At 35.1% G+C, this 243793-nt stretch overlaps 1 protein-coding gene across 2 annotated transcripts; it reads left to right on the forward strand.

Annotated features, from left to right (window-relative positions):
* Positions 1 to 92496: 92496 nt before the first annotated feature.
* Positions 92497 to 242106, forward strand: Wnt4 (Wnt oncogene analog 4). Of its 2 annotated transcripts, none has more exons than XM_070106466.1 (5): positions 92497 to 92879; positions 94109 to 94807; positions 225030 to 225528; positions 240968 to 241198; positions 241256 to 242106. In XM_070106466.1, exons 2-5 carry the CDS (start codon positions 94182 to 94184, stop codon positions 241490 to 241492), a joined length of 1593 nt encoding a protein of 530 aa, XP_069962567.1. In that variant the 5' UTR covers positions 92497 to 92879; positions 94109 to 94181; the 3' UTR covers positions 241493 to 242106. The 2 variants fall into 2 exon arrangements, with proteins under 2 accessions (XP_069962567.1, XP_069962568.1); XM_070106467.1 differs by lacking the exon at positions 92497 to 92879 and adding an exon at positions 93217 to 93307.
* The last annotated feature ends 1687 nt before the right edge of the window (positions 242107 to 243793 follow it).

Raw genomic sequence — 243793 nt, forward strand, 5'->3', positions numbered from 1 at the left:
TGAGCGACAGGAATGGAAGCATAAAAACCGCAACCGCGTAGAGGATGCTCTCAGCGGAAGCAGTAGTAAGCAACCGCGCAACAGCAAACTTGCATTCACCAGCAAACATGCAAATACGCGGCCAGTGAAAGAAAAAAGAACAGAAGATGAAAGCATATTGAAAGCTACATGAACATGAAAAGCAAATCAAGTCCTATAAAAAAACTCCAACCCGGTACTCAAAACGTAAGTTAGCCTGAAACTCTAAATGGTAACAGATTTTCTTTATTTCGTAACGAACCTTACGACGATGTGAAGACGGTGAAGACGATATCAATTGCAATACAAATCGCTTCCAATATCTTTACGCGAACATAGCTCTAATACTCTTGTATTGAAATTAAGTGAAATTGTACGCAAAAACAATTTCTATATAGTGCCCATGAAATAGGATAACATTGATAAAACCAAAGGGTAACATTGATTTATACAAACATACACAGAGAAAATGTCCAATAACAATAAAAATTACTACACCTATCAACTAAAGAGCTCTAAGGACTATAGGCATTTTTAATCATATTGTAACTCACGGAGTGTTTGTATACTATGTGAGGACTTACACCTTACGTCCAAATGTGCACTTAAGAAAGAAACTTCTTTAACAAAGAAATGTAGTAATTGTGGAGTAACTCACACCACTAATTATGGAGGTTGCCCTGCATATAAAGACTTGAAATCGAAGTTGTCGCTCGGAATTCAATCACGTCGAAACCAAATGATGAACATTCCTCGTAACGAAATTATTCAAATCAATGACTAGCGTTCAAAACCTGGTTATGTTAAATATAACGTAGTCCATGGAATTGCCCCAAAAAGAACCAAGCGGTAGTGTTGAAACTATGATTTTAAACCTTAAATCAATGTATGATACAATTTATGTCAACAATGCACACTTTTTAAAGTAAAAAATTAGTGAAATAAATATTTGTTTTAGATTTTATGTTACAAATCACCTAGATGGAAAGGCGCATGGTGGAACAACAGTGTTGGTTAGAAATCGATTAAACCACCATGGTTTTGAATCTCATGCTACGCCCCAGTTCCAAGCTACAACAATATGTTTAAAATATCACAGTAGTGACTTAAACCTGACGGATATACTCCCCACCTCGTTTAAAAATTACATATTTTCGGCTCCCTAGGAAATAGATTTCTATTCGATTTAATAGATTTTACTGTAATTAAAAATATGGATAGATCGCTTATAACTGCTGATACATGTACCGACTTATTTTCTGATCAACCCTTGATTGTATCACCAAAAGTAGATTTAACATCCCATGGTTAAAATATAAAAAAATATATCAGTAGTCACGTTAATATTGACTATAGAATAAACTCATAAAGAGCAAAACCATTCACAAATTTCACAATAGAAAAGCTTGTAACTTAAAGGCGAGCTAGTGAATGGCAAGCAAATCGCTCTCCTTTTACTCAGCAATTGAAGGGAAGAAAAAAAGCGCTTAAGTGTGCGGAAGCATACATCACTGAAAATTATATATATATGAAACTGAGCCCAAATTCAATCACCAAGCAAAACTCCATTTGGAAAGCCCAAAATCATATTAAGCAATCAGTAGATTCCAACATGCCCATACGGGACGTGAGTAGTAATTGAGCTCGCAGTGAAGAGGAAAAGACAAATTCACCTATGAATTAAGTTTAATACGTATATCTTAAAAACTGACGAAAAAAATTTATAATCCCTTAAAATTAAACTTCACCTATAAAATCGTTGGCTCGCGACCTATTTTAGATCCATATTCTCTCAGGCAAAGATGTTCAGAGTGATTCGTAGAACATTTCCCGCAAACGCGATTTTACCGTTTTTTTGGCTCCCAGTAAATCAACCCGCTCTAATGTGTAACAACAAAAATTAAAACTTTATTCAAAGGAGATATACTAACGGCACTAATAGTTGATAGCAAAGTGCATTAATCATTAGGGATTCAATAAAATATTATTAAACAAGTAAGAAAAGGCTAGTTTTGTTGAAACCGAACATTTTATGTTCGCATGCATGGATAAAAGCCGAGGAAATAACTTAACAGGTTTATAAAACGTTATATTTAAAAATGTTACCAAAGAATTCAGCATTCATTAAAATCGCTAATGGATTCAATCAAATTTAGTATTTTATTAAGATATATTATAAGTCATAGTCTTACTTAGTCTTTTCGCTATATTTTACTTCCTGTCAGGTAAAATTATATTAAAATCATCATTTCCGATTAATTTTTTTTCATATAAGAATTAAATATTTTATTCAAACTTTTTATTTTTCCAAAATACACATTTTACAAAGATTTTGTGAAATTTTTAAAGGAAAGTATTCAAAAAAAAGTGAAATTGTATTTTTGGCAAACGTTTTTACAAATAAAAACGTTTGGTGAAAATTTTCCAGGTTTTTTGTTTTTGAATTAGTTGTAATTGAACTAAAATAATTCTTCGTTCAAAACCTTATAAAGGTTCCCGAAGACCTGTGTAAAATTTTATTGATATCCGATTTTGAAAACCCTATTTCGAGAAAAACGCGTATAAAGTTTAAAGTGGCTATAAAGCTGACCTCGAGCGCGCAACTTTTTGAGACTGTATCTCTAAAACTATTACTCGGATCAACTTGAGAATATAAGACAATATTCTAGAGATGTCATAGAATAAAACTATTTCTTTTTTGACGCTATGAAATCCGTATAACTCCTTAATTTGATGGGGAAAACGATAACCAGAGGATCGGAATTCATTATATTAAGAATATGAGGGTTAGGCCATGGTCTAGATCAATTCTATTAATATTCAACGCTAAACTAAAAATATAATTTTACAATTTTAAAGAAAACTTGTCCAGGGTTGTTAACTTGTAAAAGGCTTAATGTACGTTGGAGAAAGTCGGGAGTCACTATGCAGCGTATTTTGGTGACAGAGAAAGGTCTGGTCTTGTAGCATTAACCATTTTAAATAAATAACTCACACACTGCCCACATATTCGCCATAAGGTTTGTTAATATAACGAAAATCATTATATGATATAAAGTATAACAAAATATTACATATATTCAGCATTAAACTATCATAACAATATTATTCGTTCAGTTATTTTGCGAAGTAGCTCACATATTGACCAATATATACGAAATATATATATTATATATGTAGTATTGACCTGATTTCATTTATTTTTGGCATTGTTACCATCATCACCAATATATGTATAAGGAGTAAAGTCAACTAGATGTTAGAAAATCCTGATATTAGTCGGGGGTCTTAGCAAGTTTTCTCCCGATTTGATCCATTTTAGGCATAAAGGTGCACCGTTATTAAAAAAAAAACAGCCTATCAATTAAATTAAGATGGCCCACATACATTTGCCAATTTATGAAATATAAAGTCGAAGTTCGAAAATCTGAGGTATATGGGAGCTAATGAATTTATTAATCCGATTCAACCCATTTTTAACACGCAGACATGCTATTATCAGAAAAGGATTCTCCCTCTTTTTATAATATATCTCACAGATTTACTGATATATTCGATAAAAGGTTCTCAATAGGAATTTGGGTTCACATATTCGGTATTTGGAAGCTTAAATTGCTTAGGTCGGCTTTTAGGTCATTAAGTGCTACAACTCAACACAACACTAATCGTGCGCAGTTTTATCCGGATACATTTGTTTGTTTTAGATTTATATACTAGAAGGTGAAAGAACCTGATGGAATTTAAAATATGGGAAACAGGCGTGGTTTTTGTCTGATTTTGTACTATAGTAATGTCAGGATAATATAATACTACTCAATTTGGTTGAAATCGGTCGAGTAGGTTCCGCGATATGGGGCTTCAACTAAATACCTATGTATGTGCCACGCCCATCGTCCAAATTTGATACAGGCTCCTTTAAAGTTCAGTCTTACCATCTCCAGTGTAAATTTTAAACATGGAGAGTGGGCGGGGTTATAATTTGAGTTCACACATTTTCGCAGAGTTCGTAGGGAAACCAAAACAATTTGGCCTGAGCGAATTTAGTTTTTATAGCTTAAATATTTAAGGAGATACATATGTATGTACATTAAACTTTTTAGTGGGCACTTTGAAAAAAAATTTTAACCATAGATGCCCCTCCCTCATGTAAGCCGTTGTACTTTCTTTGCAGGCTATTTATGGCTCTATATAGGTTTAAGATGATTGGATTTTTTTGGGCATGGCAAAAGGCGGATTTCGCTTTTACTCAAGTTATCGCTTGCACAGGAGGACAAACGGGCCCGCTCTCCAATAAGTTTATTGTACATATCTCATAAATCATTTAAGCTATAATACCCAAATTTTCACAGCACAAATACTTTTGACATCTCTTATGACAGTGTGAAAATAAGTGTAATCGGATGTTAACCCCGCCCACTCCCCATATAATGGTTAGGTTAAAAACTACTAAAAGTGCGATAAATCAATAACTAAATGGGTCAGGGACATTATATTCGGGATGATACAAGAGGTCTTAATAAAACCCGGTGTCACATATCTCCGGACCTACTCGAGTAATATAAACCAAATTCAGCATATATGATTATCCTGACATTTCTATGTTACAGTGCGAAAATAATTAAAATCGGACTACAACCACGCCTACTTCTCGTATAATAAACTTCTGAATTTTATCTGATTCCTTCACTTTACAGTTTACAAATCAAACATTAAGTAAGTTGTCATAACGAAACTCTGCACAAATAGTGCTGCTCTTGTGCCCAAAAATTGTCGAAATTAGATTGTAACTTTTCAAGGACCCAGTCACCTTGCGAGAGCATAAAATGTTCGGTTACACCCGAACTTATCTAAAATAATGGCCTTAAGATATGCCATCTCACGTCTAAAAATAGTCGTTAGAATCGTTTGCTTATAATAATATGCCCTTATGTCAGAAAAGGGGTGAGTAAATTCAGGTCAATACTGCCCCTAAGTCCCATATACCTAATATAACATAGTTTTTTAAATTTCCAGTTAACTTTATACATATATGTAGATGTATACATCGGTGGATTTGTGAGTTATCTAAATGAAACTGACAGAGCGTCTCATTTTAATAACAGTGTGCCCTGATTAAATGGTCTTAGTACTTATCGCGCATTCTATGACGTATTTTAAATAAACTCAAAGAGCAACTTTTTATAAATATGTCGTGATACTAAAAATTGACCAAATCGGTTCAATCTTATCCTTAACGCTTGGCACCTTATACCCCTAATATACAGATTTCTGATTCTCTGCCTAACCTTTTCTAGAGAATATTTCTCCATTTCTCTTAGCCTTTTCGGTTGATTATATATCCTTAATATTAAACCACGGTCTAATTCAATTCCATTCATATTCAGCTCTTAACCATATAGTTTTTAAGAAAGCTTATCCACTTAAATTTGTTTAAATATCACACATTTTGATCAACCTAAACAGATTAAAGTCAGGAGGAAAGTCATAATTCATTATATTGGATATATTGAGGGCAGAGAAATGAACTGCTGATTTTTAATAAATCCACTGGTGCTTGATTGTTTACTGGAAAGTGAAAGAACCAGACGGAATTTAAAAGACGGAATTTGAAAACGGAATTCATGGCTGTGTATGCACCGAATTTGGTTAAAATTAGTGGAGTAATTCCGAGCCCATCGCACGATTTTAATCCCGATTCTTATAAAGCAATAATGTGTTATCCTGGGTACAAAATTTAAAGTCCCTAGCGCCTTTAGGTGTTGATTTTTCGCACTTTAAGTAGCTTTCAACAAGCTCATTATATAAAAGGGGGCACGGTTATAATCCTGAACGGTTTAAATACAAGTAGAAAGACGGAAATAATTGTATGGGGTATATTGGGGATAGATTTTGACATTGCTCAGGTATCCTCGAGAACATATTTTGAAGCAATTTCATATATAAATAATACTCAAACACTTTGTCTTGCCAGAGCTTATAATTTTCAGTTACATTCGAACTTAGCCCTTCCGTATTGTTTTTTTAACTTTACGTTTATTGAAATTAATAAACATTTAAGGAAGGGCTAAGTTCGGCTATAACCGAACATTTCATACTCATACCAGGATTAAAGCCGGGGAAAGAATTTCCGGTGTTGGCAAAACTTTATTTTAACAAGTCAGGCCTTTCCAAGGTCGGATATAAACGAACACTTTGTATTCTTGCAACTTGAAAAGATCAAAGAAACCTTCTGGTGTCAGAAAAACTTTATTTAAAACAAGTAAGGAAGGGCTAAGTTCGGATGTAACCAAACATTTTATAGTCTTGCTAAGTAAAATGGTATATAAGTATGAGATTTTTGTGTATCTATATTTTAATTAGAAGAAGTAAGTATTATTGCCTCAGATTTTTACATTCACAGTAAAATTAATTAGAGGAATTTGTATACTAGGTTTACTTAAATTATGAGAAATCGTACTTGAGTTTTGTTGTATACGTTTATAATTGATTGCATATAAAATGCATTACAATTGTATTGAGGAATATGAAAAAACACTTTTTTTTTAAATTGAATACAAAATTGTATTTATTACACCAAAATTATTATACATGTTTAGCTAAAACTAATAAATATTAACATATTTAAAATTTATATTAATATATTAATTTATATATAATCTTTACAATACTAAAAGAAAGTTTTTATAAAGACTCTTATACATAGGTATACTTGTATACACATTTACTTAATAACATTTATCTGAATAACATTTAATTTGTCCTTATACTATTTAATTTTTATCATAAATTTACACAATAATGTTTTAAATAACAACAAATTTACTTAGTTAGACTGTTTACTAATCTTTTCTAAATTTTTATTAACAACTACTGTCAGAGTTGCTATACCATTCTAAAGCCATTATGTTTCAAAACAAAGGAAGAATTATTGCACTAAGTCTGAAAACTTTAGTTCGAAATAGAGACACAAATACTGTCATGATAGCTGTGTACTATTTCATAAGCAATTGCATTAACATGGGAAGGATCCACGTTTGAAAACGCCCAATCAATTTGTGTAATGGCAGGTGTAGTTGAATATTCTAAACCAAGCAGGGAACTAAAGTTTTTTCTTTGAGCAGATTTCCTATTGCATTCCCTGTGGACATTAAACAAATGTTTAAATCTCCAACAATTATCACATTTTGATTGCATAACTCAGAAGTAAGGACTTCCTGAAGTTCTATAATTAAATGTCTGACAGAGAAAGCGGAATTTCTATATAGAACCAGAATACTAATACTGAAACATTTAAACAAAACCGCTTCTAAAACTTTGCGGCCTGAATAAATTTTCTTTACTTTGGTTCTATAGAGCTAGCAATACTATGCTTTGCATATAATATAATTCCCCGTTTATTTCTGTTAGTTGTTTCCGTGCTATCTATCCTCAGCTCGTTAATTGGAGTAAATCCTGGTATATCAAAATTTTCGCACGGATAACTCCAAGTTTCTACAAAACATAAAATATCTGAAGATAGCATCAAACAGTCGCTTTTTATATCATTAATGTGAGCGTGAAGACTCTGAACATTATGAAATAAAATTTGATGTCCTAATGTTCGGGAATTCATAAAACTGAAACTTGTTGTCAGAGCTTTATTTGTGCTAAATTCCCTCAGTTCCTTAAATACAGGATCCGATTCAGAAAATTTGTTAGAAGGAATAAAATTTCCTATGATGCATAGACCTTCTGCAGAAGTTGCTCGACTACAAGCGACATATATTGAAGCTCTAGGCATTCTGGGTCGAGTATGAACTACAACTTTATTATATGTGGCACCCTGACTTTTATGAATAGTTATTCTCTCAGCCGGAATAACTGGAAACTGATTTCTTTCAATTGAAATTTGTTCATTTCTTTTATATTGAAAAGATTTTAGAACTTTTACAATTGGTGTCCAAGAACTTTCTAGAGGATGAGGCTTTTTTGATCGTGCTATCAAACCAACAGAAGGTTCCAAAAATTTAATCCACAGAATTGTTGGAAAAGAACAATGGAAATCAATTTGCATAAGTTGTCCAGCTGCCCCATTAATCAAGCCATCACACGTGTTTATGTTCACTGTAATCATATATAATATTTGGCGGAGGTTTTTAGTGTCAATTCATAGGGCAGTCCCTGCGTTTCAGAAATTTTGAAAAGTTTAACTCTTTCCAAAATATTATCATTTTCATTTATACCAATTCCTTTAACTGAGTCTTTTGCAGTTGTAAGGAAAGCTTCTGTTGGGATTCGACTGAGCTTAAGGGCATTAAAATTATTTGTCTCTTCATTGGACCATTAGACCAAAATAAATGTATGGCATCATCGGGAACTTCTTCAAAATTAACTACTCGAGTTTCAATGAGTGATATGTCCTCATTTGTCATAGTACCAGATGCCATGTGATTTAATGCAATTGCCAAGGCCTGATCCTCCCGTTGTCTCATTATCTCTGTTAATTCAAAGTATTTAAATAACTCCCACAAAGGGGAACCAACTAAAGTGCTGTATGCATCATTGGGAGTAGGAGAGAATATCCACCTATCTCCAACAGATGAGAGTTGCTTCAAATCACCAAACACTATGATCGGTATACCACCAAAGGGGTTGTCTGTTTTGAAAATTGGTTTTAATCTCGCATCAAGAGAGCTAAACATATGAGCACCTACCATCGATATTTCATCAATTATGATTAATTTTAAATCGATAAGTCTGGAATACAATGAATTAACTGTGTCATTGCTAAGTGACCTCAACTCTCTATTCAACTGATTAACAGGTAAAGAGAATATTGAATGAAGGGTCATTCCACCTATTCCGAATGCTGCTTTACCCGTAGGTGCGCAAAGAAGAACTTTTAAGGAACTTGGATTGGATCCAGGTGTAGGATTGTAACGATGGTTAAGAGCTTGATACAAGTACATTGCAGATTTCAAACGGCTTTTTCCTACACCTGCACCGCCGCCAATGAACTCATAAAATATGCGATTTGTTTTCAGCTGGTGCGTCAAATATGTCAAAAAGGTTCTTTGCTTAGTATTTAGACATTGAACTAAAGAAAATAATTCCTCAACTGGAATTAAAGGGGGTAGTTTAATAAGTCTAATATTGCAATCAGATTCAGCGCCATTATCTGTTGAATCTTCGCCATGCAAGTCCAGCAAATTTATATTTGGGTTTATTTCTGGAAGTGCCAACACTCTGAACTCATTTTCCACGAAAGCTAGTTCATTGTGAGCACCTTCGCCTAAGTCTATTTCATTATAAAGACTTTCTAGAACATTTTCAAGTTCTCTTTGCTCAAAAACATCATATTTTCTTTGATTTTTCTCAATTATAATACGATGTGCTATGCAAGTCTGCTCATTATCGTTTTCAATGCGATCTTGCTGTTCATTCCGCCATTGATAGGAAAGCATTACCATTTCGCGGAAATACTCAACTCTGACCAAATCTTGGTTAAACCTTCTATACTGAATAATACAAGGTTTGGTACGTTTCTTAACAAAACCGCTACCGTCTTTAAGAGGCATGACAACCCCGCTTTCTGGTAAATTATCGTTTTCCCTCTCTTCTTCTTCATGATCACTGTCTTGTGCTCTTCTACTAGATTTAAGATGTTTATACATATATGCAAAATCAGCTAAGAAAAGAGTTTCTAGCTGATCGGATCTTTGAACATAATGGTCTAAAATACCGGCTACGAATATTTCAGTCGAACCTGAAGGAAGGTTCTAAAGTTCTGCTCTAGGTTTCACCATTCGAACACGTTCCTCAAGTCGAGAGGTATTTATAAATATTTCTGCATTACTTGCTTCCGAAAGATGAAGCCCAATGCAGCAATATACTGCTTCTTGTGCAGATATTTCTGTGCCTGATATAAATTTGTGACCTATATGTTTAAGTTTTTGCTTTACAGTATAATTTCCAGTATTTACCTCTGATATAGCTTCATTTAAGAGCCTAGAAATTCCCCTGTAGCAAGCATATGCATCCAGTATATATTTGCTCTATGGAGTTCCAAAATCAGAGGATTATAAGCGTTTATAAAACGATCCTGTAATTTTCTTTTTAGAAAAATTTAGGGTTTTGTTAAACTTGACCTAAGGGCTAACAAATAGTCATCAAAATACATATTTATCCTACAATACTACCAGACAGGAAATGTTCAAAATCTTTTAAATTAGAAATGTCTTCTGTGGTCATATTTGAATTTAAAAGGTTTTGAATTTTGAAAAAGTTTTCTTGTGTCTTTCTGAGTTTTGAGTTGTTTCTGTAAGAGGTAACAGTATTGTATGGTATACCAAAACGACAAAACTGTTGTCCTCTTATTTCCCTGGTACAAGACCGACTGTAGGTTTGCTTTTGATAACCGAAATAATTTTCTAAAATTCCTCCAGTAGAAATGAGCTTCGAACAAAGAGCCAACATTAAGTTTTGTTTTAAAATTGGTAAAACTTTTACCGAAACGTTTCAATTGATGAAACAAGTTTATGACGATGATTGCCTATCCCGTAGCAGAGTGCATGAGTGGTTTCAACGTTTCCAAAGTGGTCGTGAGGACATAAATGAGAAATGAGCCGAAACCCAAAAAATCGCGCCTGGAGAATTCAAAACTGAAAAAAATGCTGATTTGTTTTTATGATTCCAAGGGTATTGTCCACAAAGAATTTGTTCCACCCGGCCAAAACGTTAATGCGGTATTCTACCTTGGAGTTTTAAAGCGTTTTGTGCACCGTATTCGACATGTTCGGCCCGAATATCGCGAAGATGGAAGTTGGCGTTTGTTGCACGATAATGCGCCGTCTCATCGATCGACGCTAGTGGCCGATTATTTGACCAAAAATCACATTTTAACAACCAAGCACCCCCGTATGCACCTGATATGGCACCGTGCGACTTCTACCTTTTCGAAAAAATGCATTTGCCGATGAAAGGAAAGCGTTATGCAGACGTGGAGGCCATACCGGGCAACGAGCTAAAACACTCGTTCGACATGCTTTTGGCAGAGAACTTAGAACAATGAGAAGGTGCAGGTTCGACATCGAACATTTTGTAGGAATTTATCAAGGAGTTCACCACACATGCACGAGAAACAAATAACATTTCTCGCTTTTATAACAGCGGTGAATCTGTAAACATACGCTCTCTTAACATAACCAACCGACGAATATTGAAGAGAATATAATATGATATATGCAAAACTGGGAATATTGATTATTACTTATTTTGCAATGTCATATGCATATTTGTACATACATACTTACATATAGAGCAGTGCGCTCACATGTATTTATTGATAATTGATAATATATTATTATATTATATAATATAACATATTGATGTACATACATAAATTATTAATTCTGTAAAAATTGAAATTAGAAAATTATGAAATTAGTAAAATATCATTTTTTGCATAATCTTTCACATTTTATCAATGTAGCATTTGTGCAAAAAAATAATAATTTTTCATCATAAAAATCGTTTATATGGCAAAAAATAATAATGCATATGTGAAGTGGCATTTGTATTTCTTGATTTCTCATTCATTTCATTTCATTTTTCTCTTTATATTGGGAGATACGTAATTTGTCAGAGAACGTTGTTAAAATTCTCATTTCTGTTAAATAACAGCAAAACTATACAGAAAGTGGTGAACTCCTTGATCTCAATTTTTCAGCAAACCAATCGAGCATCATACAAAATTAAATTTGCACCTTCTCATTGTTCTAAGTTCTCTGCTTTTGGACCGTGCAAAAAGCTGTATTAAAGCAGAAGAAGACTATTTTCAATAAAATTAATTGATGTTGCTGATAAAACTATTTGTTCTGTCTTTTTTTTTTTAAGTCCTGTTTACTTTGGAATGCACCTTGTAGACAACTTTGAAATGGTACACGCTCTTCTGTCAAAACGGCGAATTTCAGAACGTATTATTTTGCTATATGTTTCAGAGCATGTACGTTTCTCCTCAGCGAATATTGTCCCAAATGACAACTCTTCTGAATTATTGTCTTGAATCATGTCAATTGGTCTTTGGCCTTCATCTGGCACTATGACTAAACGGTTATAGTCCAAGTTTTCTATAGGAATATTGTCCAAAAGAGTTTCTCGACCGCCTGAGTTTAGCTCGGAAGGTAAAAGACCCATGGGAATATTATTACCTGAGGGATTATCATGAGAAGTTTGTGCCGCGCGAAAATATTCAACCAATCGGGAATCCTTTGCAGATGCAACAAACGGAACTTCTTCTTGGTTATTAAATTCTGAAATCCAGTTTTCGTTAATATGTGTATTGTGCTCACGATAGAGAGGGGTATTCACTAAGAACTGCAAAGCTTTCATATCTTTGTGGGGCGTATGGTATCGATCATGTAATCATGATTGTATTCCAAACGCCTTCTTAAGTGAAACGCCTTCATGAGCCTCATTAAAGGACCTTGGTAGAGATGTCACAATATTGGTAACAGAAATTGGTATATTAACAACAGCACCTTTGAGCAAACTCTGACCTTGATATCCTAACGGAAGGATTGTCATAAAAGGCAATCTAGGCATTATGAGACGTTCTTCAATTGGGGTTAAACCTTTCAAACAATCCGGTATTTCAGGAAAGTCTAGACCGTTAGCTACACATATTTTTGGAACGTTCTTTTCAACAATCGCATTTTTGCAAGTAGCACAAAAATTGTAATTTCCATCTTCTGCAGGAAATTTTTGCATTAAGAAGAAGGCGGATGCAGCATTCGGGTGACCTTGCGCAATAGTTTCGAAATTTAATTTGCGAACTTGGTGTGAAAACCATAAGCCGCCGCAGCAAATACATATTTCAGTAAGGCCCTTATTTATATTTTGGAAATAAATGTTTTTGAAATCTGTTAAATTGCCACTATTATCAGTTTCTATAACATTATTTTTTCTGGTTAATCGGATTCGTTGGGGCTGGATTTGGTTTTCAATTTGTCTATTGAGTGGGTTATCTCTACGAAGGCGAACTTGACCTTTTCTAAGACGTCTCTGATACAAAATTTCTTCCCTCATACCCCTCCTACTAAGCTGTCGACGTTGTGTTTCTCTATCACGCTCCTCTCTCCTTATTTCAGGATTTCTTCTTGCATATTCCCTTTGCAATTGATCACGAATGCGCTCTAAATTCCTATACTCAGGATTTCTTGCGCGAAGTTCTCTATGATCCCTAGTGTTCCTACTTTGTTCATCATAACGTACCTCAGAATTTTCTCGACGAGATCTATGACCTTGAGTATTTCTTATTTGCTCTTTAGAGCGAATTTGTGGATCTTTCCGCCTTGTTCAATGTTGAAGAGTATTTGCAACTTGCTCAACAGATCGAACCTCGGGGTCTTCACGCCGAGACCTATGACCTCGAGTATCTCTTATTTGCTCTTCAGAGCGAATTTGCGGATCGTGCCGTCTTGTTCTATGTTGAACAGTATTTGCAATTTGCTCAACAGATCGAACGTCGGGGCCTTCACGTCGCGACCTATGACCTCGAGTATTTCTTATTTGCTCTTCAGAGCGAATTTGCGGATCTTGCCGCCTTGTTCTATGTTGAACAGTATTTGCAACTTGCTCAACAGATCGAACCTCGGGGTCTTCACGCCGAGACCTATGACCTCGAGTATCTCTTATTTGGTCTTCAGAGCGAAGTTGCCGATCTTGCCGCCTTGTTCTATGTTGAACAGTATTTAAATTTTGTTCAAAAGACCGTACCTCGAGATTTTCCCGCCTGGTTCTATGTTGATTTGTATTGATAATTTGTTCGGGCAGACCTATATCGGAATCTAATCTACGATTAGCGTGACTTACAGTATTTTGTGAGTGCTCACTATCTCTATATAAAGAGTTTGCACGAAGAACTCTCATACGTCTTCTATTCTAAAGACGACTTAGTAATATAGATTTTTTACTTAATCTAGGCATAATTAATTAATAATAAATGGATTAATATATAAAATACTTATAGATAATACTTATATAATTCAGTCCGTCCGGGTGTTAAAAGTTGGATCAGGTGCTGCTCTCTTTCACTGTAATTCCTTGTAAGTCCTTGCTATGACTCCATTCCTGTTCCGTGTATAGGTACTATGGTATACTGGTGCACATATGTATATGTGTTTGCTCGCCACTGTATATAATACGGTTTTGCTCGTCACTGTATATATTAATACTTTAAACACTATATAACTAATACACTAAAATTAGTTTGAATAAAGCACTTTGCTGGTAAAGACATCTAGTGAAACTGAAACTACAAACACAGTGTACTGATATTTATTATACTCTTACAATATGTTGGTAGAGCTTACGTACTTTTGTATACCTATATATTACTTAGCTATTCACTAACATAATAACACTTAATATTTAGTTATATTTATATTTTAGAAATTAGTATTTTATTTCATTGTATTGAAATTAAGTTCTCGGAAAACCCCTCCGTAAATTACTTTTGTTAAATGCTTTCTAAAACAGGGGGATCTATGGTACCTATTTTGAAGGGTCTACCCATGAAGGCTAAATTAACAATAACTTACATATAATTAAGTATGGTATACACATAAGTAGAGCAGGTATGTAGATTTTCTTCTTTCTGTCTTAATATCTAAACCTTTCATAAGCTGGCAACGGCGCTAGGTAAAAATGTAATTTTCTTGAGTTTACAGTTCACCTCATGACCTTCATATTAAAATGTGTTGCAAAACTGAAATAATAGACAGTAGCATGTAAACCGATGTTTTCGCAGTTTATCTACAACCACATAAAAAGGGTCTTCAGCCCTTTTGATACTACATTACTAATATTTATTTCATGCAATTTTTTCTAGAAAGATTTTTTTGCTCTATACGAAGTCCAGCACTCTAAGAAACTTTTTTAGCATTGTTGTCTGGTATATTTTATAATAAGCTCAACATGATGGCTGAGAAAATATACCTAACCACTGATATTCACCAAATATTAGAAAAAATATATGTATATAGAAATCTATATCTATCACTTTAGGTGATGCAAAGAACTCTTTGGTGAACAAAACTATACTCTGTTGCAACATGTTGCGAAAGTATAAAAATGTTGCGAAAGAATTCAACATTCATTACTCGATTAGTATTTGGTATTTTATTAACTTATGTTATTGATCATAGATTTATTTTGTGTCAATACTATTTTTTTCTCCGAAAAGTTAACTTTTATAAAAATAGGCTATTTAACTCAAACATGGTATATGTGATATAAGCTGAACCAAAGGGGTTAGATTTTATATGTGCGGTATATGAGGTTGCTGTTGTACCAGAGGAGCGGAAATCAGTATATTAGGGTTATAAGGTTTAAACAAAGTCTAGACCAATTTCATTCATATGCAGCGATATACATTATTTTTAAGAAAAACTGTCCATTTAATTTCATTAAATTATCAAATTGACGAAAAAAATTATACCATAAGTAGTACATGTGAGCTGGAAAAATCGAAGACCAGAAAATTCCTCCAAACCGTATGTTAAAAAATGTTGAATTAAACATCCATTATTAAATGATATCGTGATTAAATTACAATCAAATTTGGTATCTTCTTGACTTATATTAAAGGCCATAAACTTAGTCTCAGTTTTATTGCTTGAAGTGCGATATACATAAGTATGAATGTGATATTAACTCCACCAAAGTGGCTAAATTTTATATTATAAGCTTAGGTGGCAAACGTCGACCAGAGAATCGGAATTCATTATATGAAGGTGTGAGGTTTAGACTTAGTATATACTAATTTCATTCTAATTCAGAGTCAAACCACATAATTTTTAAGAAATCTTTTCCACTTAATTTCGTTAAAATATCACGTTGACCAACCGGAACGGTGTAAAGTCAGGTGGAAAGACGGAAATCATATATATATTGGGGATAGAGAAATATATTAATTTTGACATTGCTCAGCTATACTCAAGAACATATTTTGAAGCAATTTTATATATAAAAAAAAATATTAATACTCACTGACCGACATATTCGGCATAAAACTGGTTAGAATAACGAAAAGCATTATAAGTAGTATATGGAATTTGAGGGTAGTATTAACCCGATTTTATTAATTTTTTCAAATACCACATACTACTAACATGCCACAGACAAATAAAATGCTCCCACTGTTTCATTAAGGTACCCCACATACCATCACCAATCAAATGGAGTAAAGTCAGACGAATGTTCGAAAATCCTGATATGATAAATGGGTGAAATCGGGTAACAAGCTCGCCCACTCCCCATATAACGGTACTGTTAAAAAATACTAAAAGTGCGATAAATCAAGCACTAAACACGCCAGAGACATTAAATTTTATCTCTAGGATGGTATGAAATGACTTTATAGGAACCGCGTTCAAAATTACTCAGTGGACGTGGCACCGCCCACTTTTAGGTGGAAACTCATATCTGCGATCTGCTTAACCCATTTTAACCAAATTCGGTGCATAACGTTCTTTTTCATATTTCTATGTTATAGTGCAAAAATAGGCGAAATCGGACTACAACCACGCCTATTTCCCATATAACACCATTTTCAATTCCATCTGATTCTTTCACTTTCCACTATGCATATCAAGCAACAATGAGTATATCTGGTTAAAACTTTGAGTGAATAATATGTTTAAAGTATTCCACCTTGTGACCAAAAATTGTCTAAATCGAACCAAAACTGTTCAAGCCCCTAGATAATGAATATGTGGACCCCAGTGCCTATAGCTGACTTTTTACCGAAAATATCGGTCAACATAGAACAAGGCGGCAAGATCCACAAAGACATCTAAAACGAGTATACCATTTGACTTTGCGAGAGTATAAAATGTTCGGTTACATCCGAACTTAGCGCTTCCTTACTTGTTTGATATTCTTTTTTGAGCGAAATTTGTTTACACGTTAGCATAGGCACCGTTGCTTATCTCGTGTGTGGGAAATTGTTGCTACAATTTCTTGTGGACTTTCGTTATGTGCGAGTATTCGTCGACAACGCGTTTCGTTGTTATTGCTCGGTTACGGGACCGCGATTGTGGTTTTTGTGCAATTGCATAATTTTGCGCGTTTTTTGTTCATTTATTCGGTTTGGGTGAGCTGAATAGCGGTAAGTACATATTTAATATTTTGTACTATACCTTTAGGTACTACCGCGACGTGGTCGTTCACGTTGTTGTTGTTGGGGGACTCTTTGTACAGTCCCAGTTTAGTGGCGTGTTGTTGGTATTTTCTACCGGCTGGACTGCTTATTTAGAGTGCTGTGTTGGGTATCTGGCGTCCAGTTGGTCAGTGTCAACAAGTCCTGAGCAGGATTGCTCAACAGGTACCGTTGGCTGTCCCAGTTTTGGAGCTAGGGTATCCTGTGCGGACAAACGGTCGGAGTAGTGTGCGGTTAACCCGATCGATTCGGTTCACCGCCACATCGGTCGACTCGCAACCGTTACGGCGACTTTGTTCCGTCCGGCGGTCATTTGAGTGACCTTGTCCAGACCATTGGCTGGAGTTGTGGGCTGTACCCTTGCAAGAACGCCTTAATCGTCCGCTTGGGTCGTTGCTCCTACAGAGCGGATCTGCGCTTGTGAAACCTTCGTCAACGCCATGTACGTGGCGAGCAGCTATTTCGGGGTCTTTTCTGAATGAGTGCCATCTGCGCCAGTGGTACGCTCGGCGGATCAGCCTACCGAAAGGCGTCTGAGGAGAAGATGCCTGCACCACGGAGGAGGAGGGTTAAGTCCCTCGCTGGGAGCGAAGAGTCGGGGCCATCGACCGTGACCGCAAAGCCGGGCGAGGGTGAAGTCGGTCTCGTGCGTGGTGGTGGGGGCGCGACAAAGTCGGGCGCAAATAAGTCGAGCGCGAGCAAGGGTAGTGAGGTCAAAGGTGAAGCTGCTAAAGGGGGTGCCATATTTGTCGGGGATGGCGCGGTGAGCCATGTCGAGGTTTTTGGGGTCGAGAATTCCGCGATAAGGCCTGCAAAGGAGTTGATGGAGCTTGCTTGAAGTACGAGGCAGTTCTGATGACGGTTGACGAATAAAGCCCATCTTCGCGGTCAAGTCGACGCCGAGGAAGCGATGTCTTCGCCTCCAGCACCTGTACTGGAGGCGATTGCACCGGTGACGCCTAAGCCTGTTGAGACCTGGTCCATCGTGGTCCTCTATGAAAGTTGTAAAGGAGGTGGGTTTTTCCCTGGGGTAAGTATCCACAAGGTTAGGCCGATTAAGGGTGGTGGGGCGGTTATCCGCATTCCCTCTAACTTAGAGAGGAAGAAAGTGGCGGACAATGCGAAATTCGGTGAGGTACGGTTGGAAGTGGATGTCAACCGGAAGTTAAGTTCTCGGGTTTGTAGTTCAGGGGTTTCATACGGAGGTCTGCCATGATGAGTTAAAGAAAGAGTTACTCCAGCTGAATCTGCAGTATATTAACCCGTCGTTCCAGAGGTCTGACGAAAGGATGGTCGTCCTTGGAAAGTGGCCCCTGATGGTAGCACCAATGTCGTCTAAGAGGGTACGGACAAAATGATGTCCTCCCTCTTAGAGGCAGGTAGGTGCTACATTAAGTGGTTCTCCTTCCGAATGCGACCGGATATCGCCGTTGCTGCTTCAAGGGTAGACCAGCTGGGCATCTTATGATGTCAGCTGTCTGTCCGATATACTGTGGCATTGTTGAGCGCGCCCCCGCCAGACACTGATGAAGGAAATACTGTTAATACAGTTAAACTGCCAGCGGGCGCATGCCGTAATGTGTGAGTTGGGGGGGTGTATGACTGAGGGGAGGTGCGGCATTGCCTTACTCCAAGAGCCCTACGCCACCAGTGGTGTAGTTCGGGGTTTTCCTAGGAGTTTCAAGGGGAGTCATCGTAACAACTACGATTGCATAGTTGTGAATTCTTCACAAGTGGTTGTATGTGTCGCGGTAGAGGGGTAGGCTGATTTTAGCTAGTTTGTACTGCAAATTTAGCGAGCCCCTACAGCCCTACCTGGGCTACATGGATAAGCTACTACTACTTGCGAGTAGTAGCCAATTTATCCTAGGGCTGGATGCGAATGCCTCGTCTTCGATGTGGTTTAGTAAGATATCTCGGCATTCGTCTGGATATCAAAGCCACAGTCGAGGCGAGGCATTAAGTGAATGGGTGGTGGCTAAAAACCTCCACATTGTGAATGAGATGAGTGAATGGTACACGCTAGGTGGGCCTAGGGGCGTGAGTGACATTGACATGACGCTTGTGAATCAGGCAGCAGATAGGGCGTTCGTAGCTAGATGGAAGGTTAAGGGAGGGTGGGGATTGAGTGATCATAATTTGATACCTCGCGGTATGAGAGTCCATTGCGGCGATTACGTACCTCTGGTATCGACTGGAACCAATATGGACAACCTGTTAGGGGAGCGGTATTAGGTATACCGCTTAGAGTGTTTAAGGATTTGGGGGTTGACGAGCAGATTGCTCGTTTACATGAGGTAGTGTGGGGGGTAAATGACAGGGTACTTAGAAAGTGTGAAAGTTTTATGATTAGGAAAATAAAGTGATGGACGCGTGAGATAACTTCGAAGAGGAGGACTGTCAGTCGATTGAAGTGAAAGTTTCAACGCACTCGACAGTCCAATTCTGACAGGCTGTCCCAGCTTAGGTATGAATTTAGTTGTGCGACTAGGAAGTATTAAGAAATGTTGGTTAAAATTAAAGAACAGGAGTGAAGAAATTTTGGAGCGGAAAATGGGGACGACCAGTGGGGTAAGGACTATAGGATCTGCCGGAGTCGTAAGAGAGAGGACATCTCCTTTCTTGGCGTTGGTGACACTATGTTATCAACGTGGGGAGAGTGTGCGGGGGCTTCGTTAGGAGCGTTCTTTCCTAGGGCGGATGTTCAGGTACCTCAAGCACAAAAGGTACCTGTCTCTCCATTAGATGATAGTGAGTTAGGGTACGCCTTTGGCCTGGTCAGGTCTAAACGGTCCCCAGGTAATTAGTTTAGTATTAAGTTGCACCAAAACACTCACCACTTTCACTTGTTCCCGAATAAAAAAAAACACAAATTTGATATAAAATGTATACTCGTATAAAGGATTTTCAAATCCGCTATTTTATTATCGTCTTTGAAACTATAAAATTATTTAAAATTAATTAAAAAAACGATATATTTCCGGGGTGGCGCAGAACAGGATTCGGATGATGCGTATACAATGGCGATCGATCCAAAAAAGGGCCGTATCTAGTCGTCGATCCCTTTTGTTGGTTGGGTAGAGTGGTGAGATCGTGGGTGTGTTGGTGGTGTGGTGTGTGTTGGTATCCCTCGGTGAATTGTGTAAAGTTGTATGTATTGGTGTTTTCAGGAGTGGATGGTATTGTTGTGGTGTGTTGGAATGTATCAGTGTTGCTTGTGAAGTGGTGTGTGGTGCTTGTGCAGGGATGTTTGCTAGGAAGGCTTATAGTTCATTTAGCCATCCCGGCCCCCCAAGGCGAATGTTTTGCCTAAGAGTCGTTGCAGCTGTTGCAGCGTTGCTACAACGTTGCTCAGTCCCATAGAGCCGCGATATTGCGGCCTAGAGTGCCGGCGCATCATCGGTGCTTCGTTTCGGTGGCTCCTTAATCGGGACACAGGAGGGGCTGCTGGTCGTCGGTGCTGTATTGCCCGAGTAGATAGTGGTTGTCTACTTGGAGGGCGGCTGCGCGGGGCAGGCGGCCGACCGATGTCACGTCTCGGGTTGCGATAGAGCAACGTATAATGCAACTTGCCGCATATTTGACACAGATTGACGGACGTGCACTCCTGAGTGTTATGTGCCGCTGTCAAGCAATTGAGACAATGCCCATGCGCCTGGGCAATTTGCTGGCGTTGCATCTGTTGCATGCCTCTAAAAATGTTGCAGTGTTGTAGTCGGTGAGGGCGGCGGCAAATGATGCACCGGACGCGCTGCGGTTCTCTGTTTGCTGTTGGTGACGGTCGCGCGCTATTCCGAGGAGCGGCTGTAGGAGCGGTTGCAGTTACAGATCGGGGCGCTGGAGTACATTGATAGCCGACCGAATAGCAGGCGTTGGCATAGGTGCATCTGCGTCCATAGTTATCTATGTAGAAAAGATTCTTCGGCTTTATAAAGTTTTAAGATATAAGTTGAAATTGGCATTCTACAACTCTTGGTAGCATGAAGGGGTCGTCATATTGATCGACTCGTTAGTTTATATACTTATATATACGGATTGTTGTCGAGTTTGCGAGTTATTGTCTTTTCGTTTTTTTGTCGATTTATGGAAACGGTTATGAATTGCGTTTTCGGGATTATGATCGGTTTATGGTTTATCATTTGCTTTTTCGTTTATATCTGCGGTTGGTAGAAAGCACAGCTTCACGAGCGGTCTGGTTAGCGTTCCGCTTTGGGTACGGAGATCAACTACTCTTATATGAACGTCGGAGCCATAATGTAGCATTTCTATGCGACCAAGCCGCCATTTGGTACGAGGTAGACAATGATCATGAATAATGACACAATCTCCAAGCTTTGGCGCTTGTTCAGGAGTCTTCCCACGATATCTTTTATGGAGATCCTTTATGTACTCTTCTTTCAATCGGCGGCTGAAATCGTGATGGAGAATTTTAATTCTTTCCCAGCGATTTAATAAGGATAGCGACTCCACGCTTGGCTCAGGTATGGCCAGAATGGGTGTTCCTTTAAGAAAGTGCCCTGGAGTTAAGGCTGTGAAATCTGAGGGATCTTGCGAAAGGGTGGTGAGAGGCCGTGAATTGAGAACGGCTTCAATTCGAATTAATAATGTAGTGAATTCTTCATAATTGAATTTGTAATTTCCAGCCACTTTTTTTAAGTGGGATTTGAAGCTCTTTAAACCATCCATATGAGGAGCGCTTGGGGGGATACACTGCCAGTTAATGCCTTGTGGTGCGTAATTTTGTACGATCTCAGGTGAGACTTGTTGAATAAAGTCCACAAACTGTTTTTCGGTGGCTCTTTGAGCGCCGATAAAGGTTTTACCATTGTCGCTCATTATCTTCGATGGAAAACCGCGTCGTCCGACGAAGCGAGCAAATGCCGCAAGAAAAGCCTCCTTTGTCAGATTAGTACAAAGCTCAAAGTGTACTGCTTTTGTCGTAAAAAGAGTGAGAGACCTAAACATGGACGCCTTTATTTGAAAAGGGCCAGCAAAATCGACACCTGTGATAGAGAAAGGCAGAGCAAAGTTGCAGCGTTCCGGGGGAAGTGCTGCCATAATCTGTGTTCGCATCTTTTGCTTGTGCGTGGTACAGATTTTGCACAAGAAAATGCATTTCTTTATGTGGGGCTTAAGTCGGGGAATGTAAAATTCATGCATATGTTGCATGAGACGATGTTCGGCATGAAGCATTAATATGTGGATATAATTGATGAGTAATGTGGCAAGTTGAGACTTCTCTGGTACAATTATGGGATGGCGTTCGTTATACGTTAAGCTTGAATTGGCAAGCCGACCATTCACACGAAGAAGACCTTTCGTGTCGAGGAATGGGTTTAGAACTAAGAGTGAACTCCTTTTGTCAATGGGTTTTGATTCTCTTAATAGTGTTATATCGCGGCTGAAGTAGCGCGTTTGAGTTGATGCGATTAGAGCGACCTTTGCCATTTGCAATTCTAGGTGCGTCAATGTATCGCATTGGGGGTACTCTGAGGGAACTCCCTTAATTTTAATTTTAAGTCGCTCTATGAACATTAACATATAGGCGATTACTCTGAGGGCTCGGGAGAACGATGAAAATCGCTCAAGGATGTCAGTATCCTCCACTGCTGTGTGAAAGGAGTCGATTTTCGACTTTCTGGGGCTATTATATTGCGCATGGGCGATTGTGGCCAAGAATCGGGAGATTCTGTTAACCATCGGGGACCGTTCCACCAGAGGGTGGTGGTGGTAAGGTGCAGCGGTTTGCACCCTCTTGTACCTAGATCGGCAGGATTGTCAGCACTGGCTACGTGTCGCCAAGTGGCTGATCCCACTAGGTCAAGTATTTGAGACGTTCGATTGGAAATATACGTCTTCCATGCATGTGGTGGTTTTTCTAACCAGGCTAGTACAATTTCAAAATCGGACCACAGATACAATTTGTATTTTGCCATATTTAAATGCATTCGCACCATGGATACTAGTTTGGCTAGTAGTAGCGCTCCGCACAGTTCAAGTCGTGGCAGACTTATTGTTTTTAACGGAGCTACTTTTGCTTTTGCTGCTAGCAAGTGGCTTGTGGTCGCAAAGTCGCTTTGTGTGCGAACATATATAGTTGCGCAATATGCCTTTTCAGAAGCGTCACAGAAGCCGTGTAGTTCGACTTTGTGCTCGGGGGCATAATTTACCCATCGTGGGATTTGTATCTGTGAGATATCGTTTAGATTGTTTGCAAACTGGGACCACTTTTCTAATCGAAGTGGTTTTACTTGTTCGTCCCATTTGGTTCCATCTAGCCATAATTCTTGTATTAGAATTTTTGCTTGTATCATAACTGGCGAAAGCCATCCTGCGGGGTCGAAAAGTTTCGCCACAGAGAATAGAATTTGTCGCTTCGTTATGGCGGATAATGCAGATATTGACTCTGTAGTGTATGAAAACTGGTCAGATATCGCATTCCATTGGATCCCCAGAGTTTTTGTTGTACTTTCTTTTTCGAATTTAAGGAAATTAGTATCTAACAAGTTTTCATGTGGTATATTTTTTAAAATATAAGGGTGGTTCGCCGTTATCTTTTTCAACGGAAACCCTGCGGTTTTGAGGGCTTTTACCACTTGTGATAGTGATTTGTATGCTTGTGGAAGACTGTGACTTCCAGACAGAATATCGTCGACATATGTTTGTGTTTTTAACAACTGGGTTGCCAGAGGAAATTCTGACTTGGTATTTTCTGCCAATTCGTGCAGTGTTTGAATATACGCCAATTTAATATGAGGAGCATTAATTCTGGTTGGGGCGTGGGTCCCGTAAATAGAATATCATTTAGGGAATTCCCCGAGCTTGTGGATCTTGATGCATTAAAGACAACTCTTACTTTAGTTGTTTTTTTGTCTGGCTTTACTACTGCATGGTGCGGCAAGTAAAATGAGTAGTATTTGCCGTTGTTGATTTTTTTGCATGGGCTTATTTCCTTCATGTGGTCTAAATGGGGGTATTCCTTCAACACACCTTCATATTCTGGTTTGAGTTCGCCTTTTTTAAGTAGGTTTTTTTCCATACTTTGAAACTGCTGTATTTCAGAGGTGAGAGAGTGACCTAAGGTGATTGTGTTGGGAAATTGTTGTTTAAGTGGTAGTCGTACGACGTACCGACCATTATCTGATCAAGTTGTTGTGTTCGTTTGAGATTTCCTCAACTTGAGTGGTCATGGTGGTAACTAGTTCCATAACTAGTCCACTTAGGATCCACCCAAAAATAGTATTTTGTGCCAGAAGTGTATTTGAAATTTTCTCAATACCTTCGAGTATTATCTATGGTATGAGATCGCTGCCTAATAGAAGGTCTATTTGAGCGGGAGTGTTGCAGTTGGGATCTGCTAGCTTTAGGTGTGAAACCTTTTGCCAATGCTTGCTATTTATGTGATAGCTTGGAAGCATATTTGTAAGTTGCGGTAAGACTATAGCTTCTGCTTGTATGTGCTTATCCGCTTGGGGGGAAATTATTGTAATAGGGCAGATTTTATTTGAGTTTTGGACTACTCTTCCGCCCATTCCCGTGATTTCAAAATTCTCTAGTTTTGCTGGCAGTTGTAGCCTATTTTGAGCCCTAGACGCTATGAAAGATCGTTGTGATCCTTGGTCTATTAAGGCCCTAAGTTTAAACAGTTCTCCTCGGTGTTCGATGGAGACGACTGCTGTGTGTAGTAGTACTCTACTTTGATTTTCGCTGTGTAGCGTTTGAGTTTTTAATGCCTTTGAGCAGCATGGTGCTTCTTGGCAATTTTCGGGATTTTGCATTTCGGGATTTGCTGTTGCAACTAAACTCGTGGCTCTTTTCATATTTGCGCTGTTTGGGGGTGAGCTGGAAAATGTGCTGTAATGCAGCATTGAATGATGTCGTTTATGACAATAAACGCAATTAAATTTGCTTTCGCACTATTTAAGTGTATGTGCATGTGACAGGCAATTTGTACAAAGTCTTTTTGTTTTTACGAAATTATTTCGGTCGATAATATCCAATTTTTTGAATCTCTCGCAAGATTTGAGCTTATGCCCCCTGTACATAGTTCGCATGACATTTGTTTGTACTGTTCGGATGTGAACGTTTGATTTTTGAAGAAGCTTCTATTTAAATTGTTGTTGCTACTGGCTTGGGGTCTGTGGAAGCTTCTATTTAGGTCGTGTTGAACGGTTTTCGTTCTGACCATTTTTTTTATCTACCCTTTCTGCGATTTCGTATTGGGTTATTAAAAAGTCTTTCATCTGTTGCCACGTTGGGCATTTTTTTCGAGATGAGAGCGATTGCTCCCACAAAAGTAACGATTTTTCTGGTAAAGCGGAGGTGCATATATAATATTTACCAGTATTGGGTCCCAGCTGTCTGTGGGAATATTTTGTGTCGATAGAACCGACAAGCAATTAGAAACAGTGGATTGCAGTTTTATAAACTCTTCACTTGTTTCTTTTTGAATCTTAGGCAAGTTCATTAGTATCGTTACTTGCTTATCGACCAATATTCTTTCATTTTCATATCTAGATTTAAGAGCTTCCCAAGCCAAATGAAATTATCGTCATTTAGTGCGAACTGTTTTACTATTACGCATGCTTGACCTTTAGTTTTGTATCGGAGGTGATACAATTTTTGTGCGTTTGATAATTTTGGGTGGTTCACGTAAACATGATGCGGAAGGACGGCCATTGTTCATAACCACCATGAAATATTTCTGTGTCACATGCGGGCACCTTGAGATGGATGCCTGAACTTGCCTCTTGACTTTGTACTTGTGGCAGCTCTACTCGCTGATGTGGAGTAGGTGCAATTGCTTTTATTAGCTTTAGTTTATCGGACATCATTGCTTTAGTTTCTTCGAACTGGTCTAAGCAGTTTTCGTATTTGGCGTTAGCCGAAGATTTGAAATTTTCTGGTAGATTTGAGTCGTCAGATTCTACGATTGCTTGGAGACGTTTCCAAAAATTGTCAAGATTATCTTTTTTGATTTCTAATACCGATTCAGAATTTTCTTGAATCGGCGAAGATGAAAATCGAGTGCAGTATCGTATTAGACTGTCACTCTCAGCAATGAATTTAGTGTAAGAAATGTCTTAACCCCTCTTTTGTTTTGTAGCACCTTGCTTTGAGCGTGTAGCTTCTGCAGGTGTACATGGACTTTTATCATCTGAAATCATCTTTGGTACTTTTAACAATTGAGATATTTTTGATTATTTTGAGTCTGAGCTCATTTAAAAAGGTTTGCCGAAATTAATTAAAATATTTTCAGTGTAATAAATATATTGAAAACTCTTTTAAAAAAAGAAGATTTTATTTTTCTTATATATTTATTTATTTTTTTTTTTATGAATAAACCTAGTGAATCAATGACGTTTTTAATCTTCGTATTAACTCGTATGAGTAACTGAACTCTTTTAAGATAGTAGGAATTTTTAATTTGATTAAGTTGCAAAAATTCGCGTATTTAGTTCGTACCGTTCGTATTCACTCGCGATATCTTTTTTATTTTTTATTTTTTAATTTAAGATTATTTAATTGATTATTAATAAACGCAAATGTTTTTATTTTGAATTTTATTTGTATGTATTATTATGCGTCCGTGATTCCTATAGGGTATACCTATAAGCGGATCAGCTGATACATATGTACTTGTCGTTATGCGCAATTGAGAGCTCGTTTTAGAGATCAATGCGCTTTGTACATATGTATGTATGTATTATATTATGTTTTGCGCAATCCTGCTTGTTTTTGTTGGTCAAAGAACAAGGGGTATTGCGAATATGTGCCAATGTGGACTTAGAATATTATATGTATATATGCAATCCTACTTGTTTTTGTTTAACAAAGAACAAGGGGTATTGCGGAATATTTGCCAATGTGGACTTTGAAGCGAAGTACGTATGTATGTTTGTAAACCTGTGCCGGTATGTATGTAAATGCGCGTGTATATATTATATGTACGCAGTGCGAAAAGACCGCGAAAAGGAGAATAATTGACCGCAGGTATTCTCGTAAAAATCGATATATGTATTGCTCTTGGCAATTATATAAAATGTATTTTCAAATATATATGTATATGGTTGTTGTTAGATTAAGTATATATGTAAAAATGTCTATGTGCATATGAATATGTGGTATATTGTATGTACGTATGTATATATTTTTGTAAATTAAAATGCATATATGTATGTATGTAAATTTCTGTTTGTTTTTTTGTTTTTTTTTTATGTTTTCTTTTAGGTTCTCAATTTGCCTTAGCTTATTTGGTTTGACGCAATCCTGCTTATTGCTTTGTTAAGCGTAAGGGGTATTGCTGGAGAAAGTTTGCAAGTGAATACTTGAAATATTTTGGTGTGCTGTTGGAAACGTAAAGTGTGTTTTTGATATTCGGCTCTTTCCGTAAATTAAACCGTAAATTGAGACAGTTTGGTGACCGTTATATTCAAGTATTAATTTCGTTTTTTATATGGAAAAAAAACGTAATTTGCCATACATATATACATATAAATAATCATTAAGAGGAAGCGATACAACTCACTCTGATTTCCTGCAGGGGTTGTGGGAGATATAACGTTGATGTTATAAGGTTTGGTTGTCCCAGCTGTTGGTTTATATGTTTTTTGGATCGCGCCCGCTTATTTGATTTATGTTATGTATTAAGATTCGCGCCCGTTTTGTTATTTTTATTGTTTTATGTGTTTTTCATATTTATTGTAGTTTTTTTTATATTGTTCAGCCTCATTCCTTTAAGTTATGTGTGTATATGCACTGCACTTATTTTGCGCTTATATATGTACATATGTAGTAATTATACATTGCAACAGCACTTTTTTGGTTTTGTTTTACTGAACACTTTTAGTTATATGTGTATATGCACTGCACTGCACTTATTTTGCACTTATATATTATATGTACACATGTATTTTTCTTTTGTAACAGCACTTTGTTTTAAACAAAAGGTTTTTTTTCTTTTTTCGTAACTGCACGTACACTGTTACGTTACTGTAATTTTGCTTATTTTTTTTTCTTTGGTAACTGCACTGTATTTCTTCTTTTTTTTCTGTTTTTCACTTATTTTTGGCAATTTCACAGCCTTTCACTTTAGGTTTTTTTTTTATACACCCATAGTGCCGTCCACTAGGGCTCGAAGGACCATAATTAATTTAGTACTAAGTTGCACCAAAACACTCACCACTTTCACTTGTTCCCGAATAAAAAAAACACAAATTTGATATAAAATGTATACTCGTATAAAGGATTTTCAAATCCGCTATTTTATTATCGTCTTTGAAACTATAAAATTATTTAAAACTAATTAAAAAAACGATATATATTTCCGGGGTGGCGCAGAACAGGATTCGGATGATGAGTATACGATGGCGATCGATCGAAAAAAGAGCCGTATCCAGTCGTCGATCCCTTTTGTTGGTTGGGTAGAGTGGTGAGATCGTGGGTGTGTTGGTGGCGTGGTGTGTGTTGGTATCCCTCGGTGAATTGTGTAAAGTTGTATGTATTGGTGTGTGGTGTTTTCAGGAGTAGATGGTATTATTGTGGTGTGTTGGAATGTATCAGTGTTGCTTGTGAAGTGGTGTGTGGTGCTTGTGCAGGGATGTTTGCTAGGAAGGCTTATAGTTCATTTAGCCACCAGGTTTTGATGGTTTGAACGGAGAGATGTTTCCTCTCCTGGAGTCCCCTGATAAAATCAAGAGTGATCCTCGTTCTTATTGGGGCATCAGTCTCCTTCCAGTGCTTGGAAAAGTGCTAGAAAGAGTTATGGGGGAACGGCTTCAGGAGCTAACGCGGGGTATGTGGTCGGATAGGCAGTATGAGTTCAGAAAAGGACGCGGTGAAGAGGATGCGTGGTTCTACGTTCAGGCTGCTGTTAGCGAGAATGTAACGAGGAGATCGGAATGGTCCGTGGCTGCCCGTAGGATCACATCTGCGGTCCATATATTTGGAACCTCATGATGGACTCTCCGTTTGGACAGCTTGAGCCCCTTTGTAAATGTTGTGCGTATGCGGAAAACCTTCTCCTTCTGGTTGAAGGTCGATCACGATTAGAGTTAGAGCGGACGGGAGGACAATTTTTAGAAATTGTAAACAGTTGGGGTTTAGGTCTGGAGGATGACACATCGATGGACAAAACGGTGACAATGCTACTTAAGGGCAGATTGTCGCCGGTTCGTATACCGATTGTCCGGGTGAATGGGGTCAGCTTCAAATATGTGGCGCAAGTCAAATACCTGAGCCTGACCATAAGTGAAAGGTTGTGTTTCACTCCACACTTGGCGAATCTGAAGGAGTCACTGCAGGCAATCGTAGGCAAAGTACGACGTATTTTGAGGAGCGATTGGGGCCTTGGACGCCGTGCTGTTCGCACCATACATCGTGGTCTCTGGTCGCCGAAAACTCCTCTCGTTGCAACGTTGCTTGTTTGCCTGTATATCGCACCGTTTCAACGGATGCGATGCAGGTTTTGTTAGGTGCACCACCTCTTCACCTGATTGTCATACAGCGTGTTGTTGAATTCAGGTTAAGAAGGGGCTTGATTGTGTCATTGCTGCGAAATGACTGAATTTTCGATGATGACGTAGAGAGGGAGGGATATCTAGGGAGCAAGAGGCTTCTAGATGATAGGGTCAGGAGTAGGGGGCAAGACCGTTGGGACAATAGCCCTAACCCAGATTTCAGATTTTTTTTGATCCGAATTGATGCTTGTATTTTGGTTGTAAACGGTACTCATTCTAGTGTTATAATTTCTTCTCATAAGATCATCGTCTGGAATTATCTACGTCCATTAACTTAAATTAAAGATGTAGCTTTCCGCAGAGAAAGACTCGAAAAAAACGATGTTCAATTCGCAGGTTCAAGCTGACGGCGTTCGATCGAAAAAGTCGATCCTTTTTGTTGATTGAACTAATTAGTGAGATCGTGTATGGTGTATGTTCGTATCCATCGGTGAATTGTGTGAAGTTGTATGTATTGGTGTGTGGGGTTTTCGGGAGTGGATTGTATTGTTGTGATCTGTTGGAGTGTGTCAATGTTGTTCGTGGAGTGGTGTGTGGTGCTTATAGAGGAATTTTCGATCGGTGCTTCGTTTCGGTGACTCCTTAGTCGGCACGCAGGAGGGGCTGCCGGTCATCGGTGTTGTATCGCCTGAGTTGATGGTGGCTGTCTGGTGGCGGCCGACCGATGTCACGTCTCGGTTTGCGATGGAGCAATATATGATGCAGCCTGCCGCATATCTGGCACAGATTAACAGACGTGCACTCTTGTGTGTCGTCTGTCAAAAAATTGAGACATTGCCTATAAACTTGGACAATCTGCTGGCGTTGCATCAATTACATGCCTCTGAAAATGGTGCAGTGCTGTAGTCGGTGAGGGCGGCGGCACATAATGCACCGAACGCGTTGAGGTTCCATGTTTGGTGTTGGTGAGGGTCGCGTACTACTTCGAGAAGCGGCTGTAGGAGCGGATGCAGTTTCAGATCGGGGTAGTAGCCCCAGGTCGCGGCAAATTGATAGCCAACCGGATAGCAGGCGTTGGCATAGGTGCATCTGTATCCATAGTTATCTGTGTAGAATAGTTGTTGGGTTTTATAAAGTTATAAGATGTAAGTTGAAATAGGCATTCTACAACTTCTTGTGGCATGAAGGATTGATTGTATCGGTTATTAATTACGTTTTCGGGATCATTATCGATTTATCACTTGCTTTATCGTTATTATCTGCGGTTGGTAGAAACTCAGAACGAGCGGTCTGGTCAGCGTTCCGCTTTGAGTACGGAGATCAACGGCACTTATATGACCATCGGAGCCGTAATGTAGTTTCCTATGCGACCGAGCTGCCATTCGGGAAGGGCCGACAATCATCATGAATGATGACACAATCTTCAAGTTTTGGCGCTTGTTCAGGAGTCTTCCAACGATATCTTTAATGGAGATCTTTAATGTGCTCTTCTTTCCATCGGCAGCTGAAATTGTGATGGAGATATTTAGTTCATTCCCAGCGATTTAATAAGGATAGTGACTCCACACCTGGCTCAGGTATGGCCAGAATGGGTGTTCCGTTGAGAAAGTTTCCTGAAGTTAAGGCTGTGAAATCTGAGGGATCTTGCGAGAGGGTGGTGCGAGGTCGTTGAATAAGTTGTACAATTAATTTGTACAATTATTTATTTTTTTATTTTTATTTCATCTGGTACATGTCTATAGAGATATTTAACATCTGTGCATAGAACCAGGGCATTACAAATACAATATATTTAACAGCTTATTTCCTAATATTATAAATATTCTAGCATAGATAATAGTATATTACACTAAATATTGCGTAACAAAGTTATACATACAAAAATTATAAATTATACCAAGTAAGAGAAAAAATTAAACACTTAATAGATAGCTAAAATTTACTATATTGACAAGTTATTTTTCCAGGATTTTAGATTTTTGTTAAGAGATTTTTTATTACATGTTAGAATCTTCAAATTATTAGGAAGCATGTTAGAGTACTTAATTGCTAATTAATATGCATTCTTAATGCTAATTGACTTTTTAGTTTTTGGTAATGTTAGAGTATTAGGTCTAGTTTGTACTTGTTTAGTAAGATATTTTTATTTACATTTTTCATAGCATTGTATTAGATCCTTAACAATAAAAGTTTTCTTGATGTCAAGTGGCAAATTAGTTTCATAATTGTTTTCAAAGAACTTTAATAAACGGTTCTGCATATTTGTTATAGGCTGCAGCGTATTTTTGTAGGCTCCACCCCAAACGATTATTCCGTAATTGATTACACTTTCGAAAAGTCCATAGTATATAGTTTTTAAGATTTTTATGTCAACCAATTTACTCAGTGTGAAAAGGAGAAAAGCAAAGTATCTGACTTTTATGGCCAGCTCGATCACATGAAAATTCCATTTCATATGTGTATCAAAGTACAGACTCAGATATTTGCTGTAATCTACTCTTGTGAGTTCTCTGTTGTTTATATTTAGTATATAATTGACAGGTATACTATCACAATAACTGCCAAAAGTGATGTATGTTGACTTGTCTATGTTAAGAGATAATTGATTACTTCGTAACCATTTATTTAGTATCTCCAACCATCTATTCAGGCGTGTTTTAACTTCATTCCAATTTTAACCAGAGCAAAGCACTGCAGTATCATCAGCAGAGTATTGAAGATGTCATTTATATACCTGATAAACAGCAGAGGACCCAATATTGTGCCTTGTGGCACACCAACTTTTACATTAGAAGTTTACTAATACAATTATTGATTTTTACACATTGTTCCCTTTCGTAAAGGTAGTTTTTAAGTAATTAGTGAAGTATTCCTCTGATCCCAAGCCTCCAGATTTTATCTAATAATATTTCGTCATTTACAGTGTCGAACGCTTTTGCTAGGTCCAGAAAGACTAGGACAGATGGTAAATTTTTATCAATATTTTTATAAATAAAATCTGATGTAAGAGTTAGAGCATCACTGGTACCTCTATTTTTTATAAATCCAAATTGGTTCGGAGAAATTAAGCTATTTTTACTACAGAAATCATAAAACCGGCTATATATTATTTTCTCGAATATTTTAGCAAGGTTTGAGATTAGAGAAATCTGCCGATAGTTATTTGCTAAGTGTTTGTCCCCGGATTTAGGTATAAGTATATTTTAAGTACAGAGGGCCAAATAGCTTTATTTATACATATATTGAAAATATGCTCTAAAGGTATACTAATATCTTTGGCTATAATTTTTAAAATCTTACTGCTAATGCCGTCTACACCATCCGATTTATCTTTCATTTCGTTTAGGATTTTTTCAATTTCAGTATAACTAGTTGGAGTAAGAAACATACTATTAGGGTTATGCTTAACATTTTTATTTATGTCAATCGATATTTTATCAATTTTATTAGCTAATTCTACTCCAATATTACAAAAGAAAGTTATAAACTCATCAGCAATAACCTGGTGATCGGATATGATTTCATCATTACATACTAGATAATCCAGTACTGGCGTTACTTTAGTTTTTTTACCTATTTTCGTGTCAACGTATTGCCACATTTTTTTTACTTTCTTTGGATATTTTTTTAATTTATTTACTTTCGTAGTTATTTTTGGCAAGTGTTATAACTCTCTTTAGTATTTTTCAATACGCGTTATACTCAGATTTTAATTTTACATTATTTCTATCCAGGTTCCATAGTCTGTATACAGTTTCTTTTGCTTTACATGATTTTATAATACTTTAAGTTATCCATTTACTCCTCGGTTTGTTATTGTTTTTAGTTTTGTTTACTTTGGATTTTGAAACATCAATAATACTCTTTATATTTTCAATTAGAAGCTTAAAAAAAACTTCTGGATCTTTTACATCGAGCATATGAGACCAATCATATAAACTACTATTTATATTTATATTAAAATCCTCAACTAGAAAATGATTGTTGCCATGCTTGTTTACGTCTAAAAATTTAGTTGTTGCATCTATAAAGTTTTCTTTAGGAATGTCATGACATCTATATAAACCCGATATTTTTGAGATAATTTTCACGTTATCAATTACATCTATCTCAACATCATGTTTTAAAGATTTTTTAATACATAATACATCGCCACCAGCTCTACTATTATTGCTACTATTATAAAAAATATTATAATCATTCATTTCAAAAAAAAGTATAACAAGTAAGGAGCCAAGTCTCCGTACAGAAAATAATATCTGGTTTTATTACAAGATGTTCAATAAATAACTCTAATTTGTTGAAATTTATATTTAGACTTCTAACATTTAGGTGTACCATCTAGAAATTGTTACCAGATAACGTATTATTTAAATTATATAAATCAGTAAAAATTTCTTCAATCTGCATTTCTTCTTTATCAATCATCGGTTGTTTGTAAAGACCAATTTCCAGTTTTACCTTGTGACTTTGGTATCGATGGTTTCACCGGATAATCAGTATTGTTTATTATTTTATTTAGACTATTAGAGATATATTCACAACATGTATCCATAGCACAATGGTCAGTTGGGCGGTTTTTCCGATATTTTTCATTATAGTACACACAATTGGGACAGTTTATGTTAGTACTTTTACAGGTGTTAGTTAAATGATCACCAGCGCACCTAAGACATTTGACCTCATTCTTACAATTTTTGTGTTTGTGGTTTGATTTTCCGCATTTATAGCATAAATTAAAATTAAACAAATTATATTCTTGGCAGCATTGATAACCAATGTATAATTTAAATCCGCAATTTTTTAGATGTAGGTATGACTCAGAGGTTAGCTCCAATATCAATGACCGGATTCCAGCTTTGTTCCTGTAGTCCGCGATGATGTTGAATGCTCCAACAATATCTAGGAAATTCCTATTACATATATCCTCGCATAATTCTTCTTTGTTTAATTCATTTTCCACATTAGTAACTTTTATTTTAGGAAAATTAAGATGCTCCAAGTCAACACAATAATCACCACCCAGTTGTTCACTTAAGACCGAGATAACTCTTGGTATATCATTTGTGTTTTTACATTTAACAGAAACATAATTTTTACGAACGTTGTTGATTGGTATTGTTAGATCACTTGTTAATTTCATTTTTACTTTTGTCAGAGTTTCACCATTATCATTATTTTTCGCTTTAACTATTGTATTAGTATTTAAGATACTCTTTCATTAATATTAGTATGTCCTTTAGCAATGTCAGCATATGGAATTCTTACATCACTTAATAAGTTCCCATTTTCCACAAGGTTGTTCAGTAATTTATTTTGTTCCTGTAGCTCTGAATTTAACTGCCTTAGTAGTTCATTTTCCATGAGAGAGCTGATACTTCATCGAGATCAAGGTCAGATACATCTGCAATATTTTTTGATGTATTGAGTGTTAAGTTGTGGCATAGATCATTACGTAATTCACCTTTTTGGTAGAGTTTTAGTTGCGTGATTATTTTTCTGGCGTTTTCATTCAGTATGTTTACATCAAGCTGTTTTTTTGAGGTTAGATCTTCATGTGCATGTTTCGGACAAATTACAAGCATTTCACCAACTTAATGTCCCTTTGAATATTTATTGAAATCACCTTCATGATACACATTTTCACAAATTATACAAATCACAATTTTAGGCCCATTTAAATTTGAATGACATGAAAAAACTTTGCACGCATTATCAGTGCGATCTTTCTGGCCCGCCATAGGGTTACCAATAATTAATTTCCAGCTACTTTTTTTAGTGGGATTTGAAGCTTTTTACACCTGATTCCCAAAAACCACCCATATGAGGAGCACTTGGGAGGATAAACTGCCAGTTAATGCCTTGGGGCGCGTACACTCTCAGGTGGGACTTGTTGAATCCACTAACTGTTTTTCGGTGGCTCTTTGAACGTCGATGAAGGTTTTAGGAAGGCAGAGCAAAGTTGCAGCGTACAGAGGGAAGTGCTGCCATAATCTGTGTTCGCATCTTTTGCTTATGCGTGATAAGGACTTTGCACAATAAAATGCACTTCTTTGTTTATGGCTTAAGTCAGGGAATATAAATTTCCTGGCGGACCATATGTTGCATGAGGCGATATTCGGCAGGAAGCATTAATATGTGGATATAACTGATGAGTAATGTGGCCAGTCGAGACTGCTCTGGTACAATTACGAGATGGCGTTCGTTATACGTTAGGCTTGAATTGGCAAGCCGACCATTCACATGAAGAAGACCTTTCGCGTCGAGGAGTATATGCTATAAGAGCGACCTTTGGCTTTTGTAAGGTTAGGTGCGCCACTGTATCACATTGGGAGTTTGCTGATCTTTTGACTTTGGTTTTGAGGGCTCGGTGGAACGATGAAAATCGTTCGAGGATGTCGGTATCATCCATTGTTGTATGAAATGAGTCGATTTTTAGAATTTCTGAGGCAATTTTATTGCGCATCAGTGATTGTGGCCAAGAATCGGGAGATTCTGTTAACCATAGGGGGCCATTCCACCAGAGGATGTTGGTGGCAAGGTGCAGCCTCTTGTACCTAGATCAACAGAATTGACAGCACTGACTACATGTCGCCAAGTGGCTGATCCTCCTAGGTCAAGGATTTGAGACGTTCGATTGAAAATATACGTCTTACATGTATGTGGTGGTATTTCTAACCAGGCTAATAATAATAGTTTTATTTGTTCGTCCCAGTCGGTTCCATTCAGCCATAACTCTTGTATTAGGATTTTGGATCGTATCATAACTGGCGAAAGCCATCCCGCATGGTCGAAAAGTTTTGCCACAGAGGATAGAATTTGTCGTTCTGATATGGTGGATAATTCAGATATTGACTCTGTAGTCTATGAAAACTGGTCAGATATTGCATCCCTATGTCCTTAAAGATGATAGGGTGGTTCGCCGTTTTATTTTTTAATGGAAACCCTGCGGTTTTAAGGGCTTGTGTCACTTGTGCTAGTGATTTGCATGCTTGTGGAAGACTGTAACTTCCAGACTGGATATCGTCTACATATGTTTACGTTTTTAATACCTACGGGTTGCCGGAGGAAATTCTAACTTGGCATTTTCTGCTAATTCGTAAAATTGGCTAAATATAGAGCAAAATTAACGCCAAAGGTAACTGTTTTTAATTTATAGTCGCGGAGTGGGCTATTAGCGGATTTTCGGAAAATAGTTCGCTGAAAATCTTGATTGCGTTTATGTACGACTATTTGTCAATACATTTTTCCAACGCCCCCATTGAATACGTATTTGAATAAACTCTTCTTTAATATGACGAGCATTAAATCTGGTTGGAGTGTGGGTCTCGTAAATTGAATGTCATTTAGGGAATTTCCTGATTTAGTCTATCTTGAGGCATTGAAGACCACTCTTACTTGTGTTGTTTTTTTATCTAGCTTTACTACTGCATGATGTTTCAAGTAAAATTTTTAGTATTTGCCGTTGATGATTTTTTAGCATGGGCTTACTTCCTCCATGTGGTCAAAATGGAGGTATTATTCTAACACGCCATCGTATTCTGGCTCAAGCTCACCTTTTTATAGTAAGCTTTTTCCATACGTAAAAAGTGCTGTACTGCAGTGGTGCGAGAGTGATCTAAGGCGAGTGTGTTAGGAAGTTGTTGTTCTAGTGGTAGTCATACGACATACCGACCATCTGATGGCTTGGAAGCTTGTTTGTTAGATGCGGTAAGAAAATAGCTTCTGCTTGAATGCGCTTAGCTGCATTAGGGGAAGTTAGGGTAATGGGGCAGATTTTGTTAGAGTTTTGGACTGCTTTTCTGCCCATTCCGAGTTGTAGCCTATTTTGTGCCCTAGACGCTATAAATTATTGTTGTGATCCTTGGCCTCTTAAGGCCCCAAACTTAAACAGTTTTACTCGGTGTTCGATGGAGAAGTCTGCTGTGGGTAGTAGTACTCTACTTTGATTTTCGTTGTGTAGAGTTTGGGTTTTTAATTCCTTTGAGCAGCATGGTTCTTCTTGGCAATTTTCGGGATTTCGCACTTCGGGATTTGCTGTTGCAACTAGAACGTGGCTCTTTTCATATTTGTGCTGTTTGGGGGAGAGCTGGAAAATGTGCTGTAATTAAGCATTGAGTGATGTCGTTTATTACAATAAACGCAACTAAATTTGCTTTCGCACTCTTTAAGTGTATGCGCATTTGACAGGCAGTTAATCCAAAGTCTTTTTGTTTTTACAAATTTTTTTCGATCGATAATATTTAATGTTTTGAATCTCTCGCAAGATTTGAGCTTATCACCCCCTGTACATACTTCGCATGATGTTTGTTTATACTGTTCGGATGTGAACGTTTAATTTTTGAAGAAGCTTCTATTTAAATTGTTGTTGCTACTGGCTTGGGGTCTGTGGAAGCTTCTATTTAGATCGTGTTGAACGCTTTTCGTTCTGACTATTTTTTTGTCTACCCTTCGCGATTTCGTACTGGGTAGTTAGGAAATCTTTCATTTGCTGCCACGTGGGGCATTTTCTTCGTGATGAGAACGATCCCATAGAAGTAATGATTTTTCTGGTAAAGCGGCGGTGCATTTCATTACCAGTAGAGGGTCCCAACTCTCTGTAGGAATATTCTGTGTTGATAAAACCGACAAACAATTTGAAACAGTGGATGGAAGTTTGATAAATTCTTCACTTTTTTCCTTTTGAATTTTCGTCAAGTTCATTAATATTGATATTTGTTTATCGACCAATATTCTTTCGTTTTCGTATCTTGATTTAAGAACTTCCCAAGCCAAATTGAAATTACCGTCATTTAGTGCGAAAGTGTTTGACTATTACGACTGCTAGACCTTTTGTTTTGTATCGGAGGTGATAAGATTTTTGTGCATTTGATAATTTTGGGTGGCTTATGTTAACGGCTGTAAACATGTCTCGGAATTACGGCCATTGTTCATAACCACCATGAAAAATTTCCGTGTCACATGCGGTCACCTTGAGATGGATGTCTGAACTTGCCGTATTTGTATACATGCGATATTTATTTATTTATTTTTTTAAATAGGCTCCGCTTGTAGGTAATTGAGTTACTAACCCGCATTTTTAGTTTATTACGCCCTAATACGTGGACTTGTAGGTATGTATTTATGTACTTGTGCAGTTGAGGGCTCGTCGAAGAGATCAATGCACATCGTATTGCGCGAATTGTTTGTTCTTTAGTGTTTATACGCAACCTTGCTTGGTTATGCAAGGTGTATTGCTGAATATATGCCAATGAAGACTTTGAATGTATAATATACGCAATTCTACTTGTTCTTGTTTTTCAAGGACAAGGGGTATTGCGGGATATTTTGTTTGTAAATTTTTTTTTATTTTATATTTTATTTGTACCCTACGCGAAAGGCAGATTACCTGATTTATGTATTTCCAAATGTCCGTATATACAAGTATGTATGTTCACAGTGCGGAGAGAGCGAGAAATTATAGTTGGAAATGTGTCGGTATTTTACGGTATGCACTTATGTATATATATCAATTTATAATACTGTACAAGTATATTAGAATAGATGAAATTGAATTTATGTACGTATATGTATTGCTCTTGGGAATAAAAAAGTCTATATTCAAATATTATATATGTGGCTGTTATTAGATAACGTATATTTATACGTAACAAGTAAGGAAGGGCTAAGTTCGGATGTCACCGGATATGTTATACTCTCGCAAAGTCGAATGGTATACTCGTTTAAGATTTCCTTGTGGATTGACTGATATTTTCGGTAGAAGGTCAACTATAAGCACTGGGGTCCACATATTTAGTACTTAGGGGCTTGAACAGTTTTGGTTCGTTTTAGACAATTTTTGATCACAAGGTGGCATACTTTAAACGTACTATTCACGCAAAGTTTTACACTGATATAATCATTGTTGCTTGATTTGCATACTGGAAAGTGAAAAAATCAGATAAAATTTAAAATGGTTTTATATGAGAATTAGGCATGTTTGTAATTCGATTTCGCCCATTTTCGCACTATAATACAGAAATATGAAAAAAATGTTACGTACCGAATTTGGTTGAAATTGGTTAAGCAGATCCCAAGATATGGGCTTTCACCAAAAAGTGGGCGGTGCCACGCCCACTGAGTAATTTTGAACGCGGTTCCTATAAAGTCATCTCATACCATCCTAGAGATAAAATTTAATGTCTCTGGCGTGTTTAGTGCTTCGTTTATCTCGCTTTTAGTATTTTTTAACAGTGGGCGGAGTTGTCCCCCGATTTCACCCATTTTCACACTGTAGGTAGAAGTGCTAAAAAAATTTGTTATCAGTGAACTTTGTTATTATAGCTTGAGCGATTTTTACTCAAGTTACAGCTTGCATAGACGGACAGACGGACGGACGGACAGACAGTCACCCGGATTTCAACTCGTCTCTTCATCCTGATCATTTATATATATATAATCCTATATCTAATTCGATTAGTTTTAGGTGATCCAAACAACCGTTGGGTGAACAAAACTATTATACTCTGTAGCAACAAGTTGCGAGAGTATAAAAATGTATATACAAGTATGCATATGAATATGTGGTATATTGTATGTACGTATCTATATGTTTTTTATAAATTAATATGCATATATGTATGTATGTGAATTTCGGGTTGATTTTTCTTTTTTTTTTCTCTTTCTCTGTTAAATCTTCCATTGCCTTAGCTTACTTTTCTTGACGCAATTTTGCTTATTGCTTTGTTAAGTATAAGGGTTTTTGCCTTAAAAAAGTAGGCAAATAATATGTAATATGTTGTTTCGATATACGTATATATATCTATAAATATGTATATTCATATATGCGGAGATATATCTCCAAGATATACCAAACTGTTTTCGGCTTTTACCGTAAATTAAAACATTTTGGTGACCGCTATATTTAAGTATTATTTTAGTTTTTTGATATAAAACAAGAAAAAATGTTAACTTCGGTTGCGCCGCAGCTTAATACCCTTCACAAATACAAAGGTCCCTTACAAGAACTTGATTCCAATCGTTCAATTAGTATGGCAGCTATATGATATAGTGATCTGAACTATACAATTTCTCCGCATATTACATTGTTGCCTTATAGAATAATATATGCCTAATTTTGTGAAGATACCTCGTGGAATGAAAGAGTTTTCCATATTTTTCCATACTTGATTCCGACCGTTCAGTTAATATGGAAGCTATATGCTATAGTGATCCCTTCTGAACAATTTTCGAAAATCGTATTATTGCCTTAAATAATATTCCATGCCAAATTCTGTAAAGATACCTCATCAAATAAAAGAGTTTTCCATATAAGAACTTGATTCCGATTGTTCAGTTTGTATGGCAGCTATACGTTAGAGTGGTCCGATATCGTTCCGACAAATAAATAGCTTCTTAGTGAGAAAAAGACAGGTGTAATATTTCAGATCAGCTTATAAACTGGACTGGTTCGTATATATACAGACAGACGGACGGACAGACAAACAGACATGGCTAAATCAACTCAGCTCATCATGCTGACCATTTATGTGTATATTTTATAGAGCCCCGACGTTTCCTTTTGGGTGTTACAAACTTCGTTGCAAGTATATTAACCTGTTCAGGGTATAAAAACGTAATTCAACGTTATCCGCTGTTTCAGACTCTGCTGTGAATCTTGGTGAAAGTATTACCCGCTATTTCAGGACCTACACTTTTTTGCTTTGTTCCACTTTTTTTTAGAAAATTTTGCAGGATTCCACGTTGTTCGCTGTTTCAGAGCCTTTTGTGAACCTTGGTGAACTCTGTGCTGTCTGTATTTCAGGATCTGCTGGTGATTCATTTCATCCATTCATGATTAAATCCCGCAACAGCTGATAATACTTCTAATTACTGCCGTTTATTTTCACACCTTTTTTTTGGGCACACACACACACACTATTGTGACGTTTTGTCGTGGCGTCAGTCCTTCGACAGATTGACTCTTTGACATGAAAGCAAAAAACGTTAGTTTCGGTTATTGTACATATCTACATACATACTTATGTTGTTTGTAGACAAATTTACAAATATTTCTTTTTCATATTTTTACATGTACACATAAGTAATTAGAAATGCCGACGGCAAAACGCAATTCTTTACATTTGTAAATTGCATATCCTAGGAGTTCCCTGGTTGAGAAAAGAAACATGTAGCATGAATGTTGCCGACGGCAAACACACAATTCTGTACTTTTGTGATTCAATAATGGTGTATATGAATTATTTTAAGAAATATATCAAAATATTTGTAAATTATTACTAACAACTCATTACAAAGTAAGACAGAATTAACATAAAATAATTTAAAAAATAATAAATAAAAATTTAATAAAAAGGAATATATTTCAAATGGCATATTAATATTCCCTTTATTACTTGTTCTCCTTTTTTTTCATTCTCTACGTTCTCAACAGTATGGTTGTTGTGTTGTGATAATTTTCGAAAAACAGTGACTTTCCGTCAAGAATTAAATCTTGTCAATAGTGTACAGACATAAATATTATAGAATGATGAAAGAAAAAATGAACTAAAATAACTAAATTAATTTTTAAGTGATCACACCAATCATGGCCTCCGATCCTGGAGGTAGAAATCAAAAACTATTAAAATCATACAACATATTTTTGCTCCAAAAAGCTCATGAATCGATAACATATGATCCACCCAGTTCTTGTTCTTACAAAAAACAACCAACAAACAACCAAATTCCTAAAAGCAACAAAACTATCAAACCTATGTTAAATATCTGTTAATTTACACCCAACACTAAACACTGTCAAAGGAGTCATATATACAAGTTGTCTCGCGAATCTAACCAAAAGTGATATAGTAGACCACAATCTTGTTAACACTCACCTTCACATTATTTTAGTGCCTACGAACTACCTACAGAAGTTAACATTGCATAGCTCAAAGTCAAGGTCAAGCCCTCACATAAAGCTCTTCAAGAAACCCATATTCTCTCCAACACAATTGGAGACAGAGTATAAACTACCAACGTACGTATAACCTAAAACTAGCGGATTGGGCGACCTAAAATAAATCATTAGAGAGGCAATTAAACTCCTTAACTCTTAACTCTGATGATAGCAACCAATCTGCAGCTAAAAAATAATAAAAATAAAACAAGCCGCTCACTCGGCTATACCGCTCACGAGACCCAATTTCCCAAGACGCTATACTTATTGGTGAAACAAACAGCTAGTTCAGCTTAGGCTTCAACAAGTGAATTTTTGGAAAATTGCCAAGCGTAGCCCCACAAAAGAAAACATCTTGCAATACAAAAAGACTAAAGCAATATTTAAAAGAGAAGTTGAGATTTCAAAACGCCACAAATTTATAGAATTTACCAAAGACATCAACTATCAAACTATTGATTCAAAGATCTGAAATTCTCTGGAGCAAAGTAAATATGCTCCATGGTAATTTTTCTCCAAGAAATATACACGTAACCCAAAATCCACATTATATCACCGTTTCCTCTCCTGCGGAAAATGGGAAAGTGTTGGCCAAAACCTTGTCAGAATACTCAAAAAATACTAATTTTAGCACTGTATATGTAAACAACAAAAATCGTTACGTTAAACCATATTGTCCAAATTATAACATAAACCAAGAAGCAGAATCAATAGAACTACCATTCTCAACACTTGAACTCAATGCCTGCCTGTCCACTTTGAAAGGCAAAACCACAGGCGCGGACAATATCCCTTACCGACTTCTTAAAAATCTCCCCCCATTGGTAAAAATAAAGTATGCCAACTATATAATATAATAATTAATAATAGCATAATTCCTCAACATTGGAAAACATGTCTTATCATCGCCATCCCAAAACCAAATAAACCCAAATATACTACCGAAGGCTATCGCCCAATATAATCAATAAACAAAAATTTACTATAAAATCAACAAACAGCATTTAAACCTGGTCGTGGCACAATTGATGCCTTGCTCACCCTAGATGAACCAGAGAACTTAAAACAATGAGAAGGTGCAGGTTCGATAGCGAACAATTTGTAGGAATTTATCAAGGAGTTCACCCTGAGAACTTAAAACAACGAGAAGGTGCAAATTGAATTTTGTATGATGCTCGATTGGTTGGCTGAAAATTTGAGATCAAGGAGTTCACCACTTTCTGTATAGTTTTGCTGTTATTTAACAGAAATGAGAATTTTTAACAACGTTCTCTGACAACATACGTATCTCCCAACATAAAGAGAAAAATGAAGCGAAATGAATGAGAAAACAAAAAATACAAATGCCTCTTCACATATGCATGATTATTTTTTGCCATATAAACGATTTTTATGATGAAAAATTGATAAAATATGATTTTTTTTCACAAATGCTACATTGATAAAATGTGAAAGATTATGCAAAAAATGATATTTTACTATTTTCATAATTTTCTAATTTCAATTGTTTCAGAATTAATAATTTATGTATGTACATATGTACATCAATATGTTATATTATATAATATAATAATATATTATCACTTATCAATAAATACATGTGAACGCACTGCTCTAAATGTAAGTATGTACAAATATGCGTACGACCGCGCAAAATAAGTAATGCATACACAAATCTACATACATTTAAGCGTACAAATGTGAGTACGTCAGCCAATAGGCAGAATACAAACATTGTTGTACAAAAGCAACAATTGTCTCAAATAGCATGAGCACCAAAAATCAATATGGTAGCCAAATCCTAAATTTGTAGTAAATCACACACCAACAACATTTTCATTCATGAACGCTGGCGCACAAGCAATAAGCTAAGTCGTTTCATTCTTAAAGCAAACGCCTTACACATCTCCCCGAGCATGCGTTTGCCTACAAGCGTTTTTTCGCGACGATGGCAAAAGCTAAAAATCATAAATTGAACAAATTTTTGATATTCCCTCTAGAAGGGAAAAGTGACAACCCTGCAACACAGAAAACAATGACAAAAGTGGCAACAAAGCTTTTGTCGATTTAAAATATTTCACAATTCTAAAATATTTTTCCGTATCTTCGTCAATATGTATGCATGTTCATATGAAAACATACATACCTACAATGATTTGCTGGCAAAGCTGTTAGAGCGGCAAGGGAAGCGATGACAATCGGCGAGCGTTCGTTTATTTTTCGGCACATCTCGGATTTTCTACCAACAACACAATGTTGTGACGCTTTGTCGTCGCGTCAGTCCTTCGACAGATTGACTCTTTGACATAAAAGCAAAAAACGTGTCAACGGAGATTTCACATGAAGAATTGAGTGTACATACTTATATACATACAAATGTGCAAACGACATAATATATGTAAGTACATAATTACTTTTACACATGCATTTGAAAAGAAAAATTGAAGCATGAATGGGAAATGCCGACGGCAAAACACAATTCCGTACTTTTGTGACTCCATATTGGTGCCAAGTAAATGAATGATTTTAAGAAATATATCAAAATATTTTTAAATTATTATTAATAACTCACAATAAAGTAAAACTTAATTAACATAAAATAATTTAAAAATAATAATAAATAATAGTTCAATAAAAGGGAATATATTTCAAATGGCATATCAATATTCCCAGTTTTGCTTACATATTATATTCTCTTCAATTTTCGTCGGTTGGTTATGTTAAGAGAGCGTATGTTTACAGCTTCACCGCTGTTATAAAAGCGTGAAATGTTATTTGTTTCTCGCGCATGTGTGGTGAACTCCTTGATAAATTCCTACAAATTGTTCGATGTCGAACCTGCACCTTCTCGTTCTTTTAAGTTCTCTGGTCCACCACAGATGCACGAGAAACAAATAACATTTTTCGCTTTTATAACAGCGGTGAATCTGTAAACATACGCTCTCTTAAAATAACCAAACGGCGAATATTGAAGAGAATATAATATGTATGCCAAACTGGGAATATTGATATGCTATTTGAAACATATTCCTTTTATTGAACTATTATTTATTATTTTTTAAATTATTTTATGTTAATTCATTTTTACTTTATTATTTTCATTAATTGTACTTGACACCATTATGGAGTCATAAAAGTACAGAATTGTGTTTTGCCGTCTGTATTTCACATTCATGCTTCAATTTTTCTTTTCAAATGTATGTGTAAACATATGTAACAGGACATACATATATTATATTATGTCGTTTACACATTTGTATGTATTTTTATGTAGATATGTACACTCATTACTTCATGTGAAATCTCCGTTGCCACATTTTTTCTTTTATGTCAAAGAGTCAATCTGTCGAAGAACTGACGCGACGACCAAGCGTCACAACATTGTGTTGTTGGTAGAAAATCCGAGATGTGCCGAAAAATAACCGAACGCTCGCCGATTGTCATCGCTTCCCTTGCCGCTCTAACAGCTTTGCCCACAATCACTGTAGGTATGTATGTTTTTATATGAACATGCCTACATATTGACGAAGATTTTTGCGAGCCAAGAAAAAATATTTTAGAATTGTGAAATATTTTAAATCGACAAAAGCTTTGTTGCCACTTTTGTCATTGATTTCTGTGTTTGCAGGGTTGTCACTTTTCCCTTCTAGAGGGAATGTCAGAAATTTATTCAATTTATGATTTTTAGCTTTTGCCATCGTCGCGAAAAGACGCTTGTTGGCAAACGCATGCTCGGGGAGATGTGTAAGGCGTTTGCTTTTATAAATGAAACGACTTAGCTTATTGCTTGTGCGCCAGCGTTCATGAATGAAAATGGTGTTGGTGTGTGATTTACTACAAATTTAGGATTTGTCAATTTGGCTACCATATTGATTTCTAGTGCTAATGCTATTTGAGACAATTGTTGTTTTTGTACAACAATGTTTGTATTTTGCCTATTGGCTGACGTACTTACATTTGTACGCTTAAATGTATGTAGATTTGTGTATGCATTACTTATTTTGCGCGGTCATACGCATATTTGTACATACATACTTACATATAGAGCAGTGCGCTCACATGTTTTTATTGATAATTGATAATATATTATTACAAGTATATTATATAATATAACATATTGATGTACATATGCACATACATAAATTATTAATTCTGTAACAACTAAAACTTATGAAAATCATTTCCTGCATAATCTTTCACATATTATCAATGTAGCATTTGTGCAAAAAAATCATATTTTATCAATTTTTCATCATAAAAATCGTTTATATGGCAAAAAATAATCATGCATATGTGAAGTGGCATTTGTATTTCTTGTTTTCTCATTCATTTCATTTCATTTTTATCTTTATATTGGTAGATACGAATTTTGTCAGAGAACGTTGTTAAAAATTCTCATTTCTGTTAAATAACAGGAAAACTATACAGAAAGTGGTGAACTCCTTGATCTCAAATTTTCAGCCAACCAATCGAGCATCATACAAAATTCAATTTGCATTCATTGTTTTAAGTTCTCTGGATGAACATATTTTAAACTCAATTTCCTGTAAAAACCACTTTTCTATTCTATCGATTTACATGGAAAAAGCTTTCGACCGTGTTGGCCTACATACGATTATAACACAGCTAACCTTATGGAAACTTTGTCCAAAAATTATTAATTATATACGACATTATTTTCTTAATCGAAAAATTCGCGTTAAAGTTAATGGAATTACAAGCGAACTATTCCCAATAGAAACGGTATTCCACAAGCATCTCTATTATCCGTTACACTCTTCTATATAGAATTTGATCGGTTAAGTCTCCTAATAAACGAAAAAGAATACATTAACCATTAACGTATGCCGATATCTTTACATCTTCAGTGCTGTTAAAAACCCAAATAATTTTGCTAATCAAATTAACACACTTCTAAACTCTATTTTAAGCTGGTGCCACTTTAGTGGCGCCAAAATCTCATCCCATAAATCTTAACATCTCCACATATGCAACAAACGTGATTGTAATAACATTCCATTAAGACTCAACAGCAGTAATATAAAAAATGTAAATAATCTTAAAATACTAGGCTTAATCTTTAATTATAAGTATACATGATCATATCACACAACTTTGTTTATCGCTTCAAAATTGATTAAATATTATTAAATGTCTCAGTAATATAAAGCTAGGAAGCAATACTAACTCACTTATTTATATAGTAAAATCAGTAATTTTGTCGAAAATTGATTATAGATTCCCAATATTTAGTAAAATTTCAAAAGAAATTGGGCAAAATTACGTCTTTTTACCACACAGCAGCCCGACTGGCCATTGATGCTTTCCGGACTACTCCAATAGCAAACATTTTAGCCGAAGCAGGATTACCTTCCTTAGAAAACAGAAATACATCACAAAAAGCATGACTGTCAAACTTACCTATGCAAAAGGATCACCTATCAAAGCTGCTCTAAAAAATAGGTTAAAGACAAAGCGAGAGTCAAAAAAAGTTTCAGCTTTACAAATGCTAATTGACGCCGCAAAAGTAAGGGACGTTCCTGTTACCATTACTGCATATCGGCATGCAAGGGAATACTGTAGCCGACTCCGAAGCCAAACTAGCCACTACATCCCCTTAAAACTTATAAATACCAGAAACAAAAATGACATAAAAAATCTAGCCAAAAAATGTTATCGTGAAGCCCAAAAAGAATGCTGGACCCGATATTCGCACTACTACAAAATCACAAATCCCTACCGATGTCCTCCATTTTTCCAACGATTATAACCAGCAGACAGTGTATTATATACTCGCTTCCGACTTGGGCACACCAGATTAACACATAAACACATACTGGGAAAGACCCAACAGCACACACACCTAATTCAACCAGAGAACTTAAGTGCAAATTGAATTTTGTATGATGCTGGATTGGTTGGCTGAAAATTTGAGATCAAGGAGTTCACCACTTTCTGTATAGTTTTCCTGTTATTTAACAGAAATGAGAATTTTTAACAACGTTCTCTGACAAAATTCGTATCTACCAATATAAAGAGAAAAATGAAATTAAATGAATGAGAAAACAAGAAATACAAATGCCACTTCACATATGCATGATTATTTTTTGCCATATAAACGATTGTTATGACGAAAAATTGATAAAATATGATTTTTTTGCACAAATGCTACATTGATAATATGTGAAAGATTATGCAAGAAATGATTTTCATAAGTTTTAGTTGTTACAGAATTAATAATTTATGTATGTGCATATGTACATCAATATGTTATATTATATAATATACTTGTAATAATATATTATCAATTATCAATAAAAACATGTGAGCGCACTGCTCTATATGTAAGTATGTATGTACAAATATGCGTATGACCGCGCAAAATAAGTAATGCATACACAAATCTACATACATTTAAGCGTACAAATGTAAGTACGTCAGCCAATAGGCAAAATACAAACATTGTTGTACAAAAACAACAATTGTCTCAAATAGCATTAGCACCAGAAATCAATATGGTAGCCAAATTGACAAATCCTAAATTTGTAGTAAATCACACACCAACAACATTTTCATTCATGAACGCTGGCGCACAAGCAATAAGCTAAGTCGTTTCATTTATAAAAGCAAACGCCTTACACATCTCCCCGAGCATGCGTTTGCCTACAAGCGTCTTTTCGCGACGATGGCAAAAGCTAAAAATCATAAATTGAATAAATTTCTGACATTCCCTCTAGAAGGGAAAAGTGACAACCCTGCAACACAGAAAACAATGACAAAAGTGGCAACAAAGCTTTTGTCGATTTAAAATATTTCACAATTCTAAAATATTTTTCCGTATCTTCGTCAATATGTATGCATGTTCATATGAAAACATACATACCTACAATGATTTGCTGGCAAAGCTGTTAGAGCGGCAAGGGAAGCGATGACAATCGGCGAGCGTTCGTTTATTTTTCGGCACATCTCGGATTTTCTACCAACAACACAATGTTGTGACGCTTGGTCGTCGCGTCAGTTCTTCGACAGATTGACTCTTTGACATAAAAGCAAAAAATGTGGCAACGGAGATTTCACATGAAGTAATGAGTGTACATATCTACATAAAAATACATACAAATGTGTAAACGACATAATATAATATATGTATGTCCTGTTACATATGTTTACACATGCATTTGAAAAGAAAAATTGAAGCATGAATGTGAAATACCGACGGCAAAACACAATTCTGTACTTTTATGACTCCATAATGGTGTCAAGTACAATTAATGAATTATTTTAAGAAATATATCAAAATACTTTATTAGTAATAATTTAAAAGTATTTTGATATATTTCTCATAATAAAGTAAAAATGAATTAACATAAAATAATTTAAAAAATAATAAATAATAGTTCAATAAAAGGAATATGTTTCAAATAGCATTTCAATATTCCCAGTTTGGCATACATATTATATTCTCTTCAATATTCGCCGTTTGGTTATGTTAAGAGAGCGTATGTTTACAGATTCACCGCTGTTATAAAAGCGAAAAATGTAATTTGTTTCTCGTGCATCTGTGGTGAACTCCTTGATAAATTCCTACAAATTGTTCGCTATCGAACCTGCACCTTCTCATTGTTTTAAGTTCTCTGATTCAACACCTAATAGAAGACTGCCCAAAATTAGAGTACGTCCACTTAGAACTATACAACCCTAACTTAAGAGAATTGTTAACAAATGTAACTCATTCAAATGTAAAAGAGTTTATAAAATTTTTTTGTAAATTAAACATCTATTTTGAAGTGTGATAATGTAAACAAATTAGTTTTTAGTATGTATTTTTCTTAATAAGTCATGTGTAATTATATTATCCTTTTAAACAAAATAGTAATAATAATAATAATATATTCTCTTCAATATTCGACGGTTGTTAAGAGAGCTGTATATGTACAGACACCCCGCACATTTTCGTCCATTTACATTCTCTGTTTCAAGTGCATTGTGTGATAGCTAATTTTAAAAAAAAAAATTTTCTAAGGTCAATTTTATGTAGGGTTGATCGACAATATCAACAACAACAACGAAATAGGAACTGATCGAATTTTTTCCCGTTTTCTTTGCATGCGGTTAGTTTGTTGCAACTTTTAACGAAAATTGACGACGTTCACTTTTATTGTGGTGAGTTGAAAATTTTGAGGTAAATTTCAAGTGCATTGCTTGATAGTGAAATTTTTTACCATTTCAACAGGACTTCAATTCGAGAGATAATTTATTCGTGTGTTTTGGCAATACCCATTACTTCCTTTATTATTAGCGTTATTTTTATACCCTGAATAGAGTATATTAAGTTTGCCATGAAGTTTGTCCCAGAATGAAACATCGGAGACCCTATAAAATATATACATAAATGATCAACATGATGAACTGAGTTGATTTAGCCATGTCCGTCTGTCTGTATATATACGAACTAGTCCCTATTTCATCATGCCTTACCGTATATCGCTTACAGGGATAGTACAGTGACAAAGAAATAGAGAAAATATTCAATTGAGTAGAACACGAAATGTTAATAATACTACAAATTAAAATTTAATTAAAGTTGATGATAATGTTAATAATAGTTCAGTTCCTTCCCGATTTTCAAATATGCATTGGTAGAAATACCGCCTTATTGTGATCTCTTTTATATTGGTTCTATGAGCTTAATTTGTTGGCATTGTTTAGCTAAGCACTTTGCTTCGGAGTCTACAATGCGTAAATTAAATTCCTTCACTATGTGTTGTTATAAGGATAAAGTTCATCTTCCACTATTAACTCAAAACAATTTTTTTACAACACACCATAACACCGCGCGTGTACATCACTAGCTAACAAAAGGGATGGACCGAGCAGCTTTTTCACCTCATTTAATACGAATACGAACACGATCCAGCGCGCTACCTTCTTTCGTTATCTACATGCGATGAAACAACGATTTTTTCCGTGTCTACTCAATCGGCAGCTCTACAAGTGATTTCGATATACATATTTGGATCCTCGCCGCCTTATTCGTCAACTTTACATTTATTAATTTAATTACTAATGTACATATATATTATATATCGTAATATAGTGCACGAATAAACAGAATATATAAACATTTGATTTAAACACTAATTGCGAGGTTTGGTGCATTATAAATATCTTATTTACGGTGTTGAATGTATTCTTCAATAAATTGGATCCCTTATTAGTCAGATAGAGATATGACGAAAAGTTCAAAAATTATTTCGACAATATTCAAAGGTACAGTGCGGCCTATGCTATGGTCTGTTCGGAAGCTAATATTTCTGACACAGTTTTAAGAGGAGTTTTTCATTTTAAAATTCACGACGTATTTTATCACAGAGCAAGACCTATGGTCACAGCATAAATCAGTCGATTGTAGGTCTCGTTGTTGTTTTGATTAAAACTACCTACACATCTTTCTAATGAAAGCATTGCAAGAAGCTGCTTACATATTTAGCTTATTAAGTAAATGGGACTAGCTAATGTGCACAAACAAATATTCATGTAATTGCGTGGACGAAAACATAGCGGTAGCATAAGTGTACAAAGCATTGAGGTGAATGACTTCTACTGCTTGCCCTTGAATATTAATCTAATAAGTAGAGAACAAGAAATAGCAAAAATATATGGAACATATGACAGTATAATGCAGTGTTTCTCAATCGGTGACCCAACAAGTGCGATTTTTAATAACTAAATTAAGAAAATATAAATTACACTCACAACAAAATATTTAAAATAAAGTACAAATTAAAAAATTTATTTCGGAAGTAAATATTTATCTTATCCGAAAAAAACACTTATATATTTATTTAGTATTAACTATCATTTATCACTGCGTTTAAATCAGTTTACACTGAGAAAATTTTAATCAACTTTGACACATATAGTAATAAATAACATAACAAAAATGGTTAATGGTAAAAAAAATCGAATTACACCTGTAGGAGCTACACGCTCAAAACAAGTTGCCAAATTCATTTCTGAGAGTGACAAATCAATACAATACCGCACTCGATTTTCATTTTCACCGATTCAAGACAACTCTGAATCGTTATTAGAAATAAAAAAGCAAAATATTAACAATTTCTGGACTCGTCTCCAAGCGGCTCATGACGCCATAGTAGAAACTGAGTCATCAAATCTACCACAAAATTTTAAAACCTCGCCTTTCGTCAAGTATGAAAACTGCTTAGACCAGTACGAATCTACAAAAGCTATGATTTCCGCTCAGTTAAATTTAATAAAAGCTATTGCACCTACTCCACATCCGAGAGTAGAGCTGCCAAAAATTCAAAATCAAGAGGCAAGTTCAGGCATCCATCTCGAGGTGCCCGCATGTGACACAGAAATATTCAATGGAGGTTATGAACAATGGCCGTCTATCCGGGATATGTTTACAGCCGTTTACATGAACCATCCAAAATTATCAAAAGCGCAAAAATTGTATCACCTCCGATACAAAACAAAAGGTCAAGCAGGCGCAATAGTGAAATAGTTCGCACTTATGACGACAATTTCAATTTGGCTTGGGAGGCTCTTAAATCAAGAAACGAAAACGAAAGAATATTGATCGATAAACAAATATCTATATAAATGATTTTGCCAAAAATTCAAAAGGAAACAAGTGAAGGATTCATCAAACTTCAATCCACTGTTTCAAATTGTTTGTCGATTTTATCGACACAGAACATTCCAGACAGTTGGGACCCTCTACTGGTAAACATATGCACCGCCGCATTACCAGAAAAATCATTACTATTATGGGTACAATCGCTCTCATCACGAAGAAAATGACCCACATGGCAATAAATGAAAGATTTCTTAACTACCCAATACGAAATCGCAGAAAGGGTAGCCAAAAGATAGTCAGAATGAAAAGCGTTCAACACGACTTAAATAGAAGCTTCAATAGACCCCAAGCCAGTAACAACAATAATTTAATAGAAGCTATTTTAAAAAATCCCCCACTGAACCCTCCTCGAGGGTGCCGACTGGTAATAGATACCACAGATTCACGACACAAGCGGGGTAGCTGGTAACAGTCCGCCCCTGCCGTAGACGTGAGGAATCTAGCTAAGGTCAGACTTCTTATCTGTGTGTTCGATGTTCCTCAATAGCACAGCATACAGATAAGGAGCCTTACCATGGTCGGGAGTAAAGGGCTGGATCAAGGTGTCATGCGACCCGTGCCGAGGATCAACCTGGCTGGGGGCCCTTAAATAGCCCAGTCTCGAACGGAGCTTACGGATACCTGGCGCCCACCGTAATAAGATAGCCTTACTTGCGCAACGGGGGCTATGAGCAAGTGGACATACTTTCCCCCACACTCGTGGGACCAACAATGAACCAAAACGCAAATAAACAAAAACAACAAATAACGAAAACAAAAAATCGGAGAGAGCCCGGATCTCCAGGAAAAAAGCCGGAGGGAGCGAGTTGCTCCCATAAAAGAGCAGCGTTTGGAGCGAGCTCAACAAGCACGAAGAGGACAGGAGCGAAGCTTGGTCCTGAAGACAAGACAAGCACTAGTAAAGGGGCAGAAGCTAAAGCTGGCCCACAGAAAGTGGTAGCGCCGGAGGCAGCCAGACCAAAACCCTGCGGCCAAAACACGGCTGAAAAGCAAGGGGAGGGAGGAGATGGAAAAGGGGCTGCTGCCGGAAGTGCATCTGCCAGGGAGTGGACTGCATTTAGCATGCAGGAACCGTCAAAGACAAAATATGCGGAGAGACGACGCGCCGCATACTTACTAAGGTTGGTAGAGCTAAAGCCGCCAACGAAAGAGGAGCTAACGCAGGAGCTCCAAGCATCGATTGACTGCGCGAGAGCAGTCATACCCAACTTCAAGTTGGAGCCGCCGGTAAAGGCAGCCAAGCGACAGAGGTCAGCTGAAGAGGCAAAGCCGTCAGCTAAGAGAACGACGACCAAGGGTGTAACGCCCGCAAAATCATTTGCAGAAGTGGCCCGGAACCGAATTGTCATTGGCGTTCTGGATGAGGGAGATCCCGAAGAAAGAATGCCCAGAGCTCAATGGAAATGGGTGCAGGCTGCGCTGACAAATGTGGCGCTGGAAGTGCTATTAAGCAATCCGGGTCCGCCACCGTCATGCGCAGATGCCGGCTGGTACCAGGGCCAGATCAAAATGATTGCTTGCGATGACGAGAGATCGGTCGATCTATACAAAGCTGCTATAGCCAAGGTGGGAGAGATATACCCCGATCAAAATTGGTAGCAGTGGACAAGAAGGACATACCATCCAGACCAAGGGCAAGGGTATGGATTCCGGCTACACCATCACAGCCGGACCAAATTATGCAGCTCATAAGAGCCTGCAACCCGAGCCTACCCACGGAAGGGTGGAAGTATGTCAAGACATTTGAGGACAGCGTAGCAGAATCTGGCGTGGAGACCAAAAGGGCCACGATGCAGATTCTACTGTTATTAACGAAAGAATCTATCGAACCGCTGGTGAAAAGTGGCGGGGAGATAAATTACGGGTTCACGAAAGTAAGGATAACGCCTTACAAGTCGGACGCCGATGCTGCAGACCATCTGGCATCGGGGAAAGAGTTATGCGAAGTAGAGGAAGATCCTATGGAGTCCTCGAGCGACGCGGAAAGTATGGAGCAAGATGAGTGTTCTTCTTCCGGGTCTGAGCTTGCGGCCAGACTCTCAACCTTGTATATTGAGAAAGAGCTTTTAAGCGACTCTCAGGAAGACGCAGATATAGCAATAGTTAATGCGTCTTCTACAAATTAATCTCCATCATAGCAAACTAGCTTCAGCAGCCCTAATTAACCGCGTGGCAATGGAACAGCCTGAATTTGTCCTCATTCAGGAGCCATGGGATAATGGATGGCGTATTTGCGGACTGAGGACGCCGAACTATAAGTTGCTGATGGCTAACTGTGAAGGTAAAATCAGAGCCTGCATAATGGTAAAGAAAAACCTTAATGTTTTTATATTACATAATTACAGCAACAACAACACAGCAGCAGTAAGCTGGAAAACGGGCTCAAGCAGTTACCGGCTAGTGTCGTGCTATATGCCGTATGAGCAGGAGCTGGTGCCACCTCTGATGGTAAAAGAGGTGGTACGGGATAGCGAGGCATCCAAGTGCATGACGATACTTGGATGCGATTCAAATGCGCATCACACAATCTGGGGCAGCACAGATGTAAACGACAGAGGTGACTGTCTCTTTAATTACCTACTAGGTACTAAATTACTGGTGTGTAATAAGGGAAGCACTCCAACATTTATTACAAGAAACCGACAAGAAGTGCTGGATATCACACTTGTGTCGGAAGAACTAATTGACAGGGTAACCCAATGGAGGATTCTCGAAGAACATTCCTTTTCGGATCACCGATATATAGAATGTACAATAGAGGAAAGGGCCGATAGAGGCATTAACTTTAGGAATCATAGGAGAACGAACTGGCAGGGGCACATGCAAGAGCTAGAGAAACGTATCCCTATAATTCTACCGTTTCAGCCCAATAGCAAGGAGGATCTAGATATCCTCGTTAATCGACTCACGGAATCGTGCCGGCAAGCACTAGAAGTGGCTTGTCCAACAACACGAAGCAGGGGTAGAATAAGGCCCCCCTGGTGGTCTCTAGAGCTTAAAAAGCTACAGAAAGAATGCAGAAAGCAGTTCAATTTAGCTAAGCAATCCCAAGGCGAGTCAGACTGGGATTATTATTACAACCTCCTTAGGTCATACAAAAAAGAAGTTAGGAGAGCAAAAAGAAATTCATGGAAATCGTTTTGCAATGACATCGAGAACACGGCGGAAGCGTCTCGACTTAGGAAAATAATGGCACAATCGGTGCATAGTATCGGTTATCTTCAGAAGCCATACCGAAGTTGGACGGTATCCAGTGAAGAGTCCTTGGGGCTACTAATGGATACCCACTTCCCAGGCAGCTCTGAAACCCATACTGCAGAATATACTCAAGACAGTGGAGCAGAAATGAGCCCCACTCTCATAAACATAGTATCAGAAAGCAACGTACGCTGGGCAATAAACAGCTTTAAGCCCTTTAAGTCGCCGGGATCAGACGGTATATTCCCGGCTCAATTGCAGCAGTCGCAGAATTACATAATGAATTGGCTAATTGCCATTCTTAAGGGGGCGCTGCAATTAAACTACATCCCTTCACTTTGGAGGGAGGTCAAGGTAATATACAAACCAAAGGCAGGCAAAAGCTCGCATACAAGTCCAAAGGACTTCAGGCCAATTAGCCTCTCCTCTTTCCTTTTAAAAATCCTGGAAAGACTAATAGAATTACATATAAGAAATAAACTGAAACCAGAAAAGTTGGCTGGTTCGCAGCATGCGTATTCTAAAGGAAAAGCACTAAGCACTGTGGTGGCGGAGATTGAAAAATCTCTGGAAGTCAAAGAATACACTCTATTTGCCTTCTTAGACATAGAAGGAGCCTTCAATAATATCCAGCCTAGGGCCATACTGAGTGCGCTTAAGGATCTGGACATCTCTGAACCTCTCAGGAAATTAATTGAACAGATGCTCACGAGCAGGTCAATAATTTCAACGATATGAGCGTCAACGATGTGCAGATCTGTCCAAAGAGGTACACCTCAAGGAGGCGTGTTATCCCCACTTCTCTGGGTCCTGACAATGAATAAGTTGCTGATGGATCTAGAAAAGAAGGGGGTACATGTTGTGGCCTACGCTGACGATGTGGCAGTATCGGTCAGAGGCAAATTTCCGAATACTCTCGCAGACCTTATGCAAACGATATTGGACGATATAAATCGCTGGGCAGTATCGTGCGGATTAAATTTAAATGCTGGTAAGACAGAGCTCGTATTGTTCACCAGAAAACATAATGCTCCAGAAGTTACGGCGACAATAATAAATTGTTGCAGACTAACAATTGGAGATAAGGCAAGCTACCTGGGACTAATCTTAGACAGGAAGCTTTCTTGGAAACAAAACTTGAATGCTAGGGTGAAGAAGGCAGCCACAGCACTCTACACCTGTAAAAGGATGGTGGGCCCCAAATGGGGACTTACACCTCGGGTAACTTATTGGCTCTATAAAGCAGTTGTCAGACCAATAATGACTTACGGTATATTGGTATGGTGGCCAAATACGTGGTAAAGCGTATGGAAAGCATACAGAGAGCAGCCAGTATATGCATTAGTGGAGCTCTTAGAACAACGCCAAGCCAGGCTCTTAACGTCATTCTACATTTACTGCCAACAGACCTGTTCTGTAAACAAGTGGCGGCAAAGTCAGCTCTTAGACTGAGGGAATCCTCCCAACTAGTCGCATGCAACAAGGGGCATTCAAGCATACTCAGTATATTCCCGTTCCTACCCAAAACCACGGATTTCCACAATCCAATAGAACGGATGCTAAATTCGGTCCACAATATTGACTTCCCCACAAGAGAGGAGTGGAAAAGGGGCGAGGTGGACAGGAATACAGGAATTAGCATCTATACGGATGGATCCAAACTGGATCATCGAGTGGGAGGTGGTGTCTTTTGCGCAACATTAAACACCAATATCGCCTTCCGTCTTCCAGGCGGAGATCACAGCAATTAAAGAAAGCCTAGTGGTATTGACAAAAAGTGTGCTCACAGCAAGGAGCATATATATATATATATACACGGATAGCCAAGCGGCCTTGAAATCACTCAAGTCTCCAATGGTCTCATCCAAGCTAGTGAAAGATTGTTTAGATCTATTAGAGGATCTGACATCCTACTTCACAATAAACCTGCAATGGGTTCCAGGACATAGCGATATTCCTGGTAAGTGCGAAGCAGATGAACTAGCCAGAATAGGCACCACTTTGCAACTAACCCCTGAAAAAGAGGGTATCTTTATGCCTCTGGCAACTTGCAAACACTTAATCAGCGAACATGCTATAAATATAGCTGAGTCTCGGTGGAGACAATCAATAAACTGCACAACCAGCAGACTAACGTGGCAGGAATGGAGCGTGAGTCGCACAAACTGACTACTAAAATTCAAAAGAAATGACATAAGAACTCTGATAGGAGTACTAACAGGTCACTGCCTAATTGGTAGACATGCAAGTAGGCTAGGTGTACCATACAACGACTATTGTAGAAGCTGTCAAGAAGTAGAGGAAGAGGAGACTGTAAAGCATCTTCTATGCGAATGTAAAGTTCTATATAGGAAAAGAATCGCAACTATCGGTCGTGGATTCCTTGACGACGTATCATAAGTTGCTAATATAAAATTATTTGTACTGCTGAACTTCATCAGGAGCACAGGTTGGTTCAGAGAGGAGATGATAGAGTGAGGGAACATTAGTCCCGGTGGTATCACAATGGGTCTCCTATAGGCCTAGGTGCTTCATTGGACAGCCACTCAACCTACCTACCTACCTATTTTAAAAATCAGTCGTTCACATCGGAACTATATAAACAAACGTCATGCGAACTTTGCACAAGAGGGCATCAACTAAAATCTTGCGAGAAGTTTAAAAACTTAAAAATTCACGAAAGAAACAATTTTGTCAGATCAAAGAGACTTTGTACAAATTGCTTGTCACATACGCATACTCATAAAAATTGCAAAAGCAAATTGAATTGCATCTACTGTCAAAAAAGACACCACACGATGCTTCACTATAGCACATTCCACAGATCACTCCAAATCCGCGCATATATTAGTACAAAAAGAACCACGGGTTTAGTTTCAACTGCAAATCCCGAAAGCCACAATACCGAAAATTGCCAAATGACACCATGTTGCTCCAATTCACAAAACACTCAAACGCTACACAGCGAAATACAAAATAGGGTATTACTATCAGCTACACAGCTGTCATCTCCATCTCCATCGAGGAGAACTCTACCAACTTAGAGCCTTAATAGACCAAGGATCACAACGATCTTTCATAGCGTCTAGGGCACAAAATAGGCTACAACTGCCAACAAAACAAGCCAACTTTGAAATTACAGGAATGGGCGGAAGAGTAGTCCAAAACTCAAATAAAATCTGCCTCATTGCCCTAATTTCCCTCCAAGCGGATAAGCAAATTGTAGTAGAAGCTATAGTCCTACCGCAACTTACTAAAATGCTTCCAAGCTATCACATAAATAGCAAGCATTGGCAAAAGGTTTCACACCTAAAGCTAGAAGATCAAAGTCATCCAAATATATTACTAAATAGACCAAAAGATTATTTGTTGGACACTAATTTCCTTAATATCGAAAAGGAAAGTACAACAAAAACTCTGGGGATCCAATGGAATGCAAACATCCCACCAGTTTTCATACACTACAGAATCAATATCAGCATTATCCGCCATGACAAAACGCCGAATTTTATCCTCTGTTGCAAAACTTTTCGACCCCGCAGGATGGCTTTCGCCCATTATGATACAAGCGAAAATCCTGATATAAGAATTATGGCTTGACGAACCCATGTGGCACGAACAAGCGAGAAATATCCGCTTAGAAAACTGATCCCAGTTTGCACATAATTTAACCGCAATTTCGCAGATAAAAATACCACGTTGGGCGAACTACATATTCCCACATTACCAACTCAAACCAGACTGATTCGGCGATGCCTCCCCCGACCACTAATAATAGTTACCCACATTCTCACATACAATTCAACAATAAAGTTTAGGGATTACCATACTCCCAATGCGATGCAGTACCTCATCTTACAAAAATCATAGATTGCTCTAATCGTATCTATCTGAGCGCTCGTCATTTGGATGGTTTATGGGAAATACTTGTAAAAGCTGTAAATCCACTTTAAAAAAAAGTAGCCGTAAATCACAAGTCTTACTCTCGCAAGATTCCTCATCAAAGGTTTCAAAGGAGCACCCATTCTGGCCATATCTGAGCCAGTCGCGGAGTCGCTATCCTAAAAGCCGATAGTAAAGAAATATATATTACCGACAATAAAATGACTGAACAAAAATATATCGTCTAATAATACGTCGCAACAACCATCAATCGAATAAATGCAAAACAACGTTGCTTGTCTAACGCACTAACTTCCAAATCAAAACAAATAATAACCATTTAAAAATTAAAATTGCTTCCTGCACGTACGGGTGGCCATGCAAGCCGCGCGCTCTGCTACTCCAACAGCAGTACGCCGAGATACCTAAAACGGCTACTGCAAATACGTCCAATACTAGGAAAAATATTCGCCTAGGGGGCCCAGGATGTTTAAATCAGCTAAGCCTCAGTAAATAACCACACCACTCTACTTGTTAAAAACTGGCGCACCCTAATAATGCCCACCACATAATCACCAATACAACACCAGATGACACCACAACACCGCGCGTGTACATCACTAGCTAATAAAAGGAATGGTCCGCGCAGTTTTTTCACCCTTCAGCCCTCTGCCAGCTGCACCATGAGTCTGGTCCATCCGGGCACTTGTCGTGCTGAGGTTTTTCGTCAGTTGAAAATTAATGGTAATGTGGCCCAGATAGCATAATAAATTTTTTTAATGGAATCACAATTTCTCCTTATTGCTAAGCCATAATAACCTGTCAACTTATCGATCATCTTTCCAGTAAGTTTGCCTTTTCCACCGAAAGTGTTTTTATATATTTATTTTCCTCTTTTGTTTTCAACTATTTCAAAATTTTTTTTGCCACAGTTTCGGAGGTTAGTGCCCATTTGTTTCTGCACGTGCCCAATACATTCTTTCTTTACAACTTTTTGATCCCCATAAGGTGCAGCCTTTAAAATTCCCGAGTACGTGTTGGAGTCACCGTCTCCGACGTAAGTTTTGTATATGACTCCAAGTTTTTCCAATGAACGTTTTAACATTTCGACGACTAAAAAAACTTCCATTTTCCCAGAAGAACCAGCATGATTTGTAGTGCAAGTATTTTCATGTTCTGCATGCCATTCATTATATTCTTCGGTATCGAGTTTCTTCTTCCAAGTTTCACACAGTTTGCAGAAGGCAACAATATCTATGATTTTACCAGAATAGTATCCGATCAATGATATCTCACCATATAAGGAAGTATACCCAAGTATACCCTTGCTTTTTCCATGTGCTATCGCCAGATACAGTTAATTCTGTCGAATGCTCATCACCTTGATGTTCGGAAATCAAAATTTTTTTTCAGTACAAGCCTGTTGAAAAAGTTTTTCGGTGGCTGTTTTTATACTGGAGTGAATATTATTTATTATCAAATTGTAAGTGGGCAGTGATATAAAAGCTCGCATATCCAATCATGCGCAAAATTGTGCTGCACCTTTTAATTCTAATCCGAGGACTCTCATGACAAATAAAAATCGTTGATTTATTTCAAAGGAGTGCGCGACAAAAGGACTAGAATTTATGTTACGTTCTGCACACTTATCACACAGCAAAACAATTTTAAAACCAAGTCCTCGTTCAGAAGCTGTTTGAAACTGGACATTTTCGTCACGGTACACAATACTGTTATAAAATTTAAAAGGCGAAACTCAACAGACGGATCACGTATTACTGAGATTTCCTGTAGTTCCTTAAATTTTTTCGCCGAGGAATTGAACCTAATTTCATCCGTTTCAGCTGTTTTCGGATTAAAAACATATTTGCGTCTTTTTGTTCTCGACTTACGTATGTTAAGAGATTTTCTCATTTCTCTGGATGACTATTTTCACGAAAAATTAAAAAAAAAAAATGTAAACAAACTCAAAAGTTTACTGCTTGGCTTAGCTGCGTATACTGACTACCACATTTCAAGTATAAAAAAAAAACAATCATACTGTTGATTTACACATCTAAATACATTAGAAGGGGGCATTTACATAAAAGATACAGCGTCCTCAAATGAACAGTATAACAAGAAAAAATACAAAAAGTACACTAATACAAAGGCCCCTTACAAGCGCTTGATTCCGAACGATTAATTTGTATGGCAGCTACATGATATAATTTCGTGAAAATACCTCGTCAAATAAACAAATTTTCCGTGCAAGCACTTTACTCCGATCGTTCAGTAAATATGACAGCTATATGCTATAGTCATCCGATCTATACAATTTCTTCGGCGATTAGATTATTGCCTTAAGTAATATCCATGCCAAGTTTCGTGAAGATACCTCGTCAAATGAAAGAGTTTCCCATACAAGCACTTGATTCCGATTGTTCAGTTTGTATGGCAGCTATATGCTATAGTCATCCGATCTATACAACTTCTTCGGAGATTGAACAAATGTCTTAAGTAATAGGACATGCCAAATTTCGTGAAGATACCTCGCCAAATGAAAGAGTATTCTATACAAACACTTGATTCCAGCAGCTTTTTTGTGAGAGAAAGACAGGTGCAAAATTTCAGATCGATAGCTTAAAAACTGAGGGACCAGTTTGTATATATTATATATAGACAGACGGACAGACAGACAGGCATGGCTAAATCAACTCAGCTCACCATGCTGATAATTTATGTATATATTATAGGATCGATGACGTTTCCTTCTTGGTGTTACAAACTTCGTGGCAAACTTAATATACTTAATGACTGTCAATGTTTACGATTTTCCCAAAAGCAAATTCTGTATACGTCAAAAAGAGACAGCATACATTTCTATTGAATTTTAGAAAAATTGGGAAATACCTATGTATATTGTGCGATTAACCAACAGTGTTGCACGCTCCTTGTGTTAAAATAATTAATAAATAACCAAGGAGTTTTCAAATATAATATACGTAAGTTATTATTAAGTTTCAAATAAAATAATGTTTTTAGTTAATTTTAATTTTTATTTAGACATTTTTAAATTCAGAGATATCCAAGAACTGTTGAAACATGTACCGCAGAGGATTTTAAGATGAGCAAACATGGAATCAAAGGAAAATTTCTTTTCATAATTTATTATTTAATTATATATTTTTTGTTGCACTCCTTTTTTATATAGACTTGTATTTACTCGTATACTCTTATAACTAAGTTTAGTTTAAAGTTTTAAATTAAAAAAAAAATGTATTATATACTGCGCAAAAGAATTTTTCACTTGTGATAGATTTAGAGTCATAACTGACAAATTGCAGCTTTGATGGATTTATGATGAGCAAAAACATGAGAGTGAGCAGTATAGATATATAGTAAATCAATTGCGAATAACCTTGTGTTAAAGGGAGAGGCAAAATCTCACACACACATTCATTTGTTTACATCAGTTTATTCTCAAAGTTCTTAAAAAAATGATAGAAACTTTGTTCTGCGCGATGAAAAAATATTTTCAGCTGTGACTGTCATATTTTCGGTCAGATCACTGTCACTGTTCTTGTATAGACCTTCCCACAGTACTACTATGATGAATATAGTGATTTATGTTAGTAGTGAAACTAAGTGAGTATATGCCTGTTCGTTTTGGTGTATTCCTTTTCATTTTACAAATTTATACTATAAAATCAATATTTGAACACGTTTAGATTTTATTATTTATTACAATTTTAAATTTCCATTAAACTTTTCTCAATGAATTTAATAATATTTTTTATTATCAATACAAATTTAAACTTTTTTTGTTAGCATTTACGTGTTGTCTTCTGCACTTGACTAAGCACGTTCCAGCAACTAAGTAAGTCAACACCGCCACCGCAGAAACATTAACTTAAATTATACCTATTAATTACAATAAACTTTATATAGCTATGAATATTTTGTTTATTTAATTTGAAGTCCTAATGCTTTTTCCGGAAATGCTAAGGTACTAACTTAAAAAATGTATAATACGAGAACAAAATATGATGGTTTAAAACATGAATAAGTGTCTTATTGCTTGTTCAGCTTGTCAACGTATCTATTATCCTGTTTATGATAAATAATATGTTTTATCAAAGATTTCCTTTGGGGATCATTTTACCGGATCCTAAAACTGTAGTCCAAGTTATTGGACCTTCTCAATAAACTTCTTTATAAAAACTTTATTCTTTCCTAAGTTTGAGAGGAGAGTAATAAATAGCAAGAAAATCAAAGCAAAACAATCAAACAGTCGTCCGGACACTTTATTTGAAATTCTAAGTGAAAATCATATTGTTTTTTAAAAAGGATGTATATGTGCTGTAATAACTATACGACATTAACTTGCCACAAGTTATACGTAAGTATAACGCAGACTTGGGATGTGTTAATTTAATAGACTCATATATGGACCGAAACGGGCCCGTATCAAAACACAAGATATAAAAACCTGAATATTTTATCATTTCCTCGCCATGACTATATCGAATACATTTATATTAGTAGAATACTCAACGCAGAAAACTTAACCGCTGATGATAAGGGAAATGTTAGGATATTAGAATTGCGCTGTAGCTGTGTTGATAAACGATCGATTGGCTGCCCAATGTCTACTGCTAACCCAAAATAGTCGTCTACAGAAGGTTTAAAATTTGTATCACTTAGCCCTTCCAGGAAAAATGTTCGTAAAAAAAATACGGACCTTGGTTGAAGTATAATTTTCATAATGAAAGTCAAGTATTTCAATTTCAGTGGTTTAAGGGTTAATACAACGAATATATTACAGTTTGTAATCATTGTTGATGACTCCCCATATAACGGTTATGTTGAAAACTACTAACAGTGTGACTCTTTCAATTTAAAGTATTTCAGTAAAGTATAAAAGAAGATAGAGGAATACAACTTTGTAAAAAGAGTGTCCTCAAGTTATCTCGAATATGTGGACCTCGGTGCCTATAACTCATATTTAAAAATATAGGTAAATATCATAGATATATTATTGAAATTCAGAGATAATCTTTTTCTCATAATATTGTGCGATATATCGGTCAATAGGAGATATATGTGTATCTCACTGAAAGTCACCGGAGATCTTTTTCTAGTAATAGTATGTCGTGGTGCCCAAAATATATATAAACGAGTCAATCTCACCCTAACCCCCATATAACTAAAATAAGAATTTCAAACATACGGTTAGCTTTACTACTACATAAAATGATGTTATTCAGGCGTCGATCTTCATAAAATTATATAGGAACAGGCCTATATAATGATTTCTTACATTATTGCTGACTTAAACCGCTTATATGGGTCAATATTAGTAATATTTCGATGATATGAAATGGAAGATGAGAGAAATAGGTCTGTTTCTCTGATGGATTTTTTCCTCATATGGCTGATATACTAAATTCAGACACTTTTTTTAGTTTATATAACATTCACATATCAATTGAGTTAAAAAGGTAGATTTTAATATAATTTTGGGAACAGGAAGCAGAATATAGTAATGAAACTAAATGAGTCTAAGACCTATAATATAAGTTAGTAAAATAAAAGCTAATTTTGTAATCCCTTCAGTCGAATAATATAATAAATGGTGAATTCTTTCTCAACATATTTAAAACACTTTTATTAGCTTCACTTGTACGTATGTTTGGGACTTTTTTCATTGGCAATGCAACGCTTTATACATGAGAGGTACTGTGCATGAACGAAAGTTTACACAGCACAATTAAAAAATGCCCTTAAAATAGCTAAACCCAAATACATATCCTTAAAGAAGGTGAAAATCAGAATCTGTTCAGAAAACTTTTGAAAAAATTTTTACCATGTTCCGTCCGACAGTTAATCAATGGATTTAGACTTCTGATTATCTCATTAATCTACTAGATTTAGAAAGATTTCGCATTCAAAAATGACACTTGTAAATCTCATCACCGAGAAGATTTGAATCTAATCTATTCGAAATCTCCCTATGCGATTCTGATTTTGCATCATCTGTCAGTAGATAAATTTATCACATTATCGCAGCTGATTTAGACACGACAAACTGTCAAACTGAAAAAAAAATGAAACAAAAAACAAGTAATGAAGGGCTAAGTTCGGATGTAACCGAACATTTTATACTCTCGCAAAGTCAAATAGTATACTCGTTTGAGATTTCTTTGTGGATTGACTGATATTTTCGGTAGAAGGTCAACTATAGGCACTGATGTCCACATATTTAGTATTTAGGGGCTTAAACAGTTTTGGTTCGATTTAGACAATTTTTGGCCACAAAGTGGCATACTTTAATCGCATTATTCACGCAAAGTTTTATCCCGATACAGTCATTGTTGCCTGATTTGCATAGTGGAAAGAGAAAGAATCAGATGGAATTTACTATCGCACTATGACATAGAAACATGAAAAGAACGTTATGCACCGAATTTGGTTGAAATCGGTTAAGCAGATCTCAAGATATGGGTTTTCACCTAAAAGTGGGCTGTGCGACGCCCACTGTCTAATTTTGAACGCGGTTCCAATAAAGTCATCTCATACCATCCCAGAGATGAAATTTAATGTCTCTGGCGTGTTTAGTGCTTGATTTATCGCGCTTTAAGTAGTTTTTAACAGTACCGTTATATGGGGAGTGGGCGGAGTTGCCACCCGATTTCAACTATGTTCACACCGTCAATAGAAGTGCTAAAAACATTTGCTTCCAGTGAATTTTGTTATTATAGCATTAGCGGCTTAGGAGATATGCACATTAAACCGATTAGAGGCGGGACCACGCCCACTTAAAAAATAAAAAAATTTACTGCAGATGCCCTAATGTGAGCCTGTGTACCAAATAACAGTCTTGTATCTTTTTGCGGAGCTTAGTTATGGCAATTTATTTGTTTTTGATTAATGGCGTTTTGTGGGCGTGGCAGTGGTCCGATTACGCCCATCTGCAATACCAACCGTCTCACGGTACCAAGAAACATGTCTACCAAGTTTCATAAATATATCTCAAGTTTTACTCAAGTTAGAGCTTGCACGGACGGACAGACAGTCACCCGGATTTCAACTCGTCTCTTCATCCTGATCATTTATATATATATAACCCTCTATCTAACTCCATTAGTTTTAGGTGATACAAACAACCGTTAGGTGAACAAAACTATTATACTCTGTAGCAACAGGTTGCGAGAGTATAATAAAATAGAGAGTAAAAAATTAAAGCAATATCAAGTAAATAAGTGAAGTGACTAGAAAATATGCTACATCTTTGATCGGCTAGTCAAAAACAGCATTTTTGGCTGGAACATGATATAAGTGAGCTTAACACCGACACTTAATTACAAGATTTTGGCTTTTTAGTAGAAATGCCACTTGTTAACCTCCTCACCGAGAAGATTTGAATCTAATCTATTCGAAATCTCCATATGCGATTCTGATTTAGCATCATCTTTTTTTCACATTTTGTTGTTTAATATTGATTTTGACACTACAAACTGTCAATGTGAAAAATAATAAACAAAGAAATATAGTAAAAAACAAGTAAGGAAGGCCTAAGTTCGGATGTAACCGAACATTTTATACTCTCGCAAAGTCAAATGGTATACTCGTTTGAGATTTCTTTGTGGATTGACTGATATTTTCGGTAGAAGGTCAACTATAGGCACTGGGGTCCACATAGTTAGTAATTAACGGTTTGAACAGTTTTGGTTCGATTTAGACAATTTTTGGCCGCAAGGTGGCATACTTTAATTGCATTATTCACGCAAAGTTTTACCCCGATATAATCATTGTTACCTGATTTGCATAGTGGAAAGTGAAAGAATCAGATGGAATTGAAAATGGTGTTACATGGGAAGTAAGCGTGGTTGTAGTCCGATTTCGCCCATTTTCGCACTATGACATAGAAACATGAAAAGAACGTTATGCACCGAATTTGGTTGAAATCGGTTGAGCAGATCTCAAGATATGGGTTTTCACCTAAAAGTGGGCTGTGCCACGCCCACTGACTAATTTTGAACGCGGTTTCTATAAAGCCAATTTATACCATCTCAGAGATAAAATTTAATGTCTCTGGCGTGTTTAGTGCTTGATTTATCGCGCTTTTAGTAGTTTTTAACAGTACCGTTATATGGGGAGTGGGCGGAGTTGCCACCCGATTTCAACTATTTTCACACCGTCAATAGAAGTGCTAAAAACATTTGCTTCTAGTGAATATTGTTATTATAGCATTAGCGGTTTAGGAGATATGCACATTAAACCTATTAGAGGCGGGACCACGCCCACTTTTTAAAAAAAGTTTCAACTGCAGATGCCCCTCCCTAATGTGATCCTGTGTACCAAATAACAGTCTTGTATCTTATTGCGGAGCTTAGTTATGGCAAGTTATTTGTTTTTGATTAATGGCGTTTTGTGGGCGTGGCAGTGGTCCGATTACGCCCATCTGCAATACCAACCGTCTCACGGTACCAAGAAACATGTCTACCAAGTTTCATAAAGATATCTCAATTTTTTACTCAAGTTAGAGCTTGCACGGACGGACGGACGGACGGACGGACAGACAGTCACCCGGATTTCAACTCGTCTCTTCATCCTGATCATTTATATATATATAACCCTATATCTAACTCGATTAGTTTTAGGTGATACAAACAACCGTTAGGTGAACAAAACTATTATACTCTGTAGCAACAGGTTGCGAGAGTATAAAAATATCAAAAAACGGAGAGTAATGTAGACTGTGGCTGCCGAAGAAATCTAATAACTTCGATCGGCTAGTCAAAAACAGCTGTTTTATAGATCCCCAACGGCAGTGAGGACAGTCTATATAATCTAATTACTTAAAATTTTTTGTCGGAACATGGTAAGCGAAGCCGTTCGTTGCGTACGTGACTTCGCAACGGGTATCCGATTTCCTTCCGTTGCATGACATTGACTTTCACATGAAGCGACAAGCGAAGAATTTGTGATCAGCATTAATACTATCATACATTTTCTTAAGAGCCTTGTTTTCTTTTTGTTTGTTTGTTTTGTTTTTTCTGAGTCATTGCTGACCATAAATCCGTCATGGCTGAAAATTGTCAGTTATGACTGAAACGCTATCAGAGGTGAAAAATTCTTTTGCTCAGTAGATAATATAATTTTTATTTCTTTAATAAATTTCAAACTTTTAATTAAAATTAGTTATAATAATATACTTAAATATAAAAAGGAATCCAACAAAAAATATAATAAAATATGAAAATATAAAAATAAATAATCACTTAATGCCATCTCAATAGCTCTGCGTACGTCTTTCTCCAATCTGTGGATAGTTCTGAATTTAAAAATGCAAATGTAAATTAACAGTACTGACATATCAAAAGTGAGTGTATTGGTGAACCCATCAGCAGTTTCTTGTAGGGTAAGTTTAGGCCAATTAATGAATGTAAAAAAATTGTCAACTGACATTTAGGGCTAGCAAAATAGTTCTTCTAATAATATCGATTAAATTAGAGCAGGCACCGATTATAATGAGTGGAATGTAAGTTTTCAAGGGGTTTTCTGCGAAAACTGTGTTTTCGTTTGCCAGATTTTGTATGGATGAAAACACAAGTTTTCGCGTGAAAATCGTGTTTGTCTATAAAAACATGAATTTTGTGTCGGTGCGCAAATTTGTATAAAACGCAAATTCGCTGACTTAGACCACGCGTGAGTTTTCTTCCTACGGAGGAGCTACTCATGTTAACTTATACATACATACATATGTACAAGTACATACATCGTATATGCATCACTCGAGAGAAATGACGGACTACAAAGCCGCTATAAAAAAAGTGAATAACAACCTGCCAAATATAAAAAAGTAGGTCGATAACTCTCACAGAAAAAATTACGGTTTGTTTTTGTATCTCGAATCGTGAGCCACTCTGTATTAAAAACGAACTGTTGCGCATGCAACAGCGAAGATGTAGGCGATAAATTCAAGAAAGAAATCCTACGTAATAGTGTTTGTTATCAATAAGAAATTAAATATTTATAAATATTAATTAATTTATGAATTATATATGGTTTTTTTCTATTTAAAGGGAACCACGACTATAGTTGCGATTCTTTTCCTGTATAGAGCTTTACATTACATAGAAGATGTTTTACAGTCTATTCTTCTTCTAAATTCTGACACCTTCTACAATGGTCGATGTAAGGTACACCTTGCCTGCTGGCATGTCTACCAATTAGACAGTAACCTGTTAGTACTCCTATTAGAGTTCTTATGTCATTCATTTTGAATTTTAATAGTCTTTTTGTTCGACACACGCTCCATTCCTCCCACGTTAGTCGGCCAGAGGCAAAAAATTCCCTCTTTTTCAGGGGTTAATTGTAGGTAGGTAGAGTGGCTGTCTAACGACGCACCTAGGCCTATAGGAGGTCCATTGTGATACCACCAGGACTAATGTTCCCTCACTCTAATGGTTAATTGTAAAGTGGTACCAGTTCTGGCTAGTTCATCTGCTTTGCAGTTACCACGGATATCACTATGCTCTGGAACTCATTACAGATTTATCGTGAAGTAGGATGTTAGATCCTCTAATATATCAAGACATTCATTGACTTTCTTTGATGAGACCATAGGAGATTTGAGTGATTTCAAGGCTGCTTGGCTATCCGTATATATGTACTTGTATAAGTTAACTCCGGAACTTGCAAAAGTTCAACTAGGTTGAATTTTGCCAATGGTCAACCATTCTACACGCGCATTCGCATAATTGCTGACACCTCAACATAATTTGCGTAAACAACAGTCAGCAAACTATTAATAAATAACACTAAAACAATAGTCAGCTAAATATCAATAAATTGAAGTAAACAACGATCAGCAAAAATATCGATTTTGCAATAACAACAAATAGGGCGCATATTAAAGTGCAACGTGAGTGTGGCCAATAGTAGGTGTAAGTTGGATTCAAAATAAATAAGTGATGTGCGGACAAAGTTCCGCCAGCTTTTTAAAAACAATTAATAAAATATAATTATTTAACTGGCGCCCGAGCAGGGACCGGGTTAAAGTTCGCTAAAGTTTTCTAAATCGTGTGTTAAGTAAAGTGGAATAATAGACACCAAGAACGCGAACCTAGAGCTGGTCCAGCGTTGGATTCCTATAGGAAACGAACGCACGCTTCCAATGTGCGACGATTTGGAGGTGCTGGAGTAGCCGATAGCAAAAAGGAGTCACACCCCACCGCCAGGAAGTGAATAGAGTAAGAATAAACTTAAGAATAAAATTTAAGAATAAAAATATTAGTAAAGAAATAAGAGAGAAACTGGAAAAGAAAAAATATTTAAAGAAAGTTTTAAGAATTTAAAAAATATTCTGTCTTGCGACTGTAAGCATTAAAATAAAACAAAGTAAGAGAGAAACTGGAAAAGAAAAAATATTTAAAGAAAGTTTTAAGAATTTAAAAATATTCTGTCTTGCGACTTACTATTAATTAAATGTAAATCTAAAACCTGTATATTTACTAACCCTAAATAATACATATAAATAATAACAGGCTTGTACAGCCAATGAAAAAAAAATAAAAATACAAGCTGCGATTCACCACCTTCGGGGGGACCCTCCAGCTTATAAAAATAAAATTCTCTGCGATTCACCACCCAAGGGACCCTCCAGAGAATTATAAATTATAAAACAAAATAAAAAAAGGCTCGTACAGCCAATAACTTACAAGAATAAAAAAAAAAGAACCGCGATTCACCACCTATCGGGGGACCCTCCGGTTCTAAATAACTAGAGTCCAACTCTGCGATTCACCACCAAAGGGACCCTCCAGAGTATAAGGACACCTAACCAATATAAAATAAAATCATTGAAAATATCTAACAATAACAAGCTAAAATAAAAAAATAATTCTTTTGAGTTATGTCAAACCCTAACAATTTAGTTCGACCTGCTGTGCTAAATGCACATACACCTAACCCATCTCCTCAACCAACTGCCTCTTCTTCAGGTTCATTTAATATGGATCAATTAACAAACATAGTGACAGGGCTTGTTAGTAACATTCTAAGGCAAGAAGGAAGAAATATGGTACAGGCGGCTCTCAATCCGAATGCCAATTTCTCTAACATTTCCGATGTAACCATCGACCAAAGTCTTTCAAACAACATAACAGAACTCGACAAAATACCAGACGTAGTTAGATGCCTGCGTGAGTTTTCAGGTAATCCAGGGGAATATAACTCCTGGAAGAAAAGCGTAGATCGTATTCTGCAAATCTACGAACCCCTTAAAGGAACTCCGAAATATTACTGTATTCTTAATGTTGTAAGGAATAAAGTAGTGGGCAACGCTGACATTGCCCTCGAATCCTACAACACACCTCTGGATTGGAAAGCGGGATATAGGTGCCTTAGAGTATCAAATGACGTCTTTAGCGCAGGGCAACCTCACCATTCAAGAATTCTATCAACGCGTTTATTCCCATCTTTCTCTTATCCTAAACAAGCTTGGCTGCATGGACGTTAGTGCGGAATCCATGCATCTACTTACTTAAAAATACCGGGACAAAGCCCTCGACACGTTTATACGAGGACTGAAAGGTGATCTTCCAAGACTCCTTGGCATGAGAGAACCGGTAGACCTTCCGCAAGCTCTCCACCTTTGTCTTAAGCTAGAGAATCAAAACTTTCGTTCTCACTACGCTTTAAGTCAAAATAGGTAGACTCACGATTTCCGACCACCCCTCCCACCCAGAAAAACGGTTGACGACTTTTATCCCCAATTGGCATATATGCCAAGACCCCAAATGCAACCACAAAACTTTGCGAATCAATATCGCCCTCAAGCTCCTTTCAATAATTACCGTAATTTTCAACAATATAGACCATTAGGGCAACAGGCTCCTGCTAAGCCTCAACTCCCACGACCAGAACCAATGGACGTCGACAAAACTCTTTATTCTAGAGCTATAAATTACATGAATAGACCCGTAGCTAATAACGGCGTGAAAAGACCATCCAACTTTTCACAACAAATACCTCTAAAACAACAAAGGAACTTCCATATCGAAACCGGTGCACAACATAATTACCAACAGGAATACCCACAAGACCCACAGTATGATACGGACAAACACTATTAGCAAGACTGGACTCCTACTGAACAGGAATATGAAACTGCATTGACATGAGAAGAAAATGGGCAACCAGCTCAAGAATATGGCGAGGGAAACCCACAATCTGAGATGCAGGATTATATTGATATCCATTTTTTAGAATGAACAGTTCTTCGTTACCCTACATCGAATGCAAAACGAAGAACGGAAAAATTCTGAAAATGTTGATTGATACTGGGTCAAGCAAGAATTACATACAACCTTGCCATGTCCCAAGGACAATACCTAACGCCGAACCATTCTTTGCGAATTCTATCGCTGGACAGATCAAAATTACCCACCATACAGTTATAAACTTATTTGGAAAAACTGACACATCCCTCAAATTTTTTTACTCCCCAACATACGGGACGACACCTTGACAATAGATAACGGGTTACAAATTAAAATTAAACAAAAACTCTCACCTACAGTTAATCAAATTGACGTTAGAACTGACCATATGACAGCTACACAAAAACAACACATAATTCAGTTGACAAGAAAATATCCACATCTTTTTACAGAACCTGACGAAAAACTAACATACACCACTACAGTTGTAGGAGAGATCAGGACTTCCTCGGATACTCCAGTCTATACTAAATACTATCCATATCCTCTTGCTATGAGAGATTTTGTTTCCCAAGAAATACAAAATTTGCTAAAGGACGGGATTATTCGTCCATCCTGCTCACCGTATAACTCACCCGTTTGGGTTGTACCAAAAAAATTAGATGCATCAGGCCAAAGAAAATACAGATTAGTAATAGATTACAGAAAATTAAATACATTAACAATAGCCGACAGATACCCGATCCCAGAAATTAATGAGGTTCTCTCACAACTAGGAAATAACAAATACTTTTCCGTTCTTGACTTGAAGAGTGGCTTCCATCAGATTCCACTAAGAGAATCCGATATTGAGAAGACAGCATTTTCTATCAATAACGGAAAGTACGAATTCACCAGACTTGCATTAGGGTTGAAAAATGCACCCGCTATTTTCCAACGAGCGCTATGCGACATCCTAAAAGATCATATAGGTAAAATATGTTATGTCTACATAGATGACATAATAGTATTTGGCAATAACGACCAAAGCCACCTAGAAAATGTCGAAACAATTTTCCATACGCTAGAAAAAGCGAACATGAAGGTCCAGTTGGACAAATGTGAATTTTTCAAGAGAGAAGTAGAATTTTTAGGTTTCATTGTCTCTCCCACAGGATTAAAAACCAATTCCACGAAAGTAAAGGCAATTCAAGATTTTCCTTGCCCAAAAACTTTGAAGGACTTAAGATCTTTTCTTGGCCTATCTGGCTATTATCGACGCTTCATCAGAGATTATGCTAAATTAGCAAAACCCCTGACCTCGCTTTTGAGAGGGGAAGATGGACACGTGTCCAAAAATTCTTCCAGTAAAAAGCCGGTTGTGTTCGACAGTAATGCCATGACTGCTTTCAATAAAATTAAATCCGCGCTAACATCAAACGAAGTCATACTACACTATCCCAATTTCAAAGAAGAATTTCACCTCACTACTGACGCATTAAACTACGCTCTAGGTGCTGTCCTTGAACAATCAGGAAAACCAATAATCTTCATAACCCGATCACTCAATAAAACAGAAGAACATTATGCCGCGAACGAAAAAGAAATGCTGGCAATAATCTGGGCTCTCACCTCACTTAGAAACTATTTGTATGGGTCAGCGAAAGTTGTAATTTTCACAGATCACCAACCGCTTACTTTTGCATTGAGTAACAAAAATCACAACGGAAAAATGAAAAGATGGAAGTGTATCCTCGAAGAATACAACTATGAGATGAAATACAAACCAGGAAGAACTAATTTCGTTGCAGACGCGCTATCCAGACCACCACAAACCGATATTAATACCCTTACCACTACAGACCATAGCAACGAAAGCTCCTCACATCTTCTAATTCCCGCCACCGAAGCCCCAATTAATGCCTTCAAGAACCAACTATTCCTAAAGTTTGGAAATGAGGACAGCTACTCATTCCAGATACCATTCCCCAGTTATCACAGACATACCATTACAAAGCAAAACTATTCCGAACAGGATATTATAGCCATATTCAAACGCTATCTAGACCCAGCACTAATCAACGGTCTGCATACCACAGAAAGCTTGATGGGAAAAATCCAGGAGATATATCCACTACACTTCCGAAATATCAAAATACGCTTTACGCAAACCTTGCTCCAGGATATAACAAACGAAACAGAGCAAGAAGAAATAATCGCAAGCGAACATCAAAGAGCACACAGAAACAGTCGCGAAAATAAAGCACAAATTTTAAAGAAATTCTACTTCCCAAGCATGCATTCGAAAATCGAAAAAACGGTCAGACAATGCTCCACATGCCGCGAACATAAATACGATAAGCACCCCCCTAAACCTCAAATACAAGAAACCCCTATTCCACAATCACCAGGCGAAATAGTTCATGTTGACATATATTCCACGGATAAGAAATTAATCCTCACCGCCATTGACAAATTTTCTAAATACGTCCAGGTAAAAGTGATACCTTCCAGAACAATAGAGCACATTAAAGACCCAATCAGAGAATTAATGATCGCCTTCGGAATTCCGAAACTCGTAGTAATAGATAACGAAAAGTCCCTTAATTCCGCTACCATATCATACCTACTTAAAGACCAAATGTCCATCAACGTTTACACCACTCCACCTTATAGCAGTACAAGCAATGGACAAATAGAAAGATTCCATAGTACACTGTCAGAAATAATGAGATGCCTAAAAGCAAATTACGCAGGAATAACATTTGAAGAATTACTATTCAAATCAGTTCAAGAATACAATTCCTCAATACACTCAACGACAAAAAGTAAACCAATAGAAATATTTTTTGGAAATAGAATTTATAGTGACCCACAACAGCTAGAACAACAAAGACAGGATAACATTGCCTTACTCAAGAAAAAACAAGAACTAGATCTCTTGTATCATAACAAAAATAGGACTGAAAACAAAAACTTCTCACCAGGAGAAGTCATTTACGTTAAAATCAATAAAAGATTAGGATCCAAATTAACTCCAAAATATAAAAAAGAAACGGTTGCTGAAAATCACAGGACGATAGTTAAAACAGTATCGGGACGAACAATCCACAAATCTCTAATAAAGAACTAAAATTTTGCCTTTTTCTTTTAGGAAAATGGACCAATATATACTTTTTATCATACTCACTCTCATTACAACTTCCTCTTCGGACGTACAAGTTTTAGACTATAGCAAATCCCAACTAGTGACGATAGACAATGGACAAGCAAAAATTCAAAACGGTACATTCAGATTCATTCATCTCATCGACTTAGAGAAATACGAACAATTTTTAACAGATACATATGAAGAAATGATCAACCAAACCCCTAACAACCACCTCCTATATCCCATTCTAAAACATGAAACCATCCAAACCTTCGAAATTCTAAACGCTCTAAAACCCTCAAAATCTATCAGAAGAAAAAAATCAATTAACATATTAGGAACGGCATGGAAATACATAGCCGGATCTCCCGATCACGAAGATCTTGAGATAATTACAAATAACTTAGAAAATTTGAATAAAAACAATAATAAACAAGTAGTAATAAATAAATTATTCGAAAAACGAATAAATAACATAACCCACATTATGAACAAGATGATAAATACAATTAGAAAAGATGAAGATAATATAACGGAAATTATAACAAATTTACAAAATAGGATTAGATTAATTAAAGAAGAATTAATAAACATTAGATATGCCATCCAATGGGCAAAAGAAAATATTATAAATTCCGTAATATTAAGTAAAGAGGAATTATAATTATCAATTAATAAACTAAAAGAAGATGAAATACCATTTAAGAGTGCCGAAGAAGCACTAGAATTATCAAAAGTAAATGTTCTAAATAATGAAATGAAAATTTTGTATATGGTTAAAATACCTTTAACGATTAAGGAAACATTTAAGAAAATAATTATAAGACCTGTAAAAAGGGAAGATAATACTGTAATTAAAATCGAATACAAAGAAATACTTAAAGGAAAAAATTTAATTTTAGGAATAAAAAATGAATGTGAAAAATACAATAATATGACAATATGTAAAGAATTCAATTTAGTAGATTTAAATAACGATTTATGTATAGCTAGAATTATTTATAGCTTGAACTCAACTTGTTCAACAACAAATGGCCACCACGTCCCTACATTAGAAGAAGTTAAACAAGGAGTAATATTGCTCAATCGATTTGACGGCAGATTAGTAGCTGACGAAATATCCCAACCAATTAATGGTACTCATGTCATTATATTCAATAACTTAACAATTAAAATAAACGACCAGCAATTCAGTAATATTGAAGCAGGAACTATAGAAACTATCCCCACAATTCTTCAACCGATCCCACTAGAAAAAGATCACATAGAACTCCTCTCTCTAGAGGCACTGAAAGATCTGCACATCAAAAACGCAGACGAAATCAGTTATATTAAAAATGCTACATTTTCCCTCGGAGGCCTAACAATGACAGCAATTCCAATAATTATAATAATTATTTACATCCTAAAGAAACGTTCCGTAAAAATCCAATATGTGGGAAAAGAGGTCATAAAGCCAGTGCAAACTGAAACAAGCCAAGAAGATACGCCAGGCACTACTAGTTACACTCCCACATATGTAAGTTTCAATAACTTACCGCTCTACTAAATGATCGAGGACGATCATCTTTAAAGGGGGAAGAGTTAACTCCGGAACTTGCAAAAGTTCAACTAGGTTGAATTTTGCCAATGGTCAACCATTCTACACGCGCATTCGCATAATTGCTGACACCTCAACATAATTTGCGTAAACAACAGTCAGCAAACTATTAATAAATAACACTAAAACAATAGTCAGCTAAATATCAATAAATTGAAGTAAACAACGATCAGCAAAAATATCGATTTTGCAATAACAACAAATAGGGCGCATATTAAAGTGCAACGTGAGTGTGGCCAATAGTAGGTGTAATTTTAAGTTAAGCTAATAATTGTAATTAGTCTTAAGTTGGATTCAAAATAAATAAGTGATGTGCGGACAAAGTTCCGCCAGCTTTTTAAAAACAATTAATAAAATATAATTATTTAACTTATATATATGCTCCTTGTTGTGAGCACACTTTTTGTTAATACCAAAAAATCTCCGCCTGGAAAACACTGTAGTGGTCTGGTAACCGGAAGGCGATTTTGGTGTCTAATGATGCGAAAAAGAAACCACCTATCTAGTTTGCATCCACCGTGTAGATGCTAACCCGTCCCTTTCAAATCCTTCTCGGGTGGGGAAGGCTGTATTGTGGACCGAATTTAGCTTCATTTCTATTGAATTGTGGAAATCCGTGATTTTAAGTAGAAACGGGAATAAACTAAGTATCCTAGAAGGCCCCTTGTTGTAGGCGACTAATTGGGAGGATTCCCTCAGTCTGAAAACTGACTTTGCTGCCACTTGCTCACAAAACAAGTCTGTTGGCAATAAATGTAGAATGAGGTTGGCTTGGCGTTGTTCTAAGAGCTCCACTAATGCATATACTGGCTGCTCTTTAGATAATTGCCATACGCCTCACCGCGTATTTCTTTTTCATAAGCTATCCGAGGCGTTAGCCCCCATTTTGAGCCCACCATCCTTTTACAGGTGTAGAGTGCAGTAGCTGCTTTCTTCATCCTATCATCGAAGTTTTGTTTCCATGAAAGTTTCCTGTCTGAGGTTAGTCCTAAGTAGCTTGCCTTATCTCCAATTGTTAGTCTGTAACCATTAATAATGGCGTCATAACTACTGGAGTGTTATGCTTTCTGGTGAACAATATAAGCTATGTCTTACCAGCATTTAAGTTTAATTCGCACGATACAGCCCAACGGTTTATATCGTCCAAGATCGTTTGCATAAGGTTTGCGAGAGTATTCGGGAATTTACCTCTAACCGATACTGCCACATCGTCAGCGTAGGCCAGAACTTGTACCCGCCTCCTTGAGGTGTAGTCCTTTGGACGCATCTACACATCGTTGACACTCCCAGCTTTGAAATTGTTGACCTGCTCGTGAGCATTTGTTCAATTAATTTTCTGAAAGGTTTAGAGATGTCCAGATCCTTGAGCGCACTCAGTATGACCCTAGGCTGGATGTTGTTCTATATCTAAAAAGGCAATTAGAGTGTATCCTTCAACTACCAGAGCTTTTCCAATCTCCACCACAGAGCTCAGTGCTGTTTCTGTGGATTTTCCTTTAGAATACGCATGCTGCGAACAAGCCGACTTTTCCGGTTTTAGTTTGTTTCTTAAATGCAGTTCTATTAGCCTTGCCAATGTTTTTAGAAGGAATGAAGAGAGCCTTATTGGTCTGAAGTCTTCTGGATTTGTATGCGAGCTTTTGCTTGCCTTAGGTATGTAAATTACCTTGACTTCCCTCCAAAGCGAAGGAATATAGTTTAATTGCAGCGCCCCCTTAGAATGCTAACTAGCCGATCCATTATGTAATTCTGCGATTGCTGTAATGAAGCCGGGACTAGACCACCTGGTCTCGGCGACTTGAAGGACTTGAAGCTATTTATTGCCCGGTGTACGTTGCTTTTTGACACTATGTTTATGGCTTTCAGAACTGCCTGGGAAGTGGGTATCCATTAGTAGTACCAGCGACTCTTTACTGGATACCGTCCAACTGCCGTCTGGCTTCTGAAGATAACCGATACCATGCACCAATTGTGCCATTATTTTCCTAAGTTGAGACGCTTCCGCTATGTTCTCGATATCATTACAAAAAGATTTCCACGAATTTCTTTTTGCTCTCCTAACTTCTTTTTTGTATGACCTAAGGAGGTTGTAATAATAATCCCAGTCTGACTCGCCTTGGGATTGCTTAGCTAAATTGAACTACTTTCTGCATTTTTCTGTAGCTTTTTAAGTTCGGGAGACCACCAGGAGGGCCTAATTCTACCCCTACTTGTCGGTTTCTTGTAATAAACGTTGGCGTACTTCCCTTATTACACAACAGTAGCTTAGTGCCTAGTAGGTAGTTGAAGAGACACTCACCTCTTTCGTTGACATCTGTGCTGCCCCAGACTGTGTGATGCGCGTTTGAGTCGCATCCAAGTATAGTCATGCACTTGGATGCCTCGCTATCCCGTACCACCTCTTTTACCATCAGACGTGGCACCAGCTCTTCCTCGTAAGACATCTAGCACGACACTAGCCGGTAACTGTTTATGCCTGTTTTCCAGCTTACTGCTGCTCTGATTTTACCTTCACATTTAGCCATAAAAACCTATATCTCGGTGTCTTCAGTCCGCAAATACGCCCTCCATTAATCCATGACTCCTGAATGAGGACAAACTCAGGCTGTTCTATTGTCAGGCGAATAAATATTATCGCTGCTGAAGCTAGTTTGCTGTGATGAAGATTAATTTGTAGAAGATGCATTAACTATTGTTGTAACTGCGTCTTTCTAAGAGTCGCTTACAAGCTTTTTCCCACTATTCAAGTTTCAGAGTCTGGCAGCAAGTTTAGACCCGGAAGAACAATCACCTTGCTCTGTACTTTCCACATCGCTCTAGGACTCCATAGGATCTCTAATTCGCATATCTCGTTCTTGGATGCTAGATGGTCTGCAGCATCGGCGTCCGTAGGGTGTTATCGTCACCTTCGTGAATCCGTAATTTATCTCCCCGCCACATTTGTCAGCGCATCCTGCACCCATTTCCATTGGGCTCTGGAGATTCTTTCTTTGGGATCTCCCTCATCCAGCACGCCAATGATAATTCGGTTACGGGCCACATCGGCAAATGATTTTGAGGGCGTTACACACTTTTTCTCTTGGCTGATGGTTCAGCTTCATCAGCTGACCTCTGTCGCTTGGTTGCCTTTACTGGCGGTTCCAGCTTAAAGTTTGGTATGACTGGTCTCGCGCAGTCAATCGATCCCTGGAGCTGCTTCGGTAGCTCCCCTTTGGTTGGCGGTTGCGACTCCACTATTCTCACTAAGTATGCGGCGCATCTCATCTTCGCATACCTAGGCTTTGTCGCGTCCTCAATTTTAAAGATAGGCCACTCTCTGGCAGACGCACTACCAGCAGCAGCCCCTTTGGCGTCTTTTAGTGGGAGAAAGTATGTCCGCTTGCGCATAGCCCCCGCTACGCTAGTAAGGCTATCTTATTACGGAGGGCGCCAGGTATCCGTAAGTTCCGTTCGAGACTGGGCAATATAAGAGCGCCCAGTCAGGTTGATCCTCGGCACGGGTCGTTGACACCTTGATCCAGCCCTTTATAGTACCCACCACCATGGTAAGGCTCCTTATCTTTATGCTGTGCTATTGAGGGACAACAAACACACAGATAAGAAGGACTGCAACCAGCTCGTCCCCGTTTACGTCGTGAAACTGTGGTATCTATTATCAGTCGGCACCCTCAGTGGTTCAAACTTTTTGTGGAAAAGTAACAGTAATATTTCCGGATACAATAAACTCAGTATGTTGTAAGTCTCAGTGAAACAGTTTGGTCACAATATATATAACCTAGAACACTACAGAACAAGTATGGAAACATCGATTTATTATTGAAATATTTCATTAATTACATATTGTTTCACTAAGCGAAGGAGTTGTTGAAGAAGCGGTTTCGGAAAGAGCAAAAGTTTGTGAATATTTTGGGGCCAAGCACGAATATGCATTCACTAAAGATAATTATCACCCTCCTTAATTATTTTACAGCGGGAAGGTGAGTTATGTTATCATTAAGAAGGAAACTGTCATCTTCCACATCAGTAACTGCCCCTTATGCTTTTCGCCGTTTTTGTATAGAACATGCTCACATACAGCACAACTGCCCAGCAAGGACTAACGGCCATATATGCTGAAAGAGAACATAATTTAAAGAGATAGAAAAATTACGATATTAGCTTGGGATATTTCTTGCCGTTTTTGACTGGTTGGTCATGGTGGACTTTCCACATAATATGATTACTAGTGGCATCTGAATCGGATTCAGACTCAACCAGTTCCATCTTCGGAATGTGCAGATTTTTGAAAATATGAATAGTTAAATCTGAATCGGATTCAGATGATAGTCGTTAGCGTTAGTACCTAGTTGTATGAATTTAGTGCATGTTGCTCTTAAGAATAATTAAATGAAATTTTGAATTATGTATTTATGTATATCGCTCTTAGGAATAATGAATTGATATTTTGCATTTTATATGTATGTAGTAATATATTCCATTATATTCTTGTCAGAGTACAATAGTTTTGTTCCCCTAAAACTAATCGAGATATTTATATGGTTATGAGAGGCATTGAGATATCGCAATGAAACTTGGTACAGGGGGCCCTCAGATGGGCGTAATCGGTGCACTGCCTCAACCATAAATAGCCATTAAACGAAAACCTGTAAATTGCCGTAACTAAGCACTAAATTAAAATATAGAACTGCAATTTAGCACAGGGGATCGCAGCAGCAAGGGGCACCTGTGTTTCCTAAACCATTCAAGCTATAATAACTAAATCCGCTCAGGACAAATCTCTTAAGCACCACTACCACCACTGTAAAAATGGATGAACTCAAATGATAACCCCATGCACTCCCCATAAAACGGTACTATTAGAAACTACAAAAAGCACGATACATCAATAAATAAATATGCCAACGACATTAAATTTTACACCCGAAATGGTGTGTGAAGGTTTTATAAGAGCCATGTTCAAATTAAGACGGTGGATGTGGCACTGCCCACATTTAGGCAAAACCCCATATCTCTCCGCTATTAACCAAATTTAGTACATAATACAAGGTACAATTCGAAAGTTCCAGGACTTTTTAAACAACGCGGCTTCTAGTGACGCCACCTGTCTGATATTGTTATCCCTCAATTGTGTATTCTTCAGTGTTGTCGTATAAAATTTATATAACTGCTGACTTGTATAGCAGCTGAGATATCGCACTACATGTGACATTACATTTGTAGTGTCGGTCGGAAAATGAGCATCGAACAAAGAGCCAACATTAAGTTTTGTTTTAAACTTGGTAAAACTTTTACCAAAACTCATCAAATGATGAAACAAGTTTATGGCGATGGTTGCCTATCCCGTAGCAGAGTGCATGAGTGGTTTCAACGTTTCCAAAGTGGTCGTGAGGACATAAATGAGAAATGAGCCGAAACCCAAAAAATCGCGCCTGGAGAAGTCAAAAGTGAAGACAATGCTGATTTGTTTTTATGATTCCAAGAGTATTGTCCACAAAGAATTTGTTCCACCTATAACGTTAATGCGGTATTCTACCTTGGAGTTTAAAAACGTTTGGTGCGCCGTATTCGACGTGTTCGGCCCGAATATCGCGAAGATGGAAGTTGGCGTTTGTTGCACGGTAATGCGCCGACTAATCGATCGACGCTGCCGATTATTTGACCAAAAATCACATTTTAAGAATCAACCACTCCCCGTATTCACCTGATGTGGCACTCTGCGATTTTTATTTGTTCGAAAAACTACATTTGGCCATGAAAGGAAACCGCTATGCTGACGTTGATGCCATCCAAAAGGCGGCGACCGCCATCCTCAACCCGACAAATGACCTAAAAAAGTCATTCGATAACCTTCTTGAACGTGCAAAACGTTGTATTCAGGCGGAAGGAGACTATTTTGAAGGCGACCAATAAATTGAAAAAAAAAAAACAAATAATATTCGTTTTTTAATAAAAGTCCTGAAACTTTTGAATTTCACCTTGTATTATATGTATTGACATTACTATCTTATGTAGCTGGACTACAACCACACTTACTAACACACTTATAACACATTAATATTAATAATAATTCATTCACTTTCCTGTATGCAAATTATGCATTAATGAGTGTATTGTGTTAAAACTTTGCCCAAATAATGCATTTAAAGTGGGCCATCTAATGATCAAAATTGTCTAAATCGGAATACAGCTATTCAAACCCCTAGATACAGACATGTGGACTCCTGTTTCTACAGCGAACATTTTATCGAAAATATCTATAAAAATTTGAGATATGCTATTGATATTCGGAGCAAATTCATTCCTGATAACGGTATGCCTTTATGACAAAAATGAGTTGAATCGGATAAAGGCTTCTCTTAGCCACCATATACCTAATACAAAGATTTTTGAACTTAAGTTATCTTAGTGAAAACGAGAGAACGCGTTTTACTAATAACAATGTATCTTTGTACATAAAATTAATGAAATCGAGTGAAAACTTGCCTTAAGCCTCATATAACTACCCAATATAACTGATATTCAGAGCTTTTAAACATCCCGTTGACTTTACTCCATATATGTATATCGGTGACGGTAAATGTACCTGAATGAAACTCAGAGAGCATATTATTACAATAGTATGTGGCATGTTAAAAGTATGTCGTATTGCCATAAAGTGATAAAATTGGTTCAATACATCGCTTAGACCCTATATACCTAATATACAATTTTCCAACCGCCGGTTGGCCTGTACCATTTGAAAATTCTGAAGTTTTTGTGAGATTAAATCTCAATCATCAGCTTGATTAAAAAGTGCCAATTGCCTGTAACTAAATGAATCTAAAGTGTCCGATTGATGTGATTTTAGTACAAAAAAATTATTTATTTTACTTATATTATGATTTAAGCTAAACCTTAACCTAACGACGTAAACTAGTGGCAAGTATGTATTTAAAAGGGTTTAGTATATTTATCTTTTTTAACAATTTAATTTTTAGTTCAATCAATGTAATACATTATTGTAATACATAATGTGTTTTGTAATATAACAAGCGTAAGTAGAATAAGACATTTACAATTTATTTTAGTATTATTAAATTAATTATTTAAAGTGAAACTTTTATTACATCGTCTTAAACTTTTTCGTCTGCGTGTTGCATGTCGCGTGATGCTTACGTGGCGTCACTCAACAGTAATAACATCTGCGCGCACTGCTCTATACATGACATTGCCGAACAAATAATGCATACACAAACCTACATACACATGTAAATATGTCACCCGCAAAAATTACAAACATCGTTCTACAAAAAAAATAATCGTCTTAAGTAGCATAAGCAGCACATACCCATGTCGATATGGCAGCCAAATTGAAATTTCACCTTCTCGTCCCATTACGTTCTCTGGTTGAAATTGTAGTTTTTCCGTAGAAACGAGTCAGCTAATTATTCTTCTGCAACGCAGGGTTGCTAGTCTCGATATTTGGTAGTAATTAAAAAATAAATTTTAATATATTTATAATTTATGGTTATACTAACTTAAAATCACAGTCGAATACATATATTGAGCTTTTACGTTATGAAAATTTATAACTAAAAAACTAAATGTGTGCGAAATCGTGTATACAAATTGAACAATGGCAACGTTGGTAAAATGAAAACAAAAGAGAACAACTGATTTCTACGTTGCCACTACGGGCATAACTTTTGACAAATTTCTTTTGATACGGGCGGTAAATACGGAATAACGGAATTTCAGTGACTGTTTTCAGCATTAACACTTGATGCGTAGCTCTCTCTCACTTTTTTCTCTTTCCTCACTAGTGGATGCGTCATACATCCTACTCACTACGCGCCAAGCGTTTAAGGCAACCTTTTCCGAACTCCAATTAAAAGTTTCACTTCAAGATAAATGAGGAAGCCGGAAAGTACTAATTAAACAGATTCACAAATTTTATGTTTAACTAGTTCTCACTTGGTGTCTTTTATCTCGTGCTCACCTGCAGAGTCGTAGTTCCTCTCATGCCGAAAACAAAGTTTAAAATATTTGTCCAACACTTCACCAAAATCCTTGTACCAACTTATTCCAATCTCTATTCAAAAATGTAACAGCACCTCTAAGGTTATCATCGGAGAAAATGGCTGCCAACAGAGAATTTCGATAATGTAACTTTGTTATTCTTATTGCGTTTTGATCCACTGGTTGAACCAAGGAGTGACAGGGCAAAGATGCGTTGTCAAGGAGAAGAAATTGCCTGTGGTACAAATCAAAAGTGAAACCAACAGAACATAGTTGATGTCGTTCAGGCTGAATTTGTACTTTTTTATTCCACTGAGCAGTTAAAACGTTTAAAAACTCTAGGAATTTTTGCTGTTCCAATTACAAACTTTAATCTTGTGTTTTCCAGTAGCATTGGTACACGCCAAAGATGTAATATGTTGTTTTTCTGATTAGTTTCCCACCTGTGTTGTAAATTTGTTCTGGACATAGTCCAATTCTCTGCTTTTTAGCTTGCAACTTAATTTTGAACGGTCCACTAGTTCCGGTCGCGAAGAAAATTTTTTTTCTCAGGTTGAAATAAGGCGTATTCCATGACGATTTTTAAAATTTTGACGATTTTGCCATCCATCGCTAACAAAAAACCTTGAGCATAGTTGTAACTCCTTTTGTTTTAAAATTAATCCGTTGATCGAGTAATTATTGCTGCGTTGTAAAAAAACCTTTGCAAAGTGCCTTTTTCATTGTCGGAAGTTCTGAAGCACGGACCGTTTTACGTTTTCCAGGGCTCGATAGCGGATTGTTAACACATTCTAAAATTTGTTTTTCATTTTTTACAATTCCACAAATTGTGGACTTAGCAATATTGAATTTTTGGACTGCATTAATTATTTCAGCCTTTTTTGCTAAGCTTAAAACATTTTTGTCTCATTATGCAATAAAATACATTTGCTAATAAAAATTAAAAATTAAAAGCGATACAAACGTAAGAACACAGCCGCCAGTTTAACGCTTTTCTAAGTACCGTTAGTAGTCGCCAATAAGGAACCTTTAAATAAAAAAATACGTGTGGTACTAGGGGCCTGCCGCGATAAAGCCATTGCATAGAATTTTTTATTAACTTATGCAATTATAATTATTTATTTATTTTTTAAGGATTTTTTTTCTTTGATACTAACTCAGTTCCAGTTTTTGAGCGTGGTGACCGATAAATAAACCCATTTTTCTCTTTTATTGAATAAATGAGAAGTTAATATTGTTTAAAATATTTTTAATATTTTTTACAATACATGTAGGTTATTCAGGAATGTTTATCATTAAAGCCAGGTATTATTAAGATTAAATATTATTATAGGTACATGTATTCGTTAAACATATGAAGAAACTTTTTAAACACTTTTTTGTGATTTTGTAATACATTAAAACAGTTGATTTTTGAACTTTCAATACTTAATCAAAAGAATAAATGTATCAGCTTTCAATTAATACATTTTTTTATAATTTTCAATTGAAAATTAATACTACTAAGCATTTCATGACATCCATTTCAATTTCGCGTTTTCTTTCATTTTCATTGTTTTCCAATTTTTGTTAGTAATCATTTATTTGTTATGAATTAAATTTTTATTAAATTCCATATTTTAATTTGCCATTAATAAAATTGTATTTGTATTGTATATTTTTGAATCACCCTGTTCTTCAATTGATTTGTTCCTTTTGAAATATGCGAAAATACGCCATAAAATATTTTGCGCATACTTTGTGATCGTGTTTGGTTTATTTTCGTTACGGAATTTCTTGAGTCGGTCGCCGTGCTCAAAGCCCGCGATAGAAGCTATGTAATACCTCAAAAATTAAAAGGGTTTGCTACTTAAATAGGAAACATTTTAGATAATATAATATTCATTCAAAAAATTTGAACAAAAAAACGATATTAAGAGTTTGATCATCGAATTTCTCCTGCATTTGTGAAAATAATAAGAATTTATATATGTACAAGTATATAGAGTACTCACTCATTTTCTTTCACTATTTTTTCATCACTTTCTTTCACTATTTTTTCATCACTTTCTTCATTAAAAATGCACTTTGTTTATTCATATTTAAAATACTTAATACACAAATTTTCGAGTACTCCCTGAACATGCCTTTGCCTACAAGCGTCTTTTTGCACCGATGGCAAAAGTTAAAAATCATAAATTGAACAACTTTCTGATGTTCCTTCTGGAAGGGAAAAGTGTCAACCCCGCAAACCCGGAAACATAGAAAGAAAAAAGACAAGAATGGGAACTTCTTGTTAATTTAAAATATTTTAAAATTCTAAAATATTTTTCCATGGCTCGCAAAATCTGCGTCGATATAAATATATGCATGTTCATACATAAGCATTTCGCATGAATCAGTTAGTGTACATATTTACATACATATATTTCATGTAGGCAGATATGCAAACATTATGCGTGTAGGGTTTATTTTCGTTAGCTGGATACTGACGGGGACTATGGAGAAGAAAAAATGTTCAAGTTTCCGAACGTTCGAGTTATCGTGTGTACGAATGCACCCTACATACGTATACAAATGTATAGAGTTATCCAATAAGAGTGATATTTTTTTTTTTTCAAAAAAATAAACACTAGTTGTTAAGAAATGTCAAATGTTTTTTTATTTAATATGAAGTATAATCGACACAATGTAGTTCTGAATATAACATCATTCAAATGGCCTCCACAACTGTTTTTGCAAGTACGAATTCGATGAGACCAATTTTCGAGTACTTTCAAAGACTTCAAATAACCCTACAAGAAATAGTCTAATGGTTCCAACTTCTTGGAAGCCATTCAATGTCAAAATTTCTTGAAATGTTCGAATCTCAAAACTTTTCTTACAATAATTCGGTTGCTGCACGAGCTGTGTGGCATGTAGCCCGGCTTTATTGGAACCAGATGTTGACAAGAACAACTTCTTCCATTTGCGGCCATAAAAGGTTGATTATCATCGATCTATACCGCTCCCCATTGTCAGAACTGTGTCATCACCTTCATTTCAAAAGAAGTACTAACCGATGATTCCATCAAACCAAAAATCACACCAAACTATTAATTTAAGTGAATGTAATGGTTGTTAATGTATAATTTGTGGATTTTCTTCGCACCAGAATCGACAGTTTTGTGTCTTTTCCGCACCACTCAGATGAAAGTGAGCCTCATCGGAGAAGATGATTTTCTAAAAAAAATCGTTATTCTTTTTTAAGTTGTTCCATGTTGTCCAATGGCAAAAATGCACGAAAAGTTTCTGTTAATATAATTACTTTACTGAAATGAGTTCCGGCAACTATAACATACCTATGTTATATTTACACACATGAACTGTAACTATGTAATTGCTGTTTCTTTAGCTTCACTTGCTACCTATATGTTCTTAAACGAACACGGCGAAAGTGTGCCATTTAACGATTTCAAAATTTTTAACAGGGTATGGGCTCAAAAGCTCAAGGCTGCATACATAAATTTTTTTTCAAGCCTATGGACGAAGGCATTATAATTCTCAACGACTCCATACCTGTTGACTCTGCAATCGTTTCGGATTCCACTGAGAATATAATTGACAGCATTGGTTCTGACTTCGAGATTCCAGCTGAGCTTCAAAATTCTGAGGAAGTGAGCATGAGCGAATCAAGAGTTTTCCATATTCATTGATTCGATGGGCAAAACTATATATTATGGCACCGTCAAATGGAAATATATATGGCTGAAAATAAATTAAAGCAGCAGCGCAGCTGGTCGAAATTAAAAGTAGTGCACACGGAGAAAAGTGAACAGTCTGCCAAAGTTCTCCTTCAAAAGTTCATGAGCATTAAAATGGGCGATAACGAGTTGATCGTTGATTTTGCCTCAAGTGTGATTGGTAAAGTACTGAGCAGTTTACCGATTAAATTCGATCATTTACGTTCACCATGGTACGCAGAACCTCGTGACCAACAGAGCATAGAACAATTGACAGGACATCTAGTTAATGAAGAAAATCTAATGAGTTCACCCATAAATGGTAAGGACAACAACAAAAATTCCCCGAATGTAACAACAATGTGCCGAAAGGCAAGAGCTATTACTGCTTAAAATAAGGCCGTTGGGCAAGAGAATGCAAAAAACGTCAGAGAGATCAACGAAGCAGAGAAGAAAGAAGAAGTCAACTCCATTAGCTTACACTTCAGAATGAAGCAATTGGCAATAAACGTCAAACGAATAACACTGTTGAAAATGCATATTTATTCAATGTTAACAAATCAACGAATTGCAAGAAGAATGAAAATACTTTCTACGCAGAATTAGGCGTCTCTGATCACATGTCGTTCCAGAGGGAGCTGTTCACAAACTTTCAAGATAAATTGTCTGAGAATATACATGTAAGAGTAGGCGATGGCCGTCGTTTACAAGTGATAGGCACAGGAGACTCCAAAATACAAGGCAAGCCAAATGTTGTTTTTATTATGAAAAATGTATTTCTTAACTACTCCGATTTTTAGTATTTATCGGAAATATTGCAACTTAAAACAAGAAAATACGTTAACTTCGGTTGCACCGAAGCTATAATACCCTTCACAAATACAAAGGTTCCTTACAAGCACTTGATTCCGATCTAATTTCGTGAATATACCTCGTCCAATAAAACAATTTTCAGTGCAATCACTTTCCGATCTATACAATTCCTTCGGAGATTGCATTATTGTCTTAAATGATAATCAATGCCAAATTTCGTGAAGATATTACGTCAAATAAAAAAGTTTCCCATACAAGCACTTGATTTCGATTGTTCAATTTGTATGGCAGCTGTATGCTATAGTGGTCCGATATTGGTCGTTCCGACAAATAAGCAGCTTCTTAGTAAGCAAAATATAGGAGCAAAATTTCAGATCGATAGCTTGAAAACTGAGGGACTAGTTCGTATATATTCAGACAGACAGACATGGCTAAATCAACTCAAGTCATAATGCTGATCATTTATATATAATATATATGTTATAGGGTCTCCGATATGGTAATACGTGTTTTGAAAAGTAGAGATAGACCCGAAATCGGTTTTAGGTAAATACATATCTCACGAACTAAAAAGTCTCTATCAGGGAGCATTTTATCGCACTGTTTGAAAACTTCTGAAATCGAATACTAACGACGCCCTGTCCCCATTTAACGATTATATGATTTACTCATAATGCAACATATATTCGATACATTTAATTTACAAAGATAAACTTTAAACCATACATGTATATATTTGATAGGGTCTCCGACGTTTCCTTCTGGGTGTTACCAACTTCGTGACAAACTTATTATAAATATATATTTATAAATGAAGATATATATTGTACATAAGTGTGTAAGTAGGTGTACCGAATGCAAGTAGCGTAGTAGTTGCTTAAAATTCTCAACTAATAACGAATATTCAAATTAATAAAATTTTTCATTAGTATTATAAATAGCAAGCAAGTATTTTTGTTTTAATTTTGTTCATTTTACCAATGTATTTAATAATGCACAGTAAAATGTAAAATTCGTTTACATCATAGCAAATTTTTTCACCCCAACTCAACTCTGAGAAAAGTGTTACGTGTTGCACACAGCTTTAATAAGAATATTAGTATAAGTTTTCACCACACTTGGTTCAATGTGTTTTGATACAACAAATACTTATTATTTTAACGAACAAATACTTATAAGTACATTCATCAGATATTTACTTATAATACTTGTATTAACGAATAAAATACGTATCTATTATTACTTAATACTGATAAACATTTGATTATTTTATCAAAAGAACTGCTCTGCAATGGCAATGTCGTTTAAATGTAAGGCACAATATAAATGTGCAGAATTAGTATAAAATAAGAACACTGTGATATACTGGTAAACAATCCAACAATTGACTGACGACTGCTGTCAAACTCCACGCTACATTCATAGTATGTATGCAGTCTTATAAAATATATTCGACCGAGCGACCGCAGAAATATAAAACATTTATGGCGCGCGAACGTTAATGTGCGTACCTCCCGGCTGCGCACAAGCCCAACATGAAATTAGTGCTCGTGTCTGTAAATATAAACATGTACATATGTATATACCATCTGAGGGTTGGAATAAACGACCAGCACGCAACAGCTGAGCTGCAAGTAAAAGAAATCAACAAAGCCAATGCGGCAATGACTCGTTGTGTACTTGAAAGGCTGGACGCAACATCAGCAGTTGAGAAAAGAACGAGTTCGGCGATGAACGTGCGTACGGATAAAATTTAGATATTTTGCTGCTTCAAGTTTTCAGTTAATCGGATGTTACGGAGTGTTGTAGTGAAATAATACGCCTGCACAGGAAATGTGATATAAGTCGTATCTTATCAAATGAGTGTCCAAACTTATCCCTAAAAAATTTAAATTTATGTATATGCTCAGAACTGATATTCAGTGAAAATGGTCCACTAATATAGTACGGTGGTTGCCATAGAGACAAGAAATTGTTATAACGTTCTGAACTTGAAGTGTGTGATCAATGAACCTATAAATACCAAGTATATTTCCTTACTACATTTCATTGGGCAAGACCATAAAAGTAATGTTATTGTACAAAAATAATATATTTTTCAAAATTATTGCCGTTTTTTTATTATCTTAGCATACACCCCATACATTTCTTTTTTATTGCCTAAATTTAATATTTTTTGAAAAGTGTCCGCACTCATTAATCTTAAAGCACGCTCCAATTATCAAGTCCGTCTTTTTTTATTCTGTAAATTCTGCATATGCACCTGTCTATGATTTGTTTTGAAAATGTGTTTCCATCACACTCAAATACCCTTGTAAATATAATATAGCATAAATTACTAGCCAGATGCATCCCTTCTCCAAATAGATGCTTGATATATACATACATACACAGCGATTAGATATGCACATACAATATAAATGTTCATACTCGAATACATTGGCTTGTAGAAAAGCAAAATAGGCAATAGCTACATTTGATGGAAGATCTTAAAAGTACATTTTTATATTGGTTTTAATAATTATTTAAAATACTTAAAAATATGCATTAAATCTTAAAAAGTGAAAGCAATATGATTTAAAAATTTGTAAACTTAAATAAGAGTAGGAACAAATATAAATACTATGTCAATATTATACGTTTATACGAAAAATTCTTGTTCGTGAGCAATTAAAATATCCTTAGTAAATTTTAACTGGTTATATAAATATATAATACTTGTCGAATAAAACAATTTATTAAAGAGTTAGTTTATTTAACTTAAACGTTTTAACACTGAGGAGTAATAATTTTTTTTAAATATATTCAAAACTGATCATCAGGAAATCTATTATACTATATATAAAAGAACTACTGCGTACCATATTTTTAACTTTATTTTTCTTTGATAAACAAAAACTAATAGTTTTGTTCCGGAATGAATTCGATACATTTTTCATATTTACAACTTATATGATACTGGCTGACAGGTGATTGTATTGCAAACGAATTGTCGGCTTCTAGATGAGTTTTTAGTTTACGAGTATACTGTTTTAACTAATTGATTTAACTGCATGGGTAGGATTGTACTAATGAGTGAGAACATAGATAGATAGAGGTTGTGAATTAGTATGCATTTAAATGTGACATCTAAACATAAACATATTTGTATGCACATAAACATCCTTTTGTTTGTAATGCATACATTTATAAACGAAAATGATGCGCTGCGAAAATTAATTAAGCAACTACCCATACTTACTTTCACATCAGCAATTTCCTGAAACATGATTTTTTACCAATCATCTTAATTTTAGATGTCCTATAAATGGAAAATCTTCCAACATACTTAATTATTTTTATGTCACTATCGACCTAAATGAAATAAAAATGCACCTGCTGTGGCTCATCAGTAGTATGGGATTATCGCTGTTACACCTACAGCTCATCCAATGCAATGATATTGAACTGTTGAAGACTGGCATAGCGGGAAACAAAAATGAAAACAGCGTAGGAAATAATGACCACTTCAATAACAATTCCGGCGTAAATGTGAACGATCTTGCTTCAATAAATACTAATAATAGTATGCTGGGGACAATTTTTAGTGGAGGCGGAACTACAAGCAAAGATATAAATACTGATAATAATTTTGGTAAAGCGAATACGGGAGTATCTGTTAACTTTGAAACAGGATTAGGGGATCAAGGAAGTATAAAAATTGGCAGTGACTTACCGCTAGCAGCAGTATCAGGACTAGGGCACAACACAGATTTTATTTCTACTGGTCAATTTAGAGGACATAAGCAAATCAAGTCTTATGGTCAACAATATGGCCACGCATTAGCAGGTTTGGCGAATTTGGGAATTATTATACCAAAAAGCAAAGGATCTAACCTTGAAGATTTTGCTCGCAATAGCGGAAGCCGTAAAATGCAAACAAAAATTGAAAGTGAAATCAATTTAATGGACTCAACAAATATAAGTGGTAGTAACGGAGGACAGAATACGTACCTGTAAGTATAATTTCTTTATTAATATAATAACTTACATTACTTTTACATTTGATAAAGACCAAAACAGAAAACTAACTGTGTTTGGTTTTATAAATAAAAATTACATCAGCAAAACATTGTTGCTTCGTACGTATCGTAATAATCGACATAGTCATAAGTTACTCAGAATTTTAAGATAAGTAAATGTGTACTTGTCCACTAATCCGTTCGTGCCGTGCAGAACATGTAAAACTTCAAATCGACCCCTGTGCGTGAGTTATGGTATGTCACAAAATCAAAATTCTACAGGAGGAGAGCTTACAAAATAAAACATTTTTTACTATATACTTTCGCAACATGTTGCTACAGAGTATAATAGTTTCGTTCACCTAGCGGTGGCTTGCAACACCTAAAACCACTAGAGATTGGTATTATAGTTGTATTTGTAAACATACATAAATTATACGGAAGCCAAGACGAGTTTAATGAGTTCCATATGAGCGGTATCAGGCTATTGCCATGCCCACAAAATGTCGTTAATCAAAAACCTATAAAACGCCATAACTAACCCACAAATTAAGATACAAATCTGCAATTTACAAGCAAAGTACAGCTTATCAAAGTATGAATATGTATGTATCTGTGGTGTAAAACTTTGTTTAAAGTGGTGTGGCCCCGCCTTCTAATAGATTTAATGTGCATATCTTATGAATCACTAGACCTATATCAACCAAATATGCTGAGAATAAGTCTTTCAACTACTTCTTCAAACACTGGAAAATAGGTACAATCACCCCACTCTCCATATATATGGTTATGTTGACAGCTACTAACATTGCGATAACTCTACAAGTAAGATACATTTTACATATTAACATGCTTCTGAAGGGCTTCATAGGAGTCGTCGTAAATTGGGAAGATTCGGGAAAACCCTATATCGCACTACTTTACCAATTCTAACCAAATTTTGTGTATAATCTAATTTTGACTTTCATAACTTACGTTTAGAAAATTGGCGAAGTGGGTCTACAGCAATATATCATAATTCTCCATATAATTCTACCACTTTACAGTACATACATATACAAATCGAGAGCCAATGACGTTGTCGAAAGAATGCTTCAGAAAACATCTTTTTCTATAAATAATATGTCCTGATGCTAAAAATAGATAATATTGGTTCAATAATAAACCTAGCCTTACCGCCCCTAAGCCTTACCATTAACCTAATATACGAATTTAAAACTGGTGTAGGCCTTATTCTAAATCCCATATCCCTAAAATAATGATTTCCGATTATTTGGTTGACTTTTCCCACTCAACCAATGGGGTTAATTTAATGTATTGGTATTGAGAGAAAAACACCAACCAGAGGAAACCACATTAAAGTAAGGTTGAAAGTCAAAATCACTATATTGGGTATATTGGGTCTAGGAGAACGGGTGGACTGATTGCATTAATGTTTAAAAGACTCAAGTATACTCCAGAGCTTGTTCCCATGTATGTTTATGAATATAACTCACATACTGATTGACGTATTTAGCATAAAGTCTACTAGAATGCTGAAAATCATTATATGTGGTACAAAGCAGCCAAGGTAATTCGAGGGCCATTTTACACACACTTTCGGCATTCAACTGCTAGACTAGTGCAGAAGCCTTTAAAAATGATAAAAAAAAGAAGAAGTTCATAGTAGGTTTAAACCCATCTAATAAAAAGCTAAAATTACAAACATGAAGGGTAAAATAATTTACGGGCGATGTCGGGAAAATGAAAGGATACAAACGGTTTATGTAAACTTCTGGAAAAACTATGAGTTCTAAAGAAAAAAATACGGCGCATAATCTCAAAGTTTATGCGAAAAATTCAAATAACCAAGTTTTTGGGTTTTTTATTTTTATCTTGCACAAAAGACAATCTTCTTTCACAAAATGTGGTGAAAAGTTATCTTCTTATTTACCAAACACACTGTCTTTTTTAAATTTAAAATTATTATTTTTCTCCTTTATTTTGACTTTATATTGAAAAAAAAAATCCTAATTTTCAATAAGGATCCTCAAGTCAAAATTTAAAATTTTTTTTTAAATCAGAAAGCTTGTTTTTTCGTTGAATTCTATACTTTCTGATGGTATAAAAATGTATACGTTACTATGGTAAATTTTTTCCAAATATGAATAAAGAAGAGACAAGGATTGAACATACCTATTATTTTGAAGTAGCAACAGTAAAAAAGCAGTTTTAAATCGTTTTGTAGGTTTTTATTTTATTTTTTGAGAAAATTTATCATAGTAATGTATTTAATTTTTATACCATCAAAAAGTAGAGATTTTAGCGAATATAAAGCCTGGTGACCTTTTAAAAAAATCTGATATTTTGATATGAAAATTTTTCATTGACAATTATGTTTTTTTTCCGATATTAGGTCAAAATAGAAGAGAAAAAATAAATATTTTTAATTAAAAATACAGTGTGTTTGGGACATAAGGAGGTAAGTTTACAACAAATTTGGTGAAAGAAAAAACCTTTCAGTACAATATAAAAATAAAAATCCCAAAAACTTGTTTATTTGTATTTTTCACATAAATTTTGAGCTTTTCTGAATTAATTTATAAATAAATGTTATGTATCTTTTCGTTACCTACAACATTGCCATACTACTTTCATAAATAATACTACTTTCATAAAAAAACATAAATTCAATCCCGCCCCTCCCCTTCCGCTTTCGAGCTCAGATAACTCGTAAATTATTTTTATACTCTCGCAACTTGTTGCTACAGAGTATAGTAGTTTTGTTCACCTAGCGGTTGTTTGTATCACCTAAAACTTATCGAAATAAATATAGGGTTACATACATTTGTATATATAAATAATCAGTATGAAGAGACGAGTTGAAATCCGGGTGACTGTCTGTGCAAGCTGTAACTTGAGTAAAAATTGAGATACCTTTATGAAACTTGGTACACATATTTCTTGATACCGTAAGACGATTGGTATTTCAGATGGGCATAATCAGACCACTGCAACGCCCACAAAACGCCATTAATCAAAAACAAATAAATTGCCATAACTAAGCTCCACAACAAGATACAAGACTCTCATTTGGTACACAGGATCACATTAGGGAGGGGCATTTACTGTTTAAATTTTTTTTAAAGTGGGCGTGGTCCCTCCCCATAATAAGTTTAATGTGCATATCTCCTATGTGAAATCAGGTGACAACCCCGTCCACTCCCCATATAACGGTACTGTTAAAAACTACTAAAAGCGCGATAAATCAAGCACTAAGCAAGCCAGAGACAGTCAATTTTATCTCTTTGATGGTATAAGATTAATTTATGGGAACCACGTTCAAAATTAGATAGTGGGCGTGGCACCGCCCACTTTTAGGTGAAAACCCATATCTTGGGATCTGCTTAACCGATTTCAACCAAATTCGGTACACAATATTCTTCTCATATTTCTATGTTGGCGAAATCGGATTACAACCACGCCTATTCCCCGTATAACATCATTTTAAATTCCATCTGATTTTTTCACTTTCCAGTATCCAAATCAAGCAACAATGATTATACCGGCTTCCTTATTTGTTCCCTTAATGTTTGTTATTTTATATTTTGTTTCCGATGGGTTTCATCCTACTATGCTTTGGTTTTTTTGTTTTCAAAAATTGTCTCCCCTGGTCTATATAGTATATCCAGTATTATACGTGCACTAAATATTCCTAAAATATTTACCGATATATACGCTATAAAGTCAGCTGGAAGTCTGAAAATTTTAAAGTATATAGGGTATTATATCCGATTTTGCACATTATTATTAGGAAAAGATTCTTTTAGAATTTCAATAATTTATCTCAGAGATTGACCAATATATTCGGTAAAAATTCAGCCATCAGCAATATATTCAATATCTGTGAGTTTGAAAAGTTATGGTCCGGTTTTGACAATTTTTAGACTTGAGATGAAAGGTATACTAAGACACTATTTGTGTAAAGCATTATTCCTATATATTCATTGGTGCTTGATTTGCATAATGTAAAGTGCAGGAGTACGAAGGCTTTTGTCCAACTTCGCCCATTTGCATACTATAACGGGGCATCTTGACGGGCAATTAAAGATTGATAAATATCTAAATGGCTAGCAGTATTGCCAATGGAGACTGCTCATTGCTACTGGTTAGCAATTGATGTCTAAAAAAGTTTCATGCTGTATATTGCTAGCAATGAACTGTCATTTTGGCGGTTTTCATTTGCACCCACATTTTGAAGAGGCAACATGTACATGTATAGCTTCGAAGGCATGATGCCAGCAAAGATGAAATGCTAAAGTCTTATCTTTTGTTGCGTATTTTGCAACTTAGCAAAGTAATATTCAAAACATAAATTTTAACAAAACATGGCAATAGTAATTAAATACATATGGTACATAGTATGTTTGTAAAATATATGTATAATTAATATTTTAATCCTAATTGTTAACATATGTAAATACCATTGCTCATATTTAATTAATGAATTGGTAAATAAACTTTATATGCAACAATTATTTAAGTCTTAAAATATGAAATCTTATTTTTCCAAAATATACATATTCATACATTTACATATACAAGTATGTATTCTTGAGATATGCAATTTTACCTAAAGGTGAGCGGTGTTACGCTCATTGTCCAATTTTGCACTGGTTCCTAAAAAGTCTTTCCGTGGCATCTTGCTGTGAAATTGTATGTTTCTGACGTATTTTTTATTGAGTTATCTTACATCTAATAGTTTTCCACATACCCGTTGTATGGATAGACTGACATATTCGAGTATAAAAGTATGTACGCTTACAATATACGGTGTAATATACGCTATAAATTTACTGTGTAGCTGTACATTTTTTAAGCAACAAGTGTATTGCGTATATACCATAATGGTTTCCATCTATTGTAGTTAGAGGGTTCACTGAGTTTTCTCTTAGAAAATACGAAACGAAGAAAATATTATAAAAGATATAAATATTATCACTGTATCAAGTGAAAAGAATCGCTTGTTTCAATAGCCTTAAAGCATTTTACTCTAACATATTTTGGTCATATAACAATGCATCCGAGATTGTACGCAAGGGATTTAATATACATAGGAGTTGGTATAAAATTGGACAATGCGTGTGGCACTGTCTACCTTTCGGTGAAATCCTGAATCTCAAGAACTAATCGCAATTTCAACCGAAATTGGTAACATTATTTCGCCAATAGCATGTGACGTTTTGAAAATTGGAGAAATCGGACGACAACCACGCCAAGTATAAGAATTTCAAATTCCATATGAATATTTCATCTTACAGAATATAACTCGAGCACCAATTAAGTCGGTTTTGCACAAATAGAGCTTATAAGGTTAAGCCTCACGTACATGTACTCTATATAAAGATTTTCATTATTCTAGTAGACATTATGTCGAATATGTCGGTTAGTGTCAGCTATCAAGCGTAATGTTTGTTTTCTATCCATTGTTGTTTTGTTATATTGAAAATGTTATTAATATGACATTCAGCTATTCACTAACTCGCATTGCTGCTGTCTGTCACCTATAAATATGGATCCTATTTAGTGCGCAGTTAACCGGGTTTAAATCTACCGTCCGTCAAGGCTATTTTTTAAACGCTGGGGGCTTAACAGGATGATAGTATTAGCTGAAAGAATCGTTTTCACCAAGTTGTGGTTAACTTACCTACAGATAGTTTGATTATTGTAAATGCGTACTTTTTTTTCGGTAAAGTTTCCCAGAACTTAACTGATAGATGGTTGCTAAACATATATTGAGAAAATCATTTTTCAGTAAGTTGAAAGCATGGATATCATGATCTGAGACTCTTCTCTTTGCTTTTTGAGAGAGCTCATGATCTCATGGTTTTTTTTGGCGGCACTGAACAGATGACAAGCAAAACAACGAACTACCACTTAGAATCCCGCAGAAATAAATTGCGAAATCAGTGACTTTTGCGTTTTTTTCTAATCTTCAATAGATTGAATATAGTTTTAAGAAAGAGCGGGTATTTTGTCGCAGAATATTGTTTTGCTCAGAAGTATCAATTGTCTACGTATATACATATTTTGGATAGAATTCCTCACAAATGTTATGTTAACTTTGACTTCCCAATATATTATCAAAAGCTATTTGTTGATTGAGTATATAAAAAAGAAATAATAAATTCGTGTTAAACTTATTTTAATTATGTTATATTATTCTGTGAAATGGAAACCGAAAAATACCCAAGAAATATATTAAAAAATCTCAAAACTTATTTCTTTCCATAGTGACACCACTGTCAAATGTTATAAACAATTTGAACTTTGACAGCGCTCTCTCGGTTTAAATAGTTTCGTATCATGTTATCTATGGTTGAAAGCCGGGAGACTGTCTGTTCGTCCATCTGTCTGAGTAAACTGCAACTTAGGTAAAAATATACCGTAGTGAAACTTTGTATACTTCTTCCCTGGCAAAATAGGGCGGTCGGTATTGCAGATGGACCCAGTAGCACTACTGCCACGCTCACAAAACGCCATTAAACGGAAACATATAACTAATCATTATATGAAGATATAAAACTGTTAACTAATCATTAAATTAAGATATAAAAAAGACACCTATGGACTACGAATTTTCTAAAAGTGAGAGTGGCCCCGTCTTGTAACTGGTTGTAATTACATATCTTTCAAACCGTTTAAGCTAAATTAACTAAATCTGTTGAGAAGAAGTCCTTTTAGCACTTCTTCATATACTGTGAAAATGTGCAAAATCAGATAATTACACACTCACTGAGTAAATGCGCCACAAACATTAAATTTCACAACGAAGATGGTAGGGAGGAGTTTAATAGGAGCACGTGTAAAGATTGGACAATGGTCACTGCCCATCAAATTTGGTGTGTAAGATTTCGCAGACATTATTATCGTACGGTGTGAAAATGGGAAATGAATACTTGTAATGGATGTGTGAAATCGGATGACGACTACACCTACTTCCCATAGAACAAAACTTAATTTACATCGGATTCTTTCACTTTACAGTACTTCCCTTAGCCTCCATATAACTAATATTAACAATTTTCAAACTTCCGGTTGAATTTATCACACCTTTCGGTCAATATGTAAGATATCTTAATGAAAGTTTTGCCCAAAATGGATGAAATCAGGTTTCACTAGTCCCCATATACCTTAAATAAGGATTTTCAAACATCGGCTTGGCCTTCTTCCATATATTGGTTATCGGTCAATCTGTGAGGTATCTTAATCAAATTCAGAGATCATATATTTCTGGTAATGATATGTCGTAATACCAAAAGTGGATAAAATCTGGTCAACATATTCCATAGCCGCCTCTATACCTTATAACAAAATTGATAAGAATATAAGAGTTTCAAACTTCCGGTTGTCTTTTTTCCGTATATATCAGTCATTATGTAAGATATCTTAGTAAATATAGTGAAAGTGTAATATTGGATATGCTATTCAATGAAATTAAGTGAATAATTTTTCTTAAAAAAATAATGTGATTTAGCGCTGGTCCCGCCCCTAATAGGTTTAATATGCATATCTCCTAAACCGCTAATGCTATAATAACAAAATTCACTGGAAGCAAATGTTTTTAGAACCTCTACCTACAGTGTGAAAATAGTTGAAATCAGGTGGCAACTCCGCCATTTTCCTAATATAACGGTACTGTTAAAGACTACTAAAAGCGCGATAAATCAAGCACTAAACGCGCCAGAGATAAAATTTTATCTCTGGGGTGGTATGATATGACTTTATAGGAACCGCGTTCAAATTAGACAGTGGGCGTGGCACCGCCCACTTTTAGGTGAAAACCCATATCTTGAGATCTGATTAACTGATTTCAACCAAATTTGGTGCATAACATTCTTTTCATATTTCTATGTCATAGTGCGAAAATGGGCGAAATCGGACTACAACCACGCCTATTTCCCATATAACACCATTTTCAATTCCATCTGATTCTGTCACTTTCCACTATGCATATCAAGCAAAAATGATTGTATCGGGGAAAAACTTTGCGTGAATAATGCGTTTGAAGTATGCCACCTTGTGACCAAAAATTGTCTAAATCGAGGCAAAACTGTTCAAGCCCCTAGGTAATAAATATGTGGACCCCAGTGCCTATAGCTGACTTTTTACCGAACATATCGGTCAACATAGAACAAGGCGGCAAGATCCACAAAGAAATCTAAAACGAGTATACCATTTGACTTTGCGAGAGTATAAAATATTCGGTTACATCCAAACTTAGCGCTTCCTTACTTGTTATTTTTTTGTTATAACCAACAGTACTCTATGAAACTTGTGGGAAGAGTTAAAAAAACACCTTACATGGCTGACTGCCTAAATATATATATATATAATATTATTATTTTATATCGCGGAAGAAATGTATTCGTCGGCTCTTTGATCTCTGCAATTTGTTGCATCAATTACACCGACGAGAACTTAAACAAAATGAACTAGAAGTACATAAATGTGTAGTATGTACACCCTTACTCCTTTTCTGAGTCAAGCACAATATATGAAAGTTTACATTCACAAAACTATTTCCTAAAAATATCTCATTGCGACGACTTTAGACTTCATGTTGTTCACCTAAAACAGATTCGGAAATAAAAGGAGTTCAAAATGTATGAAACGAGTGCATATGTTTTTAGACGGATGTGGGTACACACATAAACATACCTATGTACTAAATTAAATATAACTGTATGTATAAATGCGTCTTTAATATGTTTTCACGAGGTTATTGCCTGGTTCTAAAAAACTCACGAATAAACAATACCATACTAACAAACCACAATTAAATTGTTGTAGTAATTTTATATTGAAAGATAAGAATTGTCGTTGCTAAAAATTTACTAACTGTACCGCTAAGTAAAACAAACTCTTAATTTACCATATATTTGCTTTACTTGAGAAATAGAGGAAATGGTGATTTTCTATGATGCTCGTGTCATATCGTTGCATTAAAAGGATTTGATTTACTTACTTCACTAATTATCTGATATAAAATTCGTTACATCAGAAATGAATACTTTAATTTTGCATGATTTGTTCCTGAATAGCGTATTCTTTTTACTAATCATTGTTTGTGTATTGCAATAGAGAGTGTAATAGCTTTTTTTGGCTAACGGTTGTTTTAACAAAACCAACAACTAATCGAGATAGATGCGGAGTTACATATATTGTATATAAATGTTCAGGATGACGAGTTGAATTCCTGTATGACAGTTTGTCCGCCCGTCTTTACCAGCGATAACTTAATTAAAGTTAAGGAATCTTGATCAAATTTGATAGATGTTATGGGCGGAATCGGAATCGAAAATATTAAAAATGCTATAACTAACCCGCAAATTAACATACAAAACTGTAATTTGGTACTGCGAATTGAAGTAGAGAACGCCAGTAAGTTTAATGCAAATATCTCTCTAACTAAATTTGCCAACGAAAAATCTTTCTGGCCCCTCCTGAGACAGTGCGACAATATATGAAATCGTATGATAAGCCCACCCACTCCCCATGAAACGGTTATGTTGAAAACTACTAAAAATGAGATAACTCAGTAAATAAATACGTCATAAGCATTGGTGGATAATATTACCTTCATATTCGCCCCTTATAAAATTCCATATGAAATTTTCACTTTACAGAATTTAAATCGAGAGCGAATGACGCTATCGAAATAAACCTTTGAGTAAATAGTGCCTTTGAGGTACACCATCTTACTCTAAAAATTACTACTAATATCAAAAATTCGGATTTCAGATATCAAATAGTGCCCAGAGTCTATAACTGACTTTTTACCAAAAAAATTGGTCAACTAGTGATACATATTGCTAAAATTTGGAGAAAATATTTCACTGAAAAATAATAATGTGTATCCAAAATGTGAAAAATCGGGTCAATACATCCCCTTACCCCATTTACCGAATATAAGAATTTTAAACGGGTTATATCCCGTATATATTGGTATGTAAAATATCTTAGCTTCTTATTAAGTGAGCGTATAATATTGCATATGCTTTAGTTAGTCTATATCTTCATGTAAAATACAAAATAACAATATAAATTAGAAAATACTCATAATTAGAAAAAATTTATATTTGGTTATATCTCCAAGTAGAAGCTTAAAACTTTGTATATTTGTATATGTACTATGAGTAGTAAACCATAATTATTAAAAAGCTCAATTTCAAATTTTTGATGATACTTTGTTTTGCATTTTAGGTGACGTTATAATCATATTGGTTATTTTAGCAAACTTTATGCCAAATACGACTGTCAATATATGAGTTATTTTTATAAAATTTCGTGGAAAGGTGTTCTCGAGTATACTTCAATAATGTCGAAAGTTAATGTTGGTCAATATGTGTGATATTTTAAGGAAATTAAGTGGACACATTTTTTTGAAATGATGTGGTAGAGCTGATTATGATTGAAATTCAGCTAGACCTTAGTCTTAACCTCATTTATCATAATGGTTTCCGATCCTCCAATTAGCTTCCTCCTCATATACCTAATAAATTAAATTTAACATTTTTCGTTGTATTTATTCACATACCTACAATATCTCATTTGCCAAGTCAAATGTAGTAATGAAACTATCTGAGTCTATGACCTACAATAGAAGTTAATAGAATACAAAATATGTTAAATTTTTCGACCGAGCATAATAGTTTTTGTTCAATTATCGCTTTTTTATAACACCTTAAGAGAGCGTCTCCCTATATTAACAGTATTTTCTTATGCCTGAAATTGGTTAAATCGGGTCAATAATATACCTAGCCCCCATATACTTGTACTTAATATACGAATTTAAAACATCCGGTGGAATTTTTATGAATCTATCGGTCATTAAGTAAGAATATTATTTGATATACTACAGCTTAGTGAAATTAACCGATTTGGTCTAGACCTTAGCCTTATCCTCATTTCCCTAAAATGACTTTCGATTATTAGGTTGACTTTTTCCGCATATGCCCAATATATTAGATTTAGGCTGAGTTTATATCACATATACTCATTTGAGTTAACTAGGTTGATTAAATATAAATATCTTCGAATAATGAAAGTTCTACCAATACCCGAAAGTATTTCTCCGGCTTAGTTCTTGAAAATTAGTAGCGTATAATATTATATGTTCGGTTACTCCCGAACTTAGCTCTTTCTCACTTGTTTAATATAAAGTTTTGTCAACACCTCAAAGTATTTTCCCGTCATTGTTCCTTCCAACTAGCTGAATGTTCAGTTACACCCGAACTTAGCTTTTCTTTAGTTCTTAGCTTCTTAGTTTGGGAGGTATCTACAAGTATACATACAAGTATATACCATATGAATGTACGTATATAAATGAATGTTTGTCTGTGTGTCCTTTCTAGAGACAACAATTTTTACTGAAAAATTCAAAGGTGAAGACGTACTGTTGTTACGTATCGCATTGATTCCCGAATTCAAACGTTTGTACACCGTAAATTACACTCGCTTTTGCAATGATTATCAACAAAGTACAAGGACAATCGTTGCTAGTATGTGGATTACATTTGAAGAATCCATGCTTCTAACATGAGCAGCTCTATGTGGCCTGCTCCCGCGTCGGAAAACCTTCTAATTTATTCGTTTACACATGGCTTGATGGAAAAGTATGAAATGAACAAATTTATTTTAGTTAGCGGCGTAGCAACGATGCAGGGTACAGCTAGTTGACATGTATTTATAAGGGGTACCACCATGTCAATCCTCACTGTGATCTTCTGTGCAAATCTGGTTTTGCCCATCTGCAATAACAGGAAAACGAGTACATTATTTTTTTTTTAATTTTCCGAGGAACATGTAGTTTTCTGCATATTGTGTTCATAAACAGTTTTGACCAGTACTATTTTCACAGTAAGTCTTTATAGTCGCAATTTGTTTTACGATTATTGAATATTTTTAAAGGGTTGTGCAATGGTAATTGGAAGTTCTTTTTTTAAAAACACTGAACTGTTAATGTGCGTGAAGAAAAAATATTATATAATTTATATACTATAGGACTTAGAAAATTTAATCAATTTTAAAAAACTACTAATTAATTAGTCTTTCAAACACATTAACTCAAACAGAACGCTTAAATGCAGAGCTTAGATATGTATCAAACACATTTTAGGAAGGACCAAGTAAGGGTTAAGCCGAACATTATATTCGGCACCAAAATACAGTATGTGCACGATAATATAATATGAGAAGAAGACAGGATTGTACTTAATTTTTCCATATCCATTAATTTTAACGAGGAAGAATAGGTAATCATAAGCAAAAAAATGAACTTAACTGTTGGTGGTGTCATGCCTATTGTAAAATTTATTACTTATGCACGCATTTTGACATACTACTGTTTGGTGGCGAAATCAGTCAACGAATTACCCAGTTTCCATATACCTATTGTTATGCAGAATACATCAGTCAAATTGTGATTTATGTTAATAACTGCGTGGAAACATGACCTCGAGAATACTTTAGTTTAAAACCAAAAGTAAATATCAGAGTCAGCTCAAATGTTTATACCCAATATAGTGATATGCGACTTTCCAGTTGACCACATTATGTATTTCGATCAATATGGGTATATGATATTACAATATAATGAAATTAGTGTGCTATTTATTTACCTTAATGTAGTTTTTTGAATATGAATAAAATCGGCTTAGACCCCATTCCACTGACCTAATAATTTCTCGACTTCTGGTTGACTTTTTCTCAATATACGAGGTATGTTCAAAGGAAAATGGGAATTTTGAATTTTCGCGGGCTGTGTACATTAGATTATCGATTTTTAGTGTTTGTTATAATCGGACACATAAATTCACCATGTGCTTGCATTAAGAACCAATTTCGATTAGTAGTTTGTTTCTGACAACAGAAAAGGTTAGTTACTTTTTTGTGTGCTCTTCGATTTTTGACTTTTGATAAAAATGGATCTAAGAATAATAAATTTTGCGTTAAAAATTAAATAAAGTGCTCCAAGGCACTTGAAATATTGACTATGACATTCGGTGAGTCTACTTTGCCTCCAAAAAGTGTTTATAAGTGGTACAAGCGTTTTCCAGAAGGGCGAGCAGATATTGATGACGATGACCACGTTTTGAAAATCGTCGAATCGCTATTGAGGAAGTTTCAGAGGATGTTGGCATATCAATCGTACTATTAAATTTTCTCGAATATTTTAAGAAACGAAGTTTATTCCGAAATTGCTAAATTTTGAGAAGAAGCAATGTCGCATTAGTATCAGTCAGGAGTTGTTGAATGACGTCAACCATCGTATTCCAACCATTCGGGTATTCCCGTATTCATCGGATTTGACTTCCTGCGACCTTGTCGTATTCCCAAAACTGAATAAACCAATTCACATTTCAAAAGTTCTTCGAGGATTGGAAAAAGCGTTGGCATAAATGTATTATATTGTAGGGGGATTACTTTGAAGGGGACAAAATATATATTGATGAATAAATAAGTCATCTTCAAAAATATTCAACATTCACCTTTTCTTTTGAACACACTTCGTATATGGAAGTTGGTCTTTTGGTTATGTTTACATCCTATACATCGGTATTGGCACCATTCAATATAATTTGTGAAAATAAGTCAACAGTTATTCGGTGGTAAAATATGGATATCTTCCCACTGCACTAATAGATAGTATTGGCGTTAAAATTTTACAATGTTGGTTGTCAAAGGAATTGAATCATAGGTTTGTGGTAATGATATCGTGGATTTTTAATTTCTATGTTTAAAATCAACTGATTGATGTCTCTTTCTTTCTATTTCTATTTTTGAAACTAGTTTTGTATCCGAATTTGAGTTTAAAGTAGGTCCATTGATTTTCTACAATTTTTAATACAACTATTTACTGTATCTCGAAAAACAATTTACGACGTCATAAGTTGCCTAGAAAACGAAGGCAAAGTGGAGGTGGTCGTAAAAGAAAAATTGGCAAATGAGCAGACTATTATGAGGAAAATGGTTGAAAATCCTAATAAATATAATGTATAAAATTTTGAATATTTTTCTAAAATTAACTAAATGGGTTATTAAAGTTTATTATCATACATTTCCATTTTATTATGTTGGGTATATGGGGGCTAAGGGAAGTGTTAATTCGCTTTTACCCATTTTCGGCAAAAGTTATTGCGAAATTTCGACAATTTTTGGACGTAAGATGAAATACCCTGAGAGCACTATTTATGGAAAGTTTTATTCTGATAACATAATCGATGTTTCATTTGTATACTTTAAAGTGAAAGAATCAGAATTTTAAGGTTTGTTATATGGGAATTAAGCGTGGTTGCCATTCGATTTCGGCCATTCTTGCAGTTTTGGTAACCTCACACACCAAATTTGAATCGGTCGAGTAGCTCCTGAGATATAGGATTTGGGCGGTGCCACGCCTGTTGTCCAATTTTCATACCAGATCCTTATATTTGGAATAGGTGGCGTTATTATCCGATTTTACCCATTTTCACAGAGTTTGAAGAGGTAATAAAATCCCTTTTCTCAGCGGTTGATGAATTTTAAGCGGTTTGGAAAATATGTGCATTAAACCAGGGGCCACGCCTACTTTACAAAAATTTAAATTACCGTTTTGCATAACGCCCCTTGGGCGCCATGAAATATGTGTACCAAGTTTCGTCAAGATATCTTAATTTTTACTCAAGTTAACGGACGGACAGACAGTCACCTGGATTTCAAATCGTCTCGTCATCCTGATCGTTTATATATATATATATATATATATAGGTATATATATAACACTAACCGTTAGGTGAACAATACTAGTATACTCTGTAGCAACATGCTCTGGACTATACGTGAATACTGCCAAAAGTTGATGCAATCAATCCAGACCTTCTCCTAGCCCCAACATGTCTGATACATTAACTTCCGACTTTCCAACTGACGTTTGCCAAAATGTGTGACATTTTATTGAAATTAAGTGGACAAGTATGCTTAAATATAATATAATATGGTTTAATGCTGAATTCATATTACAATGAAAGTGTCTAGTCTTTGGTCCAAACCTATGTAGTGTTGGATCAGAAAAGAACTAAAGGTACCATTTTCTGAAAGGGTGTCATATATATGGGTTAATTATTGTATGATGGATGATTTCAATCTTTCCTGCTATGGAATTTACGAAAAATATATTTTTATTTGGAATTCATTTTTATTTTACTAATGATTGTTTTTTTTTTGGTTTCACTTGAAGGGGGGAGGGTTGAAATCGTGGGAACGTTCACGTGCCACTTTTTTGAGACCTATCACTTCATCAGCTGCTACTGATCTTTATACTTTTGCAAAATGTTGCTACAGAGAGAATGTCTTTGTTCACCTAAGGGTTGTTTGTATCACCTAAAACTGATCACGATAGCTATAGGGTTATATATTATATATACTTGTATGGTATATGCATATGTATAAATGATCAGGATGACGAGACGTGTTGAAGTCCGGGTAACGGTTTCTATGTCCGTCCGTTCGTCTGTCCGTGCAAGCTGTAACTTGAGTATTTCAACCCTCCTTCCGATAGCGTAAAAGTACCATAGGTGAAATCGGATGGTAATACCGTTGCCCCATTGACATTAAATTTTACATCCAGGATGGCACAAGTGGGCTTTATAAGTGCCGGTGTCATAATTGCACGATAGACGTGACACCGTCCACTTTGAGGTGAAATCACATATCTCGGTATCTGTTCAAGTACCGAATATGTGAACCCCAATGCCTACAGTTGACCATTTACCGAAAATATCGGTCAATGTGTGACATATATAATTGAAATTTGGATAGAAACCTTTAATGATAATAGTATGTCTGAATGTCAAAAATGGATTCAATCGAATCAATACTTTCTATAGCCCTCATATACCTAATATAAAGATTTTTGAAGTTCCGGGTGACTTTATACCGAATATCAGCCAATATGTGAGTTATCTCAATAAAAATGAGAGAGCTAGTTTAACTCATAGCAGTGTATCTTTGCGCCTTAACTGGATAAAATTCGATCAAAGGTTGACCCCGCCCCTATATAACTAAAATCAGGATTTTCAAACATTCGTCTGACTTTACTCCATATGATTGGTGATGGTATCTGAGGTACCTTAATGAAACAATGGGAGCATTTTATTAGTCTGTGGCATGTTAGTAGTATGAAGTACTGGCAAAAATTGATAAAATCGGGTTAATGCTACCCTCTACTTTCATATACTACTTATAATACTTCTTGTATATCGGTCAGTGAGTATTAAAATTTTTTAAACCGTTCCGGTTGATCAAAATGTGATATTTTAATGTAATTAAGTGGATAAGTAAAAAATATGTGGTTTGACGCTGAATTAGAATGAAAATAGTATATACCTTGATCTAAATCTCACACCTTCATATAATCAATTCCGATTCTATGGTCGACGTTTTCCACACAAGCTTATAATATAATATTTAGCCACTTTGGTTGAGTTAATATCACATTCATACTTATGTATATGTCACTTCAAGATGTTTTTTTTTTTTTTTAATATAATTTTTGCTGACGCAAACAAAAATATAGCAATAAAACTGTGACCAAGTTTATGGCCTTTAATATAAGTCAAGAAGATACCAAATTAATTTAATCACGATTTCATTTAATAATGGATGTTTAATTCTTTCTCAACTTTGGCACACCTGAAGGAATTTCCTGGCCTTTGATTCTTGCGAATTAAAATTCTTGGTTCCGCCCTAGTACCCATTATTGGGTATATATTGACCCTAGCTCCAACATACTTTATGTAAAAAATTCAAACTTCCGTTTCGCTTTATATAAACGTAAAATATTATATTAGATATACAACAGTTTAATGCCGAAAATGTGTGAAATCGATCCACGAATTTCCTCAGCATACATGTACTACTTATGGTATAATTTATTTCGTTAATATAATAATTTACTAAAATTAAATGGATAGTTTTTCTTAAAAATAATGTGGTGGCATGAGAATGAAATTGGTCTAGACCTTTGTTTAAACTTTATAACCCTAATATACTGATTTCCGCTCCTATTAAATCTAACCCCGTTGGTTCAGTTTATATCACATACTTGTATACCATGTTCGAGTTAAATAGCTTCTTTTTGTTAAAGTTAACATTTCGGAGAAAAAATAGTATCTATCTAAAATAGTAAATCTATGATCAATAACATAAGTTAATAAGAAACCAAATTATAATCGAATAATAAATGTTGAATTCTTTCGCAACATTCTTATACTTTCGCAACATGTTGAAACAGAGTATAGTTGTTTGCATCACCTAAAGCTAATTGAGATAGATAAAGATTTCTATATACAAATGTTTCTTCTAATATTTGGTGATAATCAGTGGGTAATTATATGTTCTCAGCCATTATGTTGAACTTATAACAAAATATACCACACAACAATGTAAAAAAGTTTCTTAGAGTGCTGGACTTTGTATAGAGCAAAAATATGTTTCTAGAAAAAATCGCGTGAGATAAATATTAGTAGTGTAAATAAATATTAGTAGTGTAGTATCAAAAGGGCTAAAGATCATTTTTATGTGGTAATAGATAAACTGCGACCCCATCGGTTAAAATGCTATTATCTATTATTTCAGTTTTGCGACACATTCTAATATGAAGGTCATAAGGTGAACTGTAAAATCAAGAAAATTGCATTTAAGTACTTTTTGGGAATTACCCAGCGCCGTTTGCAGCTTATGAAAGGTTTAGATATTAAGACAGATGAAGAAAATCTACATACCTGCTCTACATACATATGTGTGTACCACAATAAGTTATATGGAAGTTATTGTTAATTTAGCCTTTATGAGCAGACCTTTGACAATGAAATAAACTACTAATTTCTAAATATATGTATATATAACCAAATAATCTGTATTATTATCTTCGTGAATATCTATGTAATATATAGGTATACAAAAGTACGTAAGCGGTGTGTACAAAAATATACCATAGTAAAACTATTATATTCTGTAGCAACATGTTGCAAGAATATAATAAATATCAGTACACTGAGTAGTTTCAGTTACACTAGATTTCTTGACCAGCAAAGTGCTGTATTCAAACAAATTTCAGTGTATTAGTTATATAGTGTTTAAACTATTGTTATATACAGTGGCATTATTGGTGGTATTAAATATAGTGACGAGCAAACACATTTACATATGTGCACCAGTATAACATAGTACCTATGCACCGAACAGGAAAGGAGTCATAGCAAGGATTCAATTACAGTAAAAGAGAGTAGCACCTAAGATCCAACTTTTCAGATCCGGACGGACTGAATTATGTAAGTATTATATATAAGTATTTTATATATAATACTAAGCCATAAATCTGTATGACTAAGTCATCTTCAGAATAGAAGAGGAATGAGAGTTCTTCGTTCAAACTCTTTATATAGAGATAGTGAGCAGTCACAAGATACTGAAGTCACGCTAATCGTAGATTAGATTCCGATGTATGTCTGCCCGAACAAATTATTAATACAAATCAACATAAAACCAGGCGGGAAAATCTCGAGGTACAGTCTTTTGAACAAAATTTAAATACTGTTCAACATAGGAAAAGACGTCTAAGTCCCCAAATCCGCTCTGAAGAGTAAATAAGAAATACTCGAGGTCATAGATCTCGTCGAGAAAATCCTGAGGTACGTTATGATGAACAAAGTAGAAACACTAGGGATCATAGAGAACTTCGCGCAAGAAATCCTGAGTATAGGAATTTAGAGCGCATTCGTGATCAAATGCAAAGAGAACATGCAATTCTTAATCCTGAAATAAGGAGAGAGGAGCGTAATAGAGAAACACAACGTCGACAGCTTAGTAGGAGGGGTATAAGGAAAGAAATTTTGAATCAGAGACGTCTTAGCCAAAGTCAAGTTCGCCTTTGTAGAGATAACCTGGTTAATAGGCAAATTAAAAATGAAAGGCAATCCCAACGAATCCGATTCACGAGAGAAAATAATGTTATAGAAAATAATTATAGTGGCAATTTAACAGATTTCAAAAACATTTATTTCCAAATTATAAATAAGGGCCCTTCTGAAATATGTATTTGATGCGGCGGATTATGGTTTTCACACCAAGTTCGCAATTTAAATTTCGAAACTATTGCGCAAGGTCAACCGAATGCTGCATCCGCCTTCTATTTAATGCAAAAATTTCCTTCGGAATATGGAAATTACAATTTTTGTGCTACTTGCAAAAATGCGATTGTTAAAAAGAACATTCCACAAATATGTTTAGCTAACGGTCTAGACTTTCCTTAAATACCAGATTGTTTGAAAGATTAAACCCCAATTGAAGAACGTCTTATAATGCATAGATTGCCTTTTATGACAATCCGTCCGTTAGAATATCAAGGTCAGAGTTCTCTCAAAAGTGCTGTTGTTAATATACCAATTTCTGTTAACAATATTGTGACATCTCTACCAGGGTCCTTTGATGAGGCTCATGTGATACAAATTCACTTAAGACGGCGTTTGGAGTACAATCATGATTACATGATCGTTACTATACGCCCCGCAAAGATTATGGAAGCTTTGCAATTCTTAGTGAATACCCCTCTGTATCGTGAGCACAATATACATATTAATGAGAACTGGATTTCAGAATTTAATAACCAAGAAGAAGTTCCGTTTGTTGCATCTGCAGAGGATTCCCGATTGGTTCAATATTTTCGTGCGGCACAAACTTCTCATGATAATCCCTCAGGTAATAATATTCTTATGGGTCTTTTACCTTCCGAGCTAAACTCAGGCGGTCGAGAAACTCTTTTGGACAATATTCCTGAAGAAAACTTGGACTATAACCGTTTAGTTATAGCGCCATGTGAAGGACAAAGACCAATTGACATAATTCAAGATAATAATTCAGAAGAGTTGTCATTTGGAACAATATACGTTGGGCAGAAGCGTACATGCTCTGAAACATATAGCAAAATAATACGTTCTGAAATTCGCCGTTTTGACAGAAGAGCGTGTACCATTTCAAAGTTGTCTACAAGGTGCATTCCAAAGTAAACAGGACTTAAAAAAAAAGACAGAACAAATAGTTTTATCAGCAAAATCAATTAATTTTATTGAAAATAGTCTTCTTCTGCTTTAGTACAGCTTTTTGCACGGTCCAAAAGCATGTCGAACGAGTGTTTTAGCTCGTTGCCCGGTATGGCCTCCACGTCTGCACAACGCTTTCCTTTCATCGGCAAATGCATTTTCCGAAAAGGCTTGGTTGTTAAAATGTGATTTTTGGTCAAATAATCGGCCACTAGCGTCGATCGATGAGACGGCGCATTATCGTGCAACAAACGCCATCTTCCATCTTCGCGATATTCGGGCCGAACATGTCGAATACGGTGCACAAAACGCTTTAAAACTCCAAAGTATAATATCGCATTAACGTTTTGGCCAGGTGGAACAAATTCTTTGTGGACAATACCCTTGGAATCATAAAAACAAATCAGCATTTTCTTCAGTTTTGAATTCTCCAGGCGCGATTTTTTGGGTTTCGGCTCATTTCTCATTTATGTCCTCACGACCACTTTGGAAACGTTGAAACCACTCATGCACTCTGCTACGGGATAGGTAATCATCGTCATAAACTTGTTTCATCAATTGAAACGTTTCGGTAAAAGTTTTACCAATTTTAAAACAAAACTTAATGTTGGCTCTTTGTTCGAAGCTCATTTCGATGACAAAAACATACTGACACTTAAAACAGAATAACTTCACTTCGAATATATGAAATACCATGAAATTTTTACTGGAAGTCGATAAAGGATAGCAAATTCTAACGCATTAGTCGACATATAGATGGCGTCACTAGAGTTTACTTTGTTACTTTTGTACTGTTTACTTTGGAACGCATCTTGTATGATTACAAAATATTAGAACTGCTACAAATTAAGAATAGTACATCAATTTGCCTTAGAAAGTTTTCAGGCCGCAACCAAGTTACGGCCCAAAATCTATTAAATGAAAAATTTGTTCAAAACTTGATTCAACACGATGATGGTTACAAGGTTTTGAAAGGCGTTAAATCCTCTCCTGCGCACTGTGAAGCTGAGAAGAAAAAGGCAATGGCTATGATTCGCCAATTGGGCTTCCAACCTTCTTTATCCTTTATCGGCTGCAGAATCTCAGTGGCTTGAGCTTTTGGTCATCCTCTCTAAAACTGTTGACTCTAAAGATATTTCGGAAGAGGAAGCCAACAGTTTAATAACCCAAGATAGATATCGCTTAATTCGGTCAGACGCGGTTACTTATGCTAGATATTTTGACTACCGCTATCGACAAATTTTTAAGCTTTTTAAAGATAATGCCGCCATTTTTGGAGAGCATTTTGTCACAAATTTCTACTGGAGAGTGGAATTTTAGAAAATTATTTCGGTTATCAAAAGCAAACCTACAGTCGGGTCTTGTACCAGGGAAATAAGAGGACAACAGCTTTGTCGTTTTGGTATACCATATCCACCAATGCCTTCAACGCAAATACTGTTACCTCTTACAGAAACAACTCAAAACTCAGAAAGACACAAGAAAACTTTTTCAAAATTCAAAACCTTTTAAATTCAAATATGACCACAGAAGACATTTCTAATTTAAAAGATTTTGAACATTTCCTGTCTGATAGTATTGTAGGATAAATATGTCTTTTGATGACTATTTGTAAGCCCTTAGATCAAGTTTAACAAAACCCAAAATTTTTCTAAAAAGAAAATTACAGGATCGTTTAATAAACGCTTATAATCCTCTGATTTTGGAACTCCATAGAGCAAATATGGATATCCAATATGTACTGGATGCATATGCTTGCTGTTCATATATAATTAATTATATTATATTAACAAGTCTAACAGGGGAGTTTCTAGGCTCTTAAATGAAGCTATATCAGAGGTAAATACTGGAAATTATACTGTTAAACAAAAACTTAAACATATAGGTCACAAATTTATATCAGGCACAGAAATATCTGCACAAGAAGCAGTATATTGCTGCATTGGGCTCCATCTTTCGGAAGCAAGTAATGCAGAAATATTTATAAATACCTCTGGACCTGAGGAACGTGTTCGAATGGTGAAACCTAGAGCAGAACTTCAGAGCTTTCCTTCAGGTTCGACTGAAATATTCGTAGCCGGTATTTTAGACCGTTATGTTCAAAGATCCGATCAGCTAGAAACTCTTTTCTTAGCTGATTTTGCATCTATGTATACATATCTTATCTTAAATCGAGTAGAAGAGCACAAGACAGTGATCATGAAGAAGAAGAGAGGGAAAACGATAATTTACCAGAAAACGGGGTTGTCATGCCTCTTAAAGACGGTAGCGGTTTTGTTAAGAAACGTACCAAACCTTGTATTATTCAGTATAGAAGGTTTAACCCAGATTTGGTCAGAGTTGAGTATTTCCGCGAAATGGTAATGCTTTACTATCAATGGCGGAATGAACAGCAAGATCTCATTGTAAACGATAATGAGCAGACTTGCATAAACCATCGTATTCTAATTGATGAAAATTAAAAAAAATATGATGTTTTTGAGTAAAGAGAACTTGAAAATGTTCTAGAAAGTCTTTATAATTAAATAGACTTAGAGGAAGGTGCTCAAAATGAACAACCTATCGTGGAAAATGAGTTCAAAGTGTTGGCACTTCCAGAAATAAACCCAAATATAAATTTGCTGGACTTGCATGGCGAAGATTCAACAGATAATGGCACTGAATCTGATTGCAATATTAGACTTATTAAACTACCCCCTTTAATTCCAGTTGAGGAATTATTTTCTTTAGTTCAAAGTCTAAATACTAAGCAAAGAACCTTTTTGACATATTTGACGCACCAGCTAAAAACAAATCGCATATTTTATGAGTTCATTGGCGGCGGTGCAGGTGTAGGAAAAAGCCGTTTGAAATCTGCAATGTACTTGTATCAAGCTCTTAACCATCGTTACAATCCTACACCTGGATCCAATCCAAGTTCCTTAAAAGCAGCATTCGGAATAGGTGGAATGACCCTTCATTCAATATTCTCTTTACCTGTTAATCAGTTGAATAGAGAGTTGAGGTCACTTAGCAATGACACAGTTAATTCATTGACCATTCCAGACTTATCGATTTAAAATTAATCATAATTGATGAAATATCGATGGTAGGTGCTCATATGTTTAGCTCTCTTGATGCGAGATTAAAACCAATTTTCAAAACAGACAACCCCTTTGGTGGTATACCGATCATAGTGTTTGGTGATTTGAAGCAACTCTCATCTGTTGGAGATAGGTGGATATTCTCTCCTACTCCCAATGATGCATACAGCACTTTAGTTGGTTCCCCTTTGTGGGAGTTATTTAAATACTTTGAATTAACAGAGATAATGAGACAACGGGAGGATCAGGCCTTGGCAATTGCATTAAATCACATGGCATCTGGTACTATGACAAATGAGGACATATCACTCATTGAAACTCGAGTAGTTAATTTTGAAGAAGTTCCCGATGATGCCATACATTTATTTTGGTCTAATGGTCCAATGAAGAGACAAATAATTTCAATGCCCTTAAGCTCAGTCGAATTCCAACAGAAGCTTTCCTTACAACTGCAAAAGACTCAGTTAAAGGAATTGGTATAAATGAAAATGATAATATTTTGGAAAGAGTTAAACTTTTCAAAACTTCTGAAACGCAGGGACTGCCCTATGAATTGACACAAAAAGCCTCCGCCAAATATATGATTACAGTGAACATAAACACGTATGATGGCTTGGTTAATGGGGCAGCTGGACAACCTATGCAAATTGATTTGCATTGTTTTTTTCCAACAATTCTGTATGTTAAATTTTTGGAACCTTCTGTTGGTTTGATAGCACGATCAAAAAAGCCTCATCCTTTAGAAAGTTCTTGGACACCAATTGAAAAAGTTCTAAAATCTTTTCAATATAAAAGAAATGAACAAATTTCAATTGAAAGAAATCAGTTTCCAGTTGTTCCGGCTGAGGTAATAACTATTCATAAAAGTCAGGGTGCCACATATAATAAAGTTGTAGTTCATACTCGACCCAGAATGCCTAGAGCTTCAATATATGTCGCTTGTAGTCGAGCTACTTCTGCAGAAGGTCTATTCATCATAGGAAATTTTATTCCTTCTAACAAATTTTCTGAATCGGATCCTGTATTTAAGGAACTGAGGGAATTTAACACAAATAAAGCTCTGACAACAAGTTTCAGTTTTATGAATTCCCGAACATTAGGACATCAAATTTTATTTCATAATGTTCAGAGTCTTCACGCTCACATTAATGATATAAAAAGCGACTGTTTGATGCTATCTTCAGATATTTTATGTTTTGTAGAAACTTGGAGTTATCCGTGCGAAAATTTTGATATACCAGGATTTACTCCAATTAACGAGCTGAGGATAGATAGCACGGAAACTACCAACAGAAATAAACGGGGAATTATATTATATGCAAAGCATAGTATTGCTAGCTCTATAGAACCAAAGTAAAGAAAATTTATTCAGGCCGCAAAGTTTTAGAAGCGGTTTTGTTTAAATGTTTCAGTATTAGTATTCTGGTTCTATACAGAAATTCAGCTTTCTCTGTCAGACATTTAATTATAGAACTTCAGGAAGTCCTTACTTCTGAGTTATGCAATCAAAATGTGATAATTGTTGGAGATTTAAACATTTGTTTAATGTCCACAGGGAATGCAATAGGAAATCTGCTCAAAGAAAAAACTTTAGTTCCCTGCTTGGTTTAGAATATTCAACTACACCTGCCATTATACAAATTGATTGGGCGTTTTCAAACGTGGATCCTTCCCATGTTAATGCAATTGCTTATGAAATAGTACACAGCTATCATGACAGTATTTGTGTCTCTATTTCGAACTAAAGTTTTCAGACTTAGTGCAATAATTCTTCCTTAGTTTTCAAACATAATGGCATTAGAATGGTATAGCAACTCTGGCAGTAGTTGTTAATAAAAATTTAGAAAAGATTAGTAAACAGTCTAACTAAGTAAATTTGTTGTTATTTAAAACATTATTGTGTAAATTTATGATAAAAATTAAATAGTATAAGGACAAATTAAATGTTATTCAGATAAATGTTATTAAGTAAATGTGTATACAAGTATACCTATGTATAAGAGTCTTTATAAAAGCTTTCTTTTAGTATTGTAAAGATTATATATAAATTAATATATTAATATAAATTTTAAATATGTTAATATTTATTAGTTTTAGCTAAACATGTATAATAATTTTGGTGTAATAAATACAATTTTGTATTCAATTTAAAAAAAAAGAGTTTTTTCATATTCCTCAATACAATCGTAATGCATTTTATATACAATCAATTATAAACGTATACAACAAAACTCAAGTACGATTTCTCATAATTTAAATAAACCTAGTATACAAATTCCTCTAATTAATTTTACTGTGAATGTAAAAAACTGAGGCAATAATACTTCCTTCTTCTAATTAAAATATAGATACACAAAAATCTCATACTTATATACCATTTTACTTTGCAAGACTATAAAATGTTTGGTTACATCCGAACTTAGCCCTTCTTTACTTGTTTTAAATAAAGTTTTTCTGACACCAGAAGGTTTCTTTGACCTTTTCAAGTTGCAAGAATACAAAGTGTTCGTTTATATCCGACCTTGGAAAGGCCTGACTTGTTAAAATAAAGTTTTGCCAACACCGGAAATTCTTTCCCCGGCTTTAATCCTGGTATGAGTATGAAATGTTCGGTTATAGCCGAACTTAGCCCTTCCTTAAATGTTTATTAATTTCAATAAACGTAAAGTTAAAAAAACAATACGGAAGGGCTAAGTTCGAATGTAACTGAAAATTATAAGCTCTGGCAAGACAAAGTGTTTGAGTATTATTTATATATGAAATTGCTTCAAAATATGTTCTCGAGGATACCTGAGCAATGTCAAAATCTATCCCCAATATACCCCATACAATTATTTCCGTCTTTCTACTTGTATTTAAACCGTTTAGGATTATAACCATGCCCCCTTTTATATAATGAGCTTGTTGAAAGCTACTTAAAGTGCGAAAAATCAACACCTAAAGGCGCTAGGGACTTTATATTTTGTACCCAGGATAACACATTATTTGAATCGGGATTAAAATCGTGCGATGGGCTCGGAATTACTCCACTAATTTTAACCAAATTCGGTGCATACACAGCCATGAAGATCCTATGTTACTTTGTGAAAATACTACTTCCCATATAGCACAATTTTAAATTCCGTCTGGTTCTTTCACTTTCCAGTAAACAATCAAGCACCAGTGGATTTATTAAAAACCAGCAGTTCATTTCTCTGCCCTCAATATATCCAATATAGTGAATTATGACTTTCCTCCTGACTTTAATCTGTTTAGGTTGATCAAAATGTGTGATATTTAAACAAATTTAAGTTGATAAGCTTTCTTAAAAACTATATGGTTTAGCGCTGAATATGAATGGAATTGAATTAGACAGTGGTTTAATATTAAGGATATATAATCAACCGAAAAGGCTAAGAGAAATGGAGAAATATTCTCTGGAAAAGGTTAGACAGAGAATCAGAAATCTGTATAATAGGGGTATAAGGTGCCAAGCGTTAAGGATAAGATTGAACCGATTTGATAAATTTTTAGTATCACGACATATTTATAAAAAGTTGCTCTTTGAGTTTATATAAAATACGTCATAGAATGCGCGATAAGTACTAAGACCATTTAATCAGGGCACACTGTTATTAAAAGGAGACGCTCTGTCAGTTTCATTTAGATAACTCACAAATCCACCGATGTATACATCTACATATATGTATAAAGTTAACTGGAAATTTAAAAAACTATGTATATTAGGTATATGGGACTTAGGGGCAGTATTGACATGAATTTACTCACCCCTTTTCTGACATAAGGGCATATTATTATAAGCAAACGATTCTAACGACTATTTTTAGACGTGAGATGGCATATCTTAAGGCCATTATTTTAGATAAGTTCGGGTGTAACCGAACATTTTATGCTCTCGCAAGGTGACTGGGTCCTTGAAAAGTTACAATCTAATTTCGACAGTTTTTGGGCACAAGAGCAGCACTATTTGTGCAGAGTTTCGTTATGACAACTTACTTAATGTTTGATTTGTAAACTGTAAAGTGAAGGAATCAGATAAAATTCAGAAGTTTATTATACGAGAAGTAGGCGTGGTTGTAGTCCGATTTTAATTATTTTCGCACTGTAACATAGAAATGTCAGGATAATCATATATGCTGAATTTGGTTTATATTACTCGAGTAGGTCCGGAGATATGTGACACCGGGTTTTATTAAGACCTCTTGTATCATCCCGAATATAATGTCCCTGACCCATTTAGTTATTGATTTATCGCACTTTTAGTAGTTTTTAACCTAACCATTATATGGGGAGTGGGCGGGGTTAACATCCGATTACACTTATTTTTACACTGTCATAAGAGATGTCAAAAGTATTTGTGCTGTGAAAATTTGGGTATTATAGCTTAAATGATTTATGAGATATGTACAATAAACTTATTGGAGAGCGGGCCCGTTTGTCCTCCTGTGCAAGCGATAACTTGAGTAAAAGCGAAATCCGCCTTTTGCCATGCCCAAAAAAATCCAATCAATAAACCTATATAGAGCCATAAATAGCCTGCAAAGAAAGTACAACGGCTTACATGAGGGAGGGGCATCTATGGTTAAAATTTTTTTACAAAGTGCCCACTAATAAGTTTAATGTACATACATATGTATCTCCTTAACTATTTAAGCTATAAAAACTAAATTCGCTCAGGCCAAATTGTTTTTGTTTCCCTACGAACTCTGCGAAAATGTGTGAACTCAAATTATAACCCCGCCCACTCTCCATGTTTAAATTTTACACTGGAGATGGTAAGACTGAACTTTAAAGGAGCCTGTATCAAATTTGGACGATGGGCGTGGCACATACATAAATATTTAGTTGAAGCCCCATATCGCGGAACCTATTCGACCGATTTCAACCAAATTGAGTAGTATTATATTATCCTGACATTTCTACCCCTGCGGGCAGGGGATAGAATATGCCCGCGGCAAGGCATGCCTTTCGTAAAAGGCGACTAAAAGCCAATATGCACTATGACTGTTATTATATACTTTTCACAGTAATATCAGCATAGTATGTTTCGGAATAGTGCTATAATACTCAGCTTGAACTGATATTAGAAACACTTTAAATGAAAAAAGCGAATAAAAAGACATTTGAAGTTCAAGCGACAAATGTCACCAGTCATTTGAGTAATGGGGAGTTCAACTGGCAGTAGTTTAGGCTACGCAGTCTGACCGGAGACTTTCCGGTACCACGGGGAGCAGAAAGCCCTTGGACTTCTGTTCAATCTGCTCATTGGGTTCGGCCCTTTGGGGAGTATCGTGGTGGCTGTGGTTTAAACCTAAATGCTGGAAGAACTGAATTTTCAGTTCGAAAAAAGAAGTTGCACAAGTAACTGGGTGCCGTACCCGAAAACGGAAGAGGTTTTAGGTCGGCCTCGAATCACACCAAGATGGTAGTGTGGACCCAGACACACTGCCACTGGTATCCAAATAAATACTTGCAAAAAGCTCGTGTTGTTTGGGGCGCTGATCAACGCATTGTATTGATACGTTGTGTTTTTGAACACCGTGAGGTAAGGCCGTCGCCGGCAGGTACTCACGTAAATCTACAACGAAATTTATCCTGACATTTCTATAGTACAAAATCAGACAAAAACCACGCCTGTTTCCCATATTTTAAATTCCATCAGGTTCTTTCACCTTCTAGTATATAAATCAAAAACAAAGCTATTTATCCGGATAAAACTGCGCACGATTAGTGTTGTGATGAGTTGTAGCACTTAATGACCTAAAAGCCGACCTAAGCAATTTAAGCTTCCAAATACCGAATATGTGAACCTAAATTCCTATTGAGAACCTTTTATCGAATATATCAGTAAATCTGTGAGATATATTATAAAAAGAGGGAGAATCCTTTTCTGATAATAGCATGTCTGCGTGTTAAAAATGGGTTGAATCGGATTAATAAATTCATTAGCTCCCATATACCTCAGATTTTCGAACTTCGACTTTATATTTCATAAATTGGCAAATGTATGTGGGCCATCTTAATTTAATTGATAGGCTGTTTTTTTTTTAATAACGGTGCACCTTTATGCCTAAAATGGATCAAATCGGGAGAAAACTTGCTAAGACCCCCGACTAATATCAGGATTTTCTAACATCTAGTTGACTTTACTCCTTATACATATATTGGTGATGATGGTAACAATGCCAAAAATAAATGAAATCAGGTCAATACTACATATATAATATATATATTTCGTATATATTGGTCAATATGTGAGCTACTTCGCAAAATAACTGAACGAATAATATTGTTATGATAGTTTAATGCTGAATATATGTAATATTTTGTTATACTTTATATCATATAATGATTTTCGTTATATTAACAAACCTTATGGCGAATATGTGGGCAGTGTGTGAGTTATTTATTTAAAATGGTTAATGCTACAAGACCAGACCTTTCTCTGTCACCAAAATACGCTGCATAGTGACTCCCGACTTTCTCCAACGTACATTAAGCCTTTTACAAGTTAACAACCCTGGACAAGTTTTCTTTAAAATTGTAAAATTATATTTTTAGTTTAGCGTTGAATATTAATAGAATTGATCTAGACCATGGCCTAACCCTCATATTCTTAATATAATGAATTCCGATAATCTGGTTGACGTTTTCCCCATCAAATTAAGGAGTTATACGGATTTCATAGCGTCAAAAAAGAAATAGTTTTATTCTATGACATCTCTAGAATATTGTCTTATATTCCCAAGTTGATCCGAGTAATAGTTTTAGAGATACAGTCTCGAAAAGTTGCGCGCTCGAGGTCAGCTTTATAGCCACTTTAAACTTTATACGCGTTTTTCTCGAAATAGGGTTTTCAAAATCGGATATCAATAAAATTTTACACAGGTCTTCGGGAACCTTTATAAGGTTTTGAACGAAGAATTATTTTAGTTCAATTACAACTAATTCAAAAACAAAAAACCTGGAAAATTTTCACCAAACGTTTTTATTTGTAAAAACGTTTGCCAAAAATACAATTTCACTTTTTTTTGAATACTTTCCTTTAAAAATTTCACAAAATCTTTGTAAAATGTGTATTTTGGAAAAATAAAAAGTTTGAATAAAATATTTAATTCTTATATGAAAAAAAATTAATCGGAAATGATGATTTTAATATAATTTTACCTGACAGGAAGTAAAATATAGCGAAAAGACTAAGTAAGACTATGACTTATAATATATCTTAATAAAATACTAAATTTGATTGAATCCATTAGCGATTTTAATGAATGCTGAATTCTTTCGTAACATTTTTAAATATAACGTTTTATAAACCTGTTAAGTTATTTCCTCGGCTTTTATCCATGCATGCGAACATAAAATGTTCGGTTTCAACAAAACTAGCCTTTTCTTACTTGTTTAATAATATTTTATTGAATCCCTAATGATTAATGCACTTTGCTATCAACTATTAGTGCCGTTAGTATATCTCCTTTGAATAAAATTTTAATTTTTGTTGTTACACATTAGAGCAGGTTGATTTACTGGGAGCCAAAAAAACGGTAAAATCGCGTTTGCGGGAAATGTTCTACGAATCACTCTGAACATCTTTGCCTGAGAGAATATGGATCTAAAATAGGTCGCGAGCCAACGATTTTATAGGTGAAGTTTAATTTTAAGGGATTATAAATTTTTTTCGTCAGTTTTTAAGATATACGTATTAAACTTAATTCATAGGTGAATTTGTCTTTTCCTCTTCACTGCGAGCTCAATTACTACTCACGTCCCGTATGGGCATGTTGGAATCTACTGATTGCTTAATATGATTTTGGGCTTTCCAAATGGAGTTTTGCTTGGTGATTGAATTTGGGCTCAGTTTCATATATATATATAATTTTCAGTGATGTATGCTTCCGCACACTTAAGCGCTTTTTTTCTTCCCTTCAATTGCTGAGTAAAAGGAGAGCGATTTGCTTGCCATTCACTAGCTCGCCTTTTAAGTTACAAGCTTTTCTATTGTGAAATTTGTGATTCTTCTGAGACCTCGCGCCTTGTAAGTTTTGTTTGGTTTTGCTCTTAATGAGTTTATTCTATAGTCAATATTAACGTGACTACTGATATATTTTTTTTTATATTTTAACCATGGGATGTTAAATCCACTTTTGGTGATACAATCAAGGGTTGATCAGAAAATAAGTCGGTACATGTATCAGCAGTTATAAGCGATCTATCCATATTTTTAATTACAGTAAAATCTATTAAATCGAATAGAAATCTATTTCCTAGGGAGCCAAAAATATGTAATTTTTAAACGAGGTGGGGAGTATATGCGTCAGGTTTAAGTCACTACTGTGATATTTTAAACATATTGTTGTAGCTTGGAACTGGGGCGTAGCATGAGATTCGAAACCATGGTGGTTTAATCGATTTCTAACCAACACTGTTGTTCCACCATGCGCCTTTCCATCTAGGTGATTTGTAACATAAAATCTAAAACAAATATTTATTTCTCAAATTTTTTACTTTAAAAATTGTGCATTGTTGACATAAATTGTATCATACATTGATTTAAGGTTTAAAATCATAGTTTCAACACTACCGCTTGGTTCTTTTTGGGGCAATTACGTTTGTACAGTGTTTCTTTTACCACATTTGCATAACTTCCATGGACTACGTTATATTTAACATAACCAGGTTTTGAACGCTAGTCAGTGATTTGAATAATTTCGTTACGGGGAATGTTCATCATTTGGTTTCGACGTGATTGAATTCCGAGCGACAACTTCGATTTCAAGTCTTTATATGCAGGGCAACCTCCATAATTAGTGGTGTGAATTACTCCACAATTACTACATTTCTTTGTTAAAGAAGTTTCTTTCTTAAGTGCACATTTGGACGTAAGGTGTAAGTCCTCACATAGTATACAAACACTCCGTGAGTTACAATATGATTAAAAATGCCTATAGTCCTTAGAGCTCTTTAGTTGATAGGAGTAGTAATTTTTTTTGTTATTGGACAGCAATTTTACGATTCCCATAAAACTTTTCTCTGTGTATGTTTGTATAAATCAATGTTACCCTTTGGTTTTATCAATGTTATCCTATTTCATGGGCACTATATAGAAATTGTTTTTGCGTACAATTTCACTTAATTTCAATACAAGAGTATTAGAGCTATGTTCGCGTAAAGATATTGGAAGCGATTTGTATTGCAATTGATATCGTCTTCACCGTCTTCACATCGTCATAAGGTTCGTTACGAAATAAAGAAAATCTGTTACCATTTAGAGTTTCAGGCTAACTTACGTTTTGAGTACCGGGTTGGAGTTTTTTTATAGGACTTGATTTGCTTTTCATGTTCATGTAGCTTTCAATATACTTTCATCTTCTGTTCTTTTCTCTTTCACTGGCCGCGTATTTGGTCGAATTAAAATATGAAGACCATGGTTGGTTACGAGGACAATAGTCTGTTGTTTCTAAATTCCCTTGCTTTTTGTGTCTATGAGTGACCGAACAACTCACTAGTTCAAAAAATGTTGACCTAAAAGGGAGCGTAAAGTTGGTGAAAAGAACGACTTATACAAGTATAAAATTATGGTGCCTCCTCATAAAGTTCTTCATTCACCGCTTCACATAAAACTGGGGTTGATAAAGCAATTCGGAAAGTCACTTCCAAGTGATGGAAATTGCCTCAAATACTTAATATCAAAGTTTCCAGGACTAGATATTCGAATCGAGAAATTTTTAGGCAATAACAAAGACTCTAACTACAAAAAAAACGTCAAAGGAAAGTTAACAGCATTTACAGCTTTAGATTGCCTGATGTCTAAAACTACATTTTCTTCATCTCACTTGGACTACTTTCCACAAAATTTAAGAAATGTAAGTGAAGATCAACGTGAACGATTACAACAAGATATTAAGGGAATGGAAAAAAAAATACCAGGGAAGATGGAGCGTGTCAATCAAGGCAGACTACTGTTGGACTCAGAGAGACCTTCCTGATGCTTCCTACAAGCGAAAATATACCAAAAAGATCTCACTGGGAAAAATAAATGTGTTTAGTACTTACTAATGACTATATTACGATTATAAAATAAGATTTGTTACGCAATTATGAATAAATGTTTTTGTTTAAGTCTTATATCTTTTACTAGTGGGCCCCGTCGACCCGACAAACTGAAAGTCATTTGCGGATTCAGCACACCAAAAAAAATAAGAATTATGCAAAAAAATCAAAGCAGCTATCAATTTATTTATTGCAGACTTGTGTTATTCATAGTTTTGTTAAAAAAGGTGTGCGAATGGACATATTAGGTCAAGTAAAAAGTTCTTTCGGTTTTTATTTAATATATATGATGGCGTTATTGTCCATAGTACTAGTGTTACGTGTCGCATCATGTCATAGTATACGGCGCTGAAAATGTGTTTATTCGCGCTAAAAGTTTGTCCTTGACAGTTTTTTGATTGATTGACTCAGTACGTTGTGAGCGCTCGTCAAAAATGGACACCAGCAAAGAGAGATTTCGCTATATTTTACAATCAAGGCGAAAAAGCAGCCAAAGCAGCTGAAAACATCAATTTAGTTTATGGACCCGATACTGTAAACGAACGTGTAGCACAAAAGTCATTTGCTAGGTTCCGTTCCGGTAATTTCGATGTCAAAGATGCACCACGCGTCGGGAGGCCTGTTGTCGAAAATTGCGATAAAATCATGGAAATAGTGAAAACAGACAGTCACGTGAGCACTTATTTAATTGCTGAGGAAATAAAGATAAGCCAGAAAACCGTTTGGAACCATTTGCTTAACCTTGGGTTCAAAAAGAAGCTCGATGCTTGCGTGCCACACAAACTAACGCAAAAAACATGATGAACCGAATTTCCATCTGCGAATCGCTGCTGAATCGCAACAAAATCGACCCGTTTCTGAAGCGGATTATGACTGGCGATGAAAAATGGGTCACTTACGACAATATCGAGCGCAAACGGGCGTGGTCAAAGCTCGGGGAAGCTGCCCAGACGGTGGGCAAGACCGGATTGACGGCCAGGAAGGTTTTGCTGCGTGTTTGGTAGGATTCGCAAGAAATAATTTACTACGAGCTGCTCCCTAATGGCCAAACGCTCAATTCGGCCCTCTACTGCCAACAACTAGACCGCTTGAAGGCAGCACTCATCCAGAAGAGGCCATCTATGATCAACAGCGGCCGAATTGTGTTCCATCAGAACAATGCCACTCCACACACGTCTGTGGTGACGCGCCAGAAGCTCCGGGAGCTCGGATGGGAGGTCCTAATGCACCCACCTTATAGTCCGAACCTGGCACCAAGTGATTACCATACTTTTCTGTCCTTGGCGAACGCGCTTAATGGTGAGAAGTTGGCCTCAAGAGAGGCCCGTGAAAATTAGCTCTCCGAGTTTTTTGCCAATAGGGACGCAGTCTTCTACGAGAGGGGTGTAATGAAGTTGGCATCTCGTTGGTTTACGAACAAAGCGGCGCATATTTGACTTAAATCGGACAAATGTACACAAAGTTATCATCTTTTGAAAAATCAATAAAAAACCTAACGAACTTGTTACTTTACCTAATATTATCCACAATATTGTACGATACCATATTTAAATGCGAAAAGGGCATTATTAGAAAGTTGGTTCTGCTAAATAAAACTATATATGTGAATTCGTTCTAATGAAATGAGTAGTCAAGCAAAATATTTTATATTAATGATTAAAATTACTTTTTATAATAAAAAATTGTTTTGTTAGCAGTAAAATTTTTTCAGTTTAGTGACCAGTTAGCTTAGTTCTTAGTAAAATCTTTTCAGCAATTAGTCTTCTGAATATTTTTAATATTATTTAAAATAAAATTTTAGTTTTAGCATTACCAGATTATCAGATATTAGGGAATAAATACCCAAAATTTGTTTAGTATGCAGTTAGCATTTGTAAATTAAAGTAACAATAGAAAAGATATTCTGTATAAATATTATTTTTTTCTTTCCGAAACGAAGATTTTTTTTGAATATATAAGAGTAGTTATTGGAGCAGTTAATTAAGCTCGTCACTTCTTTTTAATGTCATCTCAAATTAAAACAAAGAAACAAATTTTTATTCAAAAGAAATATTTTAAATACTAAAGTTACTTACTTTTTTTTCTATTCATCTTTTCTTGTTTACAATTACAATTATTTTGGTAAAAAAAAACTGTCAGTGTTGATTATTTTCATATTATTCACAATAGAATACATCTGTCCATTTTTAACAATTTTGCCAACGAAAATACCACTAACTCCCTAAATTTTGAGTTATGTTTGGATTTAGCAACGGAGTTAGCTGTAGAAATCCTGATTAATGCAGTTAATTGGGTTTAACGCTGCTGTCTGTCAAGGCTAACTATTAGATAGGTTTTGACAAGCCAATATAAATATGTTGGCTAAGTCTTCCGTATAAAATAAGCTAATATCATAACAAATAAAATGTCTGTATTATAATCTCTAAATATTGAAAAATGGAGATTTTACGAGAAATAAATATCATACGATAAAATTGAGAGATTTTGCAGTTAGAAGATGCCCCTTTTTACAGACAAAATGTTGCAGGAAAACAGTACAGAAAATTGTCACACTTTTGATCAGATGAAAGTTTTCATGTTTCTCTTTTGGGCATATGCATCTTCATTCATTAAGAAATTATACATTATGAAAAAAATGTTTTTAAGCGACTGAGAAGTAAACTTTAATCAATTTGTTTATAAAAATTTTTTGTATTTTTTACAAGCATTGTTTTTTGTAAAAATTAGTAATATCAAATCAAAGACCACATTTTCAGTCATGATCGTACTGATAAGCGCAATTGATTTGGTTTGTTAAAAGAAAATAAATATTTTCCAATATTGTCCAAAAACTTTAAAATTTTTTGAATTCCGACAAATTGTCAAATTTGTATTTTTATATTCCTGTTGTTACAGAGTATGATAATTTTGTTCAATTAACTGTTGTTTGTATTACCTCAAACTAATCGAGTTAGTTATGGGGTTATATAGGTATGTATATGGAGAAGTTGGAATTCGGATGACTGTCTGTCCGTCTGTGCAAGCTGTAACTTGTATAAAAATTGAGATATATTGATGAAGCTTGGTACACATTTAGTTCACGCAATGCAACCCTATGGCGGCCAGAAAGGTCGCACTAATAATGCGTGCAAAGTTTTTTCATGTCATTCAAATTTCAATGTGCCTAAAACTGTGATTTGTATAATTTGTGAAATGTGTATCATAAAGGTGATTTCAATAAATATTCAAAGGGACATTATGTTGGTGGAATGCTTATAAATATTGCAGATGTATCTGACCTTGATCTTGATGAAGTAACAGCTCTAAAAACGGAAAATGAACTACTAAGACAGTTAAATTCAGAGCTACAGGAACGAAACAAATTACTGAACAACCTGGTGGAAAATGGGAACTTATTAAGTGATGTAAGAATTCCATATGCTGACATTGCTAAAGGACATACTAATATTAATGAAAGAGTATCTTAAATACTAATACAATAGTTAAAGCGAAAAATAATAATAATGGTGAAACTCTGACAAAAGTAAAAATGAAATTAACAAGTGATCTAACAATACCAATCAACAACGTTCGTAAAAATAATGTTTCTGTTAAATGTAAAAACACAAATGATATACCAAGAGTTATCTCGGTCTTAAGTGAACAACTGGGTGGTGATTATTGTGTTGACTTGGAGCATCTTAATTTTCCTAAAATAAAAGTTACTAATGTGGAAAATGCATTAAACAAAGAAGAATTATGCGAGGATATATGTAATAGGAATTTCCTAGATATTGATGGAGCATTCAACATCATCGCGGACTACAGGAACAAAGCTGGAATCCGGTCATTGATATTGGAGCTAACCTCTGAGTCATACCTACATCTAAAAAATTGCGGATTTAAATTATACATTGGTTATCAATGCTGCCAAGTATATAATTTGTTTAATTTTAATTTATGCTATAAATGCGGAAAATCAAACCACAAACACAAAAATTGTAAGAATGAGGTCAAATGTCTTAGGTGCGCTGGTGATCATTTAACTAACACCTGTAAAAGTACTAACATAAACTGTCTCAATTGTGTGTACTATAATGAAAAATATCGGAAAAACCGCCCAACTGACCATTGTGCTATGGATACATGTTGTGAATATATCTCTAATAGTCTAAATAAAGTAATAAACAATACTGATTATCCGGTGAAACCATCGATACCAAAGTCACAAGGTAAAATTGGAAATTGGTCTTTACAAACAACCGATGATTGATAAAGAAGAAATGCAGATTGAAGAAATTTTTACTGATTTATATAATTTAAATAATACGTTATCTGGTAACAATTTCTAGATGGTTCACCTAAATGTTAGAAGTTCAAATACAAATTTCAACAAATTAGAGTTATTTATTGAATATCTTGTAATAAAACCAGATATTATTGTCTGTACGGAGACTTGGCTCCTTACTTGTTATATTGTTTTTGAAATGAATGATTATAATATTTTCTATAATAGTAGCTATAATATAATATTAGGGCTGATGGCGTTGTATTATATATTTAAAAATCTTTAAAACATGATGTTGAGATAGATGTAATTGATAACATGAAAATTATCTCAACGATAACTAACTTGAAAGGTAATAAAAATGTTAAAATATCGGGTTTATATAGATGTCATGACATTCCTAAAGAAAACTTTATAGATGCAATAACTAAATTTTTAGACGTAAACAAGCATGGGGACAATCATTTTCTAGTTGGGGATTTTAATATCAATTTATTAAATTCTGATATTGTTTCAAATGAATATTTAAATAATCTATTAGATCGTGGCTATTTACCATATTTCAATGGTTTTACCAAATCTAATGACTTAGGAGGTACTTGTATCGATAACATTTTTGTTAAATCAAATATTGAGAAAATCAGAGCCTTTACCTATGCTAATGTTTTTACAGATCATTATCCTATTTTTGTTGCTCTTGATTTGTTCCCTATAAAGTCTATGCTTAAAGAAACCTATTTCATTACCCACAATCTTATAAAAGTAAATAGTAGTTTATATGATTAGTCTCATATGCTCGATATAAAAGATCCAGAAGTTTTTTTTAAGCTTCTAATTGAAAATATAAAGAATATTATTGATGTTTCAAGATCCAAAGTAAATAAAGCTAAAAACAATAACAAACCGAGGAGTAAATGGATAACTAAAGGTATTATAAAATCAGGTAAAACAAAAGAAACTTTATACAGACTATGGAACCTGGATAGAAATAATGTAAAATTAAAATCTGAGTATAACGCGTACTGAAAAATACTAAAGAGAGTTATAACACTTGCCAAAAATAACTACGAAAGTAAATAAATGAAAAAAATATCCAAAGAAAGTAAAAAAAATGTGGCAATACGTTGACACGAAAATAGGTAAAAAAAACTAAAGTAACGCCAGTACTGGATTATCTAGTATGTAATTATGAAATCATATCCGATCACCAGGTTATTGCTGATGAGTTTATAACTTTCTTTAGTAATATTGGAGTAGAATTAGCTAATAAAATTGATAAAATATCGATTGACATGAATAAAAATGTTAAGCATAACCCTAATAGTATGTTTCTTACTCCAACTAGTTATACTGAAATTGAAAAAATCCTAAACGAAATGAAAGATAAATCGGATGGTGTAGACGGCATTAGCAGTAAGATTTTAAAAATTATAGCCAAAGATATTAGTATATCTTTAGAGCATATTTTCAATATATGTATAAATAAAGCTATTTGACCCTCTGTACTTAAAATATACCTATACCTAAATCCGGGGACAAACACTTAACAAATAACTATCGGCATATTTCTCTAATCTCAAACCTTGCTAAAATATTCGAGAAAATAATATATAGCCGATTTTATGATTTCTGTAGTAAAAATAGCTTAATTTCTCCGAACCAATTTGGATTTATAAAAAATAGAGGTACCAGTGATGCTCTTACTCTTACATCAGATTTTATTTATAAAAATATTGATAAAAATTTACCATCTGTCCTAGTCTTTCTGGACCTAGCAAAAGCGTTCGACACTGTAAATGACGAAATATTATTAGATAAAATCTGGAGGCTTGGGATCAGAGGAATACTTCAGTAATTACTTAAAAACTACCTTTACGAAAGGGAACAATGTGTAAAAATCAATAATTGTATTAGTAAACTTCTAATGTAAAAGTTGGTGTGCCACAAGGCACAATATTGGGTCCTCTGCTGTTTATCAGGTATATAAATGACATCTTCAATACTCTGCTGATGAATGAAGTTAAAACACGCCTGAATAGATGGTTGGAGATACTAAATAAATGGTTACGAAGTAATCAATTATCTCTTAACATAGACATGTCAACATACATCACTTTTGGCAGTTATTGTGATAGTATACCTGTCAATTATATACTAAATATAAACAACAGAGAACTCACAAGAGTAGATTACAGCAAATATCTGAGTCTGTACTTTGATACACATATGAAATGGAATTTTCATGTGAACGAGCTGGCCATAAAAGTCAGATACTTTGCTTTTCTCTTTTTCACACTGAGTAAATTGGTTGACATAAAAATCTTAAAAACTATATACTATGGACTTTTCGAAAGTGTTATCAATTACGGAATAATCGTTTGGGGTGGAGCCTACAAAAATACGCTGCAGCCTATAACAAATATGCAGAACCGTTTATTAAAGTTCTTTGAAAATAATTATGAAACTAATTTGCCACTTGACATCAAGAAAACTTTTATTGTTAAGGCTCTAATACAATACTATGAAAAATGTAAATAAAAATATCTTACAAAACAAGTACAAACTAGATCTAATACTCTAACGTTACCAAAAAACTAAAAAGTCAATTAGCATTAAAAATGCATATTATATAGCAATTAAGTACTTTAACCAGAGAACTTAAAACAATGAGAAGGTGCAAATTGAATTTTGTATGATGCTCGATTGGTTGGCTGAAAATTTGAGATCAAGGAGTTCACCACTTTCTGTATAGTTTTCCTGTTATTTAACAGAAATGAGAATTTTTAACAACGTTCTCTGACAACATACGTATCTCCCAACATAAAAAGAAAAATGAAGCGAAATGAATGAGAAAACAAGAAATACAAATGCCACTTCACATATGCATGATTATTTTTTGCCATATAAACGATTGTTATGACGAAAAATTGATAAAATATGATATTTTTGCACAAATGCTACATTGATAATATGTGAAAGATTATGCAAGAAATGATTTTCATAAGTTTTAGTTGTTACAGAATTAATAATTTATGTATGTGCATATGTACATCAATATGTTATATTATATAATATACTTGTAATAATATATTATCAATTATCAATAAAAACATGTGAGCGCACTGCTCTATATGTAAGTATGTATGTACAAATATGCGTATGACCGCGCAAAGTAAGTAATGCATACACAAATCTACATACATTTAAGCGTACAAATGTAAGTACGTCAGCCAATAGGCAAAATACAAACATTGTTGTACAACAATTGTCTCAAATAACATTAGCACCAGAAATCAATATGGTAGCCAAATTGACAAATCCTAAATTTGTAGTAAATCACACACCAACAACATTTTCATTCATGAACGCTGGCGCACAAGCAATAAGCTAAGTCGTTTCATTTATAAAAGCAAACGCCTTACACATCTCCCCGAGCATGCGTTTGCCAACAAGCGTCTTTTCGCGACGATGGCAAAAGCTAAAAATCATAAATTGAACAAATTTCTGATAATCCCTCTAGACGGGAAAAGTGACAACCCTGCAAACACAGAAATCAATGACAAAAGTGGCAACAAAGCTTTTGTCGATTTAAAATATTTCACAATTCTAAAATATTTTTCCGTGGCTCGCAAAAATCTTCGTCAATATGTAGGCATGTTCATATAAAAACATACATACCTACAGTGATTGTGGGCAAAGCTGTTAGAGCGGCAAGGGAAGCGATGACAATCGGCGAGCGTTCGGTTATTTTTCGGCACATCTCGGATTTTCTACCAACAACACATTGTTGTGACGCTTTGTCGTCGCGTCAGTTCTTCGACAGATTGACTCTTTGACATAAAAGCAAAAAATGTGGCAACGGAGATTTCACATGAAGTAATGAGTGTACATATCTACATAAAAATACATACAAATGTGTAAACGACATAATATAATATATGTATGTCCTGTTACATATGTTTACACATGCATTTGAAAAGAAAAATTGAAGCATGAATGTGAAATACCGACGGCAAAACACAATTCTGTACTTTTATGATTCCATAATGGTGTCAAGTACAATTAATGAATTATTTTAAGAAATATATCAAAATACTTTATTAGTAATAATTTGAAAGTATTTTGATATATTTCTCATAATAAAGTAAAAATGAATTAACATAAAATAATTTAAAAAATAATAAATAATAGTTCAATAAAAGGAATATGTTTCAAATAGCATATCAATATTCCCAGTTTGGCATACATATTATATTTTCTTCAATATTCGCCGTTTGGTTATGTTAAGAGAGAGTATGTTTACAGATTCACCGATGTTAGAAAAGCGAAAAATGTTATTTGTTTCTCGTGCATCTGTGGTGAACTCCTTGATAAATTCCTACAAATTGTTCGCTATCGAACCTGCACCTCCTCATTGTTTTAAGTTCTCTGCTTTAACATGCTTCCTAATAATTTGAATTTTAATTTCTAACATGTAATAAACAAGCTCTTAACAAAAATTTAAAAGCCTGGAAAAATAACTTGGCAATATAGTAAATTTTAACTATCTATTAAGTGTTTAATTTTTTCTCTTACTTTGTATAATTTATAATTTTTGTATGTATAACTTTGTTACGCAATATTTAGTGTAATATACTATTATCTATTTGTAATGCCCTGGTTCTATGCACAGATGTTAAACATCTCTATAGACTTGTATCAGATGATATAAATAAATAAATAAATATTTCTTGGCACCATAAGAAGGTTGGTATTGTAGATGGACATAATTGGACCACTGCCACGCCCACAAAACGGCATTAATCGAAAGCAAATAAATTGCCAAAACTAAGTCCCACAATAAGATACAAGACTGGAGGGTCATTCATTCATTTAGGACAAATCTTTTTAGTACCCCTACCGGCAGTGTATAAATGGGTGAAATTGGGTGATAACCCAGCCCACTCCTATATAACGGTTTTGATTGAAACTACTAAAAGTTCGAAAACTCATTAAATAAACAAGTCTGAGAATTTGAATTTTACACAAGGGATAATACGTACAAGCTTTATAGGATACAATACACAATGGGCGTGGTACCGCCCATCTTTAACGAGAAAACTCATACCTGTGGATCTAACTGAGCAATTCAAACCAAAGTTGGTAGGTACTATAACCCTAACATTTCTATGTTACCGTGTTGAAATCGGGGAAATCGAATTACAACCCCGCCTACTTCCCATATAATACAATACAATTTTTAATTCCATCTTATTCTTTCAAATCCCATTACACAAAAAAGCAACAATTAATACAATGGGATAACATTTCGCAGGAATAGGGCCCTTGAAATATGTCACTTTATGGCCAAAAATTGTCCAAATCGATGTGAGGTACCTTAATGAAACACAGGGAAGATTTTTTTAGTATATGTGATAGTATGTGGTATTCGCAAAAACAGACAAAATCAGGTCGCCACAACCCCCAACTCCCCTATACTACTTATAATGATTTTCGATATTCTAACAAGCTTTATGCCGAATATATTGGTCATTTAGAAATATTATACTCTCGGAACATGTTGCTACAGAGAATAATAGTTTTGTTCACCTAACGGTTGTTTGTATCACCTAAAACTAATCAAGTTAGATATATAATTATACTAGCTGACCCGGCCACGCGTTGCTGTGGCTAAAGTTTTTGTTATATTACATTATAGTAAGCAATCTAAGAGGAACAATAAGAGAACACCAGTCACGGAGTCCACTATGCTTTTTCACACAGATGGTAGTTGTAAAAAAATATGGTGATCTCCTTATTTGACTTTCTACTACTATAACCCTTTAGTATAATGAAATTATTTACGAACAAAGACGAAAATGTTGGTGTTGGTATACAAATTCACTGGATTGAGATTTGAGGGGAAGTACGTTGAACACAATTAATTAAAATGTTCTTACACTTGATATTAAGCAGAAATCCATACAAAGTAAAAATTTATCAGATTTATTATTTCCATTTAATTTTATAACAAATAAGTATATTACAGTATAATACAGTAAATAACATGTGACGCTTAAACTCATGAATGAGGTAGGCAAGGCAGACAGTCTTAAACTTTTAAACATTAATATCTATTTTTTTGAATTATAAATACTTTCAATTTCAATTTAATTTAACACCAATCGGTGCACAATGTTTTTGGTTAACCTGTCTTTAGCTAACACAAATAGATTCGACGGTTTCCCAGCACGTGAACACGCAACGTATAGTTGCCCATGAGAAAAACATGGATTTTCCAAATCTAAACCACAAATGGACATTTTTTGACCTTGAGATTTATTTATAGACATGGCGAAAGCTAAACAAATTGGAAACTGTAACCTTTTGAAGGGTATGGTAGAATCTGATGGTATCATCGGAATACGTGGCAGCAGGACTACTTTTCCTTTAAACTTCCCAGCCAAAATGGTTGCTTCAAGAATGTTTATGGTGATCTTTTTGATGACCAAACGAGTACCGTTACATAATTGAGGTGGATTCAAATTACGGAGGAGAATAATAGGGGGACCAATCGAAGATTATGTGGTGGCATTCCAGGGATATCTAATGAATTTAAAAATTCAATCGGGAAATTTACACTTTCATTTTCATCAAAACAGTATCGATTGAGTTAAAAGGCATCAGATCGCCTGGTAACAACTGTTGTATCTGGAAGTTAATTTCGTCAACATCAACGTTTTTGGCTGCCAAAATCGCCCGTTGACTAAGCCATTCATGATTCAAATAATTATTCTGTATATCCGGGAAAATACTATGAATCAATTAATTTTTATCCTGAACAACAGTGCAAAAATTGTCTGGTAGTTTAATGCATTGCGTATTTGGTTGCAGTTCTATTTTACCGTTCCCAATATCTAGTAGTTGTTCGGAAAATATTTGTGCTGATGGATCATTTTGCAATTGTACTCGCATATTTATGGTCAATCGAAGTGTTTCAACACTTCGCCATAAGAATGATTGTTTCAAACATGCATTAATCTCATCCGCGAACGTAGAGCGAGGTATAACCGGTAAGGTCTGCCGGAAGTCACCAGACAAAAGTAAGATAGCACCACCGAAAGTTTATTATTGCTGTTTAATCTTGCATAGTTCTGTTTAATGCCTCAAGTGAATATTTGTGTGCCATTGTGCACTCATCCCAAATTATTATAGAACTCTTCCGCAACACTGCAGCTATTCCACTATTCTTTTTGATGTTACACATTGCATCTGGTTTATTATGAACGTCCAATGGCAGCTGGAATCTTAAATGTGCTGTTCGCCCACCATCCAGTAAAGTAGCCGCAATGCCTGACGATGCTACTGCTAATGCGATTTTTTGTTGCGACCGTATTTTGGCAAGAATCAACGATATTAAAAATGTCTTACCGGTTCCACCGGGAGCATCCAAGAAAAAAAAACCGCCTTGTTCAGCAGCAACAGCCAGCATAATCCGATCATAAATAATTTTTTGTTCTGCTGTCAGTAATGGTTCACTGTTCATGATAATTGTTGCTAAACTTCCATGGTCATATTGCTTTTCTCGTTGTAAATCGGTATTGACTAAGTCGGTGGCTGGACGATTAGGTGATGGCATACCATAATGATTAAGTGGTAAATTTGAAATAAGAACACATAAATCCTCAATCAAGACCAATGCTTCATTGTACATCTCTGGTGTATAATCTATGTTTTGGCATTGATTTGTTTCTCTAATTCGGTGCAAAATGTCTTCTGTCATACAATTTTATATTTTTCCCACAAAGTTTGTGCTTGCGAGGGATAACATGTCGTCAAAATAATTGCAAACAACTGACGAATGTTATTCGGTGTTGATGTTAACGCAGCATCAGCAAGCGTTAAGTCCCAATGGTTATCGTCTTCTAGCAATTACAGTTCACGACATGCATCCTGGTATGTATTGAATACTCGACCATTAACTGTTCGTAAAAATTTAAAAGACGTTGGTCCGGGAACATTCACCAATAACAAACGTAAATAGAAGTACTCACGTTGCTTTGGATGTACCGTGTAAAGTCTCCCCAATGTCTTAGCTTTGAATATGCCTGTAATGGAAGGATGTGGTTTTCCTTGTTTCCGTGGCTCCCATTTTTTGCTGGATTTGTTCCATGTGAAATAACGTGGAACATCACCATACACCAATGTCTTCGCGAATTGACCAAAAACATCAGGTTTTTGACACAATGTAAAAAATTCAGTTAGAGTCGTTTTCGGAGCTTCGAACGCTCTTTGGAGAACATTTTCTTCAGTGAAGTATACACGTTGACCGTTTTCAAGATGTATTGCCAGATGTTGGACAGCAGGATCTCTTTCGTGGATGGGAAAGCTGAGAATATGCCAAATAGCTTCATTGCTGCTAATGTATCTGCCCATTTGGTATCGTGCTATTTCAATTCTATTTATGTTTTGTACTGCAGATATTGTCAAATCACTGCCTTTGTTTACATATTTACAAATACACTTAATTGATTTAACCGAACTGCAAAGCTCAACATTGATATGAGCTTTGTAAGTTTTTGAAAGTAGTGGTGAGTATGGTACCACCCACTGATTATCAAACTCAACTTGATTTGGAAAGTTCGGCAGTCGCATTGTAAATGTGTGGCCACCATTCTCAGTACTTCTGCGGCGATACATTGGATAATCATCAATATCCGTGATCGTGTCATTCGTATGCGGCTTTGGGAAGTTTTCTTTACATTTTCCATTTTCCATGCACGGTGACGTCATGTTGAAAGCACCGCATGGCCCATGGATCATGTGTTTGGTGACAATATCAAATAATTCTTGATCAATTAATGGGTCTGGAATTTCGGCTAAAATTATTTGATCGATTTTTTCAGGACGGATTCCATCTTTAAGCCAAACCAAAATGTGGGCATGGGGCAAACCTCGCTTTTGCCACTCTATCGTATACAGCCACCAACGTGTGTGCCAAAAATTGAATATTTAACAATAAAATCAATTAAGGATTTCAATTTTTGTTTAAACACACGTGCAGTTAAAACATGACGATGAATGGCTTGTTGTCCTGGCAATAGTAAAGTTTGTATCTCTTCCCAATTCGGATTACATGTGAATGTAATAAATAAATCCGGTCAGCTCTAATGACGTACGTAAGTCATCGCATCTTGTATGTATTCCTGCATGCTCCTTGGACTGCCGATGTAGCTTGAAGGTAAAATGAAAGCATTACCGATGTCATTGGGATTTAAATTTCCATCGATGTTTCCAGCAACAGCATCTCGTAAACGAATATATTCTTCCGATCGTAGTTTTGCCTGGTTGAATCGAAGGAATCGCAAGCGTTCGCTTTCGACCTTAGCATACATATCAGCAATGTATTGATGGAACAGCTGACGATATCGAAGGATATAATTGTCTTGATGTTGTCTAACCATTATTCGGTGTGTGTAGTAGTTCATTGAGCTAACTTTTTTATTTCTGTAATCACCTAAAAAAATAAAATGCAATACGAAATTACAATCTATACATACAGTAAGAAAGTAAATAGATAATTTTCAAATTTACCGGTATTTGGATCATACTGTTTGATATTAAGGTGATATTCATCTTGTCCTTGCCAAAATATCAATGGATATTGTAGTGCGTCATATGTACGGTGTAGATCCGAAATCGTACTGACAGTGTTGTCTCGCCGTGTAATTTTTATAGATCTTTTGTCAACTGGATCACCAACCATGATAACAGCAACCTTATCAACAGTTGGAGCGTTGAATCTACCAGCATGTTCACCTAATGGTACTTTGTCGGCTTTTATGACGATTTGATAATTGTCATTTTGCAGTCGTGGCGAAACTCTTTTGATCAATTGAATTAGTTGATTGTGATCTTTTAAAAAATTTTCCAATAATATCACAATTGCTCTTTCCTCTGCTTGTTCAATAAAATTATACAGGCACCGAGTCGTCACTCGTTCTTCACAATCGCCCATAAAATAAATTTGAAGAAATTTCGGATTGTTATCAGGCATTGGCATCAGTGATCCGATTTTATGGTACACCTGGCCTTGAATTGTGAATGTAGTTTCAAAATTACGTCCATCGGATGTACGATCGCAAATTTTAATTGACCCAAATGACGTCATTTGGAAGCAAGAATTAAATTTGCGTATCTTACCATTGCCAGTAAGAAGGGATAATAAAGGCTCCGGCGGAGCGGGAAGAGGTGACAGCACAACTTTTCCTGATGAGCGGCACATGCCGGCTGCTTCATTCCGAAATTTCAATGCCCGACAATATTGACATACTTTATCCATTCCACCGATAGCAATTTTTGAATGCGCTGAGTAGTTAATATCTGGTGCATATTCAAAGGCAAGCCGAACGAATGATGCACGTGTTAATGAGCGGCTGATCCGTTGCCTTTGTCGATCTAGTACTCGTACTGTAGCTATGTTTCGTTTTCGTGCCGCTCTTGTTCTCGTAATATTCTGTTGCAGACGTTCGTCACGCTGTTCATGAGATTCTTGTGCACGACTTTCTGCAGTCCTGATTCTTTGAGCTGCATTTCTTGTTTCGATTTGTTCTGGTAATTGCTAAGCTCTTTCAACACGTTTGCGTCGTGACCCTTTGTTGCTCGCGTTGTTGAGGTTAGATTTTTTCGGTGGCATTTGACTGAAAATAATAATTTAATCGTTTAAATATTAGAAAGAGGAACTGAAAAACATGTTATCATAGCACATTGAAATAATAAGTGCAAAATAATTTTCAATGGAGGTTAAATAAAAATAATATAAAATTTTTGTACAATTATTGAAAAAGTGTGGGGAGCTTTGTGCCATTTTCTCATTGATATATTAATTAACTTTTATAAAACTATGCGATATTACTTACATGTATAAATTGAAATTATTGTTCCTGTACTTCCATGGTCATATTGCTTTTCTCGTTGTAAATCGGTATTGACTAAGTCGGTGGCTGGACGATTAGGTGATGGCATACCATAATGATTAAGTGGTAAATTTGAAATAAGAACACATAAATCCTCAATCAAGACCAATGCTTCATTGTACATCTCTGGTGTATAATCTATGTTTTGGCATTGATTTGTTTCTCTAATTCGGTGCAAAATGTCTTCTGTCATACAATTTTATATTTTTCCCACAAAGTTTGTGCTTGCGAGGGATAACATGTCGTCAAAATAATTGCAAACAACTGACGAATGTTATTCGGTGTTGATGTTAACGCAGCATCAGCAAGCGTTAAGTCCCAATGGTTATCGTCTTCTAGCAATTACAGTTCACGACATGCATCCTGGTATGTATTGAATACTCGACCATTAACTGTTCGTAAAAATTTAAAAGACGTTGGTCCGGGAACATTCACCAATAACAAACGTAAATAGAAGTACTCACGTTGCTTTGGATGTACCGTGTAAAGTCTCCCCAATGTCTTAGCTTTGAATATGCCTGTAATGGAAGGATGTGGTTTTCCTTGTTTCCGTGGCTCCCATTTTTTGCTGGATTTGTTCCATGTGAAATAACGTGGAACATCACCATACACCAATGTCTTCGCGAATTGACCAAAAACATCAGGTTTTTGACACAATGTAAAAAATTCAGTTAGAGTCGTTTTCGGAGCTTCGAACGCTCTTTGGAGAACATTTTCTTCAGTGAAGTATACACGTTGACCGTTTTCAAGATGTATTGCCAGATGTTGGACAGCAGGATCTCTTTCGTGGATGGGAAAGCTGAGAATATGCCAAATAGCTTCATTGCTGCTAATGTATCTGCCCATTTGGTATCGTGCTATTTCAATTCTATTTATGTTTTGTACTGCAGATATTGTCAAATCACTGCCTTTGTTTACATATTTACAAATACACTTAATTGATTTAACCGAACTGCAAAGCTCAACATTGATATGAGCTTTGTAAGTTTTTGAAAGTAGTGGTGAGTATGGTACCACCCACTGATTATCAAACTCAACTTGATTTGGAAAGTTCGGCAGTCGCATTGTAAATGTGTGGCCCCCATTCTCAGTACTTCTGCGGCGATACATTGGATAATCATCAATATCCGTGATCGTGTCATTCGTATGCGGCTTTGGGAAGTTTTCTTTACATTTTCCATTTTCCATGCACGGTGACGTCATGTTGAAAGCACCGCATGGCCCATGGATCATGTGTTTGGTGACAATATCAAATAATTCTTGATCAATTAATGGGTCTGGAATTTCGGCTAAAATTATTTGATCGATTTTTTCAGGACGGATTCCATCTTTAAGCCAAACCAAAATGTGGGCATGGGGCAAACCTCGCTTTTGCCACTCTATCGTATACAGCCACCAACGTGTGTGCCAAAAATTGAATATTTAACAATAAAATCAATTAAGGATTTCAATTTTTGTTTAAACACACGTGCAGTTAAAACATGACGATGAATGGCTTGTTGTCCTGGCAATAGTAAAGTTTGTATCTCTTCCCAATTCGGATTACATGTGAATGTAATAAATAAATCCGGTCAGCTCTAATGACGTACGTAAGTCATCGCATCTTGTATGTATTCCTGCATGCTCCTTGGACTGCCGATGTAGCTTGAAGGTAAAATGAAAGCATTACCGATGTCATTGGGATTTAAATTTCCATCGATGTTTCCAGCAACAGCATCTCGTAAACGAATATATTCTTCCGATCGTAGTTTTGCCTGGTTGAATCGAAGGAATCGCAAGCGTTCGCTTTCGACCTTAGCATACATATCAGCAATGTATTGATGGAACAGCTGACGATATCGAAGGATATAATTGTCTTGATGTTGTCTAACCATTATTCGGTGTGTGTAGTAGTTCATTGAGCTAACTTTTTTATTTCTGTAATCACCTAAAAAAATAAAATGCAATACGAAATTACAATCTATACATACAGTAAGAAAGTAAATAGATAATTTTCAAATTTACCGGTATTTGGATCATACTGTTTGATATTAAGGTGATATTCATCTTGTCCTTGCCAAAATATCAATGGATATTGTAGTGCGTCATATGTACGGTGTAGATCCGAAATCGTACTGACAGTGTTGTCTCGCCGTGTAATTTTTATAGATCTTTTGTCAACTGGATCACCAACCATGATAACAGCAACCTTATCAACAGTTGGAGCGTTGAATCTACCAGCATGTTCACCTAATGGTACTTTGTCGGCTTTTATGACGATTTGATAATTGTCATTTTGCAGTCGTGGCGAAACTCTTTTGATCAATTGAATTAGTTGATTGTGATCTTTTAAAAAATTTTCAATTATTGAAAAAGTGTGGGGAGCTTTGTGCCATTTTCTCATTGATATATTAATTAACTTTTATAAAACTATGCGATATTACTTACATGTATAAATTGAAATTATTGTTCCTGTACTCCTACTGTGGCTATGTCTCGTTCTCCTGCTGCTCTTGTTCTCATGATATTCTCTCGAAGACGTTCGTTACACTGTTCTTGAGATTCTTGTGCATGACCTTCTGCTGTCCTGATTCTTTGAGCTGGATTTCTCGATTCAATTTGTTCTGCCAACTGATGGGCTCTTTTAATACGTTTGCGTCGTGCCTCTCTGGTGCTCGCGGTGTTGAGGTTAGATTTTTGACTGAAAATAATAAATTAATCGTTTAAATATGAGAAAAAAAAATTGAAAATCATTATAATTAACTTTTATAATCATATACATATTTAAATTATAGAGCTTAAATAATAATTTCAATAGAATTGAAATACTAATTTAATCGTTTAAATATAAGAAAAAAAATCTGAATAACTTGTTATCATAGCACATTGAAATAATAAGTGCTAAATAATTTTTAATAAAGGTTAAATAAAAACAATAAAAAAAAATATTTGTTCAACTATTGAAAAAGTGTAGGAAATTGTGTACTCACTACAAAATAAATTGTATTATATTTTATTGTAATTATGCTGTTAAAATGTAGCTTATATGACACGTTCGTAGATTTACCATAGCAGCGCCATCTATTGATTACTTACTCAACCCAGTCGAAAGGTATCGACATCTGTTAGAATCATTTGGAGTTAACAGATAATTGTGACTGTCAAATAATAACAGACAAATAATTACCAATAAATTAAAATTGCGACTATAATTTGAGATTTAAACTATGCTATCTCTCAAGTTGGATCGAACTGCACATGGTGTGCGAATTTTATTATAATCGGTTAAGTGGTTTAGGAGTCCATTGAGGACAAACATTGTGAGACGAGATTTATATATTATATATTAAGATAATATATGTATAAATGAGCAGGTTAAAAGACGAGTTGAATTCCGCGTGACTGTGTGTCCGTCCGTCTGTGCAAGCTGTAACTTGAGTAAAAATTTAGATATATTTCTGAAACTTGGTGCACATATTTGTTGCTACTGTAAGACGGTTGGTATTGCAGATGGGCGTAATCGGACCACTACCACGCCGACAAAACGCCATTAATAAAAAAAAAATTAATTACCATAACTAAGCTCCACAACAAGATGCAAGACTCTTATTTGGCATACAGGATCACATTAGAGAGGGGCATCTGCAGCTAACAGGTTTAATGTGCATATCTCCTAAGCCGCTAAAGCTATAACAACAAAATTAACTGGAAGCAAATGTTTTTAGCACTTCTACCTACAGTGTGAAAATGGATGAAATCCGGTGACAACCCCGCCCACTCCCCATACAATGGTACTGTTAAAAAATACTAAAAGCGCGATAAACCAAGCACTAAACACGCCAGAGACATTAAATTTCATCTCTCCCTCTATCTCTAGGATGGTATGAGATGACTTTATAGGAACGAAACATAAACTAAATTCGGTACATAACATTTTTTTAATATTTCTATGTTATAGTGCGAAAATGAGCGAAATCGGATTAAAACCGCGCCTATTTCCTAAATAACAGCATTTTAAATTTTATCTGATTCTTTAACTTTTCACTATGCAAATCAAGCAACACTGATTGTATCGGAGTAAAACTTTGCGTGAATAATGAGTTTTAAATATGCCACCTTGTGACCAAAACTTGTCTAAATCGAAACAAAAGTGTTAAAGTTGACTTTTTACCGAAAATATCGGTCAATGTGTAAGATATATAATTGAAATAATAAAATAAATAAATGAAACTCTTGATAATAGTATGTTTTTGTGTAAAAAATGGGTTGAATCGGATCAGTACATCCTATAGCACGCATAGGTATACCTAATAAAAATATTTTTGAACTTCCGGGTGACTTTATACCGTATATATCGGCCAATATGTAAGTTATCTCAATGAGGAGAGCGTATTTTACTCATAACAAAGTATCTTTGTACGGGTGAAAATTTTGCCATTCCCCCATTAAACTAATATCAGGATTTTCGAACATTCGTCTGACTTTACTCCATATAATTGATGATAGTATGTGAGGTACCTTAATTATACAGTGGTATTGGCAAAAATTGGTAAAATGGGGTAATACTATTATCAACTTCCATACATCACTTATACTGCTTTTCGTTATTCTAACCAGTTTTATGCCGAATATGTTGGTCAGTGAGTATTAATATTTCTTTTTTCAAACGAGTATACCATGTGACTTTGCGAGAGTTTAAAATGTTCGGTTACATCCCAACCTTCCTTACTTGTTTTTATATAAATTTGCTTCAAAAAATGTTTTCGAAGATACCAGAGCAATGTCAAACTTATTGTATGAATGAGAACGTCCCTTTCTCTCTCCCCAATATACCCCATAAAATGATTTCCATCTTTCCACCTGTATTTAAAACGTTGAGATTAATTTCTCACTTGTTTACCATAAAGTTTTCTTAACACCTGAAGGTATTTTTCTGCTTTGACCCTTACAAGTTGCAAGAGTATAAAGTGTTCGATTACATCCGAACTTGGCCCTTCCTCACTTGTTAAATATAAAATTTTCCCAGCTCTTTCCTTACTTGTTTATTTATCGTTTAGAAGCAAACATTTTTGATTTTTTCAGTTCATATGCAATACCCAGCCATCTCTGAGTTTTAAAGAATCAAGAAATAAAGATTTTTTCATGCAAACATGGACAATTGAGCTTACAAACATTTAGAAATCAATTGGTCTGAAAATTCGTTTGTGATGGATGAATAAAAGGAAAGACGTTTTAAGAGTATGCATAATAACATGTAACACCTACAAGCTCTGAAAATATTGCCATACAATACTTAATTTAATTTCTTCAAAAATTTCGCAGGTATTTTAATACTCTTGCAACATGCTGCTACAGAGTGTAATAGTTTTGTTTTTATAACGGTTGTTTGTATCATCTTAAACTTATCGAGTTAGATATAGGGTTCTAAATACATATATAAATCATCAGGATAAAGAGACGAGTTAAAAACCAGGTGACTGTCTCTCCGTCTGCCGTGCAAACAATAACTTAAGTAAAAGTGAGATATCTTGATGAAACTTGGTGCATATATTCCTTGGCACAATCGGACCACCGCTAAACAAAAATAAATTGCCTTAGTTATGGCTGCACAATTAAATACAAGACTGTTATTTGGTATAACGAATCGCATTAGGGAGGGCATCTGCAACTAAATTTTTTTTTAGAAAGTGGGCGGAGGCACTAATCAATATATTCAAATTAAACTTTGAAACAAGAGTACCTTCCAGATATGCCATCTCGATTTTAAAAATAGTCAAAATCGGACCATAACTCTTCAAGCCGGCATATATCGAAGATGTGGACCCCAGTGTCCAAGGTTGTCCCAGTGTCAGTTCCTGATAATATTATGGCTGTATGTCAAAAATGGATTGAAATAATTAAATTGAGCGGATTTTTTTTTGTAATAGCGGTGCATCTGTGTGCTCAAAGTGGATTAAATCGGGGGAAAATTTGCCCTAGCCTCCATATAACTAATACCAAGAGTTTCAAACATCATCTGACGTACCCGAATAAAACTCAGAGAGCTGTTTTCCGTTATTTCCGTTAGCAATATGTATTAAAACCAAAAATAGGTCAAATTGGGTCAATACCACCCCTATCTCCGAATGTACATAAAATATTTTTTATAATTTTTACAAACCTTATGACAAATATGTCGATCAGTGTTATCAGAGTTATTTATTTATAAAATTGCTTGAAAAAAAGTTCGCCAGTATACCTTAACAATGTCAAAGGTTAATGCAACAAGCCCAGGCCTTTTTCTGCCCCAATACACTCTTTATGATGATTTCCAACTTTGCAGTTGATTATAAACCCTTTTGATTGGTAGGGTATCCGATGTGGTTAGGTCATGTGTCATATTTTAATGAAATTAAGTCAACAAGCTTAGCGCTGAATGTATAAGGTTTTGTTATAAACCTTGCTATAAAAGTTAAATATAAATGTATAAAAAATATAGTTTTACTCTTTTTCGAGTTATGAAAACACATTTACGCGTGGGTATCGAATGAATGCACAAAAAATGTATGAAATTCGAACGAATCATTGACAGTTTAGTTCAGCTAACATATACTCATGATTCAGTTATATAAGGTTGAGTTACTTCGAAGCGTGCTTCCTCTTACGAAAAAGAATTAATCCGTAATGTCAAAAAAAAAAACTTTTTTCTCATAAATTTTCTGCTTACATTTTAATGATTTTATGTGATATACAATCTATTCGTATTCAGTTATGACTGAAAAAACGAATTTTCATTGGATGAAATCATTCAAAATTTAGTTTTGAATCATAAAAGCAATACAAAATAAAAAACTGCTGATTTTGTCATTATAAATTAAAACATTTTTGACAAACCGTTATTTTTGAACTATCGACATATAATTGGTACATAAAATTGGGAAAAGTACATGCAACGATTTAAATATAATTTTTATCAAAAAAAAAATTGTTGTATGGCAATGTGATCGATACTCTAACTTAATAGTAATCAACTCAAAACATAAATATTTCTAGGAAATATTATCAATTAAGTATTGTAATTATCTAATTACTATACAGCAGCTATGCCCAACGTCAATGCGACGTTTTTGGATTTGCTGCGTTGAGAAACCAAGCTAAGATATCTGAATACCTCTATTTAAAATAAAACATTCATCATCATCATAACAAGCTCCACAACCCTATGCGGGTCTTAGCTTGCTGCAACTTAGTTCTCCAATTTTTGTCCCTTGCTTGAGTTCACCAGCATCGTAATTCCAGTGTGCTGGTTAACACTGTTAATCCATCTAAGTTTTGGTCTGTCTCTGCTCCTGTTATTTTTGCATCTGCCCAGGAGGATTTGCTTAGGAGGATAGTTTCATCGGCGCGAATAATATGACCAGCTCACCGTAGCCTGTTTAATGTAATTGTTGTTACAATATCGGGGTGCTTATACAAGGTCTATGGCTCTTGGTTATATCGCTTCCTCCACAAGCCATTATCGCAAGTAACTCCAAAAATTCTGCGCAAAACCTCTCGTTCAAAGACTTCTAGCTTGTTTTCTTTAGCTTTGCGTAACGTCCAGGTTTCGCTAGCGTATGTTAGCACAGGAGCAATCAGTGTGCGGTAGGTTGCAACTTTTACCGATTTATCGAGGGGGCGTCGCTTTACGTGTTTGCTTAGCGCGAAATAGCATTTGAAGCGACCTATTTATACTATCAGATGTCACCTTGAAATCTATAAACAAGTGAAATGTCAAAAATTTGTTTTATTATAAATATCTTATCGGTAGTACCTCTTTCAGTTATAAATCCTGCATGGTAAGCCCCACAATTTGGTTGACGCGTACGGTGCTGTCCGTATCACCTTCAGTTCCCTCTGCGAATTTTCTTTCACGGCCTCAATCGAGTCGAAACGTGATATTGAACGAGTTTTCAGCCTTAAAATCTTTCATTATACTCTGTAGCAACATGTTGTACATTAAGACCAGAAAGTTTCTGGAAACTATTTTTTTTTCGATATTCGCGGTTTGGTTCATCATGAATTCGTTCCATCGGGACAGACGGTGAATAAAGAGTATTATTTGAGCGTTTTGAGACGTTTGCGCGAAAGCACCCGTCGTTTTGCATTGAAATTTGTCCCCTTTTTGAACAATGGGCATATTATTGTTGTGGGATGCTTTCTAGTTGCCACGCTTGAAGAACCACCTTAAACATATTGCGGAGAGAAACATGGTCTATGTGCTTATACAGCTCTGCGGTTATCTCGTCTTTTATTCGGATCAGATCAGTTAACCATATAGCTGCCATATAAACTGAACGATCGGAATCAAGTGCTTGCATGGAAAACTTTTACATTTGACGCGATATCTTCATGAAATTTGAAACGGATCATTATCTAAGGCAATAATCGAACCAAAGAAAAACTTTTTAGAATTTAAACCTCGGAAAGATGGAAGTAAATAATGTTTAAGGTCGGGTTACTCCCTGCATTCTAAATTATGACTACTATAAGAGGCGTATCACATAATGAGCTTATAAACATTTATTGGATGTCTATCATAAATCACATACGTTGCCTTAAAATCTAAGTTCGTTATGAAGTAAAATTGTCAACCGTCATGGGAAATTGATAGCGTTTTCTTTTTTCGATTGAAATATTGCCTCATTATAAGGCACGATTATATAAGTAAATGTTCCATTACACCTTGTAAAATGTTCCATTTTTTGATAAGGCTAACTAACTCATTCGTAATTTCTGTTAATGGCTTAACACAATTGACAGATGAACGGTCACTTTACACTCTCGCAACTTGCAAGGATCAAAGCCGGAAATATACCTTCAGGGGTTTAATATATCCTGTTGATGTAGAAAACGTCAACCAGAGCCATTATGTTAGGGATATGAGGTTGATATATTATATATGGTGATCCATTTCGAAGTTTCCTACTTTTTTAAAGAAAAAAATACAGAAAATTCAAATTTAATGAGGAATGTTTATTATTATTCGAAAGAACATTCTTAGGCATTTAGTTTTTGAATATTATCTCTTTCAAATGTTGCCGCAGCTATGTCTCAGGTGGTAAAACCGTTGAGTACAATTCTCGATGACTTGTTCGAGCGTTTCGATTGGTAACTGGCGAATGACACGTGAGATGTTTTGTTCCAAGGCCTCAATCGAAGGGATTGTCCGCATGGGCTTTATACTTTACAAAACCTTACAGGAAAAAGTCTAACGGTGTGATATCACACGATCTTGGTGGCCAATCGACCGGCTCAAAATGTGAAATTATCTGCTTACCAAAGTGTTCTGTGGGAAGTGGCACAGTTTTGCTGAAACCAAATTTTGTCGAGATCACGAGATTCAATTTTACGCATCAAATAATTGGTTATCATGGTGCAATAACGGTCGCCGTTGACGGTAGCAATCTCATCGGCATCATTTTTGAAGAAATATGGACCCATGATTCCATCGATGAACAAAATTTGGCTCGAAATCGGATTTCTTTGGAAATTTTCAAGAGCCCATAGAGCGAAGCGATGTCGCTTGGGAAGGTCGAGCGGCTTCGGTTCTTACACAAGCTGTATTTTGTACGCTTTCCTTTTTAGATCTCGACTTAAAATACCCCAAAACGTTCCGTATGTCAGTCCAAGCTTCTGCGAACGGTGCCGAATCGACTCTCCACGGTCTTCGAGTATACTCTCAGCTACAGCCGCTATATTTTCTTCACTGCGAACTGGACGTGGTCTATTCGGTCGAATATTATCCAATAATGAATGCTATTTCTTAAGATGGGTGATGGTGTTGCGAATAGTACGCTCAGTAGGCCGATTGTATTACCATAAGTTGGAGGAAGCGCGCGAAACACATTCTTTATAGAACGTGAAATTTCAAAATAAAGTTGAACAATTTGTAAACGTTGTTCAGGCGTAAGTCTTTCAGTGCTGAAATGCCAAGTAATACTGAACAAAAATAACATGACAGTTTGCAACAACTCACGCATTCTGTCAAAAACAGGTTATTGGAAAAAGTACCTCTTTTTGGGTCACCCTTTATATTGTGTTAGGGGTATGAGATTTAGACCTAGGCCACTTCCATTCTAATTCAAAGCTAAACTTTAAAAATAATTTTATTATTTTCAAGGAAACTTGTCCACTTAATTTCATTAACCAACCTAAAGGGTTTAAAGTCGACTGGAAAGTCATAGAGATAGAGGTAAGGTCTGGGCTTGTTGCATTAACTTTTGGCATGGCTCAGGTACACTCGAGAGCATATTTTCAAGCAATTTTATAAATAAATAAGCCAAACACTGACCGACATATTCGGCATAAGGTTTGTTAAAATAACGAAAATAATGATATGTAGCACATGGGAGTTGGGGTAATTCATAGACCAATCAAATATATTTTTGACATCAAACTACATACATCCAATGTTATATGTTCAGTTGAATTTGCTAAAATATTGACTGATATATACGGTATAAAGTCAGCCCGAAATTCGAAAATCTTGCTATTAGTCACAATATATAGGGTCTAAAAGAAGTATTAACCCGATCTAAAACATTTTTGACATCAGCCATAGGTATTGGTGTTCACATCTTCGGAAACATAACTATGGTCCGATTTTGACAATTTTTGTGGTGGTATATCTTCAATGCACTATTTTTCGGAGTTTTATCCTGCTATTTTCCTTGGTGTTTGAATTGTATACTGGAAATAATAGAATTGATGGAATTCAAAGCTAGGTTATATGGGAAGTAGGAGTGGTTGTAGTCCGATTTAGCCCATTTTCGCACTGCAATAAGCATATCAGGAAAGTGGTTGAAATTGATTGAGCAGGTCCTGATTGAACTAAAGATTGTCTGCGCCACGCCCATCGTCCGATTATGACACCGGCTCCTACACCGGCACCTAGTTAGTAGTAGTAGTAGTTTTTAACGAAGCCGTTATGTGGGGAGTGGGCAGGCTTATTATCCAATATAAAAATTTTCCTCTGCAATTTCGGGCGATTTAGCTTGAATCGTTTGAGACATATTTACATTAAACCTGTTAGCGGGAGGGCCACGCCCACTTTTTAGAAAGCTTAAAATGACAAGTTCCTTTTCCTAATAATACTTTTTGTACTGTATTAGAGTTTTGTATCTTAATTTGCGGCTTGTTTATGAAAATTTATAGGTTTCCGATTAATTGCGTTTTGTGGGCATAACAGTGGTCCAATTACGCCCAACTAAATTAGCCAAGAGACAGGTGTACCAAGTTTCATCAAGATATCTTAATTTTTACTGGAGTTAAGTCTTGTCATCCTGATCATATACAGTGAATCCAAAATCATCATTTTCAAAGATTATCTAATAATTACTGCCTTCCTTTTAAATTTACGAAAGTAATACAAATCATATATTTCGAGTTCAATATTTTATTAATACACACCATAAAATATTTCATATTTTACATATTTTTAAAAAATAATGAAATTAGAATAGGAGTATTAAAGATTCCATATATTTAAAAAAGCTTAGGCACGCATATGGAAAATATTATTTTGTATTAGGTCTAACAAAGCATTAGAAATCGGATACAAAATAATATTTTAGGTCTAAGAAAACATTAGAAATCAGAAAACGGATACAAAATAATATTTTCCATATGCGTGCCTAAACTTTTTTGGCCTGAATAGATGTCTGCTCAGGAGTTGTATTTGCCCATTTGTGCGTATGACGTCTTTCAGTAAATCCTTCAATGTTATATGGTGACTCCGTACTTTTTTTGCAGTAGATACCAAATAAGCTCTATAGGATTAGTGTCTGGGGATTGAGGATGTGCTTTTAATTGTATACAGTCTAGTCTTGTTGAAACAAGAATGACTGCATTTAAGTCCAACTTTTCAAAGTTTGGAGCTAATTTTCGTTTAAATAGGAGCTACTATCCATTATATAATATTACCGCCGCCGTGTTTCACAGTCTTTATTATATTATTTTCCAAGAGCTTTTTGTTTCAATTTCGCCAAATTTTTAGCGTATAATCGGAACCAATCATATTGAATTTTAAATCGACACTACCATAAATATTGCCAGAAAAATTCCGGCTGATTAACATTAAGCTTGGCGAACTCCAGCATCTTTGTTAATTCGTATCCGCAATAAATGGATTGTATTGTGGAACTCGCCCATGATAACTAGTTATGTGTAAAGTGTTCCGTACAGTTTGGGGATAAAAGCTTTGTTGGATATTTTTACGCAACTTAACTTATCGTTTTTATACTCTAGCAACATGTTGCTACAGAGTATAATAGTTTTGTTCACCTAACGGTTGTTTTTAACACTTAAAACTTATCGAGATAGATATTATTAATATAAGCATAAATAAATGATCAAGACGACTGTCTGTCTGTCCGTCCGTCCGTCTGTGCAATTTGTAATTTGAGTAAAAAATAAGATATATCGATGAAACTTGGTACACTTGTTCCTCGACACCATAAGTAGTTTGGTATTGTAAATAGGCGTAATCGGATTACTGCCACGCCCATAAAACGCCATTAATCGACAATCTATAGACTGCCATAACTAAGACTCAAGTTAAGATACAAAGCTCTAATTTAGGGCAACGAATTGCATTAAGGAGGGGCACCTCTGGGCTTTAAAAAGTGGTCGTGGGCCCGCCCACTGATAGGTTTAATGTATATATGTATATATACCATTTAAGCTATATCACCCAAACTTGCGCTGGGCAAATGTTTTTGACACCTTTTACAACACTGTGAAAATAGGTGAAATCAGATGATAGCTCCGCCCACTCCTTAGGTTTTGTTGAAAATCATTAAAAATGCGATAACTCACTAACTAAAAAAGTCAGAGTCATCAAGTATTTAGTATAATAAGGATTTTCAAACATCTAGTTGTTTCCCTAACTTATATAAAGGTCAAAATGTGAGATATTTCTGGTAATAGTATGTCGTGATGTCAAAAATTTATAAAATCACGATACATAATATAACAGTTTCAGCCTTCCGGCTGACCATGTAGGTATATGTTTATATGAAAGATATCTTAACAAAAATAAATTAACATATATTGTAATATTGGATACACTATAGTTTAATGCAAAAATGTGTTAAATCGATCCCCACATAGCACACATATTGATTTTGGTTATTATAGCATACTTTATGCCGAATATGCGATCAGTAGTGAGTTATCTTCACAAAATAACGTGGAAACATTTTCTGGGGTGAAACTGAGTAATGCCATAACTTTTCAAGCGCACAGATGTCTAGTATATGGGCCACAGTGACTAAAGCTGACTTTATATCGAAAATATCGGACAATTTTTGAGATATCTTAATGAAATTAATTGAGTTTCTTTCTCTTATATCAGTGTGATCTAGTGCCATAAAGAGGTAACATCGGGTCAATACTTTCCCTATTAAAGATCCTCATTCAGATGTGATAATAGATAAACTGTGACTCCGTCTGTTGAAATGCTACAGTGAATTATTTCAGTTTTTTGAGGCATTTTAATATGAAGTTAATGAAGTGAACTTTAACCTCAACAAAAACTTGCAATATGCAGTTGCCAAAAAAATTATATCAAATATATGTTAAGCAAATGGTCTAAACTTTTCTGAAATACCGTATTGTTAAAAAGATATAATGCCGATTGAAGAACGCCTTATAATGCCTAGATTACCTCTTCTGACAATCCCGGATTCCCGATTGGTTCAATCTTTTCATGCGGAATTCATTCCATCATACTTAAAGTAATAATATTCCCACGACTCTCTTACTTGCAGAGCTAAATCCAGGCGGACAAGGGATTCTTTTGAACAATATTCCTTGGACTATAGCCGTTAGATCTTCTCCTGCACACTGGGAAGCTGACCAAAAGAAAACACTTTGGAGAGCATTTTATTGAAAACTTTACCTGGAGAGTGGGGTTTCAACATGTAGGTTCCCCGCTTGTGCATGGCATGTATTGGCTTAATAATGCTTCCAGGAACAACCTTCAAGATCCTCAGACATTCCCCGATGTCATTAGTTTCATTGACAATTATTTTTCTGGTTCGGTCAGCCACTTAGAAAATTATTTGGGATATCAAAAGCATAACCACAGTCCCTCTTATACTAGGGAAAAAAGAAGACAACAGTTTTGTCGTTTTGATATACCATATCCACCAATGCCTTCAATGCAGAAATAATTCAAAATTTAGAAAGACGTGAGGAAAACTTTTCTAAAATTCAAAACATTTCAAATTTAAATCTTAGTACAGAAGACATTTTGAATTTAGATGATAGTGAACATTGCCTGTCTGATAGTAAACTATATATTATATGTATATCTTTTGATGACTATTTGTTAGATCTAAAATCAAGCTTAACAAAACCCAAATTTTATCTAAAGAGAAAATAACATGATCGTTTTATAAATGCTTATAGTCCTCTGATTTTGGAACTCCATAGAGCAAATGTGGATATCCAATATATTGCTTTCCTTATATAATTAATTATATTAACAAATCTAACAGAAGAATTTTTAGGCTCTTAAATGAAGCTTAGTATATCAGAAGTAAATGCTAGAAATCATACTATTAAGGAAAAGCTAGAACATTTAGCTCACAAATTTATATGAGACACAAAAGTATCTGCACAAGAAGCAGTATAGTGGTGCATTGGGATCCATATTTCGAAAGAAAGTAATACAGAAATATTTATAATTAACTCTCGACCTCAGGAGCGTGTTCGAATGGTAAAACCTAGAGATGAATTTTAGAACCTTCCTTCTGGAAATATTTGTAGCCGGTATTTTAGACCATTATATTCAAAGACCCGATCAGTTACAAACTCTTTGTTGAGCTGTGCTTTTGTATGTATAAATATATAATTTTGGTGTAATATATACAATTTTGTATTCAATTTAAAAACAAGTGTTTTTTTATATTCCTCAATACAGTTGTAATGCATTTTATATACAATCAATTATAAACGTATACAACAAAGCTCAAGTACGATTTCTCATAATTTAAGTAAACCTAGTATACAAATTCCTCTAATTAATTTTACTGTGAATGTAAAAAACTGAAGCAATAATACTTCCTTGTTCTAATTAAAATATAGATACACAAAAATCTCATACTTATATACCATTTTACTTTGCAAGACTATAAAATGTTCGGTTACACCCGAACTTAGCCCTTCCTTACTTGTTTAATATAAAGTTTTGTCTATACCTGAAGGATTTGATCTTTGCAAGTTGAAAGAATATGAAATGTTCAGTTACACCTATGCACTTCCTCACTTGTTTTTGATTCAAATGCATCATTCTGAGAAATGTTGCAAATTTGACAGCCCGAGCAAAGGGTCAGAATAAGTTTCTTATTATTGTTAGGTTAAAGTATCAATAATTTTCGATACTGATTTACATTATGCTTTATATTTGATGTATTGCGAGCACAATTTTACATTAAATGTACAGTACAAGTTTAGGCATAGAATTAAAAATCATTATACTGTTATATTCAAAATGAAACTGCTTTATGCTTATAAAATCTTACTCTCATAAATAATTAAGATCATGGTATTGTTGCTGTTATTGTAGTTCAGAGAGTTTTTGCACTTTATTACCTTTAAATAATTCGGTTGGTCGTAGTTAGGCTTAGTTTTTACACCGTCAAATAAGCCAATGTACTACAAATAATAATTGTGTTCATTATTAATAAAATCAACTTTATTAAGATATAAGTGGCTCCGCAATTGTACTTTTCTGAATGTATCATCGAACTCCGCGACTTGTTGATTTTGTGCAAATGAAAAGTTTTATTCGTACATATACTGGAGAAAACCTTAAAACCTTTTTCTACGTATAAAATATTTCGAAATTCTCCTTTCCATGGTCAGCAATGGGTTTTGAAATCTTTTTGATGTATGAATTATATTATATATAATACAAACTAGTGTATTGTACATCTACAAGTACAAGTAAGTACGAAAAATCTGATATCTACATAACGTGTTAGTCAGTAGGTCAATATCGAAGTGTAGAAGTACATTGGAGTATATTTATATTTACATAAACAGATGTTTCTTTATTTACAAAATATAATCTATAAAATAATATTCACAAGACGACGGCAAATGCACACAATTTAGATGTAGTATGGTACATAGAGTGAACAAAGAATAAAACAAACGTATTTCCAGGGCCAATACACAAGACAAACGACATGTATCCGAAACATTCAAGATTTTACTCATCAACTCCAGCATTAGAATTTAATTCCGTCATTAAATTAAGGGATGATGGTTGCATTAACCTTCGCCCTTTAGCAGTTTACGATGTATATGTCGATTCGCCCTCGTTTTATATAACAACATTTTACGACGGCTCATAAAACTGTCGCTGAGGGATTTGGTTGTTTAAACTTGCTATTTTGGGGGATGCGTAAGGCTTTAAATACTTACTTTACGGATTTTTATAATGAATTCGTTGCTATATACCGTATGAAAATGCATTCAGCAGCATAAGAGCAGTGACTAATGAAACATTTGGATGTGGAAGGTAATAAACACGCGCCAACGTGGACCATTGTTGCCCACCCATATTCGTGTTACTCGTTTCACTCGTTTCATTAGCACTGAGTTATGACAAAGTTTTGCACAATCTAACATGTTTACTGCTGGAGGCTGCTTTTTGCTGCACTTCATACAATGATGCTGCTGTACTTTTCTTATTATTACATTTGTATGTATGTAGATATATCCAATTAACTAAGTCTTAAGGTCCTATTATTTTTGTTGGTTACAAAGTTTTTGTTATACCATAATGGAAGGAAGTGCGAGCAGTAAGAAGTCAGTTCAATCAATGGGGTAGGAAATCACAAGTTTAAGATATGTATTTAAAGTAATTAAGTGTAAATTCTAGATCAATACTATCTACTTAAGTACATAACAATATGCAGTTTAAGTAGTACGTTGAAGTATAGAATTAATCTGCTATCTTGGACTAAATAGTTGGCAGTATACTTATAAATCAAATCAAATTATTAAAGTAAATTAATTAGATTTGTATCTTTGAAATATAGATATTTCCCACTAGGTCCAACGTAAAATTAGCAACATTGTTTGATGACAGAATTTTAATGCCTAGTTATTATAAAATTCGGCACTTCCAGCCATTTTAATAATAACTAAACTTGAATTACAATCACGTTGCATTCGAATTATCTTCTTTGACACCGACTTTTATCACAGTGTCTAAAAAACTAAGCAGATACACTACTTGTACACTACTTGTGAATTCTACTTTTATTTACTGTTCTACGTGTTGACTTTAAACAGCATATTTCCAGATAAAAAGGTAATTTGGTATTCTAATAAATGCTGATCCCATTCTCTATTCTATATATTCAATACTTCGATTCTTCCGGAGTATTTCATCCCAAATGTAATATTCAGTATTTGTGATATTTTAATATAATTTGAATTGAAATGCACTACAATACATCCGATTCCAGCACTTCCTTACAGGTTTTATTCTCTTTATTGTATTTTGCATATAACTTTGATATGACTCAAAAACTTTATTGTAAATTATTGTAAGTTGTAGGGTGCAGTGCTTGTAAATTTTCAATATGAATAATTTTAAAGGTCAATTAAAAATTTTATAAGCTAACGAGTAAGGAATAGCTTAGTTCGGGTGTAACCAAACATTTCATAAAGTGATATACGGAATCTTTCGTACATATTTCAATTAAAAGTATTGCATTCATAATTTACAATCACAGCCAATAATGTACTCTATTAGTAAAGAGATTATTTCTGAATTTCATTAAAATTTCTTACATATTGGCAGTAATTGCGGTATACTGTCAAACGGAAGTACGAACATATTTGATTTAGTTATATGGAAATATTGACCCGGGTTTATCCATTTTTGGCACAACAGCATGCTGTTATCACAAAAATGTTCCCCCGAAATTCAAAACTAGAAATCAAAGATTGACCTATACTATTTTCAGTAAAAAATCAGTCATATAGTTCTTGAAAAGTTATAGTCCGATTTCGACATTTTTAGGGCATAAGATTGAACAGATGAAATATAAAATGTAAAAGTGTGTTAAATAGGAATCAGGAGTGGTTGTCATCTGGTTTTGCTAAGCGTATGATAGAAATGTTTGGATAAGCCCACACACAAAATTTGGTTGAAATATGTCAAGTATTCTATACCGTATTATAACTTACCTCTAGCATGTTTGGTTGACTTAGCTTAAGCGGTTTAAAATATATGCTGATTTAACTATTTAAAGGACGGGGCCACAGCCACTTTAACAAAAAATTTAAGCTCACAGGTGTTCCTCGCTACTACAATCCCCTGTACTGAATTACAGTTTTGTATCTTATCTTATATACTGAAATCGATCAAGCGGATTCCGAAATATCGATTTTCACCCAAATGAGGGCGGTGCCTTGTTCATCGCCAAATTTTCACAACGACTCCTATTAAACTTTCTCCTATAATCTCGGGTGTAAAATTTTATGTTTATAACACATTTATTTATTGATTTATCGCGCTTTTAGTAGTTTATAACAGAAACGTTATACGAAGAGTGAGCAGTAAGTTTAAAGCCAGGTTAAATTTGCTGCTTTTATTTATATTCATGCTAGTTACTTTACTGGATGTTTTCTCCATATGAGCATTTTGACCAAGTGAATGCTAAGATAAGTTACATCATTTCTTAGTGAAAATGTTGCTTGCACTTCTGTTCATTTACATTTATTCGCCGGTTGGCCAGCCATTTTTCGACCAAAGCTAAATGCCCTGGAAAGTCTGCTGTATATAATACATATAGAGGTGGTATGTAGAGAGTGTCATGTTTTGCACGAAACCCGAATTGGTGGGTTGGTATTGTATTATTTTCTTGTAAGAAAGGAGACATCTTTGATAGAAACACTATAATATTTTGGAAAAGTAGGGTTGGAGGCTGATGATGTGCGACTTTTTCATGAATTTGGATAATATTCGAAACTGAAAATTGCATTAAAAAGCAAGGAAAGAATTACTACAGCAATATTTGGTAGCTCCATTAGCATTTTTGATGTAATTTTATCGTGTCCTGATAACATTTTTGCATTCATCTCTTTTATAATATTTTTAATTTAAAAAGATGAAGTCTTAATAGACAAGAGGGACTTGTAAACAGTGTCGAGCAAAGATGGCAGCTTAAAATCGTTGTTTAGACAATTCGGCTGAACTACGTTCTCTAGGTGATTTACAAAGGAAATTGCCTTTTCCTCATCACTTCGAGCCCAAGTACTACTAACGTCTCTTATGGGCATGTTGGAATATACTGGTTGCTTAATGTGGTTTTGGGTTTTGGTTTTCAAAAAGGAGGTTTGCTTGATGATTGAATTTGGGCTCAATTTCTTTACATAATTTTCACTGCTATATTCTTCCGCACGCTTCAGCGCTTTTCTTAGTTTACGTACAGCATCCTTCAATTGTAGGTGATTAAAAGGAGAGCGATTTGCTTGAAATTCACGTCTTGCTACAGAGTATAATAGTTTTGTTCACCTAACGGTTGTTTGTATCACCTAAAACTAATCGAGTTAGATATAGAGTTATATATATAATATATAAATTATCAGGATGAAGAGACGAGTTGAAATCTTGGTACAGTAAGACGGTTTGTATTGCAGATAGGCGTAATCGGACTACTGCCACGCCTACAAAACGCCATTAATCAAAAGCAAATAAATTGCCATAACTAAGCTCCACAACAAGATACAATGTTATTTGGTACACAGGATCATATTAGGGAGGAGCATCTGCATTAAAAGTGGGCATGGTTCCGCCTCTATTAAGCTTAAAATGCATATATCCTAAGCCGCTAAAGCCATGATAACAAAATTCACTGAAAGCAAATGTGTTTAGCTTCTCTACCTACAGTGTGAAAATGGGTGAAATCAGGTGACAACCCCGCCTACCCCAATGTAACGGTACTGTTAAAAACTACTAAAAGCGCGATAAGTCAAGCACTAAACAAGCCAGAGACATTCAATTTTATCTCTGGGATAGTATAAGATTATTTTATGCGAATCACGTTCAAAATTAGATAGTGGGCTTGGCACCGCCCACTTTTAGGTGAAAACCCATATCTTGGGATCTGCTGAACCGATTTCAACCAATACATAATATTCTTCTCATATTTCTATGTTATGGTGCGAAAATGGGCGAAATCGGATTACAACCACGCCTATTTTCCATATGGAACGATTTTAAATTCCGCTTGATTCTTTCACTTTCCAGTATGCAAATCAAGCAACAATGATTGTATTGGTGTAAAACTTTGCGTGAATGATGCGTTTAAAGTATGCCACCTTGTAATCTAAAATTGTCTAAATTGAACCAAAAGTGTTCAAGCCCCTAGGTACTGAATATGTGGACCCCAGTACCTATAGTTAACTTTTTACCGAAAATTAATTAAATCTTTTATTCTTTTTTCTTTCACTGCGCCAGTATGTCGTCTTACCAGAAGCAGTTATATCAAGGTTATTTTGCCTATTTATATGCATATTCTTTGCAGTTAAAACACCATCTGCTATAAATCTATTTATGTCCTAGAGTTCCATAAAAGATTTAAAATTGGCTATCTGTAATTTTGAAACGAAGTGGGCAGTATATAGCCCTCAGCTTTAAGGCCTTACCGCGATAGCGTATATTCAGCGCTCAAAAATATCACAATAAATGACGAAACCAAACATAAACAATCTTAATATTGCCAACGCAGACATTTTCTTACACATTTTTTGAAAATTCTTAATATTTTTACTGAAAATAATCTTTCTTTGATATGGTGATGCCGTTTTTGCCGCCGCGGTCGGCGATAAAATTAGAAATAGCTCTATCTCAATCGTCATGGTGGGCGAAATTCGCCGCCGTTGTGTTAATCTTCTTATACAACCGTGTGCTCGAATCACCGACGGCATCGCCGAGTACGACGAATATTCGCCGTCGCCCGTATTGTGTTTATGCTATAATGCCAACAGGAAGTTTGAAATTCTTATATTCGGTTAATGGGGGCCACGGGTACGACATATCATTAGATTAGTGAGATAACCCACAAAATGACCAATCTTTATGGTAGAAAGTAAACCGGATATTTGAAAATTACTAATATTATGTATATGGGGGCTAGGGGCGAGAGTGCAACAATATTTATGCTCATATACAATAAATATGGTTTATGGGGCTAAGGAAAGTATTGACCCGATATAACCATTTTTGACAGGAAGACATATGACACACTAACTACAAAAGCATCCCAATTCGCAAAATTGCAAGTGTTCAAAAAGCAGTTCCTGTTAAAATTATTTAAAATTAATAAAATAGTCAAACCGTCGTCCATAATCTAAAATATTTTCTTTAAAGAGCGTCTTACTCAAATATCAATAATAATTTTCTAGTTTAACAGAGGAAGACATAGAGATATTAAGGCACATTTTTGAGTTAACAAATTGAATAACAGTGTGAAATGAAATCACATATCTCCGGATGTACTCTACCAATTTCAACCGAATTTGGTGCATAGTCTCATTTTCACAATTTCAAATTTCAGTGCGAAACTGAGCGTAATCGGACTACGATCACGCCGTTCCCCTATATAATACAACTTTAAATTTCATCCAATAGTTTCACTTTTACAAATAAAGCACGCATTAATAAATCGGGATAAAAATTTGCACGCATATTGCCTTACTTCTAAAAATTGTCAAAATTTATCATAACTATTCAAGCCTTCAGAAACCATAAATATGGACTCCAGAGCCTATTTTATTTTACCGAAAATATCGGTCAATGAGATATATTATTGAAATAAGGAGAGAATCCTTTAATATACCTAATAGAAAGATTTTCAAACTTCCGGCTAACTTTACCATATACCGCATATACAGGCCAATACATGGGATATTTTAGTAAAAGTGAGTGAGCGTGTTTTTTTAATAGCAGAGTATCTTTCGTGCTAAAATTTGTTAAAAACTTGCCTCCATATAGAGCATATCTCTCTGTTAATAACATGTAGTAATGTCAAAAACAGATCAAATCGGGTGATACTATCTTTAACTCCAACATATTTAATATAAAATTGTCAAACTTCCTGTTAGCCTTGTTCCGTATATATCGGTTAGTATGTACAAGTATATAAGATAACTTGAAATTTGCATTTGCTATAGCTTAATGCCGAAATTATGTGAAATTAGTCTACGAACTATTCCAACTCCCATATACTACATTTTCGGTATTCTAACAAACCTTATATCGAATATGTTGGTCAGTGTGTAAGTTAGTTTGTTTCGAAATTGCTTAAAAAATTTGTCTCGAGTATACTTGAGCAATGCCAAACATGAATGCAACAAGCTCAGACCTTTCTTTGCCCTCAATCTACCCTACCTTTCCAGCTGACTTTAAGCTGTTTAGGTTGGTCAACATGTGTGATATTTCAATGAATTTAAGTGGGTACGTTTTCTTAAAAATTATGTGGTTAAGCAGGTATATATATGTATACGGAGTTGGAGAACTTGATCAAACCCTCATATCCCTAATTCAATGAATTTTGATTCTCTGGTTGACGTTTTCCACAACAACTCTATATATGTATTAAACTTAGCCCCTTTGCTTAATTTAAATCACATCATCTTATTTCAAGATGATTTTAATATAATTTTAGCTGACACGAAGAAATATATCAATAAAACTAAGTTAGTCTATGACTTATAATATAACTTAATAAAATACCAAGGCTGATTTCGTCAAATAATGATTGTTAAATTCCTACGAAGCGTTGTTACAGAGTATAATTGTTTTGTTCACCTAACGGTTTTTTGTAACATCTAAAACTAATCGAGATATATAGTAGATAAATATAAAGTAATTTACAGTGGCTTACAGTTCATTTACTATGGCCATTTATTAAAAAAAAAAAAATTAGCTTTGTATCACCTAAAACTAATCGAGTAGATAAAGGGTTATGTGTATACAGGTATAAATGATAAGGATAACGAAACGAGTAGGAATCTGAGTGAGTGTCTGTGCGTCCGTCCGTCCGTCTGCCTGTCTTTCCTTTCTTAATGTTTTTGACACTTTTAGTTATTGATTTATCGTACTTTTAGTAGTTTTTAAAAAACCTTTATGTGGGGAGTGGGCGAGGTTATCAACCGATTATTTTTTGCAAATTTGGTTCATAAAGCCCTAATAGTTTAGGAGATATATACATTAAGGCGGGGCCACGCCTACTTTAAACATTTCTGTTCAACAATATCTTTATTTAGTGCTTAGTTATGGCATTATATAAGTTTTCCATTAATGGCGTTTTGTGGGCGTGACGGTGATCCGATTACGCCCATCTACATTACTAATCATTTCATGGTGCCAAGGAACATGTGTACCAAATTTCATCAAGATATCTTAATTTTTACTTAAGTTAAAGTTTGCACGGACGGAGATGGGCAGACTGACAGTTACTCGGATTGCAACTCGTCTAATCCTACTATTTTGATTAGTTTAAGGTGATACCTATAACCGTTAGGTGAACAAAATTATTATACTCTGTAGCAACATGTGGCAAGAGTACAAAAATATTAGATGAAGCCGTTTTGGGTAATTTATTGGTTACGGATTTTCATGTTTCCGAAGCCCCAGAGTTTGGACCTTCCAGTGAAGCAATATATGTTGTGAATATGCTAATTAAATGGAATGAGTACGATATGAAGTTCTCTAACAAACATATTTCACGTCTTCACGAGCTACGATCGGATATCGCAAGATCATATTCGGATACTGATTACTTGAACGTTACAACACCGTATGAATCTATATATTTTTATTACATATGTAAACAAATGTTTCATATCACGAAAAAGTTAAGAATTCGAAAAAGTAAAACACCCCAATGACAAACTATGTAACTTTTTCGAACCTCTGTGGTATTGGGTGTATGCAATAATTCGTGCGGTTTTCTAAGAGAGGGCTCTAGAGAGGGCCATTTCGCGTCGTTTTCAGTAGATATCATTTGTTTTAGCGTGAACAACAATTTGTTTCATTCATTTGAAAATGTCGAAATTTGTACCAGATGAAGTGTTTTTGCGGGAAGTTCTTCTTCATTACTTTAACAAGAAGAAAAGTGCTACCGAAAGCCATCGTATTTTACTGGACGTTTATGGTGACCATGCTTTAGCCGCACGAACGTGCCTAAAGTGGCTTGCACTGTTTAAAAGTGGCAATTTCGACTTAGACGATGGAGAACGACCCGAAGAGCCAAAAAAATGTCAAGACGTAGAATTGGAGACATTGCTCGACGCAGATGCATGCCAGACGCAAGAAGAACTTGCAAAAGTATTAGGAGTTGATCAATCAACCGTTTCCAGACGATTAAAATCATAAGGATTCATCCAGAAGCTTGGAAATTGGGTGCCTAATGAGTTAAAACCAAGAGACTTCGAACGTCGATTCTGCATGTCAGAAATGTTGCTTCAACGCCACCAAATGAAGTCATTGTTGCATCGGATTGTCACTGGCGATGAAAAATGGATTCATTATGATAACCCAAAGCGCGAATGATCGTATGTGAAGCCCAGCCAACCATCGACATCCACGGCAAAGCCGAATATCCATGGTGCCAAGGTTAAACTATGTATTTTTTGGGATCACAAGGGTGTGCTCTATTATGAGCTATTGAAATCAGGTCAGACGATCAATGGGGACCTCTACCGAAAACAATTGATTCGTTTGAAAAAGACCATCGCGGAAAAACGACCGGAATATGCGACCAGACACGAATCAATAATTTTTCATCATGACAACGCTCGGCCACATGTTGCAAGGCCAATTAAAAACTATTTGGAAAACTGTGGATGGTAAGTTCTACCTCACCCGCCTTATAGCCCAGACATAGCACATTCCGATTACCACTTGTTCAGATCAATGCAGAATGCCCGCCCCGGAGTACGCTTCACTACAGAACAGGGTATCAAAAATTGGCTCGATTCTTTCTTGACCTCCAAGCCGCAGAAGTTCTTTGGGATGGGATCCACAAACTGCCAGAAAGATAAGCAAACGTCGTAGCTTCCGATGGGCAATACTTTGAACATTAAACGCATAACAATATTACAATCCTTATATTATTATTCTTGTAAATACTATCAATAATATCAATGGAATAATGTACTTATTATTCGACCTTATATGATCACCAATATTCGATTACGAATTGGTAAATAAAGAAGAATAAGATACGTATCGAATGCGAAAATAGCATGCGGTGGATGAAGTGTTATAGTTTGCGCTTGCATATCAGAAACGGGTGTTGGAAACTTCGTGTTCATAGAGGAAAATATGGACAAAATCATATACCTTCTAGGTATACTTTAGCTTTTACCAAAACAGCGACAACATACATAAGTCGTCAATTGTGCAGATGCTATATCTAGTAGATGTAATATGGAATTGTCCATAACTAACGAAAGAATCAGCTGACCTGCCTGACCGAAATGTAATATAGAAATCCTAAGAGCAGCCCGTTTTGAAGAATGGTTTAAAATTTCACCAACGGTAACCAAACAATTGGGAAATTCAATGAAAAGTGGACAAAACCAGTTACATTACAAAAGGGTTACCAAGTAAAATACAAAAATCTATACCGTTTGTGCGGTCTATTGCTACTCATTTTAAAATTATTATTTTTTCTTTATTTTAAAGCTGCGAAAGGATATGCAAAGCATTAAAAAAAATACTTGTTGTTAAGAGCAAATAAACATCCTTATTATGACTTTAGATTTTTATACTCTCGCAAAAAATTTTGTGAATGCCAATAAAAATATTTAATTTAATAAAAATTTAATTAATAAAAAATAAAAGTTTCAATATTTTTAGTCATAACATTAGTAACATTATTATTATTTTGGTAAATAGCTACCCTACCTTTTTCAACAGTATCTGGTTTGAATGGAACAATGCAATTGAAATAAGGTATTTCAATTGGATTATCAATGGTAATAAATTTCCACTTATCTTGGCTAGCGATTTCAACATCAACTTCTCTGAAGATCAGAGTGGTTGACAACTTTTTTTCGAAAAAATTGAGTTTGAAAATGAATAATGATCCACAACAATCCACAACAAATATGGGACCATTGACACGGTATTTTCTAGATATTTATAAACCTATAGTTTCAATGATAAAAATTTCTGAATAGCATGTATTGTATAAAAATATTTTAAACAATATTAACTTTTTATTTGTTCAAAAAAAAAAAAGTTTGTTTTCTTATCGGCCACCACGCTCAAAAAGTGCAACTTAAATTAATATGAAAGAAAAAAAAAATACTGCATAAAAAATAATTATAATTGCATTACTTGATAAAAAGTGTTGTGCAATATCTTTTTTTAATTTAACAAGTGAAGAAGATCTAAGTTCGGGTGTAACCGATCATTTTATACTTTCGTAATTAACAAGGATATAGGCGGGGAAGTACTTCTTTCAGTTCGAAAACTATTATATGCGGTATATGGCAGCTGGTGTAATTTGGAATATATTCATTATTATATGTTCACTTAATTTTGATAAGATATATATATATATTGGTATAATGTGAGATAATCCACAAAATGACTAATCTTTATGGTAGAAAGTCAACCGGATATTTGAAAAGTGCTAATATTAAGTATATGGGGCTAGGGGCATATTCATCCGACTTGATCTGTTTTGGGCACAAGGATACACCGTTTCGAAAGATATTCTCTCTGATTTTCATTATGATATCTTACATATTCACTGACATACATATGTGATATAAAGTCAACCGAGAGTGCAACAATATTTATTCTCATATACAATAAATATGGTTTATGGGGCTAAGGAAAGTATTGACCCGATTTAACCATTTTTGACAGGAAGACATATGACACACTAACTACAAAAGCATCTCAATTCGCAAAATTGCAAGTGTTCAAAAACAGTTCCTGTTAAAATTATTTAAAATTAATAAAATAGTCAAACCGTCGTCCATAATGTAAAATATTTTCTTTAAAGAGCGTCTTACTCAAATATAAAGAATAATTTTCTAGTTTAACAGAGGAAGACATAGAGATATTAAGGCACATTTTTGAGTTAACAAATTGAATAACAGTGTGATAATCACTATTATTTTATTAAAAGTCACATATTTCAAATAATATAGATGATTAAACTTAATTTTTTCAGATAACGAGTCACAACTTCGCAGAATACAGCAAAAAATACACGATTTATTTCAGCAATAGCGACACAACTACAATTAGTACGCTTTAGTTGATACTGCACAAGCAATACAAGCGACGCAATTGACACAAAAGTAGACCTAAAGGTGATTTTCCAGTTAAGTAAGATAGTGATGACAATGAAATTTCTTGGTTAGGTGAATAAGTGTTTTTCGGATTGATGTATTGAAACAAAAAAATATATATATATAATATTGAAAATTTTTGAGTTGTGAGTTTCTTGAAAAGAAAAAGATATTCCTTGAAATTCATCAAGATATCTCACATATTGACCGATATAAGGTATAAAGTCAACCGGAATTTTGAAAATCTTTCTGCGAATCCTGTGGAAGCTAAGTGAACCAATGACCCGATTTTACCTATTTTTTAGTCCCAGCACACATTATTGCCGGAAAACGAGATATATCGCTTTTTTCGGTAAAAAGTCAAACGATATCTTCATTGGTGTTTGATTTGCATACTTTAATATGAAGGAAATCTGTTAATGGAATTTAAAACTTCGTTATATGAAAAGAAGGCGTGGTTTTATTACGATTTCGTCTATTTTCACATTGAAAGATACCAATGTCAATGTAAAAATGTTCAATATTAGGATTGAAATTGATCGAAAACTTCCTGAGATATAATTAATACTTCTAACATATTAAACAGCTGCACAAGTCGACTAACGCCTTGCCATTCGTTCGTTTAACATAACACTGCTGTTGACTCCACTTATTTTTTCACCTTGGGTGCGGTGTTATACTCACTTTTACTATTGTACTACTTTTAGTGAAAAACTCTTTAATTGATTTTTTAAACGTTAGTATTATATAATATATTTTTTGATAATACTTTATAATATAAAAAGTTCACTTTCTTATATTTGTGGTTTTAAATAATTTATAATACACTTCCAATTTATAATTTCACTTTTATTTTATGGAAAAAACGGTGGTTGCAGTGTGATTGTATAGTGTAGGTGTATAGTGTGTTGGTTAATTGTATATAGTTGTGTTGGTAAGTGATATGGTGTGTTGTAGGTGGTGTATGATGTTGCATTGTGTTATGTTGTATGGTATGATGATGTACGGTGGTTGTGAGCTTAGTTGTAAAAATGTCGCGGGATAAGAAGCCGCATGAACATCCCGGTCCCCCTAGGCGAATTAATTGCCTAGAAGTCTTTGCAACTATTGCAGAGTGCTCACTACGGCGTTCAATCCGGTTGACCTTTGCCGCTGGTTGCGATGACCATAGGGTGGTGGAGGTGGCCGTCAGCGTGCCCCTCTGGATGGCTTCGGGCGATGTACTCTTTGGCGCTGGACGGGATTCCCTTGTTGTCTGTGCCGCTGACTGGTCAGTGTTGTGGACGGATTTGCTCGTCGAGGGAATCGATGGAACAAAGTATGAAGCGGTGGTTGGCAATATTGACACGATCCGTCGGTCATACAGTCAAAGGTGGAGTGACTATCTGCCAAGCAAGTCATACAGTGTCCGTGGGCTCTGGCGATCTGTTGGCGTTGAGCGGGCTTTATGCTCTTGAAGATAGTGCACCTCTTCAGGACGTGAGGTCGCCGTCATAGACTGCATCGTGGAGGCAGATGCTCATCAAACTGCTCCTCGTTTGCATCTCTGACTGCTGCTGCAGATGATTGGCTATGCGGAGCCGTGGCGCTTTGCATCCTTGGTGCTGCGATGGGTGGACCAGATGCTCTAGGCGCAGCAATTACGGACCTCACAGTCTTGGGAGCGCTGTGGATATCTTCTACGTCCATTTCTATTGGAATAGGAATATATTAAAATATGGTTTGGCTCATAATTTTGAATTATGATATTTGTTGCTTGGTTTGAAAAATAGATCTATATATATATATATACATATGTATATGTAACTATATATGTTGTGGTTAATTTTTAATCGCTTTTGTTAGTGTTAGATTTACATGTACGGATTATAAAACGGTAGTATTTCGAGTTAAACGAATTAATTGTCGGTTTTGATTTTATTTATGCGCTTGTCTTGGCGAGGTTTGTGTAATCGGTTCTTCGGTGTTCGGAAGAAAACACAATTTTACTAATAGTCGAGTTAGTATACCAGTTTGTGTTCGTAAGACTACTATTCTTATGTGACCATCTCGTCCCCGATAGACCTTTTCAATGCGGCCTAGTCGCCATTCTGTTGGAGGAAGGCATTCATCATGTATGATGACGCATTCGCCCGTATTTGGTTCCTTCTGGATCGTTTTCCACCGATGTCTCTTATGGAGATCTTTAAAGTAATCTTCCTTTCATCTATGGCTGAATTCATGATGAAGTATCTTAATTTTTTCCCATCGGTCTATTAAATTGAGTGAGTCTCCTTCTGCCTCAGGTATGGCGAGAAGTGGAGCTCCTCTGAGGAAATGTCCAGGTGCGAAATTTAACCTTCGAGGAATGGTATGTAAATTGTTTCCAAATTGATGTAATTTTCTTTAGGAGGAACCCGGCTGAATTTAGTGCTCTGATCACTTGAGATAGTGATTCGCAAGCTAATGAGATACTGTGGCTACCTGAAAGAATATCATCAACGTATGTTTGTTTTTGTAGCACAGAAGTTGCTAAAGGCAAATTTGTTTGACAGGTTTTTGCCACTCCATGTAATGTCCTAATGGCTAAATAGAGTGCACAATTGATGCCAAAGGTGACTGTTTTAAGTTTGTAGTCGCTGATTGGACTATTACTTGATTTTCGGAAGACTATCCGCTGGAAATTTTGGTCATCGTTATGTACTAAAATTTGCCTATACACTTTCGCTACATCTCCATTGAAAACATATTTAAACATGCGCCAATTTAGTATTAGCAGCATGAGATCAGGTTGTAATGTTGGTCCTGTGTATAGTACATCATTGAGTGATTTGCCTGAGCTCGTACACTTTGAAGCATTAAAAACAACTCGTACTTTTGTTGTGATTTTATCTGGTCTTATTACCCCGTGATGCGGAAGATAAAATGATAAATATCTACCTTTAGATATTTTTTCATATGGTACAGCTTCTTCCATATGATTGAGGTCAAGATATTCATCCATCACGTCATCATATGCTGATTTAAGCTCGCTTTTCTTTATCAAGCTTTTTTCCAAGCTTAGGAATTGCTGGACTGCTGATATTTTCGAGTGGCCTAGAGCTATCGTTTCTGGAAAGGTGGGCTTGAATGGGAGTCGCACAACATAACGACCATGTTCGTTTCTTGTTGTTGTGGCCTGGTAATAGGCTTCGCATGCCAGGTCTTCTTCTGAAGGTTTTGTGATTTGGGGTAGTTCTTCTACTTCCTAGAATTTTTTGAGTTGATTATTTAAATATTCGTTTGAAATAATTTCAACTTGAGTTGTGAAGGAGTTAATTTTTTCTGTGACTTGGCCACTTAAGATTGTGTTTTGGGCTAACAATTTATTAGAGATTTTCTCTATACCTTCAAGAATTATTTGAGGTATTAAGTCGCTGCCCAATAATATGTCGATTTGTGATGGGGTATGGCAGTTGGGATCTGCTAATTTGAGGTATGAGCATTTTCCCACTGTTTTTTATTTACTTCATAGCTTGGAAGCAAATTAGTGAGCTGCGGTAGAACAATGGCTTGTGCATCTATTCGTATATCCGCGTTTGGAGAGACTATGGTGATTGGGCAAACTTTATTTGAATTTTGTATAATTCTTCCGCCCAGTCCCGAAATTTGAAAACTAAAATTTTTGACTGGCAATTTTAGCCGATTCTGAGCTTTTGATGATATAAAGGATCTTTGAGAGCATTGATCTATTAATTCTCTTAATTTGAATAAATCTCCTTTATGTTCTATAGCAATGACCGCTGTGGGTAAAAGAATTTTGCTTTCATTCTCTGAATGAAGCGCTTGAACTTTTGCTGCTTTTGAGCAACATGGGTGTTCCTCTTTATTTTCGGGATTCGGGATTTCGGGATTACCTGATTTGGTTGTCGCGACTAGGCCCGTGGTTTTATGTATATGATTTTGCTTCATATTTGTAAAATTGGTTATGTGAAGCAATGAGTGATGTCGTCGTTGACAGTACACACAACTGAATTTGCTTTCTTTTGTCCCGTGAGAATTGAACAGACAGTTGATGCAAAGTTTATGTTGTCGGACAAGATTATTTCTATATTAAACAGACATTTTTTTAAATTTCTCGCAAGATCTTATATTATGTCCTCCTTTACAGATTTCACAAAATGATTGCCAATGGTTTGTTTGATTTGACACGAATGTTTGGCTTCTATTAACGTGTCTATTATATTGTGTGTTATTACTGACTTGGGGTTTAAAAAAGTTTTTATTTTAGTAATTTTGATGACCTTTTGGCTTAACAACCTTTTTATCTACTCGCTCAGCTATATCAGTTGTTAAAAATTCTTTCATTTGATGCCATTTTGGCGATTTCTTTCTTGCCACTAGTGATTGCTCACATCGTAGCGAAGCAGCATCAGGTAGTGTCGCTGCGCAAATATTTACTAGGATAGGGTCCCACGATTCTGTGGATACATTTTGTGTTTCTAACACAGATAAGCAATTAGTCACTGTCGAGTATAGTTTTCGAAATTCTTGGCTGGTTTCTTGTTGAATTTTTGGTAAATTCATTAAAATAGTTATTTGGTTATCTACCAATACTCTTTCGTTTTCGTATCTTTCGACCAGTGCATCCCAAGCCAGATTAAAATTTTCGTCATTCAAAGCGAAACACTTGACAATACTGCCTGCTTCCTCTTTTGTTTTGTACCTGAGATCTTACAGCTTTTGTGCTCGTGAGAGTTTAGGATGGTCGATATACACCACAGTGAACATGTCCCGGAAGGACGGCCATTGATCATAACCTCCATGAAAAACTTCAGTATCACAAGCTGGTACTTTTAAAAATATACCTGTAAATAGGTTTTCTTTTGGATTTGTAACTACTCTCGGAGGAGGAGTAGTGGCTCTACATGGCCTTAATAAATTTATTTGGTCTAATATCAATGCCTTCGTAGTTTCGTACTGATCGAGGCAGTTTTCATATTTGGCTGATGCCGAAGCTTTAATGTTTTCTAGGAGTCGCCAGTATCTAATATTGTATCGTACGCTGTCAGAACGCGTGCCCATATATTATCTATGCTTTGAATTTTTAAATTTAGGACTGATTCTGTATTGTCGTTAATAGGCGAAGCCGAAAACCGTGTGCAGTATCTAATAAAACTGTCAATTTCAGTTATGAACCTTGACAGTGAATTGTCTTCGGTTCTTTTTTGTTTTGCACTCTGCTTTGAGCGTGTAGCTTCTGCGGGTGTGCCTTGTGCTTTATCATCGTCAGCCATTTTTGGAATTTCTAATCATAGAGGGGTTCGTGGTTTAACCTCATTTGATTTATCAGATTGCATTTATAACTCTTTGAATTAAATTGAAAGCTATTAGCTAGCTATTAAAATAGTTTTGTATTAAATATTTGCTTTAATACGGTTGTAGTAAAAAAATTTAGTTTGCTGCCCAAAGCTGTAGTTAAAAATTTTTATTTTTGTTGAAACTGATTAAAAAATTAGTGTGTTATAATTTTTTTTTTGTTTTTTATCAGACAAGTCAATTTAGATTTTATTAAAATGTATATCCGTATTATTATTATCTTAAAAATTGCCGAAATTGCTTACTGGGTATTCGTTTCACTCGCGAATAATATTAGGTGAAGTAAAAGGTTCGTTCGGTTTTTATCTAAGAGATGGCGTTATTGTCCATAGTATTAGTGTTACCTGTCGCATCATGTCATACTATACGGCGCTGAAAACGTGTTTATTCGTGCTAAAAGTTTGTCTTTGACAGTTTTTCGATTGGTTGACTCAGTACGTTGTGAGCGCTCGTCAAAGATGGACACCAGCAAATAGAAAATTCGCTATATTTTAAAATTTTTCTTCGATCAGGGCGAAAAAGCAGCCAAAGCGACTGAAAAAATTAATTTAGTTTTAGGGGCCCGATACTTTAAACGAACGTGGTTTGCTAGGTTCCGTTCCGGTAATTTCGATGTCAAACATGCACCACGCGTCGGGAGGCCTGTCGTCGAAAATTGCAATAAAATCATGGAAATAGTGGAAACAGACCGTCACGTGAGCACTTATTTAATTGCTGAGGAACTAAAGATAAGCCAGAAAACCGTTTGGAACCATTTGCATAACTCTGGATTCAAAAAAATACTCGATGTTTGGGTGCCACACGAACTAACGCAAAAAAACATGATGGACCGAATTTCCATCTGCGAATTGCTGCTGAATCGCAACAAAATCGCCCCGTTTCTGAAGCGGATTGTGACTGGCGATGAAAAATGGGTCACTTACGACAACATCGAGCGCAAACGGTCGTGGTCAAAGCTCGGGGAAGCGGCCCAGACGGTGGCCAAGACCGGATTAACGGCCAGGAAGGTTTTGCTGTGTGTTTGGTGGGATTGGCAAGGAATCATCTACTACGAGCTGCTCCCCTATCGCCAAACGCTCAATTCGGCCCTCTACTGCCAACAACTGGACCGCTTGAAGGCAGCACTCATCCAGAAGAGGCCATCTTTGATCAACAGAGGCCGGGAGCTTGGATGGGAGGTCCTAATGCACCCACCTTATAGCCCGGACCTGACACCAAGTGATTACTATCTTTTCCTGTCCATGGCGAACGCGCTTAATGGTGAGAAGTTAGCCTCAAGAGAGGCCTGTGAAAATTGGCTCTCCGAGTTTTTTGCCAATAGGGACGCAGCCTTCTACGAGAGGAAGTTTATGAACAAAACGGCACATATTTGACTTAAATCGGACAAATGCACACAAAGTTATCATCTTTTGAAAAATCAATAAAAAACCGAACGAACTTTTTACTTTACCTAATATTTTGTATGTATGTAGGTATATTCGTTTTTATTATATGTATCTATATACATTTGTTTAAAAGGAACGCGAAAATAAAATTGTTCTTAACAACAAATGTATATATATATCCTATATACCTATGTATGTTAATTTTAATTTTCATATGTTTGTATATGCTAATCCGTTTTGACCGTATACTTTTTAGTTATATTGGCATGTGTACATATATGTACATGCATACATGTAACGCGTTTTTGTAAAGTTTTGCTGAGTGCCTATATTTATATACATATATATATAGTTGTAAATATATTACTTTTTATTTATATTTTTTAAGAAAATATATAAGAGAAATGAGAAAGCAAAAAGGTTGGGTTGCGGTATATTTGTAGCGCGGGAAATATGCCAATGTTTAAGAAAATATGTGTACATACATATATGCCGATAATGTTATTGTTGTTTTTTTTTTCTTTCTGCCTTTGCTTATATGTTCTGAGCGATCCTGCTTGTTGCTTTATGGGCCCAAGGGGTATCGCTGGAAAGTTTGCAAGTCGATGAACTTGACTTATAAAATTGTTTTTGTATTTTGTCTTGTGGTGTGTTTGGAGACACGAATTAAGCAGGCAGGTATTTGAACAACAGTAATTTTTTTTTGGAACTTTTAGAATTAGTTAATTTATGTATGTACCATATGATTATGTAGGCATGTTAGAAAAGATGTTACTTGCGATTAATAGCAAAAGGCAAAGTTTTAAAGCCCAAAAATATTTGTATTTAAATTATAAGTATATGCACATATGTATGTATGTATTTCTGTAATATGTTTAATTTTTTGTTTTTCTTAGCCTTTGCTTATGTGCTATAGGCGATCCTGCTTGTTGCTTGATTAGCCCAAGTGGTATCGCTGGAAATATTACTTGACTTTGCAAAAATTTTTTTTTTGAAAGAATATAACGGTGTGTTTGGAGACACAAAATAAGCTGAGGCAGATACCTTATATTGTTTTCTTTTTCAGTTATTTTGTTCGGTTATTTATTTCTAACGAAATACCGATAAAACTGTAAATCAACATACATATGTGCATAAAATGCCTCTATTTTAAAATGTAATTGAAATGGACTCACTTTTTTTTCAGCCAAGGGTTTTTGGGAGAATACTTATGAATGTGTATGCTTCTTCTCGTTTTTCTCTGTTTTAATTTTGTTCTTGCCTCCGGCGTTTTTCCTATGCGTTACTGTCCTAGTCCAGAGAACTTAAAACAACGAGAAGGTGCAAATTGAATTTTGTATGATGCTCGATTGGTTGGCTGAAAATTTGAGATCAAGGAGTTCACCACTTTCTGTATAGTTTTGCTGTTATTTAACAGAAATGAGAATTTTTAACAACGTTCTCTGACAACATACGTATCTCCCAACATAAAGAGAAAAATGAAGCGAAATGAATGAGAAAACAAAAAATACAAATGCCTCTTCATATATGCATGATTATTTTTTGCCATATAAACGATTTTTATGATGAAAAATTGATAAAATATGATTTTTTTTCACAAATGCTACATTGATAAAATGTGAAAGATTATGCAAAAAATGATATTTTACTATTTTCATAATTTTCTAATTTCAATTGTTTCAGAATTAATAATTTATGTATGTACATATGTACATCAATATGTTATATTATATAATATAATAATATATTATCACTTATCAATAAATACATGTGAACGCACTGCTCTAAATGTAAGTATGTACAAATATGCGTACGACCGCGCAAAATAAGTAATGCATACACAAATCTACATACATTTAAGCGTACAAATGTAAGTACGTCAGCCAATAGGCAGAATACAAACATTGTTGTACAAAAGCAACAATTGTCTCAAATAGCATGAGCACCAAAAATCAATATGGTAGCCAAATCCTAAATTTGTAGTAAATCACACACCAACAACATTTTCATTCATGAACGCTGGCGCACAAGCAATAAGCTAAGTCGTTTCATTCTTAAAGCAAACGCCTTACACATCTCCCCGAGCATGCGTTTGCCTACAAGCGTTTTTTCGCGACGATGGCAAAAGCTAAAAATCATAAATTGAACAAATTTTTGATATTCCCTCTAGAAGGGAAAAGTGACAACCCTGCAACACAGAAAACAATGACAAAAGTGGCAACAAAGCTTTTGTCGATTTAAAATATTTCACAATTCTAAAATATTTTTCCGTATCTTCGTCAATATGTATGCATGTTCATATGAAAACATACATACCTACAATGATTTGCTGGCAAAGCTGTTAGAGCGGCAAGGGAAGCGATGACAATCGGCGAGCGTTCGTTTATTTTTCGGCACATCTCGGATTTTCTACCAACAACACAATGTTGTGACGCTTTGTCGTCGCGTCAGTCCTTCGACAGATTGACTCTTTGACATAAAAGCAAAAAACGTGTCAACGGAGATTTCACATGAAGAATTGAGTGTACATACTTATATACATACAAATGTGCAAACGACATAATATATGTAAGTACATAATTACTTTTACACATGCATTTGAAAAGAAAAATTGAAGCATGAATGGGAAATGCCGACGGCAAAACACAATTCCGTACTTTTGTGACTCCATATTGGTGCCAAGTAAATGAATGATTTTAAGAAATATATCAAAATATTTTTAAATTATTATTAATAACTCACAATAAAGTAAAACTTAATTAACATAAAATAATTTAAAAATAATAATAAATAATAGTTCAATAAAAGAGAATATATTTCAAATGGCATATCAATATTCCCAGTTTTGCTTACATATTATATTCTCTTCAATTTTCGTCGGTTGGTTATGTTAAGAGAGCGTATGTTTACAGCTTCACCGCTGTTATAAAAGCGTGAAATGTTATTTGTTTCTCGCGCATGTGTGGTGAACTCCTTGATAAATTCCTACAAATTGTTCGATGTCGAACCTGCACCTTCTCGTTCTTTTAAGTTCTCTGCCTAGTCTCTGCGTGCTTGGTAGATTTAATTCCCCTTTTTGTTGATTTTTTCTTTTAGTTTTGGTTAAATCGCGCCCGTTTTTAATTTTTGGTGATTTTTTGTGTTAGTTTTGTTTATCAATTGATTTCGCGCCCGTTGTAGTAATTTTGTTTAACCAGAGAACTTAAAGGAACGAGAAGGTGCAGGTTCGACAGCGAACCATTTGTAGGAATTTATCAAGGAGTTCACCACACATGCACGAGAAACAAATAATATTTCTCGCTTTTATAACAGCGGTGAATCTGTAAACATACGCTCTCTTAACATAACCAACCGACGAATATTGAAGAGAATATAATCTGTAAGCAAAACTGGGAATATTAATATGCCAATTGAAATTATTCCCTTTTATTGAACTATTAATTATTATTATTTTTAAATTATTTTATGTTAATTCATTTTTTCTTTATTGTGAGTTATTAATAATAATTTAAAAATATTTTGATATATTTCTTAAAATCATTCATTTACTTGACACCATTAGGGAGTCACAAAAGTACAGAATTGTGTTTTGCCGTCGGCATTTCACATTCATGCTTCAATTTTTCTTTTCAAATCATGTGTAAAAGTAATTATGTACGTAAATATGTACTTACATATCTTATTTCGTTTGCACATTTGTATGTATTTGTATGTATATATGTACACCCAATTCCTCATGTGAAATCTCCATTGACACATTTTTTGCTTTTATGTCAAAGAGTCAATCTGTCGAAGGACTGACGCGACGACAGAGCGTCACAACATTGTGTTGTTGGTAGAAAATCCAAGATGTGCCGAAAAATAAACGAACGCTCGCCGATTGTCATCGCTTCCCTTGCCGTTCTAACAGCTTTGCCTACAAATCATTGTAGGTATGTATGTTTTTATATGAACATGCATACATATTGACGAAGATTTTTGCCAGCCACGGAAAAATATTTTAGAATTGTAAAATATTTTAAATCGACAAAAGCTTTGTTGCCACTTTTGTCATTGTTTTCTGTGTTTGCAGAGTTGTCACTTTTTCCTTCTAGAGGGAACATCAGAAAGATGTTCAATTTATTATTTCAAGCTTTTGCCATCGTCGCGAAAAGACGCTATTAGGCAAACGCCTGCTCGGGGAGATGTGTAAGGCGTTTGCTTTTATGAATGAAACGACTTAGCTTATTGGGGCGCCAGCGTTCATGAATATAAATGTTGTTGGTGTGTGATTTACTACAAATTTAGGATTTGTCAATTTGGCTGCCATATTGATTTCTGGTGCTGATGCTATTTGAGACAATTGTTGTTTTTGTACTTTACTTATTTTGCGCGGTCATACGCATATTTGTACATACATACTTACATATAGAGCAGTGCGCTCACATGTATTTATTGATAATTGATAATATATTATTATATTATATAATATAACATATTGATGTACATATGTACATACATAAATTATTAGTTCTGTAACAATTGAAATTAGAAAATTATGAAAATAGTAAAATAGTTCATTCCATTTTTCTAAAACTATTGTACTCTGTAGTAATATGTTGCAAGAGTATAAAAATGTTGCGAAAGCATTCAACATTCATTATTGGACGAAACCACGAATGTATTACAACCAGAGAACTTAAAACAATGAGAAGGTATGATGCTCGATTGGTTGGCTGAAAATTTGAGATCAAGGAGTTCACCACTTTCCGTATAGTTTTCCTGTTATTTAACAGAAATGAGAATTTTTAACAACGTTCTCTGACAAAATTCGTATCTACCAATATAAAGAGAAAAATGAAATGAAATGAATGAGAAAACCAAAAATACAAATGCCACTTCACAAATGCATGATTATTTTTTGCCATATAAACGATTTTTATGATGAAAAATTGATAAAATATGATTTTTTTGCACAAATGCTACATTGGTAAAATGTGAAAGATTATGCAAGAAATGATATTTTACTATTTTCATAATATTCTAATTTCAGTTGTTACAGAATTAATAATTTATGTATGTACATATGTATGTACATCAATATGTTATATTATATAATATACTTGCAATAATATAAGTATTACCAATTATCAATGAAAACATGTGAGCGCACTGCTCTATATGTAAGTATGTATGTACAAATATGCGTACGACCGCGTAAAATAAGTAAAGTACAAAAACAACAATTGTCTCAAATAGCATCAGCACCAGAAATCAATATGGCAGCCCAATTGACAAATTCTAAATTTGTAGTAAATCACACACCAACAACATTTACATTCATGAACGCTGGCGCCCAAGCAATAAGCTAAGTCGTTTCATTCATAAAAGCAAACGCCTTACACATCTCCCCGAGCAGGCGTTTGCCTAATAGCGTCTTTTCGCGACGATGGCAAAAGCTTGAAATAATAAATTGAACATCTTTCTGATGTTCCCTCTAGAAGGGAAAAGTGACAACCCTGCAAACACAGAAATCAATGACAAAAGTGGCAACAAAGCTTTTGTCGATTTAAAATATTTCACAATTCTAAAATAATTTTCCGTGGCTCGCAAAAATCTTCGTCAATATGTATGCATGTTCATATAAATACATACATACCTACAATGATTTGTTGGCAAAGCTGTTAGAGCGGCAAGGGAAATGATGACAATCGGCGAGCGTTCGTTTATTCTTCGGCACATCTCGGATTTTCTACCAATAACACAATGTTGTGACGCTTTGTCGTCGCGTCAGTCCTTCGACAGATAGACTCTTTGCCATAGAAGCAAAAAATGTGTCAATGGAGATTTCACATGAGGAATTGGGTGTACATATATACATACAAATACATACAAATGTGCAAACGACATAATACGTACATAATTACTTTTACACATGCATTTGAAAAGAAAAATTGAAGCATGAATGTGAAATGCCGACGGCAAAACACAATTCTATTTAATTTCTAATATTTTTAAATTATTATTAATAACTCACAATAAAGTAAAAATGAATGAACATAAAATAATTTTAAAAAAATAATAAATAATAGTTCAATAAAAGGGAATATGTTTCAAATAGCATATCAATATTCCCAGTATGGCATACACATTATATTCTCTTCAATATTCGCCGTTTGGTTATGTTAAAAGAGCGTATGTTTACAGATTCACCGCTGTTATAAAAGCGAGAAATGTTATTTGTTTCTCGTGCATGTGAACTCCTTGATAAATTCCTACAAATTATTCGCTGTCGAACTTGCACCTTCTCGTTCATTTAAGTTCTCTGGCTGAATAAGATCTATTAAATTATGGAATTTCGAAATAATATTTATAGTCAATTTGGGCATTTAATATTATTATATAGTTTTTACATAATATGCATTCCTATATAATTTTATATCTTTTATCATATTAATCTTATATAGTCATATGTACATTTATCTGAACATGCGCATTTGAATGTACGCATTCAGAAATTCAAATCATAATTTATCACTTATCAATACACTATATGCAGAGAATGTTAGTAAATATATAAATATTCATATATTAACATTCTCTGCTATATGTGCGCATATTGATTTATATGTCAACATATATATGTATGTATGTATATATAACATTGCCAACAAATAATGCATACACAAACCAACCTACATACATATGAATATCCGTACACATGTAAATATGTTACCTGCAAAAACTACAAACATTGTTCTACAAAAACAACAATCGTCACAAGTCAATATGTCAGCCAAATAGCCGAAGCCAAAATATATATGGTAAATCACACAACAACAACATTTTCATTCATGAACGCAGGCGTACTTTCGACAAGCAACCTCGCTTCATTTACGACGATGGCAAAAGCTAAAAATCATAAATTGAACAAATTTCTGATATTCCCTCTAGAAGGGAAAAGTGACAACCCCGCAAATATGAGTATTAAAATATTTTAAAATAAAAGTGACAACATAGTATATTTGTCGATTTACAATTCAAGAAACTTTTTAAAGAAAATATTCAATATTCCTCTGATTTATGTAAACAGTAAACCCCGGTTAAGTATCACTCCTCCAATCCCTCTTATCTGCCTGTGGCTTGCTGCATCTCACGTTTTTTTTCTTAATTTTTTTAAGGAAAACGGTATTTTTTTTTTAAATACATAGAAATTATTTTTTTGGTACCACTCGCTTAAGTACCACAATCGCTTATGTACTACAAAGCACAAAAAATCTGCAACTTTGGTTTTGGCACTTAACCGGGATTGACTGTATTTGTCAAAAAATGTACGTAAGTGCGTATGTAAATATTTGAATTTTTTGTACACACATCTGCACATGACTTGTTGACTTTGTTTCCATTTACGCATGCCACGTTGTATATGAATAAGGGTTGATTTTGCACTTGCCATATGCGATGTATGTTTGTAAGAGTGTGTATGGTTCTGATATTCCATGAAACAATGAGTGTACATATTTACATACATACGTTGCATATAGACAAATTAACAATTATAATGGGTACTTTCATATTTGTTTACATGCACACATAATTATACATATACTTACATATATATATATAAGAATATTTGCGACCGCTTGGTCTTTTCTTATGGGGTTATGTCAAGCAAGAGGAGTACAAAATCAAACCCAGAAATCTGACTGAACTGAAGCAGTCCATTATAGATTTTCTATACAATACAAAAAAAATTAATGTAATGCATTGATTAAAAAGAAACTTATTACGGTTTATTTTTGTAGCACGATTCGTGAGCCGCCCTGTATATGCAGAATATCCTAAAATTATATGTAAATTCGCTTGCGCATTGTAAATATACGAATCTCTAAGCGTACATTTCTTAACATTGAATTTAGCATTATTTTTCTCTTTGAAAATTCAAAATGCTTAATTCTGCTATTTTGCGCTCCGCAGGGGTAAAATTCTCGTGAAATCAGCTTATAATTTGTTTGTGGTGAAATGCACTAATGTTGGCGAGTCAGAGAACTTAAAGGAACGAGAAGGTGCAGGTTCGACAGCGAACCATTTGTAGGAATTTATCAAGGAGTTCACCACACATGCACGAGGAGCAAATAACATTTCACGCTTTTATAACAGCGGTGAATCTGTAAACATACGCACTCTTAACATAACCAACCGACGAATATTGAAGAGAATATAATCTGTAAGCAAAACTGGGAATATTAATATGCCAATTGAAATTATTCCCTTTTATTGAACTATTATTTATTATTATTTTTAAATTATTTTATGTTAATTCATTTTTTCTTTATTGTGAGTTATTAATAATAATTAAAAAATATTTTGATATATTTCTTAAAATCATTCATTTACTTGACACCATTATGGAGTCACAAAAGTACAGAATTATGTTTTGCCGCCGGCATTTCACATTCATGCTTCAATTTTTCTTTTCAAATCATGTGTAAAAGTAATTATGTACGTAAATATGTACTTACATATCTTATTTCGTTTGCACATTTGTATGTATATATGTACACCCAATTCTTCATGTGAAATCTCCGTTGAGACGTTTTTTGCTTTTATGTCAAAGAGTCAATCTGTCGAAGGACTGACGCGACGACAGAGCGTCACAACATTGTGTTGTTGGTAGAAAATCCAAGATGTGCCGAAAAATAAACGAACGCTCGCCGATTGTCATCGCTTCCCTTGCCGTTCTAACAGCTTTGCCTACAAATCATTGTAGGTATGTATGTTTTTATATGAACATGCATACATATTGACGAAGATTTTTGCCAGCCACGGAAAAATATTTTAGAATTGTAAAATATTTTAAATCGACAAAAGCTTTGTTGCCACTTTTGTCATTGTTTTCTGTGTTTGCAGAGTTGTCACTTTTTCCTTCTAGAGGGAACATCAGAAAGATGTTCAATTTATTATTTCAAGCTTTTGCCATCGTCGCGAAAAGACGCTATTAGGCAAACGCCTGCTCGGGGAGATGTGTAAGGCGTTTGCTTTTATGAATGAAACGACTTAGCTTATTGGGGCGCCAGCGTTCATGAATATAAATGTTGTTGGTGTGTGATTTACTACAAATTTAGGATTTGTCAATTTGGCTGCCATATTGATTTCTGGTGCTGATGCTATTTGAGACAATTGTTGTTTTTGTACTTTACTTATTTTGCGCGGTCATACGCATATTTGTACATACATACTTACATATAGAGCAGTGCGCTCACATGTATTTATTGATAATTGATAATATATTATTATATTATATAATATAACATATTGATGTACATATGTACATACATAAATTATTAGTTCTGTAACAATTGAAATTAGAAAATTATGAAAATAGTAAAATAGTTCATTCCATTTTTCTAAAACTATTGTACTCTGTAGTAATATGTTGCAAGAGTATAAAAATGTTGCGAAAGCATTCAACATTCATTATTGGACGAAACCACGAATGTATTACAACCAGAGAACTTAAAACAATGAGAAGGTATGATGCTCGATTGGTTGGCTGAAAATTTGAGATCAAGGAGTTCACCACTTTCCGTATAGTTTTCCTGTTATTTAACAGAAATGAGAATTTTTAACAACGTTCTCTGACAAAATTCGTATCTACCAATATAAAGAGAAAAATGAAATGAAATGAATGAGAAAACCAAAAATACAAATGCCACTTCACAAATGCATGATTATTTTTTGCCATATAAACGATTTTTATGATGAAAAATTGATAAAATATGATTTTTTTGCACAAATGCTACATTGGTAAAATGTGAAAGATTATGCAAGAAATGATATTTTACTATTTTCATAATATTCTAATTTCAGTTGTTACAGAATTAATAATTTATGTATGTACATATGTATGTACATCAATATGTTATATTATATAATATACTTGCAATAATATAAGTATTACCAATTATCAATGAAAACATGTGAGCGCACTGCTCTATATGTAAGTATGTATGTACAAATATGCGTACGACCGCGTAAAATAAGTAAAGTACAAAAACAACAATTGTCTCAAATAGCATCAGCACCAGAAATCAATATGGCAGCCCAATTGACAAATTCTAAATTTGTAGTAAATCACACACCAACAACATTTACATTCATGAACGCTGGCGCCCAAGCAATAAGCTAAGTCGTTTCATTCATAAAAGCAAACGCCTTACACATCTCCCCGAGCAGGCTTTTGCCAACACGCCTCTTTTCGCAACGATGGCAAAAGCTAGAAATCATAAATTGAACATTTTTCTAATGTTCCCTCTAGAAGGGAAAACTGACAACCCTGCAAACACAGAAATCAATGACAAAAGTGGCAACAAAGCTTTTGTCGATTTAAAATATTTCACAATTCTAAAATATTTTTCCGTGGCTCGCAAAAATCTTCGTCAATATGTAGGCATGTTCATATAAAAACATACATACCTACAGTGATTGTGGGCAAAGCTGTTAGAGCGGCAAGGGAAGCGATGACAATCGGCGAGCGTTCGGTTATTTTTCGGCACATCTCGGATTTTCTACCAACAACACAATGTTGTGAGTTCTTCGACAGATTGACTCTTTGACATAAAAGCAAAAATGTGGCAACGGAGATTTTACATGAAGTAATGAGTGTCCATATCTACATAAAAATACATACAAATGTGTAAACGACATAATATAATATATGTATGTCCTGTTACATATGTTTACACATGCATTTGAAAAGAAAAATTGAAGCATGAATGTGAAATACCGACGGCAAAACACAATTCTGTACTTTTATGACTCCATAATGGTGTCAAGTACAATTAATGAAAATAATAAAGTAAAAATGAATTAACATAAAATAATTTAAAAAATAATAAATAATAGTTCAATAAAAGGAATATGTTTCAAATAGCATATCAATATTCCCAGTTTGGCATACATATTATATTCTCTTCAATATTCGCCGTTTGGTTATGTTAAGAGAGCGTATGTTTACAGATTCACCGCTGTTATAAAAGCGAAAAATGTTATTTGTTTCTCGTGCATCTGTGGTGAACTACAAATTGTTCGCTATCGAACCTGCACCTTCTCATTGTTTTAAGTTCTCTGTTACAACTATATTTGATAGATTATTATTAATATTATTGGTCTTAGACTTACATAGTTTCATTATTGCATTTTGCTATGTGTCCGAAATATTTCTATATACCTAATTAACTCGAATGATATATACATATGTAATATAAACTTAAAACTTTTGGCTACATTTAGTATATTGGGTATATTGACCAGATCTTCAGAAATCAGTATAACTGGGATGTGAGGGTAAGGCAATGTGCAGTGGTTTCACTTGTATGAGAGTCCCCGCCATAAATAATTTTAGATGATATACCGTTTTAAAAATTTCATCAAAATTATATAAAAATATGAGAAATATATAATATTATAAAAAATTGAGCACATCGGACGACTATATCCTATAGCTCCCATAGTAGCAGTCAGTAACGGATCGATAAATGATTTTTTAATTTAAGGGAAACTGGGCGTGGTATTACTAATAATAATACGATACAAAAGGAAACACACATACCTTCAAGAATATTCGCATTGATTGATGGTACTCAAAAATGTTGTGATAACACAAAAAATATTCTAGAAAAAACATGTATATAATATAATTTGGAAACGAACAACAATTTTATAAATAATTTACATATCATCTCATCAAGTAAATCTATAGTTGACTTTAGCTGCGTTGGTTTGTGGTCGTAAGCGAGTTTTCGTGAAAATTCTCTGTGTATATTGTAATCGGAACCTTTTGATATCTTCAATCCCAGCTTCTTCCAGTCGAAACCAAGGAATGTTTTATAACTTCAGAACCTTGAAGTAAAATTTTATAAACCTATATGTAGGGGTATAAAACCAGGAATACTTTCCAACCATCTGCTTTGCGATTTTATAAACATATTCCCTAAATTTTGATGAATTAATCTTGTAACCATGGCCTTGAAAGCAAAATATGTCCTCCGTTTTGTTAAACGTTGGTCTAATGAATTTAGGGATCCGTATATTACTAAAACACTTTTTACAACTTTGGTTAGACCTACATTGGAATATGGCTCTGTTGTATGGAACCCTTGCTACAAAATCCATTCTGAAAAGTTAGAGTATGTTCAAAAACTAATTTTACTTTTCGCCGATGGGCATTTCCGATGAAATTCTAGGTTAAGTCTAAATCCATACACTAGTCATTTAAACTCATAAATCTACCTTCACTACTATTCGTAGGGAAAGGTTTGGCATAATATTGTTAGAGAAAATTTTGAATGGAAAAGTTTTCAGTTCTTTTCTCCTGTCTGAAATTAAATTTAATATCCCGGTTCGCTTTTCGAGTCAGTTTAGACCCTTACTGTTAAAAACTTGTAGATCAAATTTCGAACTAAGCGAACCATCTCGCCGTATATGTCATTATTGTAATTCCTATTCTTGCAAATTTGATTTATCTGACTCACCTTTTTAAATAAAAAACATTATATTGCTTTCTCTTAATAAATAAAAACTTAACAATTTATTATATCGTAACTATAAATCTTAGCTGTTGAAACTTATGTTTATATAGCTGAGCAGTTTTAGACCTGAACTCTTAAAAACCTCTCTTGCCTTTTCTGACTCGGCTAATTCCGCACGTATACGGATTGCGCCCCTCGCGTCGGTTAGCCAGGTGGATTGCAATCGTTAGGTTATTATTATAAAATTTGGCTTGCAGCAAAGGTGAATCTTGGAGTATTAAATCTTTATTAGTTCCCGTAATATCGGCAGATATATCAGGATAATTGAAAAACACAAAAATACAGCACAACAGCTGGGCACAGCATCGTCTTTTCAAGGCAAATTTGACGTTGAATGAAAAATATGACGTTAGTATATTTCAGATTATACACATATAGATAAATTTGGGCATCTACAATTAACTTTTTTATTACCTTAAGCCATACACAAAAAAACTGAAAAAGAAATGGATGGGGGAATCGGGGGGAAACGCAACTAAAACTTTATGTAAACATATTAAAGACGCACAAAAAATGCATAAAATACAGGTACACTAAGGTACACTTAGGTTTGATTTTGTTCATTTTGTAACATAAAAAACATTTAATTCAAATTCCATTAAAAATAATTAAAATTCGTAAACGTAATAAATCGCCTGACCACGTTGCACTTGTTGTGAAATATTTACGCTGCGTGCACCTGCTCCTAAAAAATAATTAACTGATCAATGGTATAGAAAGATCCGTTAGATTTTCAGAAAAAACCGGTTTTTCATTCAGAAGTTTGGATATTTCATAGACAATTTGTTTGTTTCTCGCAATTTTTTCACATGATTTTTTTATTTTTGGCTTATGGGCGAAACCACTCTGTGGTCATATTTAGAGCAAAGTCACATTATTTTTAAGAAAACCAGTCCACTTAATTGCATTTAAAAATCACATACATATGTATGTATGTTGCCGGACATACACGCTTTTAAATCAAATGGAAGTTAAAACGAATGCAAATATTGCGAATATTAGGGCAAGGGGGAGATCTTGATTGCGTTTACGTTTAACCCACATATTGGGCATAACGACTGCTAGACTAACGAAAATCATTCTATGGTATGTACATATGTATACAGTATATGGCAGCTGGGATGATTTTTTGTCAGATTGGCACTGAACTGGTACTCTTTTCAAGATATCATGTTAGTTTTGTTCAGTATTTTTTGGCATTTCATCATGCAAAGACTTACTGCTGAACAACGTTTACAAATCGTTTAACTTTATTACGAAAATTCACGTTCTGTAAAAAATGTGTTTCGCGTGCTTTGCTCAACTTATGATCAACATATCGGCATACTAAGCGTACTATTCGCAACACCATCACCCATCTTGAGACCTAGCATTCATTATTGGATAATATTCGACCGAATAGATCACATCCAGCACGCAGTGAAGAAATTATAGCGGCCTAACTGAGAGTGTACACGATGACCGTTGAGAGTCGATTTGGCGCCGTTCGCAGCAACTCGGGCTGACATATGGAACGATTTCACATTTTACGCTGAGATCTTAAATCGAAAGCATACAAAATACAGCTTGTGCAAAAACTGAAGCCGCTCGACCATCCCAAGCGACATTGCTTCGTTCTATGGGTTTTTGAAAATTTTCAAGAAGATCCGACGATTTCGAGCTCCAACGAAAATTTGGAAACAAATTAATATCAAGAAACTCCACTTACCGCTGACCCCCGAGGGCACCTGACCTGATTATACCAAGAGCAAGCAAGAGATGTAAAAAATAAACCCAGTAATCTGACTGAATTGAAGTAGTCCATTACATCAATAATTGAGGCAATCCCGACTTCAACCATTCAGGCCGCAATGAATAATTTTCAAATTAGGTGTCGCATATGCGTTGCCGAGCTAGAGGTCATTTAGGGACCATAATTCTTAAATGCAATTAATTATATAAAATAAAATAAAATTTGCTATACAATACAATTAAAATAAATGCAACGCATAGATTAAAAAAAAGATACGTGTGGCACTCGGGAACTGCCGTGGTAAAGCTATTGTATAGCATTTTTTATCAACTTATACAATTATAATTATCTTTTTATTTATTATCCAGTATTTTTTTTTCTTTGATATTGATTAAAGTTTTTTTTGTAAGTTACACTTTGTGAACGTGGTGACCGTTAAGAAAACAAATTGGTTTTCTTTTTTTCTGAATAAATGAAATATTAATATTGTTTTACATATTTTTATTATCTTACAATACATGTAAGTTATTCAGGAATTTTTATCATATAGTTAAACTATAGGTTTATGGTAACTGAAATAAGAAACATAAGTTTGAGACTTGATAATGTTGTGGATTCTTCTGAATCATTATGCATTTTTAAATTCAATTTTTCCGAAAAAAAAGTTGTCAACCGCTCTGATCTTCAGAGAAGTTGATGTTGAAATCGCTAGCCAAGATAAGTGAAAATTTATTACCATTGATAATCCGATTGAAATACCTTATTTCAATTACATTGTTTCATTCTAACCAGATATTGTTGAAAAAGGTGTGGTAGCTATTTACCAAAATAATAATAATGTTACTAATATTATGACTCAAAATATTGAAAAATTAATTTATTATTAATTAAATTTTCATTACATTCCATATTTTTATTTGCCATTCAAAAAATTGTATCTAAAATATCATTATTTGTGAATCACCCCGCAATTGATTTGATCCGCTTGAGATATGCTAAAGTACGCCTAAAAGTATGTAAACATGTTGCGCATACTTTATGATCGTGTTAGGTTTAATTCCGTTACGCCGCGTTCAAAGTCCGCGATAGAAGCTAAGCAATAGCTTTAAAAGTTATTACGGTTTGTTTGTGTAGCCCGATTTGTGCGCCACCTTGTATATAAGATAAAAGGGGGCTAGGGGAAATTTTTACATAATTTTACTTCTTTTGGCGCAAGGACACAATAGAGTATATCTATATGACTATTCTTTTTTTTTTGTAAAATATCAGTTAAAGATAAGAAAGACGAGGTAGAGAATTTTGGAATGAAATATATTTAACCACGTCAGAAAGTATTTGAAGAATATTTATATACTAAAATTGAAAAGTGATATCCAGCAGTTATATATCTATCTGTACACTAAGGAAATTATCAACGTGAATATTTTACACTAAATTATGTGAACCGCGTTCTACAGCAACCATCACAAACTACCCTAACTGTTTTTTTTACTCTTTGGGAAGTTGACAAACTTGCAAAAACTTTGTTTACTCTTTTGTAAACTGCCTAATTATTAAGATTTTATTTTTTTTTGAGATTTTTGGTGCATCATGTCCGAGGTTCGATATCGTTTGCTGATTTAATTCCTAACTACTGTGCTAATACTAATAAGAAGGATAATATGCTGGAGGCAATTCTTGGTGATATTTCGTATTTAGAAGAGATATGGAATACATTTCGTAAAAGTGTCTGTAAAAATTTAGTGTTCCAGGCGAGAGAACTGACTAATGATATGGATTATAATACAATATTTTTAATAAAGGACTAATTGTAATGGAAACTCTTTTCTCTCTCCATATTACAGCATTTTAAAGTTTTTGTTTACCTAAACCTATATATGCAAGAAACAACCTTAAATACGAACGAACTAGACTAATTTCAACAGAGGAACACTCACCGTAAAGCAAAAATTAATATAGCGAGGAATACTTAACAGTGTAAAGCAAAGCGTTCGTCACTTCAGTAAGTTTAGTTAAAGTTTGGAATGAAGACAGAATTGCTGTTGCGGTCGCCTCTTCAAACATCGCTGTCACTCACTATAAGGAGGAAGAACAGGTTAAATTCGGGTGTAACCGCACATTTTATACTCTCGCAACTAGCAAGTATAAAACCGGGGAAATATCTTCAGGTTCAGCAAACTTTATATAAAACAAGTAATGAAGAAGGATAATTAATAGAATATCAAATATTATAATATTCTTAATGTTGCTAAGATATTATATCTTACATATTAATTGACATATACGGTACAAAGACGACTGAAAGTTTGAATTTCTTATATACCATAACTCTTTGCAATTTTCTTATATAAGGTATGTGGGACAGCGAATATTTTGACCCGATTTTATCTAGTTTCGGTATAACGATATATCATTACTAAAAATAGAGGTTTGCTGATTTTATTAAGAAACCTTTCAGATTGACGAATATATAATATAAGCTATGAAGTCAGGCGGATGTTTTTTTTTTTTAATTATTTATATTTGGCACAAGTGCGTGTTCTCATCACACAAATATTCTACCCAATTTTCAATGCTAGACCTCACAGATGGACCGATATGCTCAGAAAAAATCAGCCATATGCACTAGGGTCCACATATTATATAGTTATATTCCGATTTCGAGAATTTTTGGGCGTAAGGAGAAATACCTTAAGGGCACTATTTGTGTAATGTTTAGTTCTGATAACTTCATCGATGTTTAATTTGTATACTGTGAAGTGAAGCCCAGTTTCACAGCGTATAATATAAATATTTGGGTTATTTCACACACAAAATTTAGTTGAAATTGGTCGGGTAGTTCCTGAGATATAGGATTTCACCTGCAGCACCACACCCCTTGTCCAATTTTTATACCTGTTCTTATAAAACTTTTGCTTACCATCATGATTGTGAAATTTAATGTTTGTGACGCATTTATTCAGCGAGTTATGGCAGTGTTAGCAGTTTTCAACATAACCGTTATATTGGGAGTGTGTGTGGTTATTATCTGATTTTGGAGAGAAAAATGCTTAAAATACTTATTTTCAGCAAGTTTCGTTGATTAATATGCACATTAAACAACTTACCATTATATTTCAGCATTGAGTTGTTGTCGAAAACCAGAAGATCGAAACTCACTATATTAGGAACATGAGATTTAAAACAAGATCTACACCAACTCATTTCATATTTTGCGCAAAGCTATTAATATAATTTTATAATTTTTAAACAGATTTGTCAATTTCATTAAAATATCATACATTTTGACCAACCTAAAAGGTTTGAGGTCAGCTGAAAAGTTGGAAATCACTTTATAGAGTATATTGGGATCAGAATTATGTATTATTGTATTATTTATAAATATTCGGCATAAAGTTTGTTAGAATAACGAAATTCAGTATTTGTAGTAGTATAATACCATATAATTTATACTTATAAGAAAAACACGCTTACACAATTTTTCTAAGATAACTCAGATATTAGCCAATATATGGTATGAGGTATTAAGTCAACCGGAAGTTCCAAAATCTTCTGTTGGTATATTGAGGCTAAGGAAATGTTGACCCGATTCAACCCATTTTTGGCATACAGAGATATCATTATCAGGAAAGGATTCTTTATGGATTTCAACAATATATCTCAGACTTTTACCAATATTTTCGGTCAAAAGTTAGCAATAGGCCCTGGGGTCCACGCATTCGGAATCTGGGGGCCCGAACAGGTGTGTTTTTGGTCATAAGCACACCTTATAAGCACTTTTTGTACAAAGTTGTATTCCGATATATTCATTGGCGCTTGATTTGTATACTGCAAAGCGAAATAATCCAATTGAATTTAAAAATGTTTATATGTAAACTAGATGTGTTTGCATTCTGATTTCGCCAAGTTTCGCACCGTAACGTAGAAATATCAGGAAAATATTACCTACCAAATTTGGTTGAATGTGGTCAAGTAGCTCCCGAGAAAATGAGAGATGATGAGATACACTGGGAAAAAAGAGTCTGCGTACAAGGTACCAACAAAAATTAACTGTTGTAAAAAATAACTTTATATACTTTTTATAAAAACCAATTTATTTGAAAGTTATTAAAGGACATTAAATATGTAGTAGTTTGAAAATAAAAGTGATGAAATAGCCGAAAGTAAAATATAAACAAAACAAAACAAACGAATGAATAGAAAACCCATTAGAAAAAGTCGTCGTACAAAGTACATAAGTCGAATAAAGTTATTCTTTTTACGAATTCTTCTTAAAATGCAAAAGGAAGTCGGATACCCACAACGTTTTAAAACTTCCGCTTAAGGTTTTAGAATGGAATATACATGCATAGAGGTTTCTGTCGAAGGGATATGAGCCCATTAATTAAAATCTTGTGATACTGATGGTGTTTAAAACTGCTTGGGAACATTGTAGAGTAGCTAAAGCTGTAAAAAATAGGAACCACTTCCCGTGCTCGTTTTGTGCCTCTTGATTCCAAAGACGCAAAACATGCCATCATCGAAAAAAATAACTTTCTGCCAAACTGCCTGATTGACTAGCAATATGAATGAGTTCTTGTGTGCGGGTTGACTATAAAACCCTGTTCTTTTTTTTTTATTTGCGTATGATGTCAGTGTAGAGGGATTAATTTGATCAATTTTGGATGCAATAAGTCGAAGATTTTGTTTCACAATTTGCAAAATGTTACGAGTTTCACGCCGTGTTAGTATTTTTGGCCACCCTGGACGAGCCGAAGTACAAAACGACGGTATGTTTATGATTCTTGTATTACTCTTTGTATGAAAGAATGTCTTCTTCGATCGATTTTAGAGTTTGCTTTTCTTTCTTCGCAAAGTTTAACCATTATTTCCCTTTCAGAGGGGTTTATTTCTTTTCTTTTAGGCGAGATTCGGTATTCTAAATGTAATAACAAACTGAATAGAACAAAAATCTTTTCAAATTCCTTCTTTTGCGAGAACAAGTGAAACTACAAGTATATCTCTCCGACATTTGGTTATTATGTAAGGAATTCCGATTTTACTACTTGTAGGCAGACTTTTTCTGGTCTGCCAAATTACTATTTTTTGTAAATTTGTCTATAAAACTATGGTGTTAGATTTTTATTGCCTCAAATGCTATGGGATTATACAGTATACTAGTAATAAAGCACTAAATTTGCTTATACCCTTAAGTTTAGTATATAAAAGTTATTTTTTAACAAAAGAAAATAGGAAATTATATCGTCCAATTTTGAAACCGGCTCCTATTAAGCCTTCGTTTACCATCGCGGATTTAAGCTAAAATGTTTCTGACGCATTTAATTAAGAATTTAATGCACTTATAGTCGTTTTGAACAAAACCGTTACATGAGATTTCACCTATTTTCCCACTGTCGTAAGAGGTGTCGAAAGGATTTGTCATGTGCAAAGTTACCACCCAACTATCTTGAATAGTTTGGGAGATACACACCAAGCGAAGTAAGTATCAGACCAATACCAAACTTTAGATTTGGGTTATCTAAAACTAATGTTATTTGATTTATTTTTGCATATTGTGTTCATTATTTATATATATGAAGAGAATATATATTGACAGTAATTTTTGTGAAATTCAAGGAACAGGAACAATTATTCGTCTAGAACGAAAAAAATAAAAGACCGCAATTATATTTTTTAACAACAAGCAAAAACTCGTCAAGTAATTGATTTATAACCGGTATTGGATCTTATTTTTAACTATGACTTGCTGTGGACATTGAGGCATTGAGCAAATTAATTTATTTATTCATTGTTTTTGATGAATTTTGATCTATTCTTGGTTAATTGCATTTCTGAGACTCTTGACATGGTCTAAACGCCTCTCATTCTTGAAAATAGCTTGAGAAAGAATTTCCCGAACGTTCTCAATAGGACTGAGATCTGGACTGCAGGCGGGCCATGCCAGGACGGCCCGATGCCGGGAATATTCCGATGTTGCCTTTGATGAATGAACTGCCACATTATTCCACTGAAACATTCAATTTTCCTTCGAAATATCATCACAAAAACTTTAAAGTACTTCATCCAGAAGCTCGATGTATTTTTGGCTATTAATTTTCGTTAAAATATAACAGATTGGAGACCACCAAAATTGCGCTCGACTCTTTCCCACTTCTTCTTAAGTTTGTCGTGCCAATATAGTTGGAAACCATCTGAAGCAACAATAAATTATTTAAAAATATTACCACCTCCTCTTCCACCCGAAATTTATATTTTTCAGCAAAGTTTGGGTGTAACCGAACATATACTCTTGCAACGTGCAAGGATACTTCAAATGCACTATTTGTGAAAAGTTGTATCCGAATATATTCATTGGTGTTTGATTTGTGTACTGGAAAGTGAAAGAATCATATGGAATTTAAAATTATGCTATATGGAAAGTAGGCGTGGTTGTTATCCGGTTACCCCATTTTCACATTGTGACATAGAATCGTTATGGTATATACCGAATTTAGTTGAAATTGGTGGAGTAGGTCGGAAGATATGTGATTTCACCTAAATGTGGAAGGAGCCACGCCCATCGACCAATTTTGACCCCAGCTTCTATAAAGCCCTGTTTGATATTTCTGTGTGAAATTTCTCTGGCGCTATTGGTTATTGATTTACCGCGCTTTAAGTAGTTTTTAACAAATCCAGTCTATGGGGATAAGGCGAGGTTATACAAATTATTTCGCAGGTGCCCCTTGCTACTGCGATCCCCTGTACAATATTACTTGTTTATATCTTAATTTAGTACTTACTTATGGCGATTTATAAGTTTTCGGTTAATGTAATTACGACCACCTACGAACTCGTCTTTACTTTTGCAATGTTGGTTTTTCAAAATTGTACAATAATTAAATTTTCTCCCTTTTTTGTTTTAATTTCACGAGGAAGGAAGGGCTTAATTCGTGTGTGGCCGAACATTTTATACTCCCGCACACATTATCTTTAAGAAAACTTGTCCACTAAATTTCAATAAAATATTTCACATTTTAACCAACCTAAACGGTTTAAGGTGGAATGATATATTGGGGACAGAGAAAGGATTGGGGTGTTTGTTACATTAAAACAAGAACTATAATACCCTTCACAAATACAAAGGCTCCTTACAAGAACTTGATTCCGATCGTTCAATTTGTATGGCAGCTATATGATATAGTGATCTGATCTGAACAATTTCTACGGAGAAGAATTTGTTGCTGCCTCGTACCTAATTTCGTGAAGATACCTCGTCAAATAAAAACAATTTCCATACAAGCACTTTACTCCGATCGTTCAGTTAATTTGGCAGCTATATGCTATAGTCATTTAAACTATACAATTTCTTCAGAGATTGCATAATTGCCTTAAATAATAATCCATGCCAAATTTCGTGAAGATACTTCGTCAAATATAAGAGTTTTTCATGCAAGCACTTGATTCCGATCGTTCAGTTTGTATGGCAGCTATATGCTATAGTTGTCCGATATCGGCCATTGAGCAGGTTCTTAGTGAGAAAAAGGCAGGTGCAAAATTTCAGATCAATAGCCTTAAAACTGAGGGACTAGTTTGTAAATATACAGACATAGCTAAATTCTTTATACCTATATAAAGTATATATATTTTATAGGGTCACCGATGTTTCCTTCTGGGTATTACAAACTTCGTGGCAAACTTAATGTATCCTGTTCAGGGTATAAAGAGTAGTAGTAGTACATGGGAGCTGGGATAATTTGTTGACCGATTCCCCACATTTTTGGCACTAAACTGGTTATAAAATATATCCAATATCTTGTTAAAATATCTTGCATATTGACCGATATTTATTGTATTTATAAAGCCAAACGGACTTTATGATGGGGACTAGAGAAGGTATTCACCCTTTTTAGAAGAAAACACACTATTAGAAAAATATTGTCTCTAAATTTCGTTAAGATAACTCACATACTGACCGCTATATATACAAGTAGTATAAAGTCAATCTGAAATTCGAATTTTTACTGATTTTATTCCTTTTTGGCGCCAGTTCACGCTATTATCAATTAAACATGTTTGCGGGTTTTAAATAATATAACTCAGAGTAAAATATCAGCTAGAGTTACTGCAACCACATGTACAAAAAAGGGGTATGTATCATATGATTACATTTCGAACTTCCATTAATTATTATAGTAGATTAAGGTGAGTATTTTACATAGCGTTGCAACTTTATAATTCAATTAAAATATTTTAATAGTTCATGAAGTCGCTTGACGCAACACCGGCCATCTTGATAGCATCATGATCCTTCAATGTCGATAGGCAGCAGGGCGAGTTTGTGTATAGGGCGCTTAATTGTGCTTCCCTTGCCGTCTTGTACTTCTGTGGTTGAGACGACTCGTCCTAGTACCCACTGCGAGATCGCCATGTTGTAGATTGCGTTTCGGGTGCAGCCATTTGTTGCGCTCCTGAAGGCCCGTCAGGTATGTTTTGGACCACTGCTGCCAAAACTGTTGCTTGAGATAGCAAACAAGTGTCCATCTCTCGCAGCAATGAATTGAGTCCATTGGTACTTGTGCTGGTGGCAGTGGTCGCAGAGAGCAACCGATTAAAAGGTGTGATGGAGTTAATGCTTCTCCGTCGTTGGGGTCCTGGCTCGACGGTGCTAGGGGACGTGAATTCAATATTGCCTCTACTTCAGCCAGTAAAGTTGAGAGCTCTTCCAGTGTGAGCAGAGCGTTGCCGAATGCACGAACCACCAGATGCTTGGCGGACTTCACCGCCGCCCCCCATAATCAGCCGAAGTACGGCGCCCTGGGTCATATAAATCCGAAGCTGAATGCTTTTTCGGCGGCGAATCCCATCAGTTCTGGAGCTTGTGCTAGGAACGCCTCCTTCAGTTCGCGCAGCTTGCGGTCGGCGCTGACGAAGTTGGTTGCATTGTCGCTGAATATTTTCTGTGGCATCCCTCGGCGACTAGTGAACTTTTTTATGTCGAAAATAAAAGAATTAGTAGATAAGTCCGAAACAAATCCTAGATGTTCTGCTTTTGAAGTAAGCAAACGAAACCTGCTAGTATAAATGTTTTTACGGGTGGTCGACCGCATATTTTAAAAGTTATGTATATTGGACCACAAAACTCTACGCCATATATAAGAAAGGGTCGTAGTGCTCGACGTCTTTCGACTGGTAAATTTCCCATTATTTGGGTTTGCAACTTTGGCTTGTAATGAAAGCAGTGTGTACAATTTCTTACGGTTCTACTGCATGCTTCTCCACGTTGAGCAACCAACGTTTTTGCCCCAGCGTGGTGATTTCGAAAATGCAGGAACCGTAAGTAAGTGATAACGAAGTGCGAATTTTTATTGAGTAATAATGGGAATTTGGCATCGTATGGAAGAGGTGCATTTAATAGGCGATCTCCCACTCGGATTAATTTGAACGAAAGCGAAATATCCGAGTATTCATGTAAGAAAGGATTAAGTTTTTGCAAGTTTGCGGGTAGCGTGGTGCCTTTAGTCAGTTTTTGGATTTCAGATTTGTTTGATAAGGTCCGTTATTGCATTTTCTTTCCCATTTGCAGCTAGTGTGAAAGTATTTTTCTTCTTCTCTAATGCTCTGCGCTGCAAAGGTTTGTAATATGGATGGATGTGTTTAATCCAATGCAAGACGATTTCAGACTCAGCCCAAAATGTAATTTTCTCGAATTGTCGACTCAACATAGGCGCTACTCGTGACCATAATTTGGCAAGAATATGTGCTGCCGAGAGCTCGAGACTCGGAAGAGACTTGATCTTCAGCGAACCCACTCTAGACTAAGGAGTAAGCAGAATACATTTGACACCAATAGCAGATTGGCTTCGTATGTTTATGCAGAATCCGTAAGCTCTTGTTGAAGCGTCGGAGAAGCCATGTATTTGGCAGATAGGACTCGATTCTAGGTTTACATACCGAGAAATGCTAACCGATTAGAGCTGCAGTAGGTTGGCTTTAAATTCCAGCTAGTCTCAGGCCGCAATGGAATCGATTCATCCCAATCTCGTTTTTGGATAAAAAGCTCTTGCAATAAGATTTTTGTTTTGCTGACTAGTGGGGCTAATAATCCAAAAGGATCGAAAAGGCGAGCAGAGATTGACAATATGTTTCGCTTAGTGTCTTGCAGATCAGTAAAATTGGCATCTGAAATTTTGGCAAAACAAATCGAAACAAATCCTCTTTCGGCAGCCAATGGATTCCTAGTGTTTTAGTTGAGTTTTTGTCATTGAAGCTAGATGACTTTTCTGTGCAGTCACTGTCGAAAAAATTAGGGTGGTTTGAAACAGTTCATTAAGGTGAAGGAGTTTAATATTTTAATTAACTCACTTCTTATAAGGTCTAGAGATTCAAAATTTTCAGATCCTGTTAATAAGTAATTAACATAAAAGTCTATTTTAATGGACAATGAACCGATGCGATACTTAGTTCTATTAGCTTCGCTGAGCATTTGTAAATACCGTTTTATGAGAAATTGTTCAGCTGCAGTACCGTTAGTGACGGTGTTAAGTCGAAAAATGTGAATTTTCTTTCTCTCTGCACACAATAAGCTGACAATTTCTGTCTTCTTTATGCATAATTATATTTTGGTACATTTTGGTAATGTCTGTCGTTAAAGCGTACTTATGTAAGCGGAAACGAAGAAGAATTGCGTACAATTATTCTTGGATGGTTGGACCTATCATCAAAAGCTCATTTAATGCTATGTGATATGAAATACGACTCGAAGCATCAAAGACTTAAAACGCATTGATGTGGAATGAAGTAGTGTGGCTCACTCGGGATTTTATTGTTCGTTAGGCTCATGTGACCCAGTGCTCTGTATTCATTAATAAAGCCCAGATACATTTTGCGAAGTTCTGGATCTTTCAACGTTCTCCGCTCTAGGGCCTGAAACCGCCGAATTGCGGTTTCATATGAGTGACGGAGTAATTTACCATCAGCGTTAACGGGCATTCTGAGTTGAGGCCGTTCTGAAAGCAAAGAAGTGGTATTAACGAAACATGTTTCACAATCTATTTGCTCTGGTGTGAATTTGATGCCATTTGTTTCTGAAGGTAATTCTTCTAGAGCCCAACATTTTTGGACCACCGAATTGATTGACGTTAGTCTTCTTCAGCTTGGAATAATGTGATAGTTACAGAAGGAGGAGGACTTACTTGTAGATTGCTGACATATTTGCCGTACACAATCCACCCTAAAAGGGTTTTCAGTAGCGTTGGTTGATTAGGACCACTTTTAATTTGGTTAACCGCTAACAGATCGAAAAAGGTTTCTGCACCCAATAAGTCATGAATCTTTTTTGATTTATGGAATTCTGGATACAATTCAATATTGTGTGAAATATTCCAGCCATTAACAATTATGTTATGGTCTGGATGATTAGTCAAAATACACCGCATTATCCAGAATTACGCCGAAAAATCGTAATTATTTACCCGAAACTTAACAAACGAACTTAATTTTGTCCCCACTATTACGCTAAACATTTTGTGTTGAAGTCGAATCCACAACTTCTGTGCCAAGTCCTCCGTCATAAAGTTAACTTGGAAGCCTGAGTAATTATTAGCCCAATGTTGTCTCATATACAAAATAACAGTTTTGTATCTTAATTTAGAGCTTAGAGCTAGAGGCGGGTGGACGGAGGGACAGAGAGTTCCCCGGATCAACTGGTCTCATCATCCTGAACATTTATATATTATATATATAACTCAATATCTATCTTGAATAATTTTAAGTTACAAGTAACAAACAGCCGTTGGGTAAACAAAACTATTATACGCTGTAGCAACATATCAAAAGTAATGAAGCTTACTCAACCAAACTTGCTGGGAAGAATTCAAGAACTACTTGACCAATTTCACTTATTACTATTGTACACTATCGAAATCGGTTGATAACCACGCCTACTACTCATATAACAAACTTTTTCAATTCCTTATGATTCAATCACTTGACAGTATTCAGATCATACATCTATGAAGTTATTAGAGAAAAACTTTGCACAAATAGTGTCCTTAAGGTATTTAATCATACGCCCAAAAACTGTCGAAACGGATAATACCTTTTTAAGGATGCATAAACCAGATATGTGGGCACCAGTGCATATGGTTGATTTTTGCTGAACATGCTTGTGAGTTCTAGTATTAAAATTCGGTGATAATATTTTTGTGACAGGCGAATACTTCCCTTCCGGTTGACTTCATATCGCATCTGTCGATCAGTATTCAAGAAGACTTATTGAATTCCAAAATAATCTACTTCTAATAATAGTGCACCTTCTTACATGTGATTCTAAATAATGGATTAATTATACCTACTTTTAATTAAAAATGTACGAAAATATATATAAATATATCACTTTACCTTGCTTGAGTAAAAAATGTTCGGTTACACCCGAACTTAGCCCTTCTTTACCTATTTAATGTAAATTTGGCAGGAAATGGCCCATTAATAAAATTAATTAAACGTATAATATTGAATGAATAACGAAAAAGCCCTCCGTTTACAGTTTTATATTTGTTTCTTATTTTCAGATTCAGGTCTCTTACGATTTTTTCATAAACCTAACTGTTTAAAAGATATTAACGTTTGAGGTTATTTTAAGGCAAAAGCAAGTTTTGTTTTTTTGGCTTATGAATTTTATGACTCACTAAAAAAAAAACATTATAAATTACCAAATTTATAATTTTGTACGAAATTTACTGCTCTACAATGCTGATCTTATGTTTGTTGTTTTTTTTTTTTTTAATTTTTTGTTTTATTATTTTGTTTTTTTCGTTGATGTTTGACGATGGGTATCCCGTAAACGCTTAATTTACTCGAATATTAATGATAAACAGCAGGTTTACGATAAAATCATACGACCATTTTGTAGACCAATAAATTTGCTACAAAAGATATAAAATTAATTATTTTTTCAAGTAGTTGGAAGTAGCTATATGATAAAGTGATCTAAACTGAACAATTTCTGAGGAGAATAATTTGTTGCCTCGTGCCTAATTTCGTAAAGATACCTCGTTAAATAAAAAAATGTTCCATGCAAGCTCTTTACTGCGATCGTTTAGTTAATATGGCAGCTATATGCTATAGCGATCCGATCTATACAATTTCTTAGGCGATTGGCCTTAAATAATAATTCATGCCAAATTTCGTGAATATACCTCATCAAATGAAAGAGTTTTTCATACAAGCACTTGATCCCGATCGCTCAGTTTATATTGCAGCTATATGTTATAGTGGTCAGATATCGGCCGTTCCGACAAATGAGCAGCTTCTTGGTGAGAAACGGACAGGTGCAAAATTCCAAAGCGATAGCTTTAAAACTGAGGGACTAGTTTGTATATATACAGACAAACGGACATGGCTAATTCAACTCAGCTTGTCATGCTGATCATTTACGTATATATATTTTACAATGTCTCCGATGTTACCTTCTGGGTGTTACAAACTTCGTGGAAAACTTAATTTACCCTTAATGTAAATAAAAATCAATAGAAAACTGTAAGTCTTTCCCCTTAAAATTAAGATCTCATTCTTGAAGAGATTTTTGTAGAAGGTAGGTAGCTAGGTAGAGTGGCTGTCTAACAACGCACCTAGGCCTATAGAAGGTCCATTGTGATAACACCGAGTGACAGTGACCTGTTAGTACTCCTATCAGAGTTCTTATGTCATTTCTTTTGAATTTTAGTAGTCGGTTGGTGTGACTCACGCTCCATTCCTGCCACGTTAGTCTGCTGGTTGAGCAGGTTATTGATTGTCTTCACCGAGACTCATCTAGATTTATAGCATGTTCGCTGATTAAGTATTTGCAAGTTGCCAGAGGCATAAAAATACCCTCTTTTCCAGGGGTTAATTGTAGAGTGGTACCTGTTCTGGCTAGATCATCAGCTTCGCAGTTATCAGGGATATCACTATGCCCTTGAACCCATTGCAGGTTTATATTGAAATAGGATGTGAGATCCTTTAATAGATCAAGACATTCTTTCACTATCTTTGATGAGACCACAGGAGACTTGAGTGATTTCAAGGCCGTTCGGCTATCCGTATAAATATATATGCTCTTTGTTGTGAGCACACTTTTTGTCAATAAAACAAGGCTTTCTTTGATTGCTGTGATCTCCGCCTGGAAAACACTGCAGTGGTCTAGTAACCGGAAGGCGATTTTAATGTCTAAAGTTGCAGAGAAGACACCACCTCCCACTCGATTATCTAGTTTGAATCCATCCGTGTAGATGCTAATTCCTTCATTCCTGTCCACTTCGTCCCTTTCCCACTCCTCTTTGGTGGGGAAGGCAATATTGTAAACCGAATTTAGCTCCAATCCTATTGGATTTCGGAAATCCGTGGTTTTGGGTAGAAACGGGATTAAACTAAGTATTCTAGAGTGCCCCTTGTTGCAGGCGACTAATTGGAAGGATTCCCTTAGTCTGAGAGCTGACTTTGCTGCTACTTGGTTACAGAACAGGTCTGTTGGCAATACAATAAATGTAGAATGACGTTTAGTGCCTGGCTAGGCGTTGTTCTAAGAGCTCCACTAATGCAAATACTGGCTGCTCTTTGTATATTTTCCATACGCCTTACCGCGTATTTCTTATCCATTATTGGCCACCATACCAATATACCGTAAGTCATGATTGGTCTGACAACTGCTGTATAGAGCCAATAAGCTATCCGAGGCGTTATCCCACATTTGGGGACCACCTTTGTTTTACAGGTTTAGAGCGCTTTGGCTGCCTCCTTCACCCTAGCATCCAAGTTTGGTTTCCATGTAAGCTTCCTGTCTAAGATTAGTCCTAGGTAGCTTGCCTTATCACCAATTGCTTGTCTGCAACCGCTTAATAATGTCTTACTAGCATTTAAGTTTAATTCGCACGATAAATCCCAACGTTTTATATTGTCCAAGATCGTTTGCATAAGGTTTGCGAGAGTATTCGGGAATTTACCTCTAACCGATACTGCCACATCGTCAGCGTAGGCCAGAACGTGCACCCCCTTCTAGATCCCACAGCAACTTATTCATTGTCAGGATCCAGAGAAGTGGGGATAACACGCCTCCTTGAGGTGTACTCCTTTAAACGGATTTGCACGTCGTTGACGCTCCCAGCTTTGAAATTATTGACCTGCTCGTGAGCATCTGTTCAATTAATTTTCTGAGAGGTTCGGAGATGTCCAGATCCTTAAGCGCACTCAGTATGGCCCAAGCCTGGATGTTGTTGAAGGCGCCTTCTATATCTAAAAAGGCAATTAGAGTGTATTCTTTGACTTCCAGAGAATTTTCTTTTAGAATACGCAAGCTGCCAACGAGTCAGCTTATCTGGGTTTAGTTTGTTTCTTATATGTAGTTCTATTAGCCTTTCGAACATTTTTAGAAGGAATGAGGAGAGACTAATTGGTCTGAAGTCCTTTGGACTTGTATGCGAGCTTTTACCTGCCTTAGGTATGTATATTACCTTGACTTCCCTCCACAGCGAAAGGATATAGTTTAATTGCAGCGCCCCCTTAAGAATGGTGACTAGCCAATCCATTAAGTATTTCTGCGACTACTGTAATTGAGCCGGGAATAGACCGTCTGGCCCCGGCGACTTGAAGGGCTTGAAGCTTTTTATTGCCCGGTGTACGTTGCTTTCTGACACTCTGTTTATAGGAGTGGAGTCTATTTCTACTAAACTGTCTTGAGTATATCCAACCGTATGGCTTTCAGAACTGCCTGGGAAGTGGGTATCCATTAGTAGTACCAGCGACTCTTTACTGGATACTGTCCAACTGCCGTCTGGTTTCTGAAGGTAACCGATACTATGCACCGATTGTGCCATTATTTTCATAAGTTGAGACGCTTCCACTGTATTCTCGATATCATTACAAAAAGATTTCCAAGAATTTCTTTTTGCTCTCCTAACTTCGTTTTTGTATGACCTAAGGAGGTTGTAATAATAATCCCAGTCTAACTTGTCTTGGGATTGTTTGGATAAATTGAACTGCTTTCTGCATTCTTTCTGTAACTTTTTAAGTTCGGGAGACCACCAGGGTGGCCTAGTTCTACCCCTACTATGTGTTATTGGACAAGCTATTTCTAATACTTGCCGGCAAGATTCAGTGAATCAAACAACGTGGATGTCGGATACTATTGGGCTGAAATGGCGGAATGATAGGGATACGTTTTTCCAGCTCTTGCATGTGCACCTGCCAATTCGTTTTCCTATGATTCTTGAAGTCAATGTCTTTATCGGCCGTTTCTTCTAATATGCATAAAATATATCGGTGATCCGAAAAATAATGTTCTTCGAAGACTCTCCCTTGGACTACCCTGTCAAATAATACTTCCGACACAAGCGTGATATCCAGTACTTCTTGTCGGTTTCTTGTGATAAACGTTGGTGTACTTCCCTTATTACATAACAGTAGCTTAGTGCCTAGTGGGTTATTAAAGAGACACTCACCTCTGTCGTTGACATCTGTGCTGCCCCAGACTGTGTGATGCGCGTTTGAGTCGCATCCAAGTATAATCATGCACTTGGATGCCTTGCTATCCTGTACCACCTCTTTTACCATCAGAGGTGGCACCAGCTCATTCTCGTATGGCATGTAGCACGAACAGCCAATAACTGCATGTACTCGTTTCCGAGATTACTGTTGCTGTGTAGTTGTTGCTGTAATGATGTAATACAAAAAGTTAAGGTTTTTCTTTGCCATTATGCAGGCTCTGATTTTACCATGACAATTAGCCATAAATAACCTATAGCTCGGTGTCCGCAGTCCGCAGTCCGCAAATACGCCCTCCATTAATCCATGGCTCCTGAATGAGGACAAACTCAGGCTGTTCTATTGCCACGCGGTTAATAAGGGCTGCTGAAGCTAGTTTGCTGTGATTAAGATTAATTTGTAGAAGATGCATTAACTAATGTTGTATCTGCTTCTTCCTGAGAGTCGCTTAAAAGCTCTCTCTCAGTATACAAGTTTGAAAGTCTGGCAGCAAGCTCAGACCCGGAAGAACACTCACCTTGCTCTATACTTTCTTCATCGCTCGAGGACTCCATAGGATCTTCCTCTAATTCGCATGTCTCGCTTTCCGATGCCAGATGGTCTGCATTATCGGCGTCCGACTTGTACGGTGTAATTCTCACTTTCGTGAAACCGACTTTTTGCCAGCGGTTCGATGTATTCCTTTGTTAGTAACAGCAGAATCTGCATCGTGGCCCTTTTGGTCTCCACGTCAGATTCAGCTACACTATCGTCAAATGCCTTGACGAACTTTCATCCCTCCGTGGGCAGACGCGGGTTGCAGGCTCTTATGAGCTGCATAATCTGATCCGGCTGTGATGATGTAGCCGGGATCCATACCCTTGCTCTCGGTCTGGATGGTATGTCCTTTCTATCTACTGCTACCAGTTTTCCCCGGGGTATACCTCCCCTACCTTGGCTATAGCAGCTTTGTACAGTGCGGCCGATCTCTCGTCATAGCAAGCAGTCATTTTAACCTGGCCCTGGTACCAGCCGGCATTGTGCATGATGGTGGATCTGGGGATTCTTCCTTCGGGGTCCCTGTCATCCAGAACGCCAATGACAATTCGGTTCCGGGCCACCTCTGCAAATGATCTCGCGAGCGTCACGCCCTTAGTTTTCCATCGTTTAACTGACGGCTTAGCCTCTTCAGCTGACCTCTGTCGCTTTACTGCCTTTACTGGAGGTTCCAGCTTAAAATTGGGTATGACTGCTCCCGCGCAGTCAATCGATAGCTCCTCTTTGGTAGGCGGTTGCACCTTCACTAACCTCAATAGGTATGCGGCGCGTCGTCTCTCCGCATACCTTGCCTTTGCCGGGTCCTGAATACTAAATGGAGGCCACTTCCTGGCAGATGCACTTCCAGCAGCAGCCCCTTTGGCATTTCCTCCCTCCCCCTGCTTCTCAGCCGTGTTTTGGCTCCAGGGTTTGGGTCTGGCTGTCTCCGGTGCCACCACTTTCTGTCGGTCAGTTTCAGCTTCTGCCCCTTTACTAGTGCTTGCCTTATCTTCTGGACCAAGCTTCGCTCCTGTCCTCTTGATGCCTGTTGCCGAGCTCACTCCAAACGCTGCTCTTTTTTGGGAGCATCTAGGCCCCTCCGGCTTATTTTTTGGAGATCCGGGCTCTCTCCGTTTTTTATTTTTATTTTTGCTTTGAATTTGTTTATTTTTTTCTTTAGGTTCATAGGCCCCACGAGTGTAGGGGAAAGTGTGTCCGCTTGCTCATAACGGGCGGCAGGTATCTGTAAGCTCCGTTTTAGACTGGGCTATTTAAGGGTCCCCAGCCAGGTTGATCCTCGGCACGGGTCGCATGACACCTTGATCCAATTCTTTATATTTGTAGATAAAAATGTTTATTTTTTTTGACCCACCCTAATATATGTGTACGGTAAATATATATGTACATATTTAAAATTTTTTTTTTGTTAATTGTAAAGACCATTTTTGTAGAGCAGCAAATTTCCTACAAAACTGTGAGTTTTCCGATTATAATGATTTTTTTCATTGAGCTATAAAATTTATAAGAAAAAAATTGGTCTCAAGATTACCAAACTTTAAATTATGATATCATTTTAACGGCTAGGTGTGCTAAAAAATTGGTATAGACTTTTTTGTATAGCGTTCAATTCCTAACAAAATCCATAAAACAAGATATTTTTTCAAGTAATAACAATTAAAACAATACAAGTAGAAAACTCTAAGGCGCAGCACCTTCCCGTTGCAATTAAGAGCTCATACTTTGAGAGACTTTCGTAGAGGTGTCTAAGAACCTTTTTATTGGAGTAACAAAGAAAAAAAATCTTTTTTTTTACTTACCTTTAATCAGCCCGGACCTTTTTCTGTCCATATAGTGATTTCCGACTTTTCATCTATCTTTAAATCGTTTAGGTTGGTTAAAATATCGGGTTTTCCAATGGGGATAATATGATTTAGAGGTCTCGTTTCGGCAATTATGTCATAATCTGTAGTATTCTTTTAATTGTTTACAATTTCAACATGGAAAGATATACGCAAGAACAACGTTTACAAATTATTCAATTTCATTATCAAAATACTCGTTCTCCAATTTTAACTTTTGAAAGTTTGGTGATGTCGCTGTTGATGCCTACACTGTCAAAGGAGAGCGGTATAGATCGATGATAACCAACTTTTTATGGCTGCAATTGGAAGAAGTTGATCTTGAAAACATCTCGTTTCAACAAGACGGGGCTACATGCCACACAGCATGGGCAAACCCCGAATTATTGCATTAGTTTGGAGATTCGATAGTTTCAAGAAATTGTAACATTGAATGGCTTCCAAGAAGTTGTGATTTGACACCCTATACTACTTCTTGTGGGGTTATTTGAATTTATTGGTCTTTAGCAATAAACCAGACTCTCTGGAGGCCATTGGAATGATGTTATATTCGGGACTTAATAATACCGATTTTACTTCACATTAAATAACAAACATTTAAATTTCCTTAATAAATAGTGTGTTTTTTTTAAACTCATATCACTCTTATTGGAAAACCCTGTTTATAATATTTTAATGAAATTAAATAAACAAGCTTTCTTATAAATTATGTGATTTATCGCTGAATATGAATTAATGGAAATGGATTGGTCTATACCAAAAAAAATTCATATCCCTAATATAATCAATTCCGATCTTGACGTTTTCCACATCAACTCAGTATATTAAATTTAGCCTCTTCGGATAAGCTCAACAAAAACTGGTAGCAAATTTCTAAGCATAATTTGGATTGGAGCAGAATAAAACCAATTTCTTGCCTCATTGTATAACTATGGATGAGACTAGGATCTACCACCATGATTCTAAATTAAAACAAGAACGCTTACAGTGAACTGAAGCTGGTTCAGCTCGAAAGTAGGCGAAGTCACAACGATCAACAAAGAAGGTTATGCATCAGTTTTTTTGGATGCAAGCGGATTTTATTGATTATTCATCTGCAGAAAGGTAAAGGAATCCACTCTGAATATTATCTGACTTTTGAATCAGTTGGATGAAAAAACTCTTGAGAAAAGACCTGGTTTGCAGCACAAAAAATCATTCTGCTCACAAAAGTGTTTTAACAATGACAAACTTCAACGAATTAAAGTACAAATTGTTTCAGTATCTACCTATTCCACAGATTTGGCTTCCAGCGACTATCACCTCTTCCGAAACCTGAAACAATTCCTTCGGAAATTAAGTGAACAAGCTTTCTAACAAATTATGTGGCTTAGCCGTGAATTACAATGGAATTGATGTATACCTTTGTCTAAAAAATTCTAAGGTTGCTACAACAAAGGACAACAGGACCCAACTGAATATAACAAAGGATAGATAAATAAATTTAAAATCTTATGATCGAATAATTTCGAGAAAAATGGCAGACGCCTTACCAACTGACTTGGACTATAATAAGTTAGACATAATTGTTAAAAATCTTGAAAAACTTGGAGTAGAGACAAAACAAGAAGAGGATTTCTTTAAAGAACCAATGTATACAGAAAATTTTTAATTATATAGGAAAAAATAAAAAAGCCACCACTGAGTATTATTATAATAAACACACATTACTAACAGAAACGGTAATGATGATACAGGTTTCAAAAAAGAAATAAAATGTTTAAATGGGGAATTATCCAAGTACACCAAAATACGAAAGGTTGTATTATTGTAATCATTGCAAAGGCAACCATAGAATTGAAAATTGGCTATATTCAAAGGAAAGGAAGAGTAAGAAATAAAATATAAATAAAGGAAAACTGAAACATATAAAAATGGCTCTACAGTAAATAATGAAACGAGACTCTAGACTGCTAGACTAATTACTGCAACAAATGCTTCTTTTAGATTGGAGGTAGAGGAGTTGCGAAGACAACTACAGGACTTGACAAAATCGACGACAGTCGCTGATTACAAAATAGATATGATTAATCGACAGATCAAATGTGATGAGTCGTTTGAGGTGGTCAAGTCACTACCAAAATTTTTTGGTAAACAAAATATGTACGTTAGTGGGAAAGAGTCAGCTAGTAATGCAATGAGTTTATATGTAAGGGGCAGTCGTAGATATTTTACTGCATTAACAATTATGAGGAATAAACTTACACACGATGATAATAATATATTATCTAACCACGGAACTCTAGTTAATTTTGATGCCATTTTGGAACGACTCGATTTCGCTTACGCTGACAAGCGAACAACTCATATTATTGAGCAAGAAATAAGTATTTTGCGTCAGGGCAGTTTTTCAATTATGAAATATTTCTATTATTAGGTTAATGGGAAATTACCCTTGCTGGTTAACAAAACAATAATGACTTACGGATCGGACAGTACGGTAACTAAAGAATTAAACGCAAAGAATAGGCTGGATGCTTTGCGGATATTTACAATATAACACGTGTAAATGGAAATTTAGCAAATATATTATATTCATTATCGCCAAGTGATTTGCCAAATGCGTTGGCAAAAGCACAAGCACTAGAATTAAATAATATGCAAGTAACTTTCGAATCACAATAACCGTATTATAACGTTAAAAATAATAATTCAGAATATGCGAATGAATACTATAGATTAACGGCCATGTGCGACCGCACAACTAAGTACTCAACCGCCAAACTAAACACAAAGAATAAGTAGCATTAAAGAGGATAATTTTTTATATTAAAATTAACTCTACCATATACTTTGCTACATGACAAGGTGAATGGCCAAAACTTTAAAATACTTGTAGATATTGGAACTTCAAGTTGCTATATAAAATCAGGAGTTTATGAAAATAAAAACGAATTAAATATATTTACAAGAGTAAAAACAATAAATGGGTTTTCCATAATTCGCTATTATTATATTATTACCCTATTTGGTAAAAAACAAGTTTTCTACGTAATCGAAAATTTAGAAGCAGTTGATAATGAATATTGACAAAGAAGAAGCCATTTTTAGCTTAGGAAGGGTACCTGAGCAACAAGAGAGTAAAGGAAATTCAAAAGTTGGAAACATTAAGGAGATATAATAACTTTGGGAGCTAAGACTCTTAAAGCGCCAGCTGAAGATTTATACACAATAAAATATTAATTAAAAAAAGTATATTGTTGAACGAAAATATTCTAGAACGCCAGCCGAAGATAATACCGGAAATAAAAATATAATTTTACTAACGGCTCGTTTTTATTGCTTTTAAAAGAGGATTCAAATAAGATAAAAATAAAATTAAATTGCTGAAGAAATTTAATGCATTATGCATATACATAGATGTTACTCTTCCTTTTAGAACGGATATTCGTGCGGAAATAAGAATTTCGGTAAATACTCCAATTTGGAGTAAACAGTTGAAGTATCCTTTAGCATCAAATACTTTTGTAAATAAAGAAATCGATGATCTTTTAAATAGAGAAGTTTTACGACCAAGTAAAAGTCCTTATAATTCTCCAATTTGATTGGTACCAGCAAAGGGTATCAATGATGATGGCACATCAAAATTAAGAATGTTTGTGGATTTAAAAAAACTAAATGAAATTACTATGTCGGATAAAAATCCGATACCAGATACAGATGTTATACTTTCAAATCAAGAAGGATCACAGTATTTCTCCACAATTGATTTAGAAAGCGGTTTTCACCAAATTTTAATGAACCCTGAGGACATCGAGAAAACTTCAACATTTTCAGAAAATAATGGGAAATATGAATTTATAAGAATGCCATTGATTTAAAGAATGAACGAAGTATTTTGGAACTTTGCATTACCAAAAGCAGTACGACAACTTCGACGTTTCCAAGGAATGACTGGATATTATAGGAACTCTATCAGGGATTTCGCAGCAACAGCTAAACAACTTAACAAACATTTATCAGGAGAAAATAGACATCTCAGCATATGTCGAAAAAAAATCGAAGTTCGATTAAAGCAGAATGCAATTTTAGACTTTAAAAAAATAAAACAATTACTAACAAATCAAGTAGAATTAACTCAACCAGACTTTAATAAAAATTTATATTGCAACCGATGGCTCAAGTAATGCATTAAGCCAAAATGGAAAATCGATAACACTTATCTCTAAAACATTGAATTCAACAGAAAATAATTATGCAACAAATGAGAAAAAACTTTATACCATAGTTTGATTAGAGATTTAGATTTAGAAATACATACAGATCATCAACCTTTGAATTTCGCAGCTTCTTCGAGAAATCCTTACGTAAAAATGAAAAGATGGATGCTTTGCTAGACAAAACATAATTAATATAATTGATGATTCATAAGAAACCGACACACAGCATTCAGAAGAGAGCTCTGGTAATACACAAATTCAAGAAACTAAAAACTTAACTATACACGAATCTATTAAATATATATTAATATAACTAGGCATATTTTTAAAATTTAGTGACTATTTTAAAAGAATTTTTACAACCAAATCTTGTAGCACCACAAGTGGTCAGATTGAGAGAGTGCATTCAACAATAATTGAAATTTCACGATATATAAAACAAAAATATATTTTATTCAGCTTTTCGGAATCAGTATATAGAGCCGCTTACTAATATAATAAAACTATACACTCCTTTATAATAAGGTCTCTCATGATAATTTTCCAGACAAACTTTTATTAGAATTAACAAAACATATGTTAACAAATTATATAATATATATGAAAAGATTACAGGAGAGGGAAATAAACTAAAGCCTAGATACAAGAAACAAGTATTGAAAGAAGATTTAGGGAATAAGATTATAATTAACTACATAAATAGTATAGTACATAAAGATAATATAATATTACATCTTGATTAAATAATTTCAGAAAAAGATGCTCATAATATTCTAATATGAATTGCTAAAACAATGACGGGCATTGTGGAATATACAATAGAGGATTACGTGTTATTAGAGGACGGAGATGTAGCTTTATATAATGACTATGGCGACATTTTTCACATTACTAATTTAAGATAGAACTTATAAAATCGGATAAAAGTTATTATAATAAAAAAATACAGAATTTACAAGGGAATAATGAAGATGAGGTAGCATATAATGATTCACTACCAAAAATTTAACTTATAGAAACTTTATTAGAACAAATACAAAAGAAAGATTCAATAGATAAAAGAGGCATGAATAAATTAGAAACACTATGGAAGTGGATAGCAAGTAATCAATGACGTTTTTAAATTAATTGACTATTAACATATTGTACATTATTAGGTCAAGTAAAAAGTGATGGCGTTATTGTCCATAGTACTAGTATTACGTGTCGCATCATGTCATACTATACGGCGTGTTTATTCGCGCTAAAAGTTTGTCTTTGACAGTTTTTCGATTGAGACTGGGTCAGTACGTTGTAAGCCCTCGTCAAAGATGAACACCAGCAAAGAGAAAATTCGCTATATTTTAAAATTTTTCTTCGATCAAGGCGAAAAAGCAGCCAAAGCGGCTGAAAAAATTAATTTGGTTTATGGGCCCGATACTGTAAACGAGCGTGTGCACAAAAGTGGTTTTCTAGGTTTCGTTCCGGTAATTTCGATGTCAAAGATGCACCACGCGTCGGGAGGCCTGTCGTCGAAAATTGCGATAAATTCATGGAAATAGTGGAAACAGGCCGTTACGTGAGCACTTATTTAATTGCTGAGGAACTAAAGATAAGCCAGAAAATCGTTTGGAACCATTTGCATAACTTTGGATTCAAAAAGAAGCTCGTTGTTTGGGTGCCACACGAACTAACGCAAAAAAAACATGATGGACCGAATTTTCAAATGCGAATCGCTGCTGTATCTCAACAAAATCGAACTGTTTCTGAAGCGGATTTTCGGTGTCGATGAAAAATGGGTCATGGTGAAGAAGCGGCCCAAGACCGAATTAACGGCCAGGTAGGTTTTGCTGTGTGTTTGGTGGGATTGGCAAGGAATCATCTACTACGAGCTGCTCCCCTATGGCCAAGTGGTGTGATATAAGGAAGTCAGCATCTCATTGTAAGCAAGTTTACGAACAAAACGGCGCATATTTGACTTAAATCGGACAATTGTACACAAAGTTATCATCTTTTGAAAAATCAATAAAAAACCGAACGAACTTTTTACTTATATAGAACATTTTTAATAAAAAGGAAATATAAATTTTTAATAACTGAACTACAAAATATGGTTCATACAAAATTTTTCCATAAAAAAAAGTAAATGTAAAAAAATTTAAGAAAACGAGTAAGGAAGAGCTAACTTCAGGTGTAACTGAATATTTCATACTCTTGCAACTTGCAAGGGTCAAAACCGTATTATTAAAAAATGTAGCGAAAGTGTTCAATTATATCGGGACGAAATCGTGAATGGTTTACAGTCAAACTTGTATTTTTAAGATATTTTATTGTTAATAGCCTCCCTTAGTTTTATTACTATATTTTACTTCCCGTCAGCGAAAATTATACTATTGAAAAGTAATTAGGGGCAGAGAAATGGAAGAGCTGATTGCATTAATTTTTGACGTTGCTTAGATATACCTAAGAAATTATTTTCAAGCAATTTTATAAATATACATATATAAACCTATATGTACAAGTTGATTTAAAAGTTGGACGATCCACCAAGAAATAGCACTACTAGCTCCAAATTTGTTTTTTCTCAAGTTGTGAGAACACGTGCAAAGTTACAAGTCATTCTGTCAATTAATTCTTTGATTACAAGCCATTTGAAGTTGACGTCAGACTAATTTTTTAATATGGAATAAATTTAATATCGCGCAGTGATTAGCTTCTTTTTTTTGAAAGGTTTAAAAGCAAAGAAAATTAATGAGCAATTGTTAGAAGTTTATAAGGAGAACTCACATTCAAAACGCAATGTCGAATTTTGGGATGGTAAATTTAAACGTGGTCGTACTAGGCTTGAACACGATCCACGCGAAGGACGACCAAAAACCGTAACCACACCAGAAAACATTGAGTGCGCTCATAATATTGTTAGTGAAGATCCAAGTTTGACTTAGCGTAAAATTACTAATGCCATAGGCATCTCAGACGAAGGAGTACTTCATATTTTACATGGATAAATACATATGACCAAGCTGTTTGGAAAGTTAGTGCCGCACACGTTGAATAGGTAGGTAGGTAAGGTGGCTGTCATTCGACACACCTAGGCCTTTAGGAGGCCCATTGTGATACCACTGGGACTGTGGTCCCCTCACTCTATTGGCTCCTCTCTGAACCACCCCGTACTTCTGATGAACTTCATCAGTGAGACAAGTTTTATCCGTGCGACCTCCTAGACGTCGTCAAGAAACCCACGACCGATGGTTGCGATTCTTTTCCTAATTCCCTGTTTAATGATCTCCTCCTCCTCCACTTCCTGACAGCTTCTACAATAGTCGTTATATGGCGTGCCAAGTCTACTTGCATGTCTGCCTATTAGACAGTGGCCTGTTAGTACTCCTACTAGAGTTCTTATATCATTGAGCTTGAATTTTAACAGTCGGCATGTGCGGCTCATATTCCATTCTTGCCACGTTGGCCTGCTAGTTGAGCAGTTCAGTGACTGATTTCGCTGACACTCGGCTATGTTAATGACATGTTTGTCGATTAAGAATCTACAAGTAGCCAGAGGCATATTCGTGTCCTCCTTACCAGGATCTAGTTGTAGGGTGGTGCCTGTTCTGACTAGTTCATCTGCTACACAGTTCCCGGGAATGTCATTGTGTCCTGGGACCCATTGCAGATTTACCGTACAGATCCGCTAGAAGATCATGGCATTCTTTCACTGTCTTCGACGAAATCCTATGAGACATCATTTCAAAGCCGCATGGCTGTCTGTATATATAAATATATTTCTTGTTGTGATCACACTTCTTGTTAGTACAAGAAGGCTTTCTTTAATTGCAGTGACCTAAGCTAGGAAGACACTGCAGTGGTCTGGTAACCGGAAGGCGATTTACCTCCGCTTGGAAGACACTGCAGTGGTCTGGTAACCGAAAGGCGATTTGGTATCTAGTTTAGCCGAGAAGACACCGCCGCCCACTCGGTTATCCAGTTTGGAACCATCCGTATAGAAGCTTACCCCTGCTTCCTTGTCCACTACGCCCCTTCTCTGGAGGAGAAAGAAAAAAATTGAGGACCGGATTTAGGTTCAGCTCCATAGGATTGCGAAAATCCGTGGTTATGGGAAGAAACGGGAACTTTCTGGGTATCATAGAATGCCCCTTGTTACTGGTGACTAGTAGGGAGGATTCCCTCAGTCTCAGAGCTGATTTCGCTGCCATTTGCTTGTAAAACAGATCTGTTGGCAGTAAGTGTAAAATTATGTTGAGCGCCTGGCTTTTTTTAGTTCTGATAGCTCCGCTGATGCAAATACTGGCTGCTCTTTGTATACTTTCCATGCTTCTAATCGCATATTTCTTTTCTGTAATTGGCCACCATACTAATGTAACGTAAGTCATGATCGGCCTTACAATTGCTGTGTACAGCCAGTAAGCTACCCGAGGTGTCAGTCCCCATCTGGGCCTCACAATTCTTTTACACGTGTAAGGCGCTGTAGCTGCTTTCTTTACCCTCGCTTCCAAGTTTTGATTCCAAGAAAGCTTCCTGTCCAAAATTAGTACCAAGTAGCTTGCTTTATCTCCTATCGATACCAATTTATAAATGGCGGCGTGATTTCTGGAGTACTGTGTTTCTTAGTGAACAATACTAGTTCTGTCTTGCTAGCATTTAAATTCAGTCCGCATGATACGGCCCATCGAGGGCGGGGGAACTTGCCTCTAACCGAGACTGCCACATCATCAGCGTAGGTCACAACATGTACCCCCTTCTGTTTTAGATCCACAAGCATTTTATTCATTGTCAGGATCCAGAGAAGTGGGAATAACACGCCTCCATGGGGTGTACCCCTTCGGATCTGCGCATCGTTGAAGCTTCCAACGTTGAAATAATTGACCTGCCCAAGAGCATCTGTTCAATTAATTTCCGGAGATGTCCAGATCTTTAAGCGCGCTCAATATGGCCGTCGGCTGGATGTTTTTGAAAGCACCTTCTATGTCTAGGAAGGCTACGAGGGTGTATTCTTTTATTTCCAGATACTTTTCAATCTCTGTTACCACTGAGCTTAATGCCATTTCTATGGATTTACCCATTTTTTTGGGTTTAATTTGTCCCTTATATGTATTTCTATTAGTCTCTCCAGCGTTTTTAAAAGAAGTGATGAAAGACTAATTGGGCACCTTGGCTTCCCTCCATATCAAGGGAATATAGTTTAATTGCAGTGCCCCTTTAAGCATGGCTGTTAACCAGTTTATTGTGTAGGTCAGGGACTGCTGTAACTGAGCCGGTAATAATCCGTCTTGTCGCGGCGTTTTATAAGGCTTGGAGATGCCTATCGCCCAATAAACATTACTATCTGACACTATGTCTACCGGAGGGGAATCTGAGCCCACTTCACTCTCCAGTATATGCTCCCTTATGTGGTTCTCGGAACTGTCTGGGAAGTGAGTATCCATTAGTAGGCCTAGAGTCTCTTCACTGGATACCGTCCAGCTATGGTCTGGCTTCTGAAGGTATCCGATGCTATGTTTCGACTGGGTCATTATTTTTCTCAGTCGAGACGCTTCTGGCGTATTCACGATGTCATTGCAAAAAGATTTCCACGAATTTCTTTTTGCCTTTCTTACCTCTTTTTTATATGTCCGTAGGTGGTTATAATAGTTATCCCACTCTCTATCTTTTTGGGATAATTTGGCAAAATTGAATTGCTTCCTGCAATTTTTCTGCATGTTCTTAAGTATGGGAGACCACCAAGGAGGCCTAATTCTTCCCCGACTGTATGTTATTGGACAAGCCACCTGTAATGCTTGACGACAAGAACCTGTGAATTGTTTAACGAGGATGTCTAGGTCCTCTTTGTTTTCTGGTTGGAATGGTGGATTCATAGGAATACGCTTTTTTAGCTCCTGCATGTGCATCTGCCAGTTCGTTTTCCTATGATTCCTAAATTTCTCTTCCCTAACTACATTTTCTTCAATTATACACTCAATGTAGCGGTGATCTGAGAAGGAATGTTCCTCCAATACCCTCCAATGTGTTATTTTATCCACCAGTTCTTCCTATACCAGTGTTATATTTAATACTTCCTGTCGGTTTCTGGTTATAAATGTTGGCGTACTACCTTTGTTGCATAACAAAAGCTTACTTCCTATTAAATAATTAAAGAGCTACTCACCCCTTTCATTGATGTCCGTGCTTCCCCATAGTGTGTGGTTTGCATTTCCCATGGGTCCTGAATGAGGACGAAGTCAGGCCGTTCTTCTGCCATGCGGTTAACTAGGGCTAGAGACGCTAGTTTGCTGTGGTGTTGATTAATTTGGAGAAGACGCATTAATTAGTGTCTTTTCTGCATCATCATGAGAGTCGCTTAAAAGCTCACTCTCAGTGTAAAGTTTAGAGAGTCTGTCTGCAAGCTCAGACCCCGAAGTACACTCACCTTGGTCAGTGTTCTTTACATCGCTCGAGGACTTCACTGGATCTTCCTCGACTTCGCATTCCGATTCCGATGCCAAGTTTTCTCCTGCATCGGCATCTGATTTGTAGGTCATAACCTTCACTTTTGTGAATCCGTACGAAATCTTACGAATCTCCATCCCCCAGTTGGCAAATTACAGGCTCACACGTTAACAATATAAAAATAACTGGATCGAAAACAAATTTCTCAACATAATTTGGAGCCTTTGTAACTATGGATGAGACTTGGATCTACCACCTTATACTTACCACTATATAAAGGTGTAATATTAATTGAGCCCACTGCTATTATTTTAATAAAGCTGACCAATCGTGGCGCAATCGTAAGCCTCATATATCGATGAAAATGATTGATAAGTTCAATGATCTTATTTCTCAAGGAATAAAAGATCTGAGTATTACGGATTTGCTTGTTGGGTTTCATTTAGGAGAGCCACTGCTTCAGAAGACACGTTATTTAGTTCAAATGTGTCAAAAAATTCAAACCACAGCACAACGGTCAAGTTTAAATAGTATTAAATTTTCTTTACAAGCAAATGAAATGTTAATTGATACTGAGTGAATCGTAAGAAGAATGTTAATTGATGTGATCCAAAATTGAAACAAGAACGGACTGAAGCTGGTTGTTCAGCTCCAAAGCAAGTGAAGTCACAACGATCAGCACAGAAGGTTATTGCATCAGTTTTTCCTTAATATTATTGTAGCCTTTTGGATCAACTGGATGAAAAAATTCGAGAAAAGACTTGTGCTACAAACCAATAATAAAATACAATTTTTCAACAAGACAATGCACCTGCTCACAAAGGTGTTGTAACAATGAAACGATTCAACGAATTAAAGTAAAAATTGCTTGAGCATCCACCGTATTCACCAGATTTCCTAGCGACTATTACCTCTTCAGAAACGTGAAACATTTCCTTCGTGGAAAGCGTTTATCGTCGAATGAAGTAGCTATTACAGCCGTAGGATCAGAATCAGGATGAGGGGGATCATTGGAATAAGTGTATTAAAGTAAAGGAAGGATTATATTGAATAAAAAAAAAAATATTTCGTACCAAAAACGGTATTTTTTTAATTTCGAGCGCAGAAACTTTTTAACCAACCTGTGTATGGGGTAAAGTATCCAAAGCGTGAATATCAGTTATATGGGGGCTTAGACAATTTGCCACGGTTTTATCTATTTTTGGCACAAACTTACACTGTTAGAAAAATACGCTCTCTCAATTTAATTAAAGTAAACCCCACATGGGCCGGTATATGTGTTATAAAGTAAACTAGAAGTTCGGAAATCTTTTTATTAGGTATATAGGGGCCAAAAAAAGTATTGAGCCGATTCTAGTCATTTTGTACACAAGGATATAATATTATCAAAGAAACATTTCCCCCGAATTTCAATAATATATCTTACAGATTGACCGATATTTTCAGCAAAAAGTCAGCCATAGGCACTGGGGTCTTCATATTTGGCGGATTCTTCAAAAGCTATAGTCCGATTTTGATAATTTCTAGGCATAGGATAAAATATCTTGAGGGCACTATTTGTGCAAAGTTTAACCCAGATACATGGATTTGTTCTTGATTTATATACTGGAAAGTGAAAGAATCATATGGATTAAAATGGGGCTATAAGGGAATTAGTGTGGTAGGACGTGGTTGATGTCGGATTGCGCCCATTTTCATAATATAACCTAGAATCTTCAGGATAATATTATGTACCAGGTTTGTTTTAAATCATTGGCTCCTATAAAGCATTTTAGTACCCTCTCGATTTTAAAATGTTATGTCTCTGAAGCATTTATTTATTGGTTTATCGTGCTTTTAGTTGTTTTTAACAAAACCGTTATATGGAAGGATGGAGTGGTTATAATCCGATTTCATCCATTTTCACACTGTCGGTAGGAGCACTCAAATTATTTATCCAAAGCGACTTTGGGTGATATACATAGCTAGAATGGGCCACGACCACTTTTAAAAAATGTTTGGCTTACAGGTGCCCCTTGCTACGACAATCTCCTGTACTAAATTACAGTTCCTTAATTAAGTGCTTAGTTATAATATTTTATATAATATCTTTATTTGCGATTAATGGCTTTTGTAGACATAGCGATTACGCCTATCTACAAACTCGTCCTTACTTTTTTGTCAAGGAACACAAAGTTTCATTAAAAAATCTCAATTTCAACTCAAGTTATCGCTTGCACAGACGAACAGACAGAACGACAGGCAGACACCCAACCAGATTTAAACTCGTCTCATTATCCTAATCATCTATATGTATAGAACCCTATCTCTAACTCTATTAATTTAAGGTGATACAAACAACCATTAGGTGAATAAAACTATTATACTCTGTAGCAACATATTGCAACAGTATAGAAACTAAGAAATATATTCAATCAATGAAGGAGCAATATTAGTCTCTGGAAATGACACAATTGATAGCTATGACATAAATAAAGTTTACCTTGTTACTTTTGAAAATTATACAAATATTAACAATAATGTCGATTGAAAAATTTTGGAAATATTCAAAAAGTAATCATATTAATAATTTTGAAATTGAAGAATATATTGAAACAAAGAGTAAAGAATTTAAACTTAAAAACATAAATATTTTGGAAGAGCGAATGAAACTTTTTGAAAATCATTAATTTTTCTGGTACATAATTGTAATTTCAAAAATCCTATAAAACTTGTTAAATATATAAAAATTTAGAATTTCAAGTAATATCATCTAACGCCATTTTGGATAAAATGATATTGATTCGGGGATGATTCTTCTTAGAGAGGGGCGGGTCTCGACACAGCAGCTTTATGGTAACTGTAAATAAAATTGTTATTAACTTCTATGGTTATTTAAGAACTCGATATTATTTTTCCGTTTTGAATGAAATAATCAAACATTGCTGGTGGCCCTCACATAAAGGCATACCAATAATAACTGTAAACAAAGCAAAACGCTTTGCGTTCTGTCGAAATGTGCTGAATACCTAAATTTGTAATTGACACTTTCTTTGTTCTAAATTCAATCATAGAGAGAGCCGATTCTAGTCATCGGAGAATTCTTATTCCGACAATCAAAACGACACGTGTTCTTATTTCTTCCGCGTGTTCACGGATAAAATATATTTTTTGAGACTTCCCTCGCTAAGGAATTTATTTTACATACTAAGAGTATTAAAGTATTCAAACGGTTCACATTCGTTATTCAATATATCGCCTGGATGGCCTGCATAATGGAATGAAAATGATTACGCCCAGGTGTTACGGCTCTAGAGTTAAACACAAGGTCAACCAGCTTCGATGGAGATATCTGTTTCTAAGCATGTCTCTGAATTATCAAGTTTGTGGTTTAAAAACAATAATACAACAAGTAAATGGCAAAAAAAAATTGGTTGCGTTCATTTATTTTTACAATTTTAAATATTAGTTTTGAATATACATGGCAAATTGTTAAAGAATCTTTTAAAAAAATATATGAAGTTTAGTTTGTTTGACTTCACTTTTCGTAAAGTATTAAAAGAGTAACGTTTTGTTTGGAGATCGTCTATTGTAAATAACTTTTCGCAAATCAATCAAATCTAATGTATTCATAATATTCTTTAATAATATTCAAGGTATTCGTATCATAATTTTTGTATGACAAGAAGCGGGAGTAATAGGGACATCTTATGATTAATAGCCAGTATACATACATAATGCAAATCGTGGTATACGGTTATCTAACGACCCCTTTACGCTCGTTATAAATCATATATAATAAGGATGTTAATAGTTTATTTAATTTATATGTAGTATAAAGGAAACATTATAAGTTTTGATGAAACTGTCATGCGTCACCTTGTTAAATATGTCTTTTATTTTCAGAGAGCGTTTTATATCTGAGCATACTATAATGGCGGTATTTACTTCACAAGGACAAGTCGGTGGTCCTTGCCTTTACATGCCTGCTACGAGGCGTCAAAATCACCAATGTCGTAAAGAGTTTGGTCTTCCAAATGCAATATTCGAAGCTCGACGATTAGCAACATCCCACTGTGAAAGTCAATTCAGATATGATCGTTGGAATTGTTCAATTGAGACCCGAGGCAAACGTAACATTTTTAAAAAATTATACAAAGAAACTGCGTTTGTACATGCACTTACTGCAGGAGCTTTAACGCACACTATTGCACGATCGTGTTCTGAAGGCCGAATGACTAAGTGTATCTGTGGCCCGAGGAAGCAAAATAGAATTGGTCAAGACTTTCAATGGGGAGGATGCAACGATAATTTGAAGCACGGCAAAAGAGTGACAAGGAGTTTTCTTAATTTGAGGGACAGTGGCGATGATGAAGTTTCTGAGATATTGAGACATGACTCAGAGGCAAGTACAAAAACGGATATTTATATTTGGGATTAAAATGCGCGAGTAGCTATTTGAAACGTCTTTTATAAAAGTCAACATACTAAAACAGATTATAATGAATACCAATTTATAGGGGACTAAGCGTATTATCTCTGAACTAAGCCCAGTAAAATATAGGCATTTTAAAAACTTCATCTAAAAAATTTTGTCAAAATAATATGATATTTTGGCAAGATACTGGTGCGTTCGAGATGGCAATCACGACAGCAGTATTGCAAAAGTGGCAAGTATCACGTTCTGCGTGAATTTCTGGCCACACTTGCAACAGCATCACGTTCTGCTGTCACTTTTTGCGCGCATTTTACACAAATAATCGGCAACAATCAATTTTTGTCTGTACATCAGTAGAGAAGAAGTGTTAAATATGCGACAGAGCTGCTGTACTGCTGTAATTATTACGTTGCTCAAACTCTCTCACTCTTTGCGCACCTTTGAATAGTGGGAACACTATTTCATTGTGTTATAGGTTAACGTAATAAAAACTTCACTTGATTTCAATGCACGTTTCAAAAAAATTATTTTCGATTAGTTTAAATAGATTTTTAAAACTATATCATGTTTCAATCATGAACGTAAAACAAGCCAATATGAGAAGACGTAAAAAACAACGCTTGAACTAATATAAATTAATTATTTTATTAGTTACCGCAATCGATTTGTATTAAAAGGAAACTTGGCAGTAAATTGCCCGCGTGCGTAAAAATAAGGTTAACTTGTTAACCTTTGCTTTTCTACAATAACAAAACACTGCATGCTAAAAAATTAGAAGGGATGCCATATCTGAATGCATTGTAAATATCTTGATGGTTTATATTTAATATTACAGTGAAGCGTGGGGTTACGAATATAAATTAAAAAATAAAATATTTTCAAATAAAGCAAACCTCTTTATATATGGTACATACGTTTTCTAAGATATCAACATCATATATACATATATATTTTATTACAAATAACAACAACTACATCAAATACCGCAAAAAAGGCGTAAGAAAAGAATACAAACAAAAGATTAACGACCTCCATCAATAATGCTGTCGGGTGACTATGAATGCGAAAAAAACTTATAATATTGTGAATAATAAAGCAAACAAAAGGGTTTTTATATTAAGTTTTCTTAATAATAATATACATAAAATCAATACATCAGACGCTGACGACTATGAAAATTAACCCTAAATTTTATCTAACCATAATTTACCACAGTATTCTTATAAAAATAAACAATCGCGAACAATTATATTATTTATATATATATTATAGTATATTATACGAATAAAGGGTTCAATGTTATAAACGCAGTCAACAATCTAAAATGGAAAACGAAAGAGTCTTTAAAAATGTTTCTTCGTAGTGTCGACAGAGAACGTAAATGAACGAGAAGGCGTAACAGATCTTCACAGAACAGTAACAAAAATGAGAATTTATAACAACGTTCTCTGACAAAATACGTATCTACCAACATGAAGAGAAAAATTAATTACTTTAAACATAATACCTATACAAATGACACTTCACATATGCGTAATTATTTTTTGTAAAATGAACGATTTTTATAATGAAAAATTGATAAAATATGATTTTTTTGCACAAATGCGGCATGATAAAATGCAAAAGATTATGAAAATTTTTTGATATTATCAATAAATACATGTGCGCGCACTGCTCTATATGTAAGTATGTATGTACAAATATGCATATGACATTGCAAAATAAGTTATGCATACGTAAATCTACATATACAAGTATATAATGATGAAATAAAATTAACAATTTATGTGTGTCCTTATTAGGGTGTCCGTTATTTACGAAATTGATTATTTTTCACGAGACGCCCACTAAACTTTCAGTTTTCCATCTAAAAAAATATCAGACCATAATAAGCCCTTATTTTTCATGATAAACCTTGCCCCAAACAATTAAAAGTTATGCATCAAGTGTACTGTAATCATATACTTGTTGTACACTATGTCGTATGAGTAACATAGAAGAGAATTAGCATAAAATAATTTTAAAACAAGTAAGGAAGGGCTAAGTTCGGATGTAACCGAACATTTTATACTCTTGCAAAGTCAAATAGTATACTCGTTTGAGACTTCTTTGTGGATTGACTGATATTTTCGGTAGAAAGTCAACTATAGGCACTGGGGTTCACATATTTAGTACTTAGGGGCTTAAACAGTTTTGGTTCGATTTAGACAATTTTTGGCCACAAGGTGGTATACTTTTATCGCATTATTCACGAAAAGTTTTATTCCGATATAATCATTGTTGCTTGATATGCGTAGTGGAAAGTGAAAGAATCAGATGGAATTTAAAATGGTGTTATATGGGAAGTAGGCGTGGTTGTAGTCCGATTTCGCCCATTTTCGCACTATAACATAGAAATATGAGAAGAACGTTATGCACCGAATTTGGTTGAAATCAGTTAAGCCGATCTTAAGATATGGGTTTTCACCTATAAGTGGGCGGTGCCACGCCCACTGTCTAATTTTGAACGCGGTTCCTATAAAGTCATCTCATACCATCCCAAAGATAAAATTTAATGTCTCTGGCGTGTTTAGTGCTTGATTTATCGCGCTTTTAGTAGTTTTTAACAGTACCGTTATATGGGGAGTGGGCGGAATTGCCACCTGATTTCAACTATTTCCACACCGTCAATAGAAGTACCAAAAAAATTTGCTTCCAGTGAATTTTGTTATTATAGCATTAGCCGTTTAGGAGATATGCACATTAAACCTATTACAGGCGGGACCACGCCCACTTTTTAAAAAAAAAATTAACTGCAGATGCCCCTCCCTAATGTGATCCTGTGTACCAAATAACAGTCTTTTATCTTGTTGCGTGTCTACCAAGTTTCATAAATATATCTCAAGTTTTACTCAAGTTAGAGCTTGCACGGACAGACAGTCACCCGGATTTCAACTCGTCTCTTCACCCTGATCATTTATATATATATAACCCTATATCTAACTCGATTAGTTTTAGGTGGTACAAACAACCGTTAGGTGAACAAAAATATTATACTCTGTAGCAACAGGTTGCGAGAGTATAAATATAAATAAATAATAGTTCAATAAAAGGGAGTATATTTCAAATAGCATATCACTATTCCAAGTTTGGCATACATATTATATTCCCTTCAATATTCGCCGGTTGGTTATGTTAAGAGAGCGTATGTGTACAGATTCACCGCTGTTATAAAAGCGAGAAATGTTATTTGTTACCCTTGCATGTGAGGTGAAATCCCCGATCGAAATTTTACAAATGTTCGCTGTCGAACCTACACGTCCATTTACGTTCTCTGATTTCGATGCAACTGAAAATATAAAAAAAATACGTGTGGCACTCGGGGACTGCCGCGGTAAAGCTATTGCATACCATTTTTTTTATCAACTTATGCAATTATTATAATATTATATAATTATTTATTTTTTTTTTCCTTTGATATTAATTCAAGTTTTTTCTTTGATATTAATTCGAGTTACACTTTTTGAGCGATAAGAAAAATTTTTTTTCTCTATTTGAATAAATGAGGATATTGAATAGACATTTAAAAATTGTATATTATATATTATAATTTTCAATTGCTTTGTTCCGCTTGAGATATGCGAAAATACGCTTAAAAGTATGCAAAAATTTACCGCATACTTTGTGATCGTGTTAGGTTTATTTACGTTACGGAATTTCTTGACTAGGTCGCCGCGCTCAAAGCACGCGATAGAAGATATGCAAAAGCTTAATAACATATATGGAATAAAAAGTCAAAGTTTATACAACCAGAGAACTTAAAACAATAAGAAGGTGCAAATTGAATTTTGTATGATGCTCGATTGGTTGGCTGAAAATTTGAGATCAAGGAGTTCACCACTTTCTGTATAGTTTTGCTGTTATTTAACAGAAATGAGAATTTTTAACAACGTTCTCTGACAAAATACGTATCTCCCAACATAAAGAGAAAAATGAAATAAATGAAAAAACAAAAAATTCAAATGCCACTTCACATATGCATGATTATTTTTTGCCATATAAACGATTTTTATGATGAAAAATTTATAAATTATTATTTTTTTGCACAAATGCTACATTGATAAAATGTGAAAGATTATGCAAAAAATAATATTCTACTATTTTCATAATTTTCTAATTTCAATTTTTACAGAATTAATAATTTATGTATGTACATCAATATGTTATATTATATAATATAATAATATATTATCAATTATCAATAAATACATGTGAGCGCACTGCTCTATATGTAAGTATGTATGTAGAAATATGCATATGACCGCGCGAAATAAGTAATGCATACACAAATCTACATACATTTAAGCGTACAAATGTAAGTACGTCAGCCAATAGGAAAAATACAAACATTGTTGTACAAAAACAACAATTGTCTCAAATAGCATCAGCACCAGAAATCAATATGGCAGCCAAATTGACAAATCCTTAATATGTAGTAAATCACACACCAACAACATTTTCATTCATGAACGCTGGCGCACAAGCAATAAGCTAAGTCGTTTCATTCATAAAAGCAAACGCCTTACACATCTCCCCGAGCATGCGTTTGCCTACAAGCGTCTTTTCGCGACGATGGCAAAAGCTAAAAATCATAAATTGAACTAATTTCTGATATTCCCTCTAGAAGGGAAAAGTGACAACCCCTCAAATATGAGTATTAAAATATTTTAGAATAAAAGTGACAACATAGTAAATTTGTCGATTTACAATTCAAGAAACGTTTTTAAGAAAATATTCAATATTCCTCTGATTTATGTATACAGTAAACCCCGGTTAAGTATCACTCCTCCAATCCCTCTTATCTGCCGGTGTCTTGCTGCATCTCCCTTTTTATACTCTCGCAACCTGTTGCTACAGAGTATAATAGTTTTGTTCACCTAACGGTTGTTTGTATCACCTAAAACTAATCGAGTTAGATATAGGGTTATGTATATATTATATAAATGATCAGGATGAAGAGACGAGTTGAAATCCGGGTGACTGTCTGTCCGTCCGTCCGTCTGTCCGTCCGTCTGTCCGTCTGTCCGTCCGTCCGTGCAAGCTCTAACTTGAGTAAAAATTGAGATACCTTTATGAAACTTGGTAGACATGTTTCATGGTACCGTGAGACGGTTGGTATTGCAGATGGGCGTAATCGGACCACTGCCACGCCCACAAAACGCCATTAATCAAAAACAAATAACTTGCCATAACTAAGCTCCGCAATAAGATACAAGACTGTTATTTGGTACACAGGATCACATTAGGGAGGGGCATCTGCAGTTAAAATTTTTTTTAAAAAAGTGGGCGTGGTCCCGCCTCTAATAGGTTTAATGTGCATATCTCCTAAACCGCTAATGCTATAATAACAAAATTCACTGGAAGCAAATATTTTTAGCACTTCTATTGACGGTGTGAAAATAGTTGAAATCGAGTGGCAACTCCGCCCACTCCCCATATAACGGTACTGTTAAAAACTACTAAAAGCGCGATAAATCAAGCACTAAACACGCCAGAGTCATTAAATTTTATCTCTGGGATGGTATGAGATGACTTTATAGGAACCGCGTTCAAAATTAGACAGTGGGCGTGGCACAGCCCACTTTTAGGTGAAAACCCATATCTTGAGATCTGCTTAACCGATTTCAACCAAATTCGGTGCATAACGTTCTTTTCATGTTTCTATGTCACAGTGCAAAAATGGGCGAAATCGGACTACAACCACGCCTACTTTCCATATAACACCATTTTAAATTCCATCTGATTATTTCACTTTCCACTATGCAAATCAGGCAACAATGACTGTATCGGGATAAAACTTTGCGTGAATAATGCGATTAAAGTATGCCACCTTGTGGCCAAAAATTGTCTAAATCGAACCAAAACTGTTTAAGCCCCTAAGTACTAAATATGTGGACCCCAGTGCCTATAGTTGACCTTCTACCGAAAATATCAGCCAATCCACAAAGAAATCTCAAACGAGTATACTATTTGACTTTGCGAGAGTATAAAGTGTTCGGTTACATCCGAACTTAGCCCTTCCTTACTTGTTTTTCTTAATTTTTTAAAGAAAACGGTAATTTTTTTTTAAATACATAGAAATAATTTTTTTTGGTACCACTCGCTTATGTACTACAAAGCACAAAAAATCTGCATCTTTGGTTTTGGCACTTAACCGGGATTGACTGTATTTGTCAAAGAATTTACTTAAGTACGTTCGAATTTTTTGTACACACATTGACTTTGCACTTGCCCATATGCGATGTATGTTTGTAAGAGTGTGTATGGCACATCTCCGATTTTCTACCAACAACACAATGTTGTGACGCTTTATCGTCGCGTCAGTTCTTCGACAGATTGACTCTTTGACATAAAAGCAAAAAATGTGGTAACGGAGATTTCACATGAAGTAATGAGTGTACATATCTACATAAAAATACATACAAATGTGTAAACGATATAATATATGTATGTCCTGTTACATATGTTTACACATGCATTTGAAAAGAAAAATTGAAGCATGAATGTGAAATACCGACGGCAAAACACAATCCTGTACTTTTATGACTCCATAATGGTGTCAAGTACAATTAATGAATTATTTTAAGAAATATATCAAAATACTTTATTAGTAATAATTTAAAAGTATTTTGATATATTTCTAATAATAAAGTAAAAATAAATTAACATAAAATAATAAATAATAGTTCAATAAAAGGAATATGTTTCAAATAGCATATCAATATTCCCAGTTTGGCATACATATTATATTATCTTCAATATTCGCCGTTTGGTTATGTTAAGAGAGCGTATGTTTACAGATTCACCGCTGTTATAAAAGCGAAAAATGTTATTTGTTTCTCGTGCATCTGTGGTGAACTCCTTGATAAATTCCTACAAATTGTTCGCTGTCGAACCTGCACCTTCTCATTGTTTTAAGTTCTCTGGATAAGCAAACAAGATGTGTGGGCCCGCTCGAATGCTGCAAATATTAAAAAAAAAAAGTTTACAACTCAAAATTAGTTTACCAATGAACTTGAAATGAAACTTCTTTTTCATAAGGTCGAAAACAGGTACAAAAAAAAAAAAAATATGACTTAAGTACTAAAAGCTATGCTATATATCCGAATAATATTTTCCGCGGGGAGCTGTCATTATAAAAAGAGCCAATATTAAACACAACGAAAAAGACTACATACTTACAGATGAATTCGAAGCAATAGTTGTAACAGAGAACTTAAATGAACGAGAAGTTGCAGGTTCGACAGCGAATAATTTGTAGGAATTTATCAAGGAGTTCACCACACATGTACGAGAAACAAATAACATTTCTCGCTTTTATAACAGCGGTGAATCTGTAAACATACGCTCTCTTAACATAACCAAACGGCGAATATTGAAGAAAATATAATATGTATGCCAAACTGGGAATATTGATATGCTATTTGAAACATATTCCTTTTATTGAACTATTATTTATTATTATTTTTAAGTTATTTTTTGTTAATTCATTTTTACTTTCTTGTGAGTTATTAATAATAATTTAAGCATATTTTGATATATTTCTTAAAATAATTCAAGTGCTTGACACCATTATGGAGTCATAAAAGTACAGAATCGTGTTTTGCCGTCGGCATTTTCATATCATGTGTAAAAATATTTGTAAATTTCTCTACAAACAACATATGTATGTAGATATGAACACTCATTACTTCATGTGAAATCTCCGTTGACACGGTCAACCAATGATCGAAGCTCACGTTCTTCGCTTTTATGTCAAAGAGTCAATCTGTCGAAGGACTGACGCGACGACAAAGCGTCACAACATTGTGTTGTTGGTAGAAAATCCGAGATGTGCCGAAAAATAACCGAACGCTCGCCGATTGTCATCGCTTCCCTTGCCGCTCTAACAGCTTTGCCAACAAATCATTGTAGGTATGTATGTTTTTATATGAACATGCATACATATTGACGAAGATTTTTGCCAGCCACGGAAAAATATTTTAGAATTGTGAAATATTTTAAATCGACAAAAGTTTTGTTGCCACTTTTGTCATTGTTTTCTGTGTTTGCAGGGTTGTCAGTTTTCCCTTTTAGAGGGATAATTAGAAAAATGTTCAATTTATGATTTCTAGCTTTTGCCATCGTAGCGAAAAGAGGCGTGTTGGCAAAAGCCTGCTCGGGGAGATGTGTAAGGCGTTTGCTTTTATGAATGAAACGACTTAGCTTATTGCTTGGGCGCCAGCGTTCATGAATGAAAATGTTGTTGGTGTGTGATTTACTACAAATTTAGGATTTGTCAATTTGGCTGCCATATTGATTTCTGGTGCTGATGCTATTTGAGACAACTCTTGTTTTTGTACAACAATGTTTGTATTTTGCGTATTGTCTGACGTACTTACAGTTGTACGCCTAAATGTATGTAGATTTGTGTATGCATTACTTATTTTGCGCGGTCGTACGCATATTTGTACATACATACTTACATATAGAGTAGTGCGCTCACATGTTTTCATTGATAATTGGTAATACTTATATTATTACAAGTATATTATATAATATAACATGATGTACATACATATGCACATACCTAAATTATTAGTTCTGTAACAACTGAAATTAGAAAATTATGAAAATAGTAAAATAGTAAAATATCATTTCTTGCATAATCTTTCACATTTGATCAATGTAGCATTTGTGCGAAAATATCATATTTTATCAATTTTTCATCATAAGAATCGTTTATATGGCAAAAAATAATCCTGCATATGTGAAGTGGCATTTGTATTTTTTGTTTTCTCATTCATTTCATTTCATTTTTCTCTTTATAATGGGAGATACGTAATTTGTCAGAGAACGTTGTTATAAATTCTCATGTCTGTTAAATCAGAGCATATACTATAGAAAATGGTGAACTCCCTGATCGGAATTTTTCAGCGCTGTTAGCTGTCCAATCGAGCATCATACAAAATTCAATTTGCACCTTCTCGTTCAGTTACGTTCTCTGATGAAACCAGAGAACTTAAATGAACGAGAAGGTGCAGGTTCGACAGCGAATAATTTGTAGGAATTTATCAAGGAGTTCACCACACATGCACGAGAAACAAATAACATTTCTCGCTTTTATAACAGCGGTGAATCTGTAAACATACGCTCTCTTAACATAACCAAACGGCGAATATTGAAGAGAATATAATGTGTATGCCAAACTGGGAATATTGATATGCTATTTGAAACATATTCCCTTTTATTGAACTATTATTTATTATTATTTTTAAGTTATTTTATGTTCATTCATTTTTACTTTATTGTGAGTTATTAATAATAATTTAAAAATATTAGAAATTAAATAGAATTGTGTTTTGCCGTCGGCATTTCACATTCATGCTTCAATTTTTGTTTTCAAATGCATGTGTAAAAGTAGTTATGTACGTATTATGTCGTTTGCAAATTTGTATGTATTTGTATGTATATATGTACACCCAATTTTTCATGTCAAATCTCCGTTGACACATTTTTTGCTTTTATGTCAAAGAGTCTATCTGTCGAAGGACTGACGCGACGACAAAGCGTCACAACATTGTGTTGTTGGTAGAAAATCCGAGATGTGCCGAAAAATAACCGAACGCTCGCCGATTGTCATCGCTTCCCTTGCCGCTCTAACAGCTTTGCTAACAAATCATTGTAGGTATGTATGTATTTATATGAATATGCATACATATTGACGAAGATTTTTGCAAGCCACGGAAAAATATTTTAGAATTGTGAAATATTTTAAATCGACAAAAGCTTTGTTGCCACTTTTGTCATTGATTTCTGTGTTTTCTGTGTTTACAGGGTTGTCACTTTTCCCTTCTAGAGGGAACATCAGAAAGATGTTTAATTTATGATTTCTAGCTTTTGCCATCGTCGCGAAAAAACGTTTGGAGACAAACGCATGCTCGGGGAGATGTGTAAGGCGTATGCTTTTATGAATGAAACGACTTAGCTTATTGCTTGTGCGCCAGCGTTAATGAATGAAAATGTTGTTGGTGTGTGATTTACTACAAATTTAGGATTTGTCAATTTGGCTGCCATATTGATTTCTGGTGCTGATGCTATTTGAGACAACTCTTGTTTTTGTACAACAATATTTGTATTTTGCCTATTGGCTGACGTACTTACAGTTGTACGCTTAAATGTATGTAGATTTGTGTATGCATTACTTATTTTGCGCGGTCGTACGCATATTTGTACATACATACTTACATATAGAGTAGTGCGCTCACATGTTTTCATTGATAATTGGTAATACTTATATTATTACAAGTATATTATATAATATAACATATTGATGTACATACATATGCACATACATAAATTATTAGTTCTGTAATAACTGAAATTAGAAAATTATGAAAATAGTAAAATAGTAAAATATCATTTCTTGCATAATCTTTCACATTTGATCAATATAGCATTTGTGCGAAAATATCATATTTTATCAATTTTTCATCATAAAAATCGTTTATATGGCAAAAAATAATCATGCATATGTGTAGTGGCATTTGTGTTTTTTGTTTTCTCATTCATTTCGCTTCATTGTTCTCTTTATGTTGGGAGATACGTAATTTGTCAGAGAACGTTGTTATAAAATCTCATTTTTGTTAAATAACAGCAAATATTACAGAAAATGGTGAACTCCTTGATCTCAATTTCTCAGCCAACCAATCGAGCATCATACAAAATTCAATTTGCACCTTCTCGTTGTTTTAAGTTCTCTGCTTGGACACCAACTCACTGGCAAACAGAAACGCGGAGAAATATTAACACTGGCTGGGAATACTTTTAAGAAATGCTATCTAAAGTTGATAATTATGTCAAAATAAGTTGTAATTTCGAGCTAGACAACGAAATTTTGAAATGGGCAAACACAAATAAATATGCAGCTTGGAGTAGTACACCAATTATAAGAAATGTCACAGCAGATTATAAGTGTACCAAGGAAATGGTAGTAGAAAAATGCCGATTTCGCTGGGAGGGGCCTCCATCTGATTCCATGTATGTTAAAAATAGAAATCTTAGCTAACGTCTGAAGAGTTTATCTAACGACCATAAAAATGATTATTCACTCTGGAAATGTACACCTACCTTTTCTCGACTGTCAAAGTTCAGGAGGTCTGACGTTTAGCAATTGGAAAATTGCCAGATTGAAATCCTACTGAAAAATATGTGAACAGAGAGATTTGTTGCCGCTGTTGAAGATCACTAACAAAAATTGGAAAACAATAAAAATGGAAAAAAACGCAAAACTGAAATGTTTGTGATGAAATGAAAATATTAACTGTCAATTAAAAACGATAAAAAACATTTACTAATTGAGAGTTAATACATTTTTTCACTCTTTAAGTATTAAAGTTCTAACAACAGTTGTTTTAATATATAACAAAATCACAAAAATGGATTTAAATAGTTTTTCCATATGTTTAACGGATATATGTATAATAATATTTAATCTTAATAAATGTTGGGTATTATAATTTAAATTCCCTAAAATAATTATTTTCCGATCTGGCTACAGTCGAAAATGTTATAAAATCGCTAATTTCGAGGCGCTCTCACACTGGAAAGAGTTGGGCATTCCATTATCCCTGCTTGAAACCATATGACACATAAAATGCAGCTGAAATGGAGCCTCATAATTATGACACCGAAATCCCTTAACCTGACGATCTGCAGAAATAAAAAATTTTCTAAAAAATCAATTGAGCGAAATAACAACAGCTTTCTAAAAATGTTTAATGAAAAATTACTGCTGTGTTACATATAATTGACACATTTTTTTATGCTTTTTTTTTGGTGTTAAAGTATCGTAAATGTTTTTAATATTAAACAAATTTGAGTTTTTTCTAAAGGTTTATTCCTTGTATTATATAATAGATTTAATAAGAATAAATAATGACGAAAATTTTAAAACTGTGGTGTAAGCTTTTTAAACGGCTAGACAGAGATCGTCCATATTTGTATAATTAACTTTTGCAGTTTCATTATTTCCGTCATTATACTTAAGCACCTTTTGAGTGAATAAAGGATTATATTTTTGGCACTTAGGACGATGGAAAAATATTCTGCCATCTGGTTCTATCCCATTAACCTTTGTTTCGTCACTCTACAATACGTACATTATTCAAAAAATTTAAGAATTGGTCATGATGAGTTCTGCCAAAAATCAATAGTTTTGAAATATTTTTTTTAAAGAGTGGTTTCTTCTTCAAAATGGGCGCGAATAACTTTGGCAGATTCAAACGTCTCCTGACAAGTCCACAGATATTTTTAAGCCAAATGATTGATCACTGTTGATCATTCTTACTACATATTAGCATCATCCGTACCCCCCTCCGTTTTGCATAGTCTTGGCTTTCGAATCCTGCCTTTGACCAACACATGGGGATCCGCAACAAATGTTTAATTGCAATGTATATTCTTTTACGAGAATTTTTCATTATTTTAGAAATTATGGCCACATTTTTCCCTTTTTTTATATATTTTCCAAATAATTCGACTTTCTTCCATCGTGGTATATTTTTCAGATCTCATTTTATATATATTTTATTTACTTATTTTTCAACAAAACAATAAATGACGCTTTTCTATTTACTTCTTTGAGTAATACTTCTGCAAAGTAATATGTGCCATTGAGGTGTCCATTCAAAACCAGCTTTGACAACGCTTCGTTAGGGTGTAACCGAACATTTTATACTCTTGCAACCTGCAGGGATCAAAACTTAGGAGATTCCTTCAGGTATTGACAAAAGTTGATATTGAACAAGAGGGAAAGGCTAAGTATACTCTTGCAACTTAGAAAGATCAAAGCAGGGAAAATACTCGGTTTGCTAGAATCAAATATAATAAAATCAATATACGTAGTCAGTGGAGTCGGTGTAATTCATAAACCAATTTTACATACATATTTCGGCGTTAAACTATATTATGTCCAATATTATACATTCAGGTGATTTTGTTAAAATATCTTAAATATTTACCGCTGTATAAGATATAAAGTCAAGGGGAAATAAGGGTAGTATTGAAGCGATATTATCTATATTTGTCATTACCACAAATAATTAACGGAAAAAGATGCTCTCTGAATTTCATGAAGGTACTGCACATCCCTACAAAAGTTAGCTAACTGGTTGCTAATAAATTATCAGTAATTAATGAATTTGTTATCCGATAGATTAATATTGTTCTAGCCTAGGGAATAAAGTAAATATAACTCCTCTTTCAAAACACGTCGGGGTGATTTTACTGCTCTAATTTGCCAACTATTTTGGAAAACTATCTGTTACTCATTGGTTAACACTATCTACTACATAGGTTATTTGTTTGGTTAGCCATTGGTTACAGAAAACTGGTGCATCGGTTACCTCGAGACTTGCTATGGGTTATGTGTTTGATTAATCATTGATTACCACTATCTAACGTATCGGTTACCTTTTTCCTTATAAATAAAACAGTTGAAATTCTTATCTTATTTTTGTATATTTAACATTTTCTTAAAGTTGCATGTTTAAATATTATGGTTCAATTTTAAAAATTTTTTAGAATAGATTTTAAACATTAGTATTTATGCTATTGACATATTAGTATATTTTACAAACGAAATTTTCATTCTTGCAATAATTTTTTGGCTGAAACTTATATATATATACTATATAACAAATTTTTTTTTTTGATAATGATTCTAATTAAACAATAATATTTTAAATTATTTAATTTAGTACTTAATACTATTAGGAAATTTAAATTTTATAATTTAAGAACAAAAATGGTGGTATTATATATATTATAATTTAAAAAATTAGGCTATAATATTTAGCATTCTACTTAACATAGACATGTTATCTACGGCGGTTACCTTGGTTTTCATGTTAAGAAACGTCAAAAATTATACTGATATTTTAATATATATTTTGTTTACTTCCCGTAACATTTTGTTTGGTTACCTTAACATCTGATAACATTTTCTAACCAAAGAGGAAATTTTAGGTTAAGATGAAGAAATCTTCCACTTTCTTTCTTAATAAAAATTCAAATAAATAAAGTATATATACTTTGTACATATTTAGCATAGAAATATACAATATTGGCCAGTTATGATTTAATTATTCATAATTATAAATTATCATAATGCGATATATGGCCTCAATTATAGGCCAAAAAACGATAGAAGATACAAAAGACAAACCGTAGAGTACAGCATTAATTTCCTTCTCAACCGATTTACGCATAGCCACTATGCCCAACACTTGAAATATTTCAATCCGATACGCAGAAACCATGGCCAAATGCGTGTTGGATTGAAATCGGGCATAGTAGACATTTTCGAATTCTTGATCCTCCGAGATGACAGTCCTCTGTGTAAAAATAGTAGTGTAACCTTTCGCATGGTGGTGTGTTCCAAACTACACAGCACATTCTTAGCCTTTTCGGCGTCGCGCGCCGCTCTGCCAGTAAGGAATACTGTTAAAGATTTTCTTTAGACACCGCACACCCAATGTAATGATTTTATATTTTACAACACACTAGCAAAATGGAAAGTGTTGAGTGTCATCTAAAAACACTTCAAAAACACACAAAGATAATTAATAGGAACTTAATTTCAGCATGATGTGGAAAATCTTTCGCACATTTCAAATCATGCGTTGCAAATTACAACCTAGAATCACCATTGAGTCCTCTGCAATTATATGTTGACAAATATTTAGAAACAACATAAATTTCAAAAACTTACCTTTTTTATAAACGCCTTTTGAATATATAAAACAAAAATAATAATATATAATTTAACAAGCATATCGAAAAGGCGCTTACCTCAAATTTTTTTCTAATAATACCCATTCAAAAACTTGCATGATTAATGTTGCTACTCTTACAACAGAATTTTCTTTTTACAAACAAAAAGTTAGTTTTGAATATGTAAGAGGTGAAATTTTACAAGTTTAGTAGTGGATTTTACTTATTATAGTTCCCCTTAATATTGCAATTTGGTGTACTCAATTACAGCCTGGTATGTTATTGTGGAGATTAGTTAAGGCGCTGTATAAGTTTCCGACTATTTATCTTGATTAGTTTCAGGTGATACAGACAACCGTCAGGTGAACAAAACTATGATACTATCTAGCAAGATGTTGCAAAAGTATAAAAACACCTTACGTTGTTTGTGTCGCTTAAAACTAATTATGATCTAAAAACGCCTGCGGCAGAAATTATTATTACGCAGGATAACCTCATGACCATATGACCACATACGTATCTAAACCCCAAATTCGTGGGTTTCAATTCTAAACTTTACCCACGTGTAACCCCACCAATTTATAATAAACTTGAAGTATTGATTTAATTGTAGGTTGGTATTGAAGCAGTATCTATGATGATGATGGACAAATGCAAATGTCATGGAGTTTCTGGTTCTTGTTCAATGAAAACATGCTGGAAGAAATTATCTGAGTTTAATGCAACAGCAACACTATTGCGACAAAAATATAATGAAGCTATTCGAAAGGCACCTAACTTGCGTACAATACGACGTAATGCTCCCATAAACCGGTTAAAAGGGTTGAAACAGAAGAAAAGAAAAGTAAGTATTTCACTTAATTAACGAGGAGGGTTTTTGTAATACAGTTTCCTTTGTTAGCAATCACAATATACGACGCTGTACTATCTTGAAACTTCCCCTACATATTGCTCAGTCACCAAAGATCGGCAATGCTTGCATCCAGATAACTGTGCAAATCTGTGCTGCGGACGTGGATACACAACTCATGTTTTCAAGCAAGTAGAAAAGTGTCGCTGTCGTTTTAATAACGGACGATGTTGTCAACTCATTTGCGATTATTGTCAACGATTTGAAGATAAATATTTTTGTAAATAAAATTTCTTTAAGTACTTATTTGCATTATGTATATGAATCTCAACCACATTATTATAGGTCTGTTTTTCGTTGAGATTTTTCCACGAAATCAGTTATTTCATCTTCCATGTAAAGGTTTCATATTTTAGAACAGAAATGCATAATTATATGTAAGTAAGCAAGATGTACCCATTGCTTACATTATTTTTAAAAAATAGTGACAAAATGAGTATAGTTGAAACATAAAACGAAAAAACGTATGTAGTTAAAACTGCAGTAGTTGGTAAAATATTTACAGACTTATATGTTTTTAAAGTGAAAATATGAATATAAATGAAAAACAGACCCATAAATATGTAGTTACTATTTGTAATTAGCCAGAAATGAATGCATATTTACTTTCTAAGTAGAATTTAATTCCATATGTATTATATTGGTAATAAGAATGTTCACATAACACTCAAGCAGATTGTAATTAATATAAATTATCAACCATATCCGTAACCGTATGGATGCAGATGAACAGTTTGAAAGTCAATAACTTCTGTACATTTAAATTGCATAATTAATACGCTATTTCGATTAAAAACTTAGTGTAAAGATTTTTATAGCAATACTATTTAGCACAAAAAAAGCTTTCTAAAGATTTTATATTTATTTCATATAAAAAATAAAATTGCTGCTTTGAATAATTGTTTCTTTTTTGACAGCAGTCAAGGTATTTTTTTACCAAATACAGTGCTGTCGTCCCAGCTAGAGACCCCCCTCCAAGGAACCGTCGCCCACCCTGGGACCGCGTTTGCTTTACTTCAGGGTGGCGTTCCATTTTTCTCATTGAGAGATTAAAGGTAGCTTCGCACCACCGGCCTGAGGTAGTCGGGTATTCTGAAGCTTTTTTAGAGAGCGTCGATCAACCACCCACCTCAACCGCTGTTGAAAGCGTTTCGGACATCTAAGGTCGCCAGCAAAACTATTCTTTTGTACTTATAACATCTGCGCTGTGCGGCTTCTACAACTACTGATGACTCCTAAAGTTGACCGGCCGGGTCTAAGTCCATGGAGTCTGGGGGAGAGGCCTCTAGCTTCGTTGATGGCCGCTTCGAGTCTGGGTTTAAGTGGAATTTCATAAAGCTTTCCCGCTGTGCCGAGCATGCCTAGTGAACGGTATGCTGATGGCTAGTTGAGATCTCCTTTTCAATTACTGATTAGGGCCAGCCGTTGGTTTTTCTAGAGTTCAAGGAATATTCCGGCTTCGAAGCAGGCGTTGTACATGTTCAGAAGTACTGCCGGTCGCTCTGCAGCGATTATTTTAAGATGGAATTTCCGGGTCGGGTGATTTGTTAGTCTTGAGCTTGCCTGTGGCCAGTTGCAGCTCTTCGAGTGGGAACCGAGGGATTTGGGAAAGCCTTATGGTCTGTTCTGGATCGGTAGGCCTTTTTTCGTGTGTGGGAAATAGCGGGCTTACGATGTGGTCCATTTTGACAGCAGTTAAGTTAGGTGGCTTAACTCGGACTCTGAGTGTTTTCATTACTATTTTATACCCGAGTCTCCAAGGGCTTTGTTAACATACTTGCGTAGTTCCTCCCATTTCATCTTTTTACTCCTCTGCGCCTGGATCTCGTTTACGATCAGAGCGCGAAGACATGTGCGTCTAAGTTGGGCGATATTTGCTGTCCACTAATAAACCGACGCCCTATGTTTGCTGTGGGAAGCTTTGGGCATTGATCCGTTACAGGCTTTTGTTATATTAAGCATTGTGTGCTCGACAATTTTCCTTGCGGTTTTGGGAGAGCTGCTGAATGGGTTCCGCTCGTCTATTGCGGAGATTAATTTCGAATTTTTGAATTTCGAAGCATTCTAACTTCGGTTGGCGGTATTTTTTCTCTGGTTTTTAACGTGGATGCCGGTGTCAATCTCGAAGGATATGTACTGCATATCGCTTCCAGTGTATACCTCTAGTACTCTCCATTCCTTTATTAAGCCTGCCATACCTTCTGATGATACCGTGATGTCCGGTGTAGCTTCCTCGCACCCTGGTCTTCTGAACGTAGTTGCGGCTCCTGTGTTTAGCATTATTTTAAACGTTTATACAATGTATGTACAAATCAGGTTTAATCTTGTTTAACCGCTTACTTTTGAGCTCAGATCCTATGATAACTAGTCCCAGAAAATTACCTTCCTTAAAAAAAAAGTCGATTCTTGAGTAAGTAGGTAGAGTAGCTGACTAACGACGCACCTAAGCCCATTGTGATACCACAAGGATTTAAGTCCCCTCATTCTATTGGCTTCTCTCTGAATTACCCCGTGCTTCCGATGAGGTTC

This window comes from Bactrocera oleae, chromosome 3 (genome assembly GCF_042242935.1).
Source record: "Bactrocera oleae isolate idBacOlea1 chromosome 3, idBacOlea1, whole genome shotgun sequence".
Lineage (NCBI taxonomy): Eukaryota > Metazoa > Arthropoda > Insecta > Diptera > Tephritidae > Bactrocera > Bactrocera oleae.

Excerpts from the sequence above, each read along its gene's own strand:
- Wnt4 (XM_070106466.1), top strand. The coding sequence starts at position 94,182 with ATGCACCTGCTGTGGCTCATCAGTAGTATGGGATTATCGCTGTTACAC. Across the intron at positions 225,529-240,967 it reads TATTGAGACATGACTCAGAG|GTTGGTATTGAAGCAGTATC; the intron begins GCAAGTACAAAA and ends ATTTAATTGTAG. Across the intron at positions 241,199-241,255 it reads TGAAACAGAAGAAAAGAAAA|CAATCACAATATACGACGCT; the intron begins GTAAGTATTTCA and ends TTCCTTTGTTAG.